Below are 288,358 nucleotides of genomic sequence, written 5' to 3'. Positions count from 1 at the left end.
AGAGCTCAGAGATATGAGAATTTTAGTCTATATTTGCGAGAGAAATTATTTATTTTGATTGTATTGGTGAAGATAGCCCCATTTTTATCTTCTATGGAATGGATCCAGGAGTGTGCTGGTCTCTCCCACCATGAGGCCACAATACAACAAGGGCCTCATTTAAGGGGGTTTGGCATAGCGCAATGCAGCAAGTCACCTTGCTGTGATGCCCTACGTTAAAGTGAAAGGACAGGAATACACAATATTTATCCAATACGTGCATTCTTGTCCTTTCCCCCTGCACTGGTGCCATTTTGGAAGCCTAGCCCCACTGCAGGCATCCTTGCACCACGGTGCAAGGGTGCCTGTGTTGTCAGCAGCACAGTTTTTGTACAGGAAGGGGAGTCTTCCTGCGCAAAAGCAATCCTGGGAGTCTTTTTCCTCTTTCGATGTGTGCTGCGGAATATAGCACACATGCAAAGTGAACAATACGAGGAGAAATAATGTTATTTCTTCTCCCTTCGCTTGTGCTGGAGAAGCGGAAGGTTTTGGCTCATCCCCAGGTTTGCATTGTTTTGTAAATCTAGGGTAGCATAAAATTCCATGGGGGTTGCGTGGAAAAACCCACTGCAGGACCGATTGAACGCCTCCCTAGTGAAGAGTAAGGCAACAGAGATTTGCGTTGCCTTGCTTTACTCCATATTTATGAGGGCATTCAAAGCCACGTACAGTGCCTTTTTGTGGCCCAATAGATATTGTTGAAAGGTTTGCACCAAAAGTGACACAATAATGGCGAACGCCCCTTATAAATATGCCCCCCAGTGCATTCAAAAACCTAACTGACTGCGGCATAACAATTGCACCATTATTTATCATATAACTCAGTATATATGTTTGTCATTAGAGTAGTTGTATGTTGCAAAATAAGATCAGCCCAAAAGCTATCACCAGAGACAAAGTCCAGCCTATGTTGCTCTTGGATAAATCTTAATTCCACTTGTTGTTACTGATATCATAACTCTTTCATAAATTTTCTATAGAGAAAATGGTGCACAAACCATGCATAAAAGTATTCAGAAAATTCTATACAATCGAACCTCGTAGCTGTATAGGTTAGATTAATAACAAATGCTGGTTCAAGAGTGAATATATTTACAAAATTGAGCATCACTCAAATATATAAAACCAAGATCATAAAATACATCTTATGTTAGAACATATACACATAAGATTTTGATCAGCACTCAAGCAAAGTATATGTTCAATGTACAATCAAAACAGATTCTTCTTGTTATTCAAATTCCTTTATTGATTTCTCTGTTTAAATTTCATTTCTTCCAAAGCACCATAGTAGCCAACGCATTTCGTCCTCCTTTGAGGAATTCTTAAGGGCTTAGATTTCAGAAATTAGCTGCTCTGAAAATGAGCCACTTCTGATCTTATTGCAGTAAACCTTCCAGTATTAATCCCAAGTCCTGTATTTATTAAATAGTATCCAGTGCTGGAATTCCGTATTTTTCTCGTTTTTTCTTTATCTTAAGCCTGGCACCGCCTGCAACATGTGATGTCTTCGTCCGTTATATTAAGCCATGGTGGGCATCATATCCAAATGCGGTAAAACAAAGGCTTACGAAGCCGGTAACTCGTTCCCTTCTTGTTCGTGTGATAGGTCACAGATTATTTATTCACATTTGTTTGTTTAATTTATTTATCACTATGACTGCTACTTTTGTTGTTAGTGATGTATGTCTCCTGATCTCTTGTCTCTACAGGTAGACCATCACTACCAGTGGACATCCATCTGAGTGCAACCCACTCCAACCACTGGTTTAGTATTCCATTACTTACATTGATTTGGTTATTGCGTCACACTCATTATACCCTTTTGCCTTTTATTTCCTCGCTAGTTTTTTCTTGGTCCCGATGAAAGCCGTCACACCTCTAGGGAGCGTATAAGGCAGAAGCAGGATGACCACAACCACTCTATGAGAGGTTGAAGTCCCCGCCTCTCATAGTACTTGTTTTTAGCCTAACCTACGGATGCCCCAATAAAACTTTACATCGTACCTTAGAGTAAATTTTATCTCACTGTCACTACTTACTTGTTTAGTTTTTTCCCCCACCACACCCTGCTCTCTAACAGGTTTTAGAAAGCCTCTTCTGCCATACTAGAACATCCCTGAGCTCCTCCCTCTCAGTGAGGGGGTTGTAGCGAGCATTGCGACTGGGTTTGCAATGCAAGGAGGTTTCCCGACGATGAACCATGCCACCTATGGGTGAATAAGGGGCCTTTCTAATGATTCATTGCCAATCTGCATCAAAAGTGACCCCTTAATAGGTGACAGTTCGTACTCGTATAATCTCTACTCTGTGGATTGTGTGAGTTTTTGACTTTGTGCTTTTTGGTCTACATACCATGAGGAAAGACTTAGATGCATCATTAGAGTTAACTTTTCTATAAATAAGGTGAACACATCTAAGATCTTCTACAAATCATGAGAGGTTCTTGACATAAGACCTGCATCATCCGCATAGCAGAGAACCAGGATAGATCAAACACCCAGTCGAGGCGCGTTAGCTCTAGACATTGAGTGTTCGAGGTCAATGAATATAGGATGAGGGAAAGGGGGAAAGGACACATCCTTGCCTACCACCTCTAATGATCTTCACTGGATCAGTACACTCATCGTTGGGTCTGTATCTAATGCAGGCTGAAACATCCGTGTGTAGTTATCTCCAAAAAGTACTCATCCACACCCATCAAGGTCATCATTTCCCATAACTTTGACCAATTCACATAGTCAAAAGCCAAATGCAAAGAGCGCTCCTCGACCATAGTATACTTGTTAATAAAAGGATAAAGATCCAGGCATTTTTTTAGTGTACCCAATCCCTGGCTGAAGAAAAACTGCATGCCAGGTAGAATGGAATTTTCCCAGGTCACTAGCTCACGCCAGTTAAATAGGACTCTGCCTGCTGCCGTAACTTTGAAATTCAACAAAGATATGGGACTTTGGATCTGCTCAGTCCCTTGTTTTATAAATGGGGACTGGCACCAGAATTTTTTTTTGGGGGGGGGTTAGCTGAGAATCAATATGTTCTTTAGCAACTGAGCCCATAGGTCAATAGTTCCCCATAGACATCCATTGGAGCCCCATCAGAGCCAGGGGCCGTATTTGCAGGCTTTTCCTAATAGCCATTGCCATCTCACCCGGTTTAAATGTAAGGCTAGACTTAATGACCTTTACTGTTACATTGCAAGGAGTGGCTAGTGAACCATTAGCTTCAATTTATTCATAAGTGCATTTGAAATTAGTTACTCAGGCTTCAGCCAATATGTGCACATTAAATGGAGTTTTACAAATATCTTTAAAATAGGGTGCATTAGCTGTTTTCCAAAATAAGCAGATGTCTTTACCTACATTGACTGGCTACTTTTAATAACTACCATGTATCCCTTCTAATACAGATAATTCTAAAATAATTTTATTTATGAGTCTGCAAAGCTTAACTTCACCAACATCTTGGGATGATGTCTTGAGCACAGTTAGAAGGCTTTGGTGTGTCATGGTGCACAACTCATTAAATCATCTTACATGTTTTTTGCTAATTTGTTGAGAGGTGGCAGCCATCATATTTACTATGTTTTCACTAAGAATATTGTAAGACCATAGACTCACAATGCATCAGCATCAAGCCCCAAGCAAATGTTGAAAGCAGCCACATTCTTTTCATTAGATTAAACAGCAGCTGGGATGAATTTTCCATTCTCCATTTCAGTAGAATGCTTTTATTTTTCTAAGCTTCAAGAGCGTATGCCCTTATAGATGGTCAAATGAATCTGCCTTTTGTGGCTAAAGGGTCGTGATCACTAATGCAGTTGATTCTAATAGAAACATTTAACATCAAAAGACTTTGGACATGACAATATAATCAATCCTACTTCTTGGGTTCCTATCTGTGAAAGTGGTTTGTACGGTGGGAGAGATAGGGCAACTTCAAGAGCAAAAATTAAATTATACTTCATCATCACACTGTTTATCACTTCACCACAAGGGTCATGTGCATGAAGCAAAGAATCCACCCCTGCATTAGCTAAGACACCCCACATAGCGTCAGACAGGGTTGCACACAGACAGGCATTAAAGTCTCCTGCCCAATGAAAGGAAACCACATTGTTTACTGCTGCTACAGTGGTAATAAGTGTTTACTCAATAGTTTTAACAATGTCCAAAATATACTGGTTAAAATTATTGTTATAAAAATTGCCAAGGAGGCGGGCGTGGCCGAGCGGTCCAACATGGCGGATGCGCTCTAGAGGAGCTCCCGAGGCCTGCCAAGACATCCTTTTTATTCTCCTGCCCCATCGGCGTTTGTATGCCTCGGATCCTCCCTTTGTGTTTTTGCCCGTATCAGGCTTGCTGCGGTATGCCTTTAGCTGCAGAATCACCAACAAGGAGACCGACTGACGGAGCTCCTCCCGAGCCGTGGCCTGCTGCTGGGCTTGTGTCGCAACATATCCCACCTCCTCCGGCCCTTCACAGCTGGAGGGTATTTGCAAGCCGTCGTCGGGCACTTGGTAGCCCCGATGTTCCATCCTGGCTGCATAGAGGATTTGCGGCAGCTGCATAATCCGGTGGGCCTGGTGCTGCTCTGGGCCGGTGACAGGGGGCCGACTTATGGGTGCTCCCCGCCATCCAGTGGTGCTTGCATGGATTTGAACGATGCTGCGCATATGCGGCAGAGCTCGCCCTCGGCCTGCAGATGCCATTGCTGACAGGCGTGGCACTATGAATATCAGGCGGGCATCTGTAGAACTGCCGCTACCTGGGCTTGTGTGGTGCGGGGACCCATAGCTGCAGCGAAATTCCCATCAGGTTGGTGTGTGATTCCCCCCCTTTCTGTTCGGGCCTTCATCTCTGTGGTCCCTGGCTGACTCACTACGAATATTCTGTCCTCACCTGGACCTCCTGATTCCAAAGTCCCTGGGCCTTGTTGGAGCCTCTATGAGGTCCTTCCCCTGTTGCCTGCATGGCCGGAGCGGGGGTGGTGCGTCCCTGTCCTGGTGGATTGGATCAGATGTGGGGCGGCTGCCTGGCCTGCCTGGCTGCTGGAGTCCTGTCTCCCTGCCTGCTTCTGATTTTAAGACTGGTGATTTTCCTCGGGCCTGGTGCCCTCTGTGGCGCTGTGAGGTAGTGGGGGCTGTGAAGTTGACTGCTGGACCTGCCCCAGGCCATATACGTGATTGCCATTCTGTGGGGCACTGCAGAGGACTTGCCGGATCCCGGCTCCCCTCACTACATCAGGTGGTGTGCAGGTGCGCATCGCGGCCGTGGCATGCCAGGGCACAACCCATCGCCATCAATGCTGCTTCAGAGCACTCCTATTGTCGTGCTGCGCTGCACCCAGGTCATGGAACTTGGCAGTGGCACCCATTAGGGGGAAGGGAGTCACTTACGTGCGGAAGCGGCCGGGCTAGGTCCCGGTGCGGCTTGTGTGCAGGTTGGCTCCTCACCTGCAGTTCTACCTTTGTTGCACGTCTGCTGCGTTGATGCATGGATACACCTCTAGTTGACTCCTGCTGAATTCCACCGGCTGGTGGTGGACTATCTGTTGCCCCTCAATATCACTCGTGATAAGTTGCAGAGTGCCAAACAAAGCACGCTTGATCGTTTTGTTGCCACTGGGGCGCAGCCGACGGATCCCGTGGCTCAGAGTTCTCCAGGTCCGGATAGTGCTGCATTGATGGCAGCCATTACACAATCCCGCAATGCGCTTGAGGCGGTGGGATTGGATGTCATGTTGATATGGCACGATGTACGCAGGGCAGCTGACAGAATAACAGAGGCCTATACCCATAGCTCTGCCACAGAGGATACAGTAGCTTTTCTTTAGAAGAAGGTGTCTTCTCTCGAATCTATCACCAAGGGCCCGACAGAATATTCTTCATTTTGTTGGCTTTCCGGAGGGATGTGAGGATAATAATTTGGAACGATTCCTTGTTAAGTGGATATTGAGCTGGATCCCTCCATCATCTTTATCTTCCTGCTTCATCATAGAGCGTGCCCACAGTACCTTGATGCAGAAGCCTCCGTCGGGGGCCAGGCCTCGACCAGTTATAGCTTGCTTCCTAAAGTTTCATGACCCACGTGTGATCCTTACACAGGCTAGATCGGCGGTCAAACTCCATCATGACTTCCAACAAATTCTTATCTTTCCGGACTATACCCGATTGGTGCAACAAAACCAGCAGTCGTTCACTGCTGCCAAAGCCCGCTTGCGGGATCTAAAACTTCAGTATGCATTGCTCTTCCCGGGCCCGACTGAGGGTGATCTACGAATCACGCACCCTCTCCTTCGATACTCCTGAAGAGGTTTTTGCGTGGATAGACGAAAGACAGACACTTAAGCCTCACACTCTGCCACGCTTTGACTCAGAGTCGTCCTCCAGTGAGGCCACGCAACAGCTTCCCAAAACTAAGGGGAAACCCAACCGCAGATCATGCTTGAGACGCCGCTCAAAATCTCAAGGTGCCTCCAGCTGCCGAGGTGATAGGGGCTTTTTCTATTTTTACTAACTTTCTCGTGTTCATTCCGCCATGCTACCTGCAGTTCCACGATTGGAGGGAACTCCCCCCTACGCCTCGCTGGCACACTGTGGGGAATGAGACCTTTGGGACACGTCTGAATGCGGATTGGACTGGCTGGTGAACTCTAATTCATTTGTTCTTATTTTTATATTTCTCGTTATTTCTCTTTTGTTTATGCAGCACCAGTATTGGTATCTGAGAGCCTTGATGCGTTTCTCTATTATGCTGATGGTATTGAATATGGGCCTACATGAGATCATCTCCTCGCCCCTCTTCTTTCAGTCGTTGAATGCGTAACATTTCTTTGGGGTCAGTTAATGGGAAACCGTTGGTATGGGACCGTGCCCTGCCCCGTTGGGGTGGTGGTATGATGCTCACCGCAACAGATACTTCTATTGTTTTAGAGGTATTGGGTGGGATTGGGTTTCTGCTTTTGGTTATTATTGTTTGTTATTGCCACCATGTATTTCTTTATCTATACTTTGAAATTGCTACTGTCATCCGCTTTATCAGCTGCTATTCCGCATGGTGCCAGTATCTATAGGACAGGACATAGCCGGGTTCGGGAGTTGGGAGCACCGAATTCTTAGTTGGATTGTTAATGGTTAGCTAGATAAAACTAAACGAGGTGCTGTTTTGCGTCAAGCCAAGCGGCACAGAGCGGGTGTTCTCTTCTTGCAAGAGACCAACCTGGCAGGTTCTAAGGCTCCTTGCTTGGGATGTTTTGGCTTTGCACACGTCTACCATGCTGGCTTCACTATAGGTTCCCGGGGGTGGCCATACTTACACACCGCAGTGTTCAGTTCGTTCATGGCCGCACATGGAGCGATCCACAGGGCAGATTTATCATGATTTATGGGACACTTTATGGGGAGCCCATTGTTCTGGGGAGTGTCTATGCCCCTCCCATAATCTCATGGTCCCTTATATCAAGGCTAACCATGCTGTGGACCAACCTTCGATCTGTATTGACGGTCGTTGGAGGAGACTCGAATGATGTTATATCCATGACACGAGACAGATGGCCTGCTACGGCCCGAGTAGTAGAGGCCCCAGATTCAAAACTATTTCCCCTGGTCCAGAGTTTGGGATTGGTGGATACATGGAGGACTATGCACCTGGACACACATGGTTACACTTATTTCTCTAGAGCCCATGACTCCTTCTCCCGCCTAGACTATATTTTCCTTGCGACGGCACATTCTTCCCAGGGGGATATCTGATCACTCGCTGGCCTCTATCCTCTCTCTCTTGACCTCAGGCAGTCCCGATTTCGATGGCGTCTGTCGGCGTGGCTACTATGGGAAGAGAAGTATAGGGCACACATGCATACCTCTCCAACAGATTATCTATCACTTAACACGGGTACAGTGGAATCCCCTGCTACCTTGTGGGAGGCTATGAAGCACACTCTCAGAGGGGCAGATATTGCTTTCTGCACTGCTCTTTGCAGCCAACGGCCTGCTAAGTTGCTCAAGATCGAGGCTCAACTTCTTGAATTGGAATATGTCAGTAGAGATGCAGCGGGCCAGGCTGCACGTAGACAACTGTTTACACTGCAGCAGTCGTATGCTAGCGAGCTCCTTAATGAAGCACGACCCTATTGGCTTGCCAACCGTAGTCGCATCTATCAGTGGGGAGATAAATCTAGTGCTGTGCTGCATTGTTTGTGTCAACAGACAATGCAAACCCAGACAATCCCAGATGTAGGTGGGCCAGATGGGACTCTGCTTACGGACCCGTTCTCTATTGCCAATAGCTTTGCCTCATTCTTTGCGGACCTTTATGCTCCCTATGAAGTCCTACCTGCCGCACTCATACAGAAGTTTATCGAGGATTTTCCTCCCCGAGCTTTGTCTGGCATGGTGCAAGAGTCACTGGACATTCCCCTATCGATAGATGAACTTCTGCATGCATTATTGGAAATGCGAGTGGGCAAGGCGCCCGGCCCGAATTGCTACCCTTGTAAAGTTTTTCAAAAATATCACCTGCAACTCTGAAATCCTATCTAGGGGTCTCAGAGGCCTCCTGGGAACCTGGCTGCCTTCCACCGGACTGGCGACAGGCTGAGATCATTGTTTTCTTGAAGCCAGGCCATCTACCAGAACACTTCTCATCCTATCGCCCGATTTCCTTACTTAATGTTGAGGCCAAGCTTCTGGTCAAAGTGATTGCCAACCGTTTAGTTGCACATATTACAGATTTGATCCACCCGGATCAAGCAGGATTTATGCCAAACCATACTACACGCCACAACATTAGGCGTGCCCATAATGCCACTGCAGCAGTCGATAAGCTCAACACCCCTGCCTCGCTTCTTTTGGCAGACTTGAGTAAGGCCTTTGATTCTCTTAGCTGGACTTATCTCTTTGCCTTACTTACTCACCTTAATATTGGCCCCCTGATTGCTCAGCTTTATTTGCCTGTTATATACAGATATAACTGCATTGGTCTGTGTGGGAGATTCAGTTTGTAAAAGCTTTCCCATTCGCCAAGGCTGCCCGCTCTCCCCCTATCTTTCTGCCCTAACCATGAAACCATTCGCGGCTTGGGTGCACGTGGATGAACAGCTGCGAGGCTTCGAATGGGCTCCTGATATTTCCGACTGCATAGCGCTCTATGCGGATGATGTTCTCTTCTTCCTCACCAATCTAAACTGGACTAGCTTGCGTCGTCTCCGCATTATGTAGATCTTTGGTGAAACCTCTGGTCTCTATATGAATCGAGGAAATTCCTTTCTGTGGCCACTACGGTGCGGTGATGGGCTTGGTGATTAGTCACAGGAGGTAGTCGTGGCCCCGGATGGTTTCAAGTACTTAGGAGTGCATCTCTATTCCTCTCAGGCCCTGTCATGGAGTAGGAACTTTGCCTCACTGTGGACCCAGGTGGGAGACCAGACACGTGTGTGGTCTCACTTGCCACTGTCTCTTTTTGGTAGGTCTGCTATTTTTAAAATGATTTCCTTGCTGCGTCTCCTTTATCAGCTGCAAATCCATCCATATCCTATTAAACCCTCATGGTTTTGCCAATTAAATGCTATCCTCGCCCTATTTCTATAGGGGGGTGGTGCTACGCAGGTAGCTTTGAGGACTTGTCTACATACTCCGGTGGAGTAGCCACCCCGGATGTCCATGCATACTATATGGCTTCTCATATACTGGTCCTAAATGACTGGGGGTACGGAGATCGTGGTGATCCAGCCTAAGTGGTGGAGCGCTGGCTGTTGGGTGACAATGCTCTCCACAGGTTTCTATATTCTGCGGCATTGCTTCGTGAATTACCACCAGCCACGGCTATAATTTAAAAATTTTGGAGGACGGCGCTTCGTCATACTGGTTGGTGGTGGATACTTACTAAGGAGACTCCACTGTGGAATAATGGGCAGCTACCACAACTGATGCATCTGCCTGGCTTTCGGGGTTGGGAGGCAATTGGGATAGATACAGTGGGGGCAGTTGAACATGGATCTACCCTTAAGTCCTTTCTAGACATAAATACAGAGCAAGAAATAGACATCTCGGTAATTGAAGGTCTATGTACCCCTGAGCTAGAACTTCTGATTTTTAAAATCAAAACCACGCCCAAAGGGAGCAAGAAAGGAGCCCTAGTATACCGCCCCCCCCCCCCCCCCCGGTCCATGTACCAATTTTTCCATCCCACTTTTAGAACTACTGGCTCCATACGTACAGGAACGTGAAGATTTCCTACTTCTAGGTGACTTCAATGTTCATAGTGACTTAGCAGAATGTAAGGAAGCACAATCCCTATTAGCATATCTGTCTTCACTGGGATTGAAACAAGTTAACAACGGTCCCACACATAAGGCAGGACACACTCTGAACTTGGTCCTGACCAACTCCCCATTGATCAAATGTCTACCTCCTTCCCAAGTAGAGTGGACCGACCACTTTATCATTGAATTTTATATTCCCATGGTTAATCCCCCGCCGACTAGTCGGACTTCTCTACCCACTAAAAGAAGACAATGGCACAAAATGACTCAGGAGTCTTTTAAAGGCAGATATGTTGAACCCACCCTGACCTCTGCTGAGAACATTGAGAGTGCTATGGCCAAATTTGAAGGGGCGATCGCCACAGCAGTAAATGACATTGCTCCACTAAAACATTATAAAACTCGCCCTGCTCAAAAACAAGAAGTCTGGTACTCAGAGCATCTAAGATCATTAAAACAAGCAGCCGAAAACTAGAAAAGAAATGGAGAATATCCAAACTGGCCGAGGACAAAAATTTTTACTGCCATTCGCTCACCACTTACCACAAAGCCATTCGTGCTGCACGAAAGAACCACATTGCATCCCAGCTTATGACTGAGGGTAACTCTCCTAGAGTGCTTTATCAAATTCTGCAGTCTTTCGTGAAACCAATGGCTTGTGAAAGTTCTGAGTTGGCATCGCAGCAACTCTGCGATGACATTTTGCTATTTTTCTCCCAAAAAATAGACGGAATTTATGATAAAATTATCAGCTCAACTCATTCCTTTGATGGAGAAAAATCTCCTCTTAGGTCAGCGGTAGAGACTGTTGCAGTAACCCCCCCCCCCTCCCCCCTACCCACTCCCTCGACATGTTTCCTCCTATCTCTTTAGAGGAGGTAATATCCTTAATCTCCCAGATTAAGAGTGGGTGCCCAACTGACATCATTCCGGCAAGACTAATGCCCATGCTTGCCAATGATCTAGGCCCAGGGATTAAAAAACTGGTCAATTTCTCCCTATGCAACGGAGAAGTCCCCAAGGAATGGAAAAGGGCCTTGGTCAGGCCTATTAGGAAAAACACCGCTATCCCATGGACAGAACTCACCAATCTAAGGCCAATATCCCTTCTCCCGTTCTTGGGCAAACTTGTTGAGAAATATGTCAACCGCCATCTATCTAACTATATCGAATTGGCAGGTGGATTGGACTATTCTCAATCGGGTTTTAGGCCCAAGCACAGCACCGAGACCACCTTGATGTCAGTCGCAGACGATCTACATATGTATCAGGACAAGGGCTTCTCTGTGATCCTGGTACTATTGGACCTGTCTGCGGCGTTTGACACCGTGTCTCATAACATCCTGACAACTTGGCTGGCAGACATTGGCTTGAAGCACAAGGCTTCAGCCTGGCTTAGGAGTTTCTTATCCAATCGGACCCAACGTGTGACCTTGGGGGTCTATCGCTCAGAGGACACTGAGATCTCAAAAGGGGTGCCACAGGGCTCCTGCTTGAGCCCCACCCTCTTTAATATCTATGTGGCACCCCTGGCTAACATCATGAGAACATATGGCTTCATCCCGGTGTCCTAGGCCGACGATCCTCAGCTCCTCTTTCCTTTTAAACATCTCACCACCGAGATCAATAACTCCTTTTCCCAGGGTATGAAGGCTGTGGCACATTGGATGTCCTCCAATTACCTTCAATGAATGTCGGCAAGACCGAAGTCATCCTGTTTGGAGAAGCTAAACTTCTATGGACTCCGGACTGGTGGCCACAAGATCTTTGCCCAGTCCCAGAGCCAAAGCAGGTTGTAAAAAATCTAGGAGTCAGACTAGACCAGGAACTCTCATTAAAGCAGCATAGCAACTACGTTGTGGGATCATGCTTTCACGTAATTGGACTCCTACGGAAAGTATTCCCACTGCTCCCCGACTCAGTCAGAATAACACTAGTGCAGGCTCTAGTCTTAAGCCGGATAGACTACTGCAATGGCCTGTTTCTGTCCGCTAATGAAGGTGTTCTGGCAAAACTCCAAGTTGTTCAGAACACTGCAGCACGACTGGTCCTCAACGCCCCTCCACGAACCCCTTCCAAACCTCTGTTGGCCAAACTTCATTGGCTGCCCATAAAACAAAGAACCAAATTCAAAACTTGCTGCATTATTCATAAATGCCTTAACGGTTCAGGCCCTGAATATCTAATAAACAAATTCACCCCTATATTCCTACACGCTCCCTCAGGACCTGCGACCAAGGTCTACTATGTGTCCCTCGGACTAAGAAGGCTAGACACGGTGGTAAGGCACTGTCTATTGCTGGTCCTTCTCTATGGAACAGTCTCCCTAGAGCTCTCAGACAATGCTCAGAGCGCTTACCATTCAGGAAACAACTTAAAACATTTCTGTTTCCACTTTAATATCTATTCTAGCTAGTTCCTATTCATCTTGCTGTTGAGGCTGCCAAAGCGCAGAGATACTCCTCCGGGAGTCGAATCAAGCGCTATACAAACCCGCAAATAAATAAAAAAATATATATATATGCTATGCCACACACACAATTTTACTGCTACCTCCAGTTCTGTCACGCCTTCACTTCCTGAATTCAATACAAGGTTTGTAAGACAGACAGCTGACAGGAATTAATATGCAGCTAGGAATGACCCAAAAGCAGTTTTGCGAGGAGTGCCGAAGTTTATTTGAAGAGCAAGACGGAATCCGCATTTGTTGTGCTTACTGCATTTGAAAGCACACTTTATAGGAAACAGCGCGTGACATGCAACGGACTGTTTGCTAACGAAAGCGACTGCGGATGAAAACTTTTACCGCCAGTGACCTACACAGTCGTCATCAATCGTGAAAACAGCGAAGGACCTTAACTTTGAGGAATAAAATAAATGATTCCATCTACTTTTTCTGTGAAAATTGAGCGTGACTGAAGAAATGCTTCCCACCAGAGACTTTCAGTTGGACAACACCATTGCTTTTAAAATTATGTAGCCCTGAAGAGAGCCCCTGTACGTAATGCCCGGGACTCGAAACGCGTTCTGTATCATTCAATATTGATATATAAAATAGTGTTGTTTTGTTTGTCGCTATTTGATTCGAATCGTTTTGATATGTCGCATTATTTTTGTTATTTGTAATTGTTTGGACATGATTAGAATGACCATATGGCATTGGATGTGTATAAATGTGCTATGACTGCGTTGTGTACTTTTTCATATGTTTTGAATATTCCCTAAAAAATATTTTTGAACTTTTATAAGGAAAAAGGAAAATAAATAGATCCGCTCATACATAAGTAATTCATTGTTTGATCCTAGCGTGAATTACATAAACGCATCTAAGCAATACCAGGGTTAGGTTTACTCCCCATGTGTATAATTTTCCGGCCCCACCTGACCCATGTCCCTTGTTGGGCCAAATTCTCCTGTTGCAAGACTTTTAGAAAGTTGGTATTTTCCTGCATTAAAAGTTCTAAGGCCTACAAAGAGTTTCCAGCTGCCTGGCGCTGTTAACGAATTCCCCATTATGAATGGATGTTTGTTCCTGATGTTGAACAATAGGGGACTAGATGCGGGCAGGATTGGACATACTGCCAGCATGGTTGGGGCAGAGCTGTCCCTGCCACACTTACAGTTCAAAGGACTTGCCTCCAACGCACACAAGGAAGCCTAACACTAGTCTTTTGTAACCCTAGAATTAATTTAGCTTTGGCAGAGGAAGTGAAGAACTTTTTAGAGCAGATGTGGGGGTAGCCAAAAAAATTCCCCAATTACAATGAATGGCACTATTTATAAACAGTGGACTTCCTGAGTATTACAAGAGACTGGAATCCCTTGTTCCCCAGAGGACTTCCCTGCTGCTTGAGGCCTGCCTTGTTTTCCAGAGGACTGCCCTGCTGCTTGTGGCTAGTCTTGTTCCTTAGAGGCCTGCCCTACTGTTTAAGGACTGCCTTGTTCCTCAGAGGACTGCCCTTCTGCTCATGGAGGGGAAACAGCCTTAACAACACAGGCTGGGCCACCCGCAAGCCATACCATGCTTGTCTTAACCACGCATGTGCCTTAACAACACATATGCATGGTTAAAGTAATTGGCTGACTAGTTACGAAACAGAAGGGGAAGACAGGAAAAGGAAGACTCAAAAGACTTGCTACTTGGGGGAAGGACACACTGAGGTAAGTGGGGCTGGGGTTTGGTCTTGGCAGTGGAGGGGGTAGTTTTACAGGGTGGCAGAAGATTTTAGGACTATGGAGGGAGTCAAGGTAGTTTTTAGGGTGGGTGACCAGTTTTTAGGGCTAAGGGTGGGGAAAAAGGGACAGCTTACAGGGAACAGGTTAGTTTAGTGATGTAGGGGATAGTTTTCAGGGCTCAGGGCAGGGGGACTGGGTCGGGGTAGTTTTTGGGGCATGGGCTTAATTTTTAGGGCTCAGGGCAGGGGGAGTAGGGACAGTTTACAGGGCAGGGTTGGAGTAGTTTAAGGTTGTAGGGGACAGTTTCTAGGGCTCAGGGCAGGGGGGGCTGGGTAGTTTTTGGGATGTGAGCTTACTTTTTGAGGCTCAGGGCAGGGGGAGAAGGGACAGTTTACAGGGCAGGGGCAGGCTAATTTAGGGACGTATTGATAGCTAAGGGCATAGGGCCGGGGTCAGTGTCGGGGTTAGTTTTTGGGGTGTGTTAATAATTTTTAGGGATCAGGGCAGGCAGAAAAAGGACAGTTTACAGGGCAGGGAGCAGGGTCAGGTATTTCAGGGATGTAAGGGATAGTTTTAAGGGCTCAGGACAGGGGTGCTGGGTCGGGGTAGTTTTTGGTGCATGGGCCTAATTTTTAGGGCAATGGAGAATGGACAGTTTACAGGGCAGGGTTGGGGTAGTTTATGGATGTAGGGGGGAGTTTAGGGCTCAGGAAGGGGGGCTGGGGTGGAGGTCGGGGTAGTTTTTGGGGTGTAAGTTAAATTTTTATGGGGCAGGGGAGAGAGAAAAGGGGCAGTTTACAAGGCAGGGGTAGGGTTATGACCTTTAGACCGCATGCCCCTTTACCCATCATGTCTTTACCATGAAATTGCGTGGTAAAGGAATGCTTAGTAAAGGCATACGTGCTAAAGACGTGGTCATGGCAGAGACCGTGTGGGACAGGCATGCATGGTTTAGGCATGCGTTTTACCATCATATGACCTTGCTTGAGGTCTGCCATGCTGTTTTAAGCGTGCCTTGTTCTTCGGAGGACTTCCTTGCTGCATGAGGCCTACCTTGTTCCCCAGAGGATTGCCCTGCTTCTTGAGGCCTTCCATGCTCTCTGCAGGTGAGGACTGGACCTGCTCCTTTCACCCCAGGCTACCCGAGTGACTCCAAGGTTCTGCTGACTGACCTCCTGTTCTATGCTACAGTGATACAGGTTCCAGAGGCATCTCTGAAAATGCCCAGTAGAGCTCCTGCAACTGGACCTCCCTGGACCTACATGAGCCCTGCGGGCCTCTGCTTGAGTGAGGTGCCTTTCGAAGCCCTGGATTCATGGTTGACATCAGAGTGAACTCCTGTAGAAGAAAAGGGGAAATTATAAAGTTCTGTATTTTTTGGTCTGGACTTTGAGAAGGTAACTTTTCAGCTATATTCATGTGGTCCCATGTATGGGAGCTACACTCCCTCGCAGTTGGACTCAACAAGTGACTTTCCACTGGTCTAGGATGACCAGATGAAGGCGAGTAGCACGTTGTGCTTTCAGGTGCCATTATTCACTTAAAACTTTAAAATTGTATACCTCTGGTTCTGCTCTATTTCTTTAAAATGGTTTGGAATTCTTCTTGCGTTATGTTTTCACTTTTCTACTGTTTGTGTGCTGCATAAATACTTTAAGTTGTACCTCTAAGCTAAGCCTGAATGCTTTTGTGCCAAGTCGCCAGAGGGTTAAGGACATGTTGATTTGGTGACTTTTGCATGGCAAAGGGACATCCTTAAGGATTAGGACTAAAGGAGTTGCTGCAGGTGATAATTGTAAAGAGTTCATTGATGATGTAGTAGCTAGACTGGGTCGAAGTGATGGACAACTTGAAATATTAGATAAAGAAACAACCAACTGTATGTAGGCCCAGCTCACCTGATTGAAAATACTGCACTTAAGACAGTACCCCAGGGTGTATCTTAGAAGACAGAATACAACACTGTCATTTCACTTGTCTCTTACCTCCTTACTTCCCCTTTAAGACTACAGCTGATTCTCCAGTAGTAGTAATAACATGGTGAGAAGATTTAACAGTCTTGGCAAGTTCAGCCGCAGATACCTTAATTGAGTTTAATTTTACCACAGTTGATTCTGACAAAGATTTGAGAATTTCTTCAATAGCCCTAATACTTTTTTTCTAAACCAGCAGATAATGACTACTGTAAATATAGCAGCATGAAATTATTGTTCAATATCGCATCCACACTAGCAGTATGGAACACGTGTCACTGAGGTTGAGCGGGCCTTTGGGCATTGGAAGAAACAGATTCAAGGTATCTTTTTTCTACTTGGCCGGCTGAGGCTCAAGGAATTCATCTGTGGATCGCTGAGTGGCCTTCATCTCAATAGTCAATGGAGTTGTGTAAACAGAGGAGGTTGTAATAATTGCATCCCTTAATCATCATAGGCCACATTCTTTCTTCGGAGCAGTTCAAGTCAAGAAATGCTTTTTTCGGTGAACAAAAAACCATCAAAGCATACAATTTTAAAGCATTCACAGTAAATAAAACACCACTAATAAAAACAGAATTAAAAGCAATCCGATAAAATACAGTTAAAAACTCTGTGATTCCCTAGGGCTCAAGAAATGCAACAGTTTATTTAATGCAGAGATCTTGTTGAACGTAAACATACAAGAACACAGAAAATCAGTGGAATCCTGGATGCCATCCTGAACAATACACAGATATCAGGATATGCAATCTTGGTGGATAACAAACATAATAAAATCACGTTTATGTCAAACAATCCCCAGATATCGGCTAACAGTGAAAGTGTCACTTTTCAAGATCTTATGAGCAATTCAATGGTAATAAATCCCAAGATCCAGACATACTAGATGCATCCATGTACACCAGGGGTTGAGGAGACATTCTGGACAGAAGAAACGAACATGTTCCTCAGACTTGGGTGCCATCCCAAAGATTGTAAATTGTAAATTGATTCTTGTATAGCGCACTACTCACCCGCAAGGGTCTCAAGGCGCTTGTACGAATACCGCTGTGGAACCCATCCTGGCTTTCCCTGTGATGTGTCCACTCCTGGGCACCCCCAAGGTGGAGGCCAGGCATCCTTAGCATTGTGGGGGCCGTTGTGGAGATTAAGCAAGCTATTGCCCAGAGTTGCAGAGTGGGACTCCCATGATTGGAATAGGCACCGAGGCGAGAATTATCAGGTCCGTGGAATTTTGAGCCCAAGACCCGCCGAGGCGGGGAATTGAACCCTGGTCCCGGGCTAGACCTCTGAATCAGGGTCTGCTGCTCTAATCATTGAGCCACACTTGATGGGGTACAAGTTAAAAACTGGGTCTTTCTTCCACAAGCTGGTGAAAGAATTTAGAGCCAAGCAGCCGAATCGGAAGCGCACATAAAGACTCTTAAGTAATGGCGGTTAAATAGTGTCTAGAAACAACTCAAACTGTGGGGTGATCTTAAGTTCAAAGAACTGGTTAGTTAGATGCCCATTTGTATCGCATGCAACACATCATCCATGGACATGTGTCCAGTAATGCAATTTTAAACTATTAACATAACATTTGTGGATGGTACTAGGATCATCCCAGAGTTTTAGTTGAATATGAATCTGAGCCGGGGAACTTGCATAACATTATTCAGGGTCATCAGTTTCTTACGAGAGTCCCTATATTCACTATAGTTCTCATGTGGCTCACAAACAAAACAAGTGCATGAAGGGTTTAAGTGGTAACAGGTTTGGAATTAATTTAATGCCCATCTCATAGGAAAGTGGCTTGAGGGGGTACTGACCAGACATGTAAGTAGTGATTTCACTAAGGTGTTTTTTGCAATAACCAAGTGCTGGGTTTCAGCATATCTCCAAACCTCTTTACCGGAGTCCTCAGAACTCTGGGCCTTCACATAATAAACGTCCAATGCAGGCAACACTGACTGCCAGTATATTTTCTTATGAACTGCAGAATAGCCTTTGATTTAAGCTCTGTAAGGAGAAAGGCTTTATTGAGTTGGAATTCTCACCTAAAATTAACAGATATCAGGACTCCTAAATAATCTAAACTGCGTAATCTTTCTAGAGACGCATTCCCAACTCTCACTCTACAGTTTCTGAAAGTCCCATGCCCAAACACCAAGTACTTGGCTTTAGTTGAGTTTGGTTCTAGTCCTCTTGATTTACAGAATCCTAGAAATGTATTGATTGATATCTGCAATCCCATAGGTGCTTTAGAAATGAGAAGGGAACTATCAGCAAAACGTAGAATTGGTACTTACTTGTTATTTAAATTTAGTTCTGACAGTCTAGAAGTGTCTGAGCCACATCATTTATATACAAAGTGAATAAGGTCAGAGCAAGGATAGAGCAAGGATGCATCCCTGGTGTGCACCTTGTTAAATTGTTATTTGGTAACTCTTTTCCCCCTTACTTCCCCAGCAGACATGGGCATAGTTCTCCAAATGCAATGTGACTATAGGTTTGACCAGGTTCCCTGGAGCACTTACTCTTCAAGTGAGCACCTGACAAAGCTCGTTGGATCCCCAACCTCTCTTAAACTGACTTGATTTTCATATTAATTACCCTTATTGCCTTAGTTAAGAAGTTGACAATAGTTGAGGAGATTTCAAAGTCCTTACCAGTCTGGCATGGAGCACCATTCTTCTCTTTCCCATAATAAAAGCCTGGCTTAAGTCATGTTAAACAAACGTAGCATCCTAAAGCCAAGAGGGGTGGCCCAGCTCAAGCCTCTACCATCCTCTGACAGGCACAGACTAAATCGTTCTTGGTTCAATCTTCAGACAGGCCAAGCCTGAGTGTGTCCTGTGCTGCTGGGAGATACACTACCCTATATAGTTGTCAGATGTGGTACTGCAACCTCGCCGTCTCTGAAAGGCAGCAAGGTCCCCTCGGCCTCGAAGTCATGGCCCTGGTGGAGGATGGATTATGCTTGTCCATGCTGCATGGCGATCAGCGGTGCTATATTACTCTGCGGCATGATGTCGTCTCTCCTCCTGGGAAATTCAGCAAGTCCCCTGGGCTTTAAAGTCCTGGTACAGGTTGGATTATGTGCATAAGCAATTAAATGTTTGGCAGTTTATTTAAATACATTCTGAGAGAGATAATGGAATGATCTGTGATAGTAGTAAAACATATCACCTGCACAGACTAAAAACACAAGTATTTATGAATAAACTTTATGATGAAAGGAAAAATAGTAAATGCTGCAGATGCTACATTGTGGGAGTGACACATATTCCCCGACAAAAAGTATGTATATTTGTTTTAATTATATTCTGGGGTTTACCTTTATTTATTTGGGAAGAGAGGAGGGCCCATGGGTTACCTATCAGTAGCTGGATCAAATATAATTTCGAAATATATTACTTAAATTGCTAAATCCTTTACCAAACTGAAATCGGAGGTCAACCAGGGCCAGAACTTTTGTTTGACAATGTTCAGGTCACAGACAAAACAAAGAAGTCAATGTTTTCGTAATTGCATTGAACAATGACTCAGCAGTCTAACTTACCTCCCAATGACTTAAAAAGCTGCTTGTCTTGTGTTAAATCTCTATGTCTTAACCCACTTCTTTTGCTTTGAATAGCGTAAGTATTTGGTATTTGGTCTTTTAGCCCAGGAATATTTAGCTTCAGGTCTAAAATGCCCACTGTGCAATGCCACCTGTCTCAGTTTACTTATATTACTCAGACAACTTTATATGCTTGAGTCCGGCCCAGGGAAGGCATGGCTTGGCAGTTCGGGCTGGACTGTTCCCATGAGGCACAGGGTCAGACTGATTTGCATATGGCCATATCTGAACTGGGGTGGCAGAGTGGGCTAAAGAACGGTGATGGATTAAACCCAGATCTGTTTACTGGGTGTGGTTGTTTGATTGGTTCAGGTGCTCCGTCCATCACCACCCCCTTTTGTACTGCTTTGTCGCCATAAGTTGGCAGGGTATGCTCAGACATGAGTCCCTTGCTCACTTTGCCACTGGATTCAAGTAAGCCTGGCTGAAGACGGCTGTAATGCCAGAAACCGGTCCTAGGAAGCTTGAGTTCGGTCCAGGGAAGGCATGGCTTGGCAGTTCGGGCTGGACTGTTCCCATGAGGCACAGGTTCAGACTGATTTGCATATGGCCATGTCTGAACTGGGCTGGCAGAGTGGGCTAAAGAATGGTGATGGATTAAACCCAGATCTGTTGACTGGGTATGAGTGTTTGATTGGTTCAGATGCTCCTACCATCACCACCCCCTTTTGTACTGCTAAGGTAACAGTTTGGCCCTAGTCCCCTAAGGATTATCTCCCACCCTCCTGTTGGGCCTGGCCCTTTCTCCAGGAACATACCACATTTGTGCATTCCTTTAAACATGTCTTAGGCCTGTTACTGCAGCCTGTAGTGCAGTTTGAACCCCGAATATATTTTGTCAGGCCCCAACCTTTTAAAAAAAATAATTATGTCACCCATAAGGTAGGCCTCAAAGGCTCATAGGGCAGGATGCATGGTATATGAAAAGTAGAACAAATGTACTATATTTTACATGTCCTTGCCGTGAAAATCTCCCAAAGTGATTTTTTACTGTTGGAAGGCTACCTCTCTCATAGACAAACACTGGGTTATCTTATGACGCCTAATAAGTGATAACTTCAGTTTAGGACCAGAGAGAGAAATACTTCTTCCACTCATTTGAATTATTATTGGAATCCATTGTTAATGATCAATTCAGAATGTAATTCACTAATCTGAAAATGCCACTTGTAGAAAGTTGACCTTTTTTTGCCTAAACCAAATGTAGCTTTCTGCTAGTGTCCAGAGTCACATGACTATAATGGCTCTTCTGTAGGGTGATGTGTGTTCCTTACAGGCAAGGTATGAAAGGGCCTTGGGTGTGGGTAAGGACGTTCCTATCCTGAGCAGCATGGCACGGGGTTGTATTCAGCCCTTCATTGGCTTGCCAGGATAGCCTAAGGGCTGTGCCCACCTCCTTTCTGACTTCTGAAGCTGTGTGTTCTGTTGTTTGCAACTGTAGCCAACACCTGGGCCTGCTTGCCTTTTTTTACCCTAGATAATTTGGAGTGAAACCCAGAGGAAAGGGAATAACTAACAAGAAGAAGTTTGGGGTTGGACAAAGAAAGTGACCCCCCACACACAGGCTGGCACTGGGTATAAATGTAGTACTCCTTAAACATCTCACATAACACTGCAGGACCTAAGAAATATTCAAACTAAGGATTTTGCTGCTATCTGACAAAAAAATACGAGACCTGCTTGCCTTTACCCTGCTGCTGGCATCTGCTTTAGTGAGTCCTGATCCCCCAAGAGGTGCCTGCTAAGGCTTTGAACCCTTGGCTGATGTGAGAGAGCATTTTTCCAACCTTCAAAGCACAAGACCTAGACTGCAGGTGAAAATTCAGAGGTTCTAGATTTTATGCGCCCAGGATAGACTGCCCATGTCTCCTGCCAATGCAAAGCACCTACTATTGCAGAAATGTGTCTCCTCAACTTTTAGTAAAATGTTCTTTTTAAGCAGCATGAGAGGTAAGGAACTTCGAAACTCATTAACACCAAGACAGATATTTTTCAGGAGCTCAGCTCCACAACTGGATTTAGAGTAGTCCATTTATTGTACATTTTGAAACAGATTCAGATATATCACTTTTAACACGATAGTATAAAAATACAAAGAGAATAGGATGAAGCCAAATCTCCAGAACCAATTCACCCTATGCAATAAAAAAAAAACTACCCAATTTGGATATAGCCACAAAGGTTATGAAAAGACAAAAATATAAGTTAGATTACAACAAACTCTTTAAAAGGAAAAATTCCCTAAGTTCCCTACCTATCCCTATACTACATAAAAGGGAAACCCAGAGTAAGCGAGGTTCAAATGAAAGCATAAAAGGTGTCAACTGTCAAACTCCTCCTAAGAGGAAACTCTAACTATGGCATGTAGCCTAATGCCACAATCACAGAGAGAGGAATGTATCTCAAAGTGTCTGCCAGAGAAGAGTCAGCTGTCTCTTACTTTAATAGTAAAAAAACAACCCTCCAATACAGGCATCTCCTACAACTTTGGGCAGCTTTCGAATATGCCAGTGGCCTTCATCGACTCCTGTCTCCACCTCCTACTTCACACAGTAAACTTCTCACACATCCTTTGTGTCATCTTCGTCTCCTACAAGAATTCATCTCTTCTTTGTTATCACATTCCTTCCCAGGCCTAGCTATTGTATTAAAAATGGTCTCTTCTCTAACTAATGATGTCTTGTCTACCTGTAGTGGGAACACAAATACATGCAACATTTACAGTACATGCAAAAGCAAAGTTAAACGCTAGTCGGGAAGCGAATTAAACACAATTCAGCCCACCATCAGGTTAACTTAACCTCACCTCACACGAGTTACAATACAGCTTCTCTGTGACTCATAAAGCACTTTAAATGAAACTCTCAACATCATGAATAACAAATTCTACTAAGTTATTATTACAATGGTAATGACAGATCAATTTACAAATGCATTCCAAAGGGCACATTATAATTTAGGTGTCAATGTGAGGTTCAAAGTAGCCAGTTACATTTCTAACACACATGAAAAACATTGTAGAACAGAGAAATACTTTGAATTCTTGAACATGAACTCTTTTAGTTCTCAATTAGTCACACAGAATACAAGTGATTGTAGACTACTCAGGAATATAATTCATTCTCATTAAATCTACACGAAGCATCTGCTTTTCGTCCCAATAGCAATCTCCAAGCGGCTTTTGCCAATGCAAAGCTCTGGCGGAGGCATCATGCATTGAACTGGACTGTATGAGAAAGTAAACTTTCAACCAGGGCAAACCTGGCTCCTGTATCCGGCCTGCGCTCCATTGCACTCAGCTTGAACTTTTATTTTTTTCCTGGTCCAGCACAGCCAGATAAACACGTTTGTCTCTTTGTGCTTTTGGTTCTATTTTAACTGAAACTTAAAACATTTGTAAGTTTTGTTCTATTAGATCTTTGTTGTTTTGGTTTTATTTTATTTATATGTTTTCTAAATTGGTTTAGGATTTTTCTTGTGTTGTTTAAATGTCATCACTGTTTAAGTGCTGCATACATACTCTCCACATTGCCTCTAAAGTAAGCCCTTTGTGCCAAGCCACCAGAGGGTTAAGCAAATTTATTTAGTGAATTTTGTGGTTCACCATTACAAGAATTGTGTTTATTATTTGAGTGGGGCTCTCACCCTTCTTTACTAATAACCCAATATCGTATACTCCTGTTATAGAATTCCAAACCCTTTAAGGTTGTAACTTTGCAAGAGATCTTCTCAGTCTTGAGACTTCTTCTTTGAAAAGTAAATAACGTTGGAATGAGAAGAAATTGCAGATTTGTATCCATCAACTAATCTTCCAACCTACTCTGCCATTTCTTCTGCTCATGAACATGCTTAGAGACCTTTTTTTAAATTACTGAAGCTGCAATTTGTTAAGTGAAGACTTGAAAATGTTGCCAATGCATGAAGCACAAATTTGAGGTTTATTTACAGGCAGTTACATCTAGCTGATCATTTGTAATGATAAATCTCTCAATCATTAGGTTGACCAGACCTCACATTTTGTAGGTTCTTGGCTTAATGTATCATGCAATTCTTCATGTGATTTTAACCCACCATGAGCCACTGTATCTTCCAGGATGCATTTATCATGAGATCTCATTAATTACACAAATTCTGTTTTAACCCCTTTGAAAAGTTTAGAAAACATTATTTCAATGAGGCTGTTCCTTGCAGTGAGAAAACAGACAGCATGTTATTCTCTTACTTAGGGGATAGGGAAAGCAGTGTATAACCGGCCACGCGCTGGGGTCTCCAACCAGTAGCTCGTAAATTACTACAGCTCTCCAGCTACCGATGAGTAGTTTACCTCTGTGCAGCCCAGCTTATCAAATCAGAACGTTTTTGCTAGGTTAAATTATAATACTTAAAAAATGTTAATTTTACAGAACTAAAAATATTAGTAGCTGTCAATCCATTTCATTGAACATGAGTAGCTACCAATACATGGAAGGTTGGCGATCTGTCCAATTTACGAAGAATAGAAGTTCAATTAAGTGGGAGGAAGCAGAAGCAATAGCTGTAAAATTGGTAATAGTAACAGCTATGGTAGAGATGAAACTGGAGCAAAGAGCTCTTTTTCTATTGTGACCTATTTTTGTACTAGTCACAGTTGCAGGCTCTATAGGGAGTACTATTAGTTAAGGTAATATTGGTCTCAATATAGACCACTGAAAATCTGTGATGTAGCGCAAAATTAATTTTCCAGTTGTAGGGGTGCATCATAATCATGAGTAATCCGCACCCGCTTATAATGCTTGTTGCATTAACCTGGGACAGTAGAACGTGTACTGAAATAATGTGAAAGGTGACGTGTTCGGGATATTTGCAATGTAACTTGAAAAAATTAACATTGAAACTAGATGTGTTTAGTTGAAAATATAAGCGTGTAGTATTGATACCTGCTGCTGACAATTATTCACTTATTTGGTGTGTTTATGTAACATGTTAATTTAGAAGTGTTCAGTAAAAGTGTTTATTTTATATGTAATTTTGTTAAGCCTGTGTGATATTCTCTTATGTTGGCTGATTTCTGTAGGCCTGAAATGCATTTTCCCTGTGAGCTCTCTCATTAGATTCAATAGCCGAATTTCATGTGCATGTTGGATTAGTTCATTCTCACGTTTCTGTTGCAGGTGGAAAATTAATCCTTGTTAGTTTTAATAATGTCTTTTTTTTAGGATCTAGGCTTAGGAAGAAGAGGATACATTGATTGTTGATACAGATAATTGAGAACTGTTGTACTTTCTCATCGGAGCAAGCCTGGGAATCAAGGTCATCTCGACAATTATTTATGTATTTTATTTATTTATTTTTGGGTCTTATAAGGCGCAACTTAGCCCAAGGGCATCAAGGCGCCAAACATGACAACGTGGGAGAGACAAACATCGAGCAGAAGTCTTAAACACCAGGAACAAACACACAACAGAAATCTTTAGGCACCAAGAACAGGATCTACGGATAGGAGTCCCGGAAGAGCCAGGTTTTCAGTTGTTTACGGAACAACCCCAGCAGAGGTTGGGAAGCCAGTTCAAGAGGAAGGGAGTTCCAGAGTCGGGGCGCCAGGGGGGAAAAGGCTCTTCCTCCCCATCTGGCCTTTATGAATCTCGGAGTCGTAAGAAGGTTTTTAGAAGAGGATCGAAGCACTCTGCTTGGGTGGTAAGGCTGAAGAAGGGAGCTGATACCTTCAGAACCATAGCCATGGAAGGCCCCGTGGGCAAGACAGAGAAGTTTAAAAGAAATTCTGGCCTGAACAGGAAGCCAGTGGAGGTCTTTCCGGGCCTGAGAAATTGAGGCGAGCCGGGGAATATCCAGGACCATCCTAGCCACCGCGTTCTGGACCTTTTGGAGGCGGTAGACCGCAGATTTATTGATACCTCCATATAAAGCATTATAGTAGTCTAGTCTCGAAGAGACCAGAGCCACTGTTGCTTGTTTCCGGGCCACCAGGGAGAGATAGGGTGCAATTTTCCTGAGGATCCTGATGATATCACAGCAGGTAGACACGGTCCTACTGACTTGTAGGTCAAAGGAGAGAGTGGTATCAAACGGGACCCCCACGTTTCTGGCCGAGTGGGAAGGGACCGGACAGTCTCCAAGGGACGACGGCCACCATTCGTTAGACCATAGGTCCTGCCTCCCTCCAAAGATCAGGACCTCCGTTTTGTCTCCGTTTAGTTTGAGGACATTTCGAATCATCCACTGGGAGACAGCTTCCATACATGATCTAAACTTAGAGGCAGACTCAGCCACTGACTGGGAAAGGGAGACCAGGATTTGGGTATCGTTAGCGTATGACAGCACCTCGAAGCCAAAAGATCTTACAACTGAGGCCAAAGGGGTCACATAGATGTTGAACAACAGGGGACTCAAGGCTGACCCCTGTGGGACCCCACATTGCAGAGGCCTCCAGGCTGACAGAAATTCACCCAGCTTTATTCGTTGCTCCCTTTGATGAAGGAAGGAAGACTGGAGTTTGAGTGCCGGACCACCCACCCCTATCTCCCCCAGCCTGGCAACCAAAACCGAGCGAGACAGGGTATCAAAGGCCGCCATGAGATCAAGAAGGACCAGAAGAGTGGTATGGCCTCTGTCAACTTCCGACCGGATGTTATCAGCCACGACAGTGAGGGCGGATTCTGTGCTATGAGCACTACGTAATCCATGTTGGGAGATATCTAGGAGGTTGGAGTCTTCCATAAAGGTGGTAAGATGGCAGTTTAAATAGGCCTCCAGTATCTTGGCGGGGGCCGGCAGTAAGGAGATAGGGCGTACATTTTTTAGGACTCCAGGGTCCAGAGAGGCCTTTTTCAAAAGCGGCTTAACAACCGCCTGTTTCCATTCTGCGGGAAAGATTCCCTCAGTAATAGCCTAGTTCATCACTTCGAGGAGGGGGGAACAATCACCTCCCTACATGATTTCAACATTTTTAGGGGACATGGATCGAGAAGAGAGCCTGACTTGATGTTATCTAGTAGCTGATTTAGGCCCTCATAGGTGAGAGGAAGGAAATCCAGAAGGCTAGATGCTGGATTCACCACCTGGGTGACGGGCTTATAGGCGGAGGACAGAAGGGCACTGATGTCCAGTTCAAAGTTGAGGAGTTCGAGGGATGAATAGATATCAGTGATTTTAGTATGAAAAAAAGATGAAATATTGTCGCGGAGCTCCTGAGATTCTACAATAGGATCCATGTTTTTAGGGCAGAAAGCGAACCAATAATCTCAAAAAGATCTCTCGATGATTTTAATGATGTCGTCAAGTTATTATAATGGTCCTTTTTCTCCTCAGTTATTGCCGCCTTATAAGCCTTAAGGAGCAATTTATGTTGATTCTTTCCAGCCAAATCTGGATGGGCAGACCTTTCATGTTTCCTGCATTCCCTTCTCAGTGTTCTGAGGCGGTCATTGAACCAGGGCATAGAGGGACTCTTGCGGGCACAGTAGTGCTGTTTGGCAGGCGCTAGGGTATCCACAGCTCTAGAAATGGAGTTTGTAAGAGCAATTGCAGCAGAGTCCACGTTGCAATCAGGACGAGATATCAGTCCAGTCAAGAAAGGGGCCAGAGTTTCATTACTGATATGTTTAAAATTACGTCTGGTTTCCCCTTTCTTAGAATCGGAGAGGAACGAGGAGGAGTGGGGGATGTTCAACTCAAAAGGTACTGCCAGATGGTCAGACCAGGACAAAGGGATAGGAGTTCCAGTTTTGAGCCTGATATCATTACTAAAGAAGCCATCAAGTGTATGGCCGGCCAGGTGGGTGGGGGCGGCCACGAGCTGTGACAAGCCGCAGGCGGCTAGGGAGTCCACCAAGGAAGTAGTATCTCTGGAAGTATCATTTTCTAAGTGAAAATTAAAATCTCCCAGCAAAGTAAAATTATGTCTGTAAAGGAACAGTTCAAAGAGATTAATTTGGTCCTGGGGAAAAGAGGGTCTAGGACCCGGAGGCCTGTAGCATAAAATGCCGGAAAAAGAAGATGTAGCAGTAAAGTTGATGGAAAAATATGCTGCTTCACACGAATCAGGAGGAGTAGATAAAAAATCAAACCGGCAGGTGAGCGAGGTCTTATGCAATATGCCTAGACCACCCCCTCTGCGCCCGGTTCTATCCATTCTAGATAACGCATAGCCTGAAGGAATGGCAGCAACTAGGTCGGGGCAGAGGAATCCAAGGCCCAGGTCTCAGTGATAAAGACCAGGGATGGCTTCCTTTGTGAAACGAAATCATGAAAGGCAATATTATTCTTGCACAGTGACCTGGCATTAATAAGGAAGCCCAGCTCTTTTAACGCAACAGTACTCTTACAGGCTTTAGTGGCTCCCTCCGGCCTTTTCGGATGTTTTCTCTTTTTAAGCACAGGACTACAACTAACACACAAGGCCTGGGAGCATTGCTGCCTAATGGAAAATCACCTACAAGGAGGTGGCTTGACTGGATAGTGTGATGCTGCAATGTATCTTGGTATACTACCTGTGGTATTGATGTATCCAAGTTAGTTAAAGTGTCAGAGGGACCTCTGCCTTGCCTTGACAGAGTAAGCATCTTAGAACGAGCTTTTTAGCTTTATGCTACTTGACCCATATAATGTGATGGGACTTCCTAGGAAGGCTTCACGCGCTGGCACCTTAAAGAATCTTGCCTTGGGAAATGCTATGTAGGGATGTCACGCTAGTAATAGTGTTGGGACAGACTAATGCTTTATACCCAGGAACATCCAATGAAGGGGAATCTTGATGTCTGCTCTGTTATTTTCTGTATCCTTATTCTCAAACTGATTGGCCTTTGCATGCTGCACCGCCTTAACTTCATCCGTAGATTTGGCTTTGTATTAGTTTCAATGTATTTCTACACCCTCACTTTGAGGTACATCTACGTTCAGCTAACAAAACTTAACTGGGAGTCTGAGAATCTCAGGAGTCATGATAAATGTTGAAATATTTGATTATCTAACAATTTCTCTTCCCTCCACGCTTTCATGTTGAAAGAAATTACCATCGACCTAAGGTTCGAGAGCAGATCTAGAACATGGAACCGGGCTCCTTCATCTGTACGGCCCCCTTCTACTCCTACTCCCACCTTTAAATTATCACACAGTTCCTGAGGCCTCCTCAGTGCCAGTACGCTTTTTTTCTTTGTGGAATCATCTAGAAAGTGGCACCTTCTTAGTATCTTGCAATAGCAGAAGTCATGCTAATTCCAAAGAACCAAACTAAGAGAGAAGGCTTTATTGTATGTATTTAGTTATTTAAAACCATTACAACACTAAAACATGAATATCATAACTATAAGTCAACAATACAAAAACTAACATTAAACAATTTGATAAAATGTTAATAAATTGTATACAATTTTATAAGATGTCCCTATTCATTAGATGCCTCCCAGATGTTATAACATACTACATTTCATTTGCTTGTTTTCTAAACGTTGATGTTCATTATATATACTATTTACTTATTCTTAATTAACATACGCAATTACAAATTTAATATAGAAGCTCTAAACCAACACATTTTTAAAACCATTAATAATTAATGTTTCCACAGTACGAGCAGTGGTGATCCTCTTATTATTTCTTTTTTTCCATCACATTTCTCCAAGCAAAAAATCATGAGATGGAAGTTTATCACTATGGCCTCTTCTTAAAAATAAACAAGCTTTAGTGAGCCATAGACCTTATAACATCTAACCTACTGGGCAAAAAGGGCAAATTTATTTTAAAAAAAACGGATTAGGTTAATATGATATGTGTATATTTGATACCGCTAATGAGCACAGTTCTTATTCCCTTACAGCAATTATGAATTTTACTCCCCTACCAGCAAGGGCAGCTGAGCATCCACTTAGCCAGGTGATAAGGACTTGCCGGCATGAGCATATTCCCAATGATCCTGAATAGTGATTTCCAAATAATCTTCCTTTGCGCCAAGGGTACAGGACAGACACATAATAAAGGAGTTAAGGTTTCTTTTTTATATCCACATTGTCTACAGAAAAAACTCTGTGGCTTTTTGTCAGAATGGGATAAAGTCTTTGGATTTCATAATGCCAAACCAGAATAACTTAAACAGATGTTTTAATCTTGATGAAAAATGTTCTGCCAGATACCCTTGTGAGCCTATATTGGAATACAAATGTATTACTGTCCAGGCGTGTCTCCTTAGTGCAAATACATTTTTATCTATTTGGTTTGATGCTATTCGCATTGCAGTTCTTAGCACTCGATTGAATGATGCTTTCCCCATTGCAACTACTCATGTTTCTAGTATGCCTAAATCCTTTTTGGACAGAGTTAAATGACTTCCCCAGGACTCATTTGTATTACTATGCTGCTGTTCCTATATTGCCTTCCAGCATAAAGTGCTCATAGATCCACTTTCTGATGCTCCAATCTCCACCAAAATGTTCTAAAAGCACTTTCACACTGATGTGATTCATTTGTTAGGCCGAACTCTAAATGTATATCAGCGGGTGAGACCGATTTTGGAATATTGCATACAGATCTTTAAACTTTTATTTGGCTCCTAGTCAACATATTTCTGTGCCATAGGATAACGAAGGCTTCCATAACCCTGAGATGATAGGTTAGCACAGAGACAGCCCTACTAACTATAGCTGACGACATCCACAAATGTATGGATATCGGTCGCTGCTGCCTGCTCATCCTCCTAGACCTATCTGCAGCCCTCGACGCGGTGGACCATAAACTTCTTCTCAACACACTAAAGCAACGGATCGGAGCAGATGGCATGGTACTGAAATGGTTCACCTCTTTCTTCCAAAACCGCTCGCAACAAATCAAAATAAATAACGCAATCTCCAATACCTCCACTATAACCAAAGGTGTCCCACAGGGCTCAGTCCTCTCACCTACTCTCTTCAATATCTACATGGAACCCCTCACTACCATAATCAATCAAGCCAACATCACCTACCATCTATACGCAGATGACATCCAGCTCTACCTGAAAATCTCCTCCCCAGAAGACATTTGCCGTCTCAACGATACCCTAAAAAAAATCCAAAGCTGTCTATCACACAACCACCTAAAACATAATCAAAATAAGACAGAAATCCTTCACCTCTCTAACGACGGTCAAACTCACCAGGTCCAGGAATGGATTAAGCTGATGGACTCCCTAAACCTCGACCGTACCCTGACTGGCCCCGCCAAGTCGCTGAGCATCTCACTGGACCCAATCTTAACATGAGCACGCACATAAAGGCTACCGCTAGGAGCGCCAACTACAAACTAAAACTATTCAACAAAATCAAGCCCTTCCCCCCACCTAATGATCTCAAGACTGCAACGCAAGCCCTGGTTCTATCCAGACTAGACTACGGAAACGCTACCCTCGGAGGCACAGCAAAATCCCCCCTAGCCACCATGAGAACAACCCTAAACAGAGCAGCAAGGATGGTCACTGGAACAAAAAGACACAATCATATCTCACCCTCACTTAAAAACCTCAAATTGCTCCCCATTGAAGCTCGCTACCAGTTCAAAACTGCCTGGCTCACCCACAAAGTCTTTCACACTGGCAAACCAGTCTACTTGCAGCCAAGCTCACCAAGGCAGGCCAGGCAAGAAACCTGAGGAGCACCAACAACCTACTTCTCATTTCCCCAAAGAGACACAAACAAAATCCCTGGTGTGCTCCTTTTTGGGAAATGCCCCCAAAATCTGGAAATCCCTACCAGCAGATCTTAGAACCAACCCCTCCTTCGTGACCTTAAAAAAAAAAACTTAAGGATCTCCTCCTCGCCAGACACCTCTAACCTTCAGAGCATTACACTGTAGTACCTTCCATCAGACTCTCCTTTTTTGCCCTATCTAGCCCCACCAGGAGCACCCAGCATGCTGCTCCGCCCCTCTCAACTGTGACTTTCCTCACAGACTCTCAACATGCCTAAGCGCATCGTAACTGCAACATTCCACTGGCTAAACAGGAGAACAAAATGGCATCCACATCAACACACACAAGATGCCAAGATACTACATATTCCCCTTTCTTATACATAATAAAAAAACAATATGAAGCTAAACTAAAAGAGAGAACCATAACAGAGGAAAGAAAAAGAGAAAAGCAGGAATGATGCAAAGTGGTGAACAATAAGGAGTAAGCAGTGAAAAATGTGGGAGAACAAAAGGAGGAAGCAACAGATGGAAATAACAGATAAGAAAAATTGGGAAAACAAAAGGAGGACGCGACAGACGGAAATAACAGATAAGTACAAACCATCCTCCCTTCGATAGACAAAAACTGAAAGAATAGGACAAGAAAAAGAAAATGAAAGCACCAATGACTACCCCTCTCACACACCTACTGACCAGACAGGTATGCGAGGAGGCAAGGCATAGCAGAAGAAAGCAAGAAAACAGAGAAGAAGAAGAGAAACTACAATAGGATCACTCAAACTTCCTTGTATAAAAATAAACATTGTAATATGATATAAAGATAACATAGCATAGCAACATTGACAATGTAATGATGAAATGAAGACATAACTTTAGGGTCACATCGGACTGGAACCCACGAGACACACTCTATATAAGAGTAAGACGTAACCAACGTATAGGAAAATTTGGAAGACTATAACCCAAAACCAACCCCTACCAAGAGAAAAGGGTTCATAAAATATTGTGAATGGGATTAAAACCCATAAATAATAGCCCTTGTAAAAAACAACATCATGTGAAGTTGACATAGAGTGCAGTGTAATAATGGGAATAAAACCCATACAGCACACATTTAAGGGAACATGAGACTGAAACCCCAGCCATATCGAAAGACGAAAGGAAGGTTAGCTAATGTCAACAACCATAAATCGGTCTGAACCCATGACCTACCCCAATACAGAAAGAAGGTTAGTAATCGTTAACCAGTGTATAAGGATATGAACCCAAAACTAATCCCTAAGAATAGAGATGGTTAACTAATGCAAAAAGGACTAACATTCATGCATAAATGCCTCACTTCTGGTAGTGGGGTTAACTTTATCCTAGAGAGATTCTTTGTTTAACCCCTATACACATGCTAGGTACATCTAGTTAGGGTTGCATCAAAGGAGTACGCATTTTACTGTCATGTATTTTATATACTTACCTGTATTCATGGTTTCGGCAAGATGGTAGAAATCTACCATCCTTTTACCTTTTTAGTGCTTCTAATCATTTATTTCTGTTTCTGTATCATGGTTGTTTTAGCACACCTCTTTTACACAAGAATAAAGACTGCTCAATAAATGCTTATTAAAAACTGCCCCTACTGTTTATTCTGTGTATCTCTCTCAGACAAAGTGAGCACGAGTGACTGAGCGAAAAGTATTGCAATGTTTCCATGGTCCTAAGGGATCTGAGTTGTCATGTTCGATAGTTGCCAAGAAATATTCTCTCCTTGGTGAGAGGAGTTTTCTAGTGGTACTGTGAGCTAGCTGGTACACTGGCCAACATACCCGGTGGGGGTGTCTGGAATCAGTTTAGATACCAATCCTGTGACAGTTAAAGTAATAACATTTTTTTTTACTTCTTTCGCAGTCCAAGCACCTTGGTAAACCTACTCCCCCCTGCCTTTCCTCAAATTTGTCTTTGAGCCTTGTCACTGCAGTGATTAACCACAGCCTCTTCCCCCTGCTCCAGTCTGGGCCGCCACAATAATAAGGGTAGAGATGCATTTAATGGTAGGTGGCACGTGAAAAGGCAAGCAGGCTGGTGGTAATGCCTGGTGGTAGTCGCGAGGGTTCTGTGCTCTACGGTCCTCATCACACTCCACTGCTCCAGCCACTCCACTTCACCCTTCCATGACGGGAAACAAAGCTGCCATGTTTTCCAGCTCGATTCACATCACCTTATCGTCTGTGACACAAAGGCAGAATCTACGGCACTGCGCAAATGTCACAGACAAAGACACCGATGCAGCTGCCTCAGCTTCTTCCTCCTTGCTCTTGCTCCACTCCGCTCACTTGTTCTGCGTCCCGGTCAAGAGAAGCAAAGGTAGAGTCAGTACCAGAAGCAAAGTTGGGCCAGTAGGAACTAAACTTCTGAGTCATTTGAAGTTTTTCTAGTGATTCTACAACATGCCAATAAGGACCTTTGAGATGCACAGAAGACCACTGCAGGCATAGGATGCAAGCCACAGTATTCCCTAAAGAACTGCCAAGCCTCAGGATCACCAAAAGGATTCCTGAGTAGATGAAGTGTCCATTGATGCCTCTGCTGATCCACCGTGAACTGCCCATCAGTGTCCTGAAGCGGGCCTCACCTCTCTCACAGCAAGGGAGTAAGACAGATGCCATTCCAGACCATCAGCCTCTCTTTAAGCTAATAATTTCAGAGGGCACAAACCGCAGTCAAAGGCCCCAGCAGACGCCAAGTAAACAACAGCGGCTCCTCCGCTAAGGAAGAGAAGCATTGTCCCACTGCTTCAACTGCAAGCTGAATACAAAATGTTCTGTTATTATCATTTTGTTTTTTGTATTCAGCTTGCAGTTGAAGCCAGGTTAGGTTAGGGCAGGCTGGGCTCCGCTGGGCTGGGCTGCCGGCATCACAGGGAGGAGTGGTGGCTTGCACCTGAAGTGCACATGACAGTTTGGTCGGCTGTCTCTAGCCGGCCAAACAGTCATGAGCCCTTTGCATGTTCTCCACCCAGGGTGTAATGGGTGGAAAACATGCACAGCCTCCCAGCCCCTGTCTGAGCGCCGAACCATGGCACTGAAATCAATCACAATGCTGCTGTAAGGCAGTGTTGTGATTGGTCAAGGTATTCTGGAAGGCTGTGAGCTTCCTGGTTCATGCTGCAGAGAGGACGACGTTGGAAATGCGGTGGTGGGTGGTAGTAAGGTATGTGCCTTTTTAAAAAAAAAATCCCTCCATCCCCTCACCCCTCCACCCCACCACCCTTGTTCGATAGGAGCCGCTGCTGCAAGTAAATGAGGAAATATTCTGTGAAATCAGTTTAGTTAGGAGTGAACCAAACAATTCTCTTGATGCAAATATGCTCTTTCAAATGAGTAAAACATGAAATAAACTATTAAGAAAGATCAGGGCCAAATCAAGCAAATCTTGCAAATCAATGTCTGGCCAGTGGAAATAAGGCAGAGGAGAAGAGCTCGGGAGAGAGGGGACATCGCTGACTTAACGCAGCAGCCACCTTCACTTGTCTTGCATGGTTTCATTTCCAAACAACATTTGGTAATTGTTTGGCTGCTCTCTTTCTTCGGAAGCTAGTCATATATGCTTGATTGGGTATTTCCTATATTCCTACCTCTGTAAATCCTCAAATTGTCTCTTTTCTTAACATAATGCTATACTCTGCATCTCTTGCATTCAATATTTTAACAAGGGTAGAAGAATTTTTGTTTTGACGTACACTTAGGGGCAGATTTATGTTAACTGGCGCATCCCCAGGGATGCGCCAGTTAATGTGCGCCACAGTGCGCCACAGCTATGCCACCCATGGTGCAAAAACGGCACAGATGCGTGACGCATCTGTGCCGGAAATGTGGCGCATTGCTGCAGTTGCGTCGCAAGCGCGACGCAGCTCCAGCAAGGCTCGGGGGTGCCCCATCTACACAATGCTGCATCAAGACCTACGCCTGCTTCAAGCAGGCGCAGGGTTTTGACGCAGCATTGGCCTGAAAGTGACTGAGTGAAATCTCATAGATTTCACTCAGCCACTTTCAGGAGGCGTTCCTGTGCAGGAGCGCCCCCCCTGCGCAGGAACGCCTCCTTATGGCGCAGGGATTTACAACGTGACGCATCTCCTAGATGCGTCACATTGTAAATAGGGCGCATTGTTTGCGCCGCAGTTGCGTCAAATAAAGTGACGCAATTGCGGCGCAAGGGCATCATAAATCTGCCCCTTAGTATTTTCTTAATATTCCTGTTTTTGTGCAACTTATGAAGCCCGTTCTCTTTGTGTTTGTGTCCTGTTTTGTTCTCAATAGCGGTTCTTATTGTTTTTGTATTTTTTGAACTGGCTTTGGTTGAAAGGGTGAGGCGTGTGGGAGGTATGCCGCTGTTATTTGGTAAAAGGAAAGCACATTGTTTTTGCCCACTTTGGGGACTTCATAAATATTAATGATTATATCTGTTCAGGCTGTACACTTTGTTCCTTTGCTATTGGGCTATCTCATTTTTCCGAAATGCATACATTATAGGGAATGATAAATCATTATATGCAAATCTTCCTATACAAAATTAGCAATTGAAGAATTGAATCTCAAGCTACCTCTTTAACCGGCAGGTCACAGAAGTGCACTGTATAATCAATACGCAAGTGCTTTCCTTTCAGAAAACAAGCAATAGTTTAGCATTGTGTATATAGGCATACATTGCAATACAGATGGAAAAGATTAGAGTTCGTTCCACTGTCATCATGCACTTAACAATATCTAATACTATAGGTGGTTTTGTTGCTAAAAAATTCAAATACCACAGAGAAAAACTCTATCTGATCTTGCCAATACCTCTAACAAATTCGAAATCCCCCAATAAAATCCATTATGTCAAATACGTAGATCCTCTCTACGTTTTAGTCATGCAGACATATTAGAGAAGATAGGACGAGTGAACACTATTGTTCTTGCTTCACTCAGATCGCTCTGAATTAAATATAGTAAAAAGCGAGGAAGTGCACATAGGTAATTAGTCAAAATGAAGCTTATTTACGACAATACAAGCTGCTTTATCAGATAGGTTCAATTTACAATTAGCTTTTTAAACTCTATGATGCTTGGCTGAAAGTAGATTCATGCCGGAAAAGCAGAAGGATAAGTGCAAAAATATAGAAACTACTCTAAAATAAACACTAATGAAAAAGTTGGTTTAATGTGAGAAATAGTGGGGTCATTGCTCGGGAGTCAAGGAAATGGGTGCCTGATTTCGATGCACCAGTAAGCCCCAAGCGTCATAGAAGAAAGTAGTAACTACTCTAAAATGAATATTAAGGAAAAACGTTATATGAAAAAATTGTGGGGCAGTGGCTTAGGAGGCTGAGAAGACTGGCCGACTGTTTCCAAAGCTTTGCGCTTGTTTCCAAATGATGAACTAGTGACACCCAAATGTTGTACAGTAAACATTGACTTCAGGAAGCAGATTACAGCTGCGAAAGCTAAGGGAGGATTAACATCTCCGTGGGGAAGGTTTTTCAAGGCTTTGCACCAGTGCAAAATCACGAAATGTGACGCAAACCATACCTAATGCTTGATAAATTATTTTCTTTCAGAGGCAAACAATTTGTGTGTTGGAAAAATGTCTAAAAGTAATTCAAACAGTGATTTGGGCTACTGTGCATCAAAGGGGCATTCAATGGGTGGTACAGGGGTACTCGCAAGTTATCACTCATGGTTTTCGATGCAAAGCCCTAGCTACTAACATTTACAGATAGGACCTTATACAGAAAAATATGCCTATATGAGGCAGGAACAAATTAGGAGTAAATATTTTTTTTTTATCCAAACTTTGCATGTGATGAATTGTGCAGCAGATATACAAAGTGGCAAAACAATTTAAAGATCTCTAAGCATAGTGCTTTGTACTGTAAAGGTTCCCTTCCAGTACCAACACAATTGTAGGCTGCACATGCAGACACATTTGGCATCTGGTGTAAACATGTATGAGCGCCCTTGCTAGCCAAATATTGCCCCCTCGATTAAGATGAGAGTAACGGCATCATATCTTGGTAGATATGGTGCTTTCCTGCTCTCTCACGTAAAGCAGTACAAAGCAGCAACTTAGGTTGCTGGACTGCAGTGCATGAAATATTTGTAAATATGCTTATCTGAGCTGACTTATCTTGGATTGCATAGTCCTCCTCAGCTGTGCTCTCTGTGCCTGACATTTTGTTTACATGCAGCCCAGAAAGCAGGGGTCATTTATGGAGGCACTTCTGCCTCAGGATATGCTAGAGTTTTTTCTTTCCAGTTGTTGATCACAGCTCAGTGTTTCACTTAATCTTATCCCCAAGTAACCAAAGCTTGTTACCCGCTCTAAAGGTTTCAGTGCGATCCTAACCTCTTTTGATTTACCCTTGGTTTTCCCAAGCACCATAAGTTTGGTCTTAGTGGCGTTTAAGTCCAGACTCCTGCTCCTGCAGATATCCAAAAACGTATCCACAAGGATTTGCAAACTCATTGGGGTTGTGGAAATAAGTAATGAATCATCCGCAAAGAGCAGGAATGGGACTTTAGAGCCATTCAGGCCAGGAGAATTATTCCTGCAGTCCAGTAAGTTACTCGCTACATCATTGATAAACAAGAAAAAACGTGTAGGGGCAAGCACACATCCCTGGCGCACCCCGTGTTGAATAGGTATTTTATCAGTTAATTCACCTCTTGTACCCTATCTGACCTGGGCATAGTTATCCTCGTGGAGTCTGGCTATCAGAGTCACCAGTTCAATTGGGACCCCAAGTCAAGCATTACCTTTTACAACAATATACGTAGCACTAGGTCGAACGCGTCTCTTAAGTCGACAAATTCCACAAAAACCATTTGTCTTCTCAATAGCACATATTTCCAGGTCAGCAGAGTAAATCTAAAGGCTGGGCCGCACGTGCTAATTTTGGAGGGGAAGCCAGCTTGGTAGGGGGACATCACCTTCTTCTCGTCTATCCAGCTCTGAAGTTTATCCAGGACTTGACGAGCAAAGATTTTTTGCAAGTTATCTATTAAACTGCTTGGTCTGTAGTTGGATGGGGAAGAAGTATCACCCTTCTAGTGTATAGCAATTATTTCAGCTCCCCTCCATGTTGGAGGGAGAGCCCCACCAGCCGATATACAATTTGTTAGAGTATTTATGTAGGGAGCCCATACCATAAGTTCCGATTTGTAGAGCTCACCCAGTATTTGATCAGGGCCAGGGGCGTTTCCTGTCATGAGTCTATGTATTGCTAACAAAGTCTCAACCAAACTAAAGACCAATGCAGTGTTAGTCGTGGGCATAGCGGGGGGAGTATTCAAAACAATTTGTTTCAGTGCTTGTACTATGGATGCAATCTTCATATCGGTTCTTAGTGTGGTAAAATGCTTAACCTAAACCTCCGGCTGAATGTGATAGCTAGAAGTGTTTAAAGTATCCATATTGCCCTTTGCTAGAATATGCCAAACCAGGCGGGTATCTTTGCGATTAGCTGCTAGTAACAGGTCCTGCCAATTTTTGTCCGCAAATTCTTGTTTTGCTTTTGATATTATAGCTTTATATTTACTATGTGCCTGGACAACCCCAGGCTGATTATGGGCCTTAATGGCTAGCTGGAGGGCATTCTTGGCAGATTTGCATTCAGGATTGAACCAACTATTAACTCTTTTACTAACAGGTCTACCACTCAAACTTTCCTTTGTATACTCTGTTTGGAGTGCCTTAAAAAAATCATTTTGTATGGAAAGTATCGGAGTTAATCCACCTAGATGTTTGAAATCCAAGCTACTTAAAAACCTCGATATAAAATGTACAAACAATTCATATATCCTAATATATAAAGATTGATTGGCGAGTACATTGGGCCAGGTCACTCTACTGCGATTATTGGTTACAAGAGGTTCATCCACCCTGGACAGGCAGCCAGTGTTTAATTTAATAGACTGCAATATTGCTCTACTTAATGGAATCTAGCCCACATACAGAGTTCTCATGACAACTGCCTTGCCTTAGTGCACTAATGTCACTGTCACCAGGGTGGGGGCAGGGGCAGAATGATTATAAGTTAATTTTTAAGCAATATTCATGAATGCTTCTCAGAGCAGTGCTATTGTATGTCGTGATAATGTCAAAGCTTCTACATGTTACAGAAATACACTTTGACACTGTGAAGAGCATGCAAGAACCCCCACCCAAACCCCACTTACAAGCATCAGGCTCAATCAATCAATCATAGCATATATAAAGTGCACTACTCACCTGTGAGGGTCTCAAGGCGCTTGGGGGTGGGCAATGCTGCTACTGCTCAAAAAGCCAGGTCTTGAGGAGTCTCCTGAAGGTCAGCAGGTCTTGGGTCTGCCCTAGGTGGATGGGGAGGGTGTTCCAGGTCTTGGCAGCGGGGTGGGAGAACGATCTGCCGCCGGAGGTCGCTCTTCGGATGCGGGGGACTGTGGCGAGGGCGGCGGAGCAGAGCTGGCGGGTGGGGGAGTAGAAGCTGATTCATCTGTTGAGGTACGCTGGTCCGGTGTTGTGTAGTGCCTTGTGCGCGTGGGTGAGGAGCTTGAAGGTTATCCTCTTGTTGATGGGGAGCCAGTGCAGGTCTCTCAGGTGGGGTATGAGGTGGCTGCGGCGAGGGATGTCGAGGGTCCAACGCCCGCAACTACCGACTGCTCCATCTCCCCCAATTCAAAGCTCCAGCAATGACCTGCTCGTCTGACCAAAGAGTAACTGCCCACATTGATGGTCACTGCAAGGCTTCAGCAGTGACTTCCTCCTCATGCTGACTATGACCTCCTCACAGCCCCTTCCAACGCAAACCTCCAGCCAAGACTTCTTGTGTGGACTTTGATTTTGAGACGGTAAACACCTCACCAGGGCAAACATGGTCCCTGTAGCTGACCTGCGCTCCACCAAGGTCAGCCTGAACTTGTGTCTATGACCAGTTCAGTGTGAACAGATACTCATGAGTGGCACTTTGTACTTTTTGGCACTATTTTCACCTAGAAATTAAAAAACCTGTAACTCAGGGTCTATTCATTGGATTTTTGTAATTTTGCCATCATATTATTGATTACATTTGACTCTATTTTCTAAAATTGGTTTGGCATTTTTCTTGAGTTGTACTTTTACTTTATTACTCTTTAAGTACTTTATACTTTACCTCTAAGTTATACCTGACTGCTTTTGTACCAAGCTACCAGAGGGTTAAGCACAGGTTTATTTAGTGACTGTTTGTGGTTCACAATGACAATGATTGTGTTTATTTTCTGAATAGGGCTTCCATCCCTCTAAACTAATAACCTGGTTTTCTAAATTGTATAGATCGATAGATAGATAGATAGATAGATAGATAGATAGATAGATAGATAGATAGATAGACAGATAGATAGATAGAGAAAAGATGAATAAATGCATAATTACAAAATAATCTGACATTTGTCCTCCTCAAGCAGTTTAACTGTGGGTCCTCTGGTTTTGAACAAGTTATAATACCCTGTCTCTGCACATGGATCCCACGAAGGTTGAACTGCGGTTTAAGCAAGGGAGACCTCTCCTCCTTCAGGCTCAGATGTGTCATGTCCTCATTTCTGTTGCCGCACAAGCAGCAGCACAATGGTCGTTGCCCCCTCTGCTATGGTGGGAGATGCAGGATAGTAGGGAGTTTTCCCAGCAAATGTTTCGAAAGGTTTTCCTTGGGATTTGCTGGGATATCCCAGGCTGAAAGAGGTATGTGGGCTAAGCTATTTATTGCAATTAATTGTAATCCAGGCAGCACCTTTTTTAAAGACTGCATGGGTAGTTGGGGCTTCTCAGAGCTGGGAGAGTCCAGCGTTTGAAAGGGATTCCTATAGGATTTGTTTTGCTGGTGATGGCGTTCTGTACTGGAGCTCTTGCCAGAGTAGGTGATTTAGGACGTATGTTGGGTGTTCCTGATTTTGTGCCAGCAGGCTATATAGACCACCCCATCTTTCTAGATGTTGTTTGGTAAGGCCGGACTCCATCTGGATTCTTGCTGCAGAGGCACCAGCCAATATATTAAACATGACTAAAGTACTGTCCAGGGGTTTAGAGTGGCTTCTTCTTAGGGCTTCACTATCATATGGGATGGTGGACATAATTTTGGATTGTGCAACCTGAAGGAGAGGGGTGGGCATAGGGACTGTCAGCTTGTATTTCAAGCACCTCAAGGTTGTTGCTAGAGCCATCCCTTTTCTTCTAATCATCTCAAGCTGGCTAGCAAATTTGGCCACCAGTATCGATAATTACCCTTCAATATTTGTAACTAGTTGTATTATGAATTTGGGTGCTAGCCAAGTGTCAGACATGAGGTTTTTCCCTTCTCCATTTAATGAAATTGTTTTGGTTTTCTCAAAGTTTACTTAAAGGGAGTTGTCTGCTGCATTTTCCTGCAGTGTAATCAGGAGGCATTGCATACCGACGGGTGTATGGCTGGCCAGAACCACATCATTAGCGTTTAAGATACTAGAGAGAGCCTTGCGAGAATGTGCATAGCATGAGTTAAGGGTCTGAGTCCAGTCCGCCATGTAGAGATTGAACAGGGTTGGGCGAGCACACATACTTGTTTGAGCCCTTTGGTGGTAGAGATGCGTCTTAAGAGATGTGTGCCATTGCCCAGTTTTACCTGCACCCAGATGTTTGTGTGTAGGCCTATTAGCATGTCCAGGAGTGCTTGCGGAATTTTCCAGAGTGACAATTTTCTCCAGAGTCTTGCTCAATTTACGTTGTCAAATACTGCCCTGAAGTCTATAAAGCAGAGATGTAGTGCCTCTTTTGATGACTTAGCCATGTGGTATGCTGTAAAATAGCACGAGTCACATAAACAAAGGTAACTCCAGACATGTTTACGACAGCACTAGCGAGAGATGGAAACTGATAGAGCTGGAAAGAGCCCCATGCTCACGTAAAAAGCAGCTGGTAGAAAGCATCCTGCTATCACAACAGTATCTAAACATAAGAGGCAACCCTAAAACAATAACCAAGAAAATAAATCCACTGGCACCGAAGGGAACTACCTTGCGCGCGGATGTGCTCTTTGTGAAAGCTCAAAATGCAGTCACTCTAATTTAAGTTAGCCAGTGACTGACTTAGACTGATCCTTCGGCCCATGCTATATGCTGTAGAGGGCAGAAGCAGAATGTGAATATCAAAACAACAGACCAATGGATACAGTGAGCTGGATGAATGCCTTTTAAGTAAATCTATCTTATATAAATACTTTTGTCAAATCAAAAGGTCTTGGTTAATGTCAGATAGAATTTTTTTTAAACTGTTTGACTCACCAAATTGTAGCTTAGAAACAAAGAATGTGTGCAGATACCTTCAACAAGAAGAAGAACACATCAGTAGACAACTGAATATTAAGTGCAGAATTACACAAAATCAGAATTAATATTCAAATATATGGTGTTGGAGAATGCGACTTGGGTAGAGAAATACAACGGCGATACAACAGTTGCAGGTACAAGTCAGGTCACACAGATGTGGAAATTTGCTGGAAGTAAATTTCAATTGAAGGTTATCGCAACAAATCACAACTCAAGAATAAGGTCCACCCAAAGGTTGCATGAGTGCATCTCTAGATCTCAGCTCAGAACAGATGCAAATGAACAGCAAATTACAATTAATGCATACGGGCACTCAGGTGCAGCATACGTCCAACTGCAGAAGAGCGTACTGTTTAATTTCATGCAGGCCTAGCCCAACACTCTTAAATTCAATGGTGAGGAGAACACCAAACCACACTTGATGAACAGCGTTCACCCAAAAGTTTTTCGGAACAGCAATCGTTCTTATATCAAATCTTGCATGTCAAACTGCATTTCACAATTAATATCCAACCTAGGTGCACAGTTTTAGAGGAGACTTTAAATATCAAACACACTGTAAAAACACATATGCAGTAATAATATGCCATGGGGAACAGCCTTTACGACGGGGCTGTTACACTGCATGCCGTTACAACGCGGTTTTTAAAACGCAAGTCGTTACCACGACTTGCGCTGGAGGGCGCTGCAGGACAAGGAATTTTTTAATCTACTATCCAACACCTTCCCTACTGTACGTAGGCTGGTGTTGGAATAGTAAATTAAAAAATTCCTAAGTCCGCACCCCCTCCAACGCAAGTCGTGTTAACGACTTGCGTTGAAAAAACCGCGTTGTAACGGCACGCGGTGTAATAGCACGCGTTGTAAAGCCGTACATCCTGCTGCCATCGCTGGAAAGGGAAACAAAAAAGCAATTAAAAAACTACAAAACTCTTTCAATCACAAAGTAGAAATAAGTGTACTCAAAGCTGAAGAGTGAATACGCAAGAATAAGGCCTCGTTGGAAAACCCCAGGAGCACGACTTCAATCAGGTGATGCATTACGCATTCCAACCAATTACCTTTTCTCTCTATGTTTTAACACTAAATGGAAAAGGTTATTGTTAGGCTATGTCTGAAGACAGAGTACATTTATACTGTTATTACTTCAAACATGAGGAGAATATATCACAGTAAACCCCGGAACTAATTTGATTTTTTCCAAAACAATGAAGGATCAGGGTCACAGAATATATACAAATCAAAGTAACTCGAGCAGCCGAGCTCCCTGATACCAAATTCTATTAAATATGAGAACTGCCTGAAGTGTAGGTTTGCTAGCATTTTAAATCATTGAAATTATCTACAAAATCAGTCTGCCTCGAGGCCATTTGGACAATGTCACTGGTACTTACTGCATTAGCAAAGTACATTATGCTGCAAAATTGTAATGCATTCACGAAGGCAAGTAGGATGACTTCGAAATATTCATTAATAAATCTGAAAACAAAATGAACCGAACAATTACTGGAAAAGATAAGCAGGAGAGAGATGTTCTTAGCGTTTGACCTGACCGCTTCTGTGCCTGGAGGGAAATGGTTTCCAGGAAGAACATGTTATATTGCATTCATACAAATACAATGCGGAGACTCAAATCCACTGAAACAATTACCACTTCTGCTCAAACCCATATGACAAATACATGGGCATATGCTGTCATGAGGAACTCCAAACAAAAGCAAATACCGTCACATTCACAAATATGTTTTGGAACTATTTTAGCACATTGATACAGTTGTATTTACCACGTGTGTGTATCATATTACCACCTCCCTAACGGAATCTTATAAGTCCAGGCATCTGAAAGGGTGGGCCGTGAACATTCTTTGGAAAGGAGATTGAAAGCGGCTTAAATATTTCCCAAGCCTCACCTCATCAGCTGCGAAGCGGTTAATGTGCTTTCAGGTGTCATGGATGTCCCGTTGATCTGCACTGGGCAATGTTCACCCAGCAACCCCTACCTCTGAAAAACCTACATTCAAAAGGTTTATGCTATCATTTAATGTGACACTTTGGATCAAGCATTTTTTTCCAAGTGCACTCAAGCGTCCCGTTTCACGTAGACAAATCCCCTTACAATAGATACAAGGAGAAAGGAACTGGCAGGACATGAGACATTTCTCAGGAAGCGGTACAAGTATAACACCGCACATCATAAAATCAGTGGAAGTACATAAATAGCGTAAGTAACACACTAGGTAGTCTTAGATTTCTGAGTTAGAGGTAGAGTGGTATTTGCAAGCATCAGGCTTGGTAAGCATAGGTGTGCCTCAGCCTACTGGTGGCTGTGTGTGGCCAGTAAGTGCAATAATACCTACTGGCCTTAACAGAAGAAATTCCAAATATATCGCATATTCCCTCAATTCGGGTGCTTGGTCTGGCTGGCTGATGCATTCAGTGTCGGACTGGGACAGAGAATAGGCACGGGAACCTAAGAAAAAAGTGCCCCAATAGTAAATCGTGGGGCATATGTATGAACAGAATGTTTAGTCGCAAATGCTGCGAATCGCAAAAAAGCAGCGTTTACGACTAAACATTCGCAAAACGGGATGTATACGGAAAATCGCATTGCAAAATTAAGGAATCACAAAATTTGCGATTCCTTAATCTTGCGTAGGCATTTAAGGAATCGCAATCCTTAAATGCTATGCAACAAACACTCAAGTTTTGCGATTTCTCCGTAAGAAATTGCAAATTATCACCAACTTCAAGTTGGTGGTAATTTGCGATTTCTTTCACAAATGCACTTTTTGGCATTTTTGAAGGTGCCATGTGGCGCACACATGTTCATTTCAGGGGTGCATCAGGGTGTCCTTATGACACCCTTGCACCCTTGAAATTATTCTAAATAATTCTAAATTTGCGATTCTCAAATTGTGAATCGCAAATTGAGGATGACTTCCCATTCATTCCTATAGGCCTCCTGGCCCAAAGATATGAATGGGAAAGTATTCCTTAATGGCGATTTCGCAATTTGCTAATCGCAATTAAGGAATACTAAGAAATCGCAAAACAAATTGTGATTTTTTACATACATCCCTTTTTGCAATTCTCAAATAGCGATTCTCAAAAAATCGCTATTTGAGAATCGCAAACAGGGATTTTCATACATATGCCCCTAGATGACTAAAAAAATGGCACATATTTGCAAGTAGGGGCAATTTTGAACTTGTACGTTGTACAAGTGTTTTGCAATGCAAGGACGTCCGCAAGTATTTGAGCTTGTTGTAGGCAGTGTCAGGGAGAGCAACAGTGAAAACTAGCCCACTAGACCAAAAAAAAGGCCCCCTAAAAGCAAAAAGTTTTTTAAAAAACGGCACATACATTTACCTGTGAGACCAGCCCACTGGGCACTGAATGATTGCCCTATATGCCAACCTGATCCTGCACGCATACGCATCATTATGCTCAATGTATTATATTGGTGCGGATGGTACATACGTTGCATTATTGAAAAGAAAAAGGGGAAGATAGACTAGAAAATCTCTGTCCTTAATAGCGAAAATTGTGGATTAAATAGCAATAATAGTGTTTGCTGGAGGTGAAATGACACCTGGTGGTAACTCCATTCTTCTAGATTACTACTTGTAGTATCATTTCTGCTGCCTGTGGATGTAGCCCTAGAGACAACGGTTGCATCACTTCCAAGAACATCCAGTACAGAAACATACACCACCTAAACTGCACTAACTTCGACTATAAACCGGTTGCAAAAGATGCAAAAGCAATACCAATTCCTGCTACCTGAAGTATTCAAAAGGTGCCTGTGAGAAATCGGTTTGAGAGGTTTGGTTACTGGGCCCCAACAGCTACTGTTGTCTAGTTCTGCTCTCTTGAGGCTTCAATACTATGGGACGAAACCTGAACCACTTAGCTCTCAGGATAGCGAGGCAGACCAGTCCAAGTCTTACTCCTCGAAGAGCTGTGAGCACCATACTCAGAAACAGGAGACACAGACAGCAACACCACTCAATATATGAATGCCTAGCATGTGCGTTTACTTTGATAAAGAAAATGCACTTTAATATAAAGAGAGCTAAATGCTACACAACAATTGCTATATAATAATCTGTGACTATCGGATTTGTCATATACTTTCAATAATATCTCAGCTAATGGACACCAGCTTTTTATAGTACCAAATATAATGGAACATTTCAATATATTTTGTCCCAATTCTAAGGCACCAGAGGGCATATTTATGAGAGGGTTGCATCACGTTTACGCCACGTAATGATGGTACATCATTGGAGAAGTGTGGCTCAATGGTTAGAGCGGCAGACCTTGATGCAGAGGTCTGGTCTGGGACCAGGGTTCAATTCCCCGCCTCGGCGGGTCTTGGGCTCAAAATTCCACTGACCTGATAATTCTCGCCTCGGTGCCTATTCCAATCGTGGAGTCCAACTCTGGGCAATAGCTTGCTTATTCTCCACAACGGCCCCTACACGCTAAGGATGCCTGGCCTTCACCCTGGGGGTGCCCAGGAGTGGACGCCTCACAAGGAAAGCCAGGACGGGTTCCACAGCGGTATTCGTACAAGCGCCTTGAGACCCTTGCAGGTGAGTAGTGCGCTATACAAATATCAATTTACATTATATTTACATACATGACACAAACCTCTAAGTCAGATTTTTGAAGCCATGCTCAGCCACTTTGTGTAGCTGTGAGTGACTCAAAAATCTGGAGTAACACAATGCAGCGCAAATTGCTGAGCTGCATTACTCTGCCCTGGGAAGGCTTCCATGGACATTGTGTGGGTCTTCCCGTACAACTCCCATGATTTCTGATGCATTCCCAAGTTTACAAGATTTTGTTAACCTGGGGTTGCACTGAAAGAAATGCCTCCCAAGGAGACCTAACAAGGAGAAATATCTTTATTTATCCTTGTTACTTCCTATTCTGCAGCACACATAGAAAGAGGAAAACATCTCTCAGGATTGTTTTGTGCAGCAAGGTGCCCCTTCCTGCACAGAAACAATCCTGCATGTAACACATGCAACCTAGCACCATGGTGCAATGGTGCCTGCGTTGGCGCTAGGCAGCCCATTGTGCCCCAGCGCAGGGGAAAAAGTCACCACTATGCCTTAAATACAGTGCATTCCTGCCCTCTGCCAGTGTCACACTGGAGCAAAGTGACTTGCTGAGCTGCGCCAATTTTTCATAAATTTACCTCAGGTCTCTATCTTGACAAAACCGATGCAAACAAAGCCAGACCCAATTTGATAGCGAAGCCCATTCACTGCTTTATCAGACAAAGCAGAACCCAGCCACACCCACATTTACTTTCACCATTCGAGTCACCAAAGCTACACAAGTTTTGACCACGAATCCTTTACAGTGTTTCCTCTAATTTGTCTTTAATGCGGGTAAAGTGTAGTACAAACCAAAACAAGTTAAATTGGACAGAAACGGAGCTGCTGTTAACTCCTGGAAATTTCACTACAAAGACCTGGGGCCTCATTTATGAGGCTGTGCGTCACTTTTATGCCACCGGTGCGTCACTTTTTGTGACGCACCAGTGGCGTAAAAAATGTACCTTGTTGCGCCTTATTTACAAAGTGACGCATCTAGGTAGATGCGTCACTTTGTAAACCCCTGCTCCACATTATACCTGCACCAGGTATAATGTATGCAAGGGGGGCGTATTGACGCAAGGAAGGGTCGTAGAAGTGACGCAGTGAAATCTATGAGATTTCACTGCGTCACTTTTAGGACACCGTTGCGTCAAAATCTTGCGCCTGCCTCACAGCAGGTGTAAGACTGACGCAGGCCCTTTCACATGGGGCTTGCCCCAAGTGAAAGGACGCATTGCTGGAGTTGCGTCACTTTTGTGACACACTCCAGCAATGCGTCACTTTTGCGCATACAGATACGTCAGAAATACAGACGTATCTGTAACTCCTTGCGACATGATGCGTCATACATTAAATATGACGCATCTGGAATGTCGCAAGGAGTGCGCACTGAGAAGTGACGCATCGCTGCTTTCACGCAGCGATGCGTAATTTCTCATAAATGAGGCCCCTGCTCTGGCCCACAGTCGTCGGCCCTGTTATATCGTGGGCTCTAAGTCCAAATGCTTAGAAATGATGGACACAGACACCGTTGTTTAAGTTCCTGGAGCTGGCCACGAGCACACACCCACTGGCCCTTATATTGGCAGGGCCACGTCACTTGTGACGCCTGTGGTGGATGGGTGTGGTGGGCAAGTGTGTCCAGCCAGCGAGAGAGTGGCCTGCAAACTGAGTGCCTGTTGAGACACTAGAACGTGTCCAGCACGGCACTACAGGCACTACACTTTTCTTCCCTCTCAGTTCGTAACATCTGCTTTTACCTAGGCTTCAATCTAGGCTTAAAAAGTGATGTCACGAAAATCCCAAGCGACTGTTTTTCTCTATTAACACTGCAGCGTAGCATCCTCTCTTTTATAGACGAACAGTTCAGCATTCCTGCCCTGAATGCACTAGTATTAGCACAGAGGGATTACAGAAATGCTATACTCCAGTCTGCACTAGTGCATTTCATATCTTGCCTTAAAGTCTTTCATAATGCAGCAAGCCAAAAAAACATATTTCAGACACGCTTTAAAAGTTGAATTAGTCGCGGTTCATAATCAGAATTTTTTTTAAACTTCGTGATTACTCTACACAAGGTGGTTTGCCACTGTATTTCGTACTTCATGGTTCACAAATGTAAATGTTGCAAAGCTACTACATTCATGCAATCAGAGCACCAGTTTTCTTTTTTACTGTTCCCAAATCCCGCATGAGTAGTTACAGATCTTTTTCTGTGGTTGCTACAATGATATGGAATACCGTGCTACTCTTTCTGTAAAGTCAATCTCTTATGTCACATTTCAGAAAAAATACCATCGGCACTCTTTCTAGTGGACTAGGACTTATTTTTAATCATCAGACTTTGACCCTGAACAAGCGAGAGAATAGCAACAAAGGGGAAATAAGGAGGCAGACAAAGAACTGTGGAAAGGGAGAAAGCCGGAATGAAAAAGAACCTATACGAGTGTGCTAAAGGGCAGGCCGGCTGTTGACGTATATTGATGAATATATTGCACTCAGCCCACTAAAACCACCAGACTTTTCAGGTCAGGCAGCACTGACTCTGTCTGATTTTTAAGCTTTACTTTTACGTGTTTTAAAACTTAAAACTGTCAATCCTGTTATTTGCTCACTTGTGTCCGGTGTCCCCCTGGTCCGTCGCGGCGTGTGCCGTTTGCACGGAAGGGCTAAACACCATCTCTGCTCACGAGCCACCCAGTTCCTGGAACACAAGGTCAGCGCTCCATGCACTGCTGCTGTGGTCCCGCTCACTCCCTGCCTAAAAGCGAGTGCGCCAAGTGGATGCACGCCGTGGGCTCGCCGGTGGCGCGCCAAAGGCACACCAAAGGCAAGCTCGTCTGCGCCCGTCCAAGCCTGACCGTCGCCAGGTGCCAGGCACCCTGCCCAATTCTACCCAGATTCTCTGCCTTATTCATCTCTAATGGGCATTCTTAAATATACTAGCCAGGAGATCCACTCCCTAATCACAGCACCCCACAACCTGCTTGGCAACACTCCCGTCCCACCAACCAAAGACCCCGCAGCTCAGGAACCACCCCCCAATGAGATGGCAATATATGAAAGCATGCAGTAGCATCAATTGCCCCCAAACAGAACCTACCCCTTTAACCCCTAAACAGTTAACCTGTCTATACTGTAACATACTGTCCCTCCTAAGCACGCATTAGATATCTGGTCACTACTAGACACAGAAAAACCAGACCTATTCTTTGCCACAGAAACCTGGCTCCAAGAGTAGTCATTACCAGACATCCCCCCTGACTACAAATTGATCAGATTAGACAGGACTGACAGAAGAGGAGGGGGACCTGCAATTGCCCACAGGGTAAATACTAAATTATATATCATAGATAACCATCTAGCGCAATGATACTCAAAGTACGGCCAGGGGCCGCTTGCAGCCCTCTTGACCTTTACATGCGGCCCCCCTGGTGAACAGCAGCACAAGCTGCTGTTTACTTGCTGAGCACTAATATAAAGAATTTTCTTTTAAATAAATGGGCAAGCATTCATTAACCTGCAAATAAATTCTTGCCCGTTCATTTAACAATTTTTTAGAACTCCTTACACAATCCCTGACTCACCCAGAACACCTACGGCCAACCTACTGGCATAAGTGCGGCCCTCGGTCACACCACATACCATACTTTGTGGCCCCATGGCAAATGTTTACGAGTGCCCATGATCTAGCGGATTGGGGCGAAATATGCACCTGCACAATAGAGATGGGGAGCAAGGAGTCATGGAAGATGCCCTTCTCTACAGACAGCCTGGAAACAAATAAAATGTTGTCAACAAGCTTACAGAAGCAACAGCTCCACATGTCCTGGCCTCTGGTAACTTTCTTCTATTAGGGGATTTCAATTATCACGCCAAAATATTACAAGACCCCCACACCAACGGCCTTATCACCAGCATCAACACATTAGGCCTAAAGCAGCTAGTAACCGGCCCTACTCACATCGCTGGTCACTCCTTAGATCTCCTAATTACAAATTTGCCTAAAGTAGAGATCGACCAGATACTCCTAATCCTATGGTCAGACCATCACGTTATCAGGTTTCACATTCAAGTAAATTCAATTCAACGCCAATCCAGGAAAGAACTGAAACTGAGCAGGCCCTAGAACAAGATTAGCTTACATTCCTTTTTCACACACTTTTCCCCCCTACCTATTACTGAGCTCACTGAGCCCAATCAGGCAGCAATCGATCTAGATATCGCGATTATCACAACCTTAGATGCCATTGCCCCTAGAAAGCTGACCAGATGTCCTAACAAACTCTCTCCCTGGTTCCTCGCAGATTTAAAAACAACCAAACTCGCTGTAAGAGCAGCTGATCACAAATAGCGGCGAACAAAAAACATAACAGACAGACAACAATACAAACAATCACACCGGCTCTATATGAGTGATATAGCCTTAGCCAAATAAGCCTATCTGCGGAACAGGATAAACCAGACAGCAAACTTACACAGAGAACTATACAAAATAGTAAAGGAATTTACAAATCCCCCATCATGTTAGCCTAAACTCACTGAGACCGAAGATTGGGTCACCTCTCTCACATCCTTTTTTAATAATAAAATTAACGACATCCACAAACTATTTCCCCAACCTACTGACACGACTCCGACTGACTCACCACCCGAGCAGACAATCAACGAGCAATATCCCACTCATACCACTGCTCTTAAGGAATTCCACACACTTACAGAGGAAGAAGTAGCCCTTACAATAAACAGAATGAAATCAGGATCCCCAGCCGACCCGGCCTCCTCTCAAACTCTATCTAAAATTGAGCCTGCTCTTCTCCCCAGCTTGACCAAAATCCTTAACCTTTTTATTATCTCACTCTACTGTACATTCTCACTGCAAAGAGGCCATTATCAGACCAGTCTTAAAAAAAAACTCGCCGACCCAAAACAGATTCTCAACTATCGTCCAATCTCCCTCCTGCCACTATTCGGAAAGGTCATGGAATCTCTGATAAATAACCAATTATACAAACACCTAGAAAATAACAAGCTCTTAGACCCATCCCAATCAGGATTCAGAGCGTTTCACAGCACCCAAACAGCCTTAGTTGAGATTGTGGACAATATAAGGCAGGCCCTTGATCCAAGACAATCTGCCATCCTGATCTTACTTGACCTGTCGGCGGCCTTCAACACCATCTCACACAGCATTCTTTTAGAACGCCTAGCTGAGGTTGGTGTTGAGGGCTCAACCCTACTCTGGATCAAAAGCTACCTGACCGGACGGCTTTCAAAGGTCCAAATAGGAACATTCTCCTAAAACAAAATCAGGAAATCGACAAGGGTGTCCCCCAGGCATCCATACTGCTTATGCGCAATCTTAAGAAAATCTTCAAATGGATCCCCCTCCCATTCTGCATGCCCCTGGTGCAGGGATTTATTATAAACCATTTGGACTACGTCAACGCACTGTTCACCTCCATAAATGAGGACCTTCTGACAAAACATCAGGTCCTGCAAAACACCGCGGCCAGGATGGTTCTTAACCTCCCTCCACGCACTCCCCTTAGGACATTACATTGGCTTCCCATACAAAATGCATCAAGTTCAAACTGTGCTGTCTAGTCCATAAGGCCCTTAATGGTCAGGGGCCAAAATACCTAGGAAAAAAGCTAACGGACTATCACCCTGCTAGAACTCTTCGATCCACCAACAAGCATCTCCTGACTGTTCCCAAAGTCCGCATAGTTAGGACTGGCGATAGATCCATCTCTAAAATAGCCCCAGAAACCTGGAAAACCCTGCATCTATACATCAAGCTGGAACCAAATCACCAGAAGTTCCGAAGAAAGCTAAAAACCTGGCTTTTTTAGCGCTGCCTGGCCACCTGTCTATCTCCCCTGAGTATCTGCTGGCGCTATGGAAACCTCCGGGTGATTTACGCGCCTTACAAATACCAAAATACATACATACATACATGGGATTAAGGGACGAGAGGCAACCCTGACTTTCGGCAGCTTTGGTCCCCACAGTTATTCTTTCACAAATTAAATAGTGGTACTTATGCAAAAAACAACAAATTACATTTTAAAAATAAATCGGTTAATATTTAGTAAACTGACTACCTACAAGCTTAAAAATATATGTTACATTCTCAAGATAGTGCCTGTGAGTATATTCATAGATGTAACAGCAAACACACGTCACACAAAACAGTTCTGCTTGCAAATATTTATGCAAACTAACGTGCCTGACCAAGCTCCAGAACAGGCATATGTTCAGACAATATCATTAAACAAAATGAGATAGTTATCCCAGTTTCATGAAATGAAGCTTGACTATTAAAAAGAGGAACTCTTTCCATTCCCACCAATTACTTTTAGAATTGACCAAATAATGCATACACCTAATCTTCATATTTAATGTGTGGCTATGGACACACAATGCCTGATTTAAGAATGACTTCTCACGACATAGTTTGTTAAACCCGGGCAGTTTAGGGTGATACCATTGCAAAAACATGCCCACAGGCCGGTTAGAATAAGACCTGAGTCACACACATGAGTTACTTACTTGCTTTGCCGCTCCATGCTTGCCACCCTGAGACTCTCCCATCGAGAGTTCAGTAGGTTCATTTGCTCTTGGATTTCATTATCTTCATCATTTGAAAGCTTCCCAACTGTTACCAGATGACTTCCGACTTGTAACACATTTCCAACACTGCCTTGATGATCTGTTAATTCCATCATGAATCCCTGTCAAAAAATATTTTATTACTTAGGATGTCTTGTGGGTTGTGGATACATTTACTCCCCTGTTGCTTTATTTTTGGAGTTGCATAGTCACACCAGTGATCTCTAGCCCTAGTACTTCCCTATGAACCCCAGATCTCTCTTTCTGTATGGAGGAATATTAAAACGACCATTATCTCTTCTGTTACCTGCCCCTTCTCTGTCTCAACATCCCTACATTCTCCTTTAAACTCCTCACACCTAGCATCTGGTTGCCCCTTTCCCTATACTCTGCCTTGTTGGTCCTGTAATTTTGTTATTAATTCCTCTTCTCTAATTACTTTTATATTCCTATCTCTGAATTATCCACACCTGCAGCCTATCTCAGTGGCTCTCGTCCACTAACTCTGCCTTCACACAGTACCTCTGGCTACTATTTGGACACAGAACCTGTGCATGTCTTTGTGTTTTGTTCTTTTCCTAGGATTTAGTCTAAACATTATAGACAAGGTCAAACAACAATGCCTCTTGTTATTCTCTATGGTCAGAAACTAGCACCTAGATATAACATGAGAATGCAGCGGCTGTTGGTGAGCTCACGTCCTGTCATAAAACTAAGGATGAGAGTTCTAAAAAACACACACTGAGCTAATGTCCTGAGGCAAGATTACCATGTCAGATGGGATGTAGAATGTCCATCTATGTATGCAAGGTACGGGGACGGCCACTCATCCCGAAGATCTTTGATATATAATGATTAGCTTTAGTAGAAGAGAGGTAGTTAGGCTAATCTATCTTATGCATGACAGGGCTTTTTTATGATATATGGGTTGTTAACCATGTTAGGGATATTTTTGCTATCCATTTGTTTTCTAATTGTGGCACAAATACTGCATCTTAGACTACAATAGTTTCAATAAATATTCTAAACTTCCTTTGTGTCTCTTGTTTCTCTTATTGTGGACAGGTACGAGTGAGAAAGCAAAAGGGTGTGTCCAGTTACCGCGATCCCTGAGAGGATCGAGAGAGTTGTGTTCTGAGGAGCCAACTTTTTGTTTCACTGGAAAGGTTAGGAGAGGCACTATAGCTAGTTGGACTTGGGCTCAATAGGAATTGAGGTAGCATGGTAACTCAGTCCCCACAGCTGAAGTTCTGTGGTCCAAAGCAGAGTTCTGTTCCTGAGTAGAATCCCATCAGCACATTGAAAATTCATTTTTTTCCTAATAACCTTGGCGCAATCTAATGAATCTGCATGAAAGTTTCCAAACATGCAAATCTATTTTGGGTTCTTCATGGCAGGTTTCATACAGATCTATCAAGCTGGAACTTAAAATAGGGGAAGTACCAAAGTCACATACGGTACTTTGCACTTGATACAAAAAAACAATTGAATGGAATTAGAACGGATTTGGCATCTAAATAGAACTGCGCTCAAGCCACAAGTATAAGTAATTTCACTTGCTTTGATGTAGATCTGTTTAGGAGTTTTTAAGAAATTAACATTTAAAAAGTGTTCTGGTCTGGTCATGAAGAGGTTACATATTACATATCTTTGACCATTAATTTGAAGACCCTGTAAGGATTTGCGAATCTATTTAAACAAAATAAAAGCACTCCATTAGACTAGAATGCTTTTTATCCCTTCCTGCTTTGTGAATTTGTGAATCTGGCTGCGAATATGCAATTCCGCTGTGCTCTGATTAGCTGTCACAGGACAATTTCTCTTGTGGCTTCTATTACCCAAAATGGTGCAGAGAGCACTGTAGTGGGAGAAATTAAAATGGCACAATGAGGCAGAGTGAATCTGCCATGACATTAAGACCCTTGAAAATAAAATATTGAGAAAAATATGTTTTTTCATGGAATTCGCAGATCCTATGCATGATTTATGATTCCTGGACCATGAGTGGGTGCCCCAATTTCACATGGGCTTCAGCATTCACAATTACTATAAAAACAATTAAAGAAGTATTTAATGAGCCACTACTGCACTTGGCCAATGGCCACACATGGGGCTCCCGGAGGCCGGGACCACAGAGGGTTAGGTGCAAGGCCTGGCTGAAGACTATGCTCTGTAGATGTTGACAGCCTATGGAGATTTGGGTGCAAGCCCTGGTCAGAGTTCAGGCCCTGTAGACAAATCCACTATACATAGCCAAAGGCTGTGTGCAGTGGTTTTTTTGGCTGCTGAGTTGTGGGCACATGGCCCGGAGGCCAGGTCCTGGGGCCAACCACACTGTTCACAGCTTAACACCTTGCACTGTGTATGTGGTTGCCCATGAAGGGTTGGGTGCAGGGCCAAATCCCAACTGCGCACACTTAAGGGGCCACCCAGAAGAGTTAGAAGTATTCCTGGCCAGAGGCCAGACCCTTTGGCCCAACCCATCCACACATGAAATATTGAGTACAGGTAAATCTTACATACAAATATAAGTTATTGTCAGCTTTGGTTATAACAATTGAAAAACCTGACCTGAGAAATTCACCTAAAATATCAAAATTACATTTCAGTTTTGGTTATGGATTAAAACACAAAAAACTCATGCAAATTATGGTTAGAAGCACATTCCATAAATATCACAGCAGCCGTAAGAATATTTCCTTGCACACCAGCTGCAATTTCAATGACCTCTCAATATGTATAGCAAAGAATACCAATACATAAAAGTGAAATGTAGTAAAACAAGTAAACGAAACATTTAAGGATACTATATTCAAAGTTTTCTCTTTCAAAGTGGTATGGGTAATGTGGTAGGCAATGTCATCTGTAAGATGATTTACAACATATGCAACTGCATCTGTTTCATGTGAGTTTGTTTTCAGCGAAAACATATAGATAGACACTATTGGAAAGTGGATTATTAGTAGGGGTAAATGTGTATCTGCCACTGGCAATAAGTAGGGGTGGGGGGAGCTCGCGTAGTGGTACTCTGCGGAATTTCACGGAGTCACTAGAAAATTCAGTGTAATTCTGTGGAGTTAAGTGGCTTGGCGGACTGCCCCCTGCCCCTCCCCTCCACTCATCACCTGCCCCCTGCTAAAGACCTGGGCATGCCCCCTCCTGCTAAAGCCCTTGACCCACTGCCCCCCTTCCACGAAAGCCCCGGACCCACTGTCCTCCTCCCGCTAAAGCACCGGCCCTGCGTAGTCTAAATAAAGAATAAGATTATTAAAAACTAAAGACTTACCTTCCTTCCGGGTCTGTGTCTTCTCTGTTCTGCTGCTGAGACTGGTTCCACTTCTTCTGCTGCTCCGGGAGAATTACAGGAAGAACTGTAGTATGCATGACGTACTGCGTGAAGGCATGCATGACCTATAGTACCTATAGGACAGGCATACCTTCACGCAGTACGTCATGCGTACTGCAGCTCTTCCTCTAATTCTCCCGGAGAAGTAGAAGAAGTAGAGCCAGGCCCAGCAGCAGGAGCAGGGCAGAGGAGACAGTGATCTGTGTGGCAGGTAAGTATCCCCGCACTGGTGAACTACGCTCCACTGCGTAGGCAGAGATTTGGAAAACTTTGCTCTCCAAATGGAGTGCAGAGTTACTCAATCTCCACTGACTTTGCTGGTGGGGTGGAGTTCACCGCCCGCCATTAGCAATAAGGCCACTAACACAGTATACGGCTCAGAATAGGTCTTAGAAAATTATTCCTATGCTCAATACCTGGTAGCTTGGCTGCGAGCAGGCAGGCTTAACTGCAAACACAGGTATGTAAAGCATTTAAAAACACCAATTCTGTAAATAATTAAGACACAATAAAAATCCAACACCAATTTATAAAAATAGGAAATATTTTTATCTTTAAAATGACACTAAAATGACAAAAACCCAATGTAGGAAATCGGAGATATGAATTTTCAAAGATTTAGCAGTTTATAGCACATAGAAACCTTTAGCGCCTCATCTGGACATCTGGTCGTGATAGACCAGGACAAAGTAAAAGTTTCAGGCACACCGTGATGGAGCCCTGCTCGGCTACCCTTCGCGCTAGGTCTAAGTAACGGTGTTTACCTTTGGACTTATAACATGTTCTGAAGCTTTTCTTCCCGGGGTCTCTCGAAGCTCTCAGCCAGTCTGGATTAGGTGAGGGTTCGCCGGATTGCCTAGACGGACAAACTTCTTGAAGTCCGACCTCCACAGCATTCCAGCGGAACAAGCCAAGGATCCAGGCTGACCCGCGGTTGTAGGTAGGCGGCTTGGCTTTCGCAGTTGCTTCTGGTCACCTTTTCTTTGTTCGAACTTAGAAACTTTTACTGAGCTTTTAGGATCCCTCGATGCACTTCACCAGGCCAGATTCGGTGAGTATTCGCCAGCCTCGGATTTTGACTACTCCCAGTCAAACTCTGGAAGTAGGACATATGGAGCTTTTCAGTGGGACAAACCTGGAAGGAAGGCCGACTTGCAGTTGAATGCAGGCGGCTTGACTGGCTAGGTTGAGTCAGTCCCCTTATGGAGCTTTATTCCAGAGTTGCTCCAAAGTTCTCCAAACTTCTTGAACTGCTTTCTGAAGTTCCCCAAAGGGTGTCAAAGTGTCTCAAACTCACTACAAGGGCCTGGAATCTCCAAGACGGCTCTTGAAAGTTGGGGACTTCAGTTCCCACAATCCTCTTGGACAAAACCCTTAAAAATCCACTGCTAGTTCTCCAGGTTGAGGATACTTGGTGTTAATGTTCCAGGTGAGTTATGTAGCTTGCAGGTAGTCCACTCTTTAGTCCTTATACAGCAAGGTATTCCACAGGCTGTATTTTCAGATGGTACAGAAGGTGCAGTCTTCAGAGTGCAGGCCTTAGGACATGCACATCAAACTTACAGCATGACCCGTCTTGCTTTATTAAGTTTCAAGCAGCAGATCTGAGGGGCTCTGCCCTTCTCAAAAACCCAGTTTCTCTGGGTCAAGCAGGAGGTCACTCCTGTCCAATGGGCTGCAGGGTACCACCCAAAGGTCTGACCACTTCCTGCAGAGTGTGGCACTATTTTGTCCCAGAGTGCACCAATTCTTCCAAATTCATAATGGCTGATTTTCCAGCAGGGAGAGAAGAGCTGTCTAAACACACCCCTAGGGTGGCTAATCTCCATAGTCTCTCCTCCTTGCATCTGCTCATTCCTTCTTAATCATAGCATCTGGCTGGGGTCAAAAGAGTAGAGTTGTAAATTACACTGGTATCTTCCCCTTCCCTTGAAGTCCATTGTATACGACTCTTCTTCCCCTGGTCTGGCATTCCAGTGTAACAGAACACTGCCCTCCCACAGAGCTTTGCAACCCCAGGGGATCTTTATCACCTATTCAAAGCAGCCTGCCCAATTCACTTAGCCCTGACCAATCAAGACAGACCACTGGAAGGCTGAATCTGGGTTTACAAACAAGGCAGTCTTATAACTTCTTGAATGTACATTTACGGAGAAATACAACAATATCATATTGTTGAGTTTATTAATACCATTCTGGATGGTCTTTAAATGGTAGTTTTAGCCTTCTCCTATCAAGAGTTATTAGTTAGTATCTTCCTGCCATGTTAACCTATGTGGCAGGGGATTTGCAATGGGAGAAATGACTTGGGCCATTGTTCCAGCACCAGTACTTATAAAAACATATTTCATAAGTATTATAAAAATATCTACAGGACCCCCTACCTAGGAACACCTAGGGGAGACTTTAGGGGTGCTGAATATGGAAAAATATTGCAGATCCTCCCTCCACAGTGCTCCTACTACCAAAGTAGATTTTGGGCAGCACTTTATCACAATGTGGGGAGTAAAATGTTCAATTTCACTTAACCCAGGGCATATAAAACTCATTTTATAAGGGACATCCTTATATATACTTGATCCCCCACCACTGGAACACCTGGGGGAGACCCTGGGGTACCTAATATGCCCAAACATTGTAGGTAAACCATTATTAAGTGCCTCAAACACCAAAGTCGAGTTTGGGCACAATTTACTTTTTAAAAGCAGTCCTGCCACACAGAACGCCTTTTAAACTGACCTCAGGCTACATCAGTGCACATATGCAAGAGCAGAAAGGGCTGCTGGCCTCTAAACTGCCATGCCCTATTATATACTAGGGACTGATGGGTAGTTTCAGTCCCCCTCCCATATTATGTACCATGGCCTGATAGAGTAAGTCATACCAATCAAAAGGGTACCCCAACCGATAGTGTACCCTAGTGTATGTAGGTGTTTTCACTGTATTCTAAACATGTCTCTTTCAGCATAGCACTGGCCCTGGGCCTGGTTAGGCAGGGCCCAGAGTCAGCCAGAGTCAGTTACCACCAGTAAAAGTCAACAAAATGTTGGGGGGTGCCTAGGGCACCGGATGACTTTCCAACGTAGCCCCCAAACGAAAGGTGATGGGTTACTAACCAACACCCTGGTTGTCCTCATCAGCTACGTGGAAAAACCTGGAAAGTCCGTCCACATTTGCAAATGGAACCCCAGGTCTGTGTTCCACTGTAAAGTCCATTCCCCGTAGGGAAATGGACCAACTTAACAGTTTGTGATTCTCCACTCTCATCTGCATGAGCCATCTGAGAGGCCTGTGGTCAGTCTGAACACGATAGTGAGTCCCAAACAAATATGGTCTCAACTTTTTAAGGGACCAAACCACAACAAACGTTTCTCTCTCTATGGCACTCCACCTCTGCTCTCTGGGAAGAAGTTGCCTGCTAAGAAAGGCAACTGGCTGATCAAGGCCTTCTTCATTTAGCTGTGCCCACACTGCCCCAATCCCTTGTTCTGAAGCATCTGTCTGAAGCACAAATTATTTTGTCTAGTCAGGGGCCAGCAACGCTGGCGCTGGACACATAACAGCTTTTAGAGTGTCACCAGCTCTAGGTATAGGGTGCGCGTCAGTCTTTGTGAATACATTCAATCCTCTGTAGTACACACAGAACCTTAACTTCTTGGGGTCCCCCTGTGGATTAGATCAATACCAAAACATTTGAACATGGCAACGTATAACACACTCTTGACTTTATTTCAAAATGTAACTCTTGAAATTAAATTTATTGTATACACTGTCCATGTGACCTCATATACATGAGTCAGACAACTCAAAAATAAAGTCAAGTATCTCACAACATAAAATCAGGATGCGCTGTAAAGTACTCACAGCCCCCGTAGTAGAACACTTTGCACAAAAAAGTCACTCTCATATGGCAGGTTATTGACAGTCCAAAACTGCATACCAGAGGAGGAAATAATCAAATACTTCTCAATAGACTTGAATGTAAATGCATGTTTAGTCAACCACCAATGGACTCAACGCACAAGAACAATGGGACACAATTCTACAATGACAGTGGTTCCTCGAATCCTTAAACTCAACATACAGGAACAATGGAAAATAATCATAAAGTACAAAATATGGCTTTAGCTCCGCCAATCAACTGCCTCTGAACAAAGGACAGTGAACTACAACATCATAATAATAATGATGTATCCTTGATAGCATGTATTCAATCCAAGTACCTATTATATACAATTGCATGCAGTATTCAGACATAGATGTCTGACTTCTCATAATATTCTTCTTCATGGTTCACCTGATGCAATCTATTGTTTATTATTTGTATATTGGTTACAGTTTGTCTTATCTTGCATCATATGTAGTCATTTGTATTCTTCACTACATCAATTGTCTATACATTCAGTCCCTAAATGTAAATTCCTGGAATTTTTAACATTGGTGTATGTGTTTTCTCTATAAAATTTGGAATAAGGCATGCTTCCCTTATCCTTATCTATATTTCCTTCAAAGCCATTGTCATCTATGAGTCACTTACATCTCAGTGCTCGTTCTTGAATTAGCCCCTCCACACATGACTTGCTTAGTAAGCAGCTACCTCAATTCCGAACTAATTTACTTGCCATTTTCAGGCATGCGCTATCCACACAGTGGTTAGCATTCTAGTCCCCTGCCACATATACAGGTTCAAATTCTAGGATGCCAGTATATGCCAGCTACCGGGTTACTTGACTGGCATGTCTCATTGTAACTGAGGAGACTCGCACAGGCGGGAACCTATGCCGGACCAACCTTCGAATTAAATTAATTGTCCATTTTTCCCCCTCCCTTTCTTCCCCTCAATGCCCCAATAACAATTGCACCTAAAACTTTAACTCCAAATCCGTTCTCCCTTAGTTGCCACCGAAAAACATCAGGAGTTAGGTTCACTGAACCTTATACTTGAAGCTTGGCACCACGGTTCCTTTTTCAATGGTTAAAAAAGATGGGTGTCCGACTAACCACAACACTCCCATGAAGTTTTAAATAATCCCTTACAAGTAACTCCCCTACTTTTGTGTCATCTATGAACACACCCCGGATTCTCCATCAACTGACCACCTTTCTCAAACTTAAAAGTTCTACCTCTTAGTTACACAGCACCCTGCCCTTAGGGATTACCTAGAGACCACCTTAATGGTTAACTTTGTGTAATAAAAGGGGAGTGTAAGGCTTGGCAAGTGGTTGTAAATGCAAAGTTGAAGTGGTAGTAAAGTCCACACACAGGGCCTGCAGTGGCAGGTTTGAGACAAGTTTGAAAGGCTATATTTGTGGGTGGCACTATCAGTGCTGTAGGGCCACTAGTAACATTTATTTTACAGGCCAAGGGCATATGGTATACAACCTTACATGGGACTTATAAGTAAATCAAGTATGCCAAACAGGTGTAAACCAATAATACTATGTTTAGAGGAGAGAGCACATGCACTTTAGCACTCAGCAGCAGTAGTGAAGTCCCAGAGTCCTAAAGCCAGCACAATGAAGGTCAGAAAAAGAGGAGGAAGGCAAAATGTTTGGGGTGACACTCCAGATCGTGCCATTTTCTAAAACCCCCCACCAGCTTACAGCGAGGGTAGACTAATCAATACCTTGAAGGACTTTCCTGCTTAGGGTGATTGAACCTGGACAATGACCTACTACTGCAGGGGTATTTGCCAGTTCTACACCTCTCTGAACCCAACCCAAAAAAAACTCTGTCAGCAAGGACAGAAACCAACAGAAGCAATCAATCAATCAATCAATCATAGCACTTGTATAGCGCACTACTCACCCGGGAGGGTCTCAAGGCGCTTGGGGGAAGGGGTATGCTACTGCTCGAACAACCAGGTCTTGAGTTGTCTCCTGAAGGCGAGATGGTCCTGGGTCAGCCGAAGGTCTATGGGGAGGGAGTTCCATGTCTTGGCAGCCAGGTAGGAGAAGGATCTTCCTCCGGCGGTGGCTCTTTGGATGCGTGGTACGGCAGCGAGGGCAAGGCTGGTGGACCGTAGCTGGCGGGTGTTGCGATGAGGGCGGTCTTGGTGCTGTGGTTGGCTCTGAAACCGGACTGCAAGGGGTCGAGGGATCCGTTCGTCTCGAGGAAGGCGGCAAGCTGTCTGTTGACGATCTTCTCGATGACTTTAGCAGGAAAAGGGAGGAGTGAGATGGGGCGGAAGTTTTTGAGGTCGGTGGGGTCCGCTGTAGGTTTCTTCAGAAGGGCGCTCAGCTCGGCGTGCTTCCAGCTCTCCGGGAAGGTGGCGGTGTTGAAGGAGGTGTTGATGATGTTCCGGGGTTAGGGTGCGATGGTGGAGTCGGCCCTGTTGAAGACGTGGTGTGGGCAGGGGTCCGTTGGTGATCCGGAGTGGATGGTGTTCATCGTGCGGGCTGTGTCCTCAGTGGTCACCGCGGTCCAGTTGCGGAGGGTGGTAGTGGGGGGCATTGGTTCAGCGGTGGGGTGCGTGGGTGGTGCGCTGAAGCTGTTGTGGATGTCGGCGATCTTGCGGTGGAAGAACGAGGCGAGGGAGTCGCAGAGGTCTTGTGACGGAGTGATGTCGTTGTTGCCGGTGCTGGGGTTGGAGAACTCCTTGACGATGCTGAAGAGTTCCTTGCTGTCGTGGGCGTTGTTGTCCAGTCGTTCCTTCAGAGATTTCTTCTTGGTGGTGTGGGTCAGCTGGTGGTGCTTGTGGGTGGCGTGTTTGAGGGCGGTCATGTTGTCGGTGGTCTGGTCGAGGAGCCAGGCTTTCTCGAGGGTGCGGCAGGCCTTCTTGGAGTCCTTGAGTTTGTCGGTGAACCAGTATGCCTTCTTCCTTCTTGGTCTGCTGGGAGGGTTTTTCAGTGGTGCGAGGTCGTCGGCGCAGGCGGTCAGCCACTGCGTGAAGTTGCGGGCTGCTTCGTTGGGGTCCGTTGCGTTGGCGGGTGGGTTCTGCTGAGGGAGGTGGTGAGCTGGTCAGTGGTGATCTTGTTCCAGCTTCTGTGGGGGACCTGAGGCGGGTGGTGGCGGGTCGTGGTCCTTCTGAAGCTGAAGTGGACGCAGCTGTGGTCGGTCCAGTGGAGTCCGGTGGTGTGGCTGAAGGTGATGTGCTTGCTGGATGAGAAGACGGGGTCAAGCGTGTGGCCGGCGTAGTGGGTGGGGGTGTTGACCAGTTGCTTGAGTCCAAGGTTGGCGAGGTTGTCCAGCAGGGCGGCGGTATTGCGGTCCTTGTTGTTCTCCAGGTGGAAGTTGAGGTCTCCAAGGAGGAAGTAGTCAGCGGAGGGGAGGGCGTGCGGGCTGATGAAGTCTGGGATGTCTTCGCTGAATTGTGTGCGGGGTCCTGGGGGTCTGTAGACGAGGATGTCTCTAAGGGTCGTCTTTGGGTCGGTGTGAATCTGGAAGTGGAGGTGCTCTGCTGCGGCGAAGGGGTCGTTGGAGTCGGTCGTGATGCGGATGGTATTCCTGTGGACGAGGGCGATGCCTCCTCCGGTCTGGTTGATGCGGTCCTTCCTGATGATCTTGTACCCGTCCAGGATGGCGATGGCGATGTCGGGGGCTGAGGAGACGTTCATCCAGGTTTCCGTGAGGAAGGCGACGTCTGGTGATGATGCGTCGAGGAGGTTCCATAGTTCCACGGCGTGGGTGTTGAGTAGGATGCACTTCAGGTGGTTGCTGCTGGTGCTTGGCTTGGCGGGTGAGGTGCAGGTTCGCAGGCAGGTAAATTTGCAGGCTTTGCAGGTGAAGGGTCCGTGGATGCATCTCGGGGTGGCTCGGGAGCAGGCGGGGTTCCGGCCGGCATTGAGTGCATTGAGGGTGGCGGCGTCGTAGGCCGTCGGGTCGTCTTGCGTTGGTGGGGGCCAGGGGTCCTGGCACTGGGCGCGGTTCAGGCGCGGACGGGCGCAGACGGGCTTACCACTGACAGCTGTCAAGAGCCAGGCCCCAGAACATTCAGGGGTCTACTCTCCATCCTCTAGCATTTCTCAGAGTCAGGGGCAGTGAGCCCAGGCGCCTTGCATCCTTTCTCCACTCTCCCTCCCATCAATTTAGGGGTGGTATCCTGCAACTGGTCTTTCAGCCTGAGGTCTGTACCCTTAGGTTGAACTGGAGTTAAAGTAATGCCATCCTTCCACTGCCCCTCCATCTGGGGTTCCGTACCCTCCTTCCGGGAGTGGTAACCCCAGAAAATAAAATTGTATGGCACTTGTTGTACCCGCCCCTCCCATCAGTTAAGGGGTGATAGCCTGAACCTGTTCCTTCAACCTAGGGTATGTACCCTTAGGCTGAATATGTGCCTGGCAAGCCAAGTCTTCCAGATAGGTACACCTACCCCCTCAAAGGAAACACAATCTGCATAGGTTGTGCAAGTGTCTGCCTGGTGCAGGTATCCCGACACCTGTCATTTAACAAAGCATGGAACCACCCCAGGCCAGAATTTCACCTGAAACTGTGGTGCTTCCCTCAGTGGATGGTCTCTTGGTACAGACTAGTCTCCCCTGCTGGTGCTCCCTCTGGGAACAGTCCAAGCTCTGGGGCTTGGAATGGGGCACCTTGGGTCTCTGCCCACCTGCCTCTCCTTCTTCTCTGAGAAGAGACATGGGAACCCTTTATCCCATTAGGACCACTCCCAAGTGCCTTTTCAGACACTCTGGTACTCACACAGAGGTCTGCCTCCTTTACCAGCTCCCTTGTGTCAGAGAACGTAAACTCAACCAGGTGTTGGCATAGCCCTGAAAAAATATAACTGAACATGTGCTCCGTGGCAACCAAATTGTATAGCCCTTCAAAAGTGTTTACCATGCTACCCTTCCCCAACCATCCAGTAATCTGCAAAGCACCGCATAAATTCCTCCTAGGGCTGGTGAGACAGTTGCTGACAACTCCTGAATCTCAACCTACACTCTTCTGGTGTGAATTCAAACTTCTGGACCAGGGCATGGTTCATGGGGTTATGCCTCAATCTGTCCCCCTCTTCTAGGGCCAGTGGAGCGTCCCTTCCACCACCAGGAACATGATTCCATATGCAAGCTGTCCAATCCACCTCAGAGATCATATGCACATCTATAGCTACCACATATGCTCGAAACCACCAGAGAATATCACCCCCTTTTTGAGGTTTGGTACCAAGTCTCTGAGTATGTGGACTATACCTGTAGCACTGGATACAGTAGTTTTGATGCCACCAATTTGTTGCTGGACCATGTCTACAGGGCTCTGAATTCCAGCTCCTTCAGCCTCAGTTCATAAGCCCACAAGACCTTTGTCTGCTTCCATGGCAAGTTAATCTCTGCCTAATGTCCTTTCAGCCTCAGCTATCCTGCCTTCAGCCAGGGCTTTGTCAGCCTCCGCTCTTCTCTCTTTTGCAGCCAGCTGGGCCAGTTGCAGCCTCAGGTCCTTCTCAGCCTGTGTGTCCATGAGCTCCTCAGGGGACAGGACTCCTTCTCTATGGGCTCCCTTCTCTCCTCTTTTCCCCCTCTTCTTTCTTAGGGCTACTGCCCTCTTGAGCCTCTGGTGTGGAATCCTCCGGGTAGTACCAGGGCTTTGTATTCTTTAGAATTCCAAAGGGATCCTCCTCAAAGTTCTTCCTAGAGTTCTCTATTGCTGCGGCATCACTGCGTTTGAGCTCAAGTGTGTGTAGGGCAAAACATAGGTCCAAGTTATTTTAACCTCTCTTCACAGGCATCCTTCTCTCCTTGCAGAGCCTTCTCAGTTCCTTCATGCTACAAGACGACAGGTAGCTGGGATCCACTTCCATTCTGCCGAGGTGAACGCAACATCCAAACAGTACCCCAAGTTATTGAAGATAAGCAGGAGTTAAATTTGGAAAAATTACCAATTTGAGGGAATTTGAACCTCAAAATGGTCTTTCTACAGAGTTATAGCAAACAATAAATTACTACGGTATTGCACAAATACAAGTCTATCCCCACCACTCATTGCCAATGTTAGAAATTGGGTCTCAAGTTATATCAGAGACACAAAGCATATCCTTAGTATTTTGACGGATGTTACATGGGAGGATGGCATGATTATGGCAAGCCTAGATGTGACCTCCCTATACACCAACATTAGAACTGATTTGGGTCTCAAAGCAGCCAGGAAATTTCTTGAGAAAAGGCCAGCATCTCAGTGGGCACATACCGAGATGTTAATGGATATGATGAATCTAATACTACAAAATAATGTTTTTCTATTTGAAAGTACTTGGTATCGGCAGAAACAAGGAGTAGCCATGGGCTCTAGGTTTTCCCCCTCGTATGCGAACCTGTTTATGGGCAGGTTCGAGGAGGAGTGGATCTGGGGCCAACATGGCGCAAAGTGGAGTGAGCATATCATATACTGGGGTCGCTATATTGACGACTGTCTATTGATTTGGGCTGGAGATATGAATAATCTAACAGAATTCTGTGATTATTTAAATTCAAATCTGATGGGTATTCAATTGACTCACTCTATTAGTACTACTCAAATAGAATTCCTAGACCTATCACTGTTTATTGAAGATAACAAAATACATAGTAGACTTTTTAGAAAACCGACATCTTGTAATTCCCTTTTACATGCTGGTAGCTCCCATCCAAGACATCAAATTCAATCCATTCCATATGGAGAATTCACTCGAGCAAGACGTAATTGTAGCAAAGATGAGGACTTTGTGGAGTGTAAACAAAACATGAGATCTAGATTCATATCTAGGGGGTACGATAAAGACATGATCGCCAAGGCTGAACAGAGAATAGATAGAACTCCTAGTGAAATGACCCTTCAGGATAAACAGAGAGAAAACCACACGAAGGATAAAATCAGATTAATCACGAACTATGACAATGCAGCAATAGTTTTGAGAAACAGCATGAGGAAACATTGGTGGCTACTGAATAATGATAAAACTCTAAACAAATATATCACCAAAAATCCTCTGATCACATACAGAAAGGGGAGAAGTATAAAATCCTGGATAAGTCCAACCTACCCAGTAAAACCCAAAACAGTTCCTGATTGGCTGACACAGAAAAGCGTTGGTTTCCACAAATGCGGTACTTGTAAACTATGTCCGATGGCAATCAACAAGTGTAAAACATTTCACAACTACATGGGAAGGGAATTTGTGATCAAACAACTACTTAATTGTAATAGCTGTTTTGTAGTCTACATGATTAAATGCGTTTGTGGCAGCTTTTACATAGGTAGCACAATAAGGATGCTAAAGGATAGAATTTTTGAACACGTAAGAGCCATCAAACACAAAGACGCAAGATACAACACTGCCACGCATGTGAACCAATGTCCCAAACAAGGCAAACACAAAACAATTAGCTTCTGCGCAATAGATCAGGTGAAAAATGATCCAAGAGGAGGTAATAGGGAATTGGCCTTGAGACGCAGGGAAGCGTCATGGATTTTAACTATGCGTGCGGTAGAGTACGGCATGAACTCAGATCAGGAACTGCATTATTACCTGGGTGATTGAATTATAGTATTAGACTGACAATTGCAAAAATATCTCAGATAGATGTGTCAAATTGTATGATGTGTTAAACTGTATAAAATGCTTTCAACATCACACATCTAACTGTACCCTCTCACTAACAGGTACAACATAAGGTATTAACATACTATGATTGTCAATGTCTGACGACCTTTTAACATGTAACAATTATTACTGTATAAATAGTTTACTGATGAACATTGTAATCAGGATGATAATGATATTTTGTGATTGTATATATGTCTTTGGAGAATATACGTTATAAGAATATGTCAGGGACCCCACGGTTCTATCTTAACACTATGGAGTTAATATCACCGGTACAATCTTGTACCTTCATTTCTAAATATAGGCACTGCGATGCACGGAATTTGATACTAGACTAAGAGCACTAATGGCACGGAATATTGATATACATAACGCTCCTTTTGATATTTGAACACTATGCACACTGCTTTAAGGCACGCAGTTTTGAGGAATATGGCGCTGCATATAATATTTAATATCATTCATATTTCACCGAACTGCAAGTTTTCTTAAGGTCACCGAGGCACGGAGACCTGAATATTAGGGTGCTCCTGCAGATATTTAACACCATTCAAATATGGCGGAGTAAATAGTCATATGTGACCGCCAGACCTGAATCTTCAACCGGATATATACTAAACTTCCGGTTTGCACACGCTGACTTCCAAAATACGGAAGACCGCGCGCTACACGGAAGGGAATTTGCTGCCCCGTAACTCTTGGATATTGAGAGGTAAGAATAATATACGCTACGGGTCCGTCAGGCTCTGCCTGTATCATTAGTGTAACTAATTGTTTTTACTTGGGAATCAGACTAATACGAGTTTATATCTTGATTTAACAGCGGGAGGCGACTTCACTCCACTAATAATACTGGAGGAAGGACACGAATATTGGGTGTATATATGTATCCGGAATCACACCATTACTACCGGTATACAGAATAAATCAAGAGATACCGATCGGAAGGTAAGCTCTATATCTGATAGTGGCAAAACGCAAATTATATAGATGTGGCCTTAATAGACTGGACTAGTCTAAAATATATTCACTCTTGTAATTTTAGCGTCCACGTTAATACAGACCAAGATCCAACAAGAAAGGATTGCCCACGCCACATAAGGCTGGGCCGGAAATATAACCAGCCAGAAGGTATGTCTTTGACGACTGGCATGGTTTCAGAATATTATGGTAATGTTGGCATTAAGTTGAGACGCCAGGTGGAGCAAATAATAAATTCAATATCTTGTATAAATTGATCATTTTAGGCAGATAATTCTAGAAGAACTTGACATCAGGTAAGCCTGAGTATTATATTACTCAGCATCCTACTGGCTTTAATAGATCACCGATTGTAATACACGAATTGAAATGACTTAGGTGACCCGGCACTATTAATCACGTATATACGCACAAATCAGGTTGACGATAACTGGGGTGAGCACAAATAAATTGCCTATACTATATCATATGCACAATATATGCTAGTGGAACTATCACGAACTGTGGGGTTTCTACTTTTCGTTTGCATAGCTCTAATTGGAGTTATCTTTAGCCGCTTCTCTATGGGAGATGACCTATACTCCCAAACCCCCCTTCTTCCTCTCCCAATGTATGACATTAAATTGCATGTAATCTCCTACTTGCTTTCTCATGTATATGGGATAACTGAATGCATATTTTATGATCATGAGATAATTTGTATCTCGCAACTCCAATATATATTTTGTATTGTATCTTTTCCCAGCCCTGATGAAGTCGTGGGTTTCCGCCCAAGCGACGAAACACGTGTTGGCTGGACTGAGGGAAAGCCTTTGAAATTAAAAGAACCTTAAATTTCTCCATTTGCGATAATTGTGGATTTTCTTGAAAACTGTACTGGAAGCCGTTGATATAATTTTTTATGTTGGTGTGATAGGTTCTATACTGAATGGGTCTCAAGTTAGCAGAGGTTTGAACCCTGTCCAAGTAGGGATTACAATCGTAGTCAGAGTGAGCTAGATATACACTTTAAATTAACCTGTGCTCACCCTCTGGTAGCTTGGCACAGTGCAGGCAGCCTTAATATAAGTGGCAATGTGTAACGTATTTGTGCAACACACATAGTAACACAATGAAAATACCACAATAAGGCACCACACAGGTTTAGAAAAATAAAGAATATTTATTTGAGTTAAACAAGACTGGCAAAACCTCATTTGGTAAAAGTCGAGACATGAATTGTTTTAAATTAACTCCAAAACAGTGATTAGAAGACAATAGCAAGGTTACCTGAGGTTGGATTGGACAGGGGGTATATTCAAAGTTGAGACTGGCTGTGATGGTGGCCAGGCTGGCTACAGCACCCATGCAGGGTATCCTAAACAAGTACATTGGATGGAGCAAGACGTTGCCGTCGAGAGTCCAATGCATCAGTCCTGATTACGTTGTTGGGTCAATGCACTGAAATCGAGCCTTGCAGGCTGGACCTTCGATCAGCACTGCATCAAAGTTGAACCTCGCCATTGGGACCTCAGATTGGCACTATGTCATCGAGCTGCGCAAGGATGTCTTTGGATTTGACCAGCATTGGGGTCAAAGGGCACTGCATCGGTTCTGATCAGCGCAGTAGGGACGATGTGTCAATTGTGTACGAAAACAGCTGCAGTATCCACTTCTGAGACCCAGGACTGGAGGGGGCACCTCATTAAGGGTAAGACTCACAGATGCCAGAAAGAAGTCTTTCATGACCCTGAGTCTTCAGAATCAGGAGGCAAGACAGCAAGCTCTAGGAGTCACTCTTGGTTCAAGTGAGATGGGTAAGTCCTTGTACTCAGCAGGGCAGATATCAGCACTGAAGCATTTCCATGAAACAGTCAGTTAAGCTGAGTGGCCATCCTTGTAGGCTTTGGTCCTTACTCCTGACAGAGCTCTTCACGGGTCCAGCAGTGTACTGATTTGGGAGGGCCAGGGACCTAGTACTTATACCCAAATGTGCATTTGAAATCGGGTGACTTCAAATCAGCTTCTTGGAGTGCACAGGACCCCTGTCATCCCAACCCTGTCTGCCAGCCTATCTGTGGGGGTAATCAGCCCTTTGTGTGTTGAAGGGACAAACCTATTCAGATGTAAGTGTCAACTTCCTTTTCCCCTTCCTGCCCAGGAAGGCTCTCAGAATGCTGATGAATACAGACGAGTCCTCTGTTGCACTCACCCTTCCTGTGTTTGTGGCTGTCTAGAGGGAATGTACAAATGTAGCTGTCACCCAGCCCAGATGTGTATTGGAAACAGGCTGCAGGCACACAGAGCTAAGCTAAGAGCAGAGAAATGTCCACTTTCTAAAAGTGCAATTTTTAAAATAGTGATATTAAATTCTATGTTATCACAAAAGAGGATTTCTCATTACCAATACAAGGATATGAAACATGAGTTAGTTACTCCTTTCTTATCAGGAAGTAGAGCTTAAACGTTTTTATGGAATCCCAAGTGCTAGCTTATGAGAGGAGTAGGCCTCACAGTAGCCAAAAATGAAAATGTTGCTATTTGTCACTACCAGGACATCTAAACTTAAAAGTACATGTCCCACCTTTTAGTTACAGAGCAGCATGCTCTTAGGGTTACCTAGGGCCTACTCTATGGGTGACCTCTGTGTAATAAAAGCTGAGTGTAAAGCTTGGTAAGTGGTTTTAAATGCCACGTTGAAGTGGCAGCAAACTGCAACACACATGCCCTACGGTGACAGGCCTCAGACTGGTTTAACAGGCTACTTCTGTGGGTGGCACATTCAGTGCGGCAGACTCATTATTAGCATTTAATTTACTGGGTATATGGTATACCACTTTACAAGGGACTTACAAGTAAATCCAATATGCCAAACAGGTGTAAAAGTGTTATACCATGTTTAGAGGGTAGAGCCCATGCACCTTTGCACTGGTCAGCAATGGTAAAGTGCTCAGAGTCCTAAAGTCAACAAAAAGAATGTCAGAAAATGAAAAGGAAGGCAAAAGGTGTGGGGTGACCCTTCAGAGAGGGCCATTTTCCAGCAATATTGTTTATACACCCATACATATGAGCCTACATGTGTATACTCACCATTAAATAAAAAAATACCCTGCTTTCCATACTCACACAGGAGGCATCTTTTCCAAAACACGCACCCTCAGACATCCACCACCTACCAAGGTATGTGCTCAAAACATCCATAATGCAATCTATCAACACTCATGTGCTACACAATTAGCCTCATAGACCCATCCAATTTCCATTTCAAAATAGTATACACTGGCAGTACAATACGTTAGTCACACTGTGCTATATTAAATTACAAAATAATAGAAAAAATACTTTAAAAAGTGCTTTTGGCTGATAAAAGTTAATTGTAATCGTTGTGAAAAATAAGACCCCATATTACATAGCCAGCATCATTTTCAAAGCCAAAACTACATACAAACACAACTACAATTAAATATTTACACATGTACACCATCATAGACACACTTCCATCATACCACCTGCCATTACATCACAATACAAACACCTTAATACACACACACACACAGCCACCATTTAACAAAGCTTTCAAATCACTTCATAAAATATTTCTTGCCATCTTACAACTTTTCAGATTCCCATAAACAGCAAAAATCCTATAAATTACAACTTATTTTATGCTTTCTAAAGTAGTCCGCTGAGTGGTTGTTAATGTTGACTTATTACAGTGTAGTTGGATCAAACGCTGAGAGAAGCATCATAAATCTTTAATGCATTCGTTTTTTATCCCACTGCCACTCTAAACATAGAAAGTAATGCCTTTTCAATATTTTTAGGAAATTCTTTTTTTTATTCATATGAATTCACATAGATATATGCATATGTGTTTCTAAAGGTTAGTGTTTTTTGGTATTGAACCTCAGGATGTATGTTTGTCCTGTGTGTGTTGTTTTATCGATTGTTTGTAAATAATGGAAAAGGCGCTCAAAGAATGGTATGATGTAAAACACGTGGGTCCTATTCACAGCGTTTTCTAGTGTGGTAAGTAGTACTACTGTAATACTCTTTTATGCACTCTCACATGCCTTTCAAAATATACTCCAAAACATCTAAAATAGAGATTAACATGTGAATAAGCAGGGAATATTCATATAAATTTAGTATAACGAGAAAGTTATATGTGTGAATGTATTGTTATCATGGTAGCCAAAGTGTAGCCTCCACCAGTGATCATGCTGTGATGGGTGTTGTATGTTTTTTTTGTGTATGTCTGTATTCCTCTATTTTGTTGATTGATCCTTAACTTTGAAAAGGTTGCAACATTATTTGCTGCAAATTTAAGGTTCATATATTCCACTTTGGAGTTTTTATCTAAAAAGATTTTCATTAATTATCCCCCAAGTTGCTGACAAGCTGACTTATGGGGTGTGAATTCTAAGTAGTTTGGGTGTTTGTATGTACGTGCCTTCTTGGTTTAGTGTTGGCAAACTCACACAATGTTGCAAAATTCTTATGCGCAAATGTGAATGCCATTTGGTCCACTGTGGTGTTACATTTGAGTGGACTGGTATGGATGGTGAACTGTGAAGTTTGTGTAAGCTGTGTGAATGTGTGTCTGTGTCTGTTTAGTTAAGGGTTCGCCATGAGCTAACACCTTCACAAGGTGAAGAAAACACACTTGTTTTCTTATAAAAGCCTCACCCACCAGGGTTTCCCCTTGGTGGCATGCATCATCATTGGGTCCATCCTGTTTCGCAGCGAAACAGGGTGTGCTGCGTAATTCATAGGTCACAGCATGACCCATTACGCAGCGGAACGGGATGGAGCCAATGATGAAGCAGACCATCAAGGGGCAATCCTGGTGGGTGAGGGTTATATAAGAATACAAGTGTGTTTTCTTCACCTTGTGGAGGGTTAATTCGTAGCAAACTGATTGCCTCCTTTTTGTTTTTGTTACTTAATGGAAGGAGAAAAAGCCTTTTCGTCCCCCTTCTCCCCCTCATTTTTATAGTAGTTAAGGGTTCACAAAACAACAAAATATGTGTTAACGTCAGGGACCACTCTATATGTTCCACTGTGCTGTTGCATCTCTTACATATTCACCACTTCATGGCTTTCTGTCATGCCAACTTGGGGTGTGTTACGTATGTGTGTTTGCTTTTTCCTTTCTTTGTTTGGGAATGTAAAGAACAGTGCAATATTGTAGTGTGAAAATGTGTTTTCAATATCTTCCTTTGTGGTGTTGTGTGTGTGAGGGGATTTGTATTGATGTGATAGTGGGGTGTATAGGTCAGGGTGTGTGTTTCTCTCTGTTTAGTGAGCTTGTTCATATGCCCTGAAAATTCTGCCCACCTACCTTTGGCCACAACAATGTGGAGGTATAGTGTATGCAATTTGTGTATGTGTTTGCGTATGTCTTTGCGGAGTGGTGCCAGAATACCATTTCATCATTTTATCATTTATTTTTCAAAAATATTTATTGAGTCCTGAATATTGTTTATACAAATATCACCCCATTGAATTGAATATTATCACATTTACACCCAATAGAAAAATATTAGTGTAAACAATATTTAGGACAAAGTTTTTATGTGAGATGATATTGCTCTAAGCGATAATCTGACATGCAACTACCTTAGTATAGTGAAGTGTTTGCAAACATTGAAAATGGTATGGACATTGAAGATCTATATGGTTCACTGTGCTGCTTTGATTTTCATATTGTGTCGTCCGCCATGCTAAATTAGATATACGTGCTGTCTGTCCCTTTCCTATAGAGTGAGGAATAAACTTTTTTTTAAGTTAAAAAAAGGAAGTTTATTTAGGAAAACAAGCAATTCAACACAATATATTATGAAGGATGCAAAGAAAAACGGTAAAAAAAGGAGAACGTATAAATAGAAATATCATGCAAATATGTCTAGGCTGAAATGATAAAGCAATAAAATAACAATATAACCAATAAAACAGTGCATTGCATATAATAACCATAGAGCAATGTAGCAGTAATATAATATTATATTCTAAAGTCTTTAAGATATGGAATATCATAGAGGCCGAGCAACTTCTTGTAGAGCAGGATTTAGAGAAAAAGAGAGTTTAGCACTGGAGTCAATGAACAATGTAACAGGTGACCATAAATGTAAGAACTTGATGGCTAAATTAAAAGGATGAACAAATGCTGTATCCAATCTATGATGATAACATACTGCATACCACCAAGCTTGGAAGGATAAGATCGCAGAATCTTTCCAATTTATAGTGATGTGTTGAAAGGCTACTGCCAACAATAAGTCCACAATCTTTGTGTTGGAAATATGATCCTCCCAGATAGGTGATAGACTACCCAGAAATAAATGTAAGATAGAGAAAGGGAAATTGGAGTAGAAGATTCAATTAATTTGAGCCCAGACAGTTGTCCAGAAGGTATGTACATGTGGGCAAATAAAAAATTGTTGGTTCAAATCAGCGAGTGGGGAGGAGCAGGACCAGCAGGTGTCCGGTACTACAGTATGTCGTTTTGATAATACAACTGGGTGTTGCAAAAGCCTATTATAATTTAAAAAATAACGTTTGCGTAACATTAGCCGCCCTAGAAGTTTACCTAATTTTGGTCCATATTTTGTTCCACATAGAAGGTGACCACTTGCCCTCAAGATCTTCCTTCTCCTCAAGAGTTCAACCTTGGTCTTCTCTATAATGGATTGTGAGGATCGTATATGAGTGTAAATAGTGGATGCTTTAGGACAGGAAAGTAAGAAAGCGCATAAGCTGTTAACCAGGAGAGGCTTCGGATGAGAAAGAACTTAGGTAATGCACCTGAAAAGGTTTGTGAAATTAAATTATATTTGGAATGGAAGGAAGGGGCTAAGTGGAAAAGTTGACTAGCTTCAGAGAACGATAATACCCTGTTTTGAGAAAAAAGTTGGTATGTCTAAATTAAGCCTTTGCTTCTCCGGGATTTCCAATAGAAAGGTTTTCCACAGATCAAAATAGATTTGTTGTGCCATAAAGTGGGCTTAAGGAATGAATCTAGACCGGTAGGGGATGTGTTTGGAGGAAAACCCAAATGTTTAGAGGTGTGTTTAAGAACAGGGGTAGAAATAGATGGTGGTTTACGGGTAAAAGAAAGAAATTCTTTAAAAGAGAAAGGAGAAAGAATGGAGCGTCCAAGAACCACCCACAAATGACAGTCCAGTGGGAAGTCAGAGAGCTATCTCGAGGCCTGCTGAAGTAGGAAAGATTTGTGGTAAGTAGGGAAATCAGGATAATTAACTCTGCCCTCTGCTTTTGGCTTAATTAATCGCAACACAGACATGCAAGATGTTTTTTATTCCACAGAAAAGATGATAATATAGAATTAATTTTTGCAACATTTTTTAAGGGAATGGGAGCAGGAATATTGGAAATAGTTCATAAAACTAACGGGGCCAGCATCATTTCAATGGAATCTAGACGACCCCACCATGAGAGATATAAAAGGTGCCATTTAGTGGTCAGAGTGGAGATTTTATGTAAACACTTCCCCATGCAAAGAGAGAGCATTGTTGAAATTAAAGGGGTAAAGACCCAAATATTTAATATGACGTGAATTCCAAGTACAGTTAGAAGAACTGAAATCATCCTTAAACGTATATTTGGTTAGAGTTAATATTTCACACTTATCTCAATTGAGCTTATAATCAGAGACGGAGGCAAAAAGTTCCACTTTTTGTAAAAAAGCAGGAACAGAAGATTGTGGTTCAGGGAGAAATATTAATATCTCATTAGCATATGCTGCTAACTTAATTTGTATGTCCTTAGTTTCAAAACCCTTTATGTCATCGTTTTGACGAATTCTGGAAAAAAAAAGGTTCCAGGGGTAAGTTAAAAAGGAACGGAGATAACGGGCAGCCCTGTCGGACCCCTCTTTTTAAGCAAAATAGGGAGATGAAGTGCCAATAACAAAAACAGCTGCTCGTGGATTAGAATATAGGATACAAATCAGGGAGATAATTTTTGAGCCGAATATGAACCATTTCAATGTGTAAAAGAGATAGGGCCAATTAACTCGATCAAACGCCTTCTCGGCTTCCAATGCCACCACAGCTAATGAATCGGGTAAATGTGTGGCTTCTGATAAAATATCAAAAAATAATCGAGTATTGTCAGAGATGAGGCAGTCTTTAACAAAACCAGATTGTTCTGCACCCAATAATTGAGGGAGAGAGGTGTCAACCTTAACTACAGAGGTGTGAGTGATAGAATGAAGACTGGTTGTTCTAGGCTTTGTACTGAAAACATTTATTTTATGCATTTATATTATACAGTACATAAAGGTTATAGTACACATACATGGCATTGTACCTGTACTATATAGGATAAAAACAGGTAGTGGTTTGATATGGTTAAGATGTGAGGGGCGAAGCCAGATCTCTGTATGCTGTGTGACTCCAAAGTGTTTTAAACATAAACATTTTGTAAAGTGCATGTTCATCCAAAGGGTATGTTGTCACTGAATAACAGATGTTGATTGTTACCTATCAAAGGTACTCATGTTATTGACTTCAGAATGATAAGTGGATCCGCCAGTATTTGAACCCGTGTGTAGGAGGTTAACCACAGGTCTCTACAGTGGGTGCATTAGTGTGCTAAGCCACCAGACCCCGTTGAACAAACCTTTTCATGCAGTGCTGCTGCCATACGTCTATTAACCACATTCAACTTTTAGTTTCACTGAACATAGAGATTTAATTGCGAGTATATCTAAACGAGGAGGACCACAATGAAAAACTCAACAACACTGATAAGAAAAAGTATTTAAGAACTACTCGTAATTCGCAACTGGAAAGAAAGATAGAGGGACAGACTCAAATACATGCCAGTGATTTGCAGGTACAGATCCAAATAGCTACATGTTTTTTCTTGTTTACATGTTTCCTGTGAAATGCAGCAAAAAGGAATACATAGTGGTCTAGAGTACAGGAACACATTTAACACTTTCAGTGGTGCAAACATGCCATCAGTACAAATCGATTATTTTATCCGATGGCAATCTTTGTAAAACTATGGTTTAGACACTTCAAATAATAACTTTATGTGATCCAGCCCCTCGTGTATTTAACTTTAATTGGTTAGACATTCATGGGGTATCTGAGGTAAAATTGTATCTTCTTCAACATCTCAACTGCTAAACGCCTCACACCTTTCTTTAAAGATGTTGGTGACTCCATTTGACTTGGAAAGTCATCTTTAACTATTATGTTACAATGCTTTATTTACACTAACGCACTGAAGAGACCTCTTGAACATTACTGGTGTGAACATACTGACTTTGAATGTTTTCACTTTCCAGCAGACAGTGATGATTTCAGTTTTTTTCTCTTGCTGTCTTATTTTGTGTGTGGACTTTTCATGCATCCGAGAAAATGGCTGCCATCCTCGGAAGTGATTTGTTCTTGGGTGGGATGTTGTTTCAGACGCAGTATTGTTTCTGAATGTATTTAGTCATTATTTCTGCTATGTGCCATTTGACTGACCTCGCTTTGAAGGGGATTGCTGCGAGGTCCAGTCTGGAAAGCTAATAACCAGTTGCTTCTCAAGCCTTGTTTACTTTGTTCTTCTTGATTCTAGTAACTACATCTTATCTACTCGAAATATTGATAGCAAAGTTTGATTATTACTGGAGGGAGCATACTGTGAAGGATGCTGATTTCTGTAATTTTCCGCTGCCGTCCTGCTACTTTTCTGGTCTTTACTGCATCCCACCAGATACCCACCATAATGGGGGTATTCTTTTTTCTGGTTAGGTTATCATTCATTGTTTCAGAGCAGGTCTTGACATTCCTTCCTACCATGTGCTACATTAACAACCCCAATTAAGGGAGTTTGCTACACAACAGCACACTTGGTACATCGAAGGAGCACCTTAGCAAGTCTGTATTGGGCTAACGGCACTAAATCTACACAGTCAGCAGAATATGCTGGTCCATTTAGGGAACAATTTTGCGTGCGAGATGCTAAAATGAAGTACAACCTCAACTTTCAGATCTTGCAGCTCTCTTGTACCTTATCCATATCAGTTGCCTAAAGGAGAATTTTAGGTGATTGGTGATCTAGTGAGACAATACTGAATGCCCACATCCAAAAAGCAATCATCGTTTACTTTTCTGCTAGTGACCACATTAAGAAATTTAGGAAAAAAGGGGAGCACCCAGTTACCTAGGGACCTGGGTTGAATAGAGATTAAAGACACAAACAATCCTGACGGGGGCAGTGTAGCCCTTGACTTCAGCAGGAATAGAACCCTTCTAACAAGCAAGGATTATTCATACCTGTAATGCATTTTATTTCAATTCAACAAATTATTATTTCAAAATCAAGTAATATCCAATACTGACTCGAGGGGCTCCTATTTAGTGACAGAGCAGTGAAAGTGATCAAGTGAATAAATAGTGCACTGGTGTTATATACAATACTGTATATATGTGACTGAAAAAGTTTAGTATGAGTTAATAAAGACACTCATCTTATGAATTTCACAATCGACAATCAAGATAAAAAAGAGTCCACGTTTGAAAATTGTCAAGGTTTCAACCCGCAATGCCAAATAAATCAGATAAGGATCATCATCAGGGCAGAAGATTAAAGGAAACACCAGATGAATTATGGCCATAGTCCTATAATCCTAGAGAGCATTCAACTCAATGAGTACATCGTTCATTCGGCTAGTACTGAAAGTAACCAGCAGGAAGGTAAGTTTTCTGAGATGGGTCAAGGAATGAAATTAATCAACCTCTCCCTGTGCTCAATAACAGAAGTGGTGCTTACAATTCAAAAGAACTGCATATGAGCAGTTAGTATCATTCTGCATCTCTTCAATAGATGTAATATGACATGGAATCTTAGTTGTGTTTCTCCTTAGCAAGCCCTCAGGGTTTGAGTGACCACATTTTAAATAATTCAGGAATCCAAAAAATGCCATCAAGTAGATTGCCAATTTGTTAGTGGAAGCACAATGTGCCTGAGTAAAAGATCCTCCTTACTCTAACAAATTACCAATCTTTGTGATGGCATTTTGTTTGGATTCCTGATTGAAATATCATCAAGGCTTTTTAATGTGTACCTGTATCCTCTCAATTGCCTCAATCATCGCAAACTGAAGGCAACACCTAGCTTGACTAAATGTTTACTAGGTGATCGGTCATAGATTTCTCAAACCTTTCTGGAATCGAATGGAAACACAACAGAGATCATGGTGTTAAACAAGAATAAAGACTGATGGCAAAATGGCATTTGGCCTTACTACTTGAGTGATGCTCCACTGCCATCAGCTAAGGCTATACCTCTTGGGGTTCGCCTTGACAGGAACCTTGTCTTAATTGTACAGCACCGTTTCCTTTTCCTTTTTGTTATGCTGTGAAATGACTAGAATATATTCCAACTTTTCTACCACAAAGCTCCATGCCAAAGTAGGGTCAGCATTTGTTATGTTGAGAATTCACTACTGCAAAATTATTTCCCTGAAATGCCTAGGCTAAAATGCAAATGATAAATAACTGTACATTTTGAGAAGTCAGTCTCAAAAAAATCAATCCCTTATTTTAGGCCAAAATTAACCTCTGCTGGCAGTCAGGCAAGCCATACATCAACTATAAGGCACGCTGCCCATTCCACAAGTTGTTCTATGGAACAAAGTTCAACAGCCCTTCGTTCAATACGTTACAAACAGTTCCAGATAATTCAAGATTACGTTACTTGAGATCCACCGCAGAAGGGCTAGATTTCATTCCCTTCATCTGGTAGGCCACCAGATGTGGAAAAACCTCACTCTATGCCTCTGGTTAGTCCATTCACAAATTTCACAGAAAAGCTGTCAAACTATACTTGTTTTGCTGAAGAATGTATGCATGTTTATATTTTTAGGTTATGTCTTTAGGTAAAGGAATTAGAACACTTCCTGATCTGGACATTTTTATTAGTGGCACAATGCCCAGGCATGAATAAGTGCTCTATAAGAATAAATCAAATCAAGTAAATTATTCTCTAGTAGATATTTTCCTCTGGAGAGGGATTTTGACAACAAAATCATTTGGAAGCTAAGGGTCAGATTGTTTAACACTTTAAATAATGGCAAAGTTACCAAAAGGGATGGTGGTGGTTACTTGCATGATGCATTGACACAGATGCAGACGCCGTGAGGAACCTGTTGCAGAGCTATGAGGCCGCTGAGCAATGAGCATGGGGGAGCAGAGGGTTCAGTTATTGAGGCTGGAGGGACCCCGGGAGGGAGTTAGCCCCGACCTTGACCCCAGTATGGGCCCGAAGCTGCCCCATGATTTTGTCTGTTACTTTGCTAAAGCAAAAACGGCTCACTGTTCTGTAAAGTAAAGCCTGCCTTCAGGCTCTCTAAAAATCCTGGAAACTAACTCTGCTTGCCTCTGTTGGTTCTGACTGTATGTGAATTGGCCTCTGCTTACTTTCTCTCGCTGACACCATGAACTGAAGAGAGAATGTGCATGATGCCGAAAATTCAAGGGAGAGAGGTGAGAAATTAAGGGGGCCTCACTGGGAGGGAGAGCACGTTGGTAGAGCAGGCGGTCATGCAAGGTCGCAGTGCAACTTGTTGCCTTGTCCTTTTTCTGGTGCTATTACTGAATAAATAACTATGACTGTGTAGAGCGCTCTTTGGCTGGCAACATAAATGAGAATAAACCCCTATAGGAATCTGGAATGCTTGATATCTCACTAATACAAATAATGGATCTGTGTATTGTTGGCCCTAAAGCATTGGAAGATCACAAGCACTATGCAAGCAAATACATTGAGATCATGAACAGTAACTAAGTCTAATCCCCCACGAAGTAGAGACCCCTTAGTCACTGCACTGAAGGGCAAGAATCAAATTTACTCTTGTGTGAATTGGAGAAGGCAACTCAAGAAGCTCTGGTGGTGATATAGGCGTCAATCAGTGTGCCCCAACTCCAATACTTCAATGGTCCTAATCCTTGGGTGGTCACACCAAAAGCAATGCATCTGGAGGAGAAAAGATTAAGAACTAGGCATAATGAGGAGCATCCTTAAAGAAAACAACTTGGCTCACTAAGCTCAGATCATGCTCCTTCCACTGAATTTACTCCTCCCCTGCCCAGTTTCAGTCACACCAACAATAGCTCCTATCATAGTGTGAGTGTCAGCTTATCCATCACAGGAGGGTCTTTCTAAAAGAGTAGCCTCTGACACCTTGGAGGAAGATTTCACATTACCAGATATACATTTAGACCTTTGTAGGAAATATTGGCAACTATAAAAGGACCATAAATTACAGCCCCTGAACTCTCTGCTATTGCCACTACCTATCTGGTCTGCAAATGTTCAGCAGTACACCCGCAAATAACTCTTTGATTATGGCAATTATCAGAGACACCAGATCTGAAAGTAATGGTCAATTAGCTGTGCAAAGTCCCAGATCATGAGGTAAATAGCTCAGCCTCCCTACTGTGTTTAGAGAGGCTTTTATCTTCCATCTTAACTCTGCTGGAAACATTTTTAGGGGGGTTGGATATTTCTCTGGACACAGTGACAGCTGTACTAAAGGAGCCGATTGAAGGAAAGAAAGGTGGGGGGGTTCAGCGCTGACCAAATGATTTTACCAGAGGTGATCCCTCCATCAATCACAAAGGATGCCCATACAAAGGCAAGGACTCAAATCGATTTTGGTTCACAAATAGGAAAGCCTACCTATAGTATGGAAAAAACCCATCCACTGGAACGTCGAGCCTGTTTCAGGAAATACATCTATGATATGGATATGGACACCACTGCAGAAAGAGATACTGGTAAGAAAACCCAACACATGGAAAAGGAAGTGTTCCTTATCTTTAAATCTCACCCCACATCGAACATAGACACAGGTGAGCCATGTTCTGCCCAGCGAAAGCCAAAAGGTGTATCAAAAAATCGGTAAGGGAAGAAAACTCTTAACTGAAGCATTACAAAAAGAGGACGTAAAAAAATGCCTTTCAGAGAAGGAGCAGAGAAGGAGCAAATCTCTCACAAAGACCTGACAAGCCAACAAGGTCGGGGGCTTGAGTAATTACCAAGGTCAGAAGAAATGACGCACATGTTCTAGCTTAGGTCCTGGCTCACACATAAATGCCAATCCAGTGACCATGAGAAGTTCAAAGGAGCTAGGAACAGTATCCATAGCTGGTCAGCCACCTTCCATCTTGATCTCCTTGAACCCAGTGACCACCTCATTTGGGGATCCAAGTTCAAAGAAAGGCCCTTGGATTATGCATAATCATGAATCTAAAGATCAAATGTAGTGTAATACCAAAGCCTTCACATTTGAAATTATTCCACTTTTTTGACTCTGATTTATTTTGAATAAGTTTGCACCACTTACCTGTTTTATGAGCATTGAGACTTTAAATCTAATCCAAAGCAGATGCATTAACCTGGTCTCTTTACAACATACAGGGGTTAGAGCTGAATCAAGGGTGCTTCTAAAATTATTGTAAACACAATTAAAACATTTTTGAAAACTTGCATTGTAGATGTATCAATGTCTTCCCAGTACCAGAGGAGAGGGGTGAAATGGAGGCAAGTATCTGTCATAGTCAGGGTAATGCTTGGGATAGAGGACTGTCCTTCCCCCCACCCGATAGCGCAGTCCTGAGGGCTGATGCTCAGGTGTTGTAGGTACACCTTGGAAAAAATGGAAGACAGGAAATTTATAGAGAGCCCACAATATATCCTATCTAAGTGCACAGAAGGAAACATATAGATGGAAACATCTGGCCGGTGTCTAAAATAGTGCTTTTTGACTAATCGCCCTTTACTGTCCTATAATTAGCAATACGTTAAAGATTGTTTCCTGGAACGCAGTGGGAGTAAAGAACAGCAGGGATGTGCCACAGATAAGGGGCTTCTGGTATATAATCAGTTCCATGACAGTAAATATTTATTGGAATATATTGGAATCTGCCCCATTGGTTGAGACATTTCTGGATCTTGTTGAGGTTGGGTATGCTCCCCCTCAGGGCCAAATGGTATGGAATCTCCTCAGAATAGAATATATGGCATAACAAGATCCAACACTTGAACCATGTCTTATTTGTTTGCCCGGCTTATTTTTTACACTGTCCAAATGGTTGAGGACCATCTGCTTGCAGTTATCCATACGATAATCCTGGACTCATCGCTATCAATGGCTCTGCAAGTCAACGAGTCTCCTCCTCCTGCTTCAACACCCTTTGCATGCTCCGCAAGATCCACAGATGGATCCCCACTGAAACCAGACGAACGGTCACACAGGCCCGCGTCAGCAACTACAGCAATGCCCTCTACGCAGGAACCACTGCCCAATTCCAGAAGAGACTCCAATGCATACAGAATGCCTCTGCACACCTCATCCTCGACATACCCTGTCACACCCACCTGAAGGACCTGCACTGGCTCCCAGTCAAGGAGAGGATCACCTTCAAGCTCCTTGCCCATGTCCACAAATCACTTCACAACACTGGCCCTGCATACCTCAACAAGTGTCTCACCTTCTACACACTGAATCACCAGCTGTGCTCCACCGCCCTCGCCCTTGCCACTGTCCCACGCATCCACAGGACCTCCACCGGTGGCAGATCGTGAGAAGTGTGGCTCAATGGTTAGAGCGGGAGACCCTGATGCAGAGGTCTGGCCCGGGACTAGGGTTCAATTCCCCGCCTCGGCGGGTCTTGGGTTCAAAATTCCACGAACCTGATAATTCTCGCCTAGGTGCCTATTCCCATCATGGAGTCCCACTCTGCAACTCTGGGCAATAGCTTGCTTAATCTCCACAACGGCCCCCACAACGCTAAGGATGCCTGGCATCCACCTTGGGGGTGTCCAGAAAGGGAACCCTTTCATGGAAAGCCAGGATGGGTTCCACAGCGGTATTCGTACAAGCGCCTTGAGATACTTGTGGGTGAGTAGTGCGCTATACAAGTATCAATGTACATTCAATGTACATCCTTCTCCTACCTCGTGGCCAAGACGTGGAATACCCTTCCGACACAGCTGTGACATACCCAGGACCTGCAGACCTTCAGGAGACCTGGCTGTTCGAGCAGTAGCTGCACCCCCAGCCCAGCTCAGCGCCTTGAGACCCTCAAAGGTGATTAGTGCGCTCTACAAATAATTGATTGATTGATTGATACGATTGGCATCTGAAGTACAACAGTCACTATATGTACCTTCCATTTTAATGTTTTGTTATAGAATCTTTGACTTTTTAAAACTTTTTTTTATTTACCCAGATGTTATGGATGTTACAGTATGGCAGCTTTATAGTGGATTGGAATTTCCTATGTATAACATGTGATTTTTTATGTTTTATGAATATATGTATATTTTACAACTGGTTTTATCTGGATCTCTTCAGAGTTCCGTAACATAAATAAAACTTGAACTAAAAGTGATGAAAATAATGTATTTCTGTTGGAATTTGTCTAAATGTATGATTCAGAAGCACCATTTGCAGCTGTGTATCGAGGATCATACCAAGCGTAGCGCATGGGCCTTTCTACCCTGCCACCTATGATTTTGTTTTTTATTTCAAATAGTTTTTATTGATTTTTCAGAAAGAATGATACAAAATGAAAACACACTAAAAGTAAATAGCAATAACACAGCCATATCATGAAACCAAGGAAAATTACAAACGAAGAAATAGATAACAAATTATCCAAGTGTGTTGCAAAAGGAAAGTTCGTTATTTTGGAGAGGTACAGGTGGACTATGAATAACACATTCTACATACGATCTGTGATACATTACAGGCGTATATTAGAGGGCTATGAATATCACATGTTACATATGATCCATGATACATTACAGGCGTACTATAGAGGACAAAGTAAAATCACAGCGATACGTTATAGGCAAGTTGGAGAACAGTCTATAAGGAACGATCTTTAGCTTGATTTTTTACAAAAAAGCCCTGTACACTAACATTTGAAAAAAGGCCATCATGCCAAAAACCTTCACCTACTCGAGGCCGGTGTAATGTAGGAGAAACATTTTTTTTCTCTTTAATTATCCACTTTGCAAGTCGGCAGCTCTGTACAGCACATATAAAGAGTTGGAAGCATTTTAATGCTTGTCTAGGCATAGAATTGTGTACTAGTAGGACACCCTTACTATATAAAACCTACGCTTGACATCACTGACATACATTTGCAATATAGTACAAGGGTGTGTCTATTGCGCAAGCCAACTAAATTGTTCTCCAGTGCTTGGCAACAGGGTAGCAGCACCACATCTTAGTAGATATGGTGCTACACTTCTCTTTCCGTCACATGCAACAAAGCAACATAACTTTGACTGCTGAGCTTTGTTGAGTGACATATTAGTAAATCTGCCTTTCAGAGCATTCCAAAACGCCTTTAGTTCTTTATACTTCTAATATGCACATATTTTTTCTTTTTACATTTATATGTTTTATGGACCATTGAATCTATTATATCTGTCAGGACTTCCTTGCTGGCCTTCGATGATTTCCTCTTTCAAATCCATTTCTCATTGCTTGGGTATGAGTAAAATGGTCAGATAAGTTACCTGGACCTGGAGTACCATTTTCGACTTTGCCTTATTTGGTTGTACTGATGCCTTTAGTGTACATGGCGGTGTAACAGAGATAACTATTGATGAATGAAACTATTATCAAGTAAGAAAGAGTTTGGTCTTGCAGAGGAACATTGTTAGGATTTCTGTGAAGAGTTTAATTATTCCATTTATAAATTGAAAGATTCAAAATGGTAGTAAAGCTGCAGCAAAATGGCAAATCATTTTTAGGTCTCGCCTAGACAGCGCGCATGAGCTGTCTTGCCGAGACAGACAGTAATATGTATGGCGAGAGTAATCCCGCCTGCTGCTTGCCTGCGGCTTGCAATAGGGTTTTTTATGCGTCACTCAGATTTCACTCAGATTACCATCCTCCCTATTGGTTGATGCTCCGATTCATCACTTCCGTTATCTTCCTTCTTTATCAGAAGCAGCACCGGACAACTACAGTTTTATTGCGATTTATGTGTTTATGTCTTTGTGCGGGGACTACTTCCCTTCATCATGTGTTTCCCTGCCTAAGGGCCACACATGCGTCAGATCCTCTCCCATGTGCTCCCTTTCCCCAGCGATGTTTTTGGCGCATTTTGTGCTCCAGCCCTCCTAGCAAATTGCACGCACACACACACACACACACACACTGTAAGCAGCACTGCCGGCGCTGCTGCTTTCTCCCCGTAATCGAGACATGTTTAATGTATCCAGCGCTGCCACGACTTTCTTGTATACATTGCATCAAATCCGCTGCTTTCCTTTTTTCTCTTTATTTACTTTGCTTATAATCGAGGCACCCATGCTTTAGCTTTACACATCTTAAGCTAAAACTCGGGTTCCGCAATTGCTTTAAAAGTAAAGAAATAGAGAAAGCATTTTGTATATTTCTTTACTTTTTAATTCTTTTTGGCACCCGCACTTTAGCTTAGGATGTTTACAGCTAAAGCCCGAGTGCCAGGATTGTAACAAAAGTAAACAAATAGAAAAAAATGAAGGTCGTCCGTTTTTTTCTCATTATTTACTTTTGTTACAATGGCACTTTAGCGTTAAAAATCTTATGCTAAAGCGTGGGTGCCTGCGAATGCTTAAAAACTAAAGAAATAGACAAAATGCTTTCTCTATTTCTTTACTTTTAAAGCAATTTCAGCAACCGTGCTTTAGCTTAAGATGCTCACATCTAAAGCACAGGGCCACAACTGATTACCAATGCATGTGTGCTCTGCAGACATTGCTCTAAATCTCGTTTTAATCCTTCGTTGTTTTGCGTTTTACCCTAGGGTTACTGCCAGAATTTCATTCCATATATTTAACATCTTACTTTGAAAAAACATCATCATTGTGTTCCCACCACGCGCTCCCAAATCTTCTTACATTTTCCATTGTCTATTGGTCCCGGGACTACTCCCCTGCAAATGTCCTTTAATGCACAGACTGTGAATAGCTAGTCCCCTGTATACCTCTGTTAATGCACAGACTCTCAACGGCTGGACATCCCCCCTGAAGATCTCTATTAATGCACAGTTAATGACAGATCTGCACCCCCCTCAGATCTCCATAATGCACAGACTTTGTAGCCTGCTAGTCTGCGCCTCATGCGGATTTCTGTTAATGCACAGGCTCTGTTGCCTGATTGTCTTCGTCTACTGCAGACATCAGTTGATGCCCAATTTGTCCCCCCCTGGTCTACATCCCTTGTGGAGCTCCATTATTGCAGTCTCTGTCGCTGTTTGCTGTGCGTCCACAGTAGAGCTCCATCAATGCCCAGCCTCTGCCACCATTTGCCTTGCACCCCTGCAGATCTCCAGTAATGCACATTGCCTGTCGCCTCTACCTCGCTCACCCTGCAGAGTTCTATTATAGCACCGTCTCTGTAGCAGTTGCTGCGAGTCCCCAGTAGAGTTCTATTAATGCCGAGTTTCTGGCACAACTTGTCTCGTGCCCGGCAGATCTAAGTTAATTCCCAATCTCTGTCACCTCTACCTTCCACCTCCCCTGCAGCCTTCAGTTAGTTCCCAGTTTGTCACCTGCTAACAATATGGATGTACACATTTCCACCACACTATTTAGATCCTCAACGTATGAGTAAGCACTCTTCTTTCTCTGCACCTCATGGTACTGCAGAGGTATTCTACCTAATCATAGTGCACATTCACGTCTTGAACCGTACCATTGTCTGATGAGTTCAAGTACCTCTCTCATAGCCCTGCACAATATTTGTTCTCTTGTCACTCATGGTGCAGAGGAGCAGGGGCTCACGTCTGGGCATACCCGTTGCATGTAGGGCGTGGGCTACAACGACACTCATGCCACAAGCAATTACCAATGACTGAGATTAATTGAAGCACTCCTTTCTCCATCTTTTTGTTGTTGCATACACCACTTTTGCCATTCTAAGCACTGTTAATAAGAGGCACTACTGTAGGGGTACTGAGTTTGCGGACCCCATAATCACAGCCTAAGCTTTCAGTTTGTGACCCCTTGATCGTCTCATATGTCCACATGAAGCATCTTCCTCACTGAGCCATCCGGTTGCCTTTCCAGCAGCCAACTTCCTTGAGTTATCAAAATGATTCACACCGCTGGTCCGTCCCTCCTGATAGGCACATCCGCAGAAAAACACAGAGCACTACCTTGAGGACAGCGGGGTTATAGAGGAAGTGTCTAAGACACCAACATGGGTACCTTCCTTCAGGGATTGCTCAACTCCACTATTTGCGGGATGCTTTTGTCAGAAGTATTGGATATCCTGTCAGCAAGAGGCTGTGATTCTGTTTCCTGGCTGAGTGCAGACAGAGAAGCTCCTGCAGGGAAATACTTCTTTGCTGAAAACAGTGTCTTAGGCGCTATATTTGTGGATGTCCATTGGTGCAAGGGCTGTTGGGTTTTTAGACCCTCACGCCTCACCAGCCCCTGCAGGGCAGGGAGACACTGCTGTGTCAAAAACATTTTCTGAGGCACTAACTTTGTGGGTGTTCACCGGTGCAGGAACTGTTAGAGATTTATAGCCCTTTGCCTGCAGAGAGAGACGCTGTCGTGACACAGTAACATTTGTAGGCGTCCACCGGGTGTGAGTGGTACGTACTCAGAGTCTCAGATGACGGAGATCCTGCTGTATGTTAGGTGCTACATTAGTAGGCGTTCACTGGTGCAGGCCTCAGTACTGTTTATAGCCCATTGTCTGCAAGGAAATGCTGCAGTGCTAAAAGCTGTATCCAAGGCACTACTAATAAATGTTTAGCCCTTTTCCTGCAGAGATGGCGCTGTGCTAAAGCTTTACTCAACTCCACTCCACTCCACTCAACTCAACTCCATGCCACTCTGCTTGACACCACACCGCTTGACTCCACTCCGCTTGACTCTGCTTTACTCCACTCAGCTCCACTCTGCCTTACTCAAGTCCATTCCCCAGTGCTTCACTCCAATTCACTACACTCAACGCCACTCTGATTTACCCCACTCTGTTTCACTCCACTCTGCTTTACTCCACTGAACGCCACTCTGTTTAACTCCATTCCACTCTGCTTTGCTTTACTCCACTCCACTTTACTCCACTCTGCTTTACTCCACTTCACTCTGCGTTACTCCACTCTGCTTTACTCCACTCCACTCTACTCTGCTTTACTCCATACCACTCCACTTTGCTTCACGCCACTCTACTTTGCTCCACTCCAGTCAACAACGTTCTGCACTGCTCCACACCGCTCTGCTTTACTCCATGCCACTCTGCTTTACTCCACTCCACACCACTCTGCTTTACTTCACTTAACACCACTCTGCTTTACTCCACTCCACTCTGCTTTACTGCACAGCACTCTGCTTTGCTCCACACCACTCTGCTTTGCTCCCCATCACGCAACTCTGCTTTATCCCACTTCATGCCACTCTGCTTTAATCTACTCCAATCAACGCCAATCTGCTTTGCTCCACACCACACTGCTTTACTCCACTCCACTCTACTTTACTTTACTCCACTCAATGCCATTTTGCTTTACTCCAAACCACTGTGCTCCACTCTGCTTTACCCCATCCCACTCCACTCCACTTAATGCTACTCTGCTTTATCACACTTCATGCCACTCTGCTTTAATCTACTCCAATCAACGCCACTCTGCTTTGCTCCACGCCACACTGCTTTACTCCACTCCACTCTGCTTTACTCCACTCCACTCAATGCCATTCCCCTTTACTCCACTGTAGTGTAGTTCCTACGTTTCTAAGAGGCTCTGCGCATTGGAATATTATACACTATAGATTTGACATAGGACTGAGGTCAGTATGTCTCTATCGAGTACATTAAACTTAACTGTGTGTGCCAGCTAATTCAGAGGTCAATAGAAACTTTCTTGAATGAACAAGAAGGGATTAGTCTCTCACAACCGCATAAACATGACAACTTTGTTTCCCTTAGAGTCAAAACAATATCTTCAGAGTCGTGGAAACAATAGATAACTATTTCACTCAGTCAATCATGCATGCTTCGTTTCTACAGAGTTGCACAGAAATAGAGAGACGGGCGTTTCAATAAAAAGGATTTATTGAACAGTCTTCTTTCTCATGCAAGAGATATGAACTGCTACAAACGTAAGACAGAATGCGAAGTATAATGCGTACAGCGTAAACAGTAATATAAAATAATGCTGTAATAGCATGGTCTGTTGCTATGACATATAAAAATACATACATAAGTAACACAGGCTAAAACACTCAACTGGGGCTTCTAAAATACGCCTACCCCAATGTATCTAACCTAGGTCTAGTAAGAGGGAAGAAGTAGGTGCTGGTTTAGCATAGGTTTAGTATTGCCAAGAATTGCCAACGGTTTCTCTAGGTTCTAATCAGCTCCATACCTTAGATTGAGAGAGGTTGGTATCTCTTTCCCGGGACTCGATTTCCCAACACCCCACAAGGGGAGTCAGAAACACTGTAGCTGGATTCTCGGCAGGAGGATGACAGCTTCTGGTCAGTGTGTCAGCTGGGGAGTTGGCTTCCTTCGGTACTTGCTGTGGCGAGCTGCGTCGTGCAAGTAGGTAGTCGACCTGCACCGAACCACAATCAATATTCAAGCAAGGGGATGTCCCTAATGGCTTAAGAGTCTGGTTTTCCAAGAAACTGGTAATGTAGATGAACGGATGTAAGTAGCCATGCCTGTATTTGGGTAGCATGGGCAATGCCTAAATAAGGACTGGGTTTCTATGCCTATATAAGGGCAATGTGAATTGTATCTATATTAGGATGGGCCACCGAAAGAAAAGGAAAGGCGGTCAAGGCCCCTTCCTTGATAGGAGGGGCTACGGCCCCTCCTGGGGAATTTCCCGGGGCCAGGACACCTGCGACGGCAGATGTGGTAAGTTGTGTGGAGTGGGGAGGGGGTTTACGCTACCTTCTAGACACCTCACACGAGTCCTCGGACGACCTTTAAATGGCGTCGAGTTCATTGGGGCCCCCGTCAAGTCAAGGGAAATTGGTAGATGCATTTGAGGTACAGCCTCTGTGCGGTCGCCCCTCCCGAGTGGGGGGGGTAATTCTGGTTTAGGGATCTGACACCGGTTACGACCTTGCCGTTGGCCCTTAACGTTAGGATGTACAATTTCAAGTTAAATGTTTTGCAGGATGTTAGTTCGGCTAGGAGAACCTTTGTATTAGAAATATGTTAAGGTTAGCCAAACATCGTAATGTGGAAATGAAATTGTACATAATATGAAACTGTTATTTTAATGTTTTAATTTTGTTTCATATTTTAATAAATACGGCCGGGAGGGTCACTCCCTCCCGCCTTCCAAAAGTTCAGAACCGTTTCCGTTTTCCCATCCTTGGGGATTGCGTCGAGAGGGGGTGGCGGGTATCTCAGCCATATGGAAAGGGGCGACCACTCGGTCCCCCCGAACGTATGGTGGAGTACCCCGATCCCCCCGGGAGGCCATCTTGGGCGGGAGGCGAGTCTCGGCTGGTATGCCCGAAGCGGCGTAGCCGGGGCGCGCCTTTTCCCGCCCTAGAGTGGGTTGACCTAGACGCTGACGCCGCCGACCACGCCCCCGGGGGGCAGGCGGAGGCGGGTTTACGCCCGCCCGAAGACGGATAAAAGGAGCAGCAAGCCAAGAAGGCATCCGCTTGTTCCTGTGCTCTGAAGCTGCACCTCCCCGCTGCACGTGAGCTCGAGACGGAACGAAGAGCCAATTTTGACCCACCCACCAGCCCCTGAAGACAGCAAGTGGTTTTTTAAATAAAGTTTTGATGTGGTAACTCTATTTCTTACAGGTTGCGATGATGGACGTGTTATTTGTGTATGCAATAAAGAGAATGATCATCTAGAGTATGTTTTTTCGAATAAAGTTTTGCACTAGTGTTGATCAGTAATCATACGTGAAGTAGTTATGGTTGTCTTTAAGTTAGTAAGTTAGTTAAATTGTCGTATTTATTTTGGTCGGGCGGTAAGGTCATGATCGGTGAGCAGTAATTGGAAGATCCCTATGGGGGGGGCGTCACCCATTACGGATGGGAGCGCCCGGGGGAGGTGGCCATTGGCCCCTCAACGGGGAGGCGGTTCCTTCTAAGGATGGGCCGCCGAAAGAAAAGGAAAGGCGGTCAAGGCCCCTTCCTTGATAGGAGGGGCTACGGGCCCCTCCTGGGGAATTTCCCGGGGCCAGGACACCTGCGACGGCAGATGTGGTAAGTTGTGTGGAGTGGGGAGGGGGTTTACGCTACCTTCTAGACACCTCACACGAGTCCTCGGACGACCTTTAAATGGCGTCGAGTTCATTGGGGCCCCCGTCAAGTCAAGGGAAATTGGTAGATGCATTTGAGGTACAGCCTCTGTGCGGTCGCCCCTCCCGAGTGGGGGGGGGTAATTCTGGTTTAGGGATCTGACACCGGTTACGACCTTGCCGTTGGCCCTTAACGTTAGGATGTACAATTTCAAGTTAAATGTTTTGCAGGATGTTAGTTCGGCTAGGAGAACCTTTGTATTAGAAATATGTTAAGGTTAGCCAAACATCGTAATGTGGAAATGAAATTGTACATAATATGAAACTGTTATTTTAATGTTTTAATTTTGTTTCATATTTTAATAAATACGGCCGGGAGGGTCACTCCCTCCCGCCTTCCAAAAGTTCAGAACCGTTTCCGTTTTCCCATCCTTGGGGATTGCGTCGAGAGGGGGTGGCGGGTATCTCAGCCATATGCATGTGTGCATCTCGCTATATCCTCAAAAAAAGGGGGGGGGACAAATTCCGCTGTGCTGGTGGATGTTCACTGAGGTTTGCCCACTCTGCATAGTGGCAAGGAAAGGCTTGCCAAAATTCAGTTGGCAAACGTGAGCGAGGAAAATCTCTTGCTATACAACCTCTAGGTGATACTTCTCTATGCAGATGGTCACGGCAGGTCACTACTGCTCCCGTTGAGAAACCTGCAGCTTGCGTTGAGGAACCTGCTGCTCGAGTAGAACATCTACTTAAGCAGCAGAAAGAAGTGGTGCTGTTTTGCGCGGTGCGTGGTGCAGTTTGCGCTGATTTTACTGCACAGGACAAACCCAGGATGCTGAAAATCAATGCAAGAAGCACAACTTACCACACTCTGCTACTTGCGGAACTTTCAGGCAGGGATGTGTGCTGGCCCCCTTTCTCTTCTCCCTTTATACTAATGGTCTTGAGGTAGAGATGTTGAGGGGGGCCTGGATTTGCCCCGAGTGAAAGACCGCCTGGTGCCTGCGCTCCTATATGCAGACGATGCGGTGATATTAGCACGCACCCCACGAGAGCTACAAAAAGCACTGAACAGGTACGCAAAATTCATGGGCAACCTAGATCTCCACATAAATATAAAAAAGACATATGTTATGGTGGCAGGCCAAGTTAAGAAACACGGGAAGAGTATTTCTCTTGATAATGAAAAATTAGAACCAACCACCCAATACCCTTATCTGGGGATTATGATGGATGAGAAGCTTAACTGGAAAGGGGCTATAGAAGCCCGCAAACATCAACTTTTGCGATCTATCGCGGCACTAATAAAATTCGCACAGAAATTAGGAAAAAGGCCACCAGTTGAACTACTCCGCATTTATAAAGCAAAATGCCATTCCATCGCACTTTTTGGGGCGGGCCTATGGGGACATAAAAACACAAAAGCCTTACAGGTAGCAGAGAATACTTTTATGAGATTCCTTTGGCGGTCCCAAAATGAGTATCTACTTTTGCTTGTAATGCAGAGCTGGGAATGCCCCACATTGAGGATCTGGCAAAGATCGAACCCATACTTCTCTGGCGCCGTATTTGGACGTCAACAAAAAATAAATTTACTAAAGAGATTGTGGGAGACTGCATGTCATTGGACCATGTGGAAAAAATAGAATGGCTAAGATACGTAAAAAATCTTCTTACTGATTTGGGGATGGCTGAGTACTATTCCAACCCCGAAACAATTGTTGAAATCCAGAAGAAAGAGCTAAAAATAAGGGTGTTGAGTCACATAGAAGAGTTACGTACCAGCCTAGAGATTAAGAAATCATCAGTGCAACACTCCTTGGCAGTTATAACTACATTAGAAATGGAACCCTATTTAACATATGTTAAGTCACATTTTGAGCGGTTTTTACTGGCAAGATTTAGGCTGAATATTTTCCACAGGGTTATAGCCTTTCCTAACAGAAACAGCTGGGACGAAAGCCTAACGGTATGCCCGTGTGACGAAACATCTGAACAGTCAACGATTCACACCGTATTGTTTTGCAAATACTATTCCGCACATCGTAAGCTATGGTAATTCCCCTGTTGAGAACTTTAGCCCTCAGAAAATTTCGTCCCGCCATGTTGTGGCTGCAATTTTTAAGCTCTGAACTAATTTGTAAAACTGTGAGCACTTTTTTAAAATGTATTTTTAAACATAGAGTAAATCTTTAATATGATAATGTTTGACCACCTGGACTAAAGAATAAGGGTACCCTTTTAAATGAAAATATATTAAATCTGTTCTAGTTTTGTTAGAATGAATTTTAAATGATGAAATGTACTGCGCAAATGCTTTTATGGTTCTTCATGTAAATTGAAACCGAATAAAGATTTACTTACTTACTTACTTACTTGCGGAACTTCGCAGAGCCCAGCAGTTTTTTCTCAGCACTTCGCTGAGTTGCAGTACTCGGTAAACTCCGTCCAGGTTAACTCAGAAACTCATTTTAATGGAAAGTCTTCTGTCCCCAGCAGCAATAGCAATTTGGTTTCCAATAGCTTCAACCTGTTACCTACTAACCCTATCAAATAGCATTCAATATTTGAAAATGTTGGAAATCAGCTGTGGCCCGTGCAGGTAAGAGCATTGGGCTCCGGGTGTGGGGGGTATTTTGACAGACAACAATGAGTGAAAATTAATTATTTATTTAATGTTCCCTTGTGGGTGTCTGTCGAATACCACCCCCCTCCCCCCCAACCTGGCTCCACAACCCCACGGCTGTTGGAAAGGAAAAAGCTTGAAGAGAAAAAATTTGCTTCGCTTTCTGGGATATTGAGTGAAAATGTTTTCTCTTTATTTGCCAGAGAAACTGTGATATATATTCTCTTGATATTGTGTCTAGGGCACAGTTATGAGAACTGTAGGAAAATATGTTCCCAAATTCCAAGTAAGAGGTGGTTTATCACAAGACCCACTGCAACAACATTTTAAACACAAACCCTATGTTTGATTCACATGCCATGGATTGTGCCTACCTCGTGTGTGTGGAATTGCTCCTTCACCTCCTCCACATCACTAGATATTTCTTTTTGTGCTTGTAGTGCATCTTCAGCTGAGAGAAGCCACGTGAGGACTTCCTCCAGTGCAGTTTGGTAGCTGTCCAGGTCTACCTCAGTTTTCACAGGTGAGCTTCCAAATAACTTGTGTTCTTGGGTTTCAAGAGTACGCTGAGTAGGAAAATGAACACACAATTAAACACAGAATATTCAGTGGCTCTCATATTTCTTTCATCAGATAAGTCCTTTTTTATAGCTTAGCAACAGCAGTAGTCACTTAAGATAAATCACGGTCCACTCATATGATATCAGAAGCAGCATTGTTAATGAGAAAAAAAAGCAGTGAAAAGAAATGGTCGTGATATTTTACTGCGTGTAGACATGCAATAGCAATCAATAAATCAGTCGATTTCTATAGCACAGCTAATCGCCTGGGACGGTATCAAGGCACTTGTAGGCGCCTGGACAGCAGGAAAGTTCGTGTTAGTTAAAGTGACACGAATGTGATCCTTGAGAGAAATTATTGTCATAACTCTGACAATACATCCGCTGCCCAACTCACCACAAGATCAACCAGTTTCGGCTTTGCTACATTTTTGTTCCAGAACACTTTATACTAGGACATATGTGAGGGAATGCGAGTATATAGGGGCGGGGGTGCAAACCTGATATTTGTGGATGTGGGGCTGAAGGACAGTGTTGAGCCGCTAATGGGAGGATTGGCAGATTGATAGGCGGGACGAAGGGAGAGAGGCCGATATTCTGAAAAGTACACAGTATTCATTAAGTCCTTCCAGTCGATCCAAGCTTTGATATCGGTCTGTGTTCTGTGCTAAGGAATGTGTTGGTGAGTTGAGCATATGCCACGGAATATCACACCTGCAGGATACAGGCTCCAGTCCCACTGAGGTAGCTCATGGGGTTGAGTGTCTGCTGCAGCCATCTGTATATTTCCTGCAGGTCATGGGTTCCATAGTGAGAAACAAGGAGACAAATATGCACTTTTTGGGGTTCGAGTATTGTAGGATCAGTGTTTGAAATTGTGTGAACCTAACTCCAGAGGAAGTAGAGATGTTTACAGAGCACAGTTTCATATCAGCAGTGGCATCTCAAACTGGAGGTATTATTTATAAAACGACATGATGTACAAGAAGTCGGAATGGACAGAATAAAAAGGTGGGCTGCAGCACCATTGTCAGTACAACATTATTAGTCAAAATGCTACACAGTTTTTATTTACACATTTTTTACATGTTTACAATTTAAGTTATATTGGATATACCCCAATTTGACCACAATCCCACAACTGAGTTTAGTATGCAGATCTTCATGTTCAAAGAAGTATGTGATTACATTAGAATTTGGCAACACTAAGCTGCTTCTAAAATTGAAAGGGAGAGGAAAGCTAACATCTCTCGTGCTTCAATGTTCCACTTTTTAACAATAGCAACAGGATTATGATCATGGTGAGATGGCAGAAGTGAGAACCACAGCACGCCAGGCAACTCAGCAGTTTTTTGTCTCAATTGCGAGTGCTGGAAAATGGTTCTGATTTGTAAGCACTGATGGGCAGATTTAGAAGCCCCTTTCGCCACTTTTGCGTCACTTTTAACATGGGAAAAGTGACGCAAAAGGAGCGCAAGGGGCTTGTAAATAAGCCCTTTAGCTCCAGATTTACAAGCCCCGTGCGCCCCTTTTACGCCGCCGTTGCATCACTTTTGTGATGCAGTGGTGGCGCAAAAGATGCGCCATGGTGCGGGGTACTTACAACAGCGCCAGAAGGAGGCATTCCTGCGCAGGGGGGGCGTTCCGGCGCAGGAACGCCTCCTAAAAGTGGCTGAATGAAATCTACAAGATTTCACTCAGTCACTTTGGGGCCCATGCTGCGTCAAAACGCTGCGCCTGCCTGAAGCAGGCGTAAGGATTGACGCAGCATTAATAAAATAGGGCCCCCAGAGCCTTGCTGGAGCTGCGTCGTGCTTGCACACAACTCCTGCAATGCACCGCCTGTACGGCACAGATGCATCACGCATCTGTGCCGTTTTTGCCCATTGGTGCGCCGCATTGTAAATGCGGCGCATCAATGGTGGCGGAGGCGTGGCGCACATGGCGCACAATAAGTGGCGCATCCCTGCTAATATGCAGGGATGCGCCACTTATTGTAAATCTGTCCCTTAGAACACTGAGCGGTGCGTCTCAGCAAACCAATATGTAGCAAAATTAAAAGAACAGAAAGGAATCCATTAACTTTTTTAACTTTTCTCAGCTGCCAACACAGAATTCCTGATAACATAGGGGCGTAGTTGTTATTGGTGCAAAAAGATCAGTGGCACCAATCAAAAGGGGCATATTGCATCCTTTATACGCTGCTCCTGAAAGGCCACAGGTCTGGAAACTCTTCAGATGAAAAGAAGGGTTCTAAGGAATTCAGACTACCGATTTGTTCATTTACGTCTATGAAGACTGACGTCAATGCTAAATAAAGCCGGGGACATTTGTTTCTGGCTGAGAATGCAAGAATGACCATTTTCTCTGTACGGATCGTAGGAAGACATCAGGTCTCGTGTATTAATCGCTCTTTGTTTCCAAGTACCTAGTGGTATGTGGTAAGAGGATGCGAATTTTTCTAAACAAATGCTTCACAGTTCCAAGCGGACATCAGCCCATTGACTTTGTCAATCTTTCTGGGTGCATGGAAAGAGGTGTTATATTGCAATCTAATTCCCCACTTCTTGAACATAAACTCCTGGTCATATCTTACCTAAACATCAACTAAAGTGGAATTACTCCATTGTATTTGCTTATTTATTACCTTTTTGGCCTTTGTTCTCAACCTAGACACCTAATATGAACCAATGCCTTCGAGTTATTGTTTGCGCGGTATAAATTTTATTCAATCAATCAATCATGTGAAATATGTAGAGCAGACTTTGAAGATGTGAGGGAGGGAACTGGCTGCTGAAAACTCACTCCACAGAGAAACAATTAAGCATCTTGCAATGCTTTGGTTCTACTAAGGAATCCTTTGTTGGCGGTTTATTGATATTGAGCTTTGCCTCTGCGCCCTGATTAGAGTGGAGTCACTGCTAACAACTCTTGAGAAGGCATGCAGAGGAGCATTGTTCACATTTGGGAGATTCCATCGGAGCAAGACATGGGTGGCAACCTGATAATAGGGACCAGTCCTATTGGATGTGCTATTGAGCGGCCTTGAGAGGTTGTAGAACAGTGTCCATTGCGAAAAACAGTGAGCTAGATACTCGCATCTTTGTTTGTAAGGTGATGGGAGGTTAAACAATAATGTTGGTTTTGACGCTGCTTGTGGAAGTGGACAAGACACTTTGAAGGAACTCTCAAAGTTGCATGGTGGTGCTTCTGAGAGTCTCCCCTTCAATGAACATTCAAAACAGAGAAGCATTGTTCTCCCCACACTCCGTGCTAGGAGTACATTTCTGATATTCCTCTCGAACTGAGCTTTCTATGGTGTTATAATTAAATGGGTTTGAAGTTGCAAAGAATGGAAGACCTTCATAAGTCTGCAACCTTCTAATTTCTGGGAACCAAGTACCCCATTGTAGCACTTGACTCTCTCAGGCTAGCAGAGGAGAGCAGTCCAGACCTACTGAGGGGAGGTTGTGTTGGCTGGTACTCAACCAACACTGAATAAATCATTGTCCAGTCAGTGTTTTTGTCTTATATAACGGAAACGTTAATTATTACATACACACTGCGGAATACTATACATTCATTTACAAATATCTACAAGATGGTAGTTGGAAGTGCCTATAGTGACATTCTCCTACTAACTCAGACCCACATTGAGCACTGATCCCTAAGACCACAGTAACCCCCACTTGCAAAAGAAACAATGCAGATGGGTGTCATTATAAAAAAGAAGGCCTACTGGCTTTGACATGGTGTCAACACAACAATACAAAACAGAAACATGCCATATGAAAGTAATACACCACCATTAACAATTACCTTGGATGGTACTGTTTTATCATAACCTTCATTCAACTTTTTAACATTTCAATGTTAATAAGCATTCAAAATAGAATTCGGTGTGGTTAAGAGTCTTTCCTCCATCTTTAACATGTTACTTCTGGAGATTCAAAACCAACCAACGGGTATCTCTGCACTTCAGAGCCTATGTTCAAAAGCACTAGCTCCAGGAATGGTTCAAAACCCCAGCAAACTTCTCCTGGGGGCAGCAATATCTCCTTCTGTGAGACGTAGGCCAACATTTGAACACAACTGTGTGGGGCTCTGGTGGGGGCTGCTGCAGTTCTGGAAGTCCCCAGAACACTTTTTAAATAATTGGGTATGCCCCTGACCTCCCAAGGGCTCCACAAAAACAATATGTACATTTTTAAGCCCATTGGAGGGGTTAAAGAGGTACTCTTCAGAACCTGAGGAAGTGAATAATAATGCAAAACTCTAAGGGAAGCCTTCTTGCTTTTTTGAAGCCACCACTGGCTGCACTTTTTTTAACATTGGTCTCGCTCAGCATTGTTTATTTGCAAGGGCTGGTTACCCCTGCCCCTTTGATGAGTGTGCCTAATGCTGTCAAATCCACTGCCCTGAGGCTCAGCTGGCTCCCACCACTGGTACAGCTGTTATGCGCCAGCACAGAGTCTGCATCCTCTTCTTTTTCCTGCCTGCATAAAGGCAGCAGGGAGACAGTGGCTCCCTACTCACCCCCAGACACGAGTATGAAGATCCAGGGAGGCACACCGTCTCACCACTGGAGTGCGACTGCAGTCCTTTGTCTATTTCTGACCCAGGGAGATGGGGCCATAGGACAGGTTTTGATTTGTGTAAGTTCAAGAGGATGGGGTCCTCTGAGAAAAAAGATGCTCTGGGGAGGGAACCCGATACACTCACCCTCCCTGTTAAACAATACATGAGGATGTGCTGAGCCCCAGTGGTTTGGCCATCCTTGGGGGATTTGAAGAAAAAGTAGTGAAACGCTGCTCACGATGTTGTCCCACCTTTTGCTGTTTTGTTCAGTGCCTTTGGGGCATTTTCAGTGATATTTGTGTTGTTTTCTCCTGGGAGCCAGTTCTAGCTCCAGGGCCATTTTGTTCAGGCTTCCTGGCCTCTATACCTAATTTTCTTCAGGGGACCTGATTTCACGGCTGCTGATGCTGGACCTGCCTTGTGAAGGGGTTCCTGGAAGCTGCCTTTGCTTGGGGGCTCTCTAAGCAGCCCCTCCTCAGCAAACTTGCAAAATACACTTCTCAGGCCCAATGGCTTTAGTCGTTTTGTAGCGTACCTGTGCACCAGCAGGGGAGTCAGTGACCCCCTCCTGGTGAAGGTCACCTATCTGCAGGACCAGTGCACATAAAATCCAGGGGAAGCCAGCAGGGCCACTCACCGCAAGTCCATCTCTCCACTGCCGCTCAAAGGGGTTAAGGGGACCAGCACCACTGGCACAGTATAAGCACTCCTATTTCCTGGATGACAGTTTTAGTTAAAAAGTCCTTAAGTCCATCCCAGCAGTGGATTCAGGTGGCTTCCTCTTCTAGCTGGGCATCAGGTGTGTAAGACCTTGCTGCAGAGAGTTGCCCCAACCCTTTAAATGGGCCCCATTAGGCCTCTGGTCAATGAATATCTGGGCGATATGGGCGACTCAGGAGGCTTTCATCACATTCTGCAGGGGAGCCCATCATTTTGCATTATGCCACTGTTGGGTATTCTTCCAGCGTCCACAATCCCAGGTCCATAAAGTTCTCAACAGCCTCTCCCTTGTTTTAGGATCAGGTGTGGAAAGCTCTAGAAGCTTGGCATCTCTGCTCAATTTTAGGGTGACATGTCATCATTCTAATCCTCAGCCTGGCAGCTTGAAGTTTTCTGTTGAAAAACCTTCCCTAAGAGACTAAGCCCTGCCCCAAACTATCACAGCTGCCTGACCATTTCCCTCAAAAAGCTCAAAGGGGGCTCTCTCTTTGTTTGGCTCGCTTTAGAGGTCTGGCTGTCCTCCTTTGTTACTGTGGGCTCGGGCAGGCCAGGTGTAGTGTAAAGAGCTAACCAGCACATACCTATTTCGTCCCAAGCCCTTCCTTTTCCAGGACAAACCTGGGCACTGTTGAATGGCTCTATTGTGTGAAATACATTTGATCGTACTGATGGCCAACAAAGTAATTAGCTTGGCCATGAAAGGGGAGTGCTAAGGCAAGGACTGTAATTAAGAGCTAAACCTGAGAATTATGACTAATCCACAAGCACCATTAGGATTAGAGATATCATAAAAGTGACATTGCATCTGCACTTGAAGAACATTTTTACCCTGGAATTGGCACCTGACCTATATCTCTAGACCAATTTAGAGCAAAATAGTACTTTGGTGAAGATTTCACCCATAATATATAAATCAGTGAAACGCAGACTTTTCTTGAATCACAACCGATGTACACTATTTAGGTTGATTAGAGGATTACCACGCCCCTTTTAGGCCACGCCCACCCGCGTCAACTACAAAGCGCTGATCACAAGCGCCTGACAGGCCAGCAGACCACACTCCTGAGGCGGAAGCCGGGAGAGCTTAGAAATTGTTCGTTTTCTAAAACTTGTAAAACTGTCACTATTTGTCTGTGTGCTAGCTTTTAAAAGCACCTTTCACCACGCTCTCAGCAACTCACCCAGCACTAGCAGCGGATCCTAACGCTGCCGGCTGGACGATCATTCAAACCTTGCCTCTGACGCTCCCAGCGCGAGGACTTAGGCCACGCCCCTTTTAGGCCACGCCCACCCGCGTCAACTACAAAGCGCTGATCACAAGCGCCTGACAGGCCAGCAGACCACACTCCTGAGGCGGAAGCCGGGAGAGCTTAGAAATTGTTCGTTTTTAAAACTTGTAAAACTGTCACTATTTGTCTGTGTGCTAGCTTTTAAAAGCACCTTTCACCACGCTCTCAGCAACTCACCCAGCACTAGCAGCGGACCCTAACGCTGCCGGCTGGACGATCATTCAAACTTTGCCTCTGACGCTCCCAGCGCGAGGACTTAGGCCACGCCCCTTTTAGGCCACGCCCACCCGCGTCAACTACAAAGCGCTGATCACAAGCGCCTGACAGGCCAGCAGACCACACTCCTGAGGCGGAAGCCGGGAGAGCTTAGAAATTTTTCGTTTTTTAAAACTTGTAAAACTGTCACTATTTGTCTGTGTGCTAGCTTTTAAAAGCACCTTTCACCACGCTCTCAGCAACTCACCCAGCACTAGCAGCGGATCCTAACGCTGCCGGCTGGACGATCATTCAAACCTTGCCTCTGACGCTCCCAGCGCGAGGACTTAGGCCACACCCCTTTTAGGCCACGCCCACCCGCGTCAACTACAAAGCGCTGATCACAAGCGCCTGACAGGCCAGCAGACCACAGTCCTGAGGCGGAAGCCGGGAGAGCTTAGAAATTGTTTGTTTTTAAAACTTGTAAAACTGTCAATATTTGTCTGTGTGCTAGCTTTTAAAAGCACCTTTCACCACGCTCTCAGCAACTCACCCAGCACTAGCAGCGGATCCTAACGCTGCCGGCTGGACGATCATCTAAACCTTGCCTCTGACGCTCCCAGCGCGAGGACTTAGGCCACGCCCCTTTTAGGCCACGCCCACCCGCGTCAACTACAAAGCGCTGATCACAAGCGCCTGACAGGCCAGCAGACCACACTCCTGAGGCGGAAGCCGGGAGAGCTTAGAAATTTTTCGTTTTTTAAAACTTGTAAAACTGTCACTATTTGTCTGTGTGCTAGCTTTTAAAAGCACCTTTCACCACGCTCTCAGCAACTCACCCAGCACTAGCAGCGGATCCTAACGCTGCCGGCTGGACAATCATTCAAACCTTGCCTCTGACGCTCCCAGCGCGAGGACTTAGGCCACGCCCCTTTTAGGCCACGCCCACCCGCTTCAACTACAAAGCGCTGATCACAAGCGCCTGACAGGCCAGCAGACCACACTCCTGAGGCGGAAGCCGGGAGAGCTTAGAAATTGTTCGTTTTTTAAAACTTGTAAAACTGTCACTATTTGTCTGTGTGCTAGCTTTTAAAAGCACCTTTCACCACGCTCTCAGCAACTCACCCAGCACTAGCAGCGGATCCTAACGCTGCCGGCTGGACAATCATTCAAACCTTGCCTCTGACGCTCCCAGCGCGAGGACTTAGGCCACGCCCCTTTTAGGCCACGCCCCGGACCTCCCCCTTGGCCATCACTTACATAATGTGCCTCGGACGGAAGCGCAGCGGACGAGCGCAGCGGGAGCGCCTAAGGCAAGCCCGTCTGCGCCCGTCCGCGCCAGACCGAGCCCAGAGCTGAGAACCCCTGCTACCCCTAATCAAACCATCATCAAATATTCTAGCGACACCCTGCAAAGACTAAGAAGTCTCTCAGCCCCCACATGCTACGGCTCGATCTCCCCAGAGGATGGACACACCCGCTGCCTAAACTGCCCTTACAGGCTTTGCCCTCAGCCCCAGTTACATCCAATTTGCCTCAACATGGCCCTGCTAAACTGCAGATCCCTTCCGAAGCATCAAGTCGAAATTAATTTACTTCTAAAAGACTCGGAAATAGAAGTACTCTTCCTGACGGAAACCTGGCTCACAGCCGGCTCGGAACCAGACATCATCCAATCACTCCCACCGGAATACCTCATCAAGTTCCACAACAGACCCGTAGGTATCGGTGGAGGAATAGCAGTCTTATATCGAGATTACCTCTCATGCCAATTCAAAGACAGCCCAATTTTAGACTGCGAAAATGTTCTCTTCTCCGTCCACCGGCCGCCCTCGACCACCCTCTCGGGGCTGCTAGTTTACCACCCACGGGACCGGTACTACGCTTCAATGAGTCGATCATTGACTCTATCTCCTCCGTAGCCTGTCTTTCACCGAATTTCACACTTTTGGGAGACTTAAATCTCCATTTCGATGATTCCTCCAGCAAACCAGCTGCGGACCTCAAAGCAGACCTAGGCTCTCTCAGTCTCGAATTATTAAACAAACTACCAACTCACAACAAAGGACATCTGTTGGATCCCGTATTTTCCAACCTCCCGAGATTAACAACTCAACCTCCCATCCCCCTCCCATGGTCTGACCACTTCTTGGTCCCTTTCAAATTACAACTTCCCACCAAGGCCCCCGACCGACACCCCACCCAACCCCCCTCTCGCCCTTGGAATAAACTGGACATAAACTCCTGGGCCCAGGTCCTCTCCTCCTCTATACCTGAGCTTGACCAAGACCCCTCCAAAGCAGACGCCCAATTACAGGAGTGGATTCATCAATCCCTAGAAACCTCCCTCCCACTCAAACACCTGCCCAGCAGTAGGAAAACAGCTAAATCACCATGGTTCACCCAGGAACTGAGGAACCAAAAAAAGACATGCAAAAAACTAGAGCGCTCTTGGAGGAAAACCTGGTCAACGGATTCCAAAAATTAGTATAGAGCTGCCATTAGGCTCTACAAGAACTCCATAAAAAAGACATAGGCCACCTTCTTCGAAGGAAAAATTGCTGCAGCGGCAAATTCAGCAAAGGAAACTTACCGCATTGTGCGTCTCCACACAAAAATCCAAGATCCCCTACCTCCGCCAGACCCAGAGGGCGTAAGATGTAATCAAATGGCCGAATTCTTCTCCGCAAAAATCGAGAAAATACTAACCTCACTCCCGATCCCCACCTCCCCCCACTCCGGCACCTCTCTACCCCTCCAACTTGAGGCTCCACACCTACGAGCCTTCACCCACATCACCACAGAGACTTTCCTTGCTACCCTGAAAACTGTGAAAAGTGGCTCACCATCCGACCCAGCTCCCATCAGTAAGCTAAAAATGGTAGCAACCACTGTAGCTCCACCCATCACCAACCTTATCAATGCCTCCTTTAAAGAGGGCACCGTTCCAGCCAATTGGAAAAAGGCTACTGTCAAAGCCCTCCTAAAAAAACCCCACCTCAACCCCACAGACCCCTCCAACTTCAGACCCATCTCGCTCCTCCCCGGGATCAGCAAAGTAGCCGAACAGATAGCTAACCAACAACTCTCCAATTTCCTGGAGACAAATCACCTGCTAGGGGACTCTCAGACCGGTTTCAGACCGGGGCAAGGCACCGACACCGCCCTATTGGCAGTAGTCGAAGAGGCGCGAAGCATCATGGACGCAGGAGGATCAGTGGCAGTGATCCTCCTCGACCTAAGGGCCGCCTTCGATACGGTGGACCACGCCATCTTGGTCCACCGGTTAAGCCTAGTGGGAGTCACCGACTCCGCCCTTGCCTGGATTAAATCCTTCTTGGAGGGAAGATCCTTCCAGGTGTCGGATGGTACTTCCACCTCCAAAGCCCTACCCATGCAGTGTGGGGTCCCCCAGGGCTCCTCCCTAAGCCCCACACTTTTTAACGTTTATATGTCCCCCCTTGAGGACGTTATCACCCCCTTCGGCGTCAAAACAGTGATGTACGCTGATGACACACAGCTGGTGGTCTCCATTAATCAATCCAATACCAGCCTAGAAAATCTGTCCAGGTGTCTAGAAGGAGTCTCCCAATGGATGTGTGACTCTCGACTAAAACTTAATGGAGACAAATCTGAGATCCTCCTCCTCGGCAACCCTAACAAACTTCCAACTAACCTCTCCTGGCCTCCCTGTATGGGAACCTACCCTACCCCAAAACCAGAGGTCAAAAGTCTGGGCATCTGGCTCGACCAGGAACTAAATTTTAAAACCCAGGCCAGGAAAACCTCAGGGACCTGCTTTTGCCGTATCCGCATGGCCCGAAAGATCCTCCACCTGATCCCCTTCCAGTCCAGGAAGCTAATGATGCAGGGGTTGGTCAACTCCAGGCTAGACTATGGTAACGCCCTGTACCTGGGAGCCCCGGCATCAGTCGTCCAGAAACTTCAGGTGGCTCAAAACGCGGCAGCTAGAATCCTGACAGGTACCAAAGCAAGATGCTCGGCAAAACCAGCACTCAAAAGCCTGCATTGGCTACCAGTGAAGGAGCGAATTACCTTCAAGACGCTGTGCATCTCGCACAAGATTATGCATGACAAAGTTCCCACAATCCTCAGATCGCTGATGAAACCCCACCAGTCTACCAAAAATCTAAGATCCAACTCTCTCGCCCTTGCCAGCATCCCAAGAATAAAAAAGGCAAGATCCGGCGGCCGCTTGTTTGCCTACAACGCGCCTAAACTTTGGAACATCCTCCCAGTAGCCATGAGGCGAGAACACAACCTCCTCTCATTCCGGAAGCAATTAAAAACCTGGCTCTTCCCCTAAATACCCCTTCCTCCTTACCGCCACCCCTGCCCCTCAGGAAAATAAGGTCTTGTTAGCGCTGGGTTGCACAAGGGTAGCTATGCGCTCTATAAATCCTAATCCAAATCCAAATCCAAAATCCTATGAGGGATGAGATAATCTGGTGTCTTTGCAAGCTCTAGCAAGAATTATTATGTTCTCTTTTCTTGTCAATATTTCTCTGTGCATTGCTACTGCTTGCTTGCCACTGGAATAAAAATAATCTGTCCTCAAAAGGAGGAATATTTGGTATGTTAATACCGGGTGAGAATAAAATAATGTTAGGAAAATTATTGATTTTATTGAATCACTGCCCCTTATTTACACTATCCTTGTACATAGAGGGCAGCGTCAAATCAATGGGTGTTGAGGCACAATGCCCACTGCACTACCCATTGCCCACTCCTTTCACAATGAGTTTTCACAATAAGTGGCTTGACACAGCTTATTGTGAAAAAAAAGTGACGTTACTGTGGTGTTAAGACTTTTGACACATGCCCGAAGTTTGTTAACTGAAATGGGAAGGGAAATCATTGTGGAAGAATGTTGCTTGCTTTATTTGTTGATTATTTCTATTGATTTTGTGTTGCATACATTGAATCATTCAATGGTTGTTTTGTTTCCAGCTCTGAGACTTGTGATAGTGTTTGAGATGCTTACAAGAATCTGATGGTCAATTGTGCTATAATTCCACTAAGACATCAAAGAAAAACAGCACTGATTTTTCACCCACCTTCAGGCACTGGACAGGTTGATCCCTCTCACCAAAGTCTGAACAACGTTCTAATTGGTACGAACATAACACTTGAACCTTTGGGCAACTTTGTTTGATCCATATTTTTCACGGAGTAGTTTGTCAAAATTTAGTGACCAAATGAGAAAAGTATGTGTAAGAAATTGGGTTGTTTGTTGACTAAGGTGTGAGCCCTGGTCAAGCAGCAACCACAATCCTTGTCAGGATACGGCATCAGAAAACCTCAAATAAACCTATGTTCAACCCCCCGGGAAGATTGGCACCGAGAAGTCAGGCTTAATTTATAGAGGCAATGTGTAAAGTATTTGTTCAACACTTCAGACAATAGCACAGTGTAAACACACCATAGAGGGAGTCCACAACAGTGTTAGAAACATAGAGTGACTTTCAATAAATAAAACAAGAGCAAAACAACACAAATATAATTATTAGAACCAGAGATCTTGAATTTTAAAGTTTTCAGAGAAAATAACGCGAAAAGGCAGAAAGTGCCAATAGTGGACATCTGTATGCGCAGGACCAGGAAAAAGTCACAAGTTCAGGTTGACTGTGTTGTAGATTGGGCTCGCTACAGGGACACAGTTAGGCATGCTGAACAGAGTACATTAAATCCTGGTTTACGGAGCGTTGAATGGATCTGCGTTGGAGAGACGCAGTGATAGCAATGCATAATTTCGGAGATATGGCGAGCTAGCCGTGCGAGGTCTAGTTGCATCAATGCTGAGGATCCTGTTGAAGAGGGCTTGTGATGCAAAGTCCAGAGTTGGGGTTGCGTCATGCAGATTGAGGTGACACGTCTGTTCCAAGGAGCTGTCAGGCTGTGATATGGAGTTCGTCCTCGAGGCTGTTGTCAATGACATATGCAAAGGCCTGCGCCGAGGTTTCATCAAGCAGCCGTCCTGAAGGCAATTATGGTTGCGATGGCGATCTGAGTCTCTGCAACGGGTCCAATCCACACAGCATTGGAGATGCGTCGGTTCTGCCCCGATTTACACCATGCACCAAAGGAGATGCATCAGTTCCTCCGACCCACAAAAGCTGGCAACTCATGTTCAACCCACTTTTAAGGGTCCAAGACTGGAGTGACATCACTAGGCCAGGTAGACTCACAGATGGTGGAGTCCAGATGCAAGGTCCTCGGAAGCCTGTTGTGTCCCTGAGGCTTCAGATCAGGAGGCCAGCCAACTAGCCCTAAAGTCATTCTGGGTTCTGGGCTCAAGAGAGTTAGGTCCAGTCCTCACCCAGGCAGGAGGGCATCAGGCACCAGGCCAACACACCAAAGCAGGAGTCCAGCAGAGTTACAGTCCTTCAGTAGGACAGCAGTCTTTCTTCCTGGCAGAGTATCCAAACATCCAGAAGTGTACTGAAAATTCATTGTCTGAGGTCCAGTATTTATACCCAGTTGTGCATTTGGAGTGGGGAAGAAGCTTCTAGATGTTCCCATTTGTAGTCTCCAAGTGTTTTGCCTTCCCTGCCTTAGCTTTAGACTACTACAGAAGGTATGCAGCCCTTTATGTAGAGTCAGGACACAGCCTTTTCAGGTGGAAGTGGGGCTGTGTCCAGCTCCTCCCTCCCATTCTCACAGTGATCACCCATTCAAGCACACCTAAGTGCCCTATTGTGTGTGGCTGTCTAGGAGGAATACACAAAGCTCAGCTGTAAGCTTTACCCAGTGATGTGACCAGAGACAGACTATAGGCACTAAATAGCTATGGCAAGTACTTGAAAACTTTGTAAAAGTGACATTTTCATAATTGCAATTTAAAATCTAACTTCACCAGGATTTTAAATTGGGACTCCAGAGACAGCAAACATCCGCTGGTAATCGCTTCCCATTTGAAAATTACACTTGCAAAATGCAACTAAAATGTTATCGTATGAAAGAGATAGGCCTTGCAGTAGTAAAAAAAAATACACGTTTTTCACAACCACGACATTTAAAACTTAAAGGTACCTGCCCTTTGAAAATGCATTCCACCCTGCCTGTCCAGGGCCTACCTTAGGGGTGACTTATATGTATTAAAAAGGAAAAGATTTATTTTGTGAGGTCGTAAGGGCAGTTTAATTCTACACACCCAGGCTCTGACATCGAAGGCTTGATACATGTTTAAAGGGCTACTTGAGTGGGTGGCACCATCAGTGCTGCAGACCGACTAGAAGTATTTAATACATTTACAGGTTCTGGGTACATGTAGTCCCACTTTACTAGGGGCTTATAAGTAAATTAAATATGCCAACTCTAACACTTGTTACCAGGACTTGGACGGTCTTGGACTCAGTAAATATGAAAATAAATAAATTAATATTAAATTAGTACATTTATGTTAATGCTCCCCCAGTTGTTTTGTAATCTGCATACATTCACCACAATAAATATAATTTTCTGGGACCAAATGTCTCAATAAACACCTGGCAAGTAGTTAAGTATGTAAGCAGAAAAATAAAATACTGCAGTACAGAATGGGGTATAAGGAAACCTGTGAGGAGTCTATGCAAAAGAAAGGAGGCATGTTAGTCTTAAAAAAGTCAAGGGAAGCTGAAGGAGTTGATAATACAAACATTAAGGATTACTTGAGTGTATCCAGAGGAAATAAGAATACTGAATTATGTCAAATATTTACTATAGACTTCTAGAAAAAAAATTCTTCAGTTGCAGCCAATGGAAAAAAAATTGTAGAAGACGATTTTAAGCCCAATATAGAGGTCGCTTGTCTTAAGATCTCCTTAAATTAGAAGGTTAAAATGGAAGGAATCTCCCATATGGAAACAGAAACTTCACTAAAACCCGAAATGCCTCTATCAGACTTGCTTCTGGAGCCTGATTTGGCTTTTTTGGAACCACAATGATCCTAATCTCCACAACTTGTTGCTGAATGTTTGAACTATAGTTGATCAGTGAGGAATTGTGATCATTTAGTCGTCCATTTGGAAAAAATAACATTGGTATGATTATTGAAGGAACTATTGGGAATAAGCAAGAAAGGCCTAGACATGAAAAAACAGTTATCCCCCACCTTGAATAGTTAATCCAGGACATCTTCCTCAATGCTAGATGTTTTATTACTAATGCAACAACATTGCATGGGATATATGAAGCATTTGCTCTAAATAATTAAGCAGTAAAATGCCAGATTGTATCATTAAAATGAATTGCAGAGGAATTGAGGAAAACACATTTTTGTATGCCTGCATTGGTTAGACCATTTGAAATGAAGCAGAGAAAGTGGTAAAAACAGTGCAAAGAATATAAAGGATACTGCAAAGGAATCTGCATATATCTTTCAGAGAACGACTATCGCAACGCATGCATCACATCGCATGCGTTTACGTTGTGTGGCGTCACAACGCACATGACGTTACAACATGTGCATTCACTACGCATGCCAATACATCGGAGGCGCCATTAGATCGCGGGCACTTACAACGGACAAGGGAGACAACGCTGGAACTACGAAAGACAGGTAAGGACGACTATGTACCCCTAGTGTTTTAGGCTTTTAGGTATTTGATGGGGAGTGTAGTGTAGGGGGGAGGGTTTTAGGCTTTAGGGTTTAGGGTTAATTGTAGTATATGGTTGTGTTTTAGGGGTTAGGGTTTTTAGAGTTTAGGGTCGGATATGGTAGTGTTTTACATATTTGGGTTAGGGTGTTTAGAGCCTAGGGTTAAGGGTCGGATATGGTAGTGTTTTGGACTTTTGGGTTAGGGCTTTTAGGGCTTAGGGTTAAGGGTAGGATATGGTAGTGTTTTAGACATTTGGGTTAGGGCTTTTAGGGCTTAGGGTAAAGGGTCGGATCTGGTAGTGTTTTAAGCTTTAGGGTTAGGGCTTAGGGTCGTAAATGATACACTTTAAGGCTTTAGGGGTCGTAGTGTGTTTGATACGTTGTTTATAGTGTAGTTTAGGCCTGAGGGTCAGGGGAATGCGCATTGGGGTAAAAATCGCGAATTACTTGCGATGTAAAGGGACATGCGATCTAAAAACGGCGATGCGAGGGCATACAATGCTACCATTAGCGATGTGCCATCATACATCCATATCTTTCATAAGCCGATGTTAGGAAAAGATGGAGTGACTGTATCTTTTATTTTAAAAAAGGTATAAACGAATGTATGGTAAGCAGGGCAAAGTGTATAGAAAAAGAAAAAAATGGACCCTCAGCTAAGATTAGAAAATCACTAGGCAGAAGAAACAAGTTAATATTTTGAAAAAGAACAAGGTGATAATTGAGATGAAGAAAACCCTTAGTAACATCAACCCAAAAGTCGGAGATAATATAAAAACATTGAATAAATGAGAAGGTAAAGCAAAAGTAATGGCAGGTAAGACAAAATCCACTAATTCCACCAGAAGTCACTTGAATATATGAAAGAAATTATCAAAAGAAAAAGTATAGACGGAAGAATACAATAAGTAGAGCTCAAGTGATGAGCTTCCAGATGGACAAGTGAGAAAGGATTTAAGTAACTTGGCCGAAGGAAGGAGTGGGGGAAAAAGGTAAAAATCCATTACAGTTGAGAAAAGAAGAACAGACAATAAATTGAAACATGGCGATAAAAAAGGGAATATGTGAAAAAATATTCTGCATATGCATATGAATGGGATTAGAGTTGGTACAAAGGAGAAAAGTTAAGGACTTCTAATGGGGGAGCTTACTGCATTTTGTTAGTAACTGAACTATATTAAAATATATCACAGTGGTTGATCTGAAACTGGTAGGTTTCTGTATCATGTCTACAAGTTAAAGAAGTCACTAAAAAATCTATTCACTATTAGCTAAATAACTAATGCTGCAGGGGGAATGGGAACTTAATTAAAATGCAATAAGAATAATACCAAATATAGAAATAGGAAATGTGAATAAAACACTGCTTTTAATTAATCATGTACCCTTATCTATCAAGCAGATTTGGAAGGTGTCAATGGAATATTTGTGTGTATATATAAATATGTAAGTAACAGTAGCGTAAACATTAGAACCCAAAGACAAGAAAATATAAGCAAGAGGAATTTATAGAATTAAGTGATTATTTTAATTATTTGAGTTGTGATAGGCATGCTTCATCTCGTAGGAATCTTGATTATGAATGGAATCCCCTGCAGAACCTGAAATTTCTTAGTTGAAATAGGCATGGGGTGCAACGGTACCGAAATTAAAGAATATGGTTGCCTTTCTTACAGTTATCTGCTTTCAGGAAACTTGATTGTGTGGGGAAATGCCAATATACGATGGGTTCACCAACATACTTATAAAAGGAACTTCTAGTAAGATGGTACAGGTTTTTAGAGGTTTATTGAATCTAGTTTCCCTCAAAATTGTGAGAAGTTTTTAATCTGTAAGCTAAATGTGAGTGGTCAAATTAGCCAATTCAAATAGATGAAATATTTTAGTCAATGTGTATGTGACAATATCAGATAAGTGACTAATGTAAACCTATAAGCCTTATCGATTCCTTGCAGAACATCTTTTGCAAGCAGATATTGGCCAGGATCCAGGATTGGTTCTTAGAGTACCATATTTTGAGTGACTACCAGGCAGGTTTTCGCTCTAATACTAGTACTTTAGAACTACTTTGTATTTACTAGAAGGAGGTGGCCTTCAAAAGTGGGAAGCTATATTTGGCATTTGTTGATTTGCGATCTGCGTTTGACCTAGTACCCCGAGCCACACTTTGGAGAGTACTAAAAGATATGAGCTTACCATGTAACCTTTTAGATATTCTAATTCGATTTCACTCATCAAACATAGCTCAAGTTAGGTTGGGGGGAACAATCAATTAACAGAGCAATTCCCAATTCAACGCGGAGTGAGACAGGAATGTGTGCTAGCCCCCATCCTTTTTTCACTTTTTGTTAACAGGGTGGTAGACTTTTTAGATAGGGATGGGTAGGAAAAGATAGGATATAGTTTTATAGAGCGCTCGAATGCCGAGAAATCTTGGTGCTAAGAAGTAAGATAGAGGGATCGCAATAGCTATACCTAACCTTAGAGTGCTGGAAAAAAACATGTTTTTAACGCTTTCCTAAAAAGAAGCCTATTTGACAGTAATCTCATGGAGATGGGCAGCTGGTTCCACAGTTTGGCTGCGCAGTGTGATAGGCTCCTACCTCCCCAACTGGCTTTACGAATTGTAGAGATACAGATGAAACCTGCATCTGTGGATCTGAGGTTTCTGGTGGGGATATGCCAAGAGAAAAAGTTCCAAAAATCAACTGCCCATCCGCCAAATAATGCCTTATGGACCAGGCGTAAGGCTTTAAACTCCATCCTTTGCTGAATCGGGAGCCAATGTAATGACCTGATGGCAGCAGAGGTGGAGTGACCCCTAGGAATAGTTAACAATAGCCAAGCAGCAGCATTTTGTATAGATTGTGATTTTACCCTCTGCTCTATATCAATGCCTATAAAAAGCGCAATGCAATAATCTAGCCGTGACGGGATAAGGGCCACTTCTTCTGATTTCCTCAGTTCTTGGGGTATGAAAGGAAACATATTACTAAGAAGCTTCAATAAGAAGAAAAAGGAAGATGTTACACTGTTGATCTGGGCTGCAAAATTAAGCTAGTCATCAAAAATTACCCCCAGGTTCTTGACTTTGTTGGACAGAGTGGGACATTGACCCACCTCTGTTCGCCACCATGCTGGGTTCCACAGGGATGGACCGTTGCCAAACTCCATCACCTCAGTCTGATCCATATTGATCTTAAGGTAGTTGCGACTTATCCATCTCATGATATGAGTCAGACAAGCTTGAAAATTAACGGCAGTGGCCTCGGACTGTTTGGATACAGAGATGACAATCTGTGAGTCGTCTGCATAAGAGACCAGTGAAAAACCATTCTCTCTGATGAGTGCGGCGAGTGGAGTGACATATATATTGAACAGTGTAGGTCACAGTGCAGATCCCTGCGGCACTCCACACGGTAGGCCGAAAGATTCGGATTGCAAATGTTCCCAATATATACTCTCCTCCCTAGAGGCCAGAAATGAAGACAGGGCCAATTCACCAATCTCCACTGCCCTCACCAGCCACACTAACACCGTGTGAATCATGTTGTCAAAAGCTGCTGAGAGGTCTAAGAGAATGAGGATGGCTCTGCCCCCTCCATCCACCTGTCTGCGAATTCCCTCAGTTGCCATGATCAGGGCAGTCTCGGCAAAGTGACATGACCAGAAGCCATGCTGACTAGAGTCAAGCAGTTTGTTAGCATCTAGGTATTGCATAAGCTCCTGATATACCGTCCTTTCAAGAATTTTGGCTGTAATTGGCAGACAGAAATGGGTCAATAATTCTTCACCTCCATGGGATCTAGAGCCGTTTTTTCAAAATTGGTCTTATGCAGGCTGATTTCCAAACCGACGGATATGTCCCCGACTCAAGTACTTGATTTAAGAGGGAGGTTAGATAGTAAACTAATCATCCCGGAAGCCAGGTGCATGACCATTGGTGGGCATGGGTCCTTCAGGGATCCAGATTTACCTGGCTGGTAGCTGTGCGGGGGTAGGATATGGAAGGTCCTTTGCAGCTTGAACCAACACTACACCTTAGTGTCAGCCTCTATCAGCACAGGATGCCATTTCCCTTGACCATAGGAGGGTTGGGGATTGATCTACTACTACCACTTTTAAGGGTGCTGTACAGATGGTCTCACTTATACCTTAATGAGGTCCTAACCACTACCAGAAAGTGTAGGTATATCTCTTTATTGGTCCTGAAATATTGCCATCAATGAATTAAGGCAAGAAACATGTCGACCTTTTGATAGTAATACACATTCCCACATATTTATTTATTTTTTTATTTTAGCAATTTGTAAAGCGCCTGGTGACCCGAGGGCATCCCCGCGCTATAATATTTATGGAGACCAGAGGACAAAAAAAAGGAGGGACTTTATTTAGGGAACAACAGCGTTTTCAGTTTTTTCCTAAAAATCAGATGATTAGGTTCAAGCCGAAGGGTGTGGGGGGGTGCATTCCATCTGGTGGATGCTTTAACCGAAAAGCGACGGCCGCCAGTACGTGTCTTCCTGTGTCTGGGGACATTGGCCAGGTTCTCATTCTCCGAGCGAAGGGACCTGGGAGCTTTGTAAGGCGTAACCAGGTCTCTCAGAATAGCAGGGCCAGAACCATTAAGCAGTTTGTGTGCAGTGCACAGGGCCTTAAATTCGACCCTTTGGCGTATTGGAAGCCAGTGGAGAGCCTGAATTGCTGGTTTGGCTGATACTCTGGAAGGGAGATTCAAAAGTAACCGGGCGGCTGCGTTCTGCGTGCGTTGGAGTTTAGCCATGGTAGCTTCTGGGGCTCCCAGGTATACCATGTTGCTGTAGTCCAGCCGCGCCAGCACCAGGCCCTGGACCAGGAGTTTCCTGGATAGGGGCGGAAGTAGAGGGAGGATCTTCCGAATGGAGCGCATTAGGCCAAAGCAGGTCCCTGCTGTCTTGGTAGCTTGAGTTTTCATCGACAGCTCGGGTTCTAGCCATACTCCTAAGGTCTTAATTTCTTGTTTCGGGCGGGGATTTCCCCGAATACGTCTGGCCAGACCGAAGGAGGGATGGTGGTCCATTGCTTGCCCAGAAGCATGACTTCAGTCTTTGAGCCATTTAATTTGAGTGATGACTCACACATCCAGTTGTGGATATTTTTAAGGCAGTTTTGCAGATTGTCCGGGTGTTTGTCCAGTTGGGAAAGTGGGACGACTAATTGGGTGTCGTCCGCGTAGCTTACTATTTTAATCCCGAAGGGGGTAACCACATCTTCGAGAGGGGCCATGTAAGCGTTAAATAGAGTTGGGCTTAGTGATGACCCCTGGGGGACCCCACTCATGAGGGGGAGGGTGGCAGAATGGAAATTGCCATCCCACACCTGGAACGAGCGCTCTGAGAGGAAAGATTCTATCCACCTGAGCGCCGAACCTGCAATCCCTGCCGCAGCCAGCCGATGAAGTAAGACACGATGGTTGACTGTGTCAAAGGCTGCGCTTAGATCCAGGAGGATCACTGCCACTGATCCTCCTGAATCCAGGATGCACCTAGCCTCCTCGATGACGGCGAGAAGGGCGGAGTCCGTGCCATGGCCCGGGCGAAACCCAGTCTGGGACTGCCGTAAGATGTTGTTGGCTTCTAGGTACTGTGAAAGTTGGCCATTGACCAATTTCTCGGCCATTTTACTGATACAGGGGAGGAGTGAGATTGGCCGGTAGTTCGCCATGTCGGCTGGGTCCAGCTGGGGTTTCTTTAGGAGTGCTTTGACAACTGCACCTTTCCAGCTGGGGGGGACCGAGCCTTGAGAGAGCGATATGTTTTTGAGCTCCGTGATTGTGGGCACGATGACCGGGGCTACAGTTTTAAGGAATCTGATAGGGGCGGGATCTAAAGGGGAGCCGCTTTTCATTTTGGCCATAGTAGTGTCTACCTCGTTCCTTGTTACTGCCCTAAAGGTAGTGAGCTGAGGAAGCGAACTGCTTCCTGTGTGATTGGTGGATGCCTCATTGTCCATATGGTTCGACAGGCCGGGAGGGGGCAGAGAAATTAAGATGCGGGCGATTTTAGCATTAAAATAGTTTGCCAGCTCGTTACTTCTGTCCGCCAGAGGTGTGTTGGATGAGGGTGGAGCAGGTATTTTCAATAACTCTTTTACGATGAGAAAAGATTCCCTTGCCGAGTTAGTGGAGTTTTTAATTCTTGTGTCATAATGAGAGGCTTTCACAAGCTTCAGGGTAGATTTGTATATTCTTACCGACCGCTGATAGGCATCTTTGCTGGCGTGCTGCCAGTCTTTCCTCCATAGCCGTTCTGCTTTCTTGCAGTGTTTACGGAGAGTCCGGAGTTCCGGAGTGTACCATGGGGCAGATCCTAGTTTCCCATTCTTATCCTCGCGGGTTTTTATTGGGAGGATGGAGTCCAGAGACGTGGTAATCCACTCCCTGAATTTACTGTCTGCGGTGGTCGGATCTTCCGAGGGGGTCGGGGTAGTCGAGTTCAAGGTTCTGGCCCAATCCTCTGTGGATATTCTGGCCCATGCTCTATCCCTAGTGTAGGTGGTGGGTTTATGGAGTTTCTTAAAGGCTCCTGGAAGGCAGAAAGGGACCATGAAGTGGTCAGTCCATGGGAGGGGAAGGGACTCTGTGACTTTAAGAGTGAGGATGTTAGTGAACACCGGATCAAGCAGATGGCCTTTGGTGTGCGTGGCTCCGGAATTTGAGAGGTGGAGGCCATATGCCGCCAGTTCTCCAATCAAGTCGACCGCCCCTGTATCTAGGGGTCGTCGAAATGAATGTTAAGGTCCCCTAGTATCGAGAAGTTGGTGGTGGAGTGGGCCTGAGATGCAATAATATCCAGGAGTGCTCTAGAGAAAGTGCCCGGATGCCCAGGGGGACGATAAATTAGGAGTCCTGATAGTGAGTAGGTCGGTCCTACCTGGATGGTGAATTGAAGGCTTTCGGAATCCATGATATGAGCGTCGTTGATTCTGCAGGTGAGATGGACTCGATGAATGATCGCCAAGCCTCCTCCTCTACCCGAGGGGCGGGGCTGGGACTGAACGAGAAAGCCTGGGGGAGTAGCTAGGACAACGTCTGAGTCCGAGTGGTCTGTAAGCCATGTTTCCGAGAGGAACAGGATGTCAAGCTCATGATCTTCTATTAGATGATTAATTAGCAATGCATGTCTAGGGAGTGAGCGACAGTTCAAGGTGGCCAGTTTAAGAGCTGAGGGCAGAGCAGGTCGGCTGGAGAGATTGAGCTGGGCTGGGCGGCAGCGAGTGCAGCTAGTATATGGTCCTTCAAGACCATGCACATAATTGCATTTAGTGTCAATAGTGGGTCTGAGACTGAGGAGGTCCCGGCGTGAATAGCTTACCATGGGGCAGCCTGGTCCGGCAGGGGTTCTCCACCCTGGGCCCGGCCGGGCGCGGACGGGCGCAGACGGGCTTGCCTTAGGCGCTCCCGCTGCGCTCGTCCGCTGCGCTGGTATGGCCGACACATTTTGTATGGTAAGGGGTGGGCGTGGCCTCGAGATGGGCGTGGCTTCGCCTTCGAGCCGCGATGGAGGTTTGGGTGTTTCCCCTGTGTCAGCGCTCGGATCCGCTGTATCAGGGGGGGGTCAGGAGGGCTGCTCGGCGCGCAAGGCAGGCGCTGCTGAGTTTAAGGTGAGAACAATTTTAAAAGCAGTGCGAGTGAAAATAACAAGTTTTAAAAGTTCCCAAAGCAAAATACAATCCTCCGGCTTTCCGCCTCAGAGGTCAAATAAACAATAATACACGGCGCTTTCAATCAGCGTTTATGTACTGTTTCAGGTGGGCGTGGCCTCGAGATGGGCGTGGCTTCGCCTTTGAGCCGCGATGGAGGTTTGGGTGTTTCCCCTGTGTCAGCGCTCGGATCCGCTGTATCGGGGGGGGTCAGGAGGGCTGCTCGGCGCGCAAGGCAGGCGCTGCTGAGTTTAAGGTGAGAACAATTTTAAAAGCAGTGAGAGTGAAAATAACAAGTTTTAAAAGTTCCCACAGCAAAATACAATCCTCCGGCTTTCCGCCTCAGAGGTCAAATAAACAATAATACACGGCGCTTTCTATCAGCGTTTATGTACTGTTTCAGGTGGGCGTGGCCTCGAGATGGGCGTGGCTTCGCCTTCGAGCCGCGATGGAGGTTTGGGTGTTTCCCCTGTGTCAGCGCTCGGATCCGCTGTATCAGGGGGGGTCACGAGGGCTGCTTGGCGCGCAAGGCAGGCGCTGCTGAGTTTAAGGTGAGAACAATTTTAAAAGCAGTGCGAGTGAAAATAACAAGTTTTAAAAGTTCCCACAGCAAAATAAAATCCTCCGGCTTCCGCCTCAGAGGTCAAATAAAGGGTGCGTTTTCCATTTTTAACCAGGGTAGTAGCCACGCCTCATTAAAACTGTTCTAAGTGGACTACTACTCCCTGTTTTAATTCATACTCACATAACATCACCACCTACACTCTTATCACACTTTAGGTCCCTTACATGCACTGCACCCAACGGCTAATGGAAAAAAGATCTCCGCCAAGTAGCCCTCTTCACCGGCGCCTGATCGGGTATTGCAGCGCCGACCCGAGTAGGAGCAGACCCAATGATGAAGCAAGACACCTGCTTGTTGGGTGTGTGAGGGTCCTTTTCCAACAAGGAGGAATCCTCTCTCCTGAACTAGTTGTACACCCTCACACACGAGGTGACACACTTTATGATCATTGACCTTTACCTGCGTTTTATATCAGGAACTTCATACCCTGTTTGTTTTCATCCAGATTTAGTTGACAATAACATTTTATTCACCTCTTTTGGAGTGAAGGAACTAAAGCTAGTTAATTGGCACTGAGGCGTCATTTCCTCCAGTGCTAAGTCCGGGCCGTTTTCCACAGACTTCAAATTATTGTGGAGATCATCATAAATTAGTTGCACCTTGGTCTGAAAGAAATTCGCCATTTTATTACAAAAGGCTTGGTCTGGCTTAAATGAACTGACCTCTTGTGGTTTAGATAGCACTTGGACGGTTCTAAAAAGATCCTTTTAGGAGTTTTTAGCTGCCTCAATTTTTGTCAGTGTAGTATGTAATTTTTGCTTTAATAATAGCCTCTGTATAAAGTTGGAGTGCTTTGTTGTATGCAGACTTATGCTCTCAGCTATGATCCAACCTCCAGATGCGCTTAACTCTCCTACAAGTGGCTTTTAGGCTTTTAGGCTCCGGTCTGTAACATGGCAACATCACACAGTATATTCTTACTTTAATAATTTTTTCAGGCACCACTTGTTTAACCATGGTTGTAATCCATTTGTCAAACTGGATAGCATCATCATTGTTATCAATGACCTGCAGGGGAGGACAGATGTTTAGAGCCTGCTCAAGTTCCACCCCTTGGACTTTGTTCCATGATTTAATTTTTAAGCTAGCAGCTTTATTTGCAATGCGAATGTTTGGTTGGGTGATCTTAATGTTAAAATATATCGCCCTATGGTCGGTCCAGGGGAGAGGGGAAGTTTTAATCTCAGTGATGTCAAGTTATTTGTAAATATACCATCAAGTGTGTGACTAGCAGAGTGGGTAGGCCAAGACACTAATTGGGACAGGCCATAACCTGCTAAGTTGTCCAATAACCTACTAGTGTCGGAGTTATTATTAAGTTCCAGCTGATAGTTTAAATTACCCAAAATAATGAGCAATTTAGAATCTAAACAAGATTCCAGTAAAGTCTGTAGGGCTAGAGTAAAAGATGCTCTGGGACCAGGCGGCAGATACAAAAGTATGCCATGAAGGTTAAAGTTATTATTAACTTTTAGCACAAAGCACATCGCCTCTGCTGGTAACTGTGAAATAGCCTCTACATGCACCTTTAACTGGTTGTGATAAATCATCATATTCCCCCTCCAATATTCCCTACCCTATCCGGACTGGTCACTGAGTAACCAGACGGGAGTGCAATATTCCAATCAGGGTCTGATGCTTGGTTAGTCCACGTCTCGGCTAGAAATATTAAATCAGGGGTGGAAACCTGCAATAAACATTCTATTTGTGTTTAATCAGTGAGCGCGTATTAAGGAGTATGCAGTGCAGAGGTTGATCATACGTCCCTCCCGCCTTACAGCTCAAGTGGTTGCGATTATCAGTTCGGCTATCCATACTAGTAAGACCTGCCAAGACTAACGTCTCACCCTCCACTGAATCCCCCATTATTTTAGCGCCCTCTGGGTTGGTAGAGTAGGTGTTTGCTGTCATAGTACACCAAAACTCACAGCTTGCGCACTTAAATTCCTTATCCTCCCCCTTCATGTGAGCAGCACTCACCTCTCCTAAGTGCCAGTAACTGTATGGGTATAATAATCAAGAGAAGAGCTCCTGCACTTCTTTTTGCTAATGATACCCTACTAATCTCCAAATCCCCACAAGGTCTCCAACAACTTTTGAATGACTTTACACAGTTTTGTGATGAACTGGGCCTGGTACTAAATGAGCCCAAATCAAAATACATGATTTTCTTGAGAGAAATCGCTGAACCATCTTAACGATTTCTGTATGTAGGCAGTAGTAATTTAGAGCAAGTAGCCACTTTCTAGTATCTGGGTATCCACCTGACATCTAACTTAAAGTGGGCACCCCATATTGGAAAGAGTTAAATCACCGATAATTCAGCAGACCACCCATATTTGTAAAATCCATTAAGCTACGATGTCCAGGAAAGTGGCCCCAGCACTAGAAGTTTATAATATCAACGCTCCAGGGGGGGCCTTTATGGAGCGGAACTCTGGGGTAGTGGGAAGACGAATTGTCTATTATAGAAAATCGCTTTCTTAGATCTCTACTAGATTTACCTACCCGTACCTCTTTTACCCCACTGTATTTGGACTTCGCTCAAAGACTACTGGCCCGTAAGTTATATTATACATTATTAATGTATTGGCATCCTTTGCTGTCTGTTGAAGAGCTAACTTCGTACTAAGATGTTATGATTGGTCTCTTAAAACTGCCTCAAGTAACCTCCATCCCATTGTCCGGCTCTTGAGAGATCTACTTAGGAGGCAAGGGATGGAGGTGCCTCAACCCTGAAAGCCTGTCTCTTATATCAAAGGCCAGGGTTGAAGTGATGTACTGGGAAACAATAGCAGAGAAGGAGATGGCAAAATCAGTGGGTACTCTAAACTATGATGTTTTACATTTTAAATTTGTCTCAAGTTATGAGGATACCATTGATGAAATTGTCCCCCCTTGACACGTAAACTATTTCTACAATTCCGTTACAAGACCTTACCCACTAAATTGTTTTGTAACAAGTGGCATTGTAATGCTCTCCCTGACAATCTTTGTCCATCTTGCAAAGCCAGTTCGGAATCTATTGTGCATCTGTTATTTATCTTCCCCATTATAAAATGTTGATGGGCAAGTGATTATACCATTGTTCAGAGTATTTGGTTCTGGCCACTACCTTGAGGTGATGAGAATTTTGTATAATCACACACGTAGGGTAACAATACTTGGCTTGTCCAAATATTGGCATGAACTATGGATTCAGCGTTCCAAATGCACTGAATCAATCGTTTTCCCTTTATTTTTCTCTTTTAAATTGTACTAAATGGCAGCTATGTTATTTTTTTTTTTAAATGCTCTTTTATATTTATTGTATTGTTTTAATCTAGTCTTGTACTGTGTACTTTTTAAGATGCTTGCAATCCAAATAAAATTATATATGATGTTGATAATGAAACAATTAAATTCGTTAGGAGAGGATTTGTGGGGTTTATTTTTTAAATCAATGAATACTTTGATTATTATACTCATAGGTGATTTAAATTTAAAATTACAACTCCAAAAATGTAGATCAATGTCAGTGTGAGATTCTTCCAGCAGACATTACTCGCCAAGTGGTATTTCCTGAATGTGTGACTTGATTTGATAGCAATATGAAAACAATGTTAAATAGGCTTGTATTGGTTTGTTTGAAAGGACTATTTGTTTCAGTTTCTTAACACTTTATATGGGGAATGCAACATTTCCCAATTGACTACATATTTTTACATGCTTGTTACATTGAAATAATAACAGAATTTAGGGTACTCAAACAGGATGGCAGTGGTTACTTTACATATAGCATGTTGTTACTCCTTGAGGGAATTTCACATGAAAGAGAAATATTATCATTGGAGGTATAATACATACATCTACTAAAATTCTGGGGAAGTGCTGCTAAACTGTCTTGCACAATTTCAAATTAGAAGAGAAACTGATACACAGAAGAAGTAACCAAATAATATATGTTGCTGGTATAATAAAGCAGTGATTAAGGTTGTGAAATATCTGAAAGAAGAATTTAAGATTGTTATTAGAATATATGACAGGAAAATAAAGAGGGTTGGAAGGAATTAAGGTTGGCATTACTTTGTTTTACTGTTAATCTTTGAGGCATCAGCCAGGGAGGTTACATATTTAAAAAGTGCAAGGAAAAGGAAGTAGTGTAAAAGAAGTAGTTGCAAGACTAAGTTCTGAATATAAGTCTGTGGTAAGTAAGAAAAAGAGGTTTTAATACAAAACAAAGTGTGAAATGAAGATATTAATACATTTGACAAAAGATTCTAAAAGTTCACTTGGACATTGCAAAATCACTTGCATCACCAGCTCAACCAAGACCTTGTAAATGTATTAAAGATTTTGGTAGTCTCAATCTATCTGTGGGTCTTGTTGGCATTTAAAGCAATGTATCAATCTAAGTTTTTATATGGTACAGAAATTATATATATATATATATATATATATATATATATATATATATATATATATATATATATATATATATATATATATATATATATATATATATATATATATATATATATATATATATATATATATATATATATATATATATTACCTACTGGCGGTCGCCAGTAGGTAGTTATAGTTAGGATTTTTTTCAATGTTAAATCTCAAAATTCTATTTGGAATAACTTTGGCACCGGTTGACGAATCTGCCTGAAAATTTCCTGAAAATGGCCTCGTCGAGCTCCGGTCCTTCCTTGAAAGTTTGGGGGGGATTCATCAAGCGGGGGCCGAGATAAAAGGGGGGTCCCAAAACGCGTTTTCCCCATGTTAATTTCCATAGGGCGGTCGATTTCACTTTTAGCCCGAACGGCTGAATGGATTTCCACCAAACTTGGCAAAATTGTAGGGACTGGTAGCCCGATGTGCCTTTGCTATGTCTCAAGATATGTGCTCCAGTGGATTTTGAGTAATTTAGGTTCAAAAAAATATATATATCTATAGGCGCTCTCCGGTGCGCGCACCGGAGAGCGCTCCAGGCGCGACACGCGACTTGCGCGCAGGAAGCTGATTGGCTCTCAGTTGTCTGTAAACATTCTAAACAGTCCGGAGCGGCCGCCATCTTGTGTCTCGGTAGGATCGAGACACGAGAGGTGGCCAAAACAAACGGGGAAATGACCATAAGGGGGCAGAGTAGACACCCCCTGTACCCCTAGGTTTGATGTGGGGGCCATTAAAGGGCCCCGCGGGGTCTCACCTTTTTTTTTTTTTTCGATTTTCGCGGGGGAAGCGCCTGGTACGCGCACGGGGGAGCGTATCGAGGAGGGTACTATGGAAAAATAATCACTTCAAAAAATTGTATGTTTATTAATTGTTTTTTTTAATTTTTTTATTTTATGTAAGTACCTACATGTAGGTACTAATGAAGAGACTTAAATTTAATGTTCACCATCTTCTTTGTAGACATCTTGCATGTTGTTATTGTATTTTTTGTGGTATATGGAATTCATAACATAGTCTGTCTGGAAAGGAGAAACAGATCTTTTAAGCACTCCCTGAGAATTTCTAGGGGATCATGAGTAGTCTATCCTGCTCCCTTATGAAAATGAGGTGTAAAATATTCATATGAGATAATATAGTGGGAGAAAGGTAGTAACTATGAGTAAACTTACTATGTAACAGAAAAATAGTTGAACAGTATACTATAAGTCTCACTTTATATTTTAAACATTTTTGGTAATACTTTATGAATTACATATAAAAATGAATATTGTCTGAAACAATTTGAAATTATTAAAGATAAATTTATTCCTCTGATTCTTTTTCATAATTTAATAAAATTTCTAACATAATAATGTCCGGAATTTCCTCATAATTATAAGTACATGATTCCATTTCTTCCAAACATTCTATTAACTGTTCATCCAAAGAGTCATCCATGAAATCTAGTTCATCTTTTTGGTCTTCTTGTTTTTCCTCCTTTATTTTGATAGAAGTAACATTTCCTTGATTTTCTCCTTCCATTTTCTTTCTGAAAATTGCATACAAATTAACTATATTAGTAGAGTTAGGGTACTGTATACCAGAGAAGCCTAACTCAATCCATAACTATTACAGAGAAGTCTATCTCTATCTATAATTTTTACAGAGGGATAGTATATAACTAACAGAATATTTTTTCTGAAATTAACTTAAAGTGTACAATATACTTCCATATTAACAATTTACCTTGGAGAAATCAGGTGAAGTTGTCAGTGTAATTTGTTCTCAAATGTACTTCTGGAAGCAGTAGTCAAAATGGCTGTGTTTCCCTCTCTTCTTTTATATATATTCTTGTACTTAACCAATGAAACGTCAGGAAATAGTCGTAGAAAATGAAAGAAAGTTTTTAATTGGTTGTAAATTCTAACATTTCATATGTGTTTTTGTCATGTAATTTACCTCAGGATATTTAGTCAGGCCTACAGCATAATTTTCTCAATGGAATTCCTTCAAATTTGGGTAAATGGTAGGGACTGCTATGTAGTAGGGCCTATTCTATATTTGATGAAAGTGTCTCTAGTGGTTTTTTTGTAAATTGCTTTCCCACCTTTTTTTATCGAGCGCTTACTGGTGCGCGCTCCTTTACGCGCACTGGCAGCGTTACGGGAGTCCTCCATTTTGTGTTTCGGTACAATCGAGACACAAGATGGAGGGTAAACAATGTTCGGTATGGGTAGAAGGGGGCACGGTAGAGACTTTTTGACCATCTAGGTTTTCTGAGGGGGGCTTAGGAAGCCTATAAAGGTTAAAAAAAGAAAAAAATCTTTCATTTTCCGCGGGGGGAGCGCCTGGTGCGCGCACCTTTAAGCGTACCGGAAAGCGTAATTTGGTGAAAAATAGTGAAAAAAGTTAGAAAAAGATAAACGTTTTGAATGATCAGAGGTAGGGTAGCTCTGAAAAGAGCTTTTGGGTTTTGTGGTTGATTTAGGTACCTACAAGTAGGTTCCAATGCACATTCTTAAATTCAGGAGGAATATTCTATTCCCTTCATCTGAGAAGTGCACACCATCTCCTCTGTAGATGTCTTGCATGTTGTAACGCAAGTTATTATTGTATATTGAACCCATTCCATAGTCTCTCATGTAAGCAGAAACAGATTTATTCACATGTTTCCGTGCTTTCTCAAATTGTGGACAAAATTGGTTGGACCAGTTCCATTTCTGTCTTTGGCATATATTAGAAAATACCAAGGCAGTTTGTGGAAAGAGTGTCATTAATTGATCAAAGGTGTCCTTTAAAAGCATTTCCAGACCAACCCCAGTCATAGTGCCTAAATCATTTCCTCCACAGTGCACTATTAAGAGGTCTGGTTTTGGCAAATGCATAAAGGTTTTCACCAATGGTATCAATTGGTGACATTTTAATCCTCTCTGGCCAATCCACTTGATTTCCACATTTGATAAATCAAGGTTGTGAAAATGTCTGCTATCTGCATACCTTTGAGCCCAGTGGATGTAGCTGTGTCCAAGGATCCAGACAGAAAACATGATGAGAGATGGTTCCGATGCAGTCAGATGATGTGTGGGAATGAAATGGCAGTTGGAACAGTAGGAGTTTACAAAAAAATAATTGTGGAGTTTCACTGCTTTTGAATCAGAAGCAATGATTGGTGGATTCAGATAGTTGAAAACTTAAAGTTAGGGTGCATGGTTGTGTTGTGTTAAAGAAGCAATTTGAATGGTTAAAAAAAAGTCACTAAAAGCTAAAATACTCTGGATAGGCTGGTGTATTGAGAGGTCAAACAGCCTTGCTGAGTTAATTTGCAACATTGTACAATAAACTTTTGAACCTGAGAGTTCAGTTAGGAGGGAGTTGCTATGGAAACAGATAGAAAGATCTGAGAGGGGGAAGGGTGTTGGTTTCAAAATAGTGAGGGAAAACTTTTGATTGGTTAAATTAAGGGATATGTGTACAAAGTTAGAGATTTTCTATGCCAGTATGTGGTTTCAGTGTATTGAGTGCACACTTTTTGCTCTGTTAAAGAGAAATTGGTGTGTGTGTCTGACACTGTTTTCAATCTTCCAAAGCTTTTGTAAAGGTAAGTAATGATTTATTTAATTTACATAGAGACTTTTACTCTATGGAGAATATTTATAAGCAGATAGTTATGTTTTAGAAGTCAAATGGTATGCTAGTATATAAGTTCTGTGTTGTGTTTCTTATATGTTATTGAAAAATCGATTTTTGGGTGCAATTGATTGGTATTTGCATTTGGCCCTTTTTTATGATTGCCTTGTGCAGCTCATGCATCACTTTAAACATGGGTAATAAGTGATGCACTGGTGGCGCAAGGCCTTCATAAATAAGGCTCTGACTTTGTTTGCTGTTGATTTGATTTTGGATTTTTGATAATGCTTGATATCAACATTTGAAAGATAAAGGATTTGTTTTTGGGGAAACAGTGATGTTTCAAAAGTGATATTCTGTGCTTGTACATAGGTTGTGCGCAGTAATTTTTAAATGTTATTCAAAAATCGATTTTTGGGTGCAATTGATTGGTATTTGCATTTGGCCCTTTTTTATGATTGCTTTGTGCAGCTGATGCATCACTTTAAATATGGGTAATAAGTGACTCACTGGTGGCGCAAGGCTTTTATAAATAAGGCCCTGACTTTGTTTGCTGATATTGAGTGGTTGTACATAGGTTCTGCGCAGTGTTTCTTACATGTTATTCAAAAATCGATTTTTGGGTGCAATTGATTGCTATTTGCATTTGGCCCTTTTTTATGATTGCCTTGTGCAACTGGTGCATCATTTTATACATGGGTAATAAGTGACGCACTGGTGGCGCAAGGCCTTTATAAATAAGGCCCTGACTTTGTTTGCTGATATTGAGTGGTTGTACATAGGTTCTGCACAGTGATTCTTACATGTTATTCAAAAATCGATTTTTGGGTGCAATTGATTGGAATTTGCATTTGGCCCTTTTTTATGATTGCCTTGTGCAGCTGATGCATCACTTTAAACATGGGTAATAAGTGACGCACTGGTGGCGCAAGGCCTTTATAAATAAGGCCCTGACTTTGTTTGCTGATATTGAGTGGTTGTACATAGGTTCTGCGCAGTGATTCTTACATGTTATTCAAAAATCGATTTTTGGGTGCAATTGATTGGTATTTGCATTTGGCCCTTTTTTATGATTGCCTTGTGCAACTGGTGCATCATTTTATACATGGGTAATAAGTGACGCACTGGTGGCGCAAGGCCTTTATAAATAAGGCCCTGACTTTGTTTGCTGATATTGAGTGGTTGTACATAGGTTCTGCGCAGTGATTCTTACATGTTATTGAAAAATCGATTTTTGGGTGCAATTGATTGGAATTTGCATTTGGCCCTTTTTTATGATTGCCTTGTGCAGCTGATGCATCACTTTAAACATGGGTAATAAGTGACGCACTGGTGGCGCAAGGCCTTTATAAATAAGGCCCTGACTTTGTTTGCTGATATGGAGTGGTTGTACATAGGTTCTGCGCAGTGATTCTTACATGTTATTCAAAAATCGATTTTTGGGTGCAATTGATTGGTATTTGCATTTGGCCCTTTTTTATGATTGCTTTGTGCAGCTGATGCATCACTTTAAATATGGGTAATAAGTGACTCACTGGTGGCGCAAGGCTTTTATAAATAAGGCCCTGACTTTGTTTGCTGATATTGAGTGGTTGTACATAGGTTCTGCGCAGTGTTTCTTACATGTTATTCAAAAATCGATTTTTGGGTGCAATTGATTGCTATTTGCATTTGGCCCTTTTTTATGATTGCCTTGTGCAGCTGATGCATCACTTTAAACATGGGTAATAAGTGACGCAGTGGTGGCGCAAGACCTTCATAAATAAGGCCCTGACTTTGTTTGCTGATATTGAGTGGTTGTAGATAGGTTCTGCGCAGTGTTTCTTTCATGTTATTCAAAAATCGATTTTTGGGTGCAATTGATTGGTATTTGCATTTGGCCCTTTTTTATGATTGCCTTGTGCAACTGGTGCATCATTTTATACATGGGTAATAAGTGACGCACTGGTGGCGCAAGGCCTTTATAAATAAGGCCCTGACTTTGTTTGCTGATATTGAGTGGTTGTACATAGGTTCTGCACAGTGATTCTTACATGTTATTCAAAAATCGATTTTTGGGTGCAATTGATTGGTATTTGCATTTGGTCCTTTTTTATGATTGCCTTGTGCAACTGGTGCATCATTTTATACATGGGTAATAAGTGACGCACTGGTGGCGCAAGGCCTTTATAAATAAGGCCCTGACTTTGTTTGCTGATATTGAGTGGTTGTACATAGGTTCTGCTCAGTGATTCTTACATGTTATTGAAAAATCGATTTTTGGGTGCAATTGATTGGAATTTGCATTTGGCCCTTTTTTATGATTGCCTTGTGCAGCTGATGCATCACTTTAAACATGGGTAATAAGTGACGCACTGGTGGCGCAAGGCCTTTATAAATAAGGCCCTGACTTTGTTTGCTGATATTGAGTGGTTGTAGATAGGTTCTGCGCAGTGTTTCTTTCATGTTATTCAAAAATCGATTTTTGGGTGCAATTGATTGGTATTTGCATTTGGCCCTTTTTTATGATTGCCTTGTGCAGCTGATGCATCACTTTAAACATGGGTAATAAGTGACGCACTGGTGGCGCAAGGCCTTTATAAATAAGGCCTTGACTTTGTTTGCAGATATTGAGTGGTTGTACATAGGTTCTGCACAGTGTATCTTTCATGTTATTCAAAAATCGATTTTTGGGTGCAATTGATTGGTATTTGCATTTGGCCCTTTTTTATGATTGCCTTGTGCAACTGGTGCATCATTTTATATATGGGTAATAAGTGACGCACTGGTGGCGCAAGGCCTTTATAAATAAGGTCCTGACTTTGTTTGCTGATATTGAGTGGTTGTACATAGGTTCTGCGCAGTGATTCTTACATGTTATTCAAAAATCGATTTTGGGGTGCAATTGATTGCTATTTGCATTTGGCCCTTTTTTATGATTGCCTTGTGCAGCTGATGCATCACTTTAAACATGGGTAATAAGTGACGCACTGGTGGCGCAAGGCTTTTATAAATGAGGCCTTGACTTTGTTTGCTGATATTGAGTGGTTGTAGATAGGTTCTGCGCAGTGTTTCTTTCATGTTATTCAAAATCGATTTTGGGGTTCAATTGATTGATATTTGCATTTGGCCTTTTTTATGATTGCCTTGTGCAGCTGATGCATCACTTTAAACATGGGTAATAAGTGACGCACTAGTGGCGCAAGGCCTTTATAAATAAGGCCCTGAGTTGCTATTGTATAAACTTAAATATGTTGCAATTTATTGTTTATATTGTTTGCTTTTTAACATTACTTTGTTGTTTACTAATAGTGGTCTTTCATGTGTTTTTTTAACAGAACAACAGATTCAAATCAACTTCTGAAAAGCAAGCAAAAATGCCTTCAAGGCAAAGAATTATCAAAAATACCATACGGAAAAGGAGAACATCAACAACAGAGTTTATGGAATCCTCTTCAACAACTACTTTAAAAAACACCAGAAAAGTTTCTGGTAAGCCAATTAAGTCTTTTCTTCGCAACATATGTCGTAGAAAAAAAAATGATATTGCTAATGTGAATATACAGAAAAAGTCAACAAATCTAAAAAGGAAGGAGAGGCCCACAAAAAATGTCTCGATTGGAGCAGGAGAGAAGAGAATGGATAGCAATAGAAGGGTAAATCTTTTTAGGGACATTCGTAGGCGAATGTTTCGCAATAGGGTAGTTTTAAATTTGCTAAAAAATGATAGGAAAAGTAAACTGAGAGCTGCTTTTTACAAGAAAAAGAAAAGTGTAGAAAAGATTGTTGATCAGGCTTTTGAAGTTAAGAAAAAATTATTTATTTTAATAATCAATAGAATTAGGATACTTAATAAGGCCATTGATGTTTTCAAATCGAACAGTAGATGGAAAAGAATTATTAATCGGAGTAATTTTTGTGAAGTATTTTCTGGTGAATGGATACATAGTTCAAGTTCTGAGCCTTTTTTCAATGAGGAGAGTTACTTTCAGGAAAATGATTTGGTGCATGCAGTTGACACCAGTGGTCGAGGATATGAAGTGAAAGATGGTTGTGTGATGGAAAAAGAGAAACTTGTATCTAGAGATGCAGAAGAGGTGTTAGCTGATGAAGTTTTAGGGAGACGTACTAAGGGTCCAGTGTACACATGGAAATGCAGTAGTATTTGTAGTGTGCGACAGGAATCAATCGATTTGCTTAGAAATTTCTTATGTACATATAGTAAGAAAAGTCTCAAACAAAAAATGAAGATCCTGCAAGAGTTAGATCCTTGTAGAGTGAGAGAAAGCACAGGTTTGCATGGGCATTCACTAGCTTGTCTTTCTAGAAAAGTTTGTCGGAGTGTTTTTCATCATTTTAGGATGTTAGCAGTGCATCATAATAACGTGAGGAAATTAGTGAGAAAGTTGTATTATGCAAAAAGTCACGCACTTAAGCTTAAACAGTTAAACAGTGCTCTTTTGCATGGATCTGAAGTGGATGTGAAGACTATTTGTGAAGAAATTGAGTTTTGTTATTTTGGGAACAAAGAGGACAGTGTAGAAATAGATATAGTAATGGATGGTAATGCAGAAGATAATGGACAGATTTCAAGTATTGAAAAGTTTGATGAGGAAATTATCAAGTTTAAGGTGAAAGCAAGTGAAAGGCCTAATTTAACTTGTGTGTGTTGTCGACGGACTCATTATAAAATTCAGACTAGGCTAGTTGATTTATATGCAAAAAGTGAATTGGAAAATAATAGTGAATGGAAGGATTTTATAAGTTATTTGTTGGTGGAGAATACGTTTGATTTGAGTTTGGATCAGCGTATTTGTAATTATTGTTTAAATAAATTAAATGAAAATAAAATGCCTGCTAGAGCAGTTTATAATAATCTTCAGTTGATAGATATTCCTTCTGAATTGATGGATCTAAATACTTATGAATCTATTTTGATTCAATGTGTCCATCCTTTTCAGGCTATTGTACGCATGGAGCCTAAGACAGGGAAATTGCCTCCATCAGATTTAGTGAGAGGATTAAAGGGAAGAGTTGTTTACTTGCCTCTAGATGTAAAGAAAAATATTGATACAATTGGTGTAGAAAGAGTAGAAGAGGATCCTCTAGTTATTCTAGTTAATGGAGTTCCAACAAAGAGTAAGAAAATCTGGCAAGATTTAGTGGATGTTAAAAAAGTCAAAAAGGCAACGTTGTATTTGGTCAAAAATAATGAGTACTACAAAGATGTAAGTGTTGGAGCAGAGGAAACAGCTATAGAAGAAGATAGTGATTCTTCAGTTGGTCAAATTGAAAAAGTTGATGTGTCTAGAACTGAAGAAATATATGAACATTATACTGTTCATCCTTTGCATTCAAAAGAAGTAATGGGAAATGCAATTGACTTGTTTCAAATGAAAGCAGCAAAAGGAAGTCCCATTAGTGTATGGGAAGAAAGTTTGGAAGCTCGTTGTTTTCCACAATTATTTCCAACAGGTTGTGGTGGACTATATGATGATCGACCAGTTCAAATTCCTGCAGCTGAATACCGGACTCTAAGATTATATGCTGAAGATCCAAGGTTTCGTCAATGTATTCCATATTTAATTCATCTTCTGTTTGAAAGTGATTTGTCTGGGCTTTCTTATGCAGTTAATCATATATTGAAAAGTGGAGCTCATTTTCAAAATGTTTGTGCAAGGGACTTTATGGAGAAAGTTAATCTGCAAGACAGTATTTTGGAATCTCAGCTAATCAATCTCATGGCATGTCAACGTGGAACCAACGAGTATTGGTTTCGTCGTCATGGAGAATTGAAATGTATGCTAAGAAACTTAGGAACTCCTACATGGTTCCTCACTCTTAGCTGTGCTGAGTATGCATGGGACGATTTACTTCAATTTCTACGGGAGGCAAATGAAAACATACGAAATATAGAATTGAAAACACCAGGAGAACTGTGTTCTTTAGATCCAGTGAATGTTTGTAGATATTTTAATCATAGATTTGAAGCTATGATGTCGTTTATTACCAACAAAAAAAATCCTCCCCTTGGAGAGGTTTTGGATTTCTTTTGGAGGAAGGAATATCAAGCAAGAGGTGCTCCTCATATACATATGTTGTTGTGGATTAAAGATGCACCCAAATTTGGATCAGATTCAGATGAAACAGTGATGAGTTTCATTGAAGAGTATTCAACATGTGCTGTTCCAAAATCTACTGAAGAAAACAATTTAAGGCAACAAGTTTTACGTTTTCAATCTCATCGTTGTGGAAAGTATTGTCGTCGAAAATTTAAAAACAAGGAAAAGTACTACACGAAATGTCGTTTTGCATTTCCTCGACCAGTGATTTCTAAGGGAAGAGTAAATAATTTAATGTCATCTCTACGACATACTGTGACGAGGAAATCTCCCAAAAATACATATAATTTGAAAAGAAATGAAGAATCTAAGTACATCAACGATTACAACCCAGTGATTTTGTCCATGTGGAATGCTAACATGGATATTCAGTTCGTTGCTGACAATTCTATTGCTGTGGCTCGATATGTGACATCTTACATCACAAAAAAAGAAAAGACAGAACTAAAGGAAATGTGGGAGGACATTTCACATGAAAAGAGTCTAAGCAAGAAATTATACAGTTTCAGTCTGAAGATGTTGTCGCATCGAGAAATTGGAGCATATGAATGTTCTGATCGGTTATCATCAGCAAGTCTCTATGCCAAATCAAGAACAATCATTTGGGTGAGTCTTGGTCTTGCTGCAACACGAAACCGAGTTTTGAAATCTGTACAAGAAATTGAATATTTGGCGGAGAAAGAACCAAACAGTACAGATATTTTGAAGACAAATATGTTGGATACATACTATCCAAATAGAAGTACTCACCTTGAGAACGCTTGTTTGTATGAAGTTCTTCAAAACTACAGTTATAAGAGGAACATCACAGAAGATATCAATAATGGAAAATATGCACTCATTGGCTATGAAGGATGTCTAGTAAAGCAGAAAAAAGGCCATTTGATTAATCATCGAAAATTGAGTTGTGAAGTTCCAGACAAAAGAGAATTTTACTATTTAGCTCTTTTGCAACTCTGTAAGCCATGGCGTACAGAAGAGGAACTACTTGGAGATTTTCTCTGTTATGAAGACTCTTTTAATGCAACTAAGGATACCATAGAATGTCCTATTTTTCTAAATTATCTGCAAATGTTGAATGCAGAAATGGAGCAAGAAACCACAATTGCTGAAGAGATAGCTAGAAACAGTTCTCAAGATAGTCAGAGTTCTACTTCATTGAGCCAGGATCCACTAGGAGGACCAATTATCCAAAATGAAGCTGCCACTGCCATGGATGAGGTGGAAAGAGCTATGGAACAAGCTCAAGAGGATGGAGTTAACTTAGAAGATTTGGTAAAGCAACTAAACATTGAGCAGAAAAAGATATATGATGAAGTCATAGAGCAGATTGAACATGGATTCAGACATGAGGAAAAAGAGTGCTCATGTATATCGTTTGACCCTGTCCGACTGTACGTAAGTGGAGAAGCGGGGACAGGAAAAAGTTTTCTAATTAAAGCCATTGCAAGTTATCTGCAGAAAAGGACAGATTCACCACTGTCTTGTGTTGTAACTGCTCCAACTGGTCTGGCAGCACATAACATTAAAGGGATTACTCTACATCGTTTATTGATGCTGCCAGTTGAACATGATAATAAATTGCATTACAACAAGTTATCTGGAGATGCGTGTTCTGAAGTTTCAAGAGTCTTGAAGAAAATGAAACTTCTTATCATTGATGAAGTAAGCATGGTCTCAAATCTAATGCTTGCTTTTGTGCATTTGAGAATGCAAGAAATTCTTAAAACAGAGTATGATGTGTTATTTGGAGGAAAACACATTATTGTTTTTGGAGATCTATTGCAGTTGACTCCAGTAAAAGGACAACCAGTGTTTAAAATGCTTACACATGAAGATACCAGGAAGTCCCTTGGAAGCATTGGAAATGTTAATATATGGCTAAATTTTAAATATGCTGAACTGGTTCAAAATATGCGACAGGCCAAGGATGAAGATTATAAAAATATTCTTCAAGATGTAAGAATTGGAAAAGTGACTGAGCTTGGGAAAAAAGCTTTGCATAGTCGATTAATTTCAAATTTGTATCCAAATGAAAACATTGTTCCAGAGAATATTTAAAAAAAAATGACTGAGAAGAAATCTGGGATATGTTTGATGCCAACTCTGCAAGAATGTTCCATCTTCAACAAGAAAATGTTAGAGTTAGAAAATGAAGATATTGTGAAACTGGAAGCAATAGATAAAATAGAGCATATGGGTGCAACAATTGTTTTGTCTGAAAATTTGAAAACTAAATTGGATTCATTGGAGAAAAGTATTTCAAAAACAGCTGGTTTTGAAAAGACTCTGAATGTGTGTTTAAATTGTCGTATCATTTTGAGAAGGAATTTAAATGTTGAAAGAGGTCTGGTAAATGGAGCAATGGGTTATGTTGTTGATTTTGTGAATTACAGAAATAGAGATGGAATTGAATTTTTAAAAATAAAATTTGATGGCATTGAACAAGTACAACAAATAAGTCGTTGTTCTGCTAGATTTTTACTTGTAAAAGACTTATATGTTCGCCGAAAACAGTTTCCTGTTTGTTTGGCGTATGCATTGACAATTCATAAATCTCAAGGTTTAAGTGTAGATGGTGCTTTAGTGAACATTGGAAGATCTGTGTTTAAAGAAGGTATGGCATATGTGGCATTATCACGAGTCAGAACTTTATCAGGATTGTACTTGATTGCGTGTGATGAGACAAAGATTTCTGCAGATCTAGATTGTGTTAAAGAATACAATAGATTAAGAAGAGAATATGCTCCACATTTGCCTCAATATCCTCTGTTTGAAAAACGTGTGGTAGGCCGAAAAAGAAGAAATGAGGATAATTGTAGTGAGGTAGTTGCAAAAAGACAAAAAGTAGAGAAAACTGTAATTGAAAACAGGAAGAAAAAGAATTGTGGAGAAAATGTTGTTGGATTTCAGTTTGAAAATAGTTCTGGTGTCAACTGCTATGCTAATGTAGTGATTAATGTTGTTTTTTTTCTTAAAAGTTTACAAGAACAGATTGTTGAAAATCGGGATCAAAGATTGTGTGGTTTATTGAATTCTGTGTTTGAGAAATGTAGCAGTGGTACAGCAGAAATAGAAAGTGTAACAGAAATTCGAAATATTTTAGATATGTGTTCTGGTCAAGATAAATTTTCACAGAACATTCAGCAGGATTGTCAGGAATTTTTTATGTATATGTTTGGTGTTTTGGAAGATGAAGGTGTAGATGTAGATAATCTTTTCAGTCTTTCTTATCAATGGCAGCATGACTGCCACAATTGTAGTTCATCAAGTACTACTAGAATAGACACTGAAAGATTTATATATTTGACTTTACCAGACTGTAAATCAGTGTCATTTAAAAATCTAGTTAAAGCAGCAGATCATAATATGGTGTGTACCCAATGTAACTATCCAATGGTATCCACATTATTTATACAAAGTTATGGTCAGTATATCATTTTAGTTTTCCAACGATGTAGACCTGATGGAACTAAATTGACAACTTCTATTAAAAATGTTGTAGCTTCTCAGTTATCAATTTCAGGAAGAACCTTTACAACTGAAGCTATTATTTATCATGATGGATCTTCGACAACCTCAGGACATTATACATGCTACTTAAAATCTGAAAATGGATGGAGTTACTGCAATGATTCTCATTTAACTTATAAACAACGTTTGCCTTATGACTCTACAAATTCTTATCTAGTGTTTTTAAAACCAAACTTTTAGTAAAGGGAATTGGCCTTTGAAGACAGGAATAGATAATAAAAGTTAGTTAGTTAGTTAGTTAATCTAATATTTTAAATTATTAATCTCATGTAGATACTTTAAGTGGATCTCAGAGTAAAAAATACTGATATATCTGACACAAATTGGCCGTGAGGAAAGTGTAAGATATGATGTTGTTAGATCTTTTTTCATAGGAAGTCGATGAAATCGAAGTTATAGAGCACAGCAGACTTTTTTTCCACCAAAAGGACCTTCACTATCTGCAATCTCATGTAGATACTTTAAGTGGATCTGAAAGTAAAAAATATTGATATATCTGACACAAATTGGCCGTGAGGAAAGTGTAAGATATGATGTTGTTAGATCTTTTTTCATAGGAAGTCGATGAAATGGAAGTTATAGAGCACAGCAGACTTTTTTTCCACCAAAAGGACCTTCACTATCTGCAATTTGGTCTCACGGAAAAGTAAGTGAATCAAAGATTAGTGTACATATATGAGATGTATGTTTGAATGGTTTTTTTTAAACACAATCTTTTAGATTGTGTTTTTTTTTTCCCGCTGTTATATGATGAAGACTTTGATCTCACTAATTTAAGTGAAATTCAATATATTCTGAGAACAGCAAAAATAAATAATGTAACATATTGTAGAAGTTATTGTGTAGTTTGCATTGTGTAATTTATATTGTGTTCACATTGTCTTACACTCATTTTCTTTTTCACCCTTATTTACCTCTCTTTACTAATTTACACTCTTTTTTCATCGCTGTTTCTTTAGTGCACTTCATTCACAACTTCTCAATCTAATAGGAACTGTCTGCATTTCCTCTGTTCCTTCCACCACTTTTTATCTTTTTCATATTCTCACAGTACCACTGCTTTAGTTTCCTAACCCTCTCTTTCTTTTTCTCCATTTTTTTTTCTTTCGCACCCATTGTACTGTAGTTCACTTAGTTCTTCCTTTTGTCTTTCTGTGTACTTACTCTCTCACTCGTGTTTTATCCATCGTTCTATACTAACTTCATTCCTTTCATCCCTTCACTCTGTGACTTCACTTCACTCACTCTCAATCATCTTCTATTCCTCTTTTTTATTTATAGTTTCTCAATCAGACTTCTCTCCTTTTCACTCATTTTTCTTTTATTTTCTTATCTTTACTGATTTTGATTTGATATCTTACATTCTTTTAGTATCTTATTTATCTTTAGGAATTTGTTTTCTTTCTATTTCTTTTTCCTTTTTTTTCTCTTTCTACATTACTTTCTTTCTGTTTTTGTATCCTTCACTATTGCTTCATTTCTTAGTAAACTTTTGTAGATTTTTAAACCTCATGAACTGTTGCTTCTATTTTATTATATATTTTTAAGTAATTATAACGTGTTTTTTCTTTTATCTTTCACAGATACAAGTTTGCATTGATTATATGGTAAGTGTGTTTACAAAATCTTTTTTGTTATCACCTTTGGTTTTATTTTCACTATTTTTCTCTCACCCTACCTCACCCCTGTTTCCTTACTTTGCTTTTCTCACTTATTCTTTTCTTCCATGTTTACTTCCTACCACATTCAACTTATTTCAGTACCTCTGTCTATGCACACTCCTTCACTTACCTTTTTTACTGGTTCACTTAGTTCCTTTGTGACACTCCTTCTTTTACTCTCTTTCTTCTTTCGCTCTATTATTCCCCATGTCTTACCCTTATTCACATACATGTACCCTGTTTCACCCCTCTTTGCTTATATTCACTGCTATTTACTTTCCCTCCATCACTACTATTCCTTTTCTCTCATTCCGTCACTACCTGTCATTCACATGCTTAACTGTCCTTCCTTTTACTTTCATCATCCATTTACATTCTCCCAGAACCTCTGCTTTAGTCTTCTTCCTATTTCTTCTTTTCTTTTGCTCCCTTATTCATTTTTTTTTTTCTCAGTTATTTCCTCTTACACTTTTTATCTGTCTTACTATCTATTACACAGTCCCTCTGTGTTCCTCCCTTTAGCTCTCTTTCTCTTAACACCACTCTCTCTGTCCCCATTCCTTATGGTCACTCCTTCATTATTTTTTTTTCTTTTTTTTTGTTGGTGCGCTGACGGTGCGCGCACCCGGGCGTTTATCGGTATGCGCACCGGGAGCGCTCCAGAGTCAAATATAAAAAAAAAAGGAAAAAACTATTTTAAAATAAAAATAGTATCTTAATATACATTATAGGGTTCATTTTTAGAAAAACATACCTTTCTCAGCTAAAGACATTTGCGAAAAAATAAGCTTAGAAATTCAATAAAACGTACATAGGTATGAAGCCCTACAAAAAGTTAAAAATTAGTATTAAAAAAACCTATGAAATTCACTGAAAAAACCATAGGTTTCACACCAGTTATAGTTAGGAATTAACATTTAAAAAAACCTATGAAATTCACTGAAAAAAACATAGGTTTCACACCAGTTATAGTTAGGAATTAGCATTTAAAAAACCTATTAAATTCACTGAAAAAAACATAGGTTTCACACCAGTTATAGTTAGCTGGAAATTTTACTGATATAAAACCATTGAAATTCCCACGTTATAGTTAGTCGGACTCACTATAACTTGCGCGTGCAATGCACTGCTGATGACATCACATATTACATCACTCATGACATGGTCAGTGACATCACTCATGACATCACTGATGACACCATCCTTGTAACACAGTGACAGACCTCCTTTCACTGTAAAGTAACCTTTGAAACACATATTCAAAAATAGAAACTAACATTAACAAAAAAGTGGATATACCCATACCAGTTACAACAACCAATTCAGTAATTTCACCATCTATATACAAATTCACACATTCACCAACAGTTTTATGTATTCACTCATACATATACTCACTCATCATATGTAGTGATACCCCTATTCATTCTGTTACACACTGACAGTCATCAAAAACTTACTCATACATATACTCACACATGCAAATAAACTAATAAACATCCATTTATTTGCATATACAACTATACACACATTAGCACATTACTTCTAAGGAAACTTACACATACTTACTCTCTTAAACAATCACTTATAGAAACACATACTTATTTAAACAGGAACTCTTTCCATCTCTCACTCTCACATATACTTACTTATATACATCAATTCTCATATATACAAGATTAAAACATATGTAGTTACTCATAAAGACACTAGTGAGAGAGGCATTCACTCTCTAACACACACATATACACACTCATCCACCCATACAATCCTACACAAATGCTGTCTTCAAAACACATACAAACAGTGAGTCAGTCATTGATGCATCTATGTGCTAAGTAACAGCCCCACCAAACCATACAGACACTCATACTGATACTAAAAAAACATCTAATAACCCATATACACACACATGTAGCTACTCACCAACCCATGCAGCCACTTATACACAAAGTAAAACACTGATACATATATTTAAATATTTAAACATTACTCGCTAATATATGTATTCACTAAGATACACTTAATAAGCCAGTTAACCAATCAATTTAAAAAAAAAAAAAAACATTTAGACACTTATTTAAACATTTATTCTTCCATCGACCTTAACATATACATATATAAAACATATTTATTTTTCAGAAAGGCACATATTCATTGGATGGTGTCATCAGTGATGTCATGAGTGATGTCATCAGTGATGTCATGAGTGATGTCACTGACCATGTCATGAGTGATGTAATATGTGATGCCATCAGCAGTGCATTGCACGCGCAAGTTATAGTGAGTCCGACTAACTATAACGTGGGAATTTCAATGGTTTTATATCAGTAAAATTTCCAGCTAACTATAACTGGTGTGAAACCTATGTTTTTTTCAGTGAATTTAATAGGTTTTTTAAATGCTAATTCCTAACTATAACTGGTGTGAAACCTATGGTTTTTTCAGTGAATATATATATATATATATATGTGTGTGGACTCCAGAATTGTGATAGGAATGAGGGGCAATATTTAAAATCTTTAAAGAAGCTTCCTAAATCATCAGAGGTAGAGGTCTTAAGCTTAATATCAAGGTACTTTAAATCGATGAAATTGACATTGACATTTCAGAAATAATTATTAACATCTGAAGAAGATATTATTTCTTCATATTGTAGGAAAGAATAATTGAATAGTGACCTAATTAAAATTGCTAGTCATAAGAAAGCAGTTGGAGAAAACAGCTGGGCTACTTTCTGTAGATTCTACCACTCCAGGATCTCTAATAAAAATATCAAAACTAGAATTGTGAGCCAAAAATAAATGACATCTAAAGAATATAATTTAAATTAATTGCAAAAGAAGGCTTCTTTAACATTTTTTTTTAATTCTTTTTTTTCCCATTTTTTTATTGAGATTAAGCGAAAAATTCATACATCGGCATCGGGAAATGGCATGCATATCAAATCTAGGCACACAAAAATTTTAGGACAATAATACATTATTCAGTATAGAATGGCGGGGTGTGGTGAGGAACAAAACTAACAGACTGATTTAGGGATGTCCTGACCAGCAAGTGCTTCGGTCATCCAGAGCCGAATGGGATCCGATCTATGCCCCAACCTCAACCACAGGGGTTCATACTCTATCAGTATCATTTCCAAGATGCTGATATTCAGAAATTCCCACCATCAGTTCCAACGATTGGTGACCCTACTGGAGAGCCAAGAGCATGCCTGCACAAGCATGGCAAGCGACATTGCGAAAAAAGATAAACCATGAAGCTGAGTGTCAGGTTACACTAGGGGTACACTAACCTTCTCAGATAGATCCAGGGGGGCGATGCACAGATCCCAAAGCCCCTTTGCACTACTCTACAAGGGAGGTCAAGCACTCCATCCTGCACCGTAGTACACCGGGCATAGGGGAAAAAGAACAAGGAGTAACAGAGAGAACGCTCTGCTGCCTTCTTCCTACTGGATCTCCGGTTTTGGGGCTGCGAGGCGTAGACATGCACCAGGGTAGCCACAACGGTTCCTCACCGTATACTGCAGGTGAGACAACAACAAACAAGTGGTGTTATGTCCTTTCACACCCTCACCTTCCCATACAGAATTAGCCAACCTCCCTCCCCTTCTCTTGCACCGGACACTTACTTGACTCCCAGGTGTACTCTCCTAGGAGTACTCTCCTAGGGGAAGCAGGTAGCTAAGAACAGCAGGGGAGCAGATGGGAAACGCAAACACAGTCAGCCCACAAAACCCTCTCCCTGAGCGCTTGCGCTCTGTCCTGACGCTAAACAACAGGGAAAACAGAACAAGGTGGCTGGACAGGGAAATTAACAAAAACAAATTTCTGTCACGTAGTCAATATATACCACGTGACCACCGGGTAGAAATCCCAAAGTAAATTTATTTTCTTTTAACTCAAATTGTTAAGAATTCAAAGGCACGGGCACAGACAAAACAACTGTTACAACAGTGAGTTCAGTGATGACGCTATCTACAAATATACAAGTTTTACAAATTTACAACACTTACAAAGATGAATCAAGCAAGACAAAATGAGCAGGACACACCAAAACAATACAAAATTCAGTGAATAACATCAATTGTCATTATATACAGTGCAAAAACTTCCAAGTGTAAGGCGAATATGTGACCAGTCCATAAGAGTGTGAAACCATGGGACAGGCGGGGGGGATGGAATACAGTGCCTGCCTGTCAACCAAACCTGTGGCTAATTGTTTATAGCGGGTTTGCCCGGCTAGGATCCACAGTGACTAATGAAATTCTATCCTAGGGGCATCCTTAAGGTTTGCCACAGGGTGGGAATGTCGACGCGTTTCGAACCGGAGTTATTACAGGTTCTCTTCAGGACGGGGACTGGGAGCTGTGATTCTGCACAATGGCACAGTAGCCGTAGTAGCGCTGCTTGGTACGCCGGATTTACTCCCTGCTTTACAATACCAACCTAAGTCATTAACTACTTGCTGGAGCGGAATAGGCTTCCTTGCTTGGTGGGACTTCAGTTCCTACACAGAGACGCTTCAACATGTGAGCTGTCTCCGACTTCATTCGTGCACCGCCTCACGGGCACCTTACCTCCAGTCTATTCCTGGTTGAAGCACAGAAATCTTCCCTGGCTGAGTTTAACCGACACTACGGCTACAGTGTTGTAAATTTGTAAAACTTGTATATTTGTAGATAGCGTCATCACTGAACTCACTGTTGTAACAGTTGTTTTGTCTGTGCCCGTGCCTTTGAATTCTTAACAATTTGAGTTAAAAGAAAATAAATTTACTTTGGGATTTCTACCCGGTGGTCACGTGGTATATATTGACTACGTGACAGAAATTTGTTTTTGTTAATTTCCCTGTCCAGCCACCTTGTTCTGTTTTCCCTGTTGTCGAGATCCGGGCTGGGCAGACGTTGGATCCAAAACCTTCACTGTTTTACAGTCTGACGCTAAACAAAGCAGGCGCGAAAAAACTCTCTCCCTGAGAGCCTGCGCAATGTCATAAAACAAAAACAATGCCGAAAAACTCTCTCCCTGAGAGCCTGCTCAATGTCACGAAATAAAACAAAAATGGCGCGGAAAAACTCTCTCCCTGAGAGCCTGCTCAATGTCACGAAATGAAACAAGGTGGCGTGGTGGGTGTGATGGGGTCTCACACCTGCTGGGACCGCATAGGAGCACAGCGGTGCCGGATTGAAAGGCAGTGCTAAGAACTCACACTGCGGGGGATGAGGTACTCCTCCAGTATGTTGCAACCGGATCGACAGTTGTGAGTGAGCGCCGTGAGGAAGGCCTCCTCTCAGCCACCCTTCTGAGCATAGGAAATCCAGTGGTGGAGGGTCGGGTTCACAGGCATCTAGGAGGGCGGAATGCGGACAGTCTCAGGCCCGAGGCAAGAAGCTGCAGTGTTCGTCCGTGCAGTGCTAGAACGCCGTTTCCAAGAGCTGCAACATAGGAATCCAGGGGCGTTCCGTAGGGAACAGGTGACAAGCACCAGTTTCCTTGGAGGTAGGCTTTATATAGCATCCCAGCCTCCAGGGAAGACCGGGAGCCTGCCCAGGTGCAGGCTGAGAGGTGCAGTTTACCCTTATCTATCCACACGCATCCCGTGCCTGGGAGAAAACATGACACTGAGGAGGGATAACTGGTGAGTGTCCCCGAATAATCAATTTTTGGTCCATCGCTACACAAAGATAGGAGATACTATACATCTTACCAAAAACAGTACCAATACAAATGCATAACCAGGCAAGAGGCAACAATATGAGCAGAGTCAGCACCCTTGAGGCCACACTGAAAGCAACAATCATCCGCCCAAAGATTCATGTCGCAAAGGCGGTGTGAAACAGAATAGAAGCCATTGATGCATCTAAAATCGTGCACCTTAACACATAACATGTTAAGAACCGATTGTGCTAGGATATTACTATACATCAACTCAAAGGCTGTAACCTCTATGTTGAGAGATCTGCTCCATTTACTGGGCCTGCCCTGGAATGGATCCTCCGTTTGGTCCCAAACATGCTGATAGATCAACTTACACACTAAACCAATATTTATCTTTGCTGGAGCCTTCGCTAACAGCTCTAGTAAACAATTTTGTGAGCAACATATCTCATCTGCATTGAAACTTGATATAAAATGTTGAACCTGGAGATACCTGTAAAAACAGGTATGAGGAAGAGAATAATGCTGCTGTAGATTCTCGGAGAAAATAAAAACCCACCATCAAAGAGTTGACCTGGGGTGAAGAGTCTCGCCCTCTCCCAGTTTTTGTGAAAACAGTCATGAACACAGGAGGGTAAATTGGGATTGTATCCAAGGTAAGTTAGCTGACTGAGTGGAGTAAGATCAGAAAATATTTGCTTTAAAGAACTCCAGATAGAGTGAAAACTTTAAGGTTTAAATTGCATCTGCTTAAAATACTGGGACAATTGGTATCCCCAACGGCAAACAAATCCGAGAACATACACCCATGTTGCCACGTTCCCCATTCCAGAACCAGACAAAGTCATGAAAAACCGAGGCAAAATAATAAAAATGCAAGACTGAAAGAGAGACCTGCCATCCTCTTTGGGATGTCGAAGAAGCTGAATCTTACATTGAGATTTTGAATAGTGCCAGATAAACCTCTGCCAAAGAACCTCTACCCTGCTAAAGAAGACCATCCAAATAAAAAACAGGAAACAGGGAAAAGGGTAAAGGTACCTCAGGAGGATAATAATTTTACCAAAAGTACAGCGACCGATCAGACCAAGATAGACATGATTCCATTTAGAATAGATGTTGGCCTAGTATGGATACAGCTTCCCATAATTACTCTCTCAAGTAAAAATAAAAAATAATAACTTGGTACTTACATAGCGCACAAATCACCACCAGGGCATCTAGGCGCTGTACTCATACCGCTGTAGGAACCCTTACTGGTTTTTGCCTGTGAAGTGTCCACTCCTGGGCGCCCCCATGGTGAAACCAGGCATCCCAGCGCTGTTGGGGCCGTTGTGGAGATTAAGCAAGCTATTGCCCAGAGTTGCAGTGTGGGATCCATGATTAGAATAGGCACTGAGGCGAGAATAGCAGGTCTGAGGAAATTTTGAGCCCGAGACCCGCCGAGGTGGGAATCGAACCCTGGTCCCGGGCCAGAGCTCTGCATCAAGGTCTGCCGCTCTAACCATTGAGCCACACTTCTCCACTCCACCAAGTGATAGGTTGACCTATAGATAGATGACCAACTGTACCCATCTTCTGTCACAACAAGAAGGAGTTATATTGTACAAGATCTGCATAGTTTCTGTATTAAGCTTACAACCAGATACTTTCCCATTGTTGACTCTATACCATTGATCTTGGTAAGGGTTTGCACAACCAGATCAACTGAATAAGCCAGAACCTTAACCCCAATCTGATATACCTGCAGAGGCTGAATCGCCTCTGACAACCTCAGATATTGAATGAAGGGCTCTATATATAATGCAAATAGCTTAAGGGAGAGATGACACCTATGCCTGGTACCACTAGGATTAATATGGGGTCTGAAAAGGAACCAGGGCAGCAAATATTTGCTTTCAGCCCTGTATAGAGATGTTGAACTCAGCAAAAAAAGACCAAGCCTAGCCCCATGGTCGCCATGGGCCCCACAGGAAGGGCCAGGAGACCTTGTCAAAGGCCTTCTTGGCATCGATCATGCCTACTTGTCCTGAGCAGCAGAGGCTGTCTCCAAGATCATTACTGCTGTGTTGACATGGGATGTTGTGCCATGGCCCGGGGTAAAGCCATGCTGGATTAAATCTACTAGGCACATGATGACTGCAGACAGTTAGCAAAAATTAATGTGTAGATCTTTGAGTCTGCATTAATTAAAGAAATGGGGCAGTGCGACCCACAAAGCACAGGAACTTTCCTTTTTTTTTGTAAAAATAGCAATGTTGATCACTTCCCAGGAAACAGGTACCTGTCCAGATACTTCAAACGAGTTAAAGGGATCCCTATGGGTCAGTGCAAAGATATGCATAAAGGTTGCATTAACTTCTAACTGAATCTGTTTGGGCCAGAGGACTTGTCTTCATCCAGGGAGCCTATAGCAGTTTCAACTTCTGCAAGAGTTATGTGTACCTCAAGTTTTAGACTGTCTGTGTAGCACAGTTTAAGTAAAAAGTGCTGCACAATAAGCTGGAGAATTTCTTCAATAGATGGAACACAGTCGTCCCAGTGGAGAGCTTGATAAAGCTGCCAAAACCAATCTCTGATAGCAGCTGGATCAACATCCATATCACTGTTGTCACCCCTAATATTCTGGATGACATTGGCATTGGAACTATCCTTTATTCTGAAGGAAAGAATCCGCTGGGACCTATCCCTGGCTATAATACTGCGTCCCAAGTTAGAATATTGAATGCCAAGGGTCCAGTGCATCTCCATCTTCGCTGTCATAACCGCCTTTCCCTATTGGAAAGAAATCTGAATAGTTTGCCCCCGACAAGAGGCTTTGCAGGTGTCCCAAACAACTAAAGGTGATGCTGAACCAATATTAAACTATAAGAACTCATGCAAGTGAGAAGTCATGAAGTCAATATAGCCGGCATCTAATTATCAGGCACCTGGATAGCCCAGTAGGTTGTATAAACAGGGTAGAGAATTATTGTCAGATGCAACCCTAGGATTGAGCGACAGTTTAGAAGATGAAACCAGCATGTTACTAATTACAAACGTATCTATCTATGACAAGGTTTTAAGGAGGGTCGAATAATACGTGATGCCCAGTTCCTTAGGTCGCTGAAAGCACCAAATGTCTACCAAAGTGCATGAGGAGATAAGCTTTTGTAAAGCTCTCCTACGTTGTTGCTTACCCAGAGAGATCCCACTAGCCCATATCAAAAACAAGAATGTGAGATGAAGATTCCCTTTTGGGGCATATTGTTACATTGATATCACCACACACAATTTAGGGTGGTGTCAAGAGATGGAACTCATTCAATAGAAAATCAAAGGTCCTCGGGTCGTCTGTGTTCGGACCATGGACTACACCGTTGGTGAAGCACTTATTACCCCTCTGGATAGTCACTAGCAGCCACCGGCCCCCTGTATCCACCAGCTGGTGGTGCACTCCCTGTTTACCATTCCAAACTAATATTACAACCCACCTCTGTGCGAAAGACATAGACAGGACACTTCTTCTTTCAAACTTTATATCGGTTAATAACCATAAAAGTTACATAAAAATGCACTTTTCACTTTAAAACAATAGGAAAAAAATAAAAACAGGACTCTATAACCAAGATCCTTTAACACAGAATACTCAGCCAGGGAAAGGTGTGTCGCCTGAAGGCAGATAATTTGTGGCTTGAGGGCTTCCGCTTGTGTGGTGACTTAACCCATAAATGTTCCACATCAAAATGTACAGTCGCTGGCGAGGGTACCTAATGTGATCAACCACCAGCAATTAAACTTAGACTCCACAAGCTACCCCTCATGTATACTGTTTGTTGCAGTCTCACCTCATGAAAAAAATGTTTGATACAGATACTGATAAATACTGTTGTTTCCTCACACGCTAAGTTTCCATATCTAGCATTCTCATTACTTACCCTTGCACACAGTTTCTTCATACACCAGCCCAAATTATTACCAACAAAACCCCACAGCCCCAGCCACCCCAAACCCCTGGTTCTCATAATGGCAAAACAACCCCCCCCAAGCAATGCACTAACAAGAAAGTGCCAATAGCCCCCCAACTAAGGGTTGCAATCTGTTCCAGCTCCTAACCAATGTTCGCCACTAGTCTGACCCCACCTCCTGCGTTGCACTGAAATGTAGCAGCAAACCAAGGAAATAATGAATAACAGACAAAAACTAGGAAATAATGATTAAAAAGGTAAAGATACCTCCTGTGAGATTAAGAAGCAAGAAAACATAGAAACAAGGAGAAAAGGAGGAAAGGAGGAAGGAGAAGGAGGCAACTTCCTACTACGCTTATCCTCTCCCTCGACCTTCCGTGAAAGAGATCTACCCATCCAGGGACAAATTGTCCCACCTTGGTCATGACCATAGCCAAAGTAGCAAAGTCCAACTGAACGATCTCTTACCAAAAGGAAAGAGAAAAATATGAAAAAGAAGGTGTAAAAAAGAAAGGAGAAGCCATATTACTTGAAAGAAGAATTTTGACAGCAACCAAAGCAGTCTCAGCAGGCTGCCACTTAGTTAGCAATACTTGGACTTTTAGGCCTTCGTAGCAAATGGAAATCTGGCTCTCATTTCGTGTCCATAAAGTTGCTGGCTCCATGAGAGAGATGTTTGCCCCCAACTTCAGCAGCACCGGTATATACTCTCAGAGCTGCCAGTGCCTCACCATCATTTGATGGCAAAAATCAGAGCAGACAAAAATGTCAACCCCCATGCTTTAGCAGGTGTCTTAGGAGTTGCAATGCGGTAAATCTCTTGGCAGAGGATGAAGTTCCCAATGTAAATGAGGATAGCCCGAAGGAAGGGAGATGGCTTGTTAGGAGTGATGAATAGGAAACCATGTGCCCCCTGGATCATACAATCAAAATTTCAAACTTTTAGAGCATGAAAATCTTTTCAAAAAAGGCAGACCACAAACCCCCTAGGGTCATCCCCTCCATGCCTTTGGGGGCCCACAAGTTATTTCTAATTGACCTGTGTTCTGGATCTTCCACCTGAGATGAGAGAGTGGTAAGCTAGATATCCATTTGGGCAATCACTGAGCTGTTTTACTGTACTGCCATTTGGTGTTCCTCCTGAAATGCATCCACTATCCCAAGTCGAGATTGTATGATATCCATATTTTTTGACATTTTACATAGAACTTGGGTTTTCATGTGGGCGGCCTTGAATGCAAGCAAATCTATCTGGTAGTCTTCAATATGCTGCAAATGTATTTTGTAAATAGTGCCCAGGGTAGGGGCATCCTGTTCATCTTGCAGCTGCACCACCGGCAAGGATCCTGGCAGGGATGTGTGGTCTGAGCTTTGATCATTATCTCTAGAAAGTGGTCGGCCAGCTGGTCATTGAGTAATAGAGGGAACCAGAGCATTTGGAGAGCGAATAGTCAGTTTCAGCTCTGTTCCATCTGGATCCCATGTTAAGCTCCTCTCCCCTGTCCTGTGAGTGAGTGGTATCACTTATCACTAGGTCAAGGGCTGCTGAGGCAAAGTGCTCTACTTGAGCAGTGGTCAGTCCCCAAGCCCACTCAATCGCCTGAAGGAAATCAATGAAAAGGTAAAATAATCAGAGTTTATGGAAGACTACTTTAGGGACTCACTATACTCCTAACGACAATCAACATCTTTTGCATCCAGGATTACCTAATCTTTTTCCTACTTTTTGTCACTCACAGGACAATCAGAAAGAAAAAAGGGCTCATGCCCTTCACTCAGCAAGCCAACCAAATCCATACCCAATCCCCCAGGCAGGTCGGTTGAGAGAGTGGAGGGGGCTGTGATGAGTGTACCACATTATCCTGCCCTCTCCTTCCGATGACTGGCAAATAGCCCCAACCACGTTGTCCTGCTGAGCAGGCCCTGCCGGGCAGGGGGCCCGCACTGGGCCATTAGAATCCTTTGTGTCTGCTGCAGGTTCAGGCGGGAAGAGAGGAGTAGGGGCTAACATTGCTGGCTCAATATGTAGATCAGCACCCTTATTTTTAGGGTTAAATGAATCTTGTGGAGCTACAAGAGCAGTAAGGGGAGAAGAGAAAACAAAGAATCTAGAGTTCACTGTGAGTCTGACAGTGTACCCCACGCATCTCCATGGGGCTGAGAGTAGACGCAACAATGCAAGGCATCTTCTCCACAAGCTCAGTTTCCTGACCGGACAGAACCGGGCTACCCTCCCAGTCTCAGGCTGTGTGTAACTGCTACAGACGATTGCCCTGAGATTTTAGATCCCCTCAGACCCTGAGTACTCTCTGCGTGCCGGGGAGCAGCCGCAGAGTCTAGCCAGCTGCCTAATTTGGGTGTTAGGGTTGTAACATTGTGGCACTAAGCTAGTAAAATATTCTTAATGTCAGCACCGCAATAACAGGTTACATCCTCTGAGTGAATTCTCAGCTGGTGTCCTTGCCGAGATGCGGCGTGAGTCATTCTGAACCGAAGCTCTCCAAAAGAATACACGCCACAGCATTTCCCTCCTAGTTTTCTCCAAGGGAGCAACGCTCTAAAGGCTCGTGGGAGCCCTCCCTCTGTCCGCGTCGAGAGTTGCGAGTCCTGGAGCCCAGAGAGTAGAGGCTGTAGGGGCCATGGAGTGACGCTAGCAGCCCCAGTTATAAGGGAGCTGCCATCCGCAATGTCAACTTCTGTAACATTCTTGATGGCTTCCTGCAATAATTATATGGTGTCCTCTACATTACAGCACTACCACATCACAACATGAAACCATGGTCTCAATAAAATGAAGTTTGTTTTAAGCTTTTTATTGAGTATGAGTATACTGATTCTAGTCATTAGCTTCTGCAATATCTGAAAACATTTTACTGGACAGTAGATTAAAATCGTGTTTTTGGGATGGAACTGGAAATTTTAAAAAAAATTATTATCCTAATTACAGCTATCCATTCTTTTTATATGGACGCTCCCAAACACTTCCATTGAATCTCCTCTCTCTGCTACTTCCCCATAAACTTGAATATAGAATTTCACAAGTGGAGAAGTGTGGCTCACTGGTTAGAGGAGGCAGACCGTGATGCAGAGGTCAGACCCGGGACCAGGGTTCAATTCCCGACGCGGCAGGGTCTTGAGCTCAAAATGTCCACGGACTTGATCATTCTCGCCTTGGTGCCTACTCGAATCATGGGTTCACACTCTGCAACTCTGGGCAATAGGTTGCTTAATCTCCACTACGGCCCTACCGCGATGGGATACCTGGTCTTCACGTTAGGGATGCCCAGTAGGGGTTATCTCGCAGGGAAAAAGCCAGGACGGGTTCCCAAAGCAAGCGCTAGGAGACCTGTCGGTGATTTGGCGCTATATAAATCGAAATTAACATAACATACCAATTGTTGGAGGATTCTGGGGCATATTATCAAGAAATGCGATACAATTATCGCCCTGCTTTCCTGCTGCTAAAGCGGCGATAATTGTATCGCCTTTCTTGATAATATGCCCCTCTTTGTGTTAGGAATTTTGCACACCTAATTGTGCTCACCTAATCTCACGTGGGTCCACAGATAACCAGTGAATTGGGACCTAAACGTTGATTGTGAAACATGTTATGCGTTCTCTGCCTTTGTATTCTGTCCGAATACAGTCTCAATATGTCCACCCAAAATCCCTCCTCAATCTAACTGTTTAAATTCAGAGATTCATCACATTTGGCATTCTAAAGTCGCGCTGAGTGCCAGTAGTAATATAATCATATTTTTCATGGTGATACCGTTTTATAATTTGTGGTGCCCTCTGATTTTTATTTGTCTGTTTTTCCTCAATGTTTGCAAATATAGTTTCACATGATCAATAGCGACATCGTTTGCAGCAAAATTCTCATTTCATTTCAGAAAAATAGCTCGCAGCAAACATCTAGAACTGCAGAAAGCAAAGCTAATACACAGTTGGCGATAAATTAATGTATCTACTTAATTTGTGAGCTGCAGTAAATTATACCCAGGTGCAGAAAACAATTTTAAGGGTCAGTGAGACTCGTCTCCTGTCTGGCACTGTCAGTGTTTGCTCATTTAGTGTCAAACGTTAATCTAGTAATTATAAACAAACACATTAATAAAAATCATCCTTCGTAGCATGTTTAGCCGAGTCAAGTTATTAAAGTACATCAGTAGAAAAATGTTTACTCTACAAAGTACTATCCATAGAGCAATGCCATTCTATTAAAAGGGATAGAAGAGGTTTAAGCAGAGTAAGTTTCCCAGTGTATCCAAAATAATGAGCGTTATCGCATTTTTAATTAAGAGGGAGCAATACAATTTGGAAATTTGGATATCGTTTTGGCTTCTAAATGTATAGTACTTTGGTTTAACATTTAATATGAAGAGTCAAGGCAGTACCCATTTGAAGGCGGCATTAGAAGAAAAAGATGAACAAGTCATTATATTAAATTTAAATCTGGTTAATTACTCAAAAGGCACGCAGGCGAGCACACATTAAGCTAACTGACATGTTTATTTCTAAAGTTTAGTACATCCATCTGAAATCGTCACTTGAGTCTGTAAAAGTCATATTGATAATCAGATATATAATAATAGCTTGGCTATGCTTTCAAAATATTTGCTTTATGGTTCTCTCAGTTTAGGAGTCAAAGTGCACATCAAGGGTTAATTTAGGGAAGGCAGAGCATGGCACTGTTGTGTAAGTACACACACAGACACACATCCCATATATGTAAGCTGCTCCAGCGTAATGAAACCCTGACGCTGCAGGCACTTGTGCAGAGATGCCTGTTGGGACTGTAACTATGGCATGGTACAATACATTAGCTCTTGAATGTCTGGAATATTCCAAGCTTGTTAGTTGATGTTGTTGGAGTCTGCTAAGCAGGACAACTGATCTGTGCCCCCAGCTGACCTGTACTTGGCTCATCTACTTTCCTCTTTGGACTACCATTTCAGAACCTCAAGAACATATTCAAGGAGCTGCAGGGTCACTTGCTGCTCCTTGACTTGTGTGTTGGCCCCACTTTTGAGCCTGCTGAATTCGGGAACTTCGCGCAAAACATGGAGTTCCAAATAAATTCTGCTTTTCAGTTGGTTCTGTCAACCTGGGATTTTGCGCATGATGGCAAGTGCGACGAGTCTTGCCTGGAGCGTGGAACTGGCGGAAAGATTTGCCTTCTGCCTACAAGACCTGCCGGCCGCCCGCGATCACCTGTGAGATTTGACGGCCGCTAGTGTGGCTTTAAGCCATGCTGGCGATATCTGGCGCCTTTTTTCTGATGACAGCGGGCACAAGACAGCACCAGCAATCAAGACTGAATCCGTGAGTAAATTTTCTCCTTAAGAACCTGCTAAATCTACTTGAAAAGACATTTTTGAGTTAATAATAATAATAATAGTAAATTTTATTCGATTTGATGAACAAATTATAAAAGCATATAAATAACAAGTCATTCAAAAAATATCTCACAGGGATACATTTCACTAAAACAGGCTGTGAGAGGGTTATCACATACATGATTCAACCTCCTAGACGAGGTATTGCGGGGGAATGACAAAAATACCTCAAGACTTCGGTCCCCCCACGTGATTCTTAGCTTTAGAGCAGCTCTTAAAAAGTTGACCACACAAAAAAGAGTAAAAACATCAGATGACAATTTTAAAAACAACAAAGCTATACGGTCCTGCCTAAATCTAACTTTTCTTAACAGAGCCTTCAAAAACATTTTTGTGGGGTAGGCGTAATACGGGCAAAAAAGGATTAAATTAAGGGTATCCTGTGGAGACCTATTATCGCAGCCACAGGGCCCTCACTCTTCTGAGTTTATAATAAAACCTGCCAGTACCGCCAATAAGTGATGAATAAAATTTAATATGAAATGAGTAATTAAAAATCTGTCATGTGCACTCGTCATTAATGTTAAATATGGTTCTTTACCCTGAGTTGTTTTAACTAGAATATGATCTCTTACTGTTTGTTTAACAAGTTCAGTGGCTTCACGTTACGCCATGGCAAACTTTGATACAGAACTTTGGTATCACCCTTATCCTTAGGTCTTATTGTATCCGGCTTGGTAAACAGATCTGCACGCCCTAGTTTGGTAAAAGAATCTATTGTAAAGATGCAATACTCGGTATGGTTGTAGAAAGAGGTTTATTAACCCAACAGGGAGGCAAGTCATCCACATCTAAGACCTGGAGAACAACTGACACACATAAAGAATTCCAGAGTGACATGCCTGCATTCTCCAGTGAGAATGCACAAACTTAAAGAGATAGATACAACAGATCTCCCTTATAATGATAATGAAAAAGGAACAAAGGGGAAAACAAAGGAAAGGGGAAAAAGGCGGAAGAAAAAGGACCTGAAAAGGAAGGAATTAATCAGTACAATAATCTTGGAGATACGGGGGTGGTCTCCTGGACCTAGGCTTCATCCCACGAGACGAAGCACACACATCACAAGAAGAAGATGGGCAAGTCTCACGAGACGAAACACACGCATCTTGAGAAGGTAACACAGGAGGAGCAGCAGGTTCCATAACACCATCACCCCCCTCCACACACCTCGACAAACGTGACATGCTCCAAACATCACCACCCGCAAGCATAACTACGTTCTTCATGACTTTCACAATGCGCCTAGGCCCAAAAAACTTAGACTCTCCCTTTGGGGACCAAAGACCCTTTTTGATGAAGACAAAATCGCCTACTTTCCAACAAGGATCTTTCGCACCCTTCAAAGTATCATACCTGCGCTTGTATCCATCCTGGTAATTACTTAACCTAGGATCTTTAACTACAACGCCTCTATCTTTAATAGACAACCACAAGGGATTGAGTTTTGAACCAGCAACACGGCCCCTGAGTTTCTCAAAAGGTGAAATACCAGTCACACTATTGGGAGCATTTCTGTGCGCCCACAACTTTTCTCTAAGAATGGGTTTTAGAGGGAGTCCTCTCTCTAAGGCGGTCTGGGCACACGCTTTAATCAATCTATTCATACTTTCCACCAAACCATTTGCCTGTGGAGAATAGAGGGCAGACCTATGATGGGTTATGGAGAGGTCTTTCAAAAAATCAGACATTTCCTGAGAGGTGAACTGGACACCATTATCTGAAACCAAAGTGTCCGGTACCCCTTCACAGGTGAAAGCATCTTTAAGAAATTCAATGATGTTTCTACTCAAAACGGTTCCCATGCATGCAGCTGACAACCACTTTGAAGTGTAATCAACAAGGACGACAACAAATCTCTCAGAGAAGCCGAGGTTGACAAAAGGTCCTACTATATCAATGGCCACCTTGGACCAGGGTCGTTCAGGAATGGCAACAGGAGAAAGAGGTGGAGTACACACCTTCCTCGATTTATCGTTACCGGCACAAATGTGACAGTCTTTGACAACGGTTTCAACTTCCCGGTCCAACTCGGGCCACCAATAGGATTCTCTCACCCTTGCCTTGGTGAGGCTACGACCTAAATGTCCCTCATGGGCTAGGTTGATTATCTTTTCTCTCATACCGGAAGGGGGAATTAGTCTATCACCCCTAAATAGTTCACCCTGAACGATGTTCAATTCGTCCTTTACATTCCAAAAACCTTTTGCCAAATCAGGAACATCTTTCAAAACAGGCCAACCATTTACTGTAGCTTCCAAAACAAACTCCCTAGCTGGATCGCCAGTAAAACAGCCTTTCCACTCTACTTCATTTAGGGCAGACTCTCTTACCCATGAAACGGTAGGAGCATCAGAATCATACGTGGCCAACTTATCAACAGGCAACCTGGAAAGAAAATCAGCAGGAACATTCTTGGGGCCAGGTAGATACTCAACACAAAAATTGTACTCCATAAGACCTTCAACCCATCTCTTAATTCTGGGGGTAGTACATTCGACATTCCTACATGAAAACAACTGCACCAAAAGTTTGTGGTCAGATCTTACTACGAAAGGTAGGCCCCACAGATAGAATCTGAAATGATTGATGGCCCAAAAACAACCTAAAGCTTCGCGCTCTATGACCGAATAACGCTCCTCTGCACCCTTCAAAGAACGCGAGGCGAAACCAATAACCTTTTCTGAACCATCCACCAACTGAGCCAACACTGCCCCCAAACCACGTAAACTGGCATCAGTGGATAAAATGGTCTTTTTGCGCACGTCAAAATGCCCCAAAGTAGGCATTTTAGCAATTTCCGACTTGACTGTCTCAAAAGCAATGGAACATTCTTTATTCCAATCAAAAACAGCACCCTTCTTAAGGAGAAGTCTGATAGGTTGCATAACGCTGGCGAAATTAGGAATAAACTTGGAGTAATACTCCGATAACCCATTAAAAGACTTTACATGATCCTTATTAGATGGAGGTTGGGCCTGAAGAATGGCCTCAGCAAGATCAATCTTAGGACTGAAGCCCTCCCCAGATATGTTGTGCCCTAAATAAGACACAGACCTAACCCTGAATTTGCATTTCTCACGTTTAAGAGTCAGACCCGCATCCTTAAGTCTTGTCAAAACAGCAAAAAGGGTAACATCATGTCTGCTGATATCAGCACCGTGGACCAAAATGTGATTATGAAAAAAGAGGACACAGTCAATGCCAGAAAGAACATTTTTCATGACCCTTTGGAAGCAAGCAGCAGCGCTGGCTAAACCAAAAGGCATCCTAACGAACCTATATGCACCGATGGGAGTAACAAAAGAAGTCAAGTGTCTTGACTCTTCATGTAACAGAACCTGGTGGTAAGCTGCTGACAGATCCATGACACTAAACAGAGTAGCACCACCTAACTTGGTCAAAATCTCGTTGATATTAGGCAAAGGCTGCCTGTCCACCCAAATAGCACTGTTTAGACTCCTGAGGTCCACACCCATCCTAATTTTGGTACCCTTGTCCTTGGGTGCCAAAACAATCGGTGCAAGCCATTCTGAGGATTCTATCTCCTCGATAACACCAAGTTTCAATAACCTGTCAATCTCAACTTGCAGGGGTTGTAACATAAGGTTGGGCACCTTCCTGACCTTATGCACCACAGGCTTGGCACTGCCTTTCAGAATTATCCTGTGTTTGAACCCTTTGAGTAATCCTAGATCATCAGTAAACACTTCTGGGAATTTCTCAAGAACATCAGAAAAATCACCCATAACAGAAACTAACATGACTTGTTCGGGTGCATTGGGATTTAGCGTGATCCCCAGATTTCTTTGGTGACGCCAACCAAGAAGATTATCACCCCTCTTTGCGATGTAAACTTTACCAACCGTTTCCCTCCCTTTAAATGCAATAGTTTGGATGGAATATCCCAATACCTCAATCTTCTGTTTGGCATACCCCACCGGATTAATATACGAGGCTATAAGTTTAATCTTGTCTCCATCAAAATTTGCAAACCAAAACTTATCGCTGATAAGAGTGAACAGGGAACCAGAGTCAGCTAACACGGGAACAACCTTGTTGGCAATTTGAATATCACAAGAGGGCATGACAACTGTATCATCATCAACTTGATTCACACCATTGATAACATCATCCGTAATGCAATGAATAGAATCCTGAGAATAAGTTTCTTCTTCATCAATGCAATTGACTTTGTTACTTTTGCACATCCTTGCATAGTGACCCTTCCTCCCACAATTTCTACAAACAGTACTTTTTGCAAAACAATTTGGATAATTCGGTCCATGTTTTTCACTACCGCATCTGGGGCATCTAAATTTGTTCTCTCTATTAAAACTATTACCACCAAAGTTTTGCTTAGGTTTTTCTGTCTTGGCCGTGGTTTTTTCTTGTTTGGAGGAAGTTTTACTGACAACAGCAACATTACACACAGGTTGGAGAGTTTGTCGGTGCTCCTGACTAACACTCGAAACCGGATCATTCTGCGAAGGACCCTTCCTGATTTCTTTGACCCAAGTAGAGGTATGTTCAACACTCTCAACAATGAGTATAGCTTCTTTTAAATTTGGATTTTTGGACAACAATTTCTCTTGGATTTTAAGATCATTTGTGCAACGGACAAGTTGATCACGAATGAGAGAATCAGTTAGGAGTTCAAAATCGCAAGTCTGTGCGAGGGATTTGAGTGCAGCAACGTAATTTCCAACTCTCTCACTCTTAGCTTGAACACGCATAAAAAACTTGTGCCTCTCCATGACAACGTTAATGCGTGCACCAAAATGGTTTTTAAGTAGAAGGACACTCATTTCAAATACATCCGAAGGTTCACCAGCACCTCTGCCAATAGGTAGCGGATCTAAACTGTCATAAATGTTTCTACCCTCAATTCCAAGATTGTTTAGTAAGACAGCTTGTTTCCTGACAGCGGAAAACTTTTCTCCACCAATTGCAAGTAAGTAAGAGTCAAAGATAGGTTTCCATTTTTTCCACGGTAAGATAGGTTCACCTTGCTCACTTAAAAACTGGGGAGGTTGATTCATTCCACTCGTAGAAGATGACATGCTGAAAGAAAACAACTAAACAAACTAAAATAACAAGATAAATAAATAAGCTAACACAACAATCCAAAATAATAACTCAAAATAAGGAGTTAAAATAACAAAAGGACTCCGCACTATCCTAATGTGCCATGCCTGTTTCGCTACTTCAGAAAAACTTCTTTTGCTTGTTTCACTGCAGTTAATGTACACTGCGTATCGCCAATTTCAATTGAACAATAAAGCTTCAGTCGGATATACACATCAAAAAAAAAATTCAAAGAGATCAGAAGTAATCAGTCTTGACTACTATGTTCAGTCTGATAAAAAGGTCCAATGTCAAACTGTATCAACAAAATCTATGACTTGCCTCACTTCGTAGAAGTAGAAATGCCCATGTAAAGCTTGGTAAACAAAGGAAATCTTCAACGCGTAGGAAAAATCTTCAGCGCGTTTGACAAATGGCCGAGGAACAGGCACGTCGCACTGGCAGACACGCGGTTGCTAGGTGACTGAAATGCGCTTATATTAACAAGAGCGCGTTCAATTGTTCCTCACCTAGGCAACGCGTTGCGTGTGACGCGTGGCTTGAAATGCGCCGGAACGTTGCGTGTGACGTGACCTTGAGAAGAGGAGACGCGGAGAGACAATGGCGAGCACGTTCCAGGCAGGCACACTCCGATGCAACAGAACAGCTCGTGCAGATCACGTTCCAGGCAGGCACGCTCTAATGAAGTTGACCAGCTCGTGTCGGATTTTAAAAAATGCCGAGCAACGGAGGTAGGGATACTTCGTCAAACACACCAATTTCAGTCTAAAGTTATAAAAAGTACCTTTCGCCGGGTGCCGGTGCCGCCAGTCAGATACACCTCAAAATTCACGTAGGGCACAATGAAGAGCAGGAAAACGATGATTTTCTTTAAAATTGAAAGAAAAACGAAAATCAAAAAAATGAAGTCTTCATAGCGCTGGGTTCGTAATCACCTGCTGGGTTCATCGTCGCCAGTATTGTAAAGATGCAATACTTGGTATGGTTGTAGAAAGAGGTTTATTAACCCAACAGGGAGGCAAGTCATCCACATCTAAGACCTGGAGAACAACTGACACACATAAAGAATTCCAGAGTGACATGCCTGCATTCTCCAGTGAGAATGCACAAACTTAAAGAGATAGATACAACAGAATCCCTAACATATTTTATCAAGGGGATTTTCATTGCGTGGGCTTAGGAGAGACAGTCCTGAATTAATTTTGGAAAAGGTGATGGACAGAGTTTCTGAATGATGCAGAATACTCCTACCCAGTCAAGAGATCAGGGCTTGATCCATCACCGTTTTTTAGCTCACTGCACCATCCCAGCTTCAGAACCTGGCTATATGCAAATTAGTCTGTTCCTGTCCCAGTGCATGATGGGAACAGGGCAAACCAAACTACCAAGCCAATTCTTATACTGGGAAGGAGACAAGCTACGGGGGACCGGTTTTTGGCATTTCAGCCTCGTCGGCCCGGCTTGCTTGAATCCTGATGGTGCAATGAGCTAGGGACTCACGTCTGAGTATACCCTCCCACACATAGTGTGGATAAAATCAATTTTGGAAAAGGTGATGGACAGAGTTTCTGAATGATGCAGAATACTCCTACCCAGTCAAGAGATCAGGGCTTGATCCATCACCGTTTTTTAGCTCACTGCACCATCCCAGCTTCAGAACCTGGCTATATGCAAATTAGTCTGTTCCTGTCCCAGTGCATGATGGGAACAGGGCAAACCAAACTACCAAGCCAATTCTTATACTGGGAAGGAGACAAGCTACCGGGGACCGGTTTCTGGCATTTCAGCCTCGTCGGCCCGGCTTGCTTGAATCCTGATGGTGCAATGAGCTAGGGACTCACGTCTGAGTATACCCTCCCACACATAGTGTGGATAAAATCAATTTTGGAAAAGGTGATGGACAGAGTTTCTGAATGATGCAGAATACTCCTACCCAGTCAAGAGATCAGGGCTTGATCCATCACCGTTTTTTAGCTCACTGCACCATCCCAGCTTCAGAACCTGGCTATATGCAAATTAGTCTGTTCCTGTCCCAGTGCATGATGGGAACAGGGCAAACCAAACTACCAAGCCAATTCTTATACTGGGAAGGAGACAAGCTACCGGGGACCTTGACCTAGCCCTGATCTCTTGACTGGGTAGGAGTATTCTGCATCATTCAGAAACTCTGTCCATCACCACCCCCTTTTCCAAAATCGATTTTGTCCACACTAAGTGTGGGAGGGTATACTCAGACGTGAGTCCCTTGCTCATTGCACCATCAGGATTCAAGCAAGCCGGGCCGACGACGGCTGAAATGCCAGAAACCGGTCCCCGGAAGCTTGTTTCCTTCCCAGTATAAGAATTGGCTTGGTAGTTTGGTTTGCCCTGTTCCCAGCATGCACTGGGACAGAAAAGACTAATTTGCATGTAGCCAGGTTCTGAGCTGGGATGGTGCAGTGAGCTAAAAAACGGTGATGGATTAAGCCCTGATCTCTTGACTGGGTAGGAGTATTCTGCATCATTCAGAAACTCTGTCCATCACCACCCCCTTTTCCAAAATCGATTTTGTCCACACTAAGTGTGGGAGGGTATACTCAGACGTGAGTCCCTTGCTCATTGCACCATCAGGATTCAAGAAAGCCGGACCGACGATGGCTGAAATGCCAGAAACCGGTCCCCGGAAGCTTGTTTCCTTCCCAGTATAAGAATTGGCTTGGTAGTTTGGTTTGCCCTGTTCCCAGCATGCACTGGGACAGGAAAAGACTAATTTGCATGTAGCCAGGTTCTGAGCTGGGATGGTGCAGTGAGCTAAAAAACGGTGATGGATTAAGCCCTGATCTCTTGACTGGGTAGGAGTATTCTGCATCATTCAGAAACTCTGTCCATCACCACCCCCTTTTCCAAAATCGATTTTGTCCACACTAAGTGTGGGAGGGTATACTCAGACGTGAGTCCCTTGCTCATTGCACCATCAGGATTCAAGCAAGCCGGGCCGACGACGGCTGAAATGACAGAAACCGGTCCCCGGAAGCTTGTTTCCTTCCCAGTATAAGAATTGGTTTAGTAGTTTGGTTTGCCCTGTTCCCAGCATGCACTGGGACAGGAAAAGACTAATTTGCATGTAGCCAGGTTCTGAGCTGGGATGGTGCAGTGAGCTAAAAAACGGTGATGGATTAAGCCCTGATCTCTTGACTGGGTAGGAGTATTCGGCATCATTCAGAAACTCTGTCCATCACCACCCCCTTTTCCAAAATCGATTTTGTCCACACTAAGTGTGGGAGGGTATACTCAGACGTGAGTCCCTTGCTCATTGCACCATCAGGATTCAAGCAAGCCGGGCCGACGACGGCTGAAATGCCAGAAACCGGTCCCCGGAAGCTTGTTTCCTTCCCAGTATAAGAATTGGCTTGGTAGTTTGGTTTGCCCTGTTCCCAGCATGCACTGGGACAGGAAAAGACTAATTTGCATGTAGCCAGGTTCTGAGCTGGGATGGTGCAGTGAGCTAAAAAACGGTGATGGATTAAGCCCTGATCTCTTGACTGGGTAGGAGTATTCTGCATTATTCAGAAACTCTGTCCATCACCACCCCCTTTTCCAAAATCGATTTTGTCCACACTAAGTGTGGGAGGGTATACTCAGACGTGAGTCCCTTGCTCATTGCACCATCAGGATTCAAGCAAGCCGGGCCGACGACGGCTGAAATGCCAGAAACCGGTCCCCGGAAGCTTGTTTCCTTCCCAGTATAAGAATTGGCCTGGTAGTTTGGTTTGCCCTGTTCCCAGCATGCACTGGGACAGGAAAAGACTAATTTGCATGTAGCCAGGTTCTGAGCTGGGATGGTGCAGTGAGCTAAAAAACGGTGATGGATTAAGCCCTGATCTCTTGACTGGGTAGGAGTATTCTGCATCATTCAGAAACTCTGTCCATCACCACCCCCTTTTCCAAAATTGAGACAGTCCTGAATTACCAGCCTTGTCAGTCCCGCCTCTACGTGTGTACAAATCTTCAGCCAACATAGTAGGGGCTTAACTGCCACCAGGTCTGAAATGTATTTGACCCCCAGTTCTTCATGAACGCTAAATGCCAGGGTACTATGAGGGACCTTCAGTAAACGGGTCAAATATTTGTTCTCTTCCCTTTACAAATTAGAAGTCTTGATGAATCCCCACACCTCACTTCCATACAGAACCTTGGCGCAACAGAGTGAGTTATATAACTTTAAGATCATATCGGAGTCCAACACCCCAGCCTATGTGTACAATTTGCAATAGAACCTGTAGACCTGTTCAGGGCCAGGCACTTTTCCTCTAATAAATGTTTAAAATTCAAGTGACCATCAAAAAACATGCCCAAATATGCTAAGGCTGGGACTTTGCCTAGGGTATATGAGCCTATGGTATAATTGTAAGGTCTGCTTGGATTCTTCCCCATCTCCAAGACATATGATTTTGCGAGATTAGGGGACATATCCAGGTTGTCCATAAACTTCACAAAACCATCAATTAAAAGCTGCAAACCATGTGGGGTATGAGCGAGAAGCACTGTGTCATCTGCGTAAAGCAGAACCGGGGCCGCTCTTACACCTATCCTCGGCAGGTCAGCTTTAATGTCGTGCAAAGTGGCGTTTAGAGCGTTAACATATAGGGTAAACAAAAACGGTGCTAATATGCATCCTTGTCCGGACCCACTTGAACACTTAAAATGATCCGTTACCTTCCCATCCTGTGTGTATCTAACAGCAGCTTTGGTATTGGAATGCAGCAATTGAAGAGTATTTAATATTGCCGGGTCCACCCCGAAACCACCCTTTTATTGCCCACCATTTACTGCAATTCAAGCGGTCAAAGGCCGCAGTGAAGTCCATATAGGCTAAGTATAATGCCGCAGACTTAGCTACTGTATATTTTGCGGTGATGAAGTACAAGTTGAGGCACTGATCTACAGTGGATTTCCGCGGACGGAACCCGTATTGAGAATCCGTAATGATTTGTGTAGCCTCTGCCCATTCCATCAACCTATTTAAAATCACCCGCCCCAGAACCTTCGCAGAAACATCTATAAGGGATATAGGTCGATAGCAGCGGGGGGTATCTCTGTCGCCTTCTTGAAAAATGGCACGATAATGGCGGAAGACCAAGATGCTAACATAGCTGAACTCTTTGCCGCATTTAGCACCCTAGTTAGAAGAGGGGTCCAGACCTCCGTGTTACAACAAAAGAGGTCTGGTGGGATCCCATCTGGCCCTGGTGCCTTGTTCCTTGTCATGGCCTTGATTCCTAAACTTACTTCATCCAGGGAGAAGGTAACAGGGTTGATATTTAGTGATGCGGTTGGGGTCTGCAGCTCATTCTGACTATGAAGGTGGTTATACAAGCCCTGAAAATACTGCTGCCATTGTTATGGCAGAATATTATTGCTTAACCCCGGCTTATTCGGGTCCATGAAACAAGGGTTTTTTAATTTCTCTCCAAAAGCTGGCAGAGTCCTTCAACTCCGCCGCCTCTGTGAGTTCCTCCCAGGTTGTACATTGTAAATGGCACTTTCGTCCTTTGACAGCTAGTTTATAATGTGAACGGCAAGCAGCCACCCGCTCCCTGTCCCTTGGAGTCTACTTAAGTGCCACTTTTAACTCTCTTAGGGCCTGCTAACATTGGCTGTCAAACCACCTAGGCGGCCCCCCGCTGTACGCATGTGATGAGGACTTCAACAAATTATCCACCAAGTTTGCAATATTCATAAAAGCCTCTATTAGTTCAGCCCCTTCCACTCCTAAATCTAAGCATTCCAATATTTCCTGGTAACCTCTATCAAATAGGGAAGTATTAAAAGCAGCAGTGTCAACCTGGACCCATCTCATCCTTCTGCCTTGGTCCTTCATGGCAATTGTCGAACCCCCTTCTTGTCTGTTTAATATTGGCAATTATGACTGGGCAGAAAGCACTAAGATGAGTGGGTTGTGATCACTAAACACACTGTGTTGTATATTACACTTTAATACACCTCTTTTCAATAAAGGGGGGACAAAAATAAAATCAATATAAGAAAGGCAACCTCTCCCTTTAAATGTAGGAGGAACCAGACTACCCTTTTTATTAACGATCACGTTCATCGTGTGGGTTAACCCATAGGAATATAAAAGACCAGTCAGTTCCCTTCCCACCTGGGTATGCTCCAGGTGAGGTCCTTTCCTTAATGAGCAGGATGACCAATCACCCTGTGCCACCCTCAGGTGTGGGCACAAGTGACAGTTAAAATCGCCAACTAAAATCAATTGTGATTGAGCCAGCACTTTCCCTCTTGTATGCTCCAGCCGTGTATTTAGTTCATGGCAACTACTCGCGCCCTCCGCATTTGGCATTGCATTATAAAAATTGATTACAATTACCCCAATTCTTCCAACTGTCCTGAATTCTCAAATCTATGAACATTAGCAGGCCCCTCTTTGCTCTTCTGGAGACCGATCTAATGGCTGGGCAAAAGAAGGTTTTATATCCTTCAATAAAAAAGTTTTTACCTGTCTCCCATGTTTCCTGAAGGCATATTATGTGGTACTCCCTCACGTAAGTGAGCCATTGCTCCTCCCCAAATTTACTAGATAGTCCAGCTATGTTCCACGAGATATTTTTTTTGTCTCCCCCACTGCTCCCCACAATAGAATCAGCAAGCCCAGTACTACTCCACAGGATTGTGGGCCTACCCACAAGATTTATCTCTGGGATATCAGGTTCCTTTCACTCCACAGGGGATAGTAATGTTGTCCCCATATAAGACTCCACACTCCTCTCTGATATGTCAGTGTGGGCCAAAAGGATATCACTGACTCTAGCCCTCCCCTCCCTATGGGTTAGTCAGTCGATCTTGTTCAAATCCCTCAGTGGTGCAAATGCATTAGTTACCGCCACAGGCCTGCCACCCCACCCAGTTCCCTGGTCCTGTCCTACGTAGCATTGAAAAAGAATTAAGGCGGGGGTTTGTCTATAAAAACAAAATCAAGGGGAGTGGTTTAATGCTGGAATGTGAATGAACCAGCTGAATACAAGAGGATCCCACGTGCCAACTCAGGGTATCTAAACGTGACAATAACGCGGTCTCCCAAAAAAACTTTCCTCGATTTGCCAATCTAAGACACCCTCCTGGCCATAGGAATGTGCCGATGCTCTTTAATGTTAAATCTAGCATACTTGCGCATCCAGTGCGCTACTTTATTAATTAGCTGAACAGTGGAGTCCTCTTGTGCGTTATTGTATCCTGGCACACCTGTCAGAACCACTGTGTATGGTCAACTTGCCGATGGGAGATCTATTACTGGGAGCTCAACACTATTGGGGGCAACTGGCATATCTTCCCCTCTTATTTGTTGTTGGTTGCACTATCTACCTTCAATGCATTATGCAGATTCTCCAGTTCGCCCTTGTCGGACCCTGCCTCCACTGCCCTTACATCACTTGCACCCAAGTTTCCAGATTAAGCCTTAGGGTGTTTTGCTACAGGGTTGAATTCAGGGATATGATTTACCAAGTAATTTACCATGTCAGCTTGTATGTGTAATCGGGGATCAGAGCCTGTTAAAGGTAATGAAGGTGGAATCCTTGTCACTGGCTCTTCCTCTTCCAGTGCCCCCTGAGCCACAGATGGTACTGCTAATGGTTGAAGAGAATGATTACATCAACACCCCCTGTATACGTTGGGTTAGATGATGTGCTATGTAACTGTTCAATCAACAAGAGTTTCTTCTCAATTGACCGTATTTTAGATAATAAGGGGTCCAGCCGCACAGGCACAAAATTTCTCAGGTCTTCTCCACTGATCATTATTGCAATCAAGAATCGGTGGGCTAAGTCGCATAGGATGCCCTGTTGACCCTTGTGCGGCTTCCGAGGCAGTGGGATCTTCATTTGGTAATTTGGAAGGTGGCTGCTCTAATCTGGGCTTCTGACTAGGCTTTTGAGGGGCACCACTCCTGGACCGTTTTGCCGGCGGTTCGTTATTAGCTGTTAAAATCAAATCCGTCCCACTCCTCCTTACACTAACCCGTAGGTGCTTTTTAGATCTAGTTGTGACCTCTCTGGTACTGGGCTCTGGTGCTGTTGGTGTTTCAATTGCAGTCAGAGGTGCGAGAGGCACAGTGGGCAACACCTCTAGGGAGCGGGATGCCACCTGCACCGGCGTGTCACCACTTCCCGCCACAACTGTCCCAGTGCCTGGAGTATCTGCTAGGATGAGAGAGTTCTCATCTAGGGTCACTATCGCTGAGTCCACTTGCCCCCCGAGTCTGTCCGTAATTACTGGGTTATCATGCAGGTACACAGCAGTAGTGTGGCTCACTGGTTAGAGGCGGCAGACCCGAGAGCAGAGGACGGCCCGGGACCAGGGTTCGATTCCCGACGCGGCAGGTTTCCGGACCAGGGTCAGCGGACTTGATAATTCTCTCGCCTCGGTGCCCACTCTGATCAGCGATCACACTCGGCAACTCTGGGCACTAGCTTGCCTCATCTTCACTAACGGCCCCACCAGACCGCCGGGGATGCCTGGTCTCACCCTGGAGATACCCATTAAGGGACCATCTCTCAGGGAAGCCAGGAAGGGTTTCGCAGCGGTTGAAGCGCGGAGGTACCCCTTGGGGAGTGAGTCCTGCGCTATATAAGCACACAATTAATTAATTAATCTGTGTGAACACCTGTAGGAGATTTAGCCCTGCTTCTGCAACCTAATGATAATCTTTTATGGGTCACAAAAGCATCCAAAGAGAGTCTTTTTTACGTTAGCTGTATTTCATGTGTCAGCAATGATTCCGCCCGTGTCAGGAAGGGGTCGAGGGTCCCCACGAGACCCTCCCTTGAGGATATAAGAACCTCCTTTCGTTTAAATTGTTTAGCCATTAAATACTAGTTAACAAGTCAGACTATATTAATGAACAGTACCTTAGAAATGTGGATTCTACACCCCTGCTTCAATGACAGAGGGTGGGCCCAGCCTCGCCTCTTCCGGGCTCTTATGTGCGTGGACGAGCCCGCCCTTGGCCCGGGCTTTTCCTGGGCACGCCTGCGCATGTCCTGCACTGCGGGAGCCCTGGCCACCTGTTATGCGCCTCCCCTGACGCTAAGAACACTGGGTGCTGAAGTCCCTCTCGCTGAGTGGTATGCGGGTTCTGGCAGGCAAAAACAAATGTTCCACACAACAGTTCTTATGCTATTGTTGAGAGGATGTCCATAAGCACTTTACCACTGGTTGGCAGGAGTAAAATCCACAGAGTTCTCTCCATATTGCTCTGTAGTCATAAATCTGCATCACTGCCAAAAGACGAAAGTTAATATTCTTATCCAGCAAACCGTTCAAGTTATTTTTTAATGCGAGTAACCTTTCTTTGCTTTACTTTTTTGTTCAACAAGAAGGAAGTGCTCCAAAGACTTCATCTTCCTGTTTCTATCCAGCAGCACCCAGTGCTTTTCCCATCTCCTGGTAACGTTTCCTTTGGATTTGGAGCTAGAAAGATTACTCTTTGTCTGCTGCATACATACCATAGGACTTAAGGACTTTATTTTTGGGATATCACAAGTAACTTCAGAATCTGTTGTCTACGGGTGTTGTTTGTTTGATAGAAGACATGCACTGGGATTTATGTGTACTTTTAATCGATTTTTAAAATTTGTGGTGGGTGGCATGCAATTTCAGTAGGGTCTAGTTATTTTTTACATTCAATTTGTCTTCTTTGAAAAGGAAAAAATGTGCACAGTCCCTACATTTTCCCATATGTTTTTTTAAAAATAAATTTGCACTATTCATTTATTTTACTATGTGGCCTACTTTGCCAATGGTTGGTACTTGGCCTTCTTTCACATATGTACAACATGTTAGGCAAACATAAGAAAGTGCAGCACGCGGATCTTAATCCTACTTCCTCAGTAAGTATATATTGCCAAATAGTTGCTGTGCACAATCTACATATCTTTATTTCTTCGAATTTCTACTGCCTACCTCCAGATTGGAGTACCCACAAGGATTCATCATGTCATTTAAAACCATTGTGAATATTACTGAGAATCGAGCAATCACAAAGGCCTACAGTGATGAACAGGCCACAGACATATTTGGCCTTATACAGGAAGCAAAATCTTTTATTGAACAGAGTGGATCGATAATGTAGCAGCTCAAACAATTAGAATCGCTAACACGTCGTGAGCTCAACTAACGACTTCACGCCTTCAACCTAATCCAATATCATAACGTGAAGAGAATCTTCTGAGGTCTGAGACTGTCTATTAAACCAATGCTTTATAGACTACAACATAATCATGCAAATATGGAAAAATCGGCCCGATATTAAATAAATGCTTGCTGGACTTAATCTTGTTACTCATTGAAAAACATTTGCGATCGATCCACAAACTAGAGGAATAAATCAACAGTGTTAAACAAGATTTATCTAACAGAATGAAAGAAGAGAAGTGGAAACAGTTTTTAGGAAAGGAACTACAAGAAACTGAGCTCAGGAAAGTTAAATGTGACACTATAGTTACATAATGATTGAAGAATACACTTGGGCAGATGTTTATGCCCAAAGAAGATTCATGCAGAAAACCAATGCATCTTCAGAAGAAAGTGTAGTATCAGAAAAAGACACCGAAACATCACAAGCTCCCATAAAAATCTTGCTAACTAGATCTGACACCACCCAAAGTCTGCCTGGGAACAAGGATGGATCAGAACGCGCATCCACAGTTTCTTTTTTATCCCAATTTCCAGCATAGGACAATTGCTGGACCAAACCCAGAACAAAGAAGGAGCAACCACAATAAAACCTGGCAAAGAAAAAGAAAAAACAAAGAAAGGCCTCGGGAGTCAGACCAAGAACTAGTGATTAACATCTCATCTATCCTACTAACATGCCCTCAAATAGCAGTGCTTAACAAAGGCACCTCCTTCGTCCCCACCTACAACGGTTCAGCATTTAAAAATGAAGTAGCCCTTTTCAAAGTCATGAATATCCTGAGGCTTAAGAATGTTTTTGAAAATGTAATTCCCGTTCAAGAGAAAAAAGAATCTGCAACACCGGAGTTCAAATCAAAAAGCACATTTTAGAATCCAGTATCCCACAAAAAACTAGATACATTTGAAACTCCAGTTAAAAAGGATTTCAGTACCTTGGATTACAAGAATAAAGGCAAAAACATAAATCCAATTTCAGCAGAGCTGAAAACATCATTCTTTGAACTTTGGCGAAAAATCCTGCGGTTACTTTCCAGAAAGCTGATAAAGGCGGTGCCCTGGTGATGATGGATCAGATCTTCTATCAAGAAAAAAAGTCATAGAACATGTAAAGGACACATCCATATATTTGGTTATGGACTCAGATCCCACAATGGAATTGCAAACTTACTACAAATGATACTCAACAAAGCATTGGATATTGATTGGATTGATAAAAACACAAAACAGTATCTGACAACACAATTCCTAAGGAGGCCCGTGCTGTACATGCTTCCAAAAATTCATAAACGCAAGTCAAATCCCCCATTTTGACCAATTGTGTCAAGGTGCGACTTTGTTTGAACCTCTTGGGAAATATCTAGACATATTTCTACAACCCTTTGTGCAATCATGGCAGACATACATAAAAGGCACAACAGATTTCGTACAAAAGCTGGAAGCACTCCCACTGAAGAAGGATGAAGAATGGCTTATTTGTACGATAGATGTTTTTATTTATTTACATCTATTCCACATTCTGAAGGCCTAGAAGCAATTGCATGGGCTTTATTACAACAACCAACAGGAGCAAACAATGTTTTTCATTAAGAATTACTTCATTTCTGTTTGCATCATAGCTACTTTGAATGGAACAAAAAAGGTTTTCTTTAATTGAGCGGAATTCCAATGGGCTTTGCTGGGGCACCAACATATGCCACTATATCCATGGCATTCGAACAAGACCATGTTTTATCAAACAAACAGTGGACATTCAATTTGTTATTCTTTTGTCGTTGCATCGGTAACATTTTTTATAATATGGAAGAACACAGAGAATATCCTATTAGATGGATTAGATTAGATAGTATCAAGCAGTTTAAGTCCAAGAACCCAAGGATACAATCCACTCATACCATTAGTAAGAGTAGCTTGGCGTTCCTTGATGTATGGATTGAATTAACAGAGGACGGCTTAAATAGGAAAATGTATAAGAAACCCACAGATAGAAACAACTCCTTGATTTTTTCATAGTTTCCATCTGCCAACTTTGGTTCTTAACTTGCCTTAATTGCAATTCCTAAGAATTAGGAGAATTTCCTTTCACATGCAAAACTACATTAGCTGAACAAAAGGAGAGCTCTAAGCGTAGAGGATTTCCCATTCAGTTGCTAGAGGAGCATGAATGTCGCGCATTATCTATTGAACATAACAAACTGATGCAGTTGAAGCTGAAAAAGTCTTCAGACAGGATGGTATTTGTAGATTTTCAACAAAATCTAACAAAATAAAAAACATTGTCAATAAACAGTGGGAGCTACTGCAACAGAAACCAGATTTTCACAGTCTCTTTGACCATAAACCATTGTTTGTCTACACCAGATCATATAATGTAAAATAAATCTTGTCTAAGAAAACCCCCATGAGGGATCACAAAAGCACAGGAACCAAAAGGTGACTACATTGCGTCCACTGTAATAACGTAATAATTGGGAACAACTAAGTACACCCACGAATAGGAGAAAAAATTTGTTTGTCTCATTCAGCAGATTGTAACTTGAGCAACTTAATTTATGCAATAAAATACCCCTGTGGCTTGTTGTATATAGGAAAAATGGAGAGGAAAACCAAGACAAGATTGACAAAACCAAGAGTAGAATTCACAACAACAATATCAACTCGAAATTGGCAGCACATTTGACTGAATTTAGACATTCATTGCACAGAGGAAGTTCAAATTGACTACTGCAATGGGAAGTCTTTTGGATTAAGGAACTGGACATAATGAGACCAAGAGGACTCAATGATAAATTAGAGATAGGATGTTTCCTGTGAAGCGGCTAACAGCACATACAGTCAATAGACAAAAAGTAGATCTAGTATTCCTATATTGGTATTATCAAACATGTGACACAATCTTCATTCACTCAACACAGGGTTATCTACTAACACAGAATTTTCCACAGACACATAGTTGCATATTGTATCACAATTGCACATTGTTTTTTCGGTTAGGTTTTTTCATTTTAGTTCATGTTCCAGGTCATTTGTACATTAGAATTAATAGGGATGCATTTGCAAGTCAGTAAGCTTGCTCTCTGTGTTTCCACAGTTGTAATGCATAGTTTAAATATACTCTACATATGACCTAGACCTAATTTATTCTACTATGTCATTCATACTCAACTGCCATAAATGATCAGAATTATGAAGAGGCGCCCCATTTTTATGACACATTTGCTCATGACTATTATCAGCACAAGTCAAAGGGTTACTGCAATTTTTATGCCTTCTCCGAATCTTTCACTTCATGTGTCTGTTACTTTCATTAAATGCTCCGTTTAGATAGATCAGACCTATTCTAATATGGTGATCACAGTTATAGGCTCAATAGATCGAGAGGAGAGTTGGGCGTCTCTTTACGGCACAAACTCAACATATGTCCTATACCAAATAAACACATTTTCATATGGCGGGCACAGTCACCCGCCATGTAGATCTGAATTTTGAAGGTGCACCCCGCTTTTAGGGCATGCCGGCTTACGGTTATCATTTTTTAATTTTTTTTATCATTTTGATCAGTATGATTAAATTGTCACTGTGATGTCTATGACACGTCTGAATTCTTAATCTTTTACTAAATGTTCCATCAAGATATAACGGACACATTTTAATATGGCGGCCGCAGTTATTTGCTCTAGAGATTGAACTGAGAGTTGGACGTCCCATCATCACGACATGTAAGCTTTTAAACCGCAATCCCTCACGCCTTTGAGAAAATGGGACTCCGATAAGCTGGTCAACCCAAGTTTTATTCTAACCGGTGAGACTACTGTTATGACGATGTGGAGAATCTCCATTACTCAGGAAAACATTTTTTGACTCATTGTAACCTTCTTTGTACAGAACAGGTGCGAGGAAAACTAAGATTTTGATACTTACTGGATCAAGTTCCTAACAGGTATGGGGTGAAAGTGTTTCCCTTTATTATTATTTTTGGATACTGTCTAACTAAGTTACAAGGATTGATTTGGTTTTCTCTTTGTCCTATTCATAGCGGATACACTGATTGTAACGGCTAACATATAAGTCTGTTTTTACCACATTTTAGCAGTAAGCACGGCTAATTGAGAGTTGAGTTTTATTGTTTGACCGGCATGGAGTTTCCATGGAGGCTCATGGTTTTGGCACAACACACAAAAGGTTGCTTGGATAATGACAGTTGTTTGGCTAAGATTAGGCATGGCACTTCTGATTTCACCTGGTGAAGAGGACAGATATATTTAAGAATGGTGGAGTAGACTATCTCATCTAACCTAAGCTGTATACTTAATATGGACACATTGTCTTCCACCAATTCCTCTTGCAATACACAAATATCTACACAGTGTTTGTATTAAACAAGTTGGTATGCATTATACAACCACAGAAGTACACAAGATTTTCTCCTATTCTTTGTTTTCATTACAGATTTGCCCCAACGAAGGGACTTGTGCTCCCAAATGCATTGGGCTCACAAAGGGTTTGTGGTTCATCAGAATTCATACATTTGTTACTTTACTTTAATGTACTGAATATATAATGTGAAAAACATGTATCTGATTGATGCTCAAAGATGTAAAGAGCACATAAAGTATAAATGTTAATCTTTGTTTGAAATTTAAGTGATGCATTAAAAAATCATGGTATGAAATAATGTCAAAACGCTGATATATTGTTTGAAAGTAGTGCACCCTTAGTCCAAGGTACCTGTTGGCTCTTGGCCTTCTTTCACATATGTACACCATGTTAGGCAAACACAAAAACGTGTTACACACAAATCGTTATCCTAGTTCCTCAGTTAGTATATATATTGCTAGATAATTTGTGTGCAAGATCTACATATCCATATTATCTAGTCTGCTAATGTGCCACCCAGTCACTAGGCCCAGTGATAGTCGTGTGTGCTTGAAACGACTGTTTGTGGTGTCAGTTGAATTGAAACATCATTTAGGCCAGGAATGCCATTGGATTAAATTAAAATATGTGGGGCATTTTGGGTAGTTCTCTTTTTTGTCTGCAAAATGTAAAGAGGTGGGGTAATATATTTTTGATGCCTGTGGAGGATCTTTCTTGTTGTAAAATTGTACAGCTCAGTTCATTTTAGTTTTTTACACTGCTGAATTAATGTTAATTTCTTCAGTGTTACCATGCCTCCTTTAGCTGGTCAGTGTGTGAGTGTGCTTGCCATAGTCCACCATTTGTCTTTGTATCCCATGCCATGCGACCAGGGGCCCTTTAGCATAGTCAGTGTCCATAGGTCTTCATATGTTCTTTGTTTTCCATGCCTCCTTGATTTTTTTGTTTCACCATATGTCTGGTGGACCTGTTGTGAAGCCAGCCAATGTGCTTTTGCCATAGGCCCGCATGTATTCTTTGTTGCGGCCTTGCCTCCTTTCTGGCTGTTCTTGTTTGACCATGTGGCCTATGTCCATTTTGTGCAGCCAGCCAGTGTGCTTTTGCCATACGCCTCTATGTGTTCTTTGCTGTGACCATGCCTCATTACTGGTTGTTGTTGTTTGACTATGTGGACGATGGTCATTTTGTGTAGCCAGCAGCGAACATGCTTTTGCCATAGGCCTGCATGTGTTCTTGGTTGTGGCCATGACTCCTTGCTGGTTTTTGTTAGAACATGTGGCAAACAGCCATTTTCTATAGCAATGAAATATGCTTTTGCCACAGACCTACATGTGTTCTTTGTTGTGGCCATGCCTTTTTGCTGGTTGTTGTTGTTTGACAATGTGGTAGGTGGCCATTTTGTGTAGCCATGTAGTGTGCTTTTGCCACAGACCTGCATGTGTTCTTTTTTGTGGCGATGCCTCCTTGTTGGTTGTTGTTGTTTGACCATGTGGTCAGCTGCTATTTTGTGTAGCCAGCCAGTGTGATTTTGCCATAGGTTGTACATGTTCTTTACTGTGGCCATCCCTTCTTGCTGGCTGTTATTGTTTGACCATGTGGCCGGCAACCATTTTGTGAAGCCACACTTTTTTTCCAGTTTTCAAAGGGAGATTGATGGGAGAGGGCTATGCCTTTTTGTATTTGTTCATTGTTGTACTTTTCCCTGATATCAGTTTCATATTATGCTTGAGGATCATTATAGTAATTGTATATTTATTAAATGTTTTATATTATATGCGCTTTGCATATTTCACCTGCACCCCTTTGCCTCCCAGTAGGTTTCTCATTGTCCCCTAGTATCCCCTAGTACACCATCAGCTAATTAATGTTTTTTTAATTTCATTTTATTTTTTAATTTTAATTTATTTTATTTTGTGATATTTATGTTCTTAGCTTATTTACGTTTTTTAATGACTGTTTTTTCAAACAAAGTCAATGTTTTTCAATTATCCAACCATCACCTGCAAAGGTGCACAGCTGCACAACAGCAATAATCCTCGAAGGATAATTTCTAATTTCCCTGGACCCCCTGACTACCAGAGGTGCACAACAAACACCAGCATTCATTTTTAAGGTGTATTTCTCTGCCTGCCATAGAGCAGACAAACACCAGCATTCATTGTTTAACATTATACAGTTTTCCCCTGCACCTCCCTGACTGCCACAGGTTTCTACCTTAAATATACATAGAGCAAACAATTACATCTGTATGTCGTAATCCTGATTTGAAATTAAATAATATGTTCTGGTGGTGTGGTTTGACTTTGAAATGCACTGTTGTTTTTACTTATTTAGGATAATAATGATAACTTAAATAACTATAAAAAATGATATTGTATGTACTAATTCAAACTGTAGCAATGTCACGTTTCACTAAGTGTTTATTTGTGTCTCTTTGCTTTCAACTGCACGACAGATGTCACCCACAGTAGTGCCAGTCACATAAGTCCTCCAATCTCTTCCGCTTCTGCAGCTAACTGTCACTGCCAACTGACAGCTTCAAGATAGCCCCAAAGAAAAATACTACCAAGATAGTGGCCTGTGGTGGTGAGAAGAATCAGATTTCCACCACTAGCGTGCTGACCAGAACCTTTTTCGGCGAACTTGTGCCTGCTATGCCAGCATCCTGGAAGCAAGCTGGGAGAAGCTCTCCTACATCCACGGCACCACCCCAGCCTAAGCCCAAGCCTATGTCTTTCAGCAAGGCAGCCACTGCAATCATGTCATTGCCGATGAGCAGTAACACTTAATTGGGTTTGTCTCTTTTGTAAAGTAGTACCCAATCATTGCCAGAAAGTGAACAACAGCTGCAGCCAGCAATGGATCTAAGTGAAGTAGAGGCAGAACTGGGGGTTGAGCTTCCTGCAGAGCTATAACTTCCTATTTCACAACCATTGGCTTCCAGATCTCCAGCAAGAAAAAGGAAGAGTACTCCACCATCTTCCACAAGCCCCCCCCTTCTGAAGTTCTGGGCATGGATTGGACCTCGGCTCAGTCTGAGACAAGCCTGGAGAGTCTCAGTAAAAGAATAACTCCTGAGTGATTTACAATTATGGAAGGAGGTGAGGATGACGACGAGCCAGACATTGTGAAAGCAGGCACAAAGGAGACCGACATTATCCCTCCTATTCAACATGCTCCAAGGGATGTGGCACCACCACCAGCTCTGTAGAAGTATGCACTGCAGAGAGCCAAACGTCAACACATACATCTACTTTTTCGGGCATTGGCAGTGGCACCGATGGCTTAATGAAACGGTACTCCCTTCCAGTTTGGGACTCCTTTACATTTGGCAAGCAGGATGACAACATTGCAATATGCTCCATTTGCAATGCTAGTGTTCATTGAGGTAAACTTGAAACACACTATGGTACTGGAGGCCAAGCGATCCATTTAAAAAAACATCATACACTCCACTGGGAGGCGCATCATGATCACCTTTCTTGACGTTATCAAGGTGATATGGGAGGGCTATCAACTCTGAAGCCTATGAATAGAGTGGGAGATGTATGTGGTAATGAAGACGAACAAGGTGGCATCTTTATGCAAAGTAGCCCTGTCCCCTGTAGTGTGCCAGTATCACCTGCTCAGCAACCTTGCAATGGCACAAGAGTCAAATGGAGACAACATAGCAACAGCATAAAGTGACTGGCCCAAGATGTGCTTTTAGTCTACCACCTCCTGGTCCTTTTCAGAAGCTGCCTACATCAGTGGCACCACCAACAGAAAAATCAAGGCTACTATTACGAGCATCTTTAAGCAGGAGAGGTCCTACGAATGCAACCACTCAATGGGTACAATTGGAAGCTTGTCAAAATGTTAGCACTGGACCTCCTCCCTTTTTCTTTCTGCTGAAGGAGTGGGATTTTTAGAGTTTGAGGTGGCCATCTGCCTGAAATGGAGGGTTTCCAGCAGGACCTACTTTGCTAGAGCGGCTATTCAAGCACCCCATCACGCTGCAGAATTCTTTGGAAAAGCTTTGCAGCAGTGTGCTGTTCAGACTATCCACCTGATGACATACAGGAAACAGCTTTTGCAACAAGGTTTTTACCACGCATTTGTTGTCACACGTTTTTGAATATAAACAATGCGTAGTAAAGGCATACTTTGTAAAAGCATATGCAATCTAAAAAAATGAAAGGTAAAAAATAAGTGATAAACGCATGCAGAGTATTTCCCTGCGTTGTTCCGTCATACAACTATGACAGACATGAGGACCAGTTGTCAAGCCATTGATTACATGTGTATCACTTCACACTGGATCTATTTTGTGGGGGTAAGGCATCAGCTATCTACAGGTCTTTTTAATGGTGTTCGGCAACAGGAGGCATGTTCACCATGGGGAAATCCCATACAGCTGCAAACATCTTAGACAACTTTAATAGCAAAGTCTTTGAATGAATGCTACTGAGCGGTCTCATAATTGGGCTTATTGCCACGGGCAATGGCAGTAATATAGTTAAAGCCATGGCAGATCGTGCCTATTTTGGAGTCCTATGTTTGGCACATTGCATGAACATCATTTTGCAGAACTTTCCCAAAAAAGAAGAGACCTAGTCAGCAATTTGCAGTAGAATCTGCACTCATTTGATCCATTCTTCTAAAGCCCTGAAGCAGTTGAGGATCATTCAGTGTGCTAATAGAGTACAAGTTAAAGCTCTCATACAGGAGGTGGCAACACAGTGGAACTCAACCTATTACTGTTTGAGCAGTGGAAACTGAGCAATAAGTATGTCATTCAAAGAGGAGGGGATGTAACTTAAAGCGTGACCATTTGGATGGACAAATGGTTTGTTAGATATGTTGAGGGAAGTATGGTGGCCTTCCTCCACCTTCCTATTTTGTGATTGAGGCTATGACCTCACATATTAAATAACTCATGACATGCTAAAAGGCATCATTGGCGACATAATTGATTAGATCATCCAGTCAATTTTGAAGATATCTTACAAAATGTGTGGACTTGAAGCAATTCATTACGCTACGCCTGTATCAAATTTCTATTTACTTCAAAAGGGAGTACCCTCTTAAAGACTTCACATAACCCACAAGTTCAAGCAAGATACATTGAAAGACATTTTCAGTCAGGCCCTAAGGACAGCCCTCCACAGTTTGGTAAAATATACTACACATATTCCTGAGGTCGGGCAATGTTAAAAAACCTTTGAGCCATTCTTAGAAATCCTTTGTGAGATAAACAACCTCTAAGTGGGACACCCCTACACTCAACATTATTCTACAATCAGTTAAGCCTCAAAATAGTCTGGAAAGTTTTGGAAATAAACATCGACAGCTCATAAACATCCTCGCTACAATAACCTTGTCTAGCATTGTAGTAAAATATTTGACATAGGCACATAACCAGATATCCACTCATGGATAATCTATTGTCAACAGGAGTTTTGCTTTTCTCACAGATTCTTTGGAACAGCCTTTGGTTTTACGCCACAATCTACTTTCAAACATGCCTCTGCAACCCATATCAGGCATGCTCAGACTTTAGCTTGCTTAACATGGAGAAGTAATTGCATGCCAATCTTTAGTGATTTATAAATAGTGTGCCATAGAACTTAAAACATGCACAAACAGACTTGCCTAGAGGGCTTACATTTATGCTGTGTACACACATATGTAAAGTCAATACCTCCATACTGTACATGACTCTGGTGCTATCAATAAAGTAATCAATTTTGCTATTTGAGATAGCATTAGTGACATCATCAATAAAGTCATTTAACATGTCATGAGTTAGCTAATATGTGAGGTCATAGCAGGGGAGCAAGATATATTTAGCTCAGTAAACTACAACTTATTTCATGGGTTTATTGGTTTCTAAACATGAGATTTTATCTTGTTTCAACACTTAACTATAATGTTATTTAACCTTTGTTTTTTTTCAGTAAATTTCTTTTTTTAAGGAATCTAAAATCTTGTTACCACATCTAACAACAAAAATCACTTTAAACCAAACCTCATCATTCCTTTCAACAATCCCTCAGTGGCACTAAACCTGAAAACTCTAGGTACTCTCCACTCTCCAATCAAAATGACATGATTCATCTCAGGGTCAGCCCTTTGCCATAGCGTTTAAAAACTTCCATCACTATTCCAATGGACCACATACCCAAACTTTTAAAAGGTCAGAGTAGTCTTGAACACATCCTGAAAAATCCTGCAATTCAGTGTCATGGCGAACTAGGAACTGAAACCGTCCCTGACAAACAGCTCGGCAGGCCCCGGTCTGCTAGTGGACAGCACCACTCCTGTCTCTGTTACTAGGAGCCGATATTACCAGCCACGGTAACAAAAACACCCCACCTAGGGGTCAAAAACCAGACCCCAGCTTGGCAGCCCACCGGGGAAACGCCCTGTGCCCGCTACGGCCAGTCTGTCCCTGTTCACAGTAAATTTAAATTAATTAATCTGGATGTCATCTTTACCCGTGCTTTTTTTTTTGATAATGAAATGTATTGATATTTGGAATAAACCACAAAATTACATTGGCAGGAAAAATAGGCACATTTTCTCGATGAATGATTACAATATTTAGGATGTTGACAAAGACCTGTGTATCCGGCTGCAGAATAAATGTCTGTGCAAGGTTAACATAGTACATATGAACACAATCACCAATCAAGTTACCCATGTTATATATGAGAATCTACTTAGCTTATTATTTCTTCTTGAGACTGAAAATGTACGTTTTCACTTGACATAATATTAGGGATTCCTTGTATTGTACAATCGCAACTGAAAATGTCTTTATAACAAAGTGTTATGCCTAATTTAAAAACTGTTTACTAAGATTTGGTATAAGCAGTATTTAATCGGTTGAGAAATTTCATTTCAAATATTGCTTTCAAGCATTGCCCTATCGATATAATTATATGTATTGAATAATAATCTCTGGGCACAGATTGCATTGTTTAGTATCTCCCACTTCTATTTTTCCAAATGCAACTTTATTTTTTGTGATGAAAAAATGTTCGCCAGTTTGATCTTTTCACCTTTACAGTTTACCTTACACCATCTCAAGAAGAGGTCTGTGAGAGTTTAAAGTTTATGAACTGCACAATCTTGGCATATACTGTTGGTTCGTCCTAAAAAACGTGAACTCTTCTTCTTACTGGTATTTGTAAAACAAATCAGACAAGAACAATTCTAAGGAAACAGTTGCAAAACAGATAATCAACATGAGAGAGTGTAAACATGTATATGGCTCAACAGACCAGAAAAACACATATTTTACAAAATCATCTCAGAATAGTAATGTCGACAGACCTGTGGAGGGAACTGCCTCCGATTTTGGTCAGGGGACAGCACATAAGCAGCTTGTGTGTAGGCATAGCTTTTGAAGCGAGGCTTAGGTGATGGAGGAGAAGGGGTGCGCACATGGCCCTGTGCTACACTGAGAGTGATCTAAGGAGAAGAGATGAAGGAGAAAAGCAGACAAACATTGATAAGCACAAACAATAAGCTACATGTTTTGTTTCCGTATGAGAAACAGAAAGCTGTGTTAGTATTAACTTCAATAAGAAAAACTTTAGGCTTGTTTAAACTACACATATTCCCTTATTTGTAATGAGCCTGTGGCAATATAATTAGGGAATTCCCTCTTACACCATTTTTGTGCCGTGGTGTTTTCTTAAATATCCACAAGCACATAAAGGATTGTGATTTTAACTTGCCATGGTTTGGATCTCTACCTATTTCTGAGTTGAACTGTATGACCGGATGGGCAGAAGTAGGGAAGTTATAATATAACCAACTCAGGCCCTTCATTAGCCTATTGCTTCCTGCCTTCTCAGCCTAGAGAACCTATGGAATTCCCCCCACCCTGATGTGCCTATGTGATATACTAATTGAGTACATTAGTGTGGCAAGAAGAGAAGAAGAAAATCCAAGTGGCTAGCTTCAGAAGCGCGGATAGTAACTTCTTCCTCACCCCAGATATCACTAAACCCCCCATAGCAGTGCATATGTTCATCCTGCTGGATGTGCTTCCAATTGGATGACCATCGACTTGGAGTCTCCATTGTACGCGAGGAAAACAGGCTTCATATCCGTCAGAGAGCCACAATTGGTTTTGAGGGGGCTACTGTCTCATCTTGCCAATGTTAAACTCTGATCTTTATTAAGACAAGTATGATATTAGAGTTCATTGTTTTGGCAAAAGCTAATGTAGCAGATATATAATAAGAAACTGGACTAAAACAAGAAATGAATGTATTCATGGATTTTCGAATGTGGAAAGAATGTAAGCACTCAAACTTTCGTGACAGAAAAAAGTCTACCTTTTGTTTATCTTCACTTTAATACTCAGCGGCTATCAATTACAAGATTGGTCATTCACTATGCAGAGAAAGGGTATTGTTCAATCCTGGATTGTTTTTCCAAACAGATCTACTGAGCTGCTCTATTAGGTTCCAGCAACAAATCTAAAGTGAGGCAATATTGGAAAGAGGCACCAGGACCCTGTCAATAAACATGCTTTTGATATTTCTATTATCTGACCGCATCGGAGTATTCATGGTTTACAAATGATGGCCTACAAAAAGACCATGCGCACAGGGCTTGGCAAAGTGTTGCTAGGCCAACCTTTTTCTTCTCCTAAACCTTCCTTTATAAAGTATAGGCCTCTGCACATGTCCATGAATTAGGAAGCATGTGTTACCTTCGACCAGTAATAATACTATGCGTGTTTTAAGTATATATTGAATCTTCTTTGATTATTGGTTCTCTCTGTAAAGGTAGCATGCGAGTATTAGGCAACGCGAGCTGAATAAGAAATCAAGGAGGGTATGAGAAAAGAACACTGAAGGGAATTGAGCAAGACGGTAAGGGAAAGAAAAGAGAATGGGTGTGGTTTCTGTGTGTGTACATAAAATGCAGTGACCTCATTCCACTAAACTCATATGCATCACAGACGTAAGAATACATGTGCATTGGCCTTCTCATGTTTCTCATGAATCATATGAAGTAACAGCCTCATATTGGACATTTTATGTGGAGTTAATAATCAATGTTTTGGTAACAGATACTAAATGTATAAACCTTCCTTGCACATTTGCTTTTAAAGTATGTGGGTTATTTCATTTTAATGGATTGCAAAGCGATCCAGGTTGATTGTAACCGCCATCACCAGACGAGCAATAGCAAACTCTAGTTAACCATGAACAACAGAGATTTGACAAGAGAATTTGGGGTGTAAAACACATTTCTAAAAAAAATAGAATATCAAATCACCCGTAGACTATCTATTCTTAGCTTCAAAGTTACAAAGTGTAGAAACCACCTATCCACTGAAAACACATAGATGTACACTGCGTAAACTGCTTAACTGACAGTGTTGGATTATTGAATGCCGAGTGTGAGTTTATTGCTTAATGTAAGATAAAAGACTCCCAATTAATTTAATCCAAGATCGAGGAGGTCCAAATCATAAGGAGGCACAGCACCTTATGCCGAGTGTCTTAATAAACTAATAGATCGGTGTGGGAATGTACAATATTCTCATAACAGGACAATGGTAGTGCATCTTTTGGGCGGTATGCATGGAGAAGGGCATTATTGAACTTCGTCAGGTGTCCGGTTGGGTGGAATGATTCAATTAGAGGTATGCAGCCATGTTATAAGTTCGATTGGAAGACGTTTAGAAAATATATTTCAGGGCAGTGAGAACTAAATAAATGTTATGAAAAAAATTACATTGTAAAAACGTGCAGCTTAAGGTTAAAGTTTACCTAAATAGCTAATGCTTAAGTTATGCAAAAGGAAATATTCTTATCATGAATTCATTTTGAAACTAAGCGAAGAATAGATTGCAGGAAACATTTGTCGGATGGTCCGTGTTATACTACGGATTTGAATTTGCAGTTGGGGAATCCGAATGTTATCTGCAGGAAATACTGAACTCCAGCAAGTTAGTCTAAGTCCAGTCTCCAGGATGATACATGTTAGACCAGGGGTCTCCAACCTTTTCAGTAATAAGAGATACTTATTTTCAATGAGAATCCTCCTGAGTTCGTTATATTATTAGAGATGCAGTAGTAACCACATCAAGCAAGATTACATTAGTGTCCGCCTTATGCAAGATTACCAGGGTTGATCAGCTCTGTGTTTCAGGCACTGTTGCCAGCAGTAATGTAAAAAATGCTTTGTCAGTTTGGAGTGCCTCTATATGGGTAATACATGACAGCCATAGCTGCAGAGCCCCTGTAAGTTAATAATAATGGTAATCATCTTCCCACAACCATTTGGTTTTTATCACTCAAATACCAGCTTTAAATATATAATGGAAATTCACACGTTTTTCTCCAGTCATCATCTTATGAATTCTAAAATGACGCACAGGTTCTTTCGAATACACACTTTTCAGTTTTTGTAAACATTCATTATTACAACCAGGCAAAAGCATCTAATTACATTTTCTGGGCTGCACACAGTAGAGCTATTTGCTGGATAGTTACCAGTAGTTCATGAGCTACTCGTTGGTGAAGCCTGTGTTAGACATTTAAAAACTGCCACATCATTTCAGACAAATATACGCAGTTCTAATAAAAACAATCGGTCTTGCCTTTGGGACCTTATATGTATTTAGCTATGCAGCACATTAGCCTGGGTGGTGGAACATCTACTGTTCTTTAACATGGAGGGAAAGTAAGCACCAAACTGCGTGACACACTAGGTATGGGAACACATGGAGAGAAATATTGCCTTTCAGAGGGAATGGTATAGTCCAAAGCTCTGTTTTTGATATATAATCACAGCCTTCAGTGGTCATATCACTGAAAATACAAGATTTGGATTTTTTTTATTGTCTACGAGTGCTTGTGGAAGACAATTTCTATGGACTGGAATCTAGAGAATGCTAAGTGATTCTGGTATTTTATTGACCTCTGCTGGTCGTTTTCTATCAAGAAAGTTAAATAGAGGCAGTTGCAGGACAAATTAAATAAAAAGTCACTCAGGGGAAAGCAATTCTGTTATTTTACTGACCTCTACTGGTCATTTTCTATCCGGACAGTTAAATAGAGGCAGTTGAACAAGCAGAAAGCAATTCTGGTATTTCACTGACCTCTACTTGTAATTTTATATTAAGACAGTTAAATTGAGGCCATTTAACAGAAAGAAGTCCCAAAGCAGACAAGTCCTAGGGCTGATCTCCAGAGCCCACAAAGTACATAAACAGATAAGTATATACTAAAGTATATACAAGAGGTCCTGAATGCTCAACCTAAAAAGTCACCAGGTCCTTTGGGTCTAATGTATAAAACAGAATTATATTGAATTCAAATAATGAATTTAAGTGACATGCTCTCATATGCATATTTGGGCATAATTTAAGATAAGACTTGTGTCAAACATCAATTAAAATATCTCTATATGTGTTTTAGAGTTTCTGAAAAACATGTGATTTCTGCAACTACTGATGCCTGGAGCCGCTGAAAAAAATGGAAAATAGTCTTTGTAGATGATTTTTCTGGAAAATCACTACAAAAATATGAGTTTGAGGAGTACACTAATAAAGCTCTACTGTTAACAATACTGTGTAATGTGTCTATATATATGTTTTACTCTTTGTACAAACCATACACTCTTTGCGACTACAGATGGCAGCGCAATGATGTCGGTAGTCGCGATTATATATATTTTTTGTAAAGCTGGTTTTCTCCTAAATTGATCATAGGCAGAAAAGTAAAAACAATATCTTACTAAATATTTTGACTTAAACTTTATTTAAAAAGTTTCTTTGAGTTTATTTTTCAACATGTGAAATATATTTGCTGATTCTCCACAGTAAATGTGACAATGTTGTGATGACTCAAACAATTCTTAAATATAAAACCAGTTATTAATGTACTTTTTGATAAACCCTCACGAAATCAATCATGAGTGGTATTTAATATAAATACAATAAACAATATCCAATTATGGAAAGAAAGTTCGAAAATCTTAGAGGTTCACTTAAAAACAAATGGACGTTACATTGACGTTATAGCTAGGAATTCACATTTTAAAAAACCATAAAAATCCACTGATAAAACCCAAAGGTTACAGGGGCATTATACTTTGGAAATACAATTTGAAAATTCCTAGAAATTCACTTAAAAAAACCAAAGCTTACAAGCATGTAATACATAGGCTGACATTTTAATCATACAAAACCAGAGAAATTCAGCAGGCATAGTTAGTTGGGTTATGCGCTGCTTATGACCTTGAACATTACTTCACTCATGACATGGTCAGTGACATCACTGATGACATCATCCACAAAATATCTGATGCACCCACTCACATCCCAAAGTAACCTTCCATACACCCACTCCACTTTCCACACTAACATTCTCAAAACCATTGACACACCCAAACAGTACTCACGAAACTGCTCACTGATTCGGAGGTCTAGACACACATCCACTCAGTTATGCATACAGCCACTCATACACCAACTTACTCACTAATACAGTCACTGATCTAGCCACTCGTACAGCCAGTCACACACAGTCAGTCACTCATAGAGCTACTCACACACCTACTCATTCACCTATAGTGTCATTTGCACAACCATTTATTCACCTATTCATTTATACACCCACCACTCACACACACATATATATATGTATGCATATATATATATTACCTACTGGCAGTCGCCAGTAGGTAGTTATAGTTAGGATTTTTTTCAATGTTAAATCTCAAAATTCTATTTGGAATAACTTTGGCGCCGGTTGACGAATCTGCCTGAGAATCTCCTCAAAATGGCCTCGCGGCGTTCCGGTCCTTCCCTGAAAGTTTGGGGGGGATTCGTCAAGCGGGGGAAGAGATAAAAGGGGGGTCCCAACACGCGTTTTCCCCATGTTAATTTCCATAGGGCGGTCGATTTCACTTTTAGCCCGAACGGGTGAATGGATTTCCACCAAACTTGGCAAAGTTGTAGGGACTGGTAGCCCGATGTGCCTTTGCTATGTCTCAAGATATGTGCTCCAGAGGATTTTGAGTAATTTAGGTTCAAAAATTTATATATATCTAGAGCCGCGCCCCGGTACGCGCACCGGGGAGCGCTCCAAGCGCGCCACGCGACTTGCGTACGGAAAGCTGATTGGCTCTCGGGTGTCTGTAAACATTCTAAACAGTCCGGAGCGGCCGCCATCTTGTGCCTCGGTAGGATTGAGGTGGTAAAAATCAAAGGGGGAAATGAGCAAAAGGGAGCAGGGTACACCCCCCCCTGGCCCCCTAGGTTTGTTGTGGGGGCCATAAAAGTGCCCCACGGGGCAAATTTTTTTTTTATTTTTTTGATTTGCTCGGGGGGAGTGCCCGGTACGCGCACCGGGGAGCGGACCGGGGAGCGTACCATGGGGGGAAAAAAATGGCACTTTTTTAAAAAAAAAATAGCATTTTTTTATAAATTGGAGGTAGTTCTGAAAATAACTTTTTTTTGTTTTTGTTGTTTTATATTTTTTTATACTTTTTAAAACGATTTTATATTTTTTTTGGATTTTTTTCAGGGGAAAAACAAAAACAGGGATTCAAAAACTGCTCAACAGGAGCAAAAAAATGAGAAAATTTAGGGACGGGGAATGCATTGGTGTTCCTGTCTCTTTATTGCAATGAGTTCAACGCTCTGCTCCCCATAACAGAGTAGTTCATTACAGTCCACGCATAAAAATGTTATGCCTGCAAAGACCGGCTGCACATTAGGGACCATTCTTGCACGTGTTGTTCCTGAAGGTGTTGCTCCACCAGTGGAGGTGCTGCCGCCATCGCTTGGTAAATTCCGTGCCAGCTCCCTGACACTCTCCCTGGAATAATTTTTTGGGTGTCTTCTTTTGACATGCCTAATTAAATTGGCATTTCCAGAGCTATATTTTTTTTGAGGATTGCCTGTGGATAAAATACTGCCACATATTTTACAAGTTACTTTACTTGCATTAACTTTTTTTTGTCCTTCAGGGATGTCATAAAATTTCCAGATGAAGTGGTTCTTTGTTTTCTGGTGAGGAGGGTCCTCTTGCAAAAAACCATCTGAATCACTGCTGGATGACTCCCTTGCAGCCATTGCTGTAGATCAGGAAAATTATGAGTAGATAATTCACAAAACACCTCTTGCTCTCTCCAAGTGCAAATCAATAGTGAGAGAAATGGGTGGGTTTCTCAAAATTTTGAAAAAAAAAATTATTGAACCAATGAAAAGTGTTATTTTCAGTTCACATGACCAGGGGCTTCATCATTATGAAACCAAAACTGTTATGAACCAATAAAAAGTGTTATTTTCAGGTCACATGACCCGACGCACTTACGCGACGCGCCCCGGGTCGCGTCGCGTAAGCGCGTCAGATGTTTACGTTGCGCGATCGTATTCGCTCGAGTGCTTCCGGGTGCGCTTACGCCGTGCGTATCACGCGGACGCGGCTACGCGATACGTCACGATCATGTTTTCATTCGCGATATTGGCGCTTACGGGACGCTCCCCGGGGCGCTTTATAAAAGTACGCTTTTCGGGGCGCTCCCCGGGGCGCGCACCGGGAGCGCTCCAAAGCAAAAAATAAAAAAATTAAAAAAATTGGGAAAAATTGTAGGGACTGGTAGCCCTATTCTTAAGTGGTTTTTACGAAAATTAACTTTGAAAAAATATATATTGTGCTACATTGGGCTATATATATATGTTAGAGCCAAAATGTAGCCCCAATGTAGCCCAATGTAGCCCAAAGATGGCCACCAGAGACAAAAAAAAAAAAAGCCCAAATATCAGCCAGATGTAGCCCAACTGTAGCCCAATGACAGAATGTACCAGAGTGTTCAAAACAACTAGAGCGCTAACAGTCTTACTTATAAAGTGAGACTTATAGTTAGGAATTAGCATTAAAAAAACCTATTAAATTCACTGAAAAAACCATAGGTTTCACACCAGTTATAGTTGGGAATTAGCATTTAAAAAACCTTTGAAATTCACTGAAAAAACCATAGGTTTCACACCAGTTATAGTTAGGAATTAGCATTTAAAAAACCTATTAAATTCACTGAAAAAACCATAGGTTTCACACCAGTTATAGTTACCTGGAAATTTTACTGACATAAAACCATTGAAATTCCCACGTTATAGTTAGTTGGACTCACTATAACTTGCGCGTGTAATGCACTGCTGATGACATCACATATTACATCACTCATGACATGGTCAGTGACATCACTCATGACATCACTGATGACACCATCCAGTGAATGTGTGTCTTTCTGAAAAATAAACATGTTTTATATATGTATATGTAAAGGTCTATGGAAGAATAAATGTTTCAATAAGTGTCTTAATGGATGTTTTTTTTTTTTTAATTGATTGGTTAACTGGCTTATTAGGTGTATCATAGTGAATACATATATTAGCGAGTATTGTTTAAATATTTAAATGTTTGTATCAGTGTTTCACTTTGTGTATAAGTGGCTGCATGGGTTGGTGAGTAGCTACATGTGTGTGTATATGGGTTATTAGATTTTTTTTAGTATCAGTATAAGTGTCTGTATGATTTGGTGGGGGTGTTACTTAGCACACAGATGCATCAATGACTGACTCACTGTTTGTATGTGTTTTGAAGACAGCATATGTGCCGGACTGTATGGGTGAATGAGTGTGTATATGTATGTGTTAGTAAGTGAATGACTGTCTTACTAGTGTCTTTATCAGTAACTACTTATGTTTTAATCTAGTATATGTGAGTATTGATGTATATAAGTGAGTATATGTGAGAGTGAGAGATTGATAGAGTTCTTGTTTTAATAAGTATGTGTTTCTATAAGTGATTGTTTAAGAGAGTAAGTATGTGTAAGTTTCCTTAGAAGTAAGGTGGTAGTGTGTGTATAGCTGTATATGCAAAAAATGGATGTTCAATAGTTTATTTGCATGTGTGAGTATGTGTGTGAGCAACTTTTGGAAGACTGTCGGTGTGTTAACGGATGTATAGGTGTCTCACTACATATGATGAGTGAGTATATGTATGAATAACTATATAGAACTGTTGGTGAATGAGTGGATGTGTATATAAATGGTGGAATTACTGAATTGGTTGTTGTAACTGGTATAGGTATCTCCACTTTTTTGAAAATGTTAGTTTCTAGTTTTTGAATATGTGTTTCAAGGGTTACTTTACAGTGAAAGGAGGTCAGTCACTCTGTCACAAGGATGGTGTCATCAGTGATGTCATGAGTGATGTCACTGACCATGTCATGAGTGATGTAATATGTGATGTCATCAGCAGTGCATTACACGCGCAAGTTATAGTGAGTCCAACTAACTAGAACGTGGGAATTTCAATGGTTTTATGTCAGTAGAATTTCCAGGTAACTATAACTGGTGTGAAACCTATGGTTTTTTCAGTGAATTTAATAGGTTTTTTAAATGCTAATTCCTAACTATAACTGGTGTGAAACCTATGGTTTTTTCAGTGAATATATATATATATATATATATATATGTAGAGTTCCAAAAACACGATGTATCTAATGCGATATTAACATGCACTCAGGGTAGCAAAATCAACCTTCTTTATTGTAAGTGAATGCTCATCTCAGCAATACATTACGGCCTTTTAGCCTTGCTCAAGCCCACTTGCTTCAATGTAAATCTCCATTCTATTCCAATAACTTTAGTGCCGATTATCAAATCTTCGCAAAATTTTCAAAACTCGTGGGGCGCTCTGGTTTGCTCCTATCTAGAAAGTTTCCGGGTGATTCGGCAAGCGGGGGCCGAGAAAAAAGGGGGGTCCCAAAACGTGTCTTCTTCATGTTATTTCCCATAGGAAACTTTAGCTACGGCTACAACCCAAACTGCTGAACTGAATTGCACCAAATTTGTCAAAAAGGTTGTCCTTGGCTCAGAAAAAAACTCTTCTTGTTAAATGTTGTAAATCTGTTCAGTAGTTCCTGAGAAATTTGAAAAAGAAAAAATATCGATGTCTGGGCGGAGCCAGCGGTCAAATGGCTTAGGGCCAGATGTAGGTGGCCAAATACCGGCCGGTAACGGCCGATTTCGGCCGTTACCAACCGGTCTTTGGAGTTTAAGATGTAGGGGGCTTAAAAATTCCTGATTCGGTAAATTTACCGAATCGGTAAATTAACCGATTCTGTAAACTACCGATTCAGTACATTTACCGAATCGGTAAATCTAGATGTAGGTGGCACTGAAAACAGTGCCACAGGCCCTTAAGAATTCGTTATTTACCAGGAAATAATATTTCGTGGTAAATAACAAATCCCAGTGTACATGCACATCTGTGCATGTACACCTGTGCCATGTGACACACATACAAGCCCTAAGGGCATGTATGTGTGTCACATGGAACACAAGCCAGAATCAGGGGTGCAACAGGGTGTCAAAGTGACACCCTGTCTCCCATGACAATTTGGTAATTTTACCGAATCAGTATTTTCCGATTCGGTAATTGACATTGATTCCTATGGGCCTCAAGGCCCATGAGATGTAGGAAATAATTCGGTAATTTTTACCGAATCGGTATTTACAGATTTGGTAATTGACATTAATTCCTATGGGCCTCAAGGCCCATAGGAATCAATGGCAATTACCGAATCAGTAAATACCGATTCGGTAATTACCGAATCATACCGATTCGGTAAAAATGACCGAATTATTTCCTACATCTCATTTACCGAATCTAGAATACCGAATCAGTAACATTCGGTATTCTAGAGTCGGTAAATGAGATTTACCTACATCGGGCCCTTAGTCACTATTCTCAAATATGGCTCTATTAATGCTGAGGATTTTGTCAAATAATGAGCCCTGACGGAGAGTTTCTTTAGCTCCAACTCTTCACGTTCTATTATCAGGATATTCATAAATTGTGATTTAACCCATTTCACGTCTTCTTTTTTATTCCCTTCAGGAGCATTAAAAAGATCAGGGCGACCCAGTTTCAAAAATATAGACTTAACATAGGACAGCCATGGAATACTGCTGGCTTTGCTTAATGCAACACAGTCCCTCATGATCAGATGGTTCAGAGATAGATCTGGGTTAAGCCAGGTTTTAAGCCAGCATACCAATGGTGCTATTCTCAACAGACCCAACATATAACCCAGCCCCAGTTCCTGATGGATAACAAAGGTTGGCATTGATTGAGGTACAGACAGGAGAATACGTAAAAATCTGTTTTCTGCTATCTGAACCACTACCAGCTGTTTATAACCCCAGATAGCTGAGCCATACATAGCAATGGCCAAACATTTGGATCTATATATGCTAAGCATGGCTTCCAGAGGCCTTGCCCCAGAGCGCTGTGCAAACTCTAATAAGGCTGATGTTGATCTTACTACTGCATGTTTTTAGCTTTCTGTTGGGGGACCCAGGAACATCTCTCGTTGAATAGGACCCCAAATATGTAAAAAAGGTCACCCTGGACACCTCTGCTCCATTACAGAAAAATGTGTTTGTTTTTCTGTTTCTTTGGCCCATTGATATGACGTGATTACGCAATGTTTACCATCAAGCCCAAGGACTTCGTATAGGACCCGAACGCATCCAGAAGCCTCTGGAGACCTATAGCTGTACGAGATAGTAGGACAGCGTTGTCTGCGTATAGGAGAACCCGAATAGTCCTTTCTCCTAAACGCATAATGTCCAAGCTGGCATGGTCTAAGGTTTTCTCTAGGGCATTAATATATAAAGTAAAAAGTATTGGCGGCAACATACATCCCTGGGGGTCACCTCAGCTCAATTTCAAGTGCCTAGTGCATTTACCATCCTGGGTGACCCTGACTGACGCTGAAAGGTCCCTATGTAGATATGCCAAAAAGTAGAATAGTGGAGGATCAATGCCCATATCAATTAAAATAGTCCACAGCTGCGATCTGTTAACCAGATAGCATGCAGAGGAAAGGTCCCTAAAAGCCATTTGCACAGAACCCTTTTTTGCTATAGTATATTTACTAATTATTAAGTATAAGTTAAGGCACTGATCCATAGTGGAAGTACAATGAAATTCCGTAAAAAGGGACAGTAAAAAAAGGAGAAATTAGTCCTGATAACATTTATAGAATTCATCCGGAATTCCATCCGGGACAGGAGCTTTTGGGAATTGAATGCATTAATTGCTGCAAAAATGTCTTTAACATCGATAGGGTTATCTAAGGTTGATCTATCAGTGTCAGAAATCTGAGGCAATCAACAAGAATTAAGAAAATCTTTGATAACATTGTTGTTAGGGACAAGAGGTTCATGATATAAAGAAGAGTAGAAGGAAAGGAACTCTTCAGTGTATACGCAACCTCCGTTACCAGTGTACCATTATTCGTCTTGAAGGCTGGAATTTGAATTCCGTCACGCTTGAGGCTTAGATAATTAGCTAGCAGGTGACTAGATTTGTTGGAATGAAAAATAGATTTTTCTTTTGAAATAAGTAAACCTGCTCATTTACTATGCAAACAATTATATTAGTAGCAGTATTTCTGAAGTTGGTATTTATATTGTGGATCTCTAGATGTAATAAAAAGTAATTCCACTGATGAAATCTGAGTCTCTAATTTGTTGAGGTGGGGATAAAAAGATTTATTTTCATGCACCATAATAGAAATTGAAACTAAACGGATGTAAGCTTTAAAAGCATCCCAACGTATAATTTTGGAGGTGTCACAAGACTTATTATTCAAAAAATAATCAGTACTAGCTGAGGCCATTTTTTTAGAATTGGTTGGGGTAGGAACTATTTCTGAGTTCATTCTCCATCTTTTATTAGGAATTTGGGGGTCAAAAATAGACAAAGAAAAATGAAATGAAAGCATGGTCCGAAATAGTAATAGGGTGGGTGTCTGATTCACTAATCATGTGACATAAATTACATGAGGGCAATAAGTAATCAATTCTAGAAAAAGAAGAGAGAGCATTAGAATAAAAAGTAAAATCTTGGTCTGTAGGGTGTTCCAATCTCCAACTATCAACCAATTTGATAACAGAAAGGAAAGATTTTAAAGCAAAGAATGTCTTGCTAGGCCGGAACTTTAAAACAAAAGACTGCTCCATCAAAGGATCTCAGATAAGATTAAAATCACCACCCATTATTAGGGAGGTATTACTAAATACTAATTTTGAGTACTTTGGCAGAGACATAGGACCAAAAGGAAGGGTCATCAGAAGTAGGAGCATAAATATTGACCAAATTTAAAGTGAGTTTGTCAATGTGAACGTGAGCAGAAACAAATCTACCCTCTGTGTCATGATGACATGAAAGAATTTGTGCACGAGCTCTGTGTCAAAAAAAAGATAGCTACGCCATTTTTTTATGTTTTGCAGCAGGAGAGGAAACTTTTAAGCCCTACCCCACTTTTAGACATAGTATGTAATATTTTGTTGTTAACATGAGTTTGTTGAACAAAAGAGATATCTACAATAGACTTGTGGAGATATTCAAAAATGTTACGTCATTTAACTGGGTGTCTGAGACCCTTCACATTAATGAACATTGTCCAACCTTTTATGGTTTTATACCGACCTTTTTAATTTGTTTCCTTCTTCTTTTAACTGACCATTTCTTTTATTGCCAAAAGCTATTTGTAATGGTTTTTATTAACTGTACAATAAAGCATTTACTTACTTACTTACTTACTTACATTAACGAAGCAACAACTAACTTTTGTGACCTAGACTTATTGTCCTATAGGTAAGAACAATAACAGAAGAGAATAAAAGAAAGACAGTAGCCTCCATAAAAAAGACAAAACAAGACAAACAATATGAAGCGAGGTCAGTCCCCAATACCTCATACCAATAGAACATTGGAAACAGAGGTACAAAGAAAGAAAAAACACCATTACTATGCACCTGCATAGAAAGTGAATAACAACTTACATTGAGGGAGTAGAAAACATATTATTATCATCAGCCCACAGAACCAGAAGGGAATGAGAATAGGATGATGTTGATCCAAGAACCTGATTAAATCTACAGGAGCTGAGAAAGACTTAGAAATGTCATTTTTCCAGATGCGCATAACCGCACTGTCAAAAAGGCCATATTTGTAGCCAGGTTCTCGCAAACGAGGTCCCAAACCTGAACAGTGGCGTTGTATTTGAACAGTCTCCTTTGCAAAGTCCTGATGAATAAAGGCTTTATTTCCTTCAATAAGGAGAGAAGGGATCTCACGGACTGGCCTTCGTATAAGGAGAAGAGGATGATGCCTGATTTGTCGTGGTTTGACTTGATGAGGTTTACGAATTGAAGGTATTCTGTGGGCTTTATCAATCTCAAAGCGCTCTGGAAATTTAATATATACCAGTTTAGGGAGAAGGTGTTCCAAGAAAAGACGACAACTCTGACCTCCAACTCCCTCAGGACCATTGAATATGTATATGTTGTATTGTCTATTTCTATTTTCAAAATCAAATAAGGAACGTTGGAGAGAAGCCAGCTGAGTAGGAAGTGGAGCCATTGATGTAATGACTGCAGTATTATCACAAATTCGAATCTCCTTATCGGAGATTCTCATCGATAAGTAAGCCATATCTCTGTGAATATTTTTGAAATCTGAGGAAATTGTGTCAGTATTGGTATGAATGGCTTGAATTTCCTCAACACTTTTTGCCAATAAATCATCTTGGGAGTCAATAGCTTTGGCAGGAGGAGGTGAAACAGCTTGTTTGCGTTTATTTGAATCCAGTTTGGACTCCATACTCGCAAACAGGGAGCAAACAATAGGAAGAGAAAAATTAATTACACTACAAATAGCAAAGGTCTGCAGTGAAGTAAGGAACTCTGGCAGGATACTAAAAAAATAGGAGGCAAAAAACAGCTCAGAAAAGACTTAGAACATTGTATCAACAAAGCTGCAATAAAGAGTAAAATGACAAAATCCCTTTAATCCTTTTCCAAAAGCAAAGTTGTGGCAAACAAGAGGCAGAACCAAAACCCCTTTAAGAAGGGATGAGGCTTCTGAAGAGAGGAGGTGCCCAGTGGGTTGAGTCCGCCTCCTCTGTGTGGAAGGCTGACAGAGAATGCTGTAGAGAGCAGGAGCCCTCTGTGAGGAGAATCAAAAAACGCCTACCACACTTCCCACGGAGGCGCTAGTCCTCCGAAATTCAGCCAAATGCTGCCGCAACTACAGCTGAACTCCTGGGGGCAAAAACGAAGCTTCAGCAATGCCCCTGTCTTCGGAAGAAACTCGTCAGCAAAGAAGGAGAGGACGGAGCTCAAAGCGCACAGACATCTTGATTCATGTGCACTGCTGATTCCCCTAAATTACCAGTGCTTTAAAAGTATCTTACTATTGTAAATGGGGCCATTCAATTTTCTTTAAGGGAATGGGGCTGCTTTGAAAAACGTTTTCAGCTCTGACATGCAAATACAGGCATGATGGTCTACTGTCTTAAACAGTCCACCATCCCAGTTTTTTAAGCTAATGTTAGGAAATCGAAAATTGCAATTTGCTTAATTAATATTTATTATGCAGGGTGCTCTGTGCCCGCATAATGTGCAGTATTTTGACAACTGACCTACCAGTAAATAGGTCAGTTTGCATCTTAAGATACTGGTCGCAAATCTAGAGTCATAATTTGCAACCAAATTTTGCAACCAGGATCTTAGTAACTCTGCTTTCTATTTCTTATCCTAAAGCTCCATCTCACATTCCATCTTCATCCATCATTAAGATGAGGAAAATCTTAGAGTTTATGAAGACATTATTGCCTGAGAATTAGTGGATGTCTTTGGAAGAATGTGTTCAATAAGAGAAGTAGAGAAGTTGGCATGAGGATGAGTATTTGGAAGGGGTAGCATACAGTTATGTGCATGATACATGTTTTACTATTCAGGTCTAAATTGTGTTTGAGGTTGTCAGATAAGGGTTTTATAAAATAGTGGACTACCTTAAAGAAAGCTATGCTTGTATTTCTAACTTGCATTCACATTTTTGTTATCTGGTGGTGTGTAGCAAAGTCTCGAGGCAAGATATAATGTTGAGATTTCTGGAAAGGGCCTCCATGGCATGTTGATATGGGAAAACAAATTAGCTTATTGCTATCCAGTTAGAAAAACCCTTCAACCGACATAGCGAAGGCAAAACAAAGAGCACCTTCACTAGCATTTTTAGCGAGGGGTGAAAAAAAACTAAAAAGGTAATTCTCCACTTAGGGCAAGCTGCTAGCTGAGTCAGAGGTTGTCCCACTGGGAAGTCCCACTGCGAGGAACTATGCCTTCCTCCTCCAGAGCACCCATGACTAGTCCATCTACCCCTTCCCCAATTCCAGTGACAGCATACATATCAACCCCAACTACTTGCCTCCCAAAGAACACCTGATGGCTCCCTCCTCTTCCTCTTACCCAGGCCACCTGAAGCACATACAAATGCTCTGTCCTCTCCACTGCACAAGGCACTCCTGCTTTCCCCCTATAAGCATTCCTTCATGTTCCCTTCACCTCTCAGGAAATATAGCTCATTCCACTTTCACAGATGGTAGTTTTTTATTGCTCCCTCCTTCAGGTCTCATCCGGTGCTCTTCTCCACTCAACTTAGATTTTATGAGTGCTGAGTGCTAATTGGAAGGCAGCTGGCAGCTATGGGAGGGGAACAGATCAACACAGAGCACCCGTGTTAGTCAGGACAGCAGCAGAATTGAATTCAAGGGAAAATATCTTGATGTGGTATGTGTGTGCACACATATTCATTGCCTTGTGTATGTGTGTGCACACTTGATTCTGCAAAGTGTTTGTGAATGCGTGTGTGTGGATTTATGAATGACTATGTTTCCCACTGTGGTAAAATACTGGTTTTGACACAATGTTGGCAATTACTGGCAACCTGTAGCAGACCTAAGGATGATACACATTTTTCACCACTAGTAAAATGCTTGCCCTTAGCAACTTGTGAGCATCCACAGCTTGACTCCTTTCCTCTATGATCTTATTAATGTATCCCCTACCTTGAGGGCACGACACTGGTTACAAGTTGCCAGAAGATCCTGCTTCAAACTTCTTTATATCACACACAAAGCAATATATGGCAAAGGACCACTTTTCATCAGAAAGAAAACCAACAATTATATACAGCAAAGGCACCTATTCTCAAGAATGCTTACCGGCTTCAGAAATCCTACATATGAGAATAAAAACGTGGGTGGAACAATTTTCTCTGTTCAAGCAGCCAAAGTATGGAACTCCCTAACCATAAGCATAAAATCCACAGACAGCAATCACCACTTCAGATGATTAGCCAAGAGTTGACCCTTCCCCATATGAGGAGTATACTCAAAACTAAATATTGTATCATGAAAGTACTCTCAGACATGACAAACCATCGAAAAGAGCTGTTGTTATACACGTACACATCATTGTACTTTGAACAATGCCTCCTGTTATAAGAAAAATACATTTGTATAAGGTCAAACATTAATATTACACTGGCACACCACAAGATGCATGTGCATATCACAGCATGTCAAAAGTGCTGCTTCTAAGTACAGACAGGTGCATACATGCGAATTTTGCATTCTACTAATAACTGCAATAAAGGCCATGGGTATATTTTTTGCATATTTAAGTTAATGCAGATATATGAAACCATAAAAAATGTACGGGATGACAAATGTAGGCAGCAGACCATGTAAATATTACCGTTTCAAATTTCATGTTTATGAGACTACAACACCAACTCTTGAACCCATGAAAACCTGGGTATAAAGTAAAACTTTGGAAATAATGGTTCTCATTTAGAAAAATTACTGATCAATTAAGAGGTTGAATAAACTCATGCAAAAAAATGCCAATTGAAAAGTGAAACACAACAAACCACCAAAATCATGAATGCGAACATATGTTAATGGTTAGAAAATCCACAAAGAAAAATATATCTAAAAACAGATCTATTTTGCTTTGTGGGTCTTTTTAGATATAGAAATATTTATTGTGTTTCCCTAAGTGAGAGGGCTATGCACATATGTGGGTTCTTGTGCACACTGTGTAACTGGAACCGCACAGTATACAGCTGAAGAGCCCATAACAACGGCAAAACCGATCCTGGGCTGCTTGCATTTCAGTTCAAGAAGGACCTGGCTTGGCAGTTCAGGCTGGACTGTTCCTAATGGAGTTGGGTCAATACTGATTTGAATATAGCTGGTATCAAACTGAGATGGCATGGTGTGCAAAATAGCACTGGACTGGGATGTGGCCCAAGTGATTACCAGTGCCCGAGATTATTTCAAGCATTCCATCCTCATCACTGTTTTGTAAACTTCTTTCTTCTAGGAACAAGCATTAGCAAAGCCACTAATCCCAACTTTCATAGGCTAATGTATGCAAACTCCGGCATGCACAAATGCTGTCGTGGATATAATTGTGGTGATAAGGTTGCTGGTGCTAATGATGCTGTTGGTAATTGTGGGAGTGATGACAAGGATGTTAGGGATGATATACTGGTGCTAATGGTATTGATGGTAATGATGGTAACGTGGTAGTGTTAGTAATTGGGCTAGTCGTCATGTTGACAGTAATGGTAGTGGTGATAAGGGTGCTTATGGTAATGGTGGTGGTAACAGTAATGGTAATTATGGCAGTAGTGGTGGTTTTGGCATTAGAAGTGATGATAGTAGCAATTGTATAGATTATAATGGTGCTTAAAACGGTGGTGTGGTGCTAATGGTGGTGCAATGTGATGATCATGATGGTGCTCATGATTTTATTGGTTTTAATGGTGACAATGAAGGTAGTGATTGTGGTACACCATGTGTCTGAGATGTGGTAGCAATGGTGGTAGCAACTGTGATGATATTACTGGCTGTTTTACCGTCAGTACAATGCATGCATGAGATTTTGTTGTAAAATAGTCCCTCATGTATTGCAATGGAATACATAGGAATAAGAAATACATAGGAAACAGGCTGATATGTTAAACAAACTTCTTCACTCCATAGACTATCATGCAAGAAAAATATATAAAAGATACCCATAATTGGGGTGGGGCAACGTATATGGACCAGTTGCAGAGGGATACTGGGAGATGAATTTCCAACTTTAGGACTGCGGACTTAAGGGGACACAGGGCTCTACATGACTCAGGATACATATTTTAGACTACACTATGTTGTAAATCAGCTGGATATAATTTAGGGATTAGAATAATTGGTTAGGGATCTGTGATGAAAGATTATTGGTGTTTATTTAGAGTTGACTCATTTTTTTTGTTTACAGAATAATTCATGATTATGGTAATAGTTATTATCCGCATTACTTGTAGGAGAATAACGCATAATAAAAATTAGTCTATTGTAAAATACCAATGCTTTTTTTGTCTACTACATTTGGAGTTCAGGATGAGGCTTTCGATTTTCACTTGGAGGTGAGAGTTTATCTGACACCCGTGCACATCCTCTCCTCACAAGCTCCACAGGACACAATCAAGCTGTAATGCATTTAGAGCCAGATGTATCAATATTAGGAATATTGATTATCTAATTGCAATTTTTTATGAATTGCTATGCCTAATGTATGAAAATCATAGAGGTTCTAGTGGGTCACAAATCAACCTACTTCATGAAAATGAATGCGGAAAGTTGCAGTTTGTGACCCATTAGGACAAACAGCCATCACAAGGATGGTGGCCTGCTGAGGTCCGTAGACCACCATGTCTGATTGATTTGTAATAAAGCTGTCTTTTTTATTAAATACCATTCTGATTCGATATTTGGAAAGGATAACCCTTCCAAATACTGAATCAGGATTTGGTCGCAAACCAAAATAACAATTCGGCAAAGTGCTTCTGAATCGCAGTTTGGGTTTGACACATCCCAAAATGCTTTTTTGTGGTACCCAATGGTCCGATTCTGCAAACCAGTCCATTTGCAACCACAAAAAAGCTTGATACATGTGGCCCTTAACTATTTTCCACTGTTGGTATTTTTGATTTATTCCTGATGAACCTTCACCAGTTAAGTTGTAACTTGTAACCTTTTTTGTTTTCCTTCCGCTGTTTTACTGATATGTACTCATTCACATAAGACTTAATAATAGGTGTGTCATATTCTATTCGAAGATCTCTGGATGACAATAGCGTAGAGGGTGCTAAATACTTATTTATGTAGTGGGTTAGTACTTGGGCGTTGAGGCAATATAACGCTATCACAATGAATCTGCAGAAAAGTTGATTTAATATGCAGGAATAATGTATACAACCCTAGATTTTGGGGATAAACAGAGCTTTCCTAATGCTGTTAGAGATGTTGTCCATTTTTCTATTGATTTTGTTCTCCATTTTGTCTTCAAATAATGTTAGATTTTTACATACTGCATTAAGGAGCCTTCATGGCATTGACTCAGTATTGCTTTACTTTTTAATTTGTAATAAAATCCTTTAACTTTTCATTGATCTAAAACTAAGTTATTCAGTGGATAAAATTAATCTTAAATTTAAATTGTTTAATTGTGTTTCTCAAGTTTTTGATATTTTGGGAGGTTTCTTAATGTAGGGGCGCATTGCCTCATGAAAGTGAGGTTTAATACCATCTCTGATCCAGATAAACATTGAGAACACAGTCCAAGGTAAATTTGGAGGCGTTTTGATTTTGAGGTACAGTGTTTTACTTCTACACAGAGATACAGGTTGATCTTCATGTGTGTAAGTGAAAGAGAAATAGGGAGAAATACCCTCTTCAACTCCTTACTTGCCATGGACACCGTTCCCAAAGACTGGAAACATGCAGAAATCAAACCACTCCTAAAGAAATAATCCGCCAACCGAGCAAACTCAAAAACTACAGCCTGATCTCCCTTCTCCCTTTCCCAGCCAAAGTCCTTGAAAAGCCTTCACCCGATAACTTGCAAAATATCTGGAGCAGAACCTTCTCCTAGAGACCTCACCAATCTGGATTTTGTGTCAACCACAGCAATGAGACTACCCTAATCGCACCCGCTGATAACATCAGAGCCCTCCTCCACCAGGGAGAAACAGTGGCTTTGATCCTCCTTAATCTCTCAGCAGCCTTTGATACCATATCTCATCCTACCGTGACCTGAAGATTGCATTACACCAGTATCTAAGGAAACATCCTCAAGTGAATTGCCTCCTTCCTCAATGAAAGAATGCACAAGGTCTGCCTACCTCCATTCACCTCCGAGCCCAAGGGCATCATCTGCAGTCACCCTGAAGGATTCTCCCTCAGCCCCATCTTCTTAAACACCTACATGACAATCTTGTTCAACATTATCAGATCCTACAGATTAAACATCATATCCTATTTAGATGACAACCAGCTCATCCTCTCGCTCTCAGAAGAACCAACTTCCACAAGTGCATGATGAGCGTCGCCAACTGGATAAAGGACAACTGCCTGAAGTTCAACATGGGCAAAACAGAAGTGCTGATCTCCTGCAACAACACCATCCCTTGGAACAACTGCTGGTGGCCCTCGGAAGTAGGACTATCACCCACATCACCCGACCATGCCAGAAATCTATGTATAATCCTCAACAGTAAATGGACCATGAAGTCTGAAATAAATGCAGTTGCCTCTGCCTGCTTTCACACAATTTGCACGTTAAGTTTTCAACAATTCTCCACCCGGAACACCAGGCATAACTCCACTCAGGCCTTAATGACCAGCAATTAAACTTCAACAATGTATTCTATGCTGGGAACACCACACACCATCTGCAGAGACTCCAGATCGAATATTACCCTTTAAAATGCGAGTCATTACATCGCGCGGCATTACAACGCAGTTGTTACAACAACCGCATTGTTACCACGCAATGCCATTACTACGCATGTCTTTAGAAATTAATAATTTACTAGTCCAACTCTAGCCTACGTAACAGTAGGGAAGGTGTTTGAATACTAAACTATACTATTCCTAATGTTAGCTTGCCATCTACTGCAAGTTGATGTAATGACTTGCGTAGTAATAGCTTTGCGGGGTAACAACGCTGTTGTTGTAACTGCAGTGTAATGGCATCGCGGTTGATGACTGCGATCTACAGGTTGTCTCCCCTCCAGACCAGACAGAACTCCACTGCCAGACTTATTCTCGATCTCCCCAGACAGATCCACATCAACCCTCATCGAAGAAAACTCCATTAGCTCCCCATACAGAAAAGATGCCAATTCAAGTTGATGATCCTCACCTACAAAGCCCTGCACAACGAAGGACCAGTCGTATCAGCCACTGTCTAAACTTCCACCACAGTACCAGACAACTACGCTCTACCTACCTCTCAGTTGCCCACACCCCGGCAGCCATGAAAACAACATTGAAGGAGACTCCTTCTGCTACTTTGCACTAAAAACCTGGAACGACTTCCCTCTACAGCTATGGACCTCCACCTCTCTACCGGAACTTTGGAAAGTACGCAAGGCCTGGCTGTTTAACTGAGTCACCTGAACTATCATGACCCTCAAGCGTCTAAATACCCTCTTGGGTGATTAGCCACGCTGTATAAATCTGCTTGACCTAATGATTGATTGGGAGAGAGTGAGCGAGAGCATAAAGTTAGGTTATCTGGCAGTCAAAATCCAGCATGCCAAGTTAATGCATCTGTTGCAGGATGTCAAGGTGTAATCCGCATATTGTATCTTCCAATGGAGGTAAGAGAGCTCAGTACGCAGTATCTGATGTAGCAATTCTAGTAAGGCAGCTAAAGAGTTAATTTGTCTGCTGGTTTTTTCCTGTAGTAGATGTAAGGTACTGGCATCTTTAACAAATTAGTTACTGCCTGCAAAACCTCTGCATTTAGTACATTTCTATGCAATTATGTTGAGTAAAATGCATCATTAAGATCTACTTTTTGTGAGCCCTGGTCAAGCAGCAGCCACAATCCTTGTCAGGGTAGGGTGCAGGCAAACCCCAAATTAGCCTGTGTACAACACCTGGTAGCTTTGCACAAAGCAGTCAGGTTGAACTTAGAGGCAATGTGTAAAGCAATGGTTCAACACTTCAAACAGTGAAGGAGTGAGAGCATCCTACCAAAAGGATCCCACACAAGGTTAGAAAAGTAGAGCTGATTTTAATCAATAAAACAAGACCAAAATGACAAACATCTAATCAGTAAAACCGAAATTCTGTTATTTTAAAGAAAAAAGTGAAAAATATCACCTAAAAACACAAAGCGCTAACCACAGCCATCTGATCACACTGGACCGGGTCAAATTCGTAAGTGCAGGCCAACCACAATAGAGCGTGGGTCGGATACAGTCCCCGATTAGTTCCACCGACGTTTTACATCCTAAAGTTTTGTGCCAGGAGTCCCATTTGTATCGGAGAAAGTCATGGGGAGCAAGTAGAGCGATACAGGGGTGGTTGGCATTACACGAGGAGTAGGCCAGGCATCACAGCCTCTTTAAGTGCATTGCACCATACCATCTGGGCTGTCGAGGGCATCCCTAAGGATGACGTATATGTATTAAGAAGGAAGGTCTGTGACTGACAAAAGGTTTATCTTGTCAGGTCAAAATTGTAGTTTACAACTGCAAACACACAGCCTGCCCTGGCAGGCCTCAGACGTGTTTAAAGTGCCACTTAAGTGGGTGGCACAACCTGTGCTACAGACCCCGAGTAGCATTTAATTTACAGGCCTGGCACATGTAGTGCTACCTTACTAGGGACTTACAAGTATATTAAATATGCCAATTGGGTATAAGTAAATTCTACTATGTTTTAAGGGGTGAGCACACACACTTTAGCAGTGGTAAATTGCACAGATTCCAAAGGCCAACAAAAACGAATTCAGCAAAAAGGAGGTGCTCTGGCAAATATTCTGGAGATGACCCTGCGGAAAGGGCCAAGTCACCCACATCTTAAATTATTATGCTTGGTTGACAGACTTGGAATTATTTGAAATGTTTCATGAAAGTCCCTTTTTGGTCAATTTCATAAACAAATAGTGCTAGAAAATAGCACAATTATATCCCAATAATAAAAAAAAATCCCAGACATAACTCTTTCGAACTGCCTTTTTGTTATATGGTTGTTAGCTTCTTGCTTGCATGGATTAATTCAGTGTAGGATTCATGCTATAGCCGTTTCAAAGTTAAACTGCTGCCACTGCTGTCCTCCTTAAACGAATAGCGAATTTACTGATCTCCTTTATTATTAATAATTGTTTATTTCCGATGAAAAATCCATGAAACATACACAAAATATAAAATGGTATTTCATAGATATGCAGCTAACAGAAGTCCAAATGTATTCTGAGACAAACACTTTACATATTTAAAATGGTTAATTATATCCCAATCTAATTATACCCATAAATTCATGTGTTGGATTCCACAGATTAACATTTGAAACAATCTTATTGAATGACTGCTTTAAAAATATAAAACAAGAATAGCAGCATATATTGCACTATATGAATATTCTACCTAATACAATCATCACCTTGGAAACCCAAATCATGTTTTAACGCTCTATACGCTGGTTCTGAATTATTCATACTGAGTGCAAATATTTCGCTAAACTAGTAACAATCACCTCCCGTATATCTTTTTTAAATTCCTAAGTGCTGGGCCCAGTGACCTTATACCTGGTAATCTGCAAAGGAGGGTCCATTTCTCCCTAGGGCTTTATAAGCCTCATAAAAAATAATATGTGTCATAGTGATTAAGAAACAGTAACAAAGACAGGACAGATAGTAGTGAGATTCTTAGGGTTTGTCCATTTAGCTGTGTATTCTCGAGTGGGCAAAGTCCCATATCTTAACTTTCAATATAATTGTCTAGGGGGTGAGCCGTGGATGACTTCTAAAGAAGGTTTGTACAGAGTGGCAATCTTATGTTCTTTACTGTTTCTCCCCAGAAATATTCTCTACACCGTTCCTTTATTAATTACCTTCTTGTCAAAAGAGAGTCTTCTAGAGAGTCCCAAAGATTCTCAAGAGCAAGGGATTGGAAGATTTTCTTTACATACAACAACCATGGAATCTTCAGATGGACCTCTGATTTTAGATTCTCTAAGGGGAGATCTATAGGGCTCCAACTCCGGTATTGACCGCAATCTGTGACAGAATAATATTGGTCGCGTCTGGGTAGTATATGAAATGGGATACAAACCCATACCTTGCATAACTGGGAGGGTAGGGGAGCTGTATGGAAGGTATGTTAAGAGCTTGAGGAATTTATTCGCCACTATTGTAAACTCATTGACCGATTTAGTGCCCCAAAGCTCTACGCCATAAAGGGCGGCAATTTTTGGCCTAGTCTTATATACCCCAAGTGCACGGGCTATACTAGTTGATTTTTGCTTTTTTGAAATCGATAAAATAGCCATGGTCTCTTGTTGTAGTTTCAGTGTGCGTTTTCTTATTTCAGTCTTCATCTAAGATTGTGCGACAAAGTCACCCCCAAGTAAGTGAAATCAGAGACCTGCTCCTAAAGGATATTGTTAACAATTAAACCTGGTTTGGTAGATTTATGAGGAATAAAAGTCATGGCTTTAGTCTTACTTATATTCAATTCAAGTCCATGGTCAAAACAAAATTCTAAAAATTGGTGCAGAAGTGCTTGCAGGCCTCTAGGGGGTCTTTGAGATAAGAAGCATGTTGTCCACAAATAACAACACAGGCTTTCATGGGGCCAATCTTAGGGGCATCATTATTTTGAAAATTCAAGAATTCTGCCAAGTCATTAATGAACAAAGAGAAAAGAGTCTGGGCTTAAACAAAGCCTTGTCGTACTCCTGTCTCCATTTTAAAAGCTTCTGTTTGTTACCCATTGCTTCCATATCTCACCCGTGCTGTAATGTTCTTGTAGATGTTTTTTTAAAACTTCTAAGATGTCAGTTGGAACTCCCATGCTTGCTAATACTTCCCATAATCTGGATCTCGGGACAGTGTCAAATGCGGATTTTACGTCAATGAAACTGACAGATAAATGTCTTTTACCTAATAAGACAGTTTACAAATACATCAGATTGAACCTAAAGATTTGATCAAGAGTATTTACTTTTGGTGAAAGCCTGCTTGTAAATTACTAAATATATTGCTTGCCTGAGCTCAATTTGATAGTTTACACAGGACCTGTCGAACAAAGATCTTTTGAAGCCCATCAATTAAACAAATGGGTTTATAGTTCCCAGGCTCATACCGCCGACCTTTTGTATAAACTAAAACTATCTCTGCACTGTGCCATGACTCTGGTATGGGGCCACATCTTAAAATTATCCTTGTTAAGATGTTTAGGGATGGAGACTTTGATAAAATTGTATGCTCCCCCTGTTTTTAACAAGTGTATGGATAGCTCCACAAAACTTAAGATTTTGAATGTATCCTTAAGTGAGGTGATAGGTACATTGGCGCCCATGTCATACCAGCTCGGCAACATTAGGAAAAAAAGTGAAGAATGGTACACAGATGTTTTATGCAGTGAAAAATCCATGTACAAGTATTTAGAAAAAATCATGGTACAAATCAAAGGTGGAGACAGATAAATTAAAATTCAAACTGTCCCTTACTAACTATCGTAAGAGCCTAAAAAAGGCACGTAAAGACCATTTCATAACCAAACTTGGCCAGGCAGGCAATTCATCAAAAGACCTTTTTAAAATTCTTAAAACCCTTACCCATCCTACTGCATGTACACAATTGAACACCCCTTTGCAGGGTCTATGTGATAATCTAGCCACATATTTTGATGATAAAATCAATCTGATCTACAAACAATTTCCTAAAAAATTGGATCAGGGGCTATTTGTCAATTCCGAATTGATACTGAGACTGGATTTAGGAGATGGTCTAAAACAGATTAAACATATTGATGTTCCACAAGTGGAAGCCATGCTAAAAAAGGCGAAATCTGGATCTCCCTTGGATATTATACCTGCACATAGGTTTGCCCTTTTAGTCTCATCTCTGACCGCCCCTGTTGCTGAGATTTTAAACTCATCACTATATGAAGGTGTTGTGCCTTCAGACTGGAAGGCCACTCAAGTAATACCCATTAAGAAAAAAGATCAGGTATCCGCCCAAGGGCTCTCCAACTATCGACCCATTTCGGTTCTTCCTTTAATGGGTAAGATGGCGGAGAGCCATGTTAACACACAGTTAATGGATTACTTTGAGAGCAAAGGCATCCTTGATCCATCATAGTCTGGATTTAGATCTAACTACTCCACGGAGACAACCCTTATTGGGGTCACGGACTATATCAAAATGGCCTTAGATGAAAACAAAGGAGTGATGTTGGTCCTGTTGGACCTAACTGCAGCCTTTGACATGCTCTCTCATCAGAAACTGATACTCCATCTGAGATAGACCAGTCTGCAGGAGCTGGCGCTTAAATGGCTTGCTAGTTTTCTAGATCAGCGCATGCAAACTGTCAATCTGGGCCCTCTTCGCTCACGTACTGTGAAGCTAAGCAAGGGGGTGCCCCAGGGCTTTTGCTTGAGCCCGACCCTGTTCAATGTCTATGTGGCCCCCTTGCTAAAGTCATCCGAAAATATGGCTTCCTGCCATTCCCTTATGCAGATGACACTCAATTACTTCTATCCTTTGATAAGGATAATGAGTTAGTTGATCAGCGGTTTGCTAAAGGCATGTCTGCCATAGCTGATTGGATGACTGACCATTTCTTGCAGTTAAATGCGGCCAACACTGAAATTCTGCTGTTTACTTCCTGGTCACCTACTTGGTGGCCAACGATGTTAGGCCCCGCCCCCTCTCCTACCTTGGTGGCAAAAAATCTAGGAGTCCAGTTCGATGTACAGCTATCAATGAAAGACCTAACAATGGCCACTGCTGGGACCTGTTATCGCACCCTGAGCCTCTTGCGCAGAGTGTTCATTTGGCTGCGCCTTGCAACACATCAAACCAAAATTCAGGCTCTGATTATAGGTTGCCTTGAATATTGTAACGCCCTATTGGCCTCTGCGAATGAGACCCTTCTTAGAAGATTACAGATTGTACAAAATGTGGCTGCACACTTAGTCCTTAATAAACATCCTCGTATTCCCTCTGGGCCACGATTGAAGTCCCTTCATTGGGTTCCCATTTGGCAGAGAATAAAGTTTAAGCTCTGCTGCTTTGCCCATAGAGCTGTTTTGGCAAATGCCCGAGTTGTATGGCAGATACGTTTAAACTGTATCGCCCGAATCAGTGTCTTAGATCAGAAACTAAAGGACTGCTAGCGGTCCCACGTTTTAAGAAAAATACAAATGGAGGTAAAACGGTCGCCTACTTGGATCCAAAATACTGGAATTCCCTACCAGAGGAGCTACGTAAATGCTTCAGCTTCGCGCGCTTCAGAAAACTACTGAAGACAGAACTATTCAAGGCCTAAGTCATGGAAACTATGCCAGCCAACTCTGTCTTCTATGTTAGCGCAGAGATACACCTGCGGGGGTGATTCCTGTGCTTTACAAATTCCTTACATACATACACACATACCCCCGAGGGAATCCGTATGGGTTACCTCAAAAGGATCTGCATAGCCCACGTTGCTACTAAACTGGTTCATTCATTTCATTAAACTTTATTTGGTATTTTCACATAAAACCGTAAAAGTCATACAACCATCAATAAAACATCACATATGTACAAAGTAGGGCAAGTGTACAGAATAGCAACATCGTACAACCAATATGACATATTTACAGGCTAAACTTTTTTCTCATTTTTAGAATTAATCACAGCTTGACCTAAGCCTAATGGCCGCCCTTACGAAACTAAGCATGTACAGTATGTGGTGTTATTGGAGAGAAGTAGTAAAAGATAAAAGAAGGCCTCACCCTCTTAACACAAGCCTTTTTAAGAACCGGGATAATGGAAAGCTTTTGGGAAACCTTATAAACATTACAAAAGATTAAAAAGTGCATCATGTCCTGAGGAGACTGGCCGTCGCAGCCACAGAGCACAAGGCACTGCCCTCTATGAACACCACATGTTTGGACTATGAGGTAATGAAAAAGGTCAAGCCGAAATCTGGTCATTAGGAAGTGATCTTTTGATCCCTAGGAGATATGGTTCAATAGTTGGTACGGTTTTGAGTGCAATATACCTACGCACGCTGGGCTTTCACAACTGTGTTTCCTCTCTATCACCACAGCGCCGTCTACAAAAACACTCTTTAGCCCAGGTAAAGTGCCTCTTACATGTACCTTCTGGGTGAACAAAAAGATCTTTTCTTCCTAAACTGAAGAGGCCTTCTCTTGCATACTGTAGCCATTGAATACAATTAGCGTGGTCAAGGGAAAGACAGTCCTTTAAAATATCCGTACTGAGGGCATGTTCTTTCTTAGCCCAGATCTTTAAACACAATGCTAAAGGGCGAAAGGCCAGAACATCTGAGAGAAAAGCCATCCCTAGCTCTTTGTGCACCACATAGGGTTCCTAGGGGTTGCCCATGTAGCTGTGTACTTTGGGGTAGTGAAAGAACCCATCTCAGGAGTGTTTTTTTCTGCAATTTGCATGGCCTTCAACCCAATATGACCCCATATCTAACTACCATAATTGGCATTTGCAATACATTTTGCTCTGAAGATCTTCAAAAGGGCCTGTTTCGGTTTTCCCCCACTCTGGAAGCAAAGTTAAAAACAGCTGCATTCACTCTGACTAAGTCCACTTTTTTGCGAGTAATAAAAGGTCACCACCTCAATGCATCAAACACTACTCCCAGTAAAGAAAAGACAATAGTCTTGGGAATTGATGAAGTTCTTATCTTATAAGTAAATTGCTTGGTTGTGCGAGGTCCCACCGGCATAACACATTCTTTGCTCTGATTAACCAACAGGGCCATGTCCTCCATAAAATGAACAAAGGAGTTCAACAGGAGTTGTAACCCCATAGCTGTCCTCACCAGGAGGACAGCATCATCTGCAATAAGGAGGACCGACAGGCTGCCCTTCCCTACCTGTGGGCAATCATCTTTTGTATCCAGAAGGACCTTCTCCAGGGAATTAATATACAGATTAGAGAGGAAGGGGGTCAGGATACACCCCTGAAGTACCCCTCTCCTGATATCAAACTTACAGGTCACTTTAAGATCTTTTGAATAACAGAAAACCGCTTTTGAATCTCTGTGAAGTTTCCTTAGTAACAAAACGAGGCCCCTGTCAATGCCAATAGAGGCAATCAACTGTCAGAGCTTTAATCTATTTACACAATCGAACCCTGAGGACAGGTCCACAAAAGCTAGGTGGACAGAGCTGGTACAAGCCACAGTGTACATGTTCAAAACCCTGCAGAGGTTTAAACATTGTTCCACTGGGGAACAACCTGGGTGGAAACTATATTGTACCTCGGTAAGATGCTATTTTCATCTGACCAGGTTACAAGTCTGTCCAGAACCATACTGCACACCACCTTCACCACAGAATACATGAGAGCGATGGGCCTGTAGCAAAGAGTACTATCCCATCACCATTTATGAAGACTGGAACAATGGTCCATAAGGCCCAGGAGTCTGACCGGTGTGCCTGAACTGATGCATTAATGACCCGTGTGAGTACAGGCACCCATGTTTCCAGAATGAACGATGTAAAGATCTTGGGGATTCCCACCAGGAACTGGGGCCTTGTTTTTAGACAGTCCCATGATGCCAGCTCTTACCTCTTGTACAATATTCCAGGAGATAAACTAACATCCTTACATTCATTGAGTCCCGGGATCCAAGGGTCGTGCCACCCACTGTAATGGAAGAGCGTCAGGGTCCTAGAAACCAACACACCGTCAATCACACACTACTAGTGCGCTCAGGGGCCCAAACCTGTTTGCCAGGCTCACTCCTGTAGCTGCCTCAAAATGGCTCCTGAAGCCCACGTCTTGGAGCCGCCCCTGTGGGTACTCGGGTGGGTGACACCTGGGTCTAAAAAAGTAACCCAATGGGAGTGCCACAATTGCCGAGTTCCAACTTGTAGTGTAGTTCCTATTTTCCCTATAGGCCCTGCGCATTGGAATAACATAAGCAGTAGTATAGACGTAGAAGTGCGGTCTTCCAGGTCTCTACTGACTATGCTAAACTTAATTGGGTTTGTTACCAACTAGCTCAGAGGTCACTGGAAACTTTCTTGACTGAATAGGAAGTGATCAGCTTCCCTGGTACAGACAAGAAGGGATTCAGTTTTCCAACAACCGCATAAACATGACAACTTTGCTCCTTAGAATAAGAGTCAATCTCTAGAGTCGTGTGAAACAATAGACAGTTATTTTACTCAGTCAGTTGTGCAGATTACTTTCACCAAGATGCAGAGAAATAGAGAGATGGGCGTTTTCAATAAAAAGGTATTATATATTGAACAGTCTTTCTTCTCATGCAAGAGAAATGAATTGCCACAATTGCAAGACTAGTTATTATAAAAAGTGCATACAGTAAAATGAGGATTGCGAAATAATACCGTAAAAGCATTGATATAGTTTCTTAGCCATACAAAGGTTAAAATGAATAAAACATATACATTCATATATACATTTGACTAACGTACTCAAGTGGTGCTTCTAACTACGCCTACCCCAGTGTACCTGACCTAAGCCTAATACTTGGGAGGGAGTAAGTAAGTAAGTAGCAGTTTTAGTTAAGTTGGTTTTGCCAAGGTTTGCTTCAAGAATTCTCTCTAAGGGTTTAGTCAACACCATACCTCTGGAATAGAATGTTGGAGGTCTTGTATCTCCTTCCAGGACTCGATATCCCAGGCACTCGCAAGAGTAGGCTGGAAACGCCGGAGCTGAATTTTCTCGGCAGGAGAAAAGACAGCGTCTCTCTCAGCGCGTCAAGGAGGAGGAGGGGCAGCGTCCGTGGGCAGCTTGCATCTGCTGGGCTCTGTAAGGGACAGCTGTTCTGCTCCTGTATTCACCACACCATCGCTATCATCGTTGTCGTTGAGGCAGCGTTTGCTTAAGGCAACGTTGGTAATATTTATACCTGAAAGGTGCCTGGTTGGACGTATGTTTTTGGACATAAGACGTCAATAAAGATGTCACTAGGAAGTGATCGTCTCTCAGTGCTCATTAGAGTTCTATTACTAATCAAAACATAGCAAGCGGGGCTTTCCCAGGTTGCTGAGTTTTATCTTGTTGAAGAACTCGGAGTGTAATCTAGGAATCTTAGATAGTGGCTTCTGCTGTGTCATCTGCTCTAATGAGCTGCAGAGGAAGAGATTCTGAAATGTGGCTCTGATCGTGTTAGGCCAGAGACGAGTATCTGAAATATCGCTCTTGATCGTTTATGCCATTATAGGGGTATAAATCTATTATAGCCGTATAGGGGCATAAGGTCACAGTATTGATCGGGGTCCTAGATTAGAACACGATAAACTCCTATGGTTAGATTGCGCGACTATGCTTAAAATTTGGTGTACCCTAGAAAAATTGTTAAAATTAATGATGACACAGTCCCCTGCCCAGGCTTTCCTAGCACTACCCTCCCAAGGCATCCTGCACACCATAATGATTTGGTTTTCCACCCTTGGCCCTGGAGCAATATTCAAATTTAGCCAGTGCACCTTGTTCTTCAATCGATCAAAGTCTTCCTTGGTCCCCGGATCAAGATGGGGCGCATTAGCTAGGACCACCACAAGGGGTGTAGACTCTGGAGGCAGGTGGACAGAACACAACCTATAGGGAGGGTTGTTGCATTCCCCTAGGAGCGTGCCACTCTGCCCATCATCCAAGGGGTGTTGGATCCACCCGCTTTGGGACCTTGCGACTGAAGATACTCTGAGTTCAAGAATCCCTCCCCATTCCAAGTTATTTGTCGGGCCAGAAGCTCATTACTTTTTGAGAATGGTACTAATGTACCGGGGTGGGCTTCAACCGCTACATGTCTTGTCCACTCTGTAACAACCACTGATTTAATAGCAGGCCCTGTGTCATTACCACAGACATTATTGTCCATGGCCCTTGGAGATACAGGGCTTATAAGAGATGGGGTGCTATTCTTTTGCACTAGGGAGGTTAATATGGGTACATTATTTTCCAGTGCGGATAGACAGTTTAGAATTGGGGCTAATTTGGTGTCCAGTGCTGATAACACAGCTGCTCTGATGAGTCGACCAGAGCAGTATCTATATTAGGCCCTACTTCAGGCACTGTTGAAGTTAACTGTTAGCAAGGACTCTTTCTGACTTTAGCAACACCCCCCCATTGAAGGGCATTTCCTCTTTGAACCCCCTACTCTCATCCCCACTCCTGAGGTCCCACCTGTACGCACCCTAGGCACTATTAGCTGGGCACTGACCTGCGAGGGGGGGGTTTAGCATGGAGAAACAGGTAGCCCGGCCCGATCTTGTACCATGTTCATCTGCCTGACACTTAGTTTTTCTGCCAGTACTGGTAATTCTTCTCGAGAGGGGGTGGAAGAGCCCTGGGCCTGGGGGGGGGGGGAGTAGGTGAATGGGATAGCCAATTCAATCTCCTTATCCAACACTCCTACAGCTCTCTGCAGGAAGGCATCCATGGTGCTCACCATGTTAGGGGGATCTTTTGATGTGGATCCCACCACCCCCTACGTTGTCCCATTGAGGAAGTGCTTGAGATCCATAGTACACTACCAAACCCAGCAGTTGTCACCAGCAGCCCGACAGACTTAATACAAAGTGATGAGAGTATAACAGTCCCATGGGGGCCACACCAATACAAACAGAACTATTGAGGATATGGCCAACTAGTGCTGCACAAAGCCCAAAGCCCACAAAGCCCACAAAGCCCACAAAGCCCACAAAGCCCACTCACTGGTTGGGGGAAGATGGAACTCTTACCTGTGCATCTCGCCCTGTGCGAGTCCAGTCCCAGGTCCAATTCCACGTCCAGGTGCAAGTTTCAAAGTCCCGGCTATCTGATATGAGCCAGAATCTACGGCCCAATTCCCAGCTCCAGGATTAAGGTACCCAAAGAGAAAAAGCCAAGAGGAGGGGGCAGCCTCTGAACTGGTCTAAACCAGTCCTGTCTGCTTGGACACTACCATCTCTATAAAATATGAATCCCCCTCCAGGGCCAACTCTTCCAGAATGCCCACAAACTGGCCATATTACCAATGACTTGCCACTAGAAGCCCCAACTGTTCAACTAATTGATCCACCACATGTCACAGTGCCCCCTAGTTTTGAAGAGAATTCGACACAATTTGTAGTTGAAGCATCACCGCTGGTGTTAGTGCTAGCCAATACACCAACCCTACCACCGGGTCAAGCCGAGTCAGCCTCGTCACTAATAAGCAAGGCACTATACTGGCTGTCAAATAATATGCGGATAGCACAGGGGGGTGAACAACGGCTGGCTGACGAAATTAAAATGGCAAGGAGGGTTGGATGGATAGGAAATAAGCAAAAAAAATGGAAGGGCGACTGTGTGATATTAAACTTTTCAACCCCAGCTGCTCTTCCTGATATTCTATCCAATATTCTTCCACCACAAAGAAGAAGTAGTTCTATGATCCCCCTTACATTAGAATTCTTTTATAATGAGTCGCAAAAAGCCAATAATCATAAGCCCCTGAAGCCAGCTTGGTTAGCGAGAGATAATGGATGGGGTGGGGGACATACAACGTTTGACACAAACTATGCTTCTAAAAACAGGGCAGGTTCATGGCAAGTCAACCAACACAACACTCCTCGTCATATTACTCCAGGGCAAAACTGGAACCTAATGGGTAGACGAGGGCCTGGTATACTAGCTAACAATTGTAGGACCTTAGGCAATGGCAATTATAATGGAGGATGGCCAGGTATGCAGCAGAATGTATTGTATCCTAATACCCCAGCACCTATAGGCAATGGCAACTATAATGGAGGATGTCTGGGTACTCACCAGAATCCACCCTTTCCTATTACCCCTGCACCTAGATGGAATGCTCCTGCAAATGGTTGGGGTTTTGGGGCCCCTTCCTACAATTGGGGAGTTAGCACCTCAAATAGGTTTGAGGCCCTAGCTGGTTTAGCTGATTGCGATTGACTTGATGGAGGGGCCTTGACAATGTTATGTAGCATAAATCACACATACCCTGGTTTGCATCCTGAAGTTGCATCAAAGCAGATTGCACTTGTTAAAAACTCCCAACAGCTATTGCATTCTGCTGATATAATGGCACGAACACCACATTCAGATATAAATGGGTCAACTACACTACACCAGGTAACAGAGAAACTAGGTGTTCTAGGAACCACAAAAATCATCTGTTGGAACATTGCAGGTCTGAAAAAAAATCTGTCAGAACCAGCCTGGCATGACTATCTGGCTAGTGGGGACTTAATTTTGTTCCAGGAAACCTGGGGGCTCGAGAATTACTTTAAGGTTGATTATAGATCTTTTTTCATCCCCGCAGTAAATACAAATGGGGGAAGACCCTCTGGCGGCCTAACAATTTGGGTGAAAATTTCTGGAGGCCTGTCCTTTAAGCATATTGATACAAACAATCCCGACCTCTTATTACTTGAGCTAAAAAACACTAAGGGTTGTAGCATTTACGTGATCAATATCTATAGTAGACCACATCGATCATGTAAAGAATCAACAGTTGTAACCCACCTGAGTAATATTGTGGCGGGGTTTGATCAAAATGCAAAAATGATTATGGGTGGTGATTTTAACAGAGGTTTTGAACCCATAATAGGTTTAGAAGACATCTATAAGGATGAGGACAGTGCCAAAAATATCCCTTTAGTTGACACAAATTATAAAGCACCTTGTACAGTGAGTGCCTTACAACTATTGAATTTGACTCTAGAGTCAGGCCTTCGTGCCTGCAATGGGCGGTTGCCATCAGACTGCCCCAGCAAACCAACATTTACCAGAGGGGCAAACCCCAGCCATTTAGATTATTTGTTAGTTTCTCTGAATTTATGGCCCATGACCATCGACCTTACGGTGGATGATCGCACGGAAAGCGACCACTATCCTTTGACCTTAGTTGTCCAGACCCAGATTTTTAAAACCCTTGACAAAAGCGTTAATAGTACAGTTTCCTTGCCACAGGACCCTCTAGTGGCAAATAACCGTAGATCCCTGAAGTGGCCAGTGGTACTAGACAACACAAAAATCATTAGCCAAATCTATAATGTATTTGTGAGGCATATGTCTTCTCTCTTAGGAAATAGTACTGTCATCCAAAATCCTTGTCTGATAGAATCCCATGAACATCTAATTAACCAACTTGGCGAGATCCTGACTAGGGCGGTAAAAAGATCATATAACGCCCAAAAGAACTAACAAACAGGGATCACCTGGTACAACCAGGAATGCCGGAAAGCAAAAACAGACCTAATTACAGCGGTCAGGGGGGATTCAGCGGATATTGTGAGAATTAAGAGAGCCCAGTATAAAAGAACTTTATTAATGGCCAAAAAAGAGTGGGACGAAAGGGTTTGGTCAGATTTGTTGGACGCATGTAAGTGTAAAGACCAGACCTCCTTCTGGAGCCTCATTGCTAGAGGCACCAGGGGGGGCGACTGAATGCAAAGACAAATTCTTAGAGGAGAAAACATGGGTCGAGCACTTTACCTCGTTATACTCCTGCGAAAGCTCAGGCGAGATTGAAGGCTGGGATAGTTTGCAGGCTCCTTTGGCAGCGCACGACACACCTCTTGTCTTCTCCTTGACAGAAACAATTCTAGCAATCAAGGCAGTCAAGCCAGGGAAAGCGCCAGGCCCTGACAAAATACCAGGTGATCTTTGGAAACACGAGAACTATATTTGGGCTCCTTATATCAATTTATTATCTAATGATATTGCTCGAGGAGCTCCTGTTCCAGAAACCTGGAAGGGGGCGGAGATTGTAACACTGTTCAAGAAGGGTGATAGGCCGATAATGCGAAGGATTTGACCTATCAGCCTAATTGACGTATTGCAAAAAATGTTTGCCCGACAAGTTCTTGGTCGGCTCTCCTCTTGGATTGAAGAACACTCTATCTATACAAAATACCAGGCAGGTTTTAGATGAAAGATAAGCACTGTAGACCAGGTTTTTAGATTTTTATGTTTAGTCTGGAAATATACGATCATAAGAAGTTCCCACATATACGTGGCTTTTGTTGATTTGAAGGCAGCTTTTGATATGGTTCCAAGGGTAGCCCTATGGGAAACATTAAATAAGATGGGCGTCCCTGGGAATATCCTTCAAATTTTAATCAGACTCCACGAGAATAATTACGCACGAGTTAGATGGGGACCAAATGGAGAAGTCAGTGAGAAAATAAAAATAGCAAAAGGGGTAAGGCAAGGGTGCGTAATGGCACCTACCTTATTCTCTTTATACGTCAATGACATTCCCGATACTCTTTTGGGCTGCGAGCATGACTCTCCCAAATTGAGCGGGCAAGCCGTTCCGGCACTATTGTTTGCAGACGATACCATTTTAATTTCCTAGACACCCAGGGGGCTCCAAAACCTTTTAAATACATTCAGTTTGTATTGCCACGACAAGGAATTAGAAATGAATTCCTCAAAAACAAAAGTTATGACAATCAACCCTCATAAAGGTTTTAACAAGGTTTTTAAGATAAACAATGAACCTATTGAAGAAGTCCCCAATTTTAAATACCTGGGTATTATTTTAGACAGCAACGTCACATGGAAAACACAATTGGTGAACTCAAAATTAAGGCTGACCCAAAATCAATGTCCGATTTTAAAAAAGCATAAGAATAGCCATTTCAAAGCAGTCTCACCAGCCATTGAATTATTTAAATATAAAGTGCAATCATCTTCACTTTATGGTGCAGACCTTTGGGCCTATGCTTTAAAGGATACTTTTCGAGTGAGGGAAAACTCCTTCATTAGGCAACTTTTAGGGATACCTGGGTCAACACCACTGACACCCGTATTATGGGATCTTAACTTTCGACGTACAGATGACTATGCTTCTCTTCGTCCACTGCTCTATTGGGTCCGCTTATGGTCCGTTGAGGAGCTGGCTGAATATAGAGAAGCATTGAAAGAGATATTGGCTATAAGGAATACTACGCATTTGCCATGGTTAGAGTACGTCAAAAAATGGTTTGAAAAACTAGGGTTAAGTGATTTCTGGTTTGACCCTGATTCCCTCACAAACAGCTCAAAAAAGATCTTGAAGCAAAGGTACTGGGACTATATTAGAGATTCAGTGTTATCAAACCCCAGAACAGGGACTCTAACCTCGAAATTCTTTGAAATTAAAATGACTATGCAATTAGAGCCCCTTATGGATGAAATTCATCCTCCACTGGCCAAAAGCCTATACTTAAAGTTCCGGTATGGTATTCTGCAACTAAAAGAAAGGACAACTAGCTGGAACTGTAATAAGGGGTTGGCCGGGGCCGCTGGCTCTGATATATGTGAGTTTTGCGAGATGGGGCTGAAAGAGGATGAGTCCTATGTTTTATTTATATGCCCAGCTTACCTTAAAGCCAGGAAAAAATGGCTTAAGCCAATCTGCAAAAGGTTAGGCCTCAGACAAATTAAGGTTGGACTTAGAATTTTTAAAGGAGATACTGCACAACCGATTGTGTTCAGCCTAAGTCGTTTTCTCTTATGTATAGCCTTGATCAGGAGGATGAAAAATCAAAAAACCTAATGAAATAGGCTACTTCACCATGTTATTGAGTCAACTGTTAGCTGCTAAAGTGCTGCTTGCTTTACTGTTCTGGTGTATATCTTTTTAACAAAAACAGATGTTTAATTTATTGTTTTATTATTCTGTATATTTATTTAGTGTTCTGTATACTAGAGGGGCCGATTAAGATCTAGCTAACCCCAAGTGGATGATTTGGAAAATGAATTGAATTCTATGTATTTTATGCTAAGGAGATGTGTTGATATTTTTATCCACCACTATTTTACTATTATGTATTTATATTGTGATATGATGTACTATGATTGAATGTATTGCATCTTATAAGGTTTTTTAAACCGAATAAAGATTGAAATGAAATGAAAAATGAATCACTACTTAAGCAGAGGAGTTAGCTTCTTTACCTCCTGGAGGAAACAGAAGATCTTTTTTGCTCCCAAATTTAATGTTGGTGCAGAAAGATTTGTCATTGTACTGTTACAGACAACCTCCTGATCTGACTTCCTGATACACTAACAAATGTTTAGTCAGCATCTCACTGAAATTCTATCAAGGGACTTGGGTATATTTTTTTTCCTGTTGACTTTCCCTATTGACTTTAATTAAACCAGCATTTTCAATGTTTTCCTTTTGAGTGGGTATTCTTCAATATCAATTGAATCCTATATCTACTATATTGTATGGGTTGAAATGTTGAGCCATTTACTCACACACATATTTCACCAATGGCATGTCTTGCTGCTCAGGTCAAGATAGTATAGGTGACACAAGAATACCCTGACTTAAATTTAGCACATACTTGCAACTTCTTCTGTGCAGGCCCAAGCTCACATCAACACCATGACTTTTTTCTCCTACAGTATACCTGGCGTATTCCCTACAAGCAGCCACCCATATTCCAGAAGACAGATGAAATAAGTGAAGTTATAATTTCTCATGAATTTAACATAAAGGAATCACAGATGTGGATACAATGGAGATTGCAGAGAGAAACATGTAGTGGAAGGAGACGTGGAAATCTAGGCTCTAGATATGGACATAAAGACAGTCCGATATTGACAAAATTACATTTTATTTCAGTAGTTCGTAATGTCTAACTATTTTTATCAATTTTAGTTTACATTTTGAAAAATCCTTTTAGATGTCTGCTAGACATATGAAGAATATTGTCTAAAAACCTACAATCTGTGAGTAGATGAATTACCAATCATTTGCAAGGTGGCGTAACAGATTCTCCATTACCTATCCTACTAATCTGTATCAATATTTTAAGCATGTTTTAGTAACACCAGTTTGTGAAACCAGGACATTCGCTCATCTTCAGGTAGTGAGTAATGGTAGAGAAGTAGTCAACAGCTCAAACCCTTGATTTCCGCTTGGCGTGAGCTCAGTCAATGAACATTATTCTTTCTCTTAAAGTCTGGCTGGATTAATTTTACTGTCAAGAGATAATTGACTTGCTGAGTGACAATGAAGGTTGTGCATTCATTTACTCATTTTGTCATACCGTGCAATGGACTAATATGTTCATACTCAGCTCTAAATTATTGCTGTGATGTTTTAACCATGCCTTCTGATTTGGGAACTAACAGTATGTAAAATCAGCTTTGAATTCATACATTTAATGAAAAAGTTTAATTATTATACAATACTGGAAACGTTTTGGATCTAATCATGTCAGAAACCCAAGGTGAGGAAATCTCATGCTAAGCTTCTTATACCGATGATTCACCACTATGTTCTTCTGATAATAATTCAGATTAACTTCTGTATATATTCACTGCTGATGTTTTTTTGCATGTTAGTACATGGATTATCAGCTGGGGTGGATTGTAGTCCTACACGAGTAATAATAGCATGATCCTTATTGGTTCCAGCAAACGATTCAGTAATGTAAACCTAAACTCAACCTTTGGTAACCATGGTAAAAAGCAGAAAGGATTAACTTAAGAAAATGTATAAAGTATTTTAAAGTACAAACACTGTTAAAAAGTCAAAAAAGACTACAATTAAAATCCAATTTATATGGATATATCTGATATATGAATATTTAAAGTTTGTAAAATAAAAATGGCGCCAAAAAGTGCAAAGCACCAACTGTGGGCAGCTGGTCACAATAGGCTGTGACAAGCGTAAGGTTTAAGGCTGACAACAATAATGCTTGGGTTGGATACAAGGACCAGGTTGGCCCCGATCAAAAAAGAACCTTAGGAATTAAAAGTTGTCAGAGAAGTCACAGTATTCAGCAGGGCAAGGCAGCAAGCTGGATCTGAAGACGGGGTTGACGATGACAGATTGCTGCTGTTCGACATCTTGGTGGAGCAGTCAGCAAAGGTGGCAAAAGCTCACTGTGGGAATAACCTGATTTTCATGCCCAGCAAGTCCTCCAACTTTGATTGGCTGTACCTAGGTGTCAGACATGGTGAAGATTTCTGCCTTTGGACTTAGATACTTGACTGGAAGTTAGATCCCTTCAGCAGTATAAGGCTCCAGACTGGAGCCGAAGAGGGTTTAATATTGTCAGATGCTGCTTGTCATTGGGAATGTAGCCGAAGCTAGGGAGACGTCAGACTCACTGCCAATGCATCCATGAACATTCAGCAGGGCAGGTTGGTGCTCTGTCAGTTCCCCAGGCAAAAGGCTTAAGAAAGCTTCAAAGTCACACGTTTAAGGATTAGGCAGGAGTACACTCAGACACCAGCCATTGGTTCCAGGACCTGAGGATGGCTCTTAAGGGTCAGGGTGCACTGCAAAATAAGCCACCATCCATCTCCAGGACAGGTACAGTTGAAAATTGGTCAGCTGGACTCTTTAAGGGAAATAGACTTCCTGCAGCTTTTGTGTCCCTGTAGATTGGTCAGCCAACGGACAATTGAAGTCCACTTAATTTTCTTGGGCACAAGTGGGAGGAGGTCCAGGTTTAGGGGTCTCCTCAATCACCTCATCAGAAGGTGCAATCCTTCTTCAGTCTTCCGCAGGCCCAGTATCATTCTGAAGAGGATGCCCAGGAGTGCCCTATTTATACTTTATACTTTCTTGTTGAAGTGGGTGACTCCTGACTCTCCCTAACCAATAGGAAAAAGGTAACCGTACCCAGTTCCTGCATGCACTGCTGCAAACAATGCCACACTGCCCCTTTCTACCTAAAACCAAGATGGCAGTGCCTTTTTTCCCATGTGCAGAGCTCCTGCACTCACCCTAGAGGTGTGGGCAGGGAATTAAGCAACCTGCCCTCAGTCATCACTCCAAACTGGTTCTAGGATATGCTCTTCTCTCTCAAGGGATTGGTATCTGGCTGGCTAAAAGGATAAAAGAGAGGGAAGCCCAGGTATTAACTATATTTGCATGTGACAGGTGTGAGAAATTGGGTTGTTGGTTAACTCAGGTCTGTGCACCGATCAAGTAACAGCCATAATCCCTTTCAGTGTGAACCTCCAAAAGTAACCAAATTAATCTATGTTTAACCCTCGGTAGCGTGGCTCAAAAATCAGTCCGGTTTCATTCAGAGGCAATGTGTAATGTGTTTATGCTGCACACAAACAGTAATAAAGTGAAAACACAACACAAGAAAAATTCCAAACCAATTTAGAAAAATAGAGCAAATGTAATACAATATCTGACAGCAAAACGTCAAAAATCATATCGGGAGAGCCGGAGCTATGCATTTTTAAAGCTTTTAGTAAAAACTAGCACCTAAACGATCAGAACACCAGCCGCAGACATCCAGTCACGTGACACCAGGTCAAAGTAAAATAAGCCGGGCTGGATGGAGAACATTTCAGATGCAAGAAGTGGATTGTCCCTTGTCAGCGCTTACCTTCTGACTTAGAAGAATCTCTGAGAAAACGTGTCTGAGAAGGTAAAGCTCAAAGGGACGAGGCTGTAGGAGGTGTCTGAGGAGGAAGCATCGTCATCAGATGGCCTCAGGTCAGAGCCACAGTGCAAATTTCAACATTGGGACTTAGTAGCCGAAATGGAAGTCGAAAACTCCAGTGGGACGAGAAAGAGGGTTGGAGCCAACAACAGTCCCACAAGGTCAGATACCCCTTTGGTGAAGGACCGCTGGAAAAGATTTGCTGCTGTGGAGAAGAATATACCAGAAGAAGCCACAAAGCCAATTTGACTGGCGATGCACACCGAGCAGAAAGGTGAGCAGGTTGATCAGGTGTCCTCCTGGCAAAACATTTTTTTGGGGGGTTGGGTTTTGGCCTTCTGGGCTCTAAGCTGGCAGCCGTGACAATGTAAGGTTGTTAGGAACTTTGAGTGAAGACAGAGTACACCCTATTCCATTGAAAGTAGGGCTGTATGCAGCTCTGCCCCATCCTACCAGCAGATAGCCCAATTATGCACTCTTAATCCCTCTATTGTGTGACCGTCCGGGAGGAATTCACAAGATCTAAAAGTCAGTTACAACGAGTCATGTGACCCAAGACAGAATGCGATCAATCACTCAATCAGGGGGCTGTTAAGGGCGGGTGCTACTCTCCCGTGAGGGTCTCAAGGCGCTGGGGGTTGCAGCTCCAGGTCAGCCGAAAAGCCAGGTCTTGAGGCTTTTCCTAAAGATGTGCAGAGTAGGGGAGTGTCTGATGTTGACTGGGAGCTCATTCCAGGCCTTGGCTGCGACATAGGAGAAGACTCTTCCTCCAGCTCTCGTTCTGTGGACGCGTAGGATTTCTGCTAGGGTGAGGTCAGTGGAGCGGAGGATACTTTTCGGTATGTGGAAAGAGACTTCTTTGTTGAGGTATTTGGGTCCGATGTTGTGGAGGGATTTGTAGGCATGGGTGAGTAGCTTGAAGGGTACTCTCTTCTTGGCGGGGAGCCAGTGGAGGTCTTGCAGGTGTTGGGTCATATGCTCATGTCGTGGGGTGCCGAGTTCGAGTCTAGCAGCAGTGTTGTGTATCGTCTGGCATTTGTGTAGTAGGTATTTGTTGATTCCAGCGTAGAGGTCATTTCCGTAGTCCAGTGGGATCGTCTTAGTGGAGTGGTGTGGCTCACTGGTTAGAGGCGGCAGACCCGGAAGCAGAGGTCGGCCCGGGACCAGGGTTCCTTTCCTGACGCAGCAGGGTCTTGGGCCATGGTCAGCGGACTCGATAATTCTCGCCTCGGTGCCTACTCCAACCATGGGTCCCACTCAGCAACTCTGGGTAATAGCTTGCTTAATCTCTACTAACGGCCCCATCAGCGCCGGAGATGCTTGTCTTCACCTTGGAGATGCCCAGGAGGGACCATCTCACAGGGAAAGCCAGGATGGGTTCCACAGCGGTACACAGCGCTGGGACGCCCCTTTGCTGGGGCAGCTGTGCGCTTTACAAGTATACAACATTTAACATTTAACATTTCTGGCTTCAGGGGGGATCCACTTGAAGGTCTTGCGGAGTATGCAGAGGGAGGTGAAGCATGTGGAGGGGAGTCATGATGAGGGAAGAGTCTAGAATAATGCAGAGGTTCTAGGTATGGTCAGTCGGGGTGGGGGAGTTTCCGAGGGTGTAGGGCCACCAGGTGTTGTCCCAGGCGGTGCGGGAGGGTCCCAGGACAAGGACCTGTCTTCTCTGAGTTGAGCTTTAGGCAGCTGCTGCTCATCCAGGCTGCAACGTCTTTCATTCCTTCCTGGTAGCTGAGTCTGGTGTCTTCGGGGCTCTTGGTTAGTGAGAGGATGAGCTGGGTGTCAGTGTAGGATACTGTGCTGAGCCCATGCTGTGTGACCATGGAGGCAAGGGGAGCCATGTGGATGTTGAAGAGCATGGGGCTGAGCGATGATCCTTGGAGTACTCAGCAGTTGATCTCTGTGGATTCAGAGAGGAAGGGTGGGAGTCTCAATCAATCAATCAATCAATCAATCAATCAATCACGGCATTTGTAAAGCGCGCTACTCAGCCGGGAGGGTCTCAAGGCGCTGGGGGAGAGGGGTATGTTACTGCTCGAACAGCCAGGTCTTGAGCTGCTCCCTGAAGGTGAGATGGTCTTGGGTTCGCCGAAGGTGGGTGGGGAGGGAGTTCCAAGTCTTGGCTGCCAGGTAGGAGAAGGATCTTCCTCCGGCGGTGGCTCTGCGGATGCGTGGTACGGTGGCGAGGGCGTGGCTGGTCGATCGTAGCTGGTGGGTGGGCGTGTAGAAGGTCATGCGGTTGTTGAGGTACTTGGGGCACAGGTCGTGGAGGGCCTTGTGTGCGTGGGTGAGGAGTCTGAACGTGATTCTCTTGCTGACGGGGAGCCAGTGCAGGTCTCTCAGGTGTCCGGTGGTGTGGCTTTGTTGGGGGATGTCCAGGATGAGTCGTGCAGAGGCGTTCTGGATGCGTTGGAGTCTTTTTTGAAGTTTGGCTGTGGTTCCGGCATAGAAGGTGTTCCCGTTGTCCAGTCTGATCCTATGGGTTCTGCCAGAGAGGAAGAAGTGGATCCAGTTGAGGCAAGTTACCCTTATGCCAGTGTCTTGGAGTCTGGCTGCAAGAGTGAGGTGGGAGACCGTTTCCAAGGCTGCTGAGAGGTCTATCAGGATGAGGGCCGCGGTGTGGCCCTGGTCGAGGAGCATGCAGATGCCGTCGGTGGCAGTAAGAAGGGCGGTCTGGGTAATGTGGTTACTGCGGAAACCGGACTGCGAAGAGCAGAGGAAGGTGTCGTCTTCAATTAATGTAGTCAGCTGGGTTTGGCGAATTACTTGGTAACTTTGGCTGCGAAGGGAAGGAGGGAGATGTGTCAGTAGTTTTTCAGGTCCATCGGAACTGCCTAGGGTTTCTTGAGGAGGGGCTTGACCTCCGCTCGCTTCCAGCTGTCAGGGAAAAAGCTAGATTCAAAGGTGGCGTTGATGGTGCAGCATAGCTCGGGTGCTATGGCAGTGGTGGCTCTGTGGAAGATGTGCGGCGGGCAGGGGTACAAGGGGGATCCTGGGTGGATGTTCTTCATTGTCGTGGTGGTATCTTCAGTGGTGACCAGTGCCCAGCTGATGATGGTGGGCTGGCTGTCATTGCTGGAGGGGAGGGTGGTTTCTGGAGTCTGTTCACTGAAATTGTCATAGTAGGGCCTTGATTTTCAAGCGGAAGTAGGAGCCGAACTTGTTGCAGAAGTCCTGGGATGGTGTGCATCTGTGGCTTAGCTGGGGGGTTTGGTGAACTGCTTGATGTTGTTATAGAGTTCCTTTGAGTTGCTGGCGTTGGTGAGGATTTTGTTCTGGATGAAGGTCTCCTTGGTGGATATTATGAGGTGGTGGTATTTTATCACGGCGTTCTTGTAGGTGGTCAGGTCTTCAGTTGTTTTGCTGTTTCTACATTGTTTTTTGAGACATCAGCACGAGCGTCTGGCTTTTTAGCGGTCGGTGGTGAACTAGGTGGCCTTCTGGGGGCGTTGTCTGTTGGGGTGGCAGAGGAGTGTGAGCTTGTCTGCGCAGATGGTGATCCAGCGGCGTAGTTCCCCAGCTGCAGAGTTGGCGTTGTTCGTGGTAGAGGGGTGTTATGGATGAGGGTGGAGCTGAGGTGCTCCTCTTTAGCATTGCTCCAATTCCTTCAGGACAGGCTTGTGTGTGGGGCAGTGTTTAAGGAGAAATGTAAGCAGTGGTGGTCTGTCTGGAGGGGCTGTGAGGTGTGGCTGATGTGGATGTTGGTGCCTCCTGTGAAGATGTGGCCAAGGATATGTACGGCCTTGTCAGTGGGAATGGTAACGAGCTGCTTCAGTCCGTGGTTGTCCAGGAGGGCGGTGGAGTCAGGGTCGTTGCGGTTGTAGAGGTGAAAGCTCAGGTCTCTAATGAGTATGTTGTCCTTGGAGGCACTGGCGTGGGGTGCAATGAGGTCAGCAATGGTGTTGGTGAAGGAAGCGTGAGAGCCTAGGGGTCTGTAGGTAAGGGTGCTGCTTTGTGTGTTTCTGGGGCTGGTCTGGATCCGGAAGAGGAGGTGTTAGGTGTTGCAGAGGGAGTCGCTCATGCTGGAGGTGGAAAATGAGAGGGAGCTCTTGTGTGCAATGGTGAGTCCTCCTCCTGGGCGGTAGGTTCTCTGAATCTCGTATCTGTCGGGAATGACGTAGGCGATGTCGGGCAGAAGAGGCGTTGGTCCAGATTTCAGTGATTAAGGTGACGTTTTGTGAGGGGGTGCCGAGGAGGTCCCAGATCACTATGGCATGTCTGAGCAGGGAGCACACATTGAGAAAGATGCACTTCAGGGCTTTTGTGGTGTGGGCGACTGGCATTAGTGCAGCAATGGAGGGGGTGCTGTGGATGGTGAAGGATTGTTGTCAGTATTGGCAGGCGAATTGTCAGTAGATGGCATTCGCCATAGACTGCTGGCAGTTGTTGTTCCTTCCAGGGTTGAGTGTGAGGAAGGCAGCAGAGTCGTAGTGGTGGGAGGTCAGAAATCGAGGGTCCCTGGTGCTGGTCGGGTCATGAACGGGCGCAGACAGGCTTGCCTTTGGCATGCCTTTGGTGTGCCAGTGGTGAACCCACCGCACGCCGCACTGCTTGGCCGCACAGCACCCGCCATTAAATAGGGAAGGGGAGGGAAGCACAGCTGAGAGGTGGGAGCAGGAACAGGCAGGGGAGGGGCCACAGGGGCAGCGGAAGGGCTTGCCAAAAATGGGTGCAACCGAATAAAAAGATAGAAGACAGTAAACAGGCACAGATGCACAACTAAAGACATAATTTAAATAAAAGGCAGCTAAAAAACCGAACAACACGGGACAGGTCTCTAACCCCTACCAGTATAAGGAGAGTGGGGTCAGCCGAATAAATGGCAGAAAGATAATTAACAATGCACAACAAAAGACACAACTTAAATAAATGGCAGCTACAAACGGGCACCACACAGGAATGGTTTCGGACCCCTAATAGCACAATGAGAACAGGGTCAGTGGCAGCGGCATAACAGCAGAGCTGCTGGGAGGAGAGAGCAGGTCTCAAACCAGGAGGTCAGAGGTCTTGCTTGTGCTCCCTCGCAGCGGGCACCATTAAATAGGGAAGGGGAGGGAAGCGCATCTGGGAGGTGGGAACCTGCAGGGGGGAGGGGCCAGCAGGGCAGCAGTGGCAGAAGGGGTGGCAAAAAACAGGTGCAACCGAATAAAAAGGTAGTTAACAGGCACACATGCACAACAAAAGACATAATTTAAAAAAAAGACATAATTTAAAAAAAAAGGCAGCTAAAAACGGGCACCGCACAGGACAGGTCTCTAACTCCAACAGCACAAGGAGAGCAGTGTTAGCCGAATAAAAGGCAGAAAGACAATTAACAATGCACAACAAAAGACACAATTGCATGAAAAAGAAATTTATAGAGCGCACGTTCGCCGGTGGTTTCTTGGTGCTTAGAGACGGACTAGCAGAGGACAGAGCAGGAAGGGCTTAATCGAACGCCTGTACAAACAACCATGTCTTCAGGGCTGTTCCGAACATCTGGTAAGAGGGGATGTAATGAAGTTCAGGGGGGAGGGAATTTCACAGGCGGGGAGCTTATGAGGCAAATCTTAAACCCCGAGCCTTTTGCGCTTAAACGTGCAGGTAGCAAGGAGGTTAAGGCCAGTCGACCAGAGTGTTCGGGAAGGGGTATAGCGGTGGAGTAGAAAGCCAATAAAGGAGGGACCTTGATTGGCGAGGGCTAGATAGGTGAGACAGGCGACCTTGAAGAGACTGCGATGGATTATCGGGAGCCAGTACAGACTTTTCAGGAGTGGTTTCACAGAGCAATGTTTAGGCTGTCGAAAAATCAATCTGGCCGCCTGATTTTGAACAAGTTGGAGTTGGTGGGTCTGGTAAATAGGGATACCGATGTAAAGGGAATTCGCGTAGTCAAGGCGGGACACTACTAAGCCCAACACGATGTGAACCAGGGCTTCATGGTTAAGGAATCAGCTAATCTTCCTGATGCGGCGCTGATGGAAAAAACAAGCCGACACCACAGATTTAATTTGGGGTTTCACGGACAGATCCTTACTGATAGTAACTCTAAGACTCTTGACCGAGCTCGCTGGGCAGGGAGCTTCGCCCAGCAAGGATGGCCAGAAGCTGGGATTCCATGGGTTGTTCAATGGTCCAGTAAGCACCAACTCAGTTTTGTTTGGATTGAGCTTGAGCTGGTTCGCTCACATCCAGCTGCTGATGAACAACATGGTGCTTTGAAAGTTCTCTATTGAGGAAGGAGAAGTGTCAATATTGAAGATGAGCTGCATGTCATCTGCATAATTGAAAATGACCACTGTTTTTTCTCTAAGTTCGGCGATCAACGGTAGGATGTAAAGATTGAACAGTAAGGGCGAGAGGGAGGAGCCCTGAGGGACCCCGCAAGTGAGGTCCTTAGTATCGGACATAAAAGGGCCGAGGAAGTGAGCCACTTAAGTGCGGTGCCCCTGATGCCGGCGTTCTCGACCCGTTGAATAAGGATGGATGAATCAACGGTGTCGAAGGCCGCCAACAAATCAAGGAGCACCAGGGCCTAAGAAATGTTCCGATCCGCTCCCTGTCTGAGTTCGTCATGGACAGCCACCATGACAGACTCCGTGGAGTGCTGAGGTCTAAATCCAGCCTGGTGCTGATCCAGAAACTTGGAGCTCTCAATGAATGAACTGAGACAGCTGGAGACGGTGGCCTTCAGTAGTTTGCCCAGAAATGGAAGCAGGGATATAGGTCGAAAATTGTTGAGGGAGGCTGGATCCGTCCCAGGTTTTTTCAGGATAGGAGTCACAATGGCGGATTTAAAGGAACTGGGAACCACACCCAGGTTGAGGGAATTATTAAGCAGGGAGAGGGGAGCCTCAGGGAGGTCGAGGAAAATCTTCCGAGCAACATGAGCTGGGCAGCTGTCGGAAGGAGAACCAGAACAAACTTTGCGAAGAAGGGGAAGAAAAGTGTCGGTGGTGACTGGGGGGAGATCCAACAGAAGAACAGGATTGATAGGAGGGTCGCCTAAGTCAGGTCCCGGGCCCGAACTGGGGATGCTTGCTTTGATGAGCTCTATCTTCTCAACGAAGTAGTTATTAAGCGAGTCACAAAGGGTTTGGGAGAGGGGAGGGGACATTGTAACCCTATCAGGTTTTGCAAGCTTGTTAACTATCATGAAGATCTCCCTTGAATTATTAGAGGAATTGAGAATTTTCCGGGAGAAGTACTCACTTTTGGCCACAAGAATGGCGGCTTTGTATTCTTTCAGGGCCATAATGAAGGTCCTCTTTTTATCGGGGCAGTACTGAGCCCTCCATTTGCGCTTTGCTTGTCGAAGGGCAAGTTTCATATTGGCGAGGTCAGTAGTGAACCAACGCTGCGCATCATGAGGGCGTTTTGTCCTAAGTTTTTTTAGTGGGGCAAATGTGTCTCGAGCATCTGCCAACCAAATATGAATGTTCTCTGCCTGTATATCAATGGACAGGGGAAAACCAGCCTCACCAATCAAAGGAGGAGTCATAGTGGCAAGGGAAAGACAGAGCGATGGGAGGTCGACTCTGCCCCAGTTGTGGCTTAACAGGGGTCTACAGGGACAGGATGTTGTGGCTAAGGACTTAGACGTTGGGACTGAGAAGGAGATAAAAGAATGGTCCGACCAAGCACACAGGGAAATCTGTACATCAAAAATGTCCTGATTCAGTGACCAGACCTGATCTAGAGTGTGGCCTTTCACGTGAGTAGGTGCATGGATGAACTGGGAGAAGTTAAGCCCGGCTAGCAAGTTAGTGAATTCCCTAGAAAGGGCACTTTTGTGAGGGTCATTGGGGCAAAAATTAAAATCCCCAATAATAAGGGTGCTGGCGTGGTTAATTGCTAGTTCAGCTATCATGCTACCAAAATGGTGCTGAAAGCTGGGGGCCTGGCCAGGGGGACGATAAAATAAAGCGAAGGTAAGGGGGAGGGCTTCCAACTCGAGTTTGAATAGAAGAGAGTCGACGGAGGGTATAGAGGGCATGAACAGCGCCTTAGATTTGTAGGAGTGAGAGATAATGGCTGCCACCCCCCCTCCAATTTTACCTTGGGGGCGGTTGGCTTGGAGGACATAGTAGCCGTTAGGGACGGCTGCCAAGATGTCAGGGGAGGAATCAATGGTAAGCCAGGTCTCAGACAGCAGGAGAATGTCAGGCCTAACTGTGTCGAGCAGTTAAAATATCTCGACCTGATGTTTAACCAGTGACCTGGTATTAAGATACCAGATAGACAGCCTGTCACATTTTACGTTCGACCTGTCTGAGGCCGGAGTGATTGGTGAGAGGTTCGGACCCAAGTCCTCAGGGGGTGGTGTGGTATGACAGAAAAGTGCGTAGGAAGTTGCAGTTGCCTGGGGCATTCAAAATTGTCTGTAGCCGGCATAAGCGATGGAAGGGGCCCTAGGCCACGTAAAGAGTGCAATTCCTCCGCTGAATACACCCAGGTGGAAGTCCGTCTGGCAGGGGGACTGGCCCCTGGTCCCGGCCGGGCGCGGATGGACGCAGACGGGCGCAGACGGGCGCAGACGGGCTTGCCTTAGGCGCATCCGCTGCGCGTCCTGGGTAGCATCGGGTTATAAGGAGGTGGAGGAGGTCTGAGCGCTAGACCGCTCACCTCCTTCAACCGGAAGTGAGTGAGTAGCCCCTAGCAAGTGTCGCGGCCAATGGGCTCCCTCCACATCAATCGAGCTAGTTAGTCAGCTCGTGGTGGAACGGGGAGTCCAACGGCGCAGCGACACACAGAGAAGGTCAGAGGGCAAATACGAGCAAGAATGAAAATAGCAGCCCAGCTCTAAATCAGCTGAGGTAAGACAAGATAAAAAGTACAGTGCGCAAGTTTAAAAAACACTTCACCACTCAAGCCGCAGCCGCAGCACGTCCAGCGCGTGTCAACTCACGCCTGCTTTTGAGGGGGAGGAGGTCTGAGCGCTAGACCGCTCACCTCCTTCAACCGGAAGTGAGTTAGTAGCCCCTAGCAAGTGTCGCGGCCAATGGGCTCCCTCCACATCAATCGAGCTAGTTAGTCAGCTCATGGTGGAACGGGGAGTCCAGCGGCGCAGCGACACACAGAGAAGGTCAGAGGGAAAATAAGAGCAAGAATGAAAATAGCAGCCCAGCTCTAAATCAGCTGAGGTAAGACAATATAAAAAGTACAGTGCGCAAGTTTAAAAAACACTTCACCACTCAAGCCGCAGCCGCAGCACGTCCAGCGCGTGTCAACTCACGCCTGCTTTTGAGGGGGAGGAGGTCTGAGCGTTAGACCGCTCACCTCCTTCAACCGGAAGTGAGTGAGTAGCCCCTAGCAAGTGTCACGGCCAATGGGCTCCCTCCACATCAATCGAGCTAGTTAGTCAGCTCGGGGTGGAACGGGGAGTCCAGCGGCGCAGCGACACACAGAGAAGGTCAGAGGGCAAATACGAGCAAGAATGAAAATAGCAGCCCAGCTCTAAATCAGCTGAGGTAAGACAGGATAAAAAGTACAGTGCGCAAGTTTAAAAAACACTTCACCACTCAAGCCGCAGCCGCAGCACAATTGAATTAAAAGGCAGCTAACAATGGGCACAACACAGGACTGCAAGCACATAAGGGCTAAGGAGAGAAAAATGCCAACTTTCCAAAAGTAGTAAACAAGGGGGGTTAGGCCCAAATGACTGGAGCCAGGTAGGGCCAATAATCAATCTATACACAGGGGGAATACCTGGACTCCAACTTGTTTTTAATAAGAGCACCACACTATTTGCCTTTTGTGGTACGGGTTATTTATTTACCCTCTTTTTTCTATTTCATTGTTTTGAATTGCTTCCAAAAGGAAACTCTCTTATTTCCAAAAGAAACAAAAAACACTGACATCAAAATGGACATTACTCATGACAACAAATCAACATTACATTAAACAAAACTTAATGTGAATTAAACATACATTCAAAATTGCACCATTATATCAAGTACCAATCATAAATAATTCTGTAATCCTTATGAATTTCTAGGAGACACTTTTGAATATAGTCCGAAAAAGAACCAATTTACACCACTCATTTAATCTTAGTGTCCTGATTTCATAATTCGACTTATTCCTACTAATACAGAAATGCTGACGCGTTTCTAGCCAGGGTCAAGTTAAGTTAAGTGTTTTTTGTTCCTTTTGGAAAAAAGAGTTTCCTTTTGGAAGCAATTCAAAACAATGAAATAGAAAAAAGAGGGTAAATAAATAACATGTACCACAAAAGGCAAATAGTGTGGTGCTCTTATTAAAAACAAGTTGGAGTCCAGGTATTCCCCCTGTGTATAGATTAACTTTCCAAAAGTGGCATTTTCAAATTGTAATCAAAAAGCTGACTTATGCCATTAAATAGTTTTTTTCATTACAATTCCAAACACATCAAAAATATCATAGCTACCTCTTACCTATTAGAAATTATAGCTTATTATATGCAATAAGGAATCCCCAATGTTATCCATTTGGACAGGTAGACCTTGCAGCAGTGAAAAACAACCATGTAAAACTCAAAAGTGCACGTCCAACCTTTCAATTGAAAGGCACCCTGTACTATGGTCTACCAAAGGCCTAATGTGGGTGTTACCTATATGTAATAAAAGGGGAGTTTAGGGCCTGGCAAGTGGCTTTTATAGCCAAGTTGACATGGCAGTTTAAATTTGCATTCAGGCAGCAGAGGCATGCCTGGGACCTTTTTTAAGGTGCGTCTTTAGTGTGTGACACAATAGTGATGCAGGCCCACTGGCAGCATTTAATTTACAGGTTCTAGGTATATGGTACACTACCCTTAAAAGGACTTACATGTAAATTCATGATGCCAATCAGGTGTAATCTAATCAAACCATGTTAAGGGGGGTGAGTAAAGGCACTTTAGCACTGGTTAGCTTGGTAAAGTGCACAGATTTCTAAGGCCAACAAAAATGAATTTCAGCACAGACAGTGTAGGATGTAGGCTATATGTTTGGGGAAGACAACCCTGAAACTGACAGGTCTACCAACAGGTTAGACCTCTTGGAATATTTTTAGGTTCCTGGGCACTGCCCAGATGATAATTCTGTCAGAAGAACATAACACCTAACCACACTCAAGCTCTTTGTTTTAGCTCTGGAAATAACTTCACATCTCATCCAGAAACGAGTCAGTTCCTGAGTAACAGTTGGAAACTCATGAAAATGGGCTTCTAGAAGCTTTAGGGAGGCAAACACGACATTTTAAAGGTACTTTTCCTAAAATATTTGGCACAAATCTGACTTTTACAAATAACGTGATTTGTAATAAATATCCAACTATTAGCTTTTTAGCTGGTTCCTCTGCAGAGATAACATTATTTAATTTTAAGATTAACTCCCAGTGCTTTCCGATGCAACAAATACCCCTTCTGTAGTAAAAATATATTTTGGGTCCTTGCCACTGTAAGGACATGCTTTCCATTCAATGTTTCCATGGCCTACTTTTTAATATCATGCACCCTGACTTATTGGGTATTAAATTATAATTCCACAACTGTCCTGTAGGACTTATTTTTTAAGGTAACCCCATATGTGCATCTGATAGCAATGCTAACTTTACAATGGAAATGCTTGGTAATAGATACAGGGCAAACTTTGTTTCTTTCTGAGATGTATTGATTAAATTCATACAAATCAAGGTGTGGTTCATAAATTAGTAATCATAGTACAAATGACCCATTGCTTAAATTGTGAACACCTATAACACAAGACCCTGTACATTTCCCTATGGTTGAACAATCACTACAGATTCTTTAAAACAGGGTTAGTGTCTGTCCATACACAGTATCTCCTGCTGTTACATAGTCTTAGAAAACCAAAAGTAAGGGTTTCTTAACTGCACTATGATCGTGTATGTATGAACCACACCTTGTTTTGTATGAATTTGATAAACATATCTCAAAAAGAAACTGTTTGTCCTTTACTTCTCACCAAATATTTCCATTGTACAGTGCTGAATTAATATTTAAAAGGAGTATTCAGGCCTGTTAAAAGTGGTTTACTTTGACAGGTCAAATTTGCAGTTTAAACCTGCACGTCCAGGTTACTGGTGGCACGTCTGTAGTCAAGTTTTGCAGTCAGTTTACTGGTGGCACAATATGTGCTACAGTCTACTAGTGACATTTAATTTCCAGGCCCTGTACCTTGTACCATATACTAGGGACTTATCTGTAAGGTTACATTTTCCAATTAGGAGTATAGCCAATTTTGAAATGTTTTAGGGGTCAATGCACATGCACTGGGGCCTGGTTAGAAGAGTCCCAGGCCACAGAATAAAAACACTCCAGCAGCATCAGTCCCCAAACAAATAGGGGTGTTCATCAAAAAAGATGCATTTTCTAATATACTGTAATACCTGAGTAAGGCACCATTGACCCAAAGTACAGAGAAATAGCACAAAGTGTTGTTTCTCATGCAAAAAAGAAATGTCAATGTGTTGCTTGGCACCACTTTGTGGGACTCTGCTCTACTTTGTAACGGCAGAAAGTATTAGTAAATATGGGCCTTCATGTTTTTTTTACTGTGTTCTTGCATAATTTAATAACCAAACTTTGACATACTGTGACATTTTTTCTCTATAGAACAATACATAAAAAAAACATTAATGTAAAAAAAGGTTTTCAGCTTCGGCGGAATCCAATTTAGAAGGCCCCAGGACATTCACGAGGTAACAGGTTCAACATCCTTTGACTTGTGATATACATGTCTACACTGTGCACCCAAGTATCAAATGTCTTTGAGCACCAAACAAGTTTTTTCATGCCACTGAAATTTTCTGTTGATTGGTTTGTCTCTTTATATATATTGTTTTTTGTAAAAAATTTTTTTGCATATAATGCCTGCCCACCATGCAATATTATTGTCACCATAGTGACCACTGTGTAACTGAAACACTATTTGATACCCTCGGACCCTAGTAATCCCTAGGGTTTCCTTTTGCTACCCTTCGTGGGGCATTACTTCAGTAACCCATGTTAATTTTGAGACAGACATTTTGACTTTTGGAAGGGGACATGTTTTTTTCAAGAAGGTAAAGGATAATCACAATTTCCAGTGCATGCCAGGCCCTCAGGTTTGTGCTACATACTAATGCAAGGATAAATGACACTCATTTTGAACTCTTCATGCTTTGCAAAAACTGCTCCATACACTGACCAAAAATACACATACATGATACTGTTATGCAACTGTAACACAGTATAGACTGACTGTCCAAACAAACACAGACAGGCAGAGAGTAGTCGGGGCGGATTTAATCAGACAAATCAAGCTAGACTCTGAAAACTCTGAAAAATGCATCCACTCAAATCTCAACTTAAAATACCTGCCACTGCATCCTGTAGTGATGTTTTGAACTATCATTTCGACCTTGCAAAATAAACCTTTTGGTAGACCTAAACCTTCCCTTTTAGTAAATTTAAGTCACCCCTAAGGTAGGTCCTAAATGCTCAAAGGGGAGGGTGCGTTGTAATTAAATAGTGGAATATGTGTACTTAGGTGTTACATGTCCTAGCAGTGAAAAAACCCTAAAGTAATGTTTCACTGTGGCAAGGCCTATCTCTCACAGTGGCTAACACTGTGCTTCCTTATACAAATACATTTGATACTTGCTAACTTCAGATAGGAAGCAGATAGAGATCCGCTGTTTATACCCAAATGAATTCTCTTTAATGGTAAAGTCAGATGTTGAGTTACAATTCTGAAAATGACACTTTCACCAAGTTGGCATTCTTTTGTCCCAATCAACTGTGCCTTTATGTCAGTGTCCTGGGTCACATGACTGAATAGTTCTGTTGTGGGGGTTTGTGTTTTCAGCCGCGGTCCTTGCAGGTAACAGCGGTGGGCGTTAGGGCAGCATGGGGGGATTTCGAGGGATGATGCAGAGGTCAGATGAGCAGCATCGTTGCTCCAAATCCCCCCAAGCCTCCCCACCGCCCCTCCGCTGTTACTGAACGGACCGCGGCTGTGTGTATTACTTTTCCAGATAGTGAACCACAGGGTGAGCCATTCTGGCAGGATGCCTGTGTGTGGGGGGCTAAAAGGGTTGTACCCAGCGTACCTAGACGTAAAAGAGTTGTGCCTACAGCACTCACAAAGAAACCTGACGCCAGCCCTGCCCTGCTTTTTCTGAGGTGGCAGAATGACCAAAAGAAAGATGAGTTGGAATGGTACCCTGAATAGTTGCCAGTGTTTAGACGATTTGCAAGCATTCCTACCATCATCTTTTGTGTGTTTGATGTACTACCTTAAGTGGAAAGGGTACACCCAGCCATAGGTCCCATGCTCACTGTGCCACTGCAACCAAGCTTTACTTTTCTGATGTGCCCTTATCAGAGCGAAACCAGTCCTAGATTGCTTGTATTCTGGTTAATTGAGGACCTTTCTTGGCAGTTCAGGCTGGACTATTCTCACGAGGAGCTGGGCCAAGGCTGTTTTGCATATGACTGGGTCCAAAATTAGGTGCCATGGTGAACGAAAGAATGATGGGTTGGGGTGTTACCCTGAGTGATTGCCAGTGTATAGGTGGCATTCAAGAACTCCTCCCATAACCTTTTGTGCTTTTCTGCTTTTTGTCACCCCAGACAGTTTGGAGGCTTGACCAAGGAAAGGAGTAAAACTTTACAGAACCAATGTTGGGGGTAGGTCAGAGAATCGGATATACAAAGGCTGGCACCAGGTATAAATATTGGACCTCCAGAGTCACTCATCAGAACACTTCCGGACCTGTGGATTATTCAGAAGGAGGACTACCTTGCTGCCAGAGGACTGTCCTGTAGCTTGAAGGACCTTGCCGTGTGAAGATGGAAGATTAGACCTGCTTGCCTTGATTGCAGGCTACCCAATGTGACTTCAAAGGTCAGTTGGCTGACCTCATGTGAAAGCTACAGGAAATAACCCCGGGCGGAGTAGGCACAGTTGTTCTACACAGAGCTCTATGGAGTTGGGCATAAACTTTGTGGAGCTCCACTCTGCGCCTCCGACCCTGTGCAATACATGTGTATCTAATACAATTACAATTAAAGTAAATAAATGCTCACTTACCTTTATTGGGGGCATGTGCAGTTCTACCATGACGTACGTCTGACATAGGGGATAACGAGGAGGAGGGCAGCCCGGAAATGCAACGATAAAGGTAAGTGCGCTTTTATTTAATTTATTTGTAATTGTATTTGAAAAATAGTTATTGAGGGGTGGTGGGTAGTGGGAGGGTCCAGGGCTGAACTCCGCCCTGCTGGGGAGTTGGGAGTTTTGCAGGAACTTTGCGTTCTTTGCGGAATGCGGAGTATGCAAAAATCTGCAAAGTCCGCCAGCAGAGAGGAGTTTGTTGCCCAGGGTTAACAGGAACACAAAAAGCTTCACAGTCCTCCCTGCAACTGCCCAGCTGACCAGCTGCAACTGGACTGGCCTTAGTCCTGCTGCTGGTGTCTGCAGTGAGTCCTAATCCCCAAGAGGTAACACCCACGGAAGCTCCTCTGTGACAAAAATGTGAAAATCCTGAATTCTGGGCTCCTTGCGATCGCGAATGGGCCAGGTCAAGCTGAAAGTCTGCCACCCACGATGACTGCCCACATGCAGCTCTGATAAGGCCTGCTCTTCGAATTGGCAATGAGCGTCTGCAAGGACCAACAGTGCAAGAACTTCACTTCCCACTACAGCATGACAGTGTGAGCCAACTGCCAATACAAAGCTCTATCAGTGACCAGATTTTCATATTACAGCAATGACCGTTCGCAAGGGTAGATTTGCTCTTCATGTCAAAAGCCTTCAGTTCGCAGCCTCCTCCAATGTGTATGGAAACCTTCGCACCAGTTTTGAGAAGATAACTTTTCAGTGGGACTAACCTGGTCCCTCATTTCAACCTGCGCTCCGTCTCAGTCAGCCTGAACTTCTGACTTTCCGCCGGTCTAGCACATCTAGATGATCGTGAATGGCGCTTTGTGCTTTTCGGCTCAATTTTCACTGAAAACTTTAATATAAATATCTAAATGTAAGATCTTCCGTTCTACTGTTTGAATTTTTGTCGTTATCATAATATTTTAGATATTAACATGCATTCCATTTTGTTATATTGATTTGAGATTTTTCTTGTGCTGTGTTTTTAACAAAACCTTGACTGCTTTGTGCCAGAGGGTTAAAAAGAGTTAATTTAGTGACTTTTGTGGTTCACCCAGATCAGGATTGTGGTTGTGGCTTGAATGGGGCCTTCACCACTCCCAACCAATAACCTAATTTCTTACAGTATAATTTATGTCATATTTCGTTTCCCAATCTATGCTTTCAAAGCAAATTCCCAGCCATGTTAATCAACTCAGTTCTGTACTTGTCTGGTGTCGTTCTGCGTAGGGATCTCTGCCTCACAAGTTTCAAAGTTAACCCAATGCTAATACCAAGAAGGAAAAGGTTGTTGTCCTGTTGGTACTCTGGCCTGGACTACTGTGGCAGTCATTTCAAGGCTGGTGATGCAGACGTACTGTATGAAGAAGATGTTAATTTAGCGTGAGTACTTAGTCTGTGAACAAAGGATCACAGAAGAGCCATCAAACACACTGCTTGCGTCAACCGAGGAGGAGGGCCATGTAGGCCTTTGCGAATCTGGTTATCCTGTTGTGTCTGTTTGTTAAGCAACCCGAAAAAAAATTGCACATTTTTTTTAATGTGTTCTTAACTATGCATTGGATTATATCTGTCGTCATTTAGAGTAAACACTAAACTGTGTTTGAAAATGCAGCTCATTTTACAATACATTTTTTAGTTTGTTTTTGAACTCTGTGGAAACTCCATTTATTTATTTTATGCCTCATAACATATATGGAAACATGTTTACCTGTTGGGAATAAAAGTGCTGATGAAGTGTCTGGCCATGTTCTTCTCTTATGCCTTTCGACTGAAGGGGCAATGTTTCTACTTCCTGAATTGATTCAATGGTGACCTGCTGCGGGAGGACCTCGAATAGGGATGTGACGTACATGAGGATGGACTTCTTGTCTGGGTATGAAGTTGCAATATCTGAAACAAATTAGAAAATTTAATGTGTTCGTCTTTTAATGCAATAGGTAGTCAGTGGTCGTGAGAAAATCTGAAAACTGGCATGCACTTCTTGGTTATACACTTGTTGCATCTTGATAGAAATATAAAACATTTAACTCGCTTACAACCCTCTTAGTACCTAGTGTATCTTCATCAGGCCGAAATAAAATTTACATCGAGAATGTACACACCAATAGCATGTCACTGCTTAGCATGATTAATCAGTTTGACTGCAAACAATACGGTGGCTGCCTTTCAATAGAATTGTAAAGTAGATCAGTGCATATAGAATCATACTGCGTGTCACATTCACAATTGTTCTATGAATCTGTTAGCTTGTGGCAAGGTGAACAAATAATACCAGCGCCCGAAAAACGCATGTTTCATTCTGATTTACACACTAAAGAATTCATTGTTTCTACAGTTTGTGGCATTATTCTCTCATGGACAGAAGAAAAACCGAATAGTGTAACATAGATCCAAACTGAATAAAAGTGGCCGGATAAGTCAATTAGATTAACATTCCACTATTTTATGGGTAGGGCCTGTTTCAATGCATGTTCACTTCTAATGAAATAAATATTAACGTAAATGAACATTTTATGAACAATTTATAGGTTTTACGATATTACATACATGTTGTTTTACAAATTCGGACCAAAGTGAGAAACAGTATACTACACATGTTTTAATATGATGTTCTTTATGGTATGCCATGTATTCGTTCTCAAAAGTCACGTATTCTCAATTTCATCGTATGTTCATCGTTTGCAATGAGTACATTATACACATTATGCACATAGCACTTTGGAAGCTCATTTCTGTTTACCGCTGTTCTCTTTTTTCTTATAAAATTCTCTAACATATGAACACACACACATAGAGATACAGACCTAGGATAGTACGTGCTAAAACCCCAGAAGAGCAAACAAAGGTGACAACACTCCGAGCTGTGCCATTGGGACCCACCCATTTTGACTTCGTAGTGCTGGACCACATTTGGATGGATCATGTGATAAAAGAGTGTAAAGTTGCACAGAAATGTCCCGAGAGCAGCTGATTTCGAAGCACCTCTTACCAAGAGTTGTCAGATAATGTTGAGAAACACAAAAAGGAATCAAACTGGCAAAATCTTTCGAAACATAGGCAAGTTAGAACCATGTCTCCACTAGAAAAGTATATTAAGCCATGAAAAAGTAGATGTTCCACTAAACACGTGCCGGATTGGAAGATCTTTGACCGTGGAGATCTTTTATAATGGGTTGCAGAGGAGACTGATTGCAAATTGTTTTCCCTTTGTTTTAAAGAACAGATAGATGGACAATGATCTAAAAAATAAAAACTTTCTGCTCCCAAAGAAATTATATTTGAGCGGATATCTCATCACCTCCAAACTGCTTTACCTATATACATACATATATGTATGTATATATGTATATTACCTACTGGCGGTCGCCAGTAGGTAGTTATAGTTAGGACCTTGATTAAATTCAAAAAGCGTTTTTTCTTTTCTCAACAACTTTGGTGCCGGTTGACGAATCTTCACAAAATTTTCAAAACTAGTGCGGCGCTACGGTCCGCTCCTATCTTGAAAGTTTCGGGGTGCTTCGGCAAGTTGCGGCCGAGAAAAAAGGTGGGTCCCAAAACGTGTTTTCTCCATGTTAATTCTAATAGAAAACTTTAGACACAGCTACAGCCCGAACTGCCGAACGAAATTACACCAAATTTGGCAAAAAGTTAGCCCTTGTTTCAGAAAGACCTCTTTCTGTTAAATGATGTAAATTCGCTCTGTAGTTCCTGAGAAATTAAAAAAATAGAGGTTGAAAAATGCATTTCCGATAGGAAACTTTAGACAAGGCTACAGGTAGAACCGAGGCACAAGAAAAGAGAAAAAGAAACGCACAAAACAAGAAAAGGGGGCAGGGTAGAAACACCCTGCCCCCTTAGGCCTGCTCAGGGGGGTCCCACAAGGACAGGGTAAAAATCATCAAAATCCGCGGATCCGGCTGAGAAAATTAAAAAAAACGAAGCGCTTTCTTACTATATAGACCCCGGGTGGGCCTGGTCCTGGGGCCAGTGAAAAAAAAAGTTGGGGGGCCCAAATCCTCCCCACACTGCCCCAGGGACCACCACCTCCCCAGGGCTTGATTACATAGTTGGGGGGCATGCAACCCCCCCAGCCCCGGGGACTGCCACCTCACGGGGCTAATTTTAAAATGCGTGGAGGGCCTATAAGGCTGCCCAAGCCCCGGGGACTGCCACCCGGGGGATTCAATTGTTTAATTTGCGGGGGCACACGGCCCCCCGCTGTCCCGGGAACCACCACCCGTGGCTTGTTTTTAGAAAATAACACCTGTGTGGGGGGATCACCTCCGTGGGGCACTTATATGCTAATTATCACACAAAGGCCGGCCCCGAGGATGGGTCCCGTGGCCATAAATGGGCTGAAGAGGGGGCCACACAGCCCCCCTCCATAATAATAAAAAAAAGGATTTGGCCTTGCCCAGGGGGATGGGGTCCCCGGGGCCCGGAATTGGCCATGGGAGGGGGCCCCACACAGCCCCCTTCCCGTTAATATATATATATGTATATTTTTAAATAGGGGTCAGGCCTTGGGGGATGGGGTCCCCAGGGCCCAAAAAAGTAAAAAGAAGGGAGGGCCACACAGCCCCCCTTAAAAAACAAAGATAATTTAAAACATCTCGAGATTATACCAGAGGCCCCACCCACTCCCAGCAGCACTCTGAAAACGCGCCCCCCCCGGTGCGTTGAAGGATGGGGAAGTAATTCCCCTTGAATTCTGGGGGACCCTCGGGGCCAACTAGCCCAACAGGTACCTCCAGTATGCACCAGGGAGCTGTGTTGCGGAGAGGTGTTCAGAGGCCACGCCCCTTTTTACACCTCTCTGCATCGCAGCTCTGTGGCTCTTACTGGAGTTACCTGGTGGGCTAGTTGGACCCCAGGGACCCTCAGGATTCAAGGGAACTTAATCCCCCAACTTAAAATGCGCCACGGGGCGCGTTTGCACAGTGGTGAAGGGAGGGGGTGGGGCGGGGTCTGAGGTGACATGTGTGCAAACACGCCCTGTGGCATGTTTTAAGTTGGGGAATTAATTCCCCTTCAATCCTGAGGGCTCCTTGGGCCAACTAGCTCATCAGGTACCTCCAAAAAGCGCCAGAGGGGTGGTCCAGTCCACGCCCCTTTTTAGGTTTTGCCTAGCCAATGCGTACGAAGTACGCATGCGCTAGGAAAAAACCTAATGAGTATAGTATATGGGGCTTGGAATCCGCCCCGTCTTCCATTGGCTAGCTCCATAAATGGAGACTAGCCATTGGAAGACACGTTTGTCCGTCAATGCAGGACCAGATTCGGGGGCATTCCCGAGAATTTTTGGCTTTTGGCGACGTCAGCCGAAAGCCTGTTCTCGGGAACGCCCCCGAATCTGGTCCAGCATTGAGCCGGCACCCGCCTTCGGTGGGTGGGGTTTATTTATTTTTTTCTCAAGCCGTGTTTTGTTCTTCAGAATAGAATTGCTTAGTCCTTGCCTCTGGGCTTGATGAGCTACACAATCAGCACTGCATGCCCTGTCGGGTCCAAGGACCCGGAAGTCGACCTGGTAGTCAGGCATCTCTGTCTCTGTGCACCATAACATGCTGCCCCCTTGCCGAGCAGCGAATGCTGTACGTGCTTGGCACGCGTTAAGCAGACTGACTAATTATAACTGTCCACATAGAATGCTAGATAAGGCGTCCGTCCGCCGACAAAGATGCTTTTAAATTACACCTTTTGCTGCATGAAATACAAGAGCGAGCAGGAAACATAACACAACCTTAAAACGCTTCATTTATTGTCTTTGCCTTCAACAATATACACTCATCTACAAGATGAGACAGAGAGAAAAGGAAACAGGAGGCACCGGGAAAGAGAGTTGGGTGCGATTATCGATATTTTTCGTCTGGATTGGCACTCACAAGCGTTTTGTAATGTGTTGTTAAGCCGAGTTCCCCAGCCAAAGGAAGCAGCCATCCGCCTCCAGCCAGGGCCGCGCTGGGATTGGCCCAGCCGGCCGAGCATCCGCCGCGTCATCGGGAGGAGGAGTGGAGAGCAGGAAGCAAGAGATCTGCCGGAAGATGTCCAGGTGAGTGCTCTTTTTTTTTTTTTGTTTCTTGCCTTCTTGTGGCCGTTTCCGCACCCCCCTCTGTCCGTGTGCACGTTTCCGCCCCCCTCCCGTTGTCACCCCCACCTCATTTTTGCAGCTGCCCTATCCCGGTGTCTAGCAGCCACTTCCTGCATCAGTGCGAACATCGCACTTTCCGATTTGGTACTGCAACCGGGCTCAGGCGGGCAATTTATGCAAACATCCTCTGCACATTCAAGCCCCTGACTGAAAAGTGCAACTACACCAGAGACCCAGTTCACTCTGAATCATATCAGGGTGATCTTATGGGAAGGCTGCGGACTTCGCTGTACTACGCAATGTTCTTAATGCGCCCGTTCAGCTGAGTGCCCATATATATTACCAAGTGACTTTGAGCCGAACTCCTATGTCTACTGATGCCCCTACTGATGCCGTGATGTCATAACAACCACTGCTTCGTCACGTATTTTGGGCGTATATCCTACCAGGGTGCCGGGGCGTAGGTCTTGTGGTGGGGCTGTTAGTCTTTCCGAGGTGAGGTATGAGGGGTGGGAGGGACGCCCCGGCCCCGCCTTAAGAAAACATCCAGGGGTGAGAAGGAAGACGCATCCTAAAGCTCGCAGGGTGCCGGGGAAGCTCTGATACTTGGTTCCTAGTTCCTCTCAGCTGTGGTGTGAGGGGGTGAGAGGGCGGGGGCGTAGCTTCGCTTGGTGCAGCAGGTGCAGCCTGCCCTCTCCCAGCCTGTCCTCTCCCAGCCTGCCCTCTCGCAGCCTGCCCTCTTGCAGCCTGTCCTCCCGCAGCCTGTCCTCTCACAGCCTGTCCACTCCCAGCCTGCCCTCTCCCAGCCTGCCCTCTCCCAGCCTGTCCTCTTGCAGCCTGTCCTCTCGCAGCATGTCCTCTCGCAGCCTGTCCTCTCCTAGCCTGCCCACTCCCAGCCTGCCCACTCCCAGCCTGCCCTCTCCCAGCCTGTCCTACTCCCAGCCTGCCCACTCCCAGCCTGCCCACTCCCAGCCTGCCCACTCCCAGCCGGCCCACTCCCAGCCTGCCCTCTCCCAGCCTGCCCTCTCCCAGCCTGTCCTCTCCTAGCCTGCCCACTCCTAGCCTGCCCACTCCTAGCCTGCCCACTCCTAGCCTGCCCTCTCCCAGCCTGCCCTCTCCCAGCCTGCCCTCTCCCAGCCTGCCCTCTCGCAGCCTGTCCTCTCCCGGCCTGTCCTCTCCTGGCCTGCCCACTCCCAGCCTGCCCTCTCCCAGCCTGTCCCCTCCCTGCCCTTTCCCAGCCTGTCCTCTTTCAGCCTGTCCACTTCCAGCCTGCCCTCTCCCAGCCTGTCCCCTCCATGACCTTTCCCAGCATGTCCTCTCCCAGCTTGTCCACTTCCAGCCTGCCCTCTCCCAACCTGCCCTCTCCCAGCCTGTCCCCTCCCTGCCCTCTCCCAGCCTGCCCTCTCCCAGCCTGTCCCCTCCCTGCCCTCTCCCAGCCTGTCCTCTCCCTGCCTGTTGTCGTGTCCCGGTGGCAGCAGGCAGCAGGCAAGAGCGTGCACTGCGTCCCCGAAGTAACAGCCCTAAAGCAAGCAAGAAGGACGCCCCCCTCCCACCAATCCCTGTTAGGTAGTGGAAACTGTCCAAACTGGGGTGCAGACAGCCCCTCTCACCTTTCGGCCTGGTACCACTGCACCAGCCGCACTACTTCTCTACTGACCGTTCTCCACTTCAGCCCCGTCTAAATTAAAATTCCTGCTTGTGACCCTTTTGCCTGCTTGTGCTTGTTTTCGTGACCCTGTTGCCTGCTTGTGCCTCCGCGTGCCCCTGTTGCCTGCTTGTACCTCCGTGTGCCCCTGTTGCCTGCTTGTGCCTCCGTGTGCCCCTGTTGCCTGCTTGTGCCTCCGTTTTCGTGCCCCTGTTGCCTGCTTGTGCTTCCGTGTGCCCCTGTTGCCTGCTTGTGCCTCCGTGTGCCCCTGTTGCCTGCTTGTGCCTCCGTGTGCCCCTGTTGCCTGCTTGTGCTGTGTGTGTGGGGAGCTTTGTGTGGCTGTGTGTGTGGGGGGCGGTGTGTGTGGGGGGCTTTGTGTGGCTGTGTGTGTGGGGGGCTCTGTGTGGCTGTGTGTGTGGGGGGCTCTGTGTGGGTGTGTGTGGGGGGGGGCTCTGTGTGTGTTTGTGTGTGTCATTTGCGAGAGATAAAGCTAGTGGCATTGTAAATGACAATGCCATTTATTTATGTTAAAAAAAAACATAAATAAAAATAATGTCAAGAGCAATGCCAATAGCTCTAACTTTAACAAAGGCAAAACCATTGCATTGTAAATGCTTGTTACACCTCTCTGCAATGCTGCTCTGTGGCTCCTACTGTAGGTACCTGGTGGGCTAGTTGGACCCCAGGGACCCTCAGGATTCAAGGGGTCTTAATACCCCAACTTAAAACGCACCACAAAGCGTGTTTGCACAGTGGTGAAGGGAGGGGGCGGGGCCTTTCTGCACCTCTTATTTAGAGGTAGTTTCAATCCCCCTGCCCTAATATGTACTAGGGCCTTACATAGGAGGTCATGCTAATCACAGGGTTACCCCAACGCATAGTGTTCCCTAGTGTATGTAGGTGTTTTCACCGTATTCTAAGTGTCTTTTACCATAGCACTGGCTCTAGGTCTGGTTAGTCAGAGTCAGTTACCACCAGTACCCATCTGAAAAAGTTGAGGGCACAGGATGATTTTGTAATAATGCCTCTTTCTGCTCATCTGTTTGTTCTTTCTGCACGTTTTGCTTCTTCCTGCACTTTTATTAGTCTTTGAAGAGTTCTGTTGCTTCTTTCTGCATTTCTTTTTCTTCTTTCTGTGTGTTTTTTCTTCTTTCTTCACATGTCCTACCTCTGTAGGAATTGTTAGAAACTAGCATTTAAAAAACCTTAGAAATTAACTTAAAAAACCATAGGTTTCAGGCATGTTCTAGTTCAAAATTAACATTTAAAAAATCTTTGAAATTCACTGAAAAAAACATATGTTTCAAGCACGTTATAGTTAGAAATTATCATTTAAAAAACCTTTGAAAGTCACTGAAAAAACGATAGGTTTCAAGGGTTTTATAGTTAGGTGGATATTTCACTCGTACAAAACCACAGAAATTCCCCTGTTATAGTTAGTTCAGCTAACTATAACTCGCGCGCCCTCAATGCACTGCTGATGACGTCACATATTACATCACTCATGACATGGTCAGTGACATCACTCATGACATCCCTGATGACATCATCCAGCGAATGTGTGTTTTTCTGAAAATTAAATATGTTTCATATATGTATATCTCAAGGTTTACGGAAGAATAAGTGGTTCTATAAGTGTCTAAATGGATGTTTTGTAAATTTGATTGTATAACTGAGTGATTAAGTGTATCTTAGTGAATACATGGTTAGTGAGTAATTTTTAAATATGTAAATATCTGTATCAGTCTCTCACTTTGTGTATAAGTGGCTGCATCGGTTGGTGAGTACCTACATGAGTGTCTATATGGGTTATTAGTTGTTTTTTTGAGTATCAGTATGAGTGCCTGAGTGTCTGTATGGTTCGTTGGGGGGTATTACTTAGTGCATAGATGCATGAATGAGTGAGTCACTGTTTGTATGTATATATATATATATATATTCACCAGTTATAGTTAGTTGAGCTAACTATAACTCGCAGGCCCGCAATGCACTGCTGATGACATCACATATTACATCACTCATGACATGGTCAGTTGCATCAATGATGACATCACTGATGACATTTCAAATGACATCACTGATGACATCATCCAGTGAATGTGTGTTTCTGTAAAGTTTAAATATTTTTCATATATATCTATGCCAAGGTGTATTAAAGAATGAGTGGATTTACAAGTGCCTGAAGGGATTATTTAGTAGGTGCATGACTGACTTGTGAGTGATTGAACATGTCTTACTGAATGCATGGGTTAGTGACTAAACTGTGGGAAAGTCTGTATTAGTCTCTCAGTTGGTGTGTAAGTGGCTGCATGGGTTGGTGAGTACCTACATGAGTGTCTATATGGGTTATTGATTTGTTGTCTGAGTACCTGTATGGGTGCCTGAGTGTCTGTGTGGGTGGGTGGGGGTTTGACTTTGTGCATAGATTTGTGAGTGATTCACTGAGTGTATGGGTTCAAGAGTGCATCTGTGAAGGGCTGTATGGGTGTGTGAGTGTGTGTATGGGCGTGTTGGCGAGTGAATGAATGTCTTAGGCATTTCCATACATAAGGAAGAGACAAAATCAGGAATTGTGGAAAGTGCATAGCATGTTATTGCCAGTCCTTTCTCCATTATAAATACCTTTCGAGCAACAATTGTAAATATTCTACAATTGCAAATTCCTGCGGCTAAGGTTTTGTGGACGAACATTTGAATTCAAATAACTCATTAACCTATATATCTCTAGAATTCTCTATCCTCACATGATTATTATGTCAGTTAATATCACACAATGGTTTTGGGGCTCAAATTCCTTGATCTATTCCTTGGTATTGGAAGCAGAGGGTTTTTTCAATTTCATAAAATCACTTAATAAATTAAAAATGTTTTTCATTCACAATATACCAATATTCTTTGGAGGTTTATATTCCTATGTTGTAATTTCAAAAATTGCCTTCAAATATATTTCTTATTCCAATAGCATCACAAGCTCATAGTTTACATATAAGTACATGGTACCTCTTTAAACACTCAAATCCATATTTGAGATTTCAATCACCAAGTACATAAATTGTCCCTTACCATTCAATACTCAATTATTTGTGTATTAATTGTCCCTATGCCAATAGTATTTATTGTAAGATTGTGTTGCCCGCAAAGCTGCTCTAAAGTGCATTGTGCATCATAATACTGTTGTGATTTCTCAAGTGCATAATTCTCTTAAGCTACAAAGTATATGATACTAAAGAATCTTACAATCATAGATCCTCGTAAAGGTTTTCAGGTACAATTAGGTTCAAAAGGGTGTCTATCCCATATGGAGGTACTCTGAGCCCACGCAGTGCTTCATAATTCAATTAATTAAAGTTCATAATGCATGATCCAGGAAAACCTGACTATGTCAGATCTTCCCAAGTATTACAGGATACCATGTAATTCATGACAACAACATTCAATATGGGATTTCTTGGCACCTAAATTATTGAATAGTACACAATGTATCATGATATGATTCATGAATCTGAAGTTCACGATGCTTATAAAGTACACCGTACATGATTGTAATGATTCCTACAATTCTAGATACTTGAAAATGCTATATGGCATATTATAATCCACAAAAACATGAGATTAAATGTTTATAAAGTGCTGGTCATCTAAAAAAATGCATAATGTCAAATTATGCAATCCGATTACATGTAAAGTGCATAATATTTACAAGGAATGCTGTAATTATCTAAGAACAATGTTTCAGAACTAATAAAAAAATCATGTGTAGTGCCTCAAATCACTCCTGAGGGAACATTCGAATATATCCATTCTAATTTGAGATAAGCCCCAAAAACAATTCACCATAGGAACAACCCATGTTTGTCATAAAACCTCATACTCCTCCTAAAAGTGAACAAAAACAGGTGTTTCACTAAATGTCATAATCGCAGATGGACATACAGTTCAGCATCAGTGTTGTGGCCCAAAGGCATCTCCGTTCCTTTGATAGTATTAGTCGTGATTCTTGCTTACTCAGTTCTTTTTCTCAATCACCTCCCCTTGAGTGGGCCCAAATATGCTTCACTCCACAGTGAATGTGGCTAATCATCGATTGGGATACAATTCAAAGTGGCAGGCCATTGGGTAATTCTTATCCTATTTATTTTTGCGCTTACATGTTGTAATATTCTTAATTTTAACCTGTTGACATCCACACTTAAGAACATAGATTACATAGTCCAAATTGCATGTGATTATATTGTTGCTTGTCATCTTATGGCCATTAACGATCTGATAACTTGTACAGTTTGAATCATATTTGCATGCTTTGCAGGACCTGAATTTGTTTATAAAACCTCCTGTGTTCATAGAGATACAGTTTTTCTCTTCCCTCTTGGATCATAGTAACTAAATGTTAGAATGTCCCTCAAAGATATTGCTTTCTTGGAGGTTATCCAGAGACCCATCTCCACAATATCCTTAAATGATCATCCATCTTCAGGACATGCAAATTCTTTTGCAAGACCCTCTCGATACTCGGTTGTGCCATACTGTATTCCCAACATTATTTTTTCACTTTGTGATACTTTTGTTTTGTGCTATTAATCTGTTAGTACACTAGTTGATCCCTTGTTTTCTCATGGGCTCTCTTTTTAGTATCTTCCAAAATCATTTTTAGGATATCCCCTTTTAAGGAAACGTTCAACCATACCACATATTTATTTATTATACAGCTCTTCTGTGGAATATATTCTCTTGGCTCTTAACATTTGGCTGTATGGAGTGCTCTATTTTGGAGCGTCTGGATGACTATGAATCACATGTAGTTAGTAATTGGTAGCTGTTGGCTTTCTATGGATGCTTGTGGTTAATACATCACCAACTACCTCTAATCCCACATCTAAAAAATCACAGCCAAGACAACTCTGCGTATTTATAAACCACAAGTTAAGCTCATTGCAACTAAGTTTTTCCAGGAAGGCATTCAACTTATCCTTATTGCCTTCCCACCAGTTAAACAAACCGTCTATAAATCGAGCCCAGATTGCAATTTTCGAGGTAAACATCTAGTTCTCTTTGGTCCAGGCCACCTCCTTCTTCTACCACCCTATAAACACATTTGCATATGTGGGGCTGATAGGAGATATATGGTTGCAATTATTGTGTTACCCACCTTTAGACCTCAAATCCTGGCTTTTTGCTCAGTAGGACTGCCCCCTCGCCGTCTGCCACCCTGCTCCCTTTGTAGGTCACTTAAAGAGCCGGGACACTCCTCGGAGTGGCCGAGCGCTATACAAAACACCACCTAACATTAACATTAACAAATTGAAATGACATGAAATTGATATTCATAATTCGCAATAATACTGGAGGGTGTCTAGGCACGCGGTTACTGCTGAATTGACTAACCAGAAAGGGATGTTCGCTAAGTGCATTCGAGCTAGTTGTTGAACAGTCAAGTTTTTAAAGTTTGTGGAATGCCAGAAGATTGCTTTTCTTCTTCAATGTCATAGGCAGAGAACTCTACAAGCTAGCAGTGCCCGGCACAAAACTTCTCCCTCCCCATGAGCAGTTTTAGCCCTGGGGATTATCAAATTGGAGGAGGCCATTGATCGACCCTGCCTCTCTAGGATGTACCACCTGAAACTCTGTGTAAAGAATCGAGGCAAGCCCATGTAACACACTGAATATAGAGGGACTTGAATTCGATATGTCTTTTAACTAGAAGCCATTGCAGAGATGAAAGAGCCTGGGTCACTGACTGATGTTTCAGGATTTTTCAGGATAGCAAGCCGCAGTTATGCTGCTGCATGTTAGAAGACCTGCAATTTATTAAGATATCATGATTGTATATTGAGAAAAATCCCACTGCAATAATCAATTTGAGACAAGATGAGTGCAGCAACCACAGCTATCTGGAGATCTAATGGAATGAAAGGTAATATTTTCCTTAGGGTTTTAATCATAAAGAAGAAGGAAGAGTTGATCACATTGATTTGTTCTCTGAAGGACAGATTGGTGTCAAAGTAAACTCCTAGGTTTTTCATCTTTGAAACTGGCTCTAGCAATTCTCCCAATTCTTTTGGCCACCAACTTGGTGTCCGGAAGGAGTTATCTCGTCCGAATAGAAGCACCTCAGTTTTACCTGAATTTAGCTTTAGGCAGTTTTGGGATATCTGTACCTATTTCACACATACAATCGTGGAATCTTGACACAGTGTTCTTTGCATTTCCTGCTAAGGATGCCGCGATTTGTGTGTCGTCGGCGTCTTATACTGTCTTAAAGCTGAAGGACTTTATAAGTGAGCAAAGTGGCGTGACATAGAGATTGAATAGGGTGGGACTCAACAAGGAACCCTGCGGCATCCCCAAGGAAAAGAGAACAACGTGAACTTGTATCCCCCTAGCTCTACCAGGTGCTCTCTGCCACTACCATACTAGTGAGAATCAATACTTTATTTCTAATATGTTTGTACTCAACATTTTAAGTTGAGTCACACAATATTGTGGCAAACAATACTTTTGACATATTTGTGTCATACAATATTGTTTACCTCAATATTGTGTCAGTGATCAATGTTTAGATATAGACGATGGGACCTGTTTACTAATCGTTCCCGCAACATGGGATCAAGCAAAGTTGCAGTGCTCCATTGAGTGAAAAGGAGAGAGCAAACAAGCTCTATTTATATATCTGTGCCGCCTAGCACCCACACAAGCACTTTTGCGCAAAAGTGCAAGGGGGCTGTGCTACAAGCAGGATTGTTTTTGTGTAGGAAGGCACACCTTCTTGCACAAAAACAACTCTTAGAGGTTTTTTCTCTTTCTATATGTGCTACAGAAGGCAGCACACATGGCAAGAGAAAATAATGAGGAGAATAAAGCTATTTCTCCTCTTTATGCCGCACTACGGAAGGAGTAGCATTGGCATGCATTACTAGGTTTACTATCTTTAGTAAATCTGGGAATGCACCAAAATTAATGGATGGATATATAGAAATGCCCATGCTCTACCCATAGACTGTCTCCCAGCTTGAAATGTAATGGAAAGCAGAAAAAACAGCTGCATTGTGTTACATTTCTTTACAAAGCCACACAAGGTGGTGCAAATTACCCCTTGTGTTGCTTTGTAAATATTACTGAAGCCTTTGCACTGCCTTGAGATCAAAGAAAAGGCTTCTTAATGCCTTAATCGCGGCGGCAATTCCGCCGTGGTGCGGGTGTTCTAAAGGGTGGGAGGGGCTAGATGACCAACAGTCGTTCGCAGCACCAGGGAGGGAGACGGACGACGGGAGCACGGAAGAGGTTAAATCTGGGCTTTGGTGCTTGGGGCATGGCACAGTAAATTCTGTAAATAAGGTTAGGGTAAGGTACAGTTTATAGTTCATGGCATGTTAGGTATAAATTTAGAGTTTGGAGCATGGGAAAGTAAAGCCTGTAAATTAGGTTAGAGTAGGGGGCAGTTCATAGCTAGGAGCTACGGTTAGGGTAGGATTACAAATAAGGGTATCCATCCAAGGTTACATTTAGCAGTTAGGTGAATAAACATAGCAGCATTTACTAGTTTTATTGAGTTTTGTTTTTTCCATTAAAAGTATATGTTTCCTTGCTCAATGTTTCTCAGTCTAGGTTTCTCATTTTCAAACTTTGAAGCTGAATTCTCTACAACATTCTTGGTATATCCAAATTAACAAGAGTCATTCGAACAAATGACATATCTTTTAAATAGGTAATCAGACTGCTTTACACAACCCATGGGAGCGTTAAACTCTTCCCTTACAATGGGACAATTAAAAAAACATTGAGTAGACAATTCTGCATTTTGCGGTGGAAAATCGCTGGTTTTCCCTGAAGAAGTTATAGAACTACAGTTTTTGAATTAAAATGTAAAAACATTACTGGTGTCCCATCAGCAGCAATGTCGGCATCACATCACACACAAGGAGGTGCTATTCCACCCAGGTTACTAAGGAAAAACCTTCTACTGCAACTACACAGAAAGACAGAGGTTTTTAAACAACCACAAACCCTCACAAGTCTGAATGTAAAGGATCTACAAGTAGGAACATCTTTAGGTACAGCGGGATAACGATTATATATCAGTACCTCATACAGTACTAGTACTTACGCATAGGAATATTAACACAAGAAAGGAATCAACAGAATCAAAATAACAAAGGGAGCCAGCATTTGCAGTAAGAATGGGTCAAGTCTGTCAGCACACTTACACATCTGAACAGGAAGTCACCTTTTTCAACATGTCCTGCTTACATTACCCTGGAAGTGTGTGCATCACGTAAACGGAGTAAATCCTGTGGAGTACACAGTGTCTTTTAAGTCTCTCATATATCTATAGAAGCATCTGAATTGTCCCCAATCATTTTACATTGATAAATAGACTATGCAACAACACGAAATATGAGTTAGCATCCTTTTAGAAATGGGGTCTCTAGTTGCCAGTGGTTTGCACCCTGTTGAAGTAGGGGCCCACACTCTAGTCAGGGTAAAGGAGTCTCAGAGATCAGATTACCCTGTGCACACCCTTGATAGCTTAGTATGAGCAGTCAGACTTATCTCAGAGGCAATGTGCAAAGCATTTGTACATAAACACACTGTAACATAGTGAAACCACTACAAAAGGGCATAGCAGCAGTTTAGAAAAATAGCCAATATTTATCCAAGTAAAACAAGACCTCAACGACAAAAATCCAACACACACAAGTCAAGATATCGAAAATGTGAAAATATAGCTCCTAGACAACAATAGCCCCAACTGGGGCTATATCACCGTTGTCACAGGTACTAATCCACAGTTTGGTGACAAACGGGAGAACGTGCAGGCCAGCTACTTAGTTACATGGACCCCCAATAATAGTATATTGGAAACTAGTAAAACAAAGACATTACATGGCATGGGGGAGGTCAGCCATCACTAGGCAAGGGTGGTGTCGGATCCTTACTGCTGCCCAGGGGAGTTGATGCAATATTGGGGGTGAAGCCTTGGTTCATTACGCTGATGTTGTGTCGATGAGTTCAGGATGTCACCCACATCGGTTATAGACTCCATGGTGTTGCAGTTGAGGTGCTAGAATTGACAGGTGTCAGGGCTGTAGTGTAAGTCGGGGTGGTGCATTGTGCTCTTCATGAGCAGTGTCCTTGGCTCCGATGCAGGCTGCGGCACGGCATCAGTGCAAAAAGCTGTGGTCGGGCTGTGGTGCAAGTTGTGGCAGTGCGTTGTGCACTTCACGAGTGGGGCCCTCAGCTCCGGTGCAGGCAACAGCCTTGATGACAAGGCAAAGTCCTCATCGATAAGATGCTGTCATTGGCAGCACTATGACTGCAGTGTAAGTTGGGGCAGTGCACCTAGCTCCTCAGGCTCTGGTGCAGTCAGCGGCATCACTGACAGCGTTGATGTAGCTTTTATTGAGTTGCAGCACCAGCCACACAATTCTAAAGGCCCAGGAACTATAAATGGCACAACCTGGCAATCATGACTCCCAGCAGAGAAGTCTAGGTGCTGTTATCAAGATGCAGGTTATGTCTTGGGTGGCCCTGAGACTTCTTAACAGGAGACAAGCATGTACAAGCCCATGGAGAACCTTGGAAACAAGGATACAGAAATCAAAGTCCAGTCCTTTCACTCACAGGATAGAAGCAGGAAGCAAAAGGCCAGCACAACAAATCTACAGACAGAGTGTCAGCTCCTCCTACAGCATCAGGCTCTTCTTCCTGTCAGAATGTCTTTAGTCTAGAAGTGTTCTGATTTGAAAGTGTGAGAAGGCCAATACTAATACCCCTTTCTGCCTTTGAAGAAGGTAAACTTCAAAGGAAAGTCTTTGTAGTGCACAAGACCCGGCATTTCCCTGACCTGACTCTAGACACACTACAGGTGGGTTGCAGACAGGTTTGTGTGAGGGCAGGCACAGCCCTACTCAGGTGCCAGTGACTACTCTGCCACCACTCAAGCCCAGGAAGGCCCATCAACCTATTGATGACTTATCAGGATATACAAGGCACACCTCAGTTCCCTTTGTGTGACTGTGTTGATTGAATGCACAAGTGCCAAACTGTCATCTTAACCCAGATGTGGATTCTACAGACAATTAAGCAAGAAAATGCCCACTTTCTAAAAGTGCCATTTTCAAACACACAACTTAAAAGCCAGCTTCACGAAAACATGTACTTTTAAATTGAGAGTTTAGAGACCTTGAACTCCAAATCTCTATCAGGCTCCCAATCGGAAATTTCACCTAAAGGATATTTCAAGGCAATCCTTGTGTTAAAATATCGGAGAGATAGTCCTTGCAATAGTTCAAAACGAAATTAGCTGTATTTCACTATCAGGAAATGTAACACACACCTGTACATGCCCTATCTTTTAAATCGATTGCACTCTGCCCATGGGGCTGCCTTGAGCCTACATTAGGGGTAACATGCATGTATTAAAATGAAGGTTAGGCCCTGGCAAGTGGGTGCACTTGCCAGGTCTAAATGACAGTTAAAAACTACACACACAAACACTGCAGTGTCAGGACTGAGACATGTTTGCAGGGCTACTCGTGTGGGTGGCACAATCAGTGCTGGAAGCCCACTAGAAGCATTTGATTTACAGGCCCTGGGCACACCTGGTGGACTGTATTAGGGACTTGTTAGTAAATCAAATATTCGAATCATGGATAAACCAATCACCAATACAATTTACACAGGAAGCACTTGCACTTTAGCAGTGGTCAGCAGTGGTAAAAGTGCCAAGAGTCCTAAAACCAGCAAATACAAAATGCAGCACACAGTCAAAAATAGGAGGGCAGAAGCAAAAAGGCAGGGCAAATCACACCAAAAGATGCCAGGCCTAACAACTTCTCTGAATAAGATTTGCCATTTCCAAAGGCCACTTGTATCAACAGTCATATTTCCATTTGTAAAAACTACAAGCGAAATCAGTTCTTCTGACGTTTTTGCAGATCAAATTGTACTAGCGTTTGCATATGTAATTTTTTTCATTTGTCTTAGTGTGAACATTACCCAACTTTAGGTTTGTTAAAACAACTGTGTCTCAACATTACATTCGTGATTATCTAAAGAAGTACATGTGTCTGATGCTTCATGGCTCGAATATACATTGTCAATTCTTTAGCATGCATTACGCCTCTGTGTATTACTGTAAAGATTTTAAATTTGGGAAAAGAATCTTGATTCTATACTGAAGGGAAATATGACCAGAATTTCATATCTTATTAAGTGGTTCGATTTTTATTACGAAATTGACTGGTGCATATCTGCTTTCTTTCCATAGAGTAAAAATTTTGCAGTCCTCAGAGAAATGCAGAAGTTTCTGCCAATCGATTCGCCAATGTGTGTACTGGCAAGAATACCAAAAGTGGCAAACAGAAAAACAATTTCAGAGGAAAGGCGTCTAGAATGTATGCTATCCTCAGAAGAAATATAGCTCCTTCTGTATTTACTACCAAATAACTGGAAGAACAGAGAGGGAAAAAGTGAGATTTACGTATGTATAGTGCCTAATTCCAATCCCCTCATGGAAGAAATTACAAGCTAAGATTTTGTGGCACAGCAAACTCTCTTCTTTCATACAGTTACTGCATGAATCGTGGTAAACAAACAATTGGTCCCGGGAGTAGAATTGTAATAACAGAAAATAAGTAATGTGTCATTAGGAAATGGACAGTAATATTTTTAAATTCTGCCTGCATTTGAGCTCTAAATCTGACCGTTTCATGCAATGTGTTCATTAATTGGCTGTTAAGACATTTTCATAGCATACCTGATGGATGATTACGAACAAAATGCTTTTTATCCTCAATCAGCTATTGTGTCAAAAGATCTACTTCTTAGTGCTATCAAACAAGTTTGATTGTAAGAAATTAAGGTCGTAATGTATGCCAACTGTTCTTTATTACCAGCAGCAGGCAAGTTCATAGCATTAAGTGAAAAGTCCTCTTCTAGAAAAACAAAATCAATTTACAGATAGCCATATGAAACATATTATAATGTAGCTCTTGCTCCATTTCACCTATTTCTATGCTGCCAAAGCAGCAGCCAGTGAAGCATACTATATCCCCTTGAAAGACTAGGGAAAAGGACACAGAATGTATTATGCTGTGTGCCAAAGCTCCTACAACAACCTAATCAGGCATCTCTACAGAGCTTGCGTGGGAACCTTCAGTGCAGCATCTAACCATCTGAAATAACTGGTACGCAAGAATTGGAAGATTGTCAACTCAGGAACATTCAATTGACCTGAACCACGCTTCTCCTACAAGAGAGAAAGAAATCTACATCACCACTTGATCCCCACGCGATCTAACAGGAATGTTAGAAAGGAAGAGACTGCCTCAACCATATGGGGACTTTCCCAAGTAGTCGGACACTATCCCTGTGGTTACTGATCTACCTGTCACCTAACAGCAACGACAAAATGCTAGATTTGATGCCGAGTATGACATGGATTCTGCTGAAGCCTATGCATTGCAACACCTTTCTTGGTATATACATGATCACATTCCCATGTGGATTGTGGTATATTGGCATGATGTGCAAGCAGGTGATGACTTGCATTTGCGAACACAGGAGCAATATCAGGTGTAACAAATCCACAACTAAAATGAGCAACCACTCTATTAATGCAAAACATTCCATCAATGAGCTGAAATGGGTGGTCAAACTTACTATGCAAAGAACAACACTGGATTTGCCATTTGGGTTCGGTTCATGAAGGTCTGAATGACATCATTCCATGGGCATTAGTAACCTGAATTTATGACCATTTTTTTACTCACACAACTAGCAAATATAGAGATAGATCAGGGAGATAGAGGGCTGTAGCCTATTTTATTTTAGCCCTTTGATCACTTTGAGCAATGGCTGGCTATCCCTATGACAGTTGAAAGCCAACTAACTGTTGGGACTAGTTCTATCTTTATTTCTCCCATCTTATCTATCCCTACCTTGTCTTAAAAACGTACCAGTTCTATGATCAGTCTCAAATATGAACAAATGCTTTGAAATATCTATATACCATGAATCCTAACTGGGTCGTTATAGATAACAACAAGCCACTCTGAACCCTAAAAGTTAATTTGCAGCCATGTCCTCTTTTTCATTGACTGCTCATTCTGTGAAAGAGCTGGGAATGCACTCAGGCTCCCGCATAGAGAGGCTGAGTCTGTTTTCTACCATGATTAGTGCACACACTGACAGTTCCCCCCTGGGGTATAGATGCAGTGATCCTTCCATGAGGTACAAGTAACCAATCCATTCCACTGTGCAAAAAAGCATCTTGCCTTTGAAGCAAACATTGAGGTTAGTACTCTCCAATTTACAGGGAGGCCCTGCTACCAGAACAGAGGAGTGACTTCACAGTAAGATAGAAATTACGAGCCTGTTGGCATTCTTAGATCACCCTCTTCGATATACTGTCATCGCACGCAGATTGCATACCTCCATGTTCAAACTATTCCCCCTCTTTTCTTTAGGAGCACCATAGTCCACCTTCCACCTGGCACCTATGGAGACTCACAAAAGAGCACTTAAGGTATTTACATTCAGTTTTTCTCAGGGGTGCTTAGAGTGTTACTTATTCACCAAATGGAATGTTAGTTTGTTTTTAGATTGGAGGAACAACCATCAGCTGTTGAAACAGAGTATAGATCAAACCTGAGTTCCGACAGCGATACCATATGATAGTTACTGCTAATAAAGGTACAGATTTTACTTTCACCACGCCCTACCCAACTAAGAATAGACGTATGCTCGGTCCGCACATGTCAAAGAGGTACTTTTAAACTCACTGAGCTTATACGTTCAACTGAAGATAAGGGAATTAGACATTTTAACCCTATGGAAACTCAAACCAAAGGAACTTTCGAACCCTCAGCAAGTCGACTTTTCTCTGGCAGTTTACCCTAAGTAAAACATCACCGTGCCAGAGACAGGAGTTTCTTCATATCAAACCCTTCTAGGTGAAACAATCAAGTTTTCCTAGCAGATGGATGGATGACGCAATACATTAAAGAACAAGAAATAGTTGAAAATGAGAGCCAAACCTTTTTCACATAACCTTGAAATGCTTTCCAAAAAATGTCTTGGCGTTCCATTGAAATAGTACACCTGACTAGTTGTATACAATTCTAAACAATGAGAGTTCAAGAGTCCTTTAGTCCTTACATTTTTATTCCTGTAGTCTCATAGGGCTTTCCTTATTTTAACTCACCCACATAATTTGCCTGCACTAATTTGGTGTACTCATCACAAACAGCAATTTGTCTTGTATCCACAGTAAGTTGGTTCATGCCTTGATTTCATCAGGATGCCCAAAGTAGCATTACAGTGAATGATGAGTATATATGCATATATAATGTTTGTTTTTTTACTTATTAGGAGAGGTCATTATGTTCTCCAGGCTCTCTATAAAGAGAACACAGCAGTAACTCGGGGAAAGTGTCCCATCTAGCTTATGGAAGGGATCCATAAAAAACCATGGTCCTGAGGAAAGTCACTGATCCCAGTTGCCACAACTAAGCTGAAACATGTTGACTATAAGTTTTGTGTAGATGTGCAGGATATGTAACTCTTCCCCATACACATCTCTCTTTCTTTCAAACTTACCTCTACCCAATTATTTTGATAAAATAACAGATTTGGAGGTAGGAGATAATTTAAAATGCAGTTTCTAAGTGACGGTTCCCATACTGTCACTGGTGTGAGGGACATTTCCTCCTGGTGAAGGATAGACCTGATGATGATGTTAACAGTCATTAGTGCTCCAGTGAGATAATATGCCACTGATCGAACACAACTGCTGAGGGACCCAAATACATCTCTGTTAGAGATCCCTTCATGTGACACTGTGTTTTCCCCCTCTTCTTGTTATTTTGTTGATATCATGTGGGAAGCTGAGTGGGACAGCTAAGATTCCTTAGCTTCTCTCTCCCTCTTTAAAGTGTTTGAGTTATTATTCAAATTAGCCTGTGGTGAAGAAAGAAAATCTTAAAACAAAAACTAAAGTCTAGAGTAGAAACCTGAAGACAGCTGAAAACGTATATGGGGAAAACAGATTGCACTGAAGCATTTTCATGATCAATTCTTCTCTTATTAGTTCTCAGAAACATGGATCAATTGAGTTAAATATCGAAATGAGATGACATCAAGGGTTGCTCCCCAGGAAGTTCAGCTAACTATAACTCACGCCCCCGCATTGCACTGCTGATGACATCACATATTATATCATTCATGGCATGGTCAGTGACATCACTGATGAAATCTCAAATGACATCACTGATGACATCATCCAGTGACTGTGTGTTTCTATAAAGTTTGAATATGTTTTATATATATTGCAAGGTGTATTGAAGAATGAGTGGGTGTAAAAGCGTCTGGATGGAGTAGGTGTGTGACTGACTGTTTAAGTGAGTGACTAAATGTTATTTACTGTGTGAATGTCTGTATCACTCTGACTGTTGTTGTATAAGCTGCTGCATGGGTTGGTCATTAGTTATATGAGTGTCTATATGGGTTATTGATTGGTTGCCTGAGTATTTGTATGGGAGACTGAGTGTGTGTGTGGGTGGGTGGGAGGTTTTTGACTCTTGTGCATAGATGTTTGAGTTGTTGTTTCACTGGGTGTCTGGGTTCAAGAGTGTATATGGAAACAGCTGATGGGTGGGTGAGTGTGTGTATGGGTGTGTTGTTGAGTGAATGGATGTCTCAGTGGTACATGTCCAAGTAACTACATATGTAAACGGCAGTGAATGTAAGAGCTGGAGTATATAAATGACTATACGTTAGAGTCAGTGATTGTGAGAGTGGCTGTATGGATGAGTGTGTACTTGTATCAGTGATTGTATAAGAAAGTATGTATGTGTTTGTTTCTGTTTGAATAAGTGATGTGGTATGTGTATAACTGTGTAGGTCAATAAATGACTAGGTATGTGAGTAACTCTGCATGAGTGGTGGTGTGTGAGTGTCTGTATAGGTGTATGAGTGCATATGACAGTGTTGTATTGATGAGTGCATGTATGAAGGATTGTATGGGTGAATGAGTGGATGTGTGTGTGGACCTGGGAATCAGTGAGTGCGTATGTAGTAACTGGTATAACGTTTTTGAAAATTCTACATGAATTTTATCAGAATTTATGTAAATTCTCTTCCATGTTCAATCCATTGAAGAACTTGGAGTCTATTTTCAAAATGTACAGGCTCTCCAATTTTCTCAGAGCCTTGACCTTATCGCCTCATCTTTTATTCAAAGGTTTGGCATCATTTACATAGTATGTTATTTGTGTTACCTTTATCTGATGTATCTCAGCACAGAGCCGGACCACTCGGTATAGTAAATCCTTATTCTTCATAGCCTGCATGTGTTGCATTATGCGTTTGTGTACTTGTAATACTGTGCTTCCCACATATCTTAAATTGCAGCAACAAGTTAGTACATACACTGCAAAATCACTTTATGAGTACTTTCGGTTTGTGGGAGAAAGGAGTAAAGTATTGATTTGTATTAACACCCATAGAACAGGCTCTGCATCTAGTGCAACCATTGGTTCCTATTAACCAGCCAGTTGATCTACTTATCTCAGGGCTTGACCTTATAAAGTTGCCCCTCATTGAAATATCTCTTCTATAGGTTATTGATGGTTTAGTGGGGAATATTTTTCCTATGATCGGATCAGACAGTATTTCCTAATCATTTTGTCTAGATTTTTGTGTTGATTGTTGTAAGTTACCACAAATCTAACTTTGTAATCTGTTTTTAGTGTGCAGTCTTGTTTAAAGAAAATCTGTTCTCTAATTCTGTGATTCATCTCCTCTTGTGCGATACTGATAGACTTATTGTCATATCCTATTTTTGTAGACCTGTGTATCATGTCCCTTTGACAAGCTGTGATGTGTTGTGGTAAGCTGCAGTTTCTTTACGCATGCATCAGTTCACCAAATGAATTGCTCGCTATTAGATGGGGATGGAAATTGGAGGCATGTAGCAAAGACTTGCCAGCTGTGCTTCTCTAATTTTTTATTGGTTCTGAAAACCTCCAAATCTAAGAAATTGTCTTCTCTTTACTGACCTCCCTGTGAAGTGTAAATTGAGCCTATTCAACTTGATACATCGTATAAAACCATCAGCACTTTACAGTGACCCCTTCAAAATTACAAAAAAGTCATCAATGTAGTGTGACCATACCACTACATTTTGTTCCCACTCTTTGGAGAACTCCACTCTGAGCACCCGCTCCTCCCACCATCCCATCAGTAGACACTTGTAGCTGGGCAAGAAGCAGGCTCCCATCATTGTCCACCTTATTTGTTGATATAGACAGATCTAAAAAAGCTAAACATTATTATATAGACATTCCTGAACCATATCAATTAGCATGCATGTATGTTGATGTGATGCTAATGCTCAACTGTTCAAGTAATCGAGAGATTGATACAAAATCTTACATTGAAATGCCCCCATTGATAAACTGATACTCAGTTCCATCCACAGCGGTAACCAGAATCATAACAAGAAAATCTCCAATGTAAAAGTATTTGAACTATGATAACTAATATGGTGGTGTCTTCAGACAGTGAAAGGTACACATGAGCCATTAAATACTGACAAAAATCAAAAATATTAACAACAGAATCAGCCCCTCAAGTTGCACAATTCCTCTGGCCACACTTTCTAGGCACGACTATAAAAACGTATGAATAATTACTCATCACACAGTATTTTATAACATTTGTTACATTGTCATAAGCAGTACCTAAACGAGTTCCCCTCCTAATTGCTCTCATACTTTTTAGACAGTGAATTGAGATATTAGCACAGGTTTAATTGCAGGATTTAGCTTTTCACATAAGGCCTTGTAATGTCAGACCTCTTCCTGAAATAGACATGATAGGAGGACTCTATTTAGTGTGCAAATATACTGACAAAATTAATTAAAATGTTGTCTAATTCAGCAGTACATTTGCAGACCCTGAAATAGGTGAACTTAAGGAGGCAAGGTGCAGAGCAGCTTGTTGCTCTCTAGGGGTTGGAAATGACCTCTTTTCCATGGTATTCCCACAGATTTTTGCCTTCTTTTGCTGAACATGTTTTTGCTAGCCATAGGACACTGCACAATTGGCACATTAAGTTTACTTATAATTTCCTAAAACATGGTACCACATGTACCCAGAGTCCATAAATTACATTCTACTAGTTGACTGCAGCACCCACAGTGCCACAAACTAAAGTAGTAGTCAAGCCTCTCTGTAGGTCTCCCTCTGCAGCCTGGGTGCACAGTTTTAACCTGTCATTTCGAGCTAGAAAAAAGGAAAATAATAAAACCTTTTACAACGCCAAAATCTTCATTTTTATCACTTATAGTTCACTCCTAGGGTAGACCCTAAATACCCATAGGGCAGAGTGTAGGGTTCGACTTATTGCATTTGTGTTGCCATTGTGTCATTTTATTTATTAAAATATTCTCTATTTTTCTACATTGGTTTGGGATTTTTCTTGTGTAGTGTTTTAACGTTATTACTAATGCTCTAATCTCTTGCACGGGGGCCAACAATTCTCATAAGACATACAAAAATGAATGCACTGTTCCTTCAAAGAAGGAACACACACTTTATTTGTACTGCAGAGCTTTAACAATGCACAACATTCGCCCTCTTTATTTATTGATTCTCTCTCTCTAAGTTAATACGGAACACAGCTGGCCTAGCATTTTTTAATATTGCCAGAAGCATGTGGCAGTTTTCAGGAGCAATACAATTTTGGGTTCCTGGAAATTCTTTGAGAAAAAGTTTGAATATTAATGGACCCCAAGTACAATTTCATCCACACCTACTTAGGAACACCTTCTTCTTATTGCACATAGGTTTTTTTAAAATTGTCAACATTTTCAGTAATTACTGGTATATATTGCAGGGGTTTTGCCAATTAGTCTTCATCTTGAAACTAACCTCTATGTCTTACACAAGGACTGGGCACAGCATCTCTGCTTCTATTAATTTAAAGATACCAGATTCTGGGGGGCGTGGCCAGACCGAAGATCGCCTATATAGTGTGTGCTGGGGTCTGCGCCTCATGACGAGCCGCTGCCTCGATTACAGCTGGCATATCGTGGTAGGCTGTTGCTGCCTCCCTCTTCACACAGGCGTATGCCTCAGATGCTTGCTTCGGAGGATTGCGGGACCCTCACTAGGACTGCGATGCCTAACCTGCTGCTGTGGACCCCCTCCTGAGGCATGTGATCGGCGCGGGCACCCGTATGGCAGTGGGTAAGCCTGTGCATGTTTTTGAGGATTGACAACGCCTTGGCCCACTTGCTGGCACAGCGCTAAAGTTCTGTAGCCATGTGGCAGTGCCTGATCACTGACTTGTATTCTTGGGGCCCATCTCCACAATTGGGCACACCTCAGCCCCTTCCAGTAGGCGCGGTGCGGTCCTCGGCGGTCCAGAGACACTGGATAGACCTGAGGCTGTGATGGGTCTGTCTGCACCATCGGGTAGCAGGATCGCACATCGGGCCCCTTCTCACATGAGACACAGGCAGATGTGACTTGGTATTAAACAGTGGTAGCTGTCTGCCTGCCTTAAAATACTCCAATTGGGGGACGTTGCTGAGGATCGCGTTTGGGACCAGCTGGAGGTGCATTTGGGAGCTGTTTTCTTTCCTGCGTGACCAATTGATTGCCTGATAGGGAGGACACAGCTGTCCCTGTTGATTTGCGCCTGATCGCTGTGCCATTCTCTCCTGTAACCCCACTCCAAGGATATGGGCAAAGGGGACCTGAAGCAGCAAAAACTTACCTTTGAGAAGACGGGTGGGGTACGGACTCGACATGCTCAATGATGGCTGAGGGTGTTGACTAGACTTCCCCCCGCCTCATGCGGTTGTACAGGGAGGGGAATGAGGCGCTCATGGCAGAACTTAAGGTAGGCTTCGAGCACTAGATTCTCGTTTTAACATGCTCGACAAGCGCTTTTACAAAATGGGGGCCAACTGGACCAGCATGATAAAAGACTGACACAGTGTAGGGCAGGGTCTCTGACGTGGAGGATGGCGCGGCCCAAGCAACAAAACAACTGGAACGGATGGAAGGTCTACTAAAGAACATGGCCATGAATAATGAGGACCTAGAAGCCCGAAGTAGGTGCAACAATGTCCGCATCATGGGCGTGCAAGAGTCTACAAATATGGGTCAGCTGGATGGGTTTGTCGAGGGCCTTCTAACTGATTTGTTCGGATGGCAGTCCTTCACCACTACCTTTGTTGTTGAAAGGGCGCATCAAACCTTCGGTCCACACCCCAATCCTGATTATCCGCCTTGACCCATCCTGACACGACTCTTGAACTTTAGCAACAGAGATACAGCGCTGCGGTTGGCTCTGGAGCATGGGTCAATGGACAGGCAGGGCTCTTCCATTTCTTTTATCCGGATTTCACGGCAGTGGTTCAATAGGCCCGTTGGAAATTTTCAACGGTTAAGGGCACGTTGCGAAAGGCCGGCCTAAGGTATGGAATGCTTTATCCAGCGCATCTGAAGTTTGACCTTGATTGCAGATACAAAATCTTTGACACTCCAGCAGAGTCCCAGGAATTTCTTCAACTCCGCTCCAACCCTGGCTCGCTTAGAAAATCGGTCACATCAGATCGATTGCTGCAGATGCCGAACTCTGGCTCCAGCATGGAATTGTTCTCTGCGAGCTGACAGACTTTTTTCATGGCGAGAACTTGATAAGTATTACAGTGTATTCTGCTTTATATTCTCTCTTCCAGGTATTTTCTGCTCACAATGGTTTATGATTGTAGACTCTGGGCTCTGGCCCTAATATATTTAGTTTACAATACATGTTTTTAGGTTTCCGTTGACAAGGCGAGGTGTTGCCTCTCCCCCTGTGCGGCTGCACATGCCTTGTGATGTTTCCATTTGGTAAAAAATAAGTTTGCTTGATACCATTATGGGATTGAGGGTGTACCCCCTTATTTTCGAATGAGGGGATAGGTGGGTGGCTTGGAAATGGGTGGGGTATTCTTTAGAGCTATGGTATTGCTTGTTCCTGTTTAGATTTTTTCTTTATGAGGTTCCACAGGCGAATGTTGACACATCTGTGCCCTTCATAGTCGTGCTCACTTGCGATGATGGCGGGTAGGCTCTCGAATATCTTAGATGTCAATTTTGTTACATGGAATGTGCGGGGTCTGAACAACACTCGAAAAGGTAAACATGTATTGAAGTATTTACAGCACCATAAAGCGGATGTGGCCTTTCTGTAGGAAACACAATTACCCCATCCTCTCTTACTTCATTTGCCTGTATTTGGGGTGCACACCGTTATTTTGCTAATTATAGCACGTACTCCGGGGGAACTGCCATACTCATACATAAACGTTTACCCTTCCAATTGTATAAAGTAACCGCAGATTGAGTGGGTCCATACACATTGGTGACGGGGAAGTTTATGGCATACAGTATTGCTCTTATGTTTATTTACACACCAAATGCATGCCTTATTGGTCCCTTAGGGTGCTGATTATGTTTGCTTGGGGGGGAGATTTTAACCTGCTTTTACAACCTGCCCTGGACAGTACAACACCTTCCCCTGCCACGAAACCCCGCGCCAACAGGATACTTAGTGACATCTGTGACACTCTTGGTCTCATTAACGTATGGCCCATGCGAAATCCTGACAACTCAGCTTACACGCACTACTCAGCCCCCCATAACACTTGGACACGCCTGGATTTTTGGCTTGTCTCCCGTACCATGGTTCCTTGGTGTTGCACCATGACCCACCTGCCTAGAACATATTCTGATCACTCACCAGTTTGCATGCATGTCCAGATTCCTAAGCCAGAGGGTGTTGAGCGACAACAGCGGTTCTCGGGACAGTTCATAAATGATGCAGTATTCTCGGCGGAAATCCGAGAGCCCATAATAACTTATTTTGATCTGAATGTAGGCTCTGTTGGCACATAGGTGATGGTTTGGGAGGCGTTTAAGGCTTATATAAGGGGGAAATGCATCAAAAAGTACTCTGTGATTTTGAAGTCTTTAAGAGGCACACTGGCCCGCCTGGAGGACCGGTTGAAAGTATTAGACACAAAAGTGCTTGTACACTCAGACCCGACAAAGCTGGCCGATCGCCTGTTGCCATTGGCTAAATTTCAGGAGACAGCAGAGAGTGAAAAAAACTTCCAGGGGGAAATATGCCACTGCCAGGGGATATGGAGAGGCGACAGGCCGGGTCGCACATTGGCTCAGTTGCTGCGGCCTTGTGTTGGGAAGACATACATTGCTTCTATTCTGTCTGAGGGCGGTCGGCTCCACACAGACACGGCAGAAATCAGAAACGTGTTTTTTCATTATGACATCGCTTTATACACTACACGCGTGCATCGGGAAGAGGACGACTGCAGGGCCTATTTAGGTGAGATTGCTATGGTATGGCAAAAATGCAAAAATTCCTCGCTGAGCCATTCTCTAAAGAGGACATTGTCAGCTCCATAGATGTCTTAAACAGCACCACAGAGCCCGGACTGGATGGCTTCACTGGCATTTTTTACAAGCATTATAAAGATATACTGGCACCTTATCTCCTTGAGGTATACAATGAAGCCCTGGACAATAAATTGCTGCAGCCAACTTTGCACGAAGCCGTAGTGGTGCTATTTTCCAAGCCGGGAAAAGATCCATTGCATCGTGGTTCCTACAGGCAGCTATTGCTGCTAAATTTGGACTATAAGATTCTTGCCAAAATTATTGAGTTGAGGTGAGGTTCGCGTGACTCTTGGATCGCATCATATCGACAGTACAATACGGTTTTGTTCCCCATAGATCCACTGTGCCTAATTTGTGTACATTGTTTGAAGTAATCCATAGAATTACTCCTGAGCTCTCAGCTGCGGCGGTACTGTTGGACTCGGAAAAGGAATTTGATTAGCTGGAATGGCCTTTTAAATGGGCCGTGATGAGGAAACTAGGCATCCCCAAGGGTTTCATAGACCTCACGGCATTGTTCTATGCCTCTCCCATTGCCAGGCTCTGCCTGAAGGGCACCTTATCCTCCCTCTTCACTGAAATGTGGCCCCAGGCAAGGTTGCCCGCTCTCCATGCTACTTTTTATACTGGCATTAGACCCCCTGGTTCACCACTTTCAAGAGAAACATCTCCACAGAGGTAACCAGTTTAATACAGGCCTCCTCCTCTTATCACTTTATGCAGACAACATTGTTTTATATGTCCGCTGCCCTCAGACTAACTTGGATCCATTGATCAGGGAGGTCCTTCATTTTGGGGGGGTTTTGGGGGTTGCGTGTCAACTGGAATAAGCCTGTGCTGTTCCCTTTGCCTAAGGGCACCATCGAGTGGGAATGCGAATTCCTGTTTACATGGTGTCGCAACTACTTCAGGTACTTGGGTATACAAATACACAGAGAAGCGGATCAAATACTTCAAATTAATTACGGTCCAGCTATACCTAACCTTGAAACACAGATAGAATGCTGGTTGAAGCTTCCACTCTCTATGTCCAGCAGAATTGCTCTTATGAAGATGATAGTTCTCCCAAAATGTCTATACATGTTCCACAATATCCCCATCCCACTTCCAGACAGATTTTTTAAGACTCTCCGAACACATCTGATCAAGCTCGCCTGGGGGGGGGGGGCAAACGGCCCAGGATACGCTGGGACACTATGACTTTGTCATACGAGAGGGGGGTTTGGGAGCGCCGGACTTCAGATTGTACTATTTTGTTGCACAGGCCAGTTTTCCCTACTCTTGGTTCCATCAAGATGCATGTATTCCATAAGTGAAACCTGAATCTGATTTGTTACTTCCGATTTCGCTATCCTTCCTTCGACTCCAGGGTTTTCCTCGTGGCCCTAGGGATATCCAAATTGTATCTAACACGAGCTGAGCATGGGGTAAACTTGCTGGCGTCATGGGACACGGTGCCCTGTATTCCTCCGCCATCCCAATATATCACAATCTATGGATCCCTATCACGGAAGAGAAATTCGTTTTTAGGGTACTTAAGTCTCACTCTTTGGTAAAGTTTGACAATCTGTTTCCGGATGGGCATGTGTTTGATAATGCGAGCAGATATCGGATGACCAAACTGACCTTTATGGAACAGTTTATTTTTGCCGGGGTACACTGGGCTGTGCGTGCTAAAATGTCAGAATACTCACTTAAGCAGCAGTCCTTTGGACCTTTATCTCTCGTCATCACTAACCCAGATGGGACCCGATTGATATCTAAATTATACAAGTCCTGTAGGGCTTTAATCCCCTGCCACGATACGAAGATCCCGGCTGCCTGGGAGATGAACTTAGGACAGCTGATACTGGACGATCAATGGGCCTTCTGCTGTGCACAAACTAGGGGAATCTCCCTCAACAGTAGACAAAAATTGATACATTTTGAATACTTATGGAGTGCGTACATGACCCTGGCCAAACTTCATGCGATCGATCTTTCCAGACCGCACAGTTGTAGGGAGTATAACAGCCCTTACACCGATTTCCCCCATTTGGCATGGACCTGCCCCAAGACAGTAGATGTTTACGTGGTAGTCTTTGAGGCATTGTTGCACATGACACAGCTAGAAATAGCCCCTTCCCCTGAGGTTGAGCTCCTGAGGTATGTCCATACATTCTCAAGAAAAAACTGAAATTATTTGCTCTTGCGCTGATCCTGGCTAAATGCAAAATATTGTTTCGATGGGGCAGCAAATTAGCTCCTACCAAGAGTGCATGGCTTGCTACATCTTAATTGCTCATTTCTCTGTATAATTGATTCTCTCTTTTATATTTAATTGTTCATTGCTGAATTTTTTTAGCTGTATTTTATCAATGATGGATTTTGAGTGTTATATGTTTTGTATGTGTTGGGTGTTTTAACATGCTTGTATGATTTTGAATAATCGAATAAAGTGATTTTGGCTGACTGCATGGCGTGTTAGTCTCACTTTTTGCAACACCAATTGTGAATTGTATGCCACATTACTTCCACCCAAGTCCCGTCCAAAAGATATCTGGAGCCCGCTCAAGTCATATTTACAAAGTCTGGACCCCAGTCCCCTCACTAAAACCCCTGCTGGCATAGTACTGACTGGCATGGGTTAAACATATTACACGGGTGTTAATCCTATTCGCGAGACACTATGTACATAGGAGAGTGGAAGTTTGCAAGTGGTGGGTTGATGTGTCAAAGTAACATTTCAACTTGTGATGATCAGACTTTGTAATATTGCGATTTTCCTTTCATTGTGTATGCCATGGTTTATGATAGCACCTTTGTGCATGGAACTGTCTATATCACTATTAACAGGAACAACACTCAAGATACCATTTATTGTATATGATTGAATAATGATAAATAAAGTTAAAAAAAAGATTTATGATACTCAGAAATCAAGCCAACACTTTCCAGCTTCTGGAATTTTGATTCTGTTTGTGCCTAAGAGCCAACAATTGCTTTGACTAGCTAGTGGCCTGATTACGAATTTGGACAGACCGCCACGGACAGCTTGTCCGTGATGGTTCGTTCGACAACTGGTGTCACAGTCTGACTGTTGGATTTTGATGCGGTTAGTCAGAGGCAGCAGGCAGAGGGACTGACCAACGCTTCAAATGGGCTCCTTGAGCCTGTCGGACCATCTGTTGTAGTGTAATACCCTACAATAGGGGCAGTGTCTGCTCAGGCACCGGCGTAGGGATTACAATGTCCCTTTCCATCAGCCTTTCCATGGTGGCCCGACAGCCATAAAAAGGCTGTCAGAAATGGACTTTGGGGGCCATTGGCAGAGCACCCGTCCCCCTGGGCCTCTGCTATGGGGCCGGGGGGCACCCGAGGTGTCCCACTGAAACATCCATGCACCCTGTAGCAGGCTTCACGCAGGGCCTAGAACACGGTGCAAGGATGTTTCCAAACATGCCTTTCGGCATTGAGACTTCTGCTGCAGCCCTTTTCTGGGCTGCAGCACAAGCCTCAATGCAAAAAGGCATGTTTTCAAAAAGCTACACAGCGGTCAGATCTTAGTTTAGAGGCCGAGATCATTGCCTACTCGTCAGGAGGTCCCTATCCCCAAAACAATGTCTGTGGGATGATCATCTGACCGGCATCGTAATGTGGGCCATAGTGTCTTTAATGACAAAGACCAATGTAATTGATTGACACAGTCTTCTCGCTCTCACAACCAGAGGAACTGTTTACCTAAGATGATTCAAAGCACTTATTTCTCATTGTTTGTTCTTGGCTATTTCACATAACATCATGGATTGAGGATACACACAATGGAGAAGGTGGTAAGGTAAATATTCAAGATATCAAGATAATTATTGCCAGGGACAATCATGTGTTTCCAGACAGTTTTTGGGAAGTGGCACAACATCTGTCATTGTAGTACTCCACAAGAAGTCTAAAAACACGAACAAATAAGCACCAGATTAGTAGAGGTTTCTAGTCTTAAAGGCTTCTCCCAGAAATAGAACATATATATTGTGGACAGGTGCAACAAGAATCCTAATTTAAAAGAGTGCCTCCATATATTCTGGCTGGTTCATTCCTTTCTGGTTCCTGGCAGCATCAAGAGTGCCAAATAGTGACGTTTTATAAATAGACATTTCCTCATCACATCTTTCCCTCAAGTGATGAAAAACAAATCTTACTTCTTCAGTGTGTAAGTTAACCACCGTTCAGTCTGCATCTGAATGGTAGACATGTGTTTGACAACTGATGGAAGCCGAAACTAGGCGATTGTCTACAAAGTGTGTTTATATGGAGAGGTCACAATTCAGCGAGCGGCCGGTGGCAGACAATATACACACATATATATACATACATATATCTCCTACAATGACACACTTAAATAACCCTTACACTTAAAAGTGACAATTATACCACATCCAAGAATGACACCCTAAAATGCCAGGGTACTTTCCTTAACCTACTGCATCATCTTACATACCCACCATCACACTTTTCTTCCTTATCCTCCTCAACAACCACTTTACAATCTTCACTCCTACACCTCATTTCTTAGGTTTCCTCCAACATGACCATACAACTAAAATATGCCACCACTGACCATCCTTAACTCGTGCACTGTTACCTTTTACTTCCAAAACTTTGACATGTGGACCAAACTTGGACCCCACCTTCTTCACATGTACAGGTTTCTATACAAACTGTATCACCAACCATGAATTTGAGAATGTTAACCTTATTTCTCTCATCAAAGTACGTTTTCAGTTTTTCTTCTGCCAAGCCCACTCTGCTTCTTACACTTTGATCCATCCCTTTTCCATGGTTAACCTATCTGCTTATCCAGTCTGGACAGAAGCATGTAGTAGATCTTCCACACAACAAATCAAATGGTGAAACTTAAGTAGACAAATGTGGAATCGTATGATAAAACCATAACATAAATTTGACTGCATTCACTACTACACACTTATTGGCAACAGCCCACTGGTTACACTCTTCCAACACTATTTTCATTCCCTTTGCCCAGTTTATGGGTCTGAGGAAGATAATATGAGCTTGTGAAATGTTTAACACCACTGGTTTTCAAGAGATTTCCACCTCGCTAGACACAAATTGAACTCCATTGTCATTCACAAATTTGCAGGGAAGCCTTCCTTCAAAAACACATCTTTTAGAAATTCTACCACCACTTTTGACATAATTTAGTCATAAATTTGACTTCGGCCCACTTACTGTAAAAATCCATAATGAATTAGAAAAACCTAGATGTACTGGCAAATTAACTGAATGTCTCCACATTATCAATCCCTACTTTTTCCCATGGGGCAGTAGGTAATTCTATGAGACACAATGGGGAAGTCTGTAATTTCAATGCTTTGTTAAAGCTAGAACATATGATTCACAACTTGGTCTATCTCTCTGTCCATGGACAGCCACCAAAAGTTCAATTTTACACACCTCTTTGTAATAGTAGCTCCTAAATGACACTCATGAGCTCGGACTATAAAAACATTCCAGGTGGCACCAACTGTCTGCTCTCATCAATAGACCCCCTTCCACTGACAACTCCACCATGTTTACATAAGTCTTTAACTCTCTTTCTGCAAACTGGACTCCATATACCTTATGACCATGGAGGAATCATCATTGACAGCCTTGCACCATTCCTGTTCTGTGAATGCAGACATCTGTGGTAAGTCTACAGCTGCAACTATATAGTCCTCCATATCCTCTCCACCCCCACCTTCTCTGCTTTCCTCCACACACTCCAAGTGACTTGACAGGTAATATGCACATACATTCTTACTACCAGGAATGTATTCCAGTGCAAACTCAAATTCCAATTGTTTCGATGGCAACCTAGCAATGCGTGGCGTAAAACCTCTGAGGTTTTTACCACTCAATATGTATAGTAATGGTTTATAGTCGGTTTGAATGACAAATCTTCTGCCTCACACATAATTTCGAAACTTCATGGACATCCACGAGCAGGCAAGAAGTTAATTTTCAGTCACCGAATACTGCTTTTCAGCACCCGTGAAGACAATCGATACATAAACAATTGTTTGAACATCTCCATCCTCAGTTTGCAGGAATGAACAGTTATAACACACTACCACTCAAATAACGGTAGTATGAACTGTTTGCAGTGCAGATCAGAATGGTAGCTCGAACTTTAAGCTGGAACATCTACTGCAAGCTTTGCGAATCAGTGCTGGGCTAGATCTAATAGCCTCAGTGTAAACTGCTTGCTGTGCAGATCAGTATAATAGTCTGACCTTGCTGTTAGAACGTCACCCACAAGCTGTGCAGAACAGCACTGGAGTATTGTGTCATATACCATGGCTGCACCCTCTTGGAACAGAGAGTAAGACAGTCTGCTTCCAACAATGCTCTTCCTGTACAATGATCCTCACTGAAAATGGCCTCAAAGATATAGAATGCTTTGTAAGCTACGTTGCGTTCCACTGAGGATATATGCCTTCAATATGTCTGGCTGGGAACGCAGTGTACGGTATGTGCAAAACATGCTGCCCACTCGCATTGACTCATGCGGGCCAGTGACACTGCAAAATAATCTTGACGTCATCATTGTTGCCCACAATGAAATTGTAGCGCATGCAGGGGGCGACTCACCACTTTGCAAGTGGCGCATCTGTCAGTACCTGTACATCTGCTCATAACTTCCTGTGTGCCGCAATTCATAGATGATGATGGAGGCTGGAAACACCAACAGCAGTAGAACCTACTCCCATCTGGGAATATTTCAGATGGGTCCGTCTTGGCAGTTGGCTCCCTAGTTGCAAAAATGGACGTGGCAACTGATTAACGCAGAAACAAATCAATTTTCTTCAAAGTGAATTTCTTTGAAGAAGTCACCATTCAGCAAGCTGCGGGTGGCACACAGTAGGCAGGAGCTGACAAGTTATTTGAAGTCAAGCATTCATAAGGGGAACCTTGAACCTCAAAACACATAGCAATCTTCCAGCTCCAAAAATTCTACATACAGCTACTACATTGTGGGTCTACGTTCTAACAACTGGAAATTCTTTCAGGAGCCTCATTGAATGAATAAGGCCCCTAATATTGCCTGAACAAATGGCATACACACGCTAATAAAGTGAGGTGTGGGATATCCCACTCATCATTTATTATCTGACGGCAGTAGACCTGCTAAAAATTGCATCAGCCTACGTCATTTTGCTTAAGGAGTATTTTATAATACATTTTATTATTAGAACAAATACTGTAAGCCAGTTTTTTTTAGAAATGCTCCACTGTCAATATAGTCAAGCTAATGTTGCACATGATGTCAGTACATGTTCAAGGCAAATGTCAGCCTTTTATTACAGTCATTATTCACATGTCTGCAGACAATGCTAACAGCAAATTATGTACAAGCTCAGGGATGTTGGAATGTAATTTACATACCAAAACCTCACCTGAATTCAGATTCAGGTAGCATAAAGATGTTGGTGTGCAGCAGCAACACCACATTTAACATTAGAGAAAGGAAAGTCCATACTTTCTCAATATCTCAATATTAGCAATAGAGTTACCCTCCCCACATAGGTAGATTTGAAGTCATATTTTACTGTTATGTCTTAATTGATACTTTTGCATTTTTTATCCAGAGGCGAGGCAGCTAAATACATCCGTCATTCTTGGTCTTTCAGTTGAAGAATTCATAACAAAGATATCATGCTGCTATTTTGTGATGATTTTTGTATTATCTTGCTTGTAAGTGTTGTAAGTTTTGTTGCCTAGTTATAGGAACACATTAAAAATGAATGCATTTTAATTAGAAGTGAAAACAACTGAAAAACAAAATTTAAGATGCAGAACATCACTAATTGCTGATTTGTGTTCGTTGTCATTCGCAGATACAAAAACTGTTCCACATAGATGTGGCTGTTTATGTAATTGGCATTCTCAATGTTTGGTAAGCAATCATGAATATAGATGTTTCTAAAATAGGTAAAGCGAAGGGAAAAACAAGTAATCACAACAGGGATATGGGCTAGAGAGGTACATTAACTGCTAATGTGGAGCAACTTAATTATTTTTGTCACTGCACTATAATCAGTAAGCCAAATCTGCAAAGCAAATGCAACTAGCACTTTAAATGATTAAAGTGCTTATTAACTCCCGATCAGGTGCAGTTCTTGAATTAGTTGCAATTTCATATTAACACGCTTGAGTTCTCTTCAGCTGTATCTTGTACCTCAGTGACATAAGTATTTAAAGGAAATACTAATAAGGTCAATAATTTCTTGGAAACATGTCGATAGACTGTGCAGCTATTTAATGAATCCCATTAAATGAAACCAACACAAATGGCTAGAAAAGCAAACCCATCTGCAAAGCAACTATAAAAGGAAACAGTAGTGTCTACCTGCAGACACACTTGAAAACAAGTAATGACCTGCAAAAATAAATAAATAACTATTGCTTCAGGTGATTTTTTTTTTTACTGTTTTGCACAAAGCAAAAGGGAAAAAAGAGAGGAAAATGCAAATGCCTTATTGACATTGTCACAAAGTTGGTGGTGGTAATTTCAAGTGCCGAGAGTTACTGATAACAGGGTACCTGCAAATATGTTGGTGTGGAATTACCAGGATTACAGGTGGCACCCCTGGAGGTTCCTTGTGAAATGAGCTTTACATGAAGATTACAGCTGCGTTTTAAAACTGAAATAACTGTGTGGGGTAAGAATCTGTGGTGTTCACATGAGTCAAACTTCTGTTACTGGCCACATCAGAATTAAGTGTCTACTCTCAATAAGGACCCAGGTAATTTGTTCCTGTGAAAAGAAAGCAACTGTAATCTTTACAATGACAGATTTTATGTGATGCTATCCTCCAAATTTCCGTAGTTTTTAAACAGTGTAAATATCAGGTGACATTGCCCAATTTAATGGTTCTCAGTTTACCAACTGTTTCAGAAGGAAGGTGTCAGAAAGTGAGTTAATATTATGTGAAGATGACATTTTTACCAACTTAGTAAACACTCCGTGGTCTTACAGTTCTAAAAGAAACTATTCCTAATTCAGTATGACTGGTTCATAAGCAGCAGGTCGATTCCCCAGAGAAGAGCATGTTAAGTTCAAGTAGTAGCAATAATTTAAAAGACAAGAAAGCAACATGCTAAAACTACTAACCAGTTTGGAAAAATAGAATCATTTTTATAAAGTAAAAATACACAAATGATCATAATCAATAAGTATTTTGTTTAAAGTTTTAAGTTAAAAAGAAATAAAAACCAAACTGCAAATGAAAATCATCAGGTGTAGGTTAAATGGGACCTAAGCATGATTTTCGGCTGGCCTTGATCGATATTATGGTTGCTATACGAAGCAGGTCACTCTGGTTAAAGTTTTTACCTTTAGGCAAACTGCTTCTGAACTGATGGGAGCACAAAGTACACTTCATTAAAGTTAATTTTCCATTACAGTTATCATAAATCTACTTTGGCTATTGAATTAGATTTTTTAAATGAAGTGAAAAGTAACTTTTAATCATTGTTTAAGTAGGATCCAGGATGAAGATATGATATAATGGTTTTATTCACAACTAGCCCTATTCAAGCAACATTAATTTTTACCTAAAATTTGAAAATTGATGGGGATTTTTTCACTGTGAGGGGTACTATTCCAGATTAAAGTATACTACATGTTTATATGTTAAGCACCTAGCCATGTGAGATTACAAGGAAAGCATTAGTGATTTAGCTAATATATAAGGCACTTTCTATGACAAGTGTCCCTGCATTGTTTTTAAACTGCACACATGCTGGAGCACAATGGTGCTCTTTAAAGCCGTATATCTATGATATACATGTGGGAGATGTAATTACAAACTACAGGCCACATTTGGCATTTAACATCAATATATGGATTTTAACGTGAATAACGTTTCCTCATGATCTCAGGTACTAAAAAATAAAGGGCCTCATCTACAAGAAAAGGATGCAGCGCAGCACCGCAAGCCATGTAGCTACACAGCGCTGTGCCATTTTCAAAGCACAGGAATGCATTGTATTAACAACAATATAATGCACCCCTGTGCTTTCCACTGTGTTGGCACACATTTGGCTGCCATATACCAGCAACAACACCCTTGCATAATTTTGCAAGGGTGCCTGCGCTGCAGGGATGATTGTTTTTATGCAGGGGCACCTTCCTGCACAAAGACAATAATTAATGAGATTTTCCTCTTTCTTTGGGTGCTGCAAAATGCAACATGCATAGAAAGAGGAAAAAATTAGGCGAAGCAGAAGTATTTATCCTTGTTGCACAATTCCTACATATTCTCTAGGGAGACGTAGGATTATGGCACATTCCCAGTGTTACAAAATGTTGTAAATCTAGGAATGCAACAAGTTCCATGGATGTTGCATAGGAACACCCACAGCAGCACAATGGAATGCACCTTTCACACAGAACAATACGTGAAAAGGGCCCATATTTACAATGCCATGAAAAGTCAAGCAGGGTGACTTTACGTGGTCTTGTAAATATGGGCGAGTCCATTGCGCTGCCGGTAAGTTAAAAAAAGTGACGCACCGGTAGCACAATGGGCTTATAAATAAGCCTCATAATTTTAGATAAATCAAAAGCAGCCAGCGAGTTTATAACATGTTTCACCTAATACACAATGACCTCTTGAGATGTCTGACTATTATAGTTCCATTATTACTGCTTTAGTAATGACTGCTCATATATTGCACATCAGAAAGTGGATGTCCTTAGGCACTTGAATAAGAGAGGCATTTGTTCCACAACTCATTTATAATAATGTTATCATCTTTAGTAGGATGAAAGATTGAGTCAGCTTTTCTGGGACTGCAATCCTCTTTCTTCATCTCCATCAGATAGACCCTTCTGTCATAAGTCATTTTGCGATGCACAGCACATATAGCTTTGTCACTACTGTCTTTTTCATATCAGTTAGTAGGATATCCCCCTCTACCAATAATTCAGACTATAAAGCACCTCGAAAGTCTTATTAGTCATGGAAACTGTTGGTGAGGTACACCAAAACAAAAGGCAGAGTTTATTAACACTAATGTTCTAAGGTGAACCTCAAAGTCACTAAGTTATCCTGTGCTAAATCTGCTGTTAGCTGTGACACAGAGCAAACAGGCATAAGATAGGACAATGGGTAAAGTATTTATGCATTACCAAAACAGCAATAAAGTCTGGAAGGGGAGCGACCCCTGACCCTCCTGGTAGGTCGTTCCCCCTCCATGCAGCTCCGCTTGTGTGCCTCTGCCCCTGCTGTAGCTGCTAAAGACTCGCTGTGCCCATCAGTTTTCTTTATTTTCTGTGTCACTTGTTTTCCCCTCCTTTGTGCCCCGTTTTTCTTTCTGTGCCACTCGTTTTTTCCCTCCTTTGTGCCCCATTTTTTCTGCTCTGTGCCACTGTTTTCCCCTCTTTTCTGCCCCGTTTTTCTTTCTGTGTCACTCGTTTCCCCCCTCCTTTGTACCCTGTTTTCTCTTCTCTGTGCCACTGTTTCCCCCTCTTCTCTGCCCCATTTTTCTTCTGTCACTCGTTTTTCCCCCTCCTTTTTGCTCCGTTTTCTCTGCTCTGTGCCACTGTTTCCCCCTCTTTTCTGCCCCGTTTTCTTTCTGTGCCACTCGTTCTCCCCACCGCTGTGCCACCTGCTGCCCCGCTCCCCTGTCCACTCGCTACTCCCACCTCCCAGCTGCTCCTCCCTACCACCTCCCCATATATGCCGGACGCTGCGCGGCCGCGCCGCTGGTGCGCCGAAGGCGTGCCTAAGACAAGCCTGTCTGCGCCCGTTCGTGCCTGGACCGCGCCCAGCGCCAGAACCCCTGGCCCGCGAACGCCACAACACCAGACTCCGATACGACGCCAGCACCCTCCACGCACTCAAAGCTGGCTGAGACTGCAGCTGCTTCTAGGTTGTCCCGAAACGCACCCACAGACCTGTCTCCTGCCGCACCTGCAGCTTCACCTGCGACAGAGCCACCAAACCACCAAGAACCGGACCCAACCACCTCAGCTGAATACTCCTAAACACCCGCTCTGCACGCACACACGCCGTCGAGCTCTTGGACCTGCTCGACACCTCCACCCCAGACATTACCTTCTTGACCGAGACCTGGTAGAACAACTCCTCGGCGCCTGACATCGCCGTAGCCATCCCGAATTGCTACAAAATCACCCACAGGGATCGCGCCAACGGAATCGGAGGAGGAAAAGCCATCGTCCACAAGCCCACCCTCAAGGTCACCACCCACGCAGGCGACACCCTCAACACCACCGAACACCTGCACTTCCGGATCCACACCGACCCCAACACCACACTCAAAGGAAGACTCATCCACAGACCCCCGGACCCCGGGTTCAGTTCAGCTACTCCATCGCCGACCTCACCATCACCCACGCACTTGCCTCCACAGATTGCATCCTCCTCAGAGACCTAAACTTCCACCTCGAGAACAACAATGACACCAACTCCGCCACCCTGATCGCCAACCTCGCCAACCTCGACCTCAGACAACTCGTCACCGCACCCACCCACGCAGCTGGCCACACGTTGGACCCTGTCTTCTCCACAGGCACCCACGTCACCTTCACCTACACCAGCAAACTCCACTGGACCGACTACCGCTGCATCAATTTCATCTTCAAGAAACCAACCACGCACCACCGCACCCAACAGCTGCCTCGCCGCTGCTGGAGCAAAGTCACCGAAGACCAGCTGATCACCACCCTCGCCCAGAACCCACCCACCGACCCCACCAACCCAGACTCCGCAGCCCGCAACCTCAGACAGTGGATCGACGACTGCGCCATCACCCTCGCCCCGCTCAAGAGACTATCCAACAGCAACACCAGCTCCGTCCATCACCACCCCCTTTTGTACCGCTTTGTTCACCATAAGTTGGCAGGGTATGCTCAGACGTGAGTCCCTTGCTCACTTTGCCACTGGATTCAAGCAAGCCTGGCTGAAGACGGCTGGAATGCCAGAAACCGGTCCTAGGAAGCTTGTTTCCGGCTTGGCAGTTCGGGCTGGACTGTTCCCATGAGGCACAGGGTCAGACTGATTTGCTTATGGCCATGTCTGAACTGGGGCGGCAGAGTTGGCTGAAGAATGGTGATGGATTAAACCCAGATCTGTTGACTGGGTGTGATTGTTTGATTGGTTCAGATGCTCTGTCCATCACCACCCCCTTTTGTACCCTAGCAAGAGAGCCACCTGGTTCACCGACGAATTCCAGACCTCCAAACGTGCATGCCAGAAACTGGAGAAGATATGGCTCCACAAACGCACACTGGACAACCACGCAGCCCACAAGGACGCCACCCGCAGACATTACCACCTCATCAGATTAGCCAAGAGATACTCCTTCAAGGACCGCCTGGATAACAACACACACAACAGCAAAGGGCTCTTCAGCATCGTAAAGGAACTCTCCAACCCCAGCGCCTACACCAACAACATCCCGCCCTCACAAGAACTGTGCGACTCACTAGCCATCTTCTTCCACCGCAAGATCGCTGACATCCACAACAGCTTCAACACCACAACCGCCCGACTACGCCAGACTCCACCTCCCCTGTGAACACCACCAGCGCCAGCCGCCTGACCTCCTGGTCCAATGTCAATGACGACGAAACATGCAAGGTCATGAACTCCATTCACTCAGGATTTCCGTCAGACCCGTGCGCACACCACGTATTCAGCCAAGCAGGCGCAGCCATCGCACCACAACTACGGAAGGTCATCAACATCTTCTTCGAAACAGCAACATTCCAGGAAAGCTGGAAGCACGCCGAAATCAACGCCCTCCTCAAGAAGCCCAAGGCGGACCCCAAGGACCTCAAGATACTCCGGCCCATCTCCCTGCTCCTGTTCCCAGTGAAGTTCATCGAGAAAATCGTCAACATGCAATTGGCCTGCCACCTCGTAGACAACAACATCTTGGACCCGTCCCAGTCCGGATTCAGACTAAACCACAGCACCGAGACAGCCCTCATCGCCGCTGCAGACGACATCAGGCGCCAACTAGACACCGGCGAAACATCAGCCCTCATCCTCCTGGACCTGTCAGCCGCCTTCGACACGGTCTACCATCACACTCTAAAGACACGCCTCCTAGAAGCCGGAATCCAAGAGAAGGCACTTGACTGCATCACGTCCTTCCTCTCCGGCAGAACCCAGAGTGTCTGCCTCCCACCCTTCCGATCCGAAGCCACCGACATCATCTGCGGCGTCCCCCAGGGCTCATTCCTCAGCCCGACGCTGTTCAACATCTACATGGCCCCCTCGTACAATTGGCCTGCCATCACGACCTCAACATCATCTCCTACGCCGACGACACCTAGCTCATCCTCTCCGTCACCACGGACCCACACACTGACAAAACCAACCTGCACGAGGGAATGAAGGCCGTCGCCGACTGGATGAGGAGCAGCCGTCTGAAGCTGAGCTCGGGCAAGACGAAGGTCCTCATCCTTGGACCCACCCCCTCAGCCTGGAACGACTCCTGGTGGCCGACCACACTGGGAACAGCACCGACACCCACCGACCATGCACGCAACCTAGGATTCATCCTCAACTCCTCCCTCTCCATGTCTAAGCAGGTCAATGCCGTCTCCTCCTCCTGCTACAACACCCTCCGCATGCTCCGCAGAATCTACAAGTGGATCCCTACCGAAACAAGAAGAACGGTGACATAGGCCCTCGTCAGCAACAGACTGGACTACGGCAACACACTCTACGCAGGAATCCCAGCAAAACACCTAAGACGACTACAACGCATCCAAAACGCCTCCGCCCGACTGATCGTCAACGTCCCCAGCCGCAGCCACATCACCCCACACCTGAGAGACCTACACTGGCTCCCTGTCGACAAGAGGATCACCTTCAAGCTCCTTACCCACGCACACAAAGAACTCCACTACGCTGGACCAGCCTACCTGAACAGCAGACTCAGCTTCTACACCCCCACCGCCAGCTCCGCTCCACCAGCCTCACCCTTGCCGCTGTCCCCCGCATCCAACGAACGACCTCCGGTGGCAGATCCTTCTCCTACCTCGCCGCCAAGACCTGGAACACCCTCCCTACCCACCTATGGCAGACACAATACCTATTCACCTTCAGAAGACTCCTCAAGACATGGCTCTTCGAGCAGTAGCGCCTTGAGACCCTTACGGGTAAGTAGCGCGCTTTACAAGTACTCTGATTGATTGATTCATGGTTTCTGGAGCAGTTTCACTGAGTCACGAAATAAGGCTTTCAGGACCTCAGGGAAAGCACATAAAAGCTAGGACTCACCTTAGTAGAGGCCCCAGCAAGGTACTGGTCACCTCCTCACTTCATAAAAAAAAGCCTCTTGCAGCCTATTGTGTTCCTAAATCCACACAAGAGGTCAGCCCACTGACCAATGGAATCCTTGTCTTTTGTCTTAGATACAAAAGGGAGCAGGTCCAGTTCGTTAGTGCTCCTCTCAGGTCAAAGCAAGCAGATTCTAGTCCTGTTTTGTTCTCACAAAGGCCCAGAAAGTCCTCTGAGGAGGGTACCTTGGGGTGCCACATTTATGGATGGAAAAAGCTAGTTGTTATCGGTGACTCCTGGATCCTCCATCACCAATTGGACAAACGTTCCCATGGGTCGTAACCCTACCCACTTTTTCAGCAGCTCCTGTTTGCCCTTCTACAAACTATCCAGCAGTGCACCTTATTTCTAAAACCCAAGATGAAGAAACACTTCCTCTCTTGTGTAGAGCCTTCCTGCCGACCCAGCGCCCCTCCTATTTGGTTCGGTGCCACTGGCATTGGGCCAATGGATGAGCTTCTCCAGGGCTCACCTTACAGTTACTTAAGAAATGGCAGCCCTATTTACAAGTTAATCAGGTTCCTTGCCCACCATAATTGGTTTTCCTGGTAAGAAAATAAAAGCACCTCTCCACACCCATGGCACTCTTCCTGCTCTAAGAACAGTTTTCACACCTCATTAAGGCCAAGCACAGGTTGAGTAGCTGCAGATGAGTTAATTTAAATAAGCCTCCATGTGTTTTAGGAAGGGAAAGGGCCACTCTTTAAAAGTTACCTTTTCTAAATAGGTATTAAACATCTACCTTCACCAACGAATTTTACTTTATACAAACATGAAAAATAGCCTTTGGATTACCATTTTTGCAGTTTCCTGTTAAAAGTTACAGATTAAAATGGATAATTTGAACTTTAAAATTTTCTAGGATTCTGATACAGCCTTGCCATTGAAAATAGCTATTGGGGCCTAGTCACTGGAGAAACATTTCAATTTTACCTTTGCACATGTTCCACTTTTAAATATCAGGAATCCATCCTTATGGCCAACAAGTTGTACTTATGAGTGACATTAATATTAAAAAGCAACATTCGTCACCTGTCAAAAAGGGTTGTTTTGACAGGTGTGACAGCAGATTTTTAAGGTGGCACAGTGAGGCTACAAATGGTAGGTCCAAAGCCATGTTTTACAGGCTAACTCAGTGGATGGCACAACAGGTGCTGCACTTCAGAGGTGGCATATGATGTCCAGGCCTTCGGTGCATTTTCTACATCCAGGTAAATATAGGCAAGTTAAATATGTCAATCTGGGATAAGCCACATTAACCATGTTTAAGGGTGGAATGCAAACACTTTACTCCATTTTATAAGGGGTAACAGTGCAGAGTTCTAACTTTAACATCAATAGGGTCCATAAAAAGGCAAACTCTCTGGGGTGACCATGCGGAAAAGGCTGCTTTCTTATAGTATAAGTATATCATGCCAGTTCTAATGAGCTCGCAATCTAGCCACAATAACAAAACTCCCAGGTATTATTTTAAGATGTTTGGATAGTTTTTTTTAAAGGTTTAGCATTGTTTTGCATATATATTTATATGGAAAGCAAGGCATGAACATGTCTCTTTAAAGCAGACTAGTTGATAGCTGTCAAGTTTTTGTATTGCTTTGACATGGATTGGAACTCAGTTGTATAGGTTTATCTTCATTACAAAAACAAGAATTTTGTATCTCTTGTTGGTGTAGGGGCAAATGTTTCCATTACTTGAAAAAGTATTGTTTGGTTCAATTAAACAGCCTACATCTTTCAGTACATTTGAATGTGAACATGGTACTGTTAGCACTCTCTTAGCTGGCATAACAAGTGACCAATTTTTGTCTGATTATCTCACTCTTTTCAACAAGACCTTTTGGTCTGTATTTGGGAACATTTGTCTTGATAATCACCACATGTGTAGTATTCTCTTTCATGTACCAATGTCTTCAACATATGACAAGTAAAAATGTAGAATAGTCCAAAAAGTGGAAAACAGTCACTTCCACTAACAACACTAATTCTCTGTCTAGTCTATATAGTTGGAACACAAGTTCAGCAACATTTTTGAGGACCATCTTTGCAAGATCACTATGCTAACCCTATCAAACACAGATTACGCAATGTTCCCTTAAGTATAAGAGGTGATCTGTCCAAATATTTAAAAACATTGTGAAATCAAGGTATAATTGAAAAAGTTGAGTCCACCCTCTGGCTTTCACCCATTGTTATGGCCAAGAAAAGGTCTGGGGACTTGAGGATGTGTGTTGATTTGAGAAGCCTCAATGATGCCATCTGGGTTGATGGTTTTCCCCTCCCACGCATTGAGGATCTCATCGCAAAAGTAAGGTCATCTTTATGGTATACCAAACTGGACCTTAAAGCTGTCTATCATCAAGTTGAGTTACAACCTCAGTCTTGACACCTCACAGCTTTTGTTACCCCTCATGGTGTTTTTGCTGTCTCCCTTTTGGTTTGGCCTCTGTGGCCACTGTCTTTCAGAGATTTATGACCAAAATGTTTCATCATAACCCGAGTGTTGTGGTCTTTCAAGACGACATTCTTATTGTCACTAAAACTGAAGCTGAACATGATTCAGTTATTGATCAAGTCTTTAGTGTGTTAGAAAGCAGAGGATTGACTCTACAGAAAAGCAAGTGCACCTTCAAAGTAAAAAAGATTGAATACTTAGGTCATAACATCTCGGAACATGGTATAAAACCCAGACCAGGCTTAATCAAGAGTATTATTGAGGCGCCCGCTCTTCAAAACAAAGAACAACTCATGTCCTTCCTTGGCCTTTGTGAGTTTTATGCCAAGTTCATGAAGGATTTTGCTAAAACCGCGGAGTGTTTCAGAACACTACTTAAGAAAGTGGCAACTTATACATGGTCAGAGGAATGTGAGAAAGGTTTTCAATCCATCAAAGACCACATTGTTAAATCTCCAGCTCTACAAGCCTTTGTGGAAGGTAGGCAAACTATTGTCACAGTCGATGCTTGTGAGTATGGTCTAGGAGCTGTTCTATCACAATATTCTGAGGGAAAGAGCACACAGTGGGTTTTGCCTCCGTGATTCTTCATCCTGTT

This window comes from Lissotriton vulgaris, chromosome 8, assembly GCF_964263255.1.
Source record: "Lissotriton vulgaris chromosome 8, aLisVul1.2, whole genome shotgun sequence".
NCBI lineage: Eukaryota > Metazoa > Chordata > Amphibia > Caudata > Salamandridae > Lissotriton > Lissotriton vulgaris.
The sequence above is the reverse complement of the archived record's forward strand: the minus strand, read 5'-3'. Positions refer to the sequence as shown.